At 47.8% G+C, this 207,017-nt stretch overlaps 6 protein-coding genes, 2 long non-coding RNA genes and 1 other non-coding gene across 24 annotated transcripts; 5 read left to right on the top strand and 4 right to left on the bottom strand.

Annotated features, from left to right (window-relative positions):
• Positions 1 to 1,700: 1,700 nt before the first annotated feature.
• Positions 1,701 to 1,807, bottom strand: LOC120891138 (U6 spliceosomal RNA). The gene has a single exon (XR_005735558.1). It is a non-coding gene; the product is annotated as a U6 spliceosomal RNA (small nuclear RNA).
• A 20,841-nt stretch (positions 1,808 to 22,648) lies between these two features.
• Positions 22,649 to 34,227, bottom strand: Pdik1l (PDLIM1 interacting kinase 1 like). 4 transcript variants are annotated; one of them, XM_078025646.1, is made up of 3 exons: positions 34,092 to 34,227; positions 31,403 to 31,704; positions 22,649 to 26,465 (listed from the first exon to the last, which is right to left on the bottom strand). In XM_078025646.1, the coding sequence occupies exons 2-3, from the start codon at positions 31,685 to 31,687 to the stop codon at positions 25,725 to 25,727; spliced, it is 1,026 nt and encodes a 341-aa protein (XP_077881772.1). In that variant the 5' UTR covers positions 31,688 to 31,704; positions 34,092 to 34,227; the 3' UTR covers positions 22,649 to 25,724. The 4 variants fall into 4 exon arrangements, with proteins under 4 accessions (XP_077881772.1, XP_021590129.1, XP_013218719.1 ...); XM_021734454.3 differs by lacking the exon at positions 34,092 to 34,227 and adding an exon at positions 33,618 to 33,759; XM_013363265.4 differs by lacking the exon at positions 34,092 to 34,227 and adding an exon at positions 33,163 to 33,611.
• A 435-nt stretch (positions 34,228 to 34,662) lies between these two features.
• On the top strand, positions 34,663 to 76,418 carry Trim63 (tripartite motif containing 63). 4 transcript variants are annotated; one of them, XM_078025644.1, is made up of 12 exons: positions 34,663 to 34,749; positions 40,201 to 40,702; positions 42,191 to 42,645; positions 64,674 to 65,112; positions 65,879 to 66,051; positions 68,883 to 69,051; positions 69,801 to 69,896; positions 70,896 to 71,129; positions 71,823 to 71,845; positions 72,145 to 72,269; positions 74,340 to 74,414; positions 75,850 to 76,418. In XM_078025644.1, exons 4-12 carry the CDS (start codon positions 64,954 to 64,956, stop codon positions 75,858 to 75,860), a joined length of 1,065 nt encoding a protein of 354 aa, XP_077881770.1. In that variant the 5' UTR covers positions 34,663 to 34,749; positions 40,201 to 40,702; positions 42,191 to 42,645; positions 64,674 to 64,953; the 3' UTR covers positions 75,861 to 76,418. The 4 variants fall into 4 exon arrangements, with proteins under 4 accessions (XP_077881770.1, XP_077881769.1, XP_077881768.1 ...); XM_078025643.1 differs by lacking the exon at positions 34,663 to 34,749 and adding an exon at positions 34,773 to 38,028 and having other exon boundaries at positions 42,191 to 42,490; XM_078025642.1 differs by lacking the exon at positions 34,663 to 34,749 and adding an exon at positions 34,773 to 38,028.
• An 8,566-nt stretch (positions 76,419 to 84,984) lies between these two features.
• Positions 84,985 to 93,257, top strand: Slc30a2 (solute carrier family 30 member 2). The gene is made up of 8 exons (XM_005317630.5): positions 84,985 to 85,592; positions 86,276 to 86,496; positions 87,239 to 87,385; positions 88,733 to 88,886; positions 89,398 to 89,575; positions 90,265 to 90,370; positions 91,455 to 91,589; positions 91,882 to 93,257. Exons 1-8 carry the CDS (start codon positions 85,543 to 85,545, stop codon positions 92,025 to 92,027), a joined length of 1,137 nt encoding a protein of 378 aa, XP_005317687.1. The 5' UTR covers positions 84,985 to 85,542; the 3' UTR covers positions 92,028 to 93,257.
• Positions 93,258 to 94,173: 916 nt separating this feature from the next.
• Extl1 (exostosin like glycosyltransferase 1) lies at positions 94,174 to 106,041 on the bottom strand. Its single transcript, XM_005317629.5, has 11 exons — positions 104,415 to 106,041; positions 100,794 to 100,884; positions 100,382 to 100,489; positions 99,460 to 99,579; positions 98,894 to 99,026; positions 98,607 to 98,713; positions 97,802 to 97,891; positions 97,145 to 97,231; positions 96,580 to 96,740; positions 95,544 to 95,712; positions 94,174 to 95,369 (listed from the first exon to the last, which is right to left on the bottom strand). The coding sequence occupies exons 1-11, from the start codon at positions 105,185 to 105,187 to the stop codon at positions 95,193 to 95,195; spliced, it is 2,016 nt and encodes a 671-aa protein (XP_005317686.2). The 5' UTR covers positions 105,188 to 106,041; the 3' UTR covers positions 94,174 to 95,192.
• A 117-nt stretch (positions 106,042 to 106,158) lies between these two features.
• Pafah2 (platelet activating factor acetylhydrolase 2) lies at positions 106,159 to 153,901 on the top strand. Of its 9 annotated transcripts, none has more exons than XM_078025639.1 (11): positions 106,159 to 106,390; positions 126,312 to 126,448; positions 128,623 to 128,776; positions 129,958 to 130,054; positions 136,213 to 136,281; positions 136,951 to 137,092; positions 138,158 to 138,271; positions 141,812 to 141,903; positions 143,212 to 143,382; positions 145,333 to 145,487; positions 150,022 to 150,297. In XM_078025639.1, exons 1-11 carry the CDS (start codon positions 106,375 to 106,377, stop codon positions 150,114 to 150,116), a joined length of 1,242 nt encoding a protein of 413 aa, XP_077881765.1. In that variant the 5' UTR covers positions 106,159 to 106,374; the 3' UTR covers positions 150,117 to 150,297. The 9 variants fall into 9 exon arrangements, with proteins under 9 accessions (XP_077881765.1, XP_005317685.1, XP_021590114.1 ...); XM_005317628.5 differs by lacking the exon at positions 106,159 to 106,390 and adding an exon at positions 119,803 to 119,962; XM_078025640.1 differs by lacking the exon at positions 106,159 to 106,390 and adding an exon at positions 120,364 to 120,527.
• Positions 153,902 to 165,949: 12,048 nt separating this feature from the next.
• On the bottom strand, positions 165,950 to 181,681 carry LOC144367954 (uncharacterized). Its single transcript, XR_013427618.1, has 5 exons — positions 181,200 to 181,681; positions 176,962 to 177,102; positions 172,391 to 172,573; positions 171,673 to 172,233; positions 165,950 to 170,907 (listed from the first exon to the last, which is right to left on the bottom strand). It is a non-coding gene; the product is annotated as an uncharacterized LOC144367954 (long non-coding RNA).
• On the top strand, positions 180,944 to 183,389 carry LOC144367955 (uncharacterized). The gene is made up of 2 exons (XR_013427619.1): positions 180,944 to 181,743; positions 183,045 to 183,389. It is a non-coding gene; the product is annotated as an uncharacterized LOC144367955 (long non-coding RNA).
• A 15,687-nt stretch (positions 183,390 to 199,076) lies between these two features.
• Positions 199,077 to 204,619, top strand: Stmn1 (stathmin 1). Of its 2 annotated transcripts, XM_005317627.4 has the most exons (5): positions 199,112 to 199,192; positions 200,843 to 200,915; positions 201,404 to 201,576; positions 203,521 to 203,712; positions 204,108 to 204,619. In XM_005317627.4, the coding sequence occupies exons 2-5, from the start codon at positions 200,903 to 200,905 to the stop codon at positions 204,177 to 204,179; spliced, it is 450 nt and encodes a 149-aa protein (XP_005317684.1). In that variant the 5' UTR covers positions 199,112 to 199,192; positions 200,843 to 200,902; the 3' UTR covers positions 204,180 to 204,619. The 2 variants fall into 2 exon arrangements, with proteins under 2 accessions (XP_040144075.1, XP_005317684.1); XM_040288141.2 differs by lacking the exon at positions 201,404 to 201,576 and having other exon boundaries at positions 199,077 to 199,192.
• The last annotated feature ends 2,398 nt before the right edge of the window (positions 204,620 to 207,017 follow it).

Here is a 207,017-nt window from a genome sequence, read left to right as displayed (position 1 = left end):
TGAACCAGGGGTGCTTTACCACTGAGCTAAGTTCCCAGCCCTTTTTTATTTTTTGTTTTGTCGCAGGGTCTCACTTTACTAAGTTGGTTAAGGCCTCACTAAATTGCTGGCTTTGAACTTGTGATCCTCCTGCCTCAGTCTGTAATCCGCTGGGATTTCAGGCATGTGCCACTGGGTCTGGCTAGCCAATGCGACTTTTGCTGAGAATGCCGAGACACTGCAGGGCCAGCAGCTAGGAATACCAGGCCGTGGGGGTACAGCCCACCCAAGGATAGGGGCAATCTAGAGGGAAAAGCACTGGGAATTGGAGAGAGTGAAAAGCAATCTTGAGCTGAGGTGGTGGTTTAGTGGTAGAACATTTGCCTAGCATACATGAGGCACTGGATTCGATCCCCAGCACCACATTAAAAAAATAAATAAAATAAAATAAACAAAATAAAGATATAGTGTCCATCTATAATTTAAAAATATTTAAAAAAAGAAAACCAGTCTTGACTATTTGCATCTCTGCACCGAGGTCAGGTATGAAGCAAAGTGGTCCCTACAGTTGAACAAGTCATTCTCTCTCTCCTTCCTTTCTTTTGCAGTGCTGGGGACCAAACCCAGGGCCTTGTCCTGTGCCCTGCAAATGCTCTTCCCTGGGCTACACCCCAGCCTGCCCGCCCAGTACATTCTTTTGCCCTAGTCCTGTTGGGTTGACTTTGAGTTGCTTACAATCAAAACCAACCTGAGGGAAACATCATTGTTTCCCAAACTAGAATTATCTCGCCTCCTTCAGGGTGCCCATGACATGGAACATGGGCAGCCTCAGTGGTCTCACCATCTAACCCACCTCCACAGTAAGCTCTCTGCTGACCAACTACCTCCAGATTTATTATAAAGTTGGCCTGGAAGAGCAGGAGATATTCCTTTAAGAAGGCAGGAAACCAAAGTTTCCTGAGGCATTAACTCACTCCTGGTCTAAAGCAAGTCACTTTCTCTGTGGATCCTCAGCTCTGGGGTCTGATAGGAAGGAAGTAGATGAGACCAGTGGTTCCAGATGTTCTTCCCTGGGTGGATTCCAGCTGGCCACAGAACATTTACCTGGGAAGCTGGTTGGCAGCCAGATGCCAGCACCTGCCTTGAAGAACCTGCTTTCACAGATCTGGGGTGGAGTCCTGAGGAAGGAAGGTACAGTGTGCCAGGCTAGATTCACTGGCATCAGTGCCCTTATTAGAGGTTCTAGTTTAGTGCTGGGGACTGGATCCAGGGTCTCACATGCTACACAAGTGCTCTACCACTGAACTATAACCCCAGCCCTAGAGGTTCTGGATGTAATGTACTAGGTCTTTAAAATTTCTTTAAGTTGGGCTGGGTTTTGTGGCTCAGTGGAGCACTTGCCTGGCATGTGTGAGGCTCTGAGTTCGATCCTCAGTACCACATGTAAATAAATAAAATAAAGGTATTGTGTTCATCTACAACCACAATTTTTTTTTTAATTATTTAAGTTAAATGAAGGGAGATACCTGTTGACTTTTCCTCCTTCCTGATGTGCGTACTAGTGGCATATTCACTCACAACATGTCATGTGCAACTCTTCTCTGTTCTCATTGCATATTTCACTTACACGGATTATTTTGTATGAAAGTCACAATTTGGATGCTTTGATTTTATCTTCTTGTAGAGAGCATGCAATTCTTAAATAACCTTCCAAGAATGGCACAAACATGGAATTCTTTATGGACTTGCGTGTCATCCTTGAGCAGGGGCCACACTAATCTTCTCTGTATGGGTCCAGTTTTCATATATGTGCTGCCAAGGTGAGCACAGTGCTCAGTACACAGAGCACAGTGTGTCTCACAGCTGAAAGTAATTCTGATAGTTCACTTGTTTGCCTGGAACTAGTATTCCGCATGATCTATGGCAATGGGGTTGAGACAGCATTTCCCTGGGTAAAATCCTAAGCTCGAGGGCCGGGGTTGTAGCTCAGTGGTAGAGTGCTTGCCTAGATGTGTGAGGCACTGGGTTTAATTCTCAGCACCACATATAAATAAATAAACTAAAGCTCCATCAACAACTTAAAAAAAAAATCCTAAGGTATAAGAAGAGGAATGTTGGAGAAGATTTATCGTTTGAAACTGCATATACCCTGCCAGGTGCAGTGGGGCACACCTGTAATCCTAGTGACTTGGGAGGTTATAGCAGGAGGATCCCTAGTGTGAGGCCAGCCTCAGCAACTTAGCAAGTATTATGGTTTGGATATGAGGTGTCCCCTAAAAGCTCATGCATGAGGCAATGCAAGAAGGCTTGGAGGAGAAATGATTGGGTCATAGCTTCAACCTAATCAGTTAATTGGTTCCCTGATGGGATTAACTGGGTGGTAACTGAAGGCAGGTGGGGTGTGGCGCCCCTTCTCTCCCCCACCAAGCTGCTTCCCTCTATCACACCTTCCAGTGGCTCAGGCCAGACTTAGGAGGTATCCTTGACACTATTTCTTCTCACCTAATATTTCACCTAATCCATCATCAACATCTATTGGTTCGGAGCAGAAGACAGCCAGGTTCCTATCACCTCTGGTCCACTCCAAAGGGCGGGGCCGCAGCAGCTCACCTCTTACCTGGTTCCCTGAGCCAGCCTCTGGTAAGTCGCCCATCCCCCTGGATCCCTTCTCCGCGCAACATCTGCATCCATCCTTTAAAAAATATAAGTCAGCCGTGCCACTTCTCTGCTCAGGTCGAAACCCGAAAAAGGCTCCCTATTTCACTCCAGTGAAAGCCAAGGTCCTTGGGGGCCGGGGAGGGTGGGTGGGTGGGGAGCCCAAGTCCTTAATGGCTTGCAGGCTTTTTGGGACCTGTTAGCTCTGCCACCTCATCACTAACTGCCCATTTTTGTCCAAATGCACTTGGCCTCCTTGTGTTCCCAGCATTGCCAAAACCAAAACAAACAAAACAAAACAAAAACCCTGCCCCTCAGAGGCTGGCCTGCCTACTCTAGGAGGAATCCAGCCAGCGCCTTTCTGGGGGTGACCCTGTCTCTTCACCCCGCTCCACTTTCCCCTGCTGCTTCTTTCTTAGCTGACCCAATCTAACAGACCCAATTTCCTAATGCCTTCACACTCCTGAAAGTCTTCCCCACTAGAACGGGAGTTCCACCAGGGCAGGACTTGCTTTTCTTCACCGTGGGTACAAGCGTCTGGAACAGCGCCTGGTGGGTCGTGGATTTTCGAGAATTTTGTCTAATGGATAAATTTTTGGGAGACCCTGGAGAGCCTGTGGAGAGGGCAGAGAGGGTCTCTTGAGAGGGTGGTTCTCAAGAACCAGAGGATGTAAGCTTCAGGTTCCAGAAGGCCTTCCCAGATCATCGGGTTTCTTTTCTGGCTGGTGGCACAGGAGGAAAAGTGTGCTGTGGGGCCTAGGAAGGCCTGCTTGTCCTCAGGGAGGCACAGGAAGGCAGAGTCCCCTTTCCACTCTCGCGCTCAGTCTGTGTATGATTCTGGAGCTGTCCTCATCGTCTTGGGACCCTGAGGAGAGCAAGTTTAAGAAGAACGGCGAGGGGGGCTGGGGTTGTGGTTCAGGGGTGGAGCAGTTGCCTAGCACGTGTGAGGCCCTGGATCTGATCCTCAGCTACACATAAAAATAAATAAATGAATACATAAATAAATAAATGTATTGTTTAAGAGGAGGAAGAAGAAGAGGAGGAGGAGGAAAGGTGGGGTGGCAGGCAGTCAATCTGACCCTTTACTGGCAATGCTCCATCAAGGACTAAGGACTCATCTGCAGTCAGAGGGTTGCCTGCAGCTGTCACCTCTGTCAGGGTCAGCCAGGTCCCACCCTTCCCAGGGCAGAGCACCTTCCGAGACTGAGTGCACTGAGGCCAGAAGTGGAACCCTTCATCTCAAAAAGCATTAGCTGAGTCAAAAACCTTTATGTGATGCTTTGTCTTCATAAAAAAGAATATATGGCCAGGTGTGGTGGCCCAGACCTGTCATCCAAGTGACTGGGAGCCTGAGGCAGGAGAATCACAAGTTCAAGGTCATCCTCAGCAACTTAGGGAGGCCCTAAGCAACTTAGTAAGACTGTGTCTCAAAAAATAAAAAGGGCTGGGATGTGGCTCAGTGGATAAGCACCCCTGGGTTCAATTCCCAGTATGGTAGGCAGTGGAGGGAGCCGAGAAAAGCATATATAGAGATAGGGGTGGACTTGCTGTCCGTCTGCGACATCCTGCAGCATCACTTCCTCTCAACCCTGAGACACCCTCCATCCACCCACCAGGGTCACACCCTTCCTGGGGCATCTTGGGCATCTCGGGCAACCTGGGGGCTGAAGGAGGTCAGGCTGTTCCGGCTTCAGGTTCCACACTCAGGCAGACAGTGGTTACAGGCCCCCGGCAGCTTGATGGAGCAAAGTTTTGCCAGCTTGCGTGGAAGTTCACCTTCTGTCTCTGTGTCTTACCTGCTCCCCAGGGAGATACGCAGAGTCTCTCTAGCCGCTCCTTGGGGATAAGAAGGCCTTGATTGTCTAGGTTCATCCACCAGAGGGCAGGCTGCCCCAGCAAGCAGCCTTCCGGCTCCTCTTCACCCTGTCTCTCGCCTGTGCTCCCAGAGCCCTGGCAGGGCATGACTTTGCATGCCCTGGGTGCTCTTGTTCCACCTAGTGACTGCTCAGATGGACACTTTGATGCTTGGTGCTTGGTAGTGCCAGCCCACCAGCAGGAGCAGTGATTCCTACATTGTTCCCATACTTTATGAATTGTTTTCACGTGCATTATTCTATTTGGTTAGTAAAACAACTTGGAAAAATAATTTATTATTATGAACACTTTTTGGAAGAAGTAACTGAGGGAGGCTCACAGAGGTTAAGTGACTGGACCAAAGTAATTTACTGCTGCTGCTGCTGCCGTCAGTGACATTTATTAAGTACCTGCTGTATGCCAGGGATGTCATTAAGGACAATTTGTTTAAGCCAACAGTAATTAAGACAGTGAAGTACTGTGTTGACCTAGGTATAGACAGACGGTTGGAACATGATAGCTTATTAAAATTCGATTTGAAGTTTCTGTGTCCCTTACTTGTTCTAACAATTAGTAAGAGGTATGTTAAAATATCAACAATTAGTAAGAGGTGTGTTAAAATATCCCACTAGGTCAGATGAATCAATTTCTATCATATATTGAGGTGATGTTATTGGATGTACAACATTTTAGAAATGCTATCTCTCTCTGTGAATTGAACTTCTATCGTGATGTAATGGCCCTCTTTCTCTCAAATGATTTTTTTATTTTAAATGTAGCTGTTGTGTGTGTGTGTGGGGGGGTGTTGGAGGGTCAAACCCAGGGCTTCCTGTGTGCTAAGCAGGTGTTTTTTTTCCTCTGAGCTACATCCCCAGCTCATCTTCTCTTTCTTTTTCCTTTTTGCCTAGTATTCCTTTTTCCAAATTTACGTGTCTTTTTGTTTTATTGATTAACTAAGGGCCGGGGATGTGGTTCAGTGGTAGTGGCTCTGCTGACAAGGTCCTGCTTTTGATACCCGGCACCTCAAATAATGATAGTAATTGGGGCTGGGGCTGGGGCTCAGTGGTAGAGCACTGGCCTCCCAAGTGTGAGGCACTGGGTTTGATCCTCAGCACCACATATAAATAAATAAATCTTTTTATCTTTTAAAAAAGATACTAATGATTATAATTAACTAATTAACTTACTTATACACTTATTTTGGTACTCATTTTGGGAATTGAACCTAAGAATATTTTACCACTGAGCAACACTCTAGTCCTTTTAAAAAATATTTACTTATGTACGTATGTATGTATGTATGTAGTGGGGATAGAACCCAGGGATGCTTAACTGGGCCGCATCCCCAGCCCTTTTAAATTTTTATTTTGAGACAGGGTCTCACTAAGTTGTTTGGAGTCCCACTAAATTGCTGAGATTGGCCTTGAATTTGCAATCCTCCTGCCTCAGCTTCCCTAGCCACTGGGATTACAGGTGTGCACCACCACGCCTGCCCCCCACCATGGTCTTTTTGTTGTTGTTGCTCTTTTCAGTTATACATGAGAGTAGAATGTATTTTGACATATCATACATACATGGAGTATAACTTCCCATTCTTGTGGAGTTACACTGGTTCATATATTCACATATGAACCTAGGAAAGTTATGTTGAATTTGTCCTACTGTCTTTTACCATTTCCATCCCCTCTCCCTCCCCCCCCCCCATACCCTTCCAATCCAGTGAACCCACACCCCCTCCTCATTGTGAGTCAGCATCTACATATCAAAGCAGATATTCATCTCTTGGATTTTTGGATTGGCTTACTTCACTTAGCATGATAGCCATTTACCTGCAAATTCCATAATTTCATTCTTCTTTATGGCTGAGTAATATTCCATTGTGTATAAATACCACATTTTCTTTATCCTTTAATCTGTTGAAGGGTGCCTAGTTTGGTTCCACATCTTAGCTATTGTAAATTGAGCTGCTATGGACATTGATGCGGCTGTGTCACTATAGTATGCTGATTTTAAGTCCTTTGGGTATATACCAAGGAGAGGGTTAAATGGTGGTTCCATTCCAAGTTTCTGAGGAATCTCCACACTGCTTTCCAGAGTCGTTGCACCAATTTGCAGTCCCACCAGCAAGGTTTCTCCTCACATCCTTGCCAATATTTATTGTTACTTGTATTCCTGATGATTGCCCTTCTGAATGGATTGAGATGAAATCTCAGTGTAGTTTAATTTGCATTTCTCTCAGTGCTAGTGAGGTTGAACATTTATTTTTTCTTTTTTAAAATATTATTTTAATTGTAGATGGACACAATACCTTTATTTTATTCATCTTTATTTTTATGTGGTACCGGGGATTGAACCCAGTGCCTCACGCATGGTAGGCAAGAGCTCTACCACTGAACCACAACCTGGGTCCTGAACATAGATTTGTTGACCATTTGTATTTCTTTTTCTGTGAAGTGCCTGTTCAGTTCCTTTGTCCATTTATTGATTGGGTTATTTGTTTTTTGGTGTTATTTTGAGTTCTTTATATATCCTGGAGATTAATGCAGGTGGAAAAGATTTTCTCCCATTCTGTAGACTCTCTCTTCATGTTCTTGATTGTTTTCTTTACTGTGGAAGAAGCTTTTTAGTTTGATACTGTCCCATTTATTAATTCTTGATTTTACTTTTTGTTCTTCTTTTCCTATTTATATCCCTTTCTTTCTTCTGTCTAGTGGCTTTGGCTAGATTTTCCAGAACTCTGTTGAATAGTGAAAGAGGGCATCCCTGTCTCACTCCAGTTTTTAGAGGGAATGCTTTCAATTTTTCGCATTTAGAATGATGTTGGCCTTGAGTTTAGCATGTATAGCTTTTACAATGTTGAGGTGTGTTCCTATTATCCCTAGTTTTTTTAGTGTTTTGAACATAAATAGATGCTGTATTTTGTCATATGATTTTTCTGCATCTATTGAAATAATCATGTGATTCTTGTCTTTAAGTCTATTGATGTGATGAATTACATTTATTGATTTCCATATGTTGAACCAACCTTGTATCCTTGGGGTAAACCCCACTTGATGTTGGTATACTATTTTTTAATATTTTTTTAAATTAATTTTTTTAGTTGTAGTTGGACACTACCTTTATCTTGTTTATTTATTTTTATGTGATGCTGAGGATTGAACCCAGGGCCTTGCACGTGCGAGGCAAGCGCTCTACCATGAGCCACAACCCCAGGCCCTTAATATGTTTTTGTATGCGATTTGCCAACATTTTATTAAAAAATTTTGCATCTATGTTCATAAGAGATATTGTCTGAAATTTTATTTCCCTGATGTGTTTTCATCTGATTTTGGTATCAGGATGATACTAGCTTTATAGAACGAGTTTGGAAGGGTTTCCTCCTTTTCTATTTCATGGAATTATTTGAGGAGGATTGGTGTTAGTTCTTCTTTGAAGGTCTTGTAGAATTCAGCTGAGAATTCGTCTGGTTCTGGCACCCAGCCCTTTTTATTTATTTATTATTATTTTTTAATATTTATTTTTTGTTGTAGTTGAACACAATATCTTTCTTTTATTTATTTATTTTTATGTGGTGCTGAGGATCGAACCCAGGGACCTGCAAGTGCTAGGCGAGCACTCTAATGCTGAGCCACAACCCCAGCCCCAGCCCTTTTATTTTTTATTTTGAGACAGGGTCTCCTTAAGTTACTGAGGCTGGCCTTGAACTTGTGATCCTCCTGTCTCAGTCCCAGTTGCTAGGATTATAGGCATGTGCCAACATGCCCGGCTATCTTCTTATGTTTTAGATCTGTCTTTTATAAACAGAATAGAGCTGAGTTTCATACTTTTGTTTGGTCTGACATCATTTGTCTTTGGGTAAAAGCCTACTCATAGAGATTAATGTATATTTATTTATTTCTTACATCTTGTAATATGCATTATATTTGTCAGAATTGTCTCTGCCCCATCCCTTTGTTGGTGCTGGGATGGAATCCAGGGCCTCATGGTACATGGTAGGCTCGTGCTCTACCGCGGAACGACACCCCCAGCCCTCTACTGTTTTTTCTTTAAAAAACTTTTTGGATTGACTTTTGCCCTCTGTTAGTTTGAAAGTTATAAGTGCTATGTCTTTTTTTTTTTTTTTCCTTGTGGTGCTGGGGGAGGGCCTCATGTATGCTAGTACCACTGAGTTATACATCCAGACCCCATGTCTGTTTGATTTTGTTTCCATACCAGGGATTGAATCCGGGGGCTCTTAACCACTGAGCCACATCGCCAGACCTTTATTTTTTATTTTGAGACAGCGTTGCCTAGGGCCTCACTAAATTCTGAGGCGATCCCCGTGCCTCAGCCTCCTGAACTGCTGGAATTATGGGCATGTGCCACTATGCCAAGTCCATATCAGTTTTTTGTTGTTGTTGCTTTTTAATGGCTACCTCAGCAATTTTGATCTAATTATTAATCTGTCTACTGAATGTTCAATTTCACATTAGTATATTTTTTCATTTTCAGAAATTATACTTGATAATTTTTGAAATTTACTTGTTTCCTTTTATTTCTTTAAGTATATTAATCAAGATTATTTTATATTCCATGTCTGCTAATTCTACCATCTTTTAACTCTGTCTCTGCTATGTCTCAATTTTGTTTGCTTTCTCTCATGGTGTCTTACTTCCTTGTGTGTTTGGTTGTGAATTGCTCATATTGCCTGGAAATATCTGTGAATTACTTGAGGCCTGTGGTGAAGCTGAGTTCCTTCAGAGATTATTTGCATTTCTTTTTATTTTGAGGGTTGTGAAGCTCCTGGTGCTTGGCAAGCCCTCTACCCCTTAGCTACACTCCCAGCCCCTAAGACAATTTGCATTTATTTCTGTCAAACATGTTTGAATACTATCAGCCTAAAGATTTTAAATTCTCTGTGTAAGGATTTTAGGATTAAATCCTAATGTGCTCTGATATTTGGATTTCATGAAAGCTGATAAGGTTATGAATTTCTCCCTTTCTCTCTCTCTCTCATACACATTCCTTTTTTAATTTTTGTGAGATTGAACCCAGGGGCACTCTCTTACTGAGCCACAGCTCCAGGCTCCCTTTTATTTTTAAATTTTGAGACATTGTCTCCTTAAATTGCTCAGGCTGGCCTGGAACTTTTGGTCCTCCTGCTTTAGCTTCCTGAGTCACTGGGAATACAGGCGTGGGCTACTGTGCCTGGCTGGTAAATTATGAATTTTTTTTTGTTGTTGCGGGGTGGTGGTACACTAGGGGTCAACCCAGGATGCTTTACCACTGAGCTACAGGCCCAGCCGTTTTTATTTTTGAGACAGGGTCTCACTAAAATGCTGAGACTGACTTTGAACTTGTGATCCTCCTGTCTCAGCCTCCTGAACCTCTGGGATTGCAGGTTTGCACCATCACATCCAGTGAATTATGACTTCGTAAAGGAGATTTAATTTCTCCCTTTTCACAGAGCTGGAGTTGATATAGAAAAGTGTCATTGATCCTATTTGCTTTTGCACTGTTTTAACCCTTTAGGGTTCCCTATTAGAGTTCCTGTCTTGGAGAGGCCTGATAAGGACTGGGCCTAGGCTAAAAGCTAGTCCTAGATAAGCCTGTAATTAGCCCCAAAGAATATATTCTTCTCATAGCCCTGAAGTGGCACCACCATTCTCCACAGAAAAGTCTTAACTGGGCCTTTCCAGGAATCTTCACCATGGCTGATTTTAGGACTGTCAGCAAAAGAGTCTCTGCAAAAGAGTTCAATGTAGATAAACTTCCTATTTTCGTGTCGCCCTGTTTTACTTGGCCATTGGCTGAGAAGATACCAGCACTCCAGGTGCTGGACACTCCCTTACTAGTTTTTCACAAACATGTATCCAGTATAGTAGTTTGTAGAAAAGTGCAAACAAGGCCTCTGGCCTTGAGTTGGGCTTCACAGAGATGTCTACATTTTTAAGATAAGTTACAATTGGGCCCTGGCAGGGGGAGGAAAGAAAGGGGAGAAGAAGCTCTCCCCTCCTCTGGTGTTGTCCTTGAAGGGTTAACTTACCCAAAACAGTGAAAGAAAAAGCTGCTTTTATGTGAACTTCTGCAGACTGTGAACTTCTGAGCCCCTCCCCTTACATGCTGGGTATAAAACTCTGAAACTCCCTGAACTCAGGGTTCAGGGGATTAATTGATTACAGCAGAAGCTGTGCCCTCTGAACCTGGCTGCAGCCAAATAAAACTGTTTCCTGCTATCTTAGGTGCCTTGCCTCATTTGTTCCTACAACAGCCCCTGGTAGCCCACGTGATATTCCTGTTAAGTAGACTGGAATAGCCAAGTATCTGATCCCATAGGCTCATGTCAATGTGGTTAGAACTGGGTGCTAAGGGACCCACCTATCTCTCAGCATCATTGGGAAATCCTGCCCAATGAAGTGGAAACAGCAGACCCAGGTCAAGACTCTGGAGCAGGCTGGTTTGTCTGTGAGCCAGCTGGCGAGGGCCCAGTGGCCCCACAGAGCCGGGTAGTTGTGTTCTGACTTGCAGACATAGACGAGAATGGCTGCCTCCTCCCAGGAGAAACCAATCAACCCCAGGCTGCTGCTGGCTGATCTGGGACTGAGCTTTCCTGTCCCTTTGATGTTCCTTCTTTCCAACACTGGCCCCCTTCCCTGCACCCACAGTACTCATGCAAATGGCCCCTTTGTTCCCCCCAGGGTGGTTTTTAGGTGTTGTTCTTTAAAAATCTACTAAAAGTTATAGACTTTCTCCATGGGAAAAATGCATATAATTCATAAGCTTCTGCTTACAATTTTAGCAGGCCTGCTGACAGTCCTGGGGTCCCCCTTCTCAGGGGTCCAGCCTGAGAAGTTCTGCCCTAGAGCTTCTGCTACTTTGCCTTCCCTGAGGTTTCCCTGAAGCACCACTGAGTTCTAATAGGACTTAGGAAGAGTCTGTGCGGAGGTGGGGCTTGGAGTTTGGGGTGGGTGCAGCAGAGGCCTCTCTGCTGCTGGGTAAGAGAGAAAGAAATTGTAAAGAGACCACCTTTTGGCTTTTTTTTTTACCTGTCCCACTGTCTGAATAACCTGGTTTCAAATACAGTATTTTACCCTGTTTTCACATTAGAATCACTAATATTTCAAAAATATCAATGCAAGGGCTTCACCTACTGAAATTCTCATTAAATGAATGGGACATGGAACCTGGGCATCAGTTGTACCACTCTACCACAGAGCTACGTGCCCGGCCCTTTGTTTGTTTTGAGGCAGGGTCTTGTTAAGTAGCCCAGGCTGGCTTTGAACTTGGATCCTCCTGCCTCCACGTCCCCTCTGAGTTGCTGGAATTACAGGGGTGAATGAGCATGCTGACTTCAGTTTTTCTTTTTTTTTTTTTTTTATAAATGAAATAACTTTATTCAAGCATAATCAATATAAAACAAAATGCACATATTTAAGGTATATAGTTTGATGAATTGTGATATGTATGAAACCAGTTAATGTCTCTACATCTCCAAAAAGATTCCATCCTTGGGAATTCATCGTATACCACTTCATGCCCAGGCAACCAGTGATCTGCTTTGTCATGTTAGTTCTAGAATGTTATATGAATGTGGTCATATAGTATGTGTTTTTTGGGGGGGGTTCTAGATTATTTTATAAAGTCACTAAACATTCATCCACTTTGATGCACTTATCATTTGCTCCTTTTTGTTGCTGAATAGTTATAAAAGAATTTAAGCAAACTGCCCGATCTGAGGGAAGGGCCTTGGTCAGACACCAGCCAGCAGCACAGGGATCCTAGAGCCCCCTCTCTTCACACCTGCTAGCGACAGAGGCAGGCAGTTCCTATGGTCACCTTCAAGTTCAATAATTTGCTAGAAGGTCTCACAGAATTCAAAAAAGTGCTCTGCTTACAACTACAGTTTTAGGATTGCAAAAGGCTACAAATTAGAACTAGCCAAAGGGAGACCCATAAGGTATAGTCTGAGAGAATTCTAAACAAAAAGTGTCCCTCCTCCTCAAAGATGTGTTAGCCTCCTGGCCTTGAAGTGTGACAAATGCAACCAGGGAAGCTCACCTGTTGTTGAAACCAAGGAAGTCACACACGTGGCCGACCGTGGTCTCCTGTTCCTCTATAAAGTGTGTTCCAAAGCCTCCTTCAGAAATCCTACTGTTGGGCTGGTTGAAGCCAGAATTAGACAGGCAGTCAGGGTAGATAGGTAAATAGAGTCAGGTCGGATCAAGGAGGCCAATTTTGAGTGAGCCTGGGAAGTTGGAGACTGTCCCCTGAGGGATCTTATCAAGAGCCTGCCCCTGCTCCAACCTCTTGCCAAGGCAACCAGCCCCGGGAATTTCCCCTCTACAGGGAGCTGTAAGGTTGTTAATGTGCCTTGGCTACTCCATCCTGCCCTTCCCCCTTCTGCCCCCCTATTTCCCACCTTTTGGCCATCCCACCGAGCATTCCTGGGCCTAGTCACATCTGCAGGAAGGAGAAAGATAAGGGGGCAAAGCAGGAGAACAAAGGAAGCCTAGGACGTATAAAAAGGCGGAACACCTCGCTTCTCGGGATACCAGCTGTGGCCCCCTTCTCCCTGCTTCATATGCTTCCCTTCTCTAACGTTCCAACTTCAACATGTGGGGAAGCAGGATGTCACCGATGACCGGTGGTATGATGGGGGTACAGCTCAGTTGGTAGAGTGCTTGCCTTGTAGGCACAAGGCCCTGGGTTCAATCCCCAGCACCACACACACACACACACAACCCAAACAAATAAATCCTGTTGTTGAAGCACCTGTGTTCATTGTGTCTTTTCACATTTATCCTAAGCTGGTGACCTAATGCTGGGGTCACAAAATCTGACTACTCCTCTTGGCAAAGAAAACACACAATCACACAGAAGTACCTTTTCAAAATCTGAGACTTAGGGGTCCGTGGAAAAAGAGAGAGCCACTGGAATTCTTTATTCTTATATAGGGGACACACAGGGGAGGTTCCATGGAACATTCTATCCCATAAAGGACAAAGGGGTAGGATTACAAAGGAACAGGTGAGTATAGCTCTGCCCCACCCAGTGACACCTTCTCCTGGAGCTTCACCTCACCCTCTGAGTGGAGGTAAAGCCCAGATATTTGGGGGCACAATAATCGTTCAGTATCTCTTGCTTAGGACCTAAGGGCGTGCTCCAGACAGAGCAGCTCCAGACAGTCTCTCATCTTTTTTCTCTTGTTTCTCTTTTCTGCTTTCTTTTGCATTGAGTTTTTTTTTTTAATTTAATTTTTTTCCCATGCTGGGGATCAAACCTGGGGCCTGACGCATGCCAAGCAAGCACTTTCCCACTGAGTGAAATCCCCAGCCCTGGGTGGAGCATTTTTTATGATTCCTTTTTATCTCCTTTATCGGCTTATTAGCTTTCTCTCTGTTTTTTGTTTTGTTGTGGTAGTTGCTTTGGGGTTTACAGTATATATTTTAGTGTACCTTCTACTTCAAACAATAGTTACTGTTCCTCATACCATGTAAGAAGCAGAACACAACAGACTTCCTTTACCCCGCTCCTGGCCTTTGGTTCCTTGTCACCACATCCAAAATTCTGCATATATTATAAACCCCACAATGCACTATTATTATTTTTTCCCCTCTCAAAGAGATTAAGTCCCCTATATTTACATGTTTACAATTTCCAATGCTTTCAATCCCCTGTATAGACCAGACCTATATCATTTTTGTTCTTTCGACTATTCTCATAGTTCTGGTCTGCTAGTGATGAATTCTTTCAGCTTTAGATCTGAAGAAGCCTTTATATCTGTCGCAATGGGCAAAAGGTGTGACTTATGCAGTTGAGGGGGAGAAATAAAGAATGTCCACACGCTTTTGCCCTTTTCAATGCTTTATTCACTCAAATCACTCAATACAATCGTACTTTATAGGTTCTTTTTTTTTTTTTTTAAAGAGAGAGGAGAGGGGGAGAGAGAGAGAGAGAAAGAGAATTTATTTATTTATTTCGGTTTTTTTTTTTCCAGCGGACACAACATCTTTGTTTGTATGTGGTGCTGAGGATCGAACCCGGGCCGCACGCATGCCAGGCGAGCGCGCTACCGCTTGAGCCACATCCCCAGCCCACTTTATAGGTTCTTATAAGAAAATGATAATCCTTATTTCACTGCAATAGACATAATCAACCCACAGCAAACAATTCTAGATGAATTCTAAGCCCTGCAAACACACTTAATCATGACAGGCTCATGACAGACATTCCCTCTATGTGCTAAACTGAAGTGTCAGATCTAAAGTCTCCAGCCTTAGGCTCTAGTCCAGCAGATGCACACTCACTCAGACCTGGTGATCAGGTCAGGAACCAAGGCAGGCTTCTCCTGGGGTGGAGCTGACAGCTGGCTGAGGAGGCGGTCACAGGGAGAAGTCCTTTTCTCACCAGAGTCAAGAGGCTGCAGTAGAGTCTGAGAATGGTGAGAACAAAGGCAGAGGATCAGGCAGATGAGAAGAGTTGGGAGGTCAGTCCAGGTCCCCATCAGGCTCTCAGTCTTGTGTGCATCAGTGTCGGCGCTGAAAGTCTGTTCCTTTGCTCCATCATTTATACTAAATTTTGGGGCTTCTGACCACCCTTTCAATCCCTACTAGCAGCTTCCGAATTTCTCAGTGATGTCATTTATCCTGAGATTAAAACATCTGGTCTTGTGGTCCCCACCCTGATTTTCTTGCTTCTTGCTCTTCTCAGGGTGAGGGCAACATGGCAGAGACTTCACTCTGAGTTTGTCAGGCTGCGGGGAAGTGACTTGTTTGGGATGAGGGCCATACTGGAGGGCTCTGTTAGGCTTGCCTGGTGAGACTGCAGGTTTCAAACTGGAGTTTTAAAATGGAGTTGTTTAGACTCAGGCCTAAGGCTATCCTTATAATATCTTCATGATTTTTGGAATACAGTTTTGCCAGGTTAAAATTCTAGGTTGATGTTTTCACCCCTCAGGGTAATTAGACATTGTTCCATTGTCTCTTAGCTTGCATTGTTTCTAGTGAGAAATGTGCTGACATTTTATATCTTTTGTTCCTCTACCCAAAAAATATCTTTTATTTTCTGTATTTAAGATTTTCTTTTATCACTGTTTTAAGTGATTGCTTGGTATGATTTTTTGTTTGTTTGTTTGTAGGATTTGTTGAGCTTCTATATGTGTCTTTATATGTAAAGTAAGTTTCTTGCTCTGACAATCTCTGTCTTTTTATTGCTGTATTTAGACCATTGATGTTCAAAGTGATTATTGAGCTGGGGTTGTGGCTCAGTGGTAGAGCGTTTGACTGGCGTGTGTGAGGCATTGAGTTCTATTCTCAGCACCACATAAAAATACATAAATAAAAAAAAAGACATTGTGTTTATAGCTGAAAATATTTTAAAAAATAAAGTGATTATTGACACTGTTTGATTAATACCTATCATAATACTGTTTTTTATTCATTGTCCTTATCTTTTGTTCCTATTTTTATCTTCCATACTTTTCCTGCTCTTTGTGATTTAATTGAGCATTCTATTTGAAATTGAGCATTTCTCCTCCTTTCTCAGCATATACAGTTATAGTTTTCCTTCTCCTTTTTTTAAATCTTGTGTGTGTGTGTGTGTGTGTGTGTGTGTGTTGCTGAGGAGTGAACCCAGAGCCTTATGTGTGTTAGGCAAATGCTCTACCACTGAGTCATATTCCTCCCCTCCTTTTTTTTTAGATCAGTAATTCCTTATTGTTTATTCTCCTCTTACGAAAAGACACTTGGAACAAATAGACATAAAAAATTATATACCTCATACTTAGCAATGGACAAATACACATTTACTTGTTATTCCCCACAGGAATAAACTAAAGAAATTTTTAAAAGCATAGTCATTCCACCCCCTCCTGCCTTCTTTTTATTATTTTTTTAAGGTTGTATTTTAATTCTCCATACTTTTTTTATATTGAATTCTTAAAATCTAAGTCTACTCAGGGATCAAGACATCTAAATCAACAAGTTTAAAAACAATACATGCTTGCAGCCCGGGATGGATCCTCAGCACCACATACAAACAAAGATGTTGTGTCCGCGGAGAACTAAAAAATAAATATTAAAATTCTCTCTCTCTCTCTTTTTAAAAAAATATTTCTTGCAAAGCAGGTCTACAGGTGACAGGTTTGTTCACCTTTTGTTTATAGAAGAAAGATGTTTTTATTTTAATTTAATTTTTGTTTTTGTTGCTGTTTTGGGACGGGGGATTGAACCAGGGGCACTTGACCACTGAGCCAGATCCAGCCCTTTTCTGTTTTTTATTTAGAGATAGGTTCCCACTGAGTTGCTTAGTGCCTAATTAAGTTGCTGAGGCTGGCTTTGAACTTATGATCCTCCTGCCTCAGCCTCCAAGCCGATGGGAGTCCAGACATGCGCCACCAAGGCTCAAATGTAATTCTTATCTTTGGTCCTCAATAGGTAAGATGTTATTTTCCTCTGGTTTCTTTTAAAACATCTTTTTTAAAAAAAGTCTTTGATTTTCTGAAGCTTTAATATAAAATGCCTCTATATGGGCAGGCTGGCTTTCTTACTTTTAAAATTTATCCTGCTTGATGTCATTTGAACTTTTCAATCTACTATTTAATATCTGACATTAATTTGGAGAAATTTTCATCTTATTATTTCAAATAATGCTTCTGTTCCCTCTCTCTTTCTGACATCCCTACTACAGGCATGTTACAGTTTTTTGTGGTTGTCCCACAATTCTTAGGCATTCTGTCACCTTGACTTTTTTTTTTTTTTTTTGTATTTTTTTCTCCCTTTTTCCCCCAGGGCTGGAGACCAAACTCAGGGCCTTGCACATGCTGGGCAAGTGCTCTGCCACTGATGTAATCCCCAACCCCTCTTGGGCATTCTGAACTTTAGTTTTTAGACTTTTTTCCTCCCAAATTTTCAGTTGGGAAGTTTCAAGCCTGGGTTTTCTTTCCTCAGAAATATCCACTCTACTAATAAGCCCATTAAAAGCCTTCTACATTATTTGTTCAAAGGTGATAGGAATTGAATCAAGGGCTTATGCATTCGAGGCAAGCATTCCACCACTGAGCTACATCCCCAGCCTTTTATTTCTTATTTCGAGACAGGATCTTGCAAAATTTCTGAGACTGGCATGGTACTTGTGATACTCCTACCTCAACCTCCTGAATTTCTAGTATTACAGGTATGTGACACCATACCTGGCTCAAGAAGTTACTTTTGAATTGCAACCACAGAACCACAGGTGTGGTAAGGGTCTACTGTCTCAGATTGGTGCTTCTGAAACCTCCCAAGATTCCTGTAACTCAAACAGTTCCTCATTAGTTCATTTCTTCTTCTTCTTCTTCTTCTTTTTTTTTTTTTTTTTGGTGCTGGGGATTGAACCCAGAGCCTTGTGCATGCAAGGCAAGCACTCTACCAACTGAGCTATATCCCAGCCCCAAGTTCCTCATTAGTTCAGTAGCCATTTAAAACTATACATTAGCAGACCATATGCTTCCTACCATTTGCATTTAAGAACATAGGTTACTTTAAAGGCTATGTTGGTGTCTGTGCTCTGTTCTGTGACATTACTGGTGAGCTATGAAGTTTTAGCAAGCCTCTATATTTTAGGGTTAACAATATGAAATTAATGCTGCTATATTATGGTCAGTTCAATATGGAGTTAGTGCTGCTACATTATGGTTAGTTCTTAGGCTTTTGGTGAGGCTGTGCCCTTGGACTGTGAACTTTACCAGTGCTTCTGGGTACCCCCCCCTCCCATAGGTAGATCAGGATGGCTAGAGCAGGCTGGAGTTGGCTAATTTGTGATTCTATGTATCCATCTGCCTATCTCTTCAATTTTGGGAGCAGCAGTTTATCTTGGGACCTTGCTTCTCTGACAGATCTAACAGTTTTCGATTTTTTTTTTTTTTTTCAGTTTGTTAGGTTTTTTACTTGTTAGGATGGAGTGGCGACTTCAAAGCTTTTCACATGCTGGCTAGGAGACTGGAAATCTTGTCTAACATTTTTTATTTGGATGGCAGACATGGTGAATTTTATATTACTGAGAACTGGAATGTTTGTATTCCTTTAGAGAGATGTTTTAAAGCTTTATTCAGTGCTATAATTTGGATCTTGAATGTCCTCTGAAGGCCCATGTGTTAAATGCTTGGTCCCTAGCTTACCTACTAGGAGGTGGTGGAACCTTCCAGAGTGGATCTTGTTGGAGGTCCTTAAGTTACAGAATAAGTTCATTATCACTATTTTGTCACAGTGATGGAAGGCACATTCTGGCACATGAAGTTACTTTAAAAAACATTATTCTTCCAAGAATTGTGTTTAAACGTTGTTAGGCAGGTCCAGAATGGCCTTTTGACATTTTCTTTTCTTTTTTTCTTTTTAAGCTTTTCATCTTGGCCTCACTACTGGGACATTAAAAGGGCTCTCCCTCTGGCTTTGGAGATATCAATTGTTCTTGGCCCTGTGTGAGCTCCAAGGATTATTCTTTCTAATCCTTTCGTGTGATTATTCTTGCTCTCAAGTCAGGTCCTTTCCTCATAAGCACTCATGATCAGTACTCAGCTGATTCCCTGAAGAAAACTTCTTGTCAATGTCCGGAGCTTCATTTCTTTCCCACTCTCTCTTTCTGATATTCTGTCCCGTGAATTCTCTAACTTAGTCCCCCTGAGCTCTGTCTCCTCAACTCAGGGAGACACCCACACTCTAGAGGTACTCCTCCTCTGTGCAGGACTAAGATCTCTCCAGGAAGTCACCTGGGGAATCTTGGGGCTCACTCATTTAATTCTCTGGGGATCACCGCTTGTACTGTAGTTGTCCAGTGTTTAATGTTTTAGTTGCATAAAGCAGAAAGAGAAATCTAGGCCCTGTTAATCCATGGCCAGGAGCAAAAGTCACGGTGTTTTGTTTTGCTTTTACCTTCCCAAGGTTAATGTCCAATATGCGGTGGAGCTGGGATCCCCCGCAGCCTAGTTCTCATTTCCAGAGGTTTAGCCATTGTGGCTATGCTCCCCACTCCCCTGGCAACTGAGCTTCTCCTGTCACCTCTGAAATCACACAGGTCAACTCTCCCCGCCTCTGACCTGAAGCTAGGAGAAATGACATGTGTTCTAGTATTTGGTACTTATTAAGACTCTTTTTAAGTGTCCAGGCCTGGGCGTCTATGTCAGCAAGACAGCAGACATCCTGAATTAGTACCAATCATGAGATCAGCAGATAGAAACAGAAAAGAAAACTGGATTTAGGAAGTTGTTATTTGAGAATTATGAGGGCTGTAAGGCAAGGTGACAGGCAGGACATTATAGTACAGAAAGAGATATTCCTTTACTAATTGTGGCAAAAAATGTAAACTAAATTAAATAAAAAACAAAACAAACCAGAGATATGAAAAATTGTGCTCTATATGCGTAATTTGAATTGTAATGCATTCTGTTGTCATATATATAACAAATTAAAATTAAAAAAAGAAAAAAATAATAAAATAAAAAGCAAACCAATAAGTAAACCTGCTATCAGCAGAGCAAATTGGCGGTAAGGGCAGCTTTGAGTCATTTCCCAGCAATCCTCCTCAGGGGGACGTTTGTTGAGTTTGTTGAGTTTGCCATTCAATCCCACACATATCAGCTCCTTTTTTATTTTTATTTTTTTGGTACTGGGGATTGATCTCAGGAATGCTTTACCACTAAGCCACATCCCAGCCCTTTAAAAAATTTTTTCTTTTGAGATAGGGTCTCGCTAAGTTGCTGAGGCTGGCTTTGAACATGTGATCCTCCTGCTTCAGCCTCCTGAGCTGCTGGGACTACAGGCATGAGCCTCCACATCTGGCCTTGCAGAGCTTCCTAATGCTGGGAGGCAGGTATTATCTCTATTTAAACACATGGAGAACTGGATTTGAGAGGCTAGGGAACTCGTGAAAGTCACACAGCTAGTTTTAGAAAGATAAAGGGTCTGATTTCAAAGTCTATACCCTTTCTTTCTGCTTTTGGCAACAGGTGTTCCCAAAGATAGTCCCCAGTGTGCATTTTTTTTGTTTTTTGTGGGTGTTGAGGATTAAACCCAGGGCCTCTCATGTACCTTCTAGGCAAGTGCTCTACCACTGAGCTATATCCTCAGCTCAACACTTAACTGGTGAAAGAGATTAAAATGTTATACTTTAATAAAAATTTTATTTAAAATAGATACACTGGGGGTGGGTGTAGCTCAATGGTAGAGTATCTGTCTAGCATGCATGAAGCCTGGTTCCATCCCCAATACCACAAAAATGAAACAAATCACAAAGTAACACACCTGTCTAACCAGCACCTGGATCAAAAAACAATATAGGTTCCCTAAAATCTCCTCACAAATGGCCCTCTTTTGACTGTGGAGCTCTGGCATAGAAGTACTCAGTGGAGCTTAAAGCTCAGGGTCTCTGGGGTCCATGCAGGCTTCCAAGACCCATAAATCTCTTAAAATTATAAGTGAACATTTTCCTGAAGAGAGGAGGCAGTATCTTCATCGGCAGTACCTTCATTTTTCAAAGGGGAGAAGAATCAAAGCTGCAACCAAAGACTGCCTAATGGGGAATCCATTCATTCATCATATCAAATTCATAATACAGTAACAATGGCTACCCTTTGAGAACTTAGTGTGCCAGGTGCTATATTGGGCACTTCATGTTTACTATTTGACCCTCTGAAGTGTAAATATCATCATTTCCATTTTGCAGATATGAGAACTGAGCCTCGGAATGAAGCAACTTGCCCAGTGACACACATTAATTATGAAAGTATTTGCAAAGGCTAGTATTCAACATCAGGTTTGCCACACCAAATCCTGTGCTTTTGCAGCTAGACCAGGACAGCTTTTGTAGTATCAAGTTGCTTAACTTCTGCTCCAAACAAGTTAAGCTTGAAATACTAGGTTGAGAAGGAAATGAAAGAGTGAAGTCAAAAGCCCAGGGCTTTTTTTTTTTTTTTTTTTTTTTTTAAACAATTCCCGGCTAACCAATGAAAACTTATTGCAAAGGTGAAAGTACTGTCTTTAAAAGATGCACTTTGCCTTTTAGGGGTGTGGCCTCTTTGTAGGTTTTCTTAAGTAGAAGTTATTATCTAACCACAAACCAACTGTCTGTCATTACACTGCACTTTAGAGCGTGGCTATGATTGGCTGACCAAAAGAGCAACATTTGAACTTAAAGAAAAAAGCCAAAACAACCAAGGGTTATTTCCGTGAGGAAGATAAAGCTTTGTCGTCAGAGAAAACTCCAGCTGGAGTCGGATACTGGGCACTAAAACCCTGTCTTAGGGTTCAACCATTATCACTACCGCAGACACTGGTGTTATTACTGTTGATTTCTTCACCAAGAAATCAGCCCCTATTTTAAGTCAGATATGATATGAAAAGATGCAGAAACCATTTTGAAAGTGCTTTGTAAACTCTAAAGGCTTACAAAAATGCTAGTAACTACAAATATGTAGAGTTTAATATTCAGTTTAAAAATTTTAATCTTTAGGTAGAAAGCAAAAGCCTCCTATCTATAATGGCTAGACCAGGAGCAGGTGGCAGTGACAGGAGCAACCACAGTTCCTGATGCCTACTTTCCTAATCTTTGGATCACCAAGTAGGCTGCATCCTCAGGCATACATAATAAAACCTGTAAAGAAAAAAAAAAAGTGGGCCACAGATGACTTCGTTATAGAAAAGAAACCTCAGCCTCATTATTGATTGAAACATTGCATCCTTAATTTAATACACATCATTGGATCTAGGATGCGTACTCAGCTAAAATAGAAGGATAAATGAAAAAAAATTATCTCAAGCAGTACACGTTTCCTGCATACAAGGCAAATACAGCAATTTAGCAAATTTTAGAGAACTTGAAATATTGAAATTCCTATAATTAATATTTTCCTCAGCAAGAGCATCTATTTAAGAGAATATCATTTAGTAGGTAAGCCTGAAACTTCACTGCCTCAAGTTTTATACCCTCTATTTTATGCTCATGAATGAAAGCACGATAGCACTACTTACAGAGCCACCAAAGCAGCAATGAAGAATTTTTTGTTGAAACTCACTTTATTAAAAAAAAACAAAACTGTCATGAACAATAAATTACAATCATTTCCCCCCTTTTATAAATTCTTCATAAAATATATTTGACAATTTTAAAAGAAAATTTCAAAAGTTGCTTTCATTTCTGAAGTGCTGATGACTTATTTTTTGACCATTTTGTCATGCTGGTGAATTATTTTGTAGCTGCTACAATAGTTTGATTGATAACATTTTACAATTTAAAACAACAAGGGAAAAAAAAAACAGACCAGCAGAAAGAACTATTCTGTGTGCTATTTATCTGACACTTAATACTTACTTCATCATAATGACAAAGTATCCCTTAGCACCAAAAATCTACAGGAACCCCATCTTCCTAAGTGACGACTAGTGCAAAATAACATTCTATGAGCTAACTGTACAACCCTATATTTTAACTGGACACAGCTGCCTATAAGCTTATTTGAAATATTTGGTCTTTTTTCAATTAAGACAAATTTCATAAAACACTATAAACCATGGCAAGAGACTCTATGAGGAATAATTGTTTATTGAGTACCTATTATGGGCAAGGCACTGTGCACAAATTCTCAATTTCATTTTTTCTCAGGAAATTTCCAGGAATTGTCAAACATCACTCTCATCTTTTATTTCTTACTTTTTGCTGGAAAAGGCCTGTGGCTAAAAGCCATTTTTTTTAACTATAATTTTTATCAACTTTGAGTGCTAAGCACACAGTAGGTACTTAATAAATACCTCTGACTGAAAGAACAAAGAAAGACGAAGAATTTATTACCATTTTGGTTGGTATCACAGGCTATTTTAGAATACAAGGACTTGAGAAAATTCCAGAAGAAACTTCCTGATCACCTCACACTTTCACCTCCAATGAAAGAAAGAATTTTACTTCACAAGTAAAATCTTTCAAAATAAGTTATAATTGGGCTTGAGGATGTAGCTCAGCGGTAAAGCTCTTGCATAGCATGCTCGAGGACTTGGGTTAGACCCAGCACCAGAAAAAAAAAAAAAAAAAAAAACTACTTTAAATAAAGGAATACAAAACAATACCCTTAGGAAACTGACTTTAAGCAATAGATATTTGAAAAGCAAATGAAGCACTGGCCTAGCATCAGCTATCTGTTGAAGTGCCATGTTAGTGACAAGACATTATAATGATGCTTTTTCTTACTTCCAATTACTTGATCACCTTGGTCATATCTGTGTTAAACTAATTTGGTGATGTAGAGGGTCAATTATCACAAAGTTCCTGTGTATTTCCACAAGATTTATAATTTCCAAAAGGATTCTTACACGTAATAGCTTAAAATTGATGTTAAAGGTTTGTGACTTTTTTTTCATCATTTTAGAGGCATTATTTCAATAAAACCTTTCAGTGCAAATTTGAAAATTCCAGATTAAGTATTACAGTTTAGAATTTTATACACTCTAATTTTTTTTGTGATGTTTACTTCATTTATCCTCTGAATACATTAAAAATGGGAGAAATTATGACAGCAGTATTGTAAAAGTTGTGGAAGTTCAAAAGCTTAGAAGGCTTTGCAAACTATTGATAATTTCAGTCTAATACTATTTTGCTTGGCTTTTAGATTCTAATGCTTTATAAAGATTAACCTAGATACAATGTAGAGTTTATTTAACCTTCAAGGCTAACATTCTGTTTTAGATTTTAACTATCTGCACTTACAGGAAAACAAACTGGAGACAACCATACATTTAAAATAAATTAACTTCAAGAATAATGGTCTCTGGGCTGGGGATGTGGCTCAAGCAGTAGCGCGCTCGCCTGGCATGCGTGCGGCCCGGGTTTGATCCTCAGCACCACATACAAATAAAGATGTTGTGTCTGCCGAAAACTAAAAATAAATATTGAAAAAATTCTCTCTCTCTCTCTCTTAAAAAAAATAAATAAAAAATAATGGTCTCTTGGTTTTTGACACAGACCATACCAACTGATTGTATAAAATCAATAACTTTTCTATTTGAAAAGTAGTTGATGCCACAGGATTTTATCCATTTGCCGAACTGTACATGTATTATTTCCCACCTTAGATAAAAGTGGCCAATATTTAAGACATCTATCAACACTACCATTACTGTCTCAAATGAGAGAAGAAAACAGTATCAGTGCCAAAATGAAAGGAACTCCAGTGATTCAACAAGAGACCATGCCAGGGTAGGCAATGTGAGATTTGGTTTCTTCAACTTTATACTGAGGCTTAGACAGTCTTGAAACCAAAAATTAATACATCAAGTGTTGTTTTTCATTTATAGTAAAGCTTTTAGAAACAAAAGAATCCCGTGTTCAGATTTATATCAGATTGTAGATGCTCCAGGGCAGATCTGTCCCAATGCAGTGGTTTAATTAGTTAAAAGAATGCTCAGTTACCTAAAAGAAGGTATGACTGAATAAATGTCCTTGCTGACCTCTACCATATGATTGCATGACTAATTTAAGTCTAAGAGTTACAGGGCACTGGAGAGAGCTCAGACATACTTCAGCAGCTTTGGATTGCTTAATTTCAATTATGATTAATTAGTAATTTTAGACCCTCCAAAATGATGCCTTCAAAAAAAGTTATATAACATTACAAAAAAAAATTAGTAAGATCTCATTAGAGGGAGGGACAGGGGAAGAAGATGAGGGAAGGTTCGTTTATTTTTCATCACTAGTTTCACCAGCAAATCTCAAAAACCCAAACCTCTATCAAATAATTTAAACAGAAGTGGCATTTTCTTCAAATGGAATGCAAAATGCACACATTGACATACTTACATATACATAAATATATACATATATGTTTCCTTTACAAAGCTTCAAAGGTTGCATTACCAGCATGCAAACCTCTTTTTTCATGGAAATGCCTAATACTGACAAGGAATGTCTAAAATACTTAAGAGACATATTCCAAAAAACTGGACTCTTTTCTTCTTGGCTCTTAGGGAATTTTCCTGCCAAACTTCTACCAATGATCATTAAAAAAAAACAAAACAAAACAAAAAAAAAAACGTCTACACCCACATTGGTAATATACATTTAAAACATACTAACAAAATGGCCAGCTTGGATTAAGAAAAATGAGGAAAAAAAATCCCACAATAAAATCTAAACCCTTAGAAGGTGGAGTTTAGCTTTTTGTATTCTTTTTCAGCCACATAATGTTGCATCACTGTTAAATCAGAAGCAGCATATCATCCAAGATATCTGTAAATAATATGTCACGTTTCCCAGCTGCTATCTTTAAATGCAATTTGTACTAATCTGAGTTCTAGTTCAAAAGCATCTGGACGATCCTGAGGGTTTGCGGCCAGCATTTCCTTAATCAGTTGTTTCATTCGCCCATTCATAGACTTTTTCTTCACAGGAATTAGAAGTTCCATTTTGGGATTTTCCAAAAGTGCCTCCCCAACTGGCACAATTTCAGTTCCTTGTTTTACATAACTCCCCAAGAGTTCCTTCTTTGTCTCTGTGTCTATGAATGTGATCCTTTCCAGCATCGCCCAGATAATAATCCCCAGAGCAAAGATGTCAGCTTTCGCTGTGTAGTGTCCTTCCCATACTTCAGGAGCCATGTAGAAATCCGTTCCACATGCCGTGGAAAGGAAACACTTGTTTACGCTGACAGGTTCTTCTGGGTTTTGCCCAGAGGCTGAACAAACTTTACTTAGGCCAAAATCAGCCACTTTCAATGTGGGTTCTAAGTCACTAGTATCCAACCTGCTTTGAGAAATCAGGATGTTGTCCGGCTTCAGATCTCGGTGGATGATCTGGTTTTTATGCAAGAAAGCCAGGGCACTGCTCAGCTGAAGCATGAAGCTGGTGTTAGTTTTCCGATTGGGTTTTCTGGACAATAGATACTCATTCATATCTCCTCCGTCACAAAAATCCATCACAAACCACAAATAATAGGCGCTTCTGGGATCAAAGGCAATTTCTCCTTTTAACGAAGTCTCTACAAGCTATAAAGGGGAAAAATAGATTACAATAATTTAACAGGTTATACAACTTAATTATAGGAAAAGAATAATTGATTCCAAGAATAAGTCTCTAGTTTTTGTTTTTGCAGTGCTGAGTATTGAATCCAGGGCCTAATGCACACCAGGCAAGTGTTCTATCACTGGGCTGCACCTCCAGGTCTTCAAGTTTCCAGTTTTAAGTGGAAATTCCATGATTATCTATCTATCTATCTACCTCTGTATCTATCTTTGTGATACTAGGGATTGAACTCAGGGGCACTCTACCTCTGAGCTACATCCCATCCTTTTTTTTATTTTGAAACAGTGTCTTGCTAAATTGCTCAGGAAGACCTCAAACTTTTAATCCTTATGCCTCAGACTCTTGAGTAGCTGGGATTATAGGTGTGAGCCACCTTGCCTGTTAGGAATATTTTATTTGGTCAGTGCTCTCATATGTATTTTAAACTTGAATACTTTACATATAAATTATCCCTTTGTCCCTAACAAATATATATTAAATCTCCAAGCCAAGAGACAAAATTTCCATCTTACGCATAGCTTTATTTTGAGAAGTGTACAATTGGCCTATATTTTCTGGATATATCAATGGAGCTAAACTCTACCCATCACCTAGCTCATCATTTTATGAAAAGACTATAGTGCTTTAAAAACATTTGTTGTATGGTATCCTTTTCAGACTTATAGGTTTAAGAAAAAATATGAAAAGACTTGTTGAGGAATAAGTTGACAACTTTCCATTTAAATCTACTGGTATTCCTTGTCATTTTGGCCAGCAGGAGCACAGAATACCCCTCCACACCATCTTCCCTCAGGGCCAACCCCAGCAACAATTGCATTGGTCTGCAGATGTCTCTTTTGCACGTGTTTTCCCTGTTGCAAAAATAGGTTTGCCAGTGAGACTCAGAAAATAAATGAACAGAAAGATACAGATCACACTATTATTTACCAGATGGTTTCCTAAATAGTTTTGAACAATGCAGAGTCCTAGTAGTCAAATGGTTTAGAGAAAGGTCAGACAGTAAATATTTTAGACTTGGAAAGTGTCATGAATTCTCTTCTTCCTTTCCTGTCCTTTTTTATTCTCAAGTTTTAAAAAATGTAAAAACTATTTTTAGTATCCAGGTTATAAGAAAATAGTGCTGGGCCTCTCTAGTTTACAACTACAGAAATACTGTGCCTGACCTACTTATTTTCATGGGGTGGGGAATAGTAGCCACTGGTTCTCTTGCCTAAAGTCCTTCAATGGCTTCCTTGTTCTTTTAAAATATAGTCTACGCTTTTTAACAGGGTTATGGGACATTATATGCTCTGACTTCTGCTGACCCTTTTAGCCTCATCTCAAAACAGTTCTCTTTGTACACTACAGAATTACTATATTCTTTCAGTTCTTTTAAATGCTTCATGCTTTTGGCTTTAATACCTTTGTATATAGTTTTTTTCTGCCTGTGAAATTTTTCTAATCACTAGTCTAGTTAATGACTATTGACTCTATGAGATTTTTTTTTTTAACTTCATCTGCTTGCTTTATTTATTTATTTATAGAGAGAGTGAGAGGAGAGAGAGAGAGAATTTTTTTTTAATATTTATTTTTTAGTTTTTTTTTAAGAGAGAGTGAGAGAGGAGAGAGAGAGATAGAGAGAATTTTTAATATTTATTTTTTAGTTCTCGGCGGACACAACATCTTTGTTGGTATGTGGTGCTTAGGAACGAACCCGGGCCGCACGCATGCCAGGCGAGCGTGCTACCCTTGAGCCACATCTCCAGCCCCTATTTATTTATTTATCATTTATTTACTTTTGTAGTTGTAGATGGAATACCTTTGTTTATTTTTATGTGGTGCTAAGGATTGAACTCAATGCCTCATACATGCTAGGCAATCGCTTTGCAGCTGAACTACAACCCCAGCCCTGCTTTTATTTATTTTTATGTGGTGTTGAGGATGGAGCCCAGTGCCTCACTCGTGCCAGGCAAGTGCTCTACTACTAAGCCACAACTCTAGCCCTAACTCTACAAATTTTAATTAAACATTTAATAATTCTTGAACCCTAGGATCATGTCAAGAAGGCACTTGCTAAATGTGTTGATGAATGTTTGGTAAACTACATAAAGCCAAAGAAAAGACAATTTCTTTGGTCCCTATGACTGAGTACTTCTTATGGGCCAAGTATTATTTCTGCAGCATCTCTAATTTTTTTGTTTTCTGGTACTAGAGACTGAACCAGGGGCACTTGGGACACTTTACTACTGGGCTCATCCCCAGTCCTTTTTATTTTGAGACAAGGTCTCATTAAGTTGGTGAGGATAGCCTTGAATTTTCCATCTTTCTGCCACAGCCTCTTGAGTCACTAGGATTCCAGGTGTATGCCACCATGCCCAGTTCATCTCTAATTTTGACAACTCCTATGGAAGGTAAAAATTATTACAACCATTTTACATATGAAGAAACAGATGTTTAAAAAAATTGGGTTATTTGTCCAAGGTCATTCTGATAGTAAAAAGTGTCAAAAGATCTATCAATCTTTAAAAAAAGAGTCTGGGCATGTTGGCATATGCCTATGATCTCAGTAACTTGGGAAGCTGAGGCAGGATTACAAGTTCAAAGCTAGTCTCAGCAACTTGGTGAGGCCCTAAGCAACTCAATGAGATCCAGACTCAAAAAAAAAGAAAGTAAGAAGAGAAAAGATAAAGGGCTGGGGGAATTGCTCAGTGGTTTAATCCAGAGTACTCCCCCTAAAAAAGAAAAGACATTTCTAAATAAAAAGGCAATTTAGATTTAAAAAGTCACTGAATTAAGTTTGGTAGTTACTTTACATCTTAAAACCTTGATGCCTAGTTAGGATAATGGTTGCTGGATCTAGATTCAGCACTAATGCAAATATTTAAATGTTTTTGCTTTTCCATCCAAAAGAGATTATTTTCTTTTAGTTTCTAAAACTAAGTTCAGCAAAGTTCTATCCACTTTAAGAGGAAATGTGGTTTTCCTAGTATTTGTGAAGCCCTAAATTCAATCCCCAATATCACACACATACAAAAAGGGAATGTGCTAAGAATGTTTCTAATATTTTTTATCAGTGCAACTTACATAATAAACACTTTTAGAAAAGTAAACAATAGAGGCCAAACAGTTGTGTTAATTCATTGTGCTGAGAAAACTTCAGTGTATAAAGTGCTAAGTTGCGATATAAATTCTTCAGAATATTTTGTCCACCATACAATATTTGCAAGTTTCTAATTACACATATCAGTTTGTTTTCTTTGTCATTCCTATTCAAAAGGCTTTTGTGGTTTTAAACACACTTTAATTTTTTATTTTTAAAGTCATATTTTTTGTTGTTTTTTATTGGTACATTATAATTACACATAATAGTGGAATTCATTGTTACATATTTGTACATGCTCATTATATAACAATATAATTTAGTTAATATAATTCCCCAATATTAAACACACTTTTAAATGTTAAAAGTCCAATGGTCAATTCTGAATGTAGATACACTCAAGGAAAGCTGTTTTCTTTTCTAAGGGACTGGCTTTAAGAAATTCTGCTCTGGTCCTTGCCTAACTAACTAGGTCTTAACTATCTTTTCTATTCAGTGACAAGAGAGCTCTAAGAGATTTTGACTTTATTTTATTTTTTTAGATGTATGGACCTTTATTTTATTCATTTATTTATATGTGGTGCTGAGAATCAAACCCAGTGCCTCACACATGCTAGGCAAGCGCTCTACCACTAAGCCACAGCCTCAGTCCCAGGATTTTGACTTTAGAAGAAGTCAATCTTTAAAAAAAGAAAAAAGCTTTTCCATTTTACTATGCTACAAAAGAGTAATCTGGAAGTGAAGAGAGCATAAAGCTTTAGTTATCAAGACACAGTGGTGTACACTTGTAATCCTGGCAACTCCAGAGACTGAGGCAGGAGAACTGTAAGTTAGTGACCAGCCTCAGCAATTTCACAAGGTCCTAAGCAATTTAGCCTGCCTTAAAATAAAAAAATAAAAAGGGCTGGGGATGTGGCTCAGTGGTTAAATGCCCCTGGTTTCAATCTCTGATATGGAAAAAAATTAAAAATAAAAAAGTCTGCTAAATTCAGCTCCCAATCTGACACTAGCTAGGTAGATGTCAGTGGATAAGTTCATTATTCTAAACTTCAATGTCTTCATTTGTAATGAAGATAATGTTACCTTATAGGATTTTTTAAAAATATTCATTTTTTAGTTGTAGATGGACCCAATATGTTCATTTTATTTGTTTATTTTTATGTGGTGCTGAGGATGGAAACCAGGGCCTCGCACATTCGAGGCAAGCACTCAAACACTGAGCCATAACTCCAGCCCCCCTTATAGGACTGTTTTGAGCAACTTTCCTTAAAGCACTTAGCACACAGTATTAAACCAAGGAGGGACATTTGTTGATACCGGCACTGTTAATAACATTCATAAAAATTAATTGGAATTGCATGGGTAAGAAACCACAATACCCTCCAAAATAGCAAAAAGTTATATTTACACACATGATTTATAAAAGAGATGTCTAGTTACCTATGGGTATCGCTATCAGTTAACGGAGTTTTTCCTTTTTTTCAGTTTTTAGTTCCAAAAAAATTTATTTCAAAGAAGTGAACTTATTCAAATATAGTCTCAAGCATTTCTCCAGTTTCTATCTTGCCCCATTCCTATGCGGACTGGCAAGTACCATGGCCTAACAGGTGGCTTATGTTATTTTTAGGTATGTGCATCACAAGTTTAAATAAAACCCTATTTTAAAGCAAACACCTATTCTATTCTTGGCAGATCTCTATCTACTCTTAACTATAAAACATCTGCATTTAACAGGAAAAGTTCATCCAACCCTTTCATTCCTCTTCTTGCTGACCAATGTCATGTTCACATCTTTTCTATTTCCCATCCAAAAATACATACCTGTAAATAAAGGGAAGAATTAGAGCCATGGGACATCTTTTGCACCATCCCATCTTTCTGTAGGATGCATTCTTCCAGGTGAATCACATTTGGATGTTGGCTCTTGATACTGCTTAGTGCCCAGAATTCACGAAGTGCTAGTTCAACATTTTCAGGTGCGTGGCATCGGATTTTCTTCACTGCCACCCGTGCAGAGGTCTTTCTGATGACTGCTTCATACACAACACCGTAACTACCTCGGCCTACCTCCCGTATTAGATCGTACTTTGGCTGGCTACTCACCATCTTCAAGGTCGAGGTTTCTGGAAAAATCAATAAAGTGCTCAATTTAAATTAGGTACACCCACTAGTTGTGTTTATTCTTGTACAGAGGGATTCAGTTATCATCTGGTTCATTACCTGTAGTGCTTAAGGATATTTTCTATACCTTGGGCAAATCTAACTCTAATAATAGAGCTACCATTTAGGTAGCACTTACCACATATTAGGGACTGTTTCAAACACATTACAATATTATATTCATTTAATCCCCACATTATGGTCATTTTAGAAGTGAAGAAATGAAAGCCGAGAGAGGTTAAATAAAATGCCCAAAGTCAAACAGTGAGTAACTGGTGAACCTGGGATTTGAAATCAGGCCATCTGGCTCAGACATCCATTATTTTGACCACTAAGCTATACTGCTTCTTCAATGAGTACTTGAAAATGTGACTGTTAAAAATAAACCCCCAAATTCAGCATTTTACTGATCATGAACAAACAAACAGGGAGGCAAAATCTCAGTCTGTCCTTAAGACTAACCCAACATACAAGATCACAAAACAGCAAAAACAGAAAACTCTCATAGTTAGAAATACAAACACCAGGCTTATGTTTTAGGACTGAAAGTGAACCGGATCATTTTACAGAACTAATATTGTTGTTTTTATTATTAGACATAAATAGCCAAACCATGTGTTTATTTTTATTTGTTTCTTTGGTTATTCCCTTATTTCCTGCAAAATAAATGAAAATAAGGTTCGCGGAAAAGAGCTGTTTTTTTTTTTTTTTTTTAAATAAAGCTACTTAGAATATGACTACCTTTTTGTTATTGTTAACAATAGTTACTTAGTTCTAGGTTTTTTTTGCAAAAACAAAAAAACTATCCTACAACATCAAGAGGAACTCTCTGACAAAGTTCTTTAGAATTCAACTTGATAAATCCTTTAAAAGTAGGAGCAAAGGCCCTACAACACACATGCTCATGTTTTGAATAGAAAAAGTTCAAAGTGTACCTCCTCACTCCCCAAATTCTCATTTGTAGGTTGTCACCACGCGCAAAGAAGGTAACCTGAGATTGTACAATATTTATCTTATACACCTAGGGAAACAAAAATCGACTGACTGTAGAACCTGAGAAATAGGAAACAGCTACTCTATGTCTGCAGGGCAGATTCAATAAAGAAAACGACTGCTTCTCAGACTGCTTTAAGTCCCACTTCCTCGAATTGGTCACCTACCCTTCAAATTCCCACTATTTCCTAGTGTCTGCTTTCCTGCCAGAGAATCAGAGGCGGCAGGCGGTCTGCTCTGCGCGGCCGCCAACTGCTCTGCATCTCCAGGTGGCTCGCTTCTCTGAAGCAGTCCCCCCGCTTCTCCCGCCGGGTGCGAGGACCCCCGTGGGAAAGAGCACCTTCCTGAATAGGGAACAAGGAAGGTGGCTTTGAAATCCTCGCAACCCTGGATCAAAAGACACCGCCGTGCTAATCGAGATGACTTACGCTGGCATCTCCCGGGCCCTCCAGTCTGCTGTGCTCACCCAGCGCTGGACGCCGGCCGGCCGGGCCATACACCTGCTGGGGCGGGGGAGGGCCAGCTGCGGCCAGAGGTGCTGCCCGACACGGCGGCTCAGGCCACGATCCTCGCTAAGTATCTGGCCTTCCCCTCCGCGGCCGCGACCCGGGGAGACCCTACGGGGGTCCTCCCGGGGCCCTTCACCCCAGGAGCCGATCCTGCGGCGGCCTCCACTCCTTGGGGCTGCGGGCGGAGCGCCGGGGCCCGGGGAGTGGCCCTGGCGTGAGAGGAGGCCGCAGCTGGGGACGGTGGCCTGAAGCGCGGGCCCTGCCCGCGATGACTCGCTGACAGGTCTGTGACAGGCCTGCAGGGAGGAGAGGCGCCTGCGGGGTCGGTGGCTCTGCGGCAGGACCTCCGTGCCACGCCGACGCGCCTGCTTTACCTCAGGGTAACCGCCGCTGCTGCTCCCTCTCATGGGCTCTGCAGGCCGCCATTATCGGGCAGCTCGCGCCTCCGCCGCCGCCGCCTCCAGTCAGAGGCCGGCGCGCGCCCCCGTGGTGCGCGCAGACACACCCCCTCACGCCGGCGGCCCCGCCTCCCTCCGGCTTTCCGTAGAGCGCCTCTCCGCCGAGCGCCGCCTACTGGGCGCGCACCCGGGACTCCGCTCTCCGCTCCCGGATCCTGGGGCTGTGGGGAGCCCGGAGTCGCCCGAGGTGTGCGCGCTCCGGAGCGCACCACTGGCGCCCCTCCCCGCAGGGGTGGTTGGCCCGGGAGACCGCTTCACGCCCGGGCTCTGTCGCCCCATATCCACGGCGGGCGCGCACAGCCTGCGGCCCTGGGAAGGGTCTTCGGCGGCAGGTGGCGGCCTAGCGGTGCGCGCGCCTGGCCGCGGCCTGCCCGCCCCTTTCTGACCTACCGAGCTTCGGGCTGGCGTGCGGGGGTCTCTGGGGCGACACGCCTGGTGCATCTTCCTCCGCGCCGGCCCGGGGCACCTTCGGAACGCGGAGCTTTGCGGCGGTCGCGGGGAGGCGAGGCCTGAGCTGGGAGGCCTGGTGTGCGCCCCGCCGGGAGGGAGGCTGCACCTTTTGTCCGAGTCACTGAGCCATGTTTGCGGGCGGCGTTGTTGCCGAGGCGGCGGCGCGGGGCTGGGTGCGATCATCTGGGAAGACGCCGTCCCCTGCTCCGCCGGCGCGGTGGTATCTCCCTTAAAGAAGCCCGCGCCTCATTGTTCCTCGGCCGCTGGGAGTCGGGGCGCCCTACCGGGCGGCGGGAGGCAGGATGCGGAGGCGCCCGCACCTGGCTGCAGCGTCCGCGACGCCTGGCCCGGCGAGTCGGAATCCAGCTGGGACTGCGCGCCGGAAGGAGCCACGGTCTGAGCCCGGCTAGGCCGGGATTGACAGCCAGGACGGCTGTCCTGGGGGCGAGCACTCAGTGGGCGCGTTGGCCGCCGGAGTCCTTCGGCTACCCCACATCTGTCAATCAGATCCCGGCATGCATCGGCCTGACTGCCAGCCCCGGCTGACGGTCATTCAGAGACCTGGACCAATCCGCCATCCAGTTAGTTACACAGATCAGTAAGCCTGAGAAATGTCCACTCCTTCCCCGATTCTCCTGCATCTAGGGTTTGTGAGGAAGGTGGGGGTTCTTGCTCCAGTACTGTCTAAGGCATAATGGACAGAAGAATTCCTGTCTCAGCTCTCAGGATCGACCATTTTATTTCTTGTCTTCCAAATATGGCCTTCTGAGTCTGAGACCAGGTTAGGTTTTTATATAAATGATCTCTCTCAAGCTAACCAAACCTCACAAGAGGGAGGCTTTATTACTAACCCTATTTTTACAGAGAAGGAAGCCAACCTCTGCCTCATTTGACCAAAAGGAGTCAGTTTTCAACACCAGATCCCTGGTGTCACAACTCTCCCTGCCACCAAAAAAAAAAAAAAAAACAGCAGCAACAACAGCAACAAAAAACACAGATGGTAATCTGTTCCGATTTTTGTACCTATCTTCATCTGTTTGCTGGAAATACTGACACCAGCCAAAACTTGTTTCCTGTCCTGGAAAGTAGGGGAGATTATGGATGGCTCTGTAGACAGCTGGTTAGATACCAGTGTGGCTTATTGATGGGTCAGATTGCTTGGTCCAAGTGACCTTTTCCTTTTGTCTGTCTCAGTCATTAAATATAGGAGCCCCTCCTCTCAAGCTCTCTCAAGCTGGCTGCAGAACAGATTTGAAATCCCTTCCCCCACTAGATAGGCTGACTCTAGATGAGGTGAATTTAAGTGTTGCTTAGCCTGAAACTTAAATAATTGGGGGCGTCCTCTTTAGGAAAAAGATGACAAAGTGACTCTGAGAACACATTGTTGGGACATTTGAAAGGGTCCCTGCAAGTGAGGTCTCTGAAGCTTAAGTTTTACTAGCTTCAGGGTAAATCTGTCCCTGCTTATTATGGTATATCATTATTTTGTTATTTGTTTGCTTTCTTCTAAACAAGAATTCCTGAGAACAGGACCTTTGCCTGTGATTCATCTCTGCAGCCTCCTCAATTTGATATGGTATAAAAATACACCTGAGGCCAGCATCTCATACCTTGCTGATGGGAAGGCAAAATGATAGATTTTCTCAAAGAAATTTGGCAAGATATAGCCATATTACATATGTATTTACCCTTTGACCCAGTAGGTCAGATCTTAGACTTCTTGAAACTTATCCTAGCAATATAGGCTAAAATACAGCAACACTATGTGCATTAATGCTCACATTTCTGATACTAAAGAACTGGTTAAATACAATACATACAGAGTGGAGTATTATGTGGCCATAAAAAGATATGGGGAAGATTTATATACTGATCACCATATTTATATGGTATGATCTCCATATATGTTGTTAGATGAATAAGCAAGATGTATATTAGTCTTATTTTGTGCTTGATATCTTCTGTGTGCGTAATGGGGAGAGAAAAATATATTAATTACTCATATTTAAAAGACAAACAATGGCATAAATCCCAGATTTCTAAAATGGTTGCCTATGAGCAGATTGGGGATAAGGATGCAAATGAGACTTCTGTGAACGCACCTTAGTTATTATTCTGGAGACTTATAAATGTTTTTGCATATTTGTAAAATAGTTCAAAAAAAGCATGAAACGCTACATGAAAATTAAAAACACCTGAAAATGAACCATCTATCTTTCAGATTGGTGGCATAGCCACTTCAAGAACATTATTTCATATGGCTTTAGAAGTATTTTGACTATACCACCCTAATGAGATATAGTCCAAGAACAATTAAAACAGCATAGAAATACAATTATATTCGTAAGTTTTATTGTTAGTTGTAATATTGGTATTGCTGTTTTGAAATTGATACTGTGAGATAAAGTAAATAAGTGATGATGTTAATAGCATTGGGAACCAAGATTTTTTCAATATATGAGAAAAAGTATAAAAAGAAGCTTAAGGTAAACATCTGAATTAGGTAGCATTTTTCTCTTAAGAAATGTGTTTTTCAGCTCTCCTGAAAAGGCCCACAAACAATGACCAACTCAGTAGTGATGAACAGATACTCTTCAAGCACAGATTTGTCTCTAAGATCCATTTTCTAGGTTTTTGTTGTTGTTGTTGTTGTTGTTGTTGTAGTTGTAGATGGACAGTATGCTTTTACTTTATTTGTTTATTTTTAGGCGGTGCTAAGGATGGAACTCAGTGTCTCATGCATGTTAGACAAGTGCTCTGCTGCTGAGCTACAGCCCCAGCCCTCCATTTTCTAGTTTTAAAAAATTAAAATAAAGTCTTGGTAATTGTCAGACTCCAGATCTGGAGCAGGAAAGATAAATTTGGGTCATCTTATGCCTGGAAGCCAGGAAACTATTAAAGACGGGGTACATGCCAAAGAACCAATCTAAGGGGGCCCCACTGAGCAAAGATGGAACAATTAAGCACTAAAAGAAAAAGAATTGCTTCACTAGATTTTAACACATAAAACTTGTAAAAATCCATGAACTTATAATTACACATAAGAAAAGCAACTCATTCATTACCACCAGCGTAAGGGGAAATAGTTATTTTTCTGTTTTTTTATGTATTGTATTCCAGGTAAGGAAATAGTAAGTAAGAAAAGGTTACTTTCTGTAGAAGAATTCCAACTAATGAACACAGAAGAAATGATAGTTCCATAAAAGCAGTTTTTCAAATGGTGATGAAATAATGAGTCCGGGCAATGAACATTAAATGATGCTAAAACAATTGGGTGAAAGTTGTTTTTTTTTTTTTTTTGTAACTGTAATGAATGCAGAGTTTAGGCTAACATTTGTCTGAATGCACTGACCAATTTTTAAATCACTTAGATGGGGACACATTTGTCTCCATGAAGTATTCTTGCCTTAAAAATGAAAGAATCTAAGCCTGTCAAGCCAAAATCTGATGACCCGTTCAGCAGAATTATAGGGAATGGACAAGGACCACAATCGGGCAAACTCAAAATGTGGGACCTTCTGTATGACAGGTCTCCTGGCTTCTCCAACACAATCACGGCTTTAAATTACAAAGGGAGAATAGAGTGTTAAAACCTAAAGCTCAACAGACTTGCCAAATGCCGTAATATCATTTAGATCTGGATTCTAGTGAACTGACAGTCAAAAAACATCTTTGGTACAATTTGGAAATTTGAACTGAACTTAATTTGTAGATTAAATTCATGGTGCTTGTGGAATGAGTCTTTTCCAACTGGAGCAGCCCACTGATGCACAATGGGTGGAATGAAATGAGGCCTGGGATGTACTCAAGCAGCGCAGCAAAGAGGAAGATTGGCAAAAGAGTGATCCTTGTTAAAACGCAGTTATGGGTACATGAGGTTCGTTATACCACTCAATTTTTGTGTGTGAATTTTTTCTAAAAGAAAAAAGACAGAGGCTGGGGATCTAGCTTAGTTGGTAGAGTGCTTGCCTCACATGCACAAGGCCCTGAGTTTAATCCCCAGTACCACAGAGAAAAAAAAAAGGAAGAAAGAAAGAAAAGAAAATGTTCAAAACATGAAATGCCTGCTTTGGCCAGGTAGGAATTTAGATGTAGCACTCCTGCCCTCTTGTGGCATGTTTCATTAGTGCAGTTACTGCCCCTGCCTTCCTAAAACGTCTGAATTCCAGGTATGGTCAAGTCCTTTCTTTGTCTTACCAGAGCCCAAGAAGTGAATAATACTAGGATAGCGTTTTTATAGCTGAAGAAACAGAAACTCAGGAGGACTGAATAACTGAGGTTACTAAAAAGTCACTGCCAGAGTTAAACTCCTCGAGCCTTTGGGCTGATTCCAGGTCTCAAGCCCCATAAATCACTGTGATTCTGAACATTATTTTTTCTGTCCACAAAACAGATCACATGGTCAAATAGAAACGCCCCCAGTTAGAGTGCATCCACAGGAAGCAGGTTATCAAGGAGCCATTTCACACATAAACTGTAGATAAATTAATAGAAGTAGGTAATATAAATAAAAGTTAATATTCAGAGATGGTCACCTCCAGCTTGGTACGCATGTGTAGCCAGTGGAGCTGGTTCCCTTTGTCATCTCCTTTAAGGTGACACTCTCTTCTGATGTGTCCTTGAGAGAGTCTAGAGCAAGGGTAAAGGCTTGTGGGCCTGGATGCCCTTGACCTGCACGCAGAATCTTCTCTCTGGGTGTTCCCTGATTGGTCACCTGTATAAGGCTCACCTCCTGTCCCGCAAAGAGAATGGCCAGTAGAACAAGAAGAGGGCCGTGTTCAGAGTATATAACATCAGGATCCTGGGAAACTTTGTTTTTCAAAATTTTAAATTCTTTTTAGATATGCATGACAGTAGAGTGTATTTTGACATACATACATGGAGTAAAACTTATTCTAATTAGGATCCTACTCTCGTGGTTGTACATGGTGTGGGGTTACACTGGTGGTGTATTCAAAACTTTCATTCTACTATCTTTCCCATTCCTACCTCCCTTCCCTTCCCTTCATTCCTCTTTATCTAATCCAATAAACTTCTACCCACCCCTCAATTGTGAGTTAGTATTTTCATGTCAGAGAGAACATCCAGCCTTTGGAGATTTTTGGATTGGTTTATTTCACTTAGCATGATAGTCTCCAGTTTCATCCATTTACTAGCAAATGCCATAATTCCATTCTTCTTTAAGGTTGAGTAATATTCCATTGTGTATAAGTACCACATTTTCTTTATCCTTTAATCTGTTGAAGGGCACCTAGGTTGGTTCCATAACTCAGCTATTGTGAATTGAGCAGCTATAAACATTGATGTGGTTGCATCAATCACAGTAGTATACTGATTTTTTAAAAATTTTCTTTCTTTTTCTTTGGTACTGGATTGAACCCAGGGGCACTTAACCACTGAGCCACATCCCCAGCCCTTTCTTATGTTTTACTTAGATATGTGTCTTGCTGAGTTGCTTAGTGCCTCACTGAGTTGCTGAGGCTGACTTTGAGCTCCCAATCTTCCTGCCTCAGCCTCCTAAGCCACTGGGATTATAGGCGTGCACCACTGCAACTGGCTATAGAATGCTGATTTTAAGTCCTTTGGGTATATACCAAGGAGTGGGATAACTGGGTCCAGTGGTGGTACCAGTCCAAGTTTTCTGAGGACTCTCAGTGCTTTTCAGAGTGGTTGCACCAAGATCCTGGGAAACTTTGGAAATGCACCCCCCAAAACTAATCAAAGCTCCCATGTGGCTTTGAGGCTGAAAGGGAAATGGATTGCAGCCTTATATCCGGAAGAAGAAAATGATTGGAGATCGAATGTTCACTGATGACTTGCACAGCCTTACCCAACGGACCAGCTACCTCTATAAACCCCTTAACCCACATGAGCAGTATCTTTAGAACAGAAAGCTGGGAACCGGGGAAGAGGCACATCAGTCACCCTGGAGGGGAAAGAACTTTTCCCTATGAGGAAAGGGCTTTGTATGCTCTCTCTAATAAAATGAGGCTTCTTTGGAGTCTGCAAAAAAAAATACAGTTAACATTCATATTTCTTCCTGTACCAGGCTCTGCACAAAGCACTGTCAGTTCTCAATCTCAGGGAACTTGCGCAGCTGTGAGGCATGAACCACTTGCCTTCTGACGCCGAGGAAACTCGGGTTCTGAGAGGACTGGACCAGAGTCACATTGCTGGAGAAAGTCAGGACTTGAACTCAGGTCTGATGACGATGCCTATGTGGCACAATGATTTTGTTTTCGAGAGGGGATCTTGCTCTGTGGCCCAGGCTGGACTTTGAACTCCTGAGCTCAAGGGACCCTCCCACCTCAGTCTCCTGAGTAACTGGGGCCGGTACAGGTGCATTCCCCGGCTCCTGGCTCCATGTGGTGTGTTTGTGTCTGTCTGTCTGTTTAGAGGAGGCAAAGTTTATTTGGGGTTGCCGGTTTCAGAAGCCTCCATCCGTTGGGGCCTGACTCCATTCCTTGGGGCCTGAAGTGAGATAGAACATCATGGTGGGAGTACACGGTGGAGGAAAGCGGCTCAGGACCCGGCAATCAGGAAGCAGAGAGGTACGCTTTTTAAAGCTTTATTTTTAGAGCATTTTGTGGAAATTACAGAGAGTTCCCATATCCCCCTGTCCTCAAGGTACATCATAATTCCCACTCCCACCAGACTGCTAACTCTCTGTAGAAATTTGGAGGTAATCATTGCTTTGTGAGGGACCAGTCCCCTCACAGCCCGTCAGGAGGTGTTGACAAAGTGCCACAATAAAATCATTAAGGATGAGTGGCCAGGCCTCCCAGCGAGTGAAGGGGGGAGCAGCTCCTGGATGCAGGAAGAAGCCTCCTCAGTGTCCCCCTCTCTCCTGCCCAGGCCGGGGAGCCCCAGGCCCATCTTTGCAGCCCCATCTGCAAAATGAGGGGGTCTGACTAGCTCATCTCTAGGGATTTTTCCAGCTCTGGTGTTTGAGTCTTCAGTCTGCCCCCTCCACTGTGCTTAGATCCAAAAGTCTGAAACGTCTGTTTCTGATGCAGCCCTCAGACAAGTGACGCAGAGGCCCAAGAAGGTCGTGTGTAGATTTAATTTTAGCTTTGGAAGGGTCCTGGTGGTCTCCTCAGTGAAGACCGAGGACACCTGGAGCAGCTGATTGTGGCCTACACCCCCTGATGGAGGCTGGAGAGTTTCTGGGGGCATCCCCACCTGAAAACCATGGTGATGAAGGGTTAAAGGCTTCAAGGAAGGGTCCCAAGGGCATCTCAAACGGAGGAGTCAGCCAACTCCTCAGCAGGTTCTGAGAGGCTTGGGCTTCCTCTGTCTTCTCTGGATGCTTCTGTCACAAGGACAGGAACTCAACTCCAGTTGACTTTAATGGAATGCTTGGTACCTGTGCCAGAGCAGAATGGAGATGGGAGGGCTAGCTTCAGGAAGGGTTTAATTCAGTGGCTCATAGGTCACCAGAGTCAGTTTCCTCTCTTCCACCTCCCATGAAGTTCACCTCCTCTTATGGCTGGTGTATTAATCACTTTTTCATTATATTAGCAAAATGCCTGAGTCAGGCTTCTTTATAAATAAAAGAGTTTGGGCTGGGGATGTGGCTCAAGCGGTAGCGCGCTCGCCTGGTATGCGAGCGACCCGGGTTCGATCCTCAGCACCACATACCAACAAAGATGTTGTGTCTGCCGAGAACTAAAAAATAAATATTAAAATTCTCTCTCTCTCTCTCTCTCCTCTCTCACTCTCTCTTTAAAAAAAATAAATAAATATAAATAAATAAATAAATAAAAGAGTTTTATTTTGTCTCATGGTTCTGGAGATACAAGGGCATGGCACAGTCTCTGGTGAGGGTCCCCTGGGCTGCAGTACCTGGGTATTTCTGTATTTTTCCTTTTGTGACTGCTTCCTTTACTTAGCAAAATGTCTTCAAGTTTCATGCATGCTATAGAAGTGTCAGAATTTCATTCCTTTCTAGGTGGAATAATATTTCATTGTATGTGCTTACCACATTTGGCTCATCATTCCATCCATTGACTTTTGTCTATCTATTCATTCCTCTCCAGATACACCACCCTCCAGGAATTTCAATGTGTTTGGCTATCTGGAAGTTTCCAGAACCCTGACCTTTGGATTTTTATGGAGGCTTCATTCATCTAGACTTCAAAACCTCTGCTTTCTAGGGAATACAGACTGAGCTATCAGGAGATTTTCTGATTGTCTTTTGGCTTCCCTGTGCCAGTCTTCGGTTACTGTGGTTTCATTTCCTCAACTGCTGCATTTATCTCTGTATCTCCTGAGCCCGAGACCTGCTTTATGATGGCATCCGACTCCATGGCTTGGTCATTGTCAGTCTTTGATGAAAGGTGAGGCCCCTCTCAGCGTGCTGCAGAGCAGAGCTCTGACATGGCAAACTGAATCCCAAGCTTCTGTTGTGGTGACTTTGCCCACAGCTTCGTGTGTCCTTCTCAGGCAGTTCAGACTTCTCATGGAGATGCCCTTCTGCACCCTGGGTCATCTGGTGAGTGCTAGAGCTAACCCAGGGCTGGGAGAGGGTAGGTGCTGGAGTCTCTGGTTCCACCCTGGACCCAGGGTTTGCTCCTCCCACTGGTACCTCTATTCACTGCTGGCAGTGCTGCACAAACCTTTAAGAAAGTGTCTGTCAGGGTTTTCCAAGAACCATCTCAACAGTCAGTCCTGCTTCTGAGAGTCTAGCGTTAGGAAATAAAATGTGACACTCAATATAGCATTATTGATGATGAGAAATTAAAGGCAAAATATGTGCCAACAGTACCGTTGGTCCTCTGGGGCTGCAGGTCCCCTTCCATGGATTCAGTCAACTGCAGATGGAAAATATTTGAAAAAGTTCACAAAGCCACGCTCCAAGCGTCACATTGAATCCACGTGACTGCAGCCATGTGTCTGCTGACCATGTGGGAGCCTTCTGCCCGCTCCCAGCCCCTCAGTCTCCCTCCAGCTCCAGGTGTTGAGCATTTCTCCCTTGTTCCTAGATGCTGCACAGTTAGGCCTCCCAGGGCTACATCTATACAGAATGTGTACAGATCTTTTCCTCGTCTCTGTTCCAATATAATAACTATTGACACATCATTTACATTGCATTTAGTATTACACATAATGTGGAGTTGACGCCAAGTACATGCGAGGATATCGTAGGTTATGTGCAAACACTAGGCCATTTTATCTAAGGGACTTGAGCATCGGCAGAGTTCGGCATCCTTGGGATCCTGAATCCATCCCCATGGATACCGAGAGGTTATAGAGCCACAGCATCATGTAGCCTCTAAAACATGGGCATTCTCAATGGAGTAGATCTTTTTCTTCTTTTTAATATTTTTCTAGTTGTCATCAGATTTTTATTTTGTTTATTTTATATACGGTGCTGAGAATTGAACCCAGGGCCTTACATGCTAGTTAAACGCTCTACCAGTGAGCCACAACCCAGCCCTAGATCTATTCTTTTTTTTTTTTTTTTGAAGCAGGGGGTATTGGGGATTGAACTCAGGGGCACCCGACCACCGAACCGCATCCCCAGCCCTAATTTATATTTTATTTAGAGACAGGGTGTCACTGAGTGCTTAGTGCTTCAATTTTGCTGAGGCTGGCTTTGAACTCACAATCCTCCCGCCTCAGCCTCCCGAGTTGTGCTTGGCCAGATCTGTATTTTTTTTTTTTTGGTGGTGCTGGGGGTTGAACCCAGGGTCCTGTGCATGCTAAACAAGCACTCTACTAACTGAGCTGTACCCCTAGCCTACAGATCTGTTCTTAATGCAAGTTAAATTTGTTCAAGAAAAACTCACCTGTGTTGGTAGAAGCCAGATGGTTACCTGGGAGCAGGGGTGATTATCGACTGGGAAGGGGAAGACACCTTTGGAGCAATGGAAACGTGCGGTATTTGTATCCTAGTGGCAGTTACCTGGGTGGCTGTATGCACCGACCTCAGCCCTGGTGCATGTGCGGTCTGCTCTACGTTAGACCTCCGTGTAAAACAGGAAGTCCTCAACCAGGAATTGATGGCCAGTAGAATGTCAGCTCCTGGAGAGAAGGGCGTTGGGCCCAGAGCCAGAGCACTGATCTGCACATAGAAGACCCTCAATTAAAACTTATAGAACGGTGATAGAAAATGCTCCTGGTAAAATATTAAATGAAAGAAAAAAGGCCCAAAGTTATACAGCATTTAAGTGTACTGTCAGTTCAATGTTATAAAAACTGATGAGCAGGAGAAAAACACCGGAAGGGAATAGCATGAGGGGGTGGGGGCACTGTGTTGAGTGGTGGGATTTGTGTGTGTTGGTGCTGGGGATTGAACCCAGGGCTTCATCGTGCAAGGCAAGCCCTCTACCACTGAGCCACGTCCCAGCCCTAAGTGGTGTGGTTATAAGAGATGGGTTTTAGAACTTCTTTGGTGAATATCTGTTTTCGGTTTTGTCCAGGATTCTGTGTGTGACTTCATTTGGAAATAACAGCTAACATTAGTTGAGTGGTTATTCCATGCCCGGCTCTACAGCTACAGAAATGCACTTTATATTTCAGCGTATAGAATTTTGACACCAACCCTTTCGAGTAGGTATCCCCATCTTACAGATGGAGAAACTAAGGCACATAGAAGTTAAGGAAACTACCAAAGATCACCCAGCATTAAATGGCAGAACAGGGAGGTGGCCCAAGAGCAGTTGTGGCTCCAGAGGATGAGTTAACTACTGTGTCACTGCCCCTCCAAAATGAATGTCAAAAGCCTTAATTTAAGGCCTTTGTGACAGGTGAGGCCCCAGACAAATGTGCTTCTCTGCTCTCCCCTCCCTGTGATTGACCCTGAGTCCTGGGAGACGCCGGGATAGTGAGGCCCCCCTAAGTTGCTGAGGGATGGAGAAGTGAGCAGGGTGTGGGCCAGCAGAGCGGTTTTCCTGGGCGGGAACAGATGTTCTGACATCTGATGCCCCACTCCAGAAGCCTGGGGAGGGCCCCTCTTCCCGCCCTGTCCCTGCCCCCTGGGGTTGTCACAAGACCTGAGCCAACAGGCCAGGTCCTGCTGTCCATCCACAGGAAAGCCAGCTTCCTGGAAGCCACCCTGCCCGCCCCTCCCAGGCAGCCCAGTTCCTGGAAGTTAAAGGAGCTGGCCGCGGTGTGAGGGGTGCGGGGCGCTGGGCCTCAGCACCTTTCTTTGGCTTTTGCCACCTGCGGGAGGGGAGAAGACGAGGGCTCGATGTCGCTGGCAGATGGGACTTGAGTGTCCCTTTCCAGCTCACCTGGTCAAGTTACCTGACTTCTCAGGAGTCTCAGTTTCCCCATATATAAAATGAGATACTCAAAGATCCTGAAGGGCTAGCCATAGCATTGAGAGCAACTGGGTCCCCACAGCCTGGTACCCTGGTACTGCTTTAGCACTCAGAAACAAGGTAGCCATGGCGACTATTATTAGACTATCATCATCCTGCTGCCCTCCTCCTCCTGGGGCACAGAGGTGCTGAGAGATGGGCTGGAGGCCCTGGATGTCCTGGCCCAGTTATTAATACCCACGGCCCCTCCAACTTTGGATTTAGCATTCCAGTGACGAGGGGCACAGGCCGGAGGGCAAGGCTGGGAACAGGTGGCAGGGCTGGACAGGAGCCACCGGCCTCCCTCTGGATGGGAGCAGTCCTCCCCAGCCTTAACAGAGACCTGGCTCCTCTCCCAGACACCCTCCACCTGCACTCTAGGGCCCCAGAATGTGTGAAATTCCTGTCTGAAGTCAGGCTGGGGCAGCCATCACCTTAGTCCACTAAGGACACAGCACTGTCCTTCCAGGGATGGGATGCCCAAGACAGTAGGATCCGCTGGGCAACAGAGGAATTGTGGACTGTCCAAGTTAGACGCGGCTCAGGGAACCCCAACCTGCCAGAAGTGGTTTTGAACTCGGCTTTGGACTCAGACCAGAGTGACCAGAAAACCTGTGTGTCCTCCAGCCTCCATTTGCTGGGCCATTAACCAGGGAGGGTAGTGACTCAGAATGCTCCTGCGTAATGGCACCGCCTTTGTAATGGCACCGCCTTCAGAACACCCTGAGCCCAATCCCCAGTACTGAAAAAAAATAAGTAATATAATTATTTTCATTTGGCTGTTGAAAAAGCAAGTGAGATAACATAAAGTAGGAAATTAGTGAGCAGTGTCTAGCAAATAGTGGGTGTTGCTATCCAACCTGTCTAGTCATGGGTGACTTCTTTATGTTTCTGCCACATGAGTGGTGGCAGACCTTGAGGAACAAAGCCCTCCCTGGAACTTCCCACTCCACCACCTGAACTAACGGTTACACTGCACAATGCTTCTTTGTTTTTTTCTTGTATCAGTATTTTAAAAATTAATAGCCCTTAGTTATTTTTAATATTAAATATCGTTTACTGAAGACCCATTATAAAAAGAATACCTTGCCGGGCATGGTCACACTTGCATATAATTACAGTGACTCTGGAGGCTGAGGAAGGAGGACTGCAATTGGAGGCTAGCCTTAGCAATTTATCGAGGCTCTAAACAATTTAGGGAAACCCTGTCTCAAAGTGAAAAACAACAAAGGCTGGGTGCAGTGACATACACCTGTAATCCCAGAAGCTCAGGAGACTGAGGCAGGAGGATGGCGAGTTCAAAGCCAGCCTCAGCAACTTAAGGCCCTAAATAACTCAGGGAGACCCTATCTCTAAATAAAATATAAGAAATGGGTTTGGGGATGTGCCTTAATAGTAGAGCACCCCTGGGTTCAATCCCCAGTACCAATAAATAAATAAAACCCAAACCCCCAAACTACCCTCTGTGCATCAACTCATTAAAACTTCACAACATTCCCATGGCATAGTAATTATCGGTCCACTTTACAGCCAAGGAAAGCAAGCAAAAGAATCCATCGAACTCCATCACTGCAGCAGGCTCCTCCCGAGAACATGCGCGGGAACTGAGGTGGGCATATCACATACTTGCTGTGCAGTGGCCTCCTTTGCTCATGAGCCTCCAGCTGGACAGAGCTTGGTAGGGGCACTTCATCTCTGTTCCTGCTGGAGTCCGCCAGGGCAGCTGGGTGGCCGAGGTCTGGAGCCTCCTGAGAGCCCATTCATCCATGTGACCAGTGGTTAGTGCTGGCTGTTGCCTGGAATCTGTGGAATTGTCAGCTGGAATATCTCCCTGTGGCCCTTCTGTGTGACCACCACCTAGACCTTGGGTCTTAGGTCTTAGCTTATCTGACTTTTTTTCTCCAACCTTCAGACTATTTTTTTTTTTAATTTTTTTTTTGGTAGAGGGGATTGATCCAGAGGCGCTTTACCACTGAGCCACATCCCCAGCCCTTTTTAAAAATTTTATATAGGATCTTGCTGAGTTGCTTAGGGCTTTGCTAAGTTGCTAAGACTGGCCTGTCTCAGCCTCCTGAGCTGCTGGGATTAGAGGTGCCCAGCTATCTTTTGCATTTTGTTTTTGTTTTTCTTTTTCGAACTGGGGATTGAACCCAGGGTGGCTTAAATACTGAACCACATCCACAGCCTTTTATTTTATTATATTTTTTGGTATCAGGGATTGAACCCAGGAGTGCTCAACCACTGAGCCACATCCGCAGCCCTTTTTTATATTTTATTTAGAGTGAGGTCCTCACTGAATTGCTTAGTGCCTCACTAAGTTACTGAGGCTGGCTTTGAACTTGCAATCCTCCTGTCTCAGGCTCCTAAGCTGCCGGAATTATAGGTGTGTACCATTGTACTCAGCCCCTTTTTATTTTTTTATTTTGAGACAGGGTCTCAGTAAGTTGCTTAGTGTCTCATTAAGTTGCTGAGGCTGGCCTTGAATCTGTGATCTTCCTGCCTCGGGCTCTCAAGCTGCTGGGGTTATAGGCATAGGCCACCGTGCCTGGCTATCTTTTGCTTTTATCTTTTTATTTTTATTTTTTTAAATTTATTTTTTAGTTTTAGGTGGACACAATATCTTTATTTTACATTTATATGGTGCTGAGGATCGAACTTAGTGCCCTGTGCATGCTAGGTGAGCGCTCTACCACTGAGCCACAACCCCAACCCTGCTTTTTAATATACCTTTTCCCAGGTTTTAATTTTTTTAGTTTTTTTTTAATATTTATTTTTTAGTTGTAGTTTTATGTGGTGCTGAGGATTGAACCCAGGGCCTTGCATGTGCTAGGCGAGTGCTCTACCACTGAGCCACCACCCCAGCCCCCAGGTTTTAGTTTTTAAGACAATATTTTAGAATGGCTGCATAATACTCTGTTCCCACGCATGCCCAGCTCATCGCCATTCTGTCTGGACTGTTCTCCCCAGGATGCCCCAGGGCATCGCTCAGGTCTCAGATCAGCTGTTGCTTCCCTTGAGAGCAAGTCTCTCTTCATCCCATTACAATGTGCTTTTCTTGATAATATTTGTTACATGAGAAATTATCTTTATTTCTTTTTTGGGGATGGGGAGGTACTGGGGATTGAACTCAGGGGTGCTCAACCACTGACCCACATCCCTTTTTTTGTATTTTACTTAGAGACAGGGTCTCACTGAGTTGCTTAGTGCCTCACCATTGCTGAGGCTGGCTTTGAACTCATGATTCTCTTGCCTCAGCCTCCCAAGCTGATGGGATTAAAGGTATGTGCCACCAAGCTCAGCTCTTTATTGCTTTTTAAATGTTTTATCCCACCAGAACATACTCTCCATGAAGAAAACAGGAACTCTTCTGCTTGCTCTTTATTTCCAGTGCCTAGAACAGTGCCTGGCACATGGTAGGTGTTCAATAAATACATATTTCATTGACTGAAGAATGCAGCAACCACAGTTGGCTGAGTTGGTCGCTAACTATCCTTTTTAAACTTGTTTTGTTTTGCTTTTTACCTATTAACTGAATCTTTAATAGGCATCTTAGGGCTGGGGTTGTGGGTTAGTGGTAGAGCGCTTGCCTAGCATGTGTGAGGCACTGGGTTCAATTCTCAGCACACATACAAATAAATAAATAAATAAAAGATCCATTAACAACTAAAAAAATAAAAATCTTGGGGAGTCAATATACCCAGGGTACTGGGGATTGAACCCACAGGGTGCTTACCCACTGGGCCACACCCCCAGCCCTTTATTAAATTTTATTAGAGACAGAGTCTCACTGAGTTGACTAGGGCTTCTCTAAGTTGCTGAGGCTGGCTTTGAACTTTCGATCCTCCTGCCTCAGCCTCCCGAGCTGCTGGGATTATAGGTGTGCGCCACTGTGCCCATCTTTTCCAGGGGTTTTGGAGGAAGGTTTTGGCATGAGACTTGAGTCCTTTTCTCACCTCTGTCATTTACTAACTTTGTGATGTTGGCCAATATATTTAACTTCTCTGAATCTCAGTTTCCTTATTTGAAAGGAGGGTAATATTAGTGCCTACCTCATAGGGTCACTGTGAAGATTAAACAAAAATAATGCATGCACAGTGCTTAGCATCAGGCCCAAGCCATGGCCAGCAGCTGCAGCCACCCCTCCTGGCACCTGCTCTGGGCCGGGCACGGCCCTGGGTATTGTCCAGGTGTGGGCTCATGCCACGCTCCACACTATCCTGTTTGCAGGTTACACCACCAGGCTTATTCTGTGAAGTTTATTGAGTTGCACGCTTATTTGTGCACTTTCTGTACCAGGATTATAGCTGGAAGAAAATGTTCACAGAGCAACACTGGGCCCATGCAGTGGGAAACTGCACCCTGACCATTTTGCAGATGAGTAAAGTGGGGTTGGCAGAGGTTCAGTCACTGGCCCAAGATCATGGAGTAAGTGGTGGGACTGAGGGCTGCAGCCGGCCTTTTCACCACCGCCTCTGTCCTGTCCCCGGCCTGGCGTGGTCAAGCACTCGTTCACCAGTAGCTCTCATTATTAGTAACATTTAACCTTTCTATTGCTTTGAATTTTTTCATCTCTTTTAAGTAAGGCTTTATTATATAATTTGGGCATTTTGGGCTTTTCTCTGTTTTCAGATTATCTCCTTTGGATAGTGTCCCAAGAGTGGAATTAACTGGGAGAATGGGGCCCAGGGAGCTGAGGTGACTTGCTTAAGGTCACATGTAAGCAGTGGTGGTTGAAGCAGGGCTGCCCTGTATAGTTGTATAGGTTGTTCACATCACAAGGGCAGTGGGCTTCCCAAAGGAGGCCCATTAGGAAGTCAGGTTGGTCAGGGTTTGGAAAGCCAGGAGGAATGAAGGAGATGGATGTGCGGGGACTCCATGGGAAACCTATCTCGCAAATAAATGCTGAGCTCCTACTGAATACAGGTGGCCTTCCAACAGTGGATACAACAGTGGGTCAGCCCATCTGATCCCTGCTCTCATGGAGTGGATACTTTCTCACATGTGAATAAAGAAATTGAGTAAAACAATGATGGATTGAAATAAATATCAGGAAAAAACCAAACAGGTGCTTGAGTCCAGGAGTGAGGGGATGGGCAGGACCCAAACAGAGTGGTTAAGGGAGGCTTCTTTGAAGAGGTAAATCTTGGCTGAGAAGGCAAGAGCACACAATATGTGCAAAGGCCCTGAGGTAGGATGCAAAGAGAGGGCTTCCAAAGCCAGGTAGAAAAGGGTTTTGAAGGGTCATGGGTTCAGAAGTCACTTCAGACAGTTGAGAAAGGGCTCTTTGCCCATCTCTGCTAGTCCTCTACAGTCACACCTGACTGTTGCCAAGTACCCCAATTCCTCCTTCCTCATCCTCTCACTTTTGTCCCTTCCTTGACGACTTTCATAGGCTGGGGGGGCAGTCGAGGTAGCGTGGTGCCCCGGTGGGTAAAGTTCTGGGGTAACCACTGGCTCCCTAACTAGCTCTCCAAAGGAACCAAAGCCCCCACCTGTCCCACTCCAAAGACCTTTAAGGAGGCGGTTTAATTTACAGCCTAATTCCCGTCATTAACTCAGGGTCTATGGCACATGAGTCCCTGGGCCAAGGGCCTCCTGTGCATTCTATCTATCATCCTTGTGACAGTCCTGTGATCGAAGTTCGGAGGGTATCTTCATTTTACCGTTCAGGAAACTGAGGCCCAGAAGAGTGAGTTGGCTGACTTAAAAGTCACTTGGCTGGTTAAGGGATGAAACGGAAAGAGCCCACCTTCTTCTGGCACCCAAACCCCTGTGCCCAATCTCCAGGCCGCCTGGCCTCAGGTCTGGAGGGCCAGGGGGCCTCCTTTCCTGGGTGACTGGAAGCACAGAGAGGTGAGCACTTCCCAAGCCCGGCCCCAGCGGGCAGCCTAGACCTTCCTGGGGGCTGGAGGCCTCCGCAGGGCAACAGAACCAGCAGAGCGCGGCCCTGAGTCACCGAGTATTTATAGCCCAGCCTCTCCTCTTTTCGGCATGGCCAGGACTTATCAGGTTCACTTGGGGCTCGGAGGGTGACAACCTGTTTATCATCCAAGGTCCCCAGGCAAGCTGTTGAGACATCCTCTGGGAACGAGGTCTGGAGGCCTGCCCATGTTTAGCCCTGACCTGACCCCACACCCACCTCTGCTGAGGCAAGGCTCCTGCTCTGGGTGTCCCACGCCTTCCAAGCACACCCCAGCCCCCTCCCAGCCACACGCACCAGGGCGCTCCTGTCTTCCCCTGTCTTCAGTTAAAATGGGGCAGAGATGCCGCTTCTTCCAGGAAGATACCCTGGGCTGACCTGGGAAGGCGACACACCTCCCCTGGCCCCACTGCTCTTGGGGAGTGGACCTTGTCATTGGGCAGATAGTTACATCAGCCAAGACCTGGACCTTCTATGTAAGAGACACTATGTTAAGAGGTTGCTTTGTCTTTTTGGTTCCCGGGATAGAAGCTAGGGCCTCTCAACCACTGAGCCACAGCCCCAGCCCTTTTAAAAACAATATTTTATTTAGAGGCAGAGTCAAACTGAATTGCTTAGGGCCTCACTAAGTTGCTGAAGCTGGCTTTGAACTCATGATCCTCTTGTCTCAGCCTCCCAAGCCGCTAGGATTACAGTCATGTACCACTGCAACCAGCAAGGATTTTAACATGGGGTGGGAATATAGCTCAATTGGAAGAGTGCTTGCCTTGCATGCACAAGGCCCTGGGTTCAATCCCTGGCACAAAATTTTAAAAAAAGAGAGTTTTAATATTATTTTTCTCAATCCTCACCATGTATCTATATATATACATACATATATAGTATATATAACACATATATATTATATATAACATATGTTTGGGGTTTTTTTTGCACTAGTAATGGAACCCCAGGGGCATTCTACCACTGAGCTACCCAGCCCTTTTCACCTTTTGAGACAGAGTCTTGCTAAGTTGATGAGGCTGGCCTCGGACTTGCCATCCTCCTGTCTCAGCCTCCAAAATCAGTGGGATCATAGGCTTATGCCATCATGCCTTGATCTTACAATAATTTTATAAATTGGATCTTAATTGAAACTTACCCAATAAGTAGCAGGGCCAGCCTCAAAATTTGGGTCTTCATTAAATCCAGATTCCAGGCAGTGGGTGAGCTTGGGCAAGTCACCTTCCCCTGGAGCCTCAGTTACTTTATCTGTAAAATGGAGATGCTGCTACCCCCCCCTCACAGTTTTAAGGACTGAATAAACCTGGTAAACAGTAGGCGCCCAACTACTGATGCTATCCTCACCTCTTCAACTTGTTGAATCAGTAAATTATCTTGTTCTGAGCTGCTGAGGACAATCAGCCAGGCCATACCTTCCTTTGAACTTCAGGGACTTGAACCCAGGACCCAGGCTACTCCAGCCCCCACCGTCCCGCTGCCCCAACTCTGCTTCTCCCTAAGAGCAGGCTGTTAGGGCGGAGGTGACCCAGAACCAGGGGCTGGGGCTGGGGCAGGGGAGGCCGGTGGGAGGAGCAGGAGTTGGGGGCGAGGGCTGGCGGGTGCAGAGGCACAGTAGACTGACCTGGCTGTCCCTCAGGGCATCTATTTTGGACAGGGCTGGCCTCCAGGCAGCTGGAACCCAAGGTGTCAGTTCGGAGTTAATGGAGCAGCCCCTGGGGCCAGATTTAGTGGTTGAGCTCTGACCCCAGATGGCGGTGTGGATGCAGGCACAGGGCCACACTGCCTCTGGGATTCCTGCCCTGGGTTCTGAGTGTTTGCATGGGGCGCCCTGCTCCTGATGCCAGCTTCAGCCCCTCGGTCCCCAGGGCAGTGCTGCGCCCCTAACTCATGTCAGACAGGTTTGGGCTCAAGGCCTGGATGTTCCATTTATTACTTGTGTGACCTTGGGCAAGGCATTTAATGTTGCTGTCCTGAGGGTTCTGATGGCTAATTGGGGTTCCCCCACCCCAGGGCTAGTTCTCCTGTCTTCACCTCCCTGCAGGGTCCTGTGCGCCCCCTGCCCTAGGCCTTGACCTGCCTGCTCCAGGGGCCCTCAGGCCTCAGTGCTTCCAGAAACTCTGATCCAAAATGCCCCTTGGCCTCCTGGCTGGGGTCCATCTCCGACAGAGGTGAGGCGGGGCCAGGCTCCAGTGGAACTCAAGTTTCTTGCTGGGACTCGTGAAAGGGCTTGGTTAAGGAGCCTGGGCTGTTTGGGTTCTGATCCTTGGGAGTACTGGCTTTGAACAGTGGGGATTTCTTTCCAGCTACTTCTTTCTGTCTTTACCACATTTACATACCCATACATAAAAATTTTTAAATACAACAGGATCAGATTGCATACAATTGGCCTGTTATTTTCCTATCCATGCCCAGCAATCTGCCTTTCTGACATTCGACAGCTTTCTCTATTAGTGTTCCACGTGGACACTTCTTGCAACTCTTTTGAACTGGGGGAATATTCACATGTGTGTATATGTATGAATGTATGTGTGTATTTTTCTGCATGGACAGTTGGGAAGCTTACTGGGGTTTGCTTTTGTTTTATTATTTAGTAAATTTTTTCTTCAACTATAGTTAAATGGACGATTCAAGACATTCTCACACACTGGTGCTCCTGGGTAACCCACACCTGGCTCAAGAAACTGCTCCTTGGGCTGGGGATGTGGCTCAAGCGGTAGCGCGCTCGTCTGGCATGTGTGCGGCCCGGGTTCGATCCTCAGCACCACATACCAACAAAGATGTTGTGTCCGCCGATAACTAAAAAAAAAAAAATATTAAAAAAATTCTCTCTCTCCCTCTATCACTCTCTCTTTAAAAAAAAAAAAAAAAGAAAATGTTTAAAAAAAAAAAAGAAACTGCTCCTCACCACACTCCCAGAGCCCCCGTGCTTCCTGCCTGTCCCCATGCAGGGCTACCACTGCTGTGACTTCTAGCAGCTTGGCTGAGTTTGCCTTTTTTTTGAACACTGTATAAACGAAATCATACTCTAAGATCAACATTCTGTTTATGAGTTTCATAATGTGGCAATGTTTGTTTATTCTAATTCTGTACAGTATTCCACTATGTGACCCCGTAGCCATTTATCTGTCCTATTGATGGAAATTTGGGTCACTTCCAATGTTTTGCTATTACAAACAATGGTGCAAAAACCATCTTTGTGTGTAAATAGATCTGTGTATCTGCATCCATCTCTCTCTCTGTCATTTCTAGTTTGACTGCGAGATTCCTGAGAGTACATCTGCCAAGTCTCAAATAGGAATATTTTACATTTTGACTTTATCAAATTGCACCCTAACCTGAGCTCGAGAGGTGTGCAGCGCCCCCATCCCTGCATCCTCCCCAAGGTTGGATTATTTTCCATTTTTAATATTTTTGTCAATCTAATAGAAGAGAAATCAGATTTTATTGTGCTTTTAATGTGATTTTTCCAGCCAGTGAGGCTAAGCAGCTTTGAGTTTTGTTTCTGTTTGGGGGCCAGGGGAATGCTTTTTTTTCTGAACTGCCTTTCTTTGTCCCTCGCTGGGTCTAAAAATCTGCACAATCATGGACATGGACACTTGGTCTTTCCACGTGTTTCTCATGCTTTCTCTCTGCCGGTTACTTGTCTTTAAGCTTTGTTTATGGAGCAACTGCTGGTTTAAATATAGTCTGTTTTTCCTCCTGCTCGTTGTTTATGATCTGGATAGTCCCGGAGGGTGTGTGTGGCAACCTCCAGGTCAAGTTGGTGGGGGTGGAGAGCCGCAGCAGCTGGACCCCCCAAGATGGTCTCTCTGGGGTACAAAGGAACACTCAGTTCAGCACTGAGCCCTTGAGAGGGAATTTGCCTTGGATGCTGTCTCAAGTCTAGTTTCTGGGTCTTTCCAGTGTTGCTCAGGGGCCCCGTTCAGAGTCCCCCCTCAGTGAAGAGAGTCTTTCACTTGGCCCCAGGACCAGGAAGCAGGGGGAGCCAGGGCCAGTAGGGGTGGGGACAAGAGAGATGGGGGAAACCCAAGAACAACAGCTAGGCAGCCCTATTCTCTGAGTTCAAGTTCTGAACCATTGGATTTAATGCTTGTATCTGTCTGCTCCAGCTGACCTAACAAAATACCAGAGATTAGAGTAATTCAACAGTAGAAATTTATTTCTCAGTTCTGTAGTCTGGGCAGTCCAAGATCAGGGTGCCAGCAAGGTGGGCCCCATGTGGAGGCCTCCGTCTTGGTTTGTGGGAGGCTGCCATCTTGCTTTGTTGCTTTGTGCTGATCACAGGGCCTCTCCCTGGTGTGGGTGCAGGAGGGAGAAGGAGCACGTTCCTTTTGATAGGGGCACTAATCCCATCTTCTTGACTTCAGCTAATCCCAATTGCTGCCCAAAGGCCCCTTCTTCAGATACCATCCCACTGAGGAAAGGGCTTCCATATAGGAGTTCTGGAGCATTTAGTCCAGAACAATGCTCCAGACTTTCCTGAAGTCTAGCTTTGGGAAAGTTACCTGATTGCTCTGTGACACAGTTTGCTTCTCTATAAAGGGGCAATATTAATGTTAAGGAACCAATATATCGATACATACCTACAAAACACTTAGGACAGACTGTGATTGCCAGCCTCAAAGAAGGTCTTCGTGGGGCTGGGGTTTTGGCTCAGCGGTGGAGTGTTTGCCTAGCATGTGCAAGGCCCTGGGTTCGATCCTCAGCACCACATAAAAATAAATAAAATAAAGGTATTATGTCCAAGTACAACTAAAAATAAATATATAGAGAAAAAGGTCCTCGTAATCCATGCCTCCTCATATTTATGGCCTTGTAGAGGCCTCTCTCGCATTGCATCAGGATGGGTCTTCCATCCCAATAGAATCCAGTTGAAATGATGGTGGGTGACTTTTGGGCTGGATCATAAAAGTCTTGCTCTTTTTTTTTTTTTTGGTATCAGGGATTAAACTCAGGGACATTCAACCACTGAGCCACATTCCCAGCCCTATTTTGTATTTTATTTAGAGACAGGGTCTCACTGAGTTGCTTAATGCCTCGAAGTTTCTGAGACTGGCTTTGATCTCTGTGATTATCCTGTCTCAGCTTCCCAAGCTGCTAGGATTACAGGTGTGCCCCACTGCACCTAGCCGTCTTGCTCTTTTGGATCCCTTGCTCTGAGAAAAGCCAGGCGCCATGTTAGGAGGATGCTCAAGTAGCCCTGTAGGGGGAAGTACATGGGCTGAGGCCTCCCACCATCTTGCTAACTATGTGTGTGCGCCATCTTGGAAGCAGATCCTCCAGTTCCAATCACCACAGCCCTAGCCAATATGTTGCCAATAACTTTGTAGAGACCTCAAGCCCGAGCCACCCAGCTTAGCTGCTTTTAAACTCCTGAGCCACAGAAACTGTGTACGATAAGAAATTGATTTTTTTTTTTGGATACTGGGGATTAAATTCAAGGATGCTTTGCCACTGAGCCACATCCCCCAGACCTTTTTATTTTTATTTTGAGACAGGGTCTTGCTAAGTTGCTTAGGGTCTCACTAAGTGGCTGAGGCTGGCCTGGAACTTGTGATCCTCCTGCCTCAGCCTCCCAATGCCGCAGTCTGGCTGGGCACAAAATAACCGAGCCACCATGAGGCACTTGTAGGTTCAAACAGGAACTACTTTATTGCCCGAACTCTCACCCGTACTCCACACACGCTTCCCGGGAACTGTCTCACCCTCCACCTGGCTCTGTGCCAACTCTGAACCTGAACCCTGAGAGAACTCAATGGGAAACTAGTGGGCGGCGAGACAGCAGGAGCGGCCCTATTGCTGGATCATCTAGTCACAGCAATTATACACAGCTTAACTTAATTATCATCATCTTAATGGCTCTCAACCACTCTCAACCACCACCTCTCAACCACTCCTTCTGGCAGTGCCAGGCGCCATCCCGACTCGGCTGTGGCTCTCAACATCCCAAGTTGCTGGGATTATAGGTGTCTGCCAACATGCTCGGTTAAATAAATGTTGACTTTTGAATTTAAGCTGCCATATTTTGGGGGTAATTTGTTATGCAGCAGTAGATAATCCACAGATGGCAGGCAGGGTGGCACATATCTGTGGTCCTGGCTACTTGGGAGGCTGAAGCAAGAGGATCATTTGAACTCAAGAGTTCAAGGGTGGGCCTGGGGATGTGGCTCAAGCGGTAGCGTGCTCGCCTGGCATGCGTGCTGCCCGGGTTCGATTCTCAGCACCACATACAAACAAAGATGTTGTGTCCGCCAATAACTAAAAAATAAATGTTAAAAAAAAAAAAGAGAGTTCAAGGGTAATCTGGGCAACATAGCAAGACAAAGTCTGGAATTAAAAAAAAAAAAAAGAAGAAGAAAAAAAGAGAGAGAGAGAGAGAGAAAGTCCACAGGCCACAGAGTTAGCCACAGAAACTGTCCAGGGGATGACAGGGAGCATCAATCACTCCCTGACTGTGTTGGGCATATGCATGGTCCCGCCTCTGTGACATCAGTTTTCAGCAAAGGATAGAGTGCAGGGGAGGACGGTCACCAAAAGGATAGTCACCCAGACCTAGACTTTTGGGGTAGAAAGGGCCAGAGAGACCTGTGCCCTTCTCTCATTTTACAGATGAGTAAACTGACACACAGTAAACCTTCCCTTGGTGACAGAGCTGACACCTGGCCTCAGATCTGTTAGTCCTGAGTGGCCTCCTGGTTGCTGTGTGCTCAGATAGGTAAGAGTCACCGCACCTCACAGTTTGCAGAGCACTTTCACTACTTTACTTCAGGACCCTCAATGTGGAGCTCCCTCCAGACCCTACTGGCTCTCATGTCCCCTGGGTGTTCCTTTTCTCCCAGAGTCGTTGTAGCTGTCCACAATGTTGACCAGATCTGGGGACAGTGGGAGGAGTTTTGCGTCCCCTGGCCCAAGCCTTGAATGACAAGGTCCCGGGACACCCTGCTCTCTTCTGTGGCACATGGACCGGGCCTGGTGGACTTTGTCCTGGCACTTGGGGCTGCATCATGCCCCAGACCCCGTGGACCTGCCTCTGCCAGCTGCTCTGGCTTTAGCCACTGGATCAAATGGCCATTGGTTTGATCCTGTGATTTGGGAAGATTCTTCAATGAAGGTGGCATCAAAACACTTGGCAGAGATCTCGGTCCCGAAGAAAACCAGTGTCTGTGCCACCCCCACCCCTCTGCAAGGGGAAATCCGGAGCCAAGGCGGACACCAGCCTCCAGGGGCGGTAGGGGGCGTGGGAGAGCAGACACGCGCAGGTGAAAGAGATCTGCCCGGTGATGTCCCCGGGAAGCGTCTAAACAATCCGGAACCTTGTGTGTACCAAAGGGAAGGCGGTGAGTTATTTCCTTTCCAGCATCACCACCCCTGGGGCTGCGTCATCTTGGGCAAGTCCCCACCCCCACACCGGCCACCAGGGACAGGGAAGGACCTTTGGGGATCATCTCCTGTGGTTGTTCCATTTGGCAGTGTTGAAGACACCGAAGGTGGGTGTGGCTGATAGGCATCACGTTGCCAGGCCCCGCAGACAGGGAGCTGGAGTCCAGGTGTCCAAGCCCCACGTCAGGGTTCTTTCCCCTGAACCAAGAGGTCTCAAAATCTCGGGTTTCTGAAAAGTCCCTTCTGTAGTGACAATCAAAAACAGCATAGACTTATGGGTTAAACAAGCCTATTCCAGCTGGATGGGTGAGGTGGTACATGCCGGTAATCCCAGCAGCTCGGGAGGTTGCATCAGGAGGACTGCAAGTTCAAAGTCAGCCTCAGCAATTTAGCGAGACCCTGTCTCAGATTTAAAACGTGCTGGGGACGTGGGTGAGTGGTTAATTACCCCTGGGTTCAATTCCTGAAACCAAAAAAAGCAAGAAAATGGGGCTGGGGGTGTGGCTCAATGGTAGAGCGCGTGCCCAGCAACTGAGGTTCTGGGTTCAAAGAGCACCACATGAAAATAAATAAAATAAAGGTATGGTGTTCATCCGTAACTAAAAATTTTAAAAAAGAAAGAAAGAAACTTTTGCTATTTTTTTTAAGTTTGATAATGGCATGGTGATAATGTAAAAAAAAAATCATCAGAAATACAAACTGAAGGGTTGGAGCTGGGGCTCAGTGAGAACGCTTGCCTCACATTTGTGAGGCACTGGGTTCCAGTCTCAGAACCACATATAAATAAATGAATAAAATAAGATCCATCAACAACTAAAAAAAATTTTTTTAAATGCTTACTAAAGTATTTACATGTAGGGCTGGGGATGTGGCTCAAGCGGTAGCACGCTTGCCTGGCATGCTCGGGGTGCTAGATTCGATCCTCAGCACCACATAAAAATAAAATAAACATGTTGTATCCACCAAAGACTGAAAAATAAATATTAAAAAAAATTTAAATAGTATTTACATGTAAAAAAAAACTCAATGGCTAACATTTACTTTAAAATATTTCAGAAATATTTTGGGGCTGGGGATGTGGCTCAAGCGGTAGCGCGCTCGCCTGGCATGCATGCGGCCTGGGTTCGATCCTCAGCACCACATACCAACAAAGACGTTGTGTCCGCCAAGAACTAAAAAAAATAAATATTAAAAATTCTCTCTCTCTCTCACTCTCACTCTCTCTTAAAAAAAAAAAGAAATATTTTATGGTATAGATAAATAAGATTGGGAAATGCTGAAAGAGTTGAAGCTGGCTTGGATTACATGAGTGCATTAGACTATTCTCTCCTTTATATGATTGAAACTTTCATTAACAAGCAGTTAAAATAACTATTTCTATTAAATAGACTTGGAGAGAGGGAGACAGTAAAATGTAGTGATTAAGAGTTCTGGCCGGGCACGGCACACCTGTCATCCCAGCGGCTTGGGAGGCTTAGACAGGAAGATCATGAGTTTAAAGCCAGCCTCAGCAAAAATTGAGGTGCTAAACAACTCAGTGAGACTCTGTCTCTAAACAAAAACAAAAGAATAGTGGCTCAGTGGTTGAGTGTCTCTGAGTTCAATTCCTGGTATCCCCCCCCACCAAAAAAAAAAAAAAAAAAAGAGTTCTGGGCCAGACACAACAGTGATATATTCTATATTAGTCACTTCACCTGCCCTAACTTTACAGTATTTCTGATAATTGTTAATGGTAAAGGTTAACAATTTTCTGGTTCCGATGCTCTTTCTGTCACTCATTGCTGTTGAAACTCTGTTGAATGACTTCCCCTCTCTGAACCTCTGTAACTCAGCTGCAAAACAGGGAAAATCATGATCCCAACCTGAGTTATTTGGAGGACTGGACAGCAGGAAGAATGGACAGGACCTAGCACAATGCCCTGCACATAATAAGCACTCAATAAATGCTTTGGTGGAGGAGCACAAGTTTAGTAATCAGGCTATCTCGGACGTGAACCCTAGCCTTTTTCTGTCACTTGTGATTGTGTGACTTCTGCCAAGCCAATTAACTCTCTGTACCTCATTTCCTCCTGTGGGACAGGGGAACAAAGATCATAATACCTCCCCCACGGGGCTGTTGTGAGGATTAAATGACAAGACATGTTTTGATGCCCAGCTCGGCCCACGCGGGCACTTGCCTGCCTCACCCCTGGACTCTCAGCAGCGCCAGCCTTGCTATGCCCGGGCTGGAGTCGATCCCACTGTCCATTTGCTTGGCACCTGGGCTGCCAAGTGTGGCTGAGAAAGTCAACAGGACCACGTGAATGGCCCCTTGCAAATGACAGATCTGCCGGGACAAAGCAAGGGCCTTCTGCTCCTGCGGGGCCTCCACCTTCCCCAGGGCTCTCCCTCCTGTGTCCCACGCTGGAGGGTCCCAGCCTTCTCCACCACCCACTCCTGCTGCTGAGCCGGGAGTTGACCTCAGTCACCTTCCTTGCGCCTCCCAGCTCCGACCTCCCTTCCCTCCTTTCCTCGCACCCATCACCTCAAAGGTGGGAGTGGCCCTGCCTTCCCAAACCTTTAGAATGGACTCCATCCCTCCCTTTCTCTGCATGGTCTATACCGCCTCAAAAAATCTTGCTCAAATGCTCAGTCTCTTCGGAATCTCAGGTTATTTATGGGAAAAGTGTGCAGGACCTCAGGAAGGAGGGAGAACCAGCCAGTCAGTCACAAGGGCCGAGTGGCCAACCTCAGGAAAGGAGAGAGAGGAGGAGGAAGAGCCCTGGAGAAGGTGGATGGCCGGCGGCGGGGGCAGAGGTCCCAGCTCTGTCCCTGCACTCTCACCCATCCCCTCACTGAAGAACCCCGGGTGGATAGATACCGTTTTTGCTCTTAGTCTTCAAAGTCCCAAGGGACAGTGGAACTCACAGGCAGAAGCTGGAAACTGGCTGGGCATGCCATGGTGGGGAACCCTGAAGGGACTCTCAGCTTCCTGCTAGGTGCAGATGGGTGGCTGGTAGTGTTGCCCACTGAGGCATGAGGCAAGAAAAGCGGAAGGAGGAGGTAGGCTGGGGAAGGTGCTGTGCTGTGTGGGGGATATGAGTTTTAGGTGCTGAGGGAGTATCCCATAGGAATGGCCAACAAATCTGCACTTAAGAGGAGAAAACAAGTCTGCCCTGAAATCAGGGGTCTGAGGCTCGCTGACACACAGACGTTAGAATCATGAATATTTGCAGGGCCATGATGAGGGCGGATACTGTGACTTTTGTTATCTCACATCTTAATTAAGAGGTGGGCAGTTACCAGTTGGATAAATTGGCAGCAAAATGGTGGCATCAACAATCCAGGGACTTTTTTATAGTTCCCCTCTGTCATCTCTGAGAGTTGACATCTTCCTCAGACTTTACAACTCATGGTTGCAAAATGTCTGCCCGCCCTCCAGGACCCCATTCAAAGGCACTAATGAGCCAGGTGCAGTGGTGCACACCTGTAAAATCTCAGCAGCTCAGGAGGCTGAGGCAGGAGAATCGCGAGTTCAAAGCCAGCCTCAGCAAAAGTGAGGGGCTAAGCAACTCAGCCAGACCCTGTCTTTAAACAAAAGACAAAATAGGGTTGGGGATGTGCCTCAGTGGTCAAGGGCCCCTGAGTTCAATCCCAGGTACTCCCCCTATCCCCGAAATAAAGCATTAATGAGCTTTCTTCTTTCATTTTTTGGGAGGAGGGTACTAGGGATTGAACCCAGGGGCATTTAACCCCTGAGCCACATCCCTAGCCCTTTTTATATTTTATTTAGAGACAGGGTCTTGCTGAGTTGCTTAGAGCCATGCTAACTTGCTGAGGCTGGTTTTGAACTCACAATCCTCCTGCCTCAGCCTCCCCAGCCACTGGATTACAGACATGTGCCACCATGCCTTGTTTGAATATTAATTTTTATCTGTTTATCTGTTTGTGGTGCTGGGGATTGAACCCTGAGCTCTATCCCCAGCCCTATTAATTGTTATCAAGGAGGAAACCATTTAATTTTAGCCAGAAGGCTTCTCCTTGGGTCTCATTGGCCTTAACCATCTCCTTAGGCAAAAGAGAGTGGAATTAACCATGTGAGGGTTACAGTCTTTGTGCCTTATCCCAGTGGCAGCGGGAAGCCCACCTTCCCTGAGCACAGTGCTGCCAGTGTTGAACAATCCTAAGGGCTGTGAGCAGGGAGGAAGCGATGCTCTCTTCTCAGTCTTCGTCTTCCCACCCCTGGCTGGCTGGCAGTGTCACCTTGCCACAATCAAGCAGAGACATGAGGAGCTCGGGCTCCAGAGCCACCTCTTACTCATTGTGTGACCTTACACTGTGGGTATACCTCTCTGTGCTTGAGTATCCCCCCACCCCCCGTGGAGTGGGGATATGGTGGTTATATTGATGATGAAATGAAATAACGCCTCAGGATGCTCAGCACAGAGCCAGGCGCGTGGTAAGTGATCTCCAGAAACCAGCCATTAGTGCCTGGTGGGAGGGGTTTGCCCTGCTCTGGTTCCTCTTCTCCTCCCCTCTCTTTCCCGGGGTTGGCCGCTCAGCCCTTGTGGCTGACCTGCTAGTTCTTTCTCAGGCCCAGGTTACCCTCTTTCTGGAGTCCGGCACACTTTCCCCACGTGTTGCGTGACCTCCTAGACTCGGCCTGGGGCCGGAGGCCGCTGCTTCCAGTCTTCTGCCTGGCACCTTAGGCTGGGTGACCCCAAGGTTCCTACATGAGATCCTACCTTACAAATAGCCATCGGGCTGGGCTGAGGCAGGAGGATGGCGAGTTCAAAGCCAGCCTCAGCAATTTAGCGAGGCCCTATAGCAACTCAATGAGACCCTGTCTCTAAATAAAATATCAAAAAGGGCTGGGGGTGTGGCTCAGTGGTTAAGCACCCCTGGTTTCATCCCCAGTACCACAAACCAAAACCAACCAAACAAACAAAAAAAAAAACAGCCATTGGAACTGCTCTAATGACTTCTACCTGCCAACAAAGAAAATGACCCCAAAAAATGAAGAAAGATTTAAGATTTGGGCAGAGAGCCCAGGGGAGCCCCTGGCTAAGGTCCAGGCAGTGCTCTGGAGAGTTATTCCCATCCATCTCCCTTCCCGGACTGTGGGCATCTCAGGGAGGGAAATGGATCACTCATCCTTCTGTCACCTTGGTGTCTGCTGTATACTTAATACTCAGAAAAATGTCTGATGAATGAATAAGACTCCTGGCCTCTCCGCTTCCTTCCTAAATGACTTTTCTTGTTCTTTTTTTCTTTTTTCTTTGTACAAGGAATTGAACCTAAGGGACGCTTAGCCACTGAGCCATGTCCCAGCCCTTTTTATTTTTTATTTTGAGACAAGGTCTTGCAAAGTTGCTTAGGGCCTCGATAAGTTGCTGAGGCTAGCCTGGAACTTGCAATCTCCTTTCTCAGCCTCCCAAATCGTTGGGATTACAGGCGTGCAACACCGTGCCAGGTTTCTAAGTGACTTTGAACAAGGTCCTTTTCTCCTCGTGACCCATATCAAAAATCTGTCAAATGAGGGACTGGGCTGTGTCTCAAGGGAGCCCGTTCAGCATTAAGTGCTGTAAGTAGACAAGGGTAAACAGGCAAGGGATGGAGGGACAGGCTGCCTGGGGTGGGGTCTCCAGGGTCCCCAATAGAATGCCAAGCTCAGGTCTGAGGCAGAGGGGAGCTGCCCTGATCCCTCATCTTGGGAGCTGCTGTAGGAGAGGGGTTGGAATTGATCAGGCTGGTGAGGGGGCACTATTAACTCCTGGCATCCCAGTGGCCCCCTCTCGGGGTCCCATTCCCTGGCTCTGCACCCTGGCCAGGGGAAGACCAATTTATTCAGGAAACTCTGGGTACCCTGGGTACCGAGCCCTCCCCTAAACCAGCCTCCGAACAGGCTGTTCTTGTTTACGCCCCCCGTCCCAGGGGAACAGCGATTGCTCATCCTCGCCTGCGATTTGAGAGCGCCAAGTCTTTCAGGCCTGGAGGAAACACAAGCCCGGCTGGCCACTTGGCATCGGAATGCTCAGCTGGTCCCCTCCCGGGGCTCATGTGACTGCAGCCCAGCTATAAATACCAGAGGGGCCTCTGCCCAAGACAGAATTCGGGCTCCCGGAGGAGACGGCAGAGAAGATCTGAGCAAGCGAGTGTTGGTGGCAAAGGTCTGCGAAGCAGGTGGTGGGGAAGGCGGCCTCGCTCCAGCGATATGGATTATAAATCAAGCCTGATCCAGGATGGGAACCCCATGGAGAACCTGGAGAAGCAGCTGATCTGCCCCATCTGCCTGGAGATGTTTACCAAGCCGGTGGTGATCCTGCCCTGCCAGCACAACCTCTGCCGGAAGTGCGCCAGTGACGTCTTCCAGGTGGGTGCCGGCATGGCCTGTCCAGGGGCCCAGTGGTTCCTTCCCGCTGAGCCTAGGACCCTTCCAATCAGGACTGGCTCTTTCCCCTCCAGAGGGAGGCCGGACGGTGGCTCAGGACTGGGCGGAGGGGGCTGGGGTAGCTCTGCGCCCCAGTCCTTCTCCATGACGCATGTCCCCTCCAGCCCCACCTGCCCTCCCTGTTCACTCTGTGGTCAAGAGTCAAATGTCTGGAGCGATAAGTGGGGGAGGCAGGCGGAGAGGAGAGAGAAACCAGACCCCTGGGGCCGAGCCAGCCCGGTGGCAGGGCCAGGAGCTCTGGGAGGAGGGTGGCAGGCGGCCCTAGGCAGCAGGGGCATCTTCCCTTTGAGGGTGTTTGCTTCAATATGGGGGCAGGAGGGGCTCCATCTCCCTGAGAAAAAGAGAAGTGGAGGTCCTGGCTGGGAGGCGGGAGGCGGGGTTCCCAGGGACACTGCAGGAAATGCCCTGTCCCTCTGGCATCTTTGAAGTGGCAGTCCCAGGACCTTGCTGTAATCATAAGGCCCCTCTCAGGGGCGGGAAAACGGAGGCACAGAGAGATAAGGCTGCTTGCCCAACGACACTCAGAATAGGTGACTTGAACCCAGGTCTGCAGGCTCCTGGATGGTTGCAGGGAGCGCAGGTGTTCTGGTTTGACCAGAGCCTTGGAGTGAGCAGGGGAAGGCTAGGGGACTGGGACAGGAAGCGACCGAGGAGGCACACGCCTCACCTCTGCCTTGGTCACCTGCAGGCTGCAAATCCCTACTGGACCAACCGGAGCAGCTCGCTGTCCATGTCTGGTGGCCGTTTCCGCTGCCCCTCCTGTCGCCACGAGGTGATCATGGATCGTCACGGGGTGTACGGTCTGCAGAGGAACCTGCTGGTGGAGAACATCATCGACATCTACAAGCAGGAGTGCTCCAGGTCAGTGCAGGCCCCGGCCACCTCCCAGGCACTGTCCTCCTGCTGTGTCTGCTCAGGATGGCGTCCCTGGGCAAGGACACAGTTCAGAGCCACCATCTTCCTCAGGCAGGAGTGGCTCCCGTGGCTGTTCAGCTCACCCAGTGCATGGGAAGGGGGTTAGGCTGCCCTCTTGGAGGACACTGAGACAGAGATGGGGGGAAAGATGAGGTGTAAGGAAAGGAGACAGGAGCCAGTGGCGTGGCCCCAGGTGGTAGAGAAAGTGCCCCGTGAGAACATAGCCAGGCTGCGGATAATAGCAACGGTCCTTCCCCCTTCCCTGCAGCCGGGCTCTGGATGCTTCCTCTAGGTGCCCCATGGCCCGGGCCTGACTTTTGTTAGCCCCATTCCACGGGCATCTGAGGCCCACAGAGGCAAAGTCAGTACCCAGCATTCCCGGCTGCAAAGCAAGCCGAGGATCTGGGTTGACCCAGCCAACACAGCAGCTCCGTCTCAGGCAGAACTTGAATGGTGGGGTTGTGCAGTGTCACCTTGGGCCTCCAAGTGGACAGAGACAGAGCCGTGCAGGAGGGAGAGCTTTATAAAAAAGGATGCCCTGGTGGGGGCATAGCTCAGTGGTGGAGCATGTATTTGGCCAGCATAAGGCGGGGTTCAAGCCCCAGCACCAGAGGAAAAAGAGTCAGGACATTCTGACGAGATGGTCTTTATGCTCCAGAACCTTCACCAAGCCCCTGGAGCACCCTGCCCGAGGGAGACAGACCAAGCCCAATGACCAAAACTCGGGCTTGCCGTATGATATTTGCTCTTCTGCTTCTGTTACTAAAGCATTGGGACCTCTTGGTCGAGGATTTGGGGCTTTATTTTCCCAGTCTGCAAAACAGGATGGACAACAAGATCAGTTTACTGTAGCAGGGCGCAGTGGTTCACGTCTGTAATCCTAGAGACTCAGGAGGCTGAGGCAGGAGGATTGCAAGTTCAAGGCCAGCCTCAGCAATTTAGCAAGGCCCTGAGCATCTTAGTAAAACCCTGCCTCAGAATAAAAAATAAAAAGGGCCAGGGATGTGGCTCAGTAGTAAAGTGCCTATGGGTTCAATCCCCAGTACAAAAAAGAAAAAAAAAAAGATATGGATAAGAAAGAAATGTTTAAAATCAAATATTCATTGAGAACTATGTGCAGGCATGTACTCAATGCTTTTTATACATTTTTCCTGTGTAATCCTCTCAGGCATTCTTATTTCCATGAAGAAATGCATGGTCAGAGAGGGTCAGAGGTTTGTCCAAGGTTACACAGCCAGTAAGTGTTAAATCTATGACTGATTCCACAATCTGAATATTCTTAACTCTTGGGCTATCTTGCCCCTGGTATTTCTAGAACTTAGTGCTACAAAAATATAAACATATTGTTGATCAAAGAAATTAAAATACAATTGATATTGTACCAAATAATCGGCCCACCCAGCACGGACCTAAGAGCATGTCCTGTTTGAACCCTTTGAGGCCTTTCCGAAGAGTCAAGTGGTAATGACGGCTGCCCTGTGCTTAGGGTCTGTCCCATGCCCTGCGCCTCACATTCTTTACAAACAACTTCCATCCCGATTGCAGTAGTCCTGAGAGAGACGGAGGCTCTGAGAGGTGAGCTCACTTGTCCAAAACCACAATGAATAAGGGGCAGAACAATCTGATTTGAATCCAGATGTTGAAACCTGAGCTTGGCAGGGTGGGTCCCCAGGAGGGAGGTGAGCTCAGGCCACTGACCCTCAGGATCTTGCCGCACCTCTGCACGGCCATCCGGAGCTCTTTCCCTAGGGCATGGGGACAGGTGGTCTCCTGCCAGCATGGAGACCCTGGGCTCAAGGATGCAAAAAGACAAGTCTTAGTCCAGAACTGGAGGGGACAATAAAGCCTGGGTGTGACCAGTCACGCAAGGCTGTTGGAAGGTGAGGCGTTGACACGGATAGGGGACAGTCATCATTTGACGTGGATGAGATCCCGTGATGTCAGGGACTGGGAACCTTTCGGATGAGAGTATGGTCTAGCCGGAGGGGTGGGGCCTACCCCAACCTGGGCTGGGAAATGGCCGATTTTACCCTATGAGAAGGACACAGAACGTGCCGGAAGCCCTAAGTGGAGAATGCAGTGAAGGTGCTCTAAGCATGAGTGTAGAGGGGAGAGAGAGCCGCAGCTCTGGACCCAGGGGAGACTCCCTGGGAGTCAGTCGAAGCTGGCGCTGGGCCACCCCTGTGCTCGGCCACCCCTGTGCTAGATGTGTGACTCAGCAGCGTGTGGCCTCCTCTCTGAGCCTCAGGTGTCGCCAGGCTGTGCTTATTGGTTTATTCTTTCTACCTGGATTGAATGACATCTCCTCGCGCCCGGTACTGTCCACTGTAGATTCAGGGACGAAGTGACCAGGCGAGCGTCTCAGCTTGGGTGGAGGATACAGTCTGGAGGATTAAATATAGAATTACATGAGGCCATCAGTATAAATTGCTTAGTTCAGAGCCCAGTCTGCAGCAACCAAGAGCTGCGGTGACTATAATTAGAGCAAAGCGCTCTAGCCTCCCTTGCCCTGCCGGGCTGGGTGACCTTGGGCAAGTCAGTTCACTGGGGAGGGAGGGTTCCTATTTTCCAAACCACCTCCAAGTCCACTCTCTGGAATTCTAAGACCCGTCCCGTGTCCTCTGCATTGGCAGAGCCCCAAGCCAAGCCCAGCAGTCGAGTCCTGGGATGTGGGGTTAGGTTTGGTGACATTGTTTCCCTGGTGCTGGTCCTCCTGTGATTGAAGCCGGGAGAGGGGCTTGGGACTCCCCCTGACCTGTGACTGTCCCTCACCTTAGCCGGCCCCTGCAGAAGGGCAGCCACCCAATGTGCAAAGAGCACGAAGATGAGAAAATCAACATCTACTGCCTCACGTGCGAGGTGCCCACGTGTTCCATGTGCAAGGTGTTCGGAGCCCACCAGGCCTGCGAGGTGGCCCCGCTGCAGAGTGTCTTCCAGGGACAGAAGGTACCAGCTTGGGCCGCTTCTACCCCTAGATGATTCAGGAGGTGGATTTGATCCTCGTTGATTTGCTGAGCAGGCCTTTTAGGAATAGTCCCTCGGGAGGGACTTCCCAGGCCGCGGGGACATCAGCCCTTGCCTTCCTGGGGGAGGTGGCTGAGCTCATGGGTTATACTTAGAACCATCTGAGAGCCCCTGGGTGTGGCCACAGGGGAGAAGCCAGACCCCACCGCCAGGACACCAGGCCCTCTCAGGCCACAGCTTCCCCATCCTGTGTACTTTGGGCCCCAGATATCTCCACCCGAGCCTCAGCGCTCCAGACTCCATACTCCCCTGCAAGGGGAGGCAGCCTAGAGCCCTCTCCCGGGGCCCCTGGCCTCACCATCCTGTCCACATGGTAAACTCTAGCCCCCCTTTCTGTACTCTTCCTCCCTGCTTTCTATTCCTCTCTTGATCTCTTTCTTCTAGAACTTTCCCACTCTATTTCTTTTCTCAGTTACCAGCCCCTCCTCTGCTAGTACCTGGCTGTGTGTTTTGGGCAGTTCAGCTGCCTTCTCTGGGCCTCATCTGTAAATAAGGGATGCAGGCTCTCTCTGATATTCTCTGCAATGACCTGAGTGACACCCCAGTAAAGCTGGAGACCCTTTCTAGCAGAGAGGGGACTGAGGGCACCATGTCGCTGCCATGCTTGAGCACGCCAGCCCGAGTCTGTTTCCGTGTCTCTCCTCCTGACTCCCATCCATCCTCCCCTCTAGACTGAACTGAGTAACTGCGTCTCCATGCTGGTGGCGGGGAATGACCGTGTGCAGACCATCATCACTCAGCTGGAGGACTCCTGTCGAGTGACCAAGGTGAGGGGACGCAAGAGCCCTGCCTGGAGGTTTGAAGTCCCGTAAAACTGGTCTCCAGGAAAGACTCGCTCCTGGGTTGTGAATGAAGGCTGCGGAGGGACGAAGCCGTCCATCTGCTCACTTAGCAAATGCCTGGTGAGCACAGCTGCGTCGGGCATGGCCAAGACAGACCTGGTCCCTGACCAGGGAGTGCCCGCCAATCATCCCCAGCATTTATTCAGCACTAATAATTTTCAGAACACTTCAGTGAGCTGTGGAGACCAATGGTCCTCCAACGTTAGAGGCACATGACCCCCCACCCCGGGGGTTCTGACTCAGTAGGTCTGGGAGGAAGCATGCAACTCTGCATTTCTGACAAGCTCCCAGGGTTTGCCCAAGCTGCAGGCCCACGGACCACAGTCTGAGTGGCAAGACTGCAGAGGGCAGAAGGGGACTTTCTCAGCCCTGGAGAAGCATCCAGGATTCCTGTCTCCCCTTGAGGCAGGGAGCTGGAGATGAGCTGGGGAAGTAACTGCCACGGGTGAAAAGTTGAGGGCAAGGTGGGTTCAAAGGAAGGAGGGGGACAAGGTGATGGCCTCTGAGAGTTCCCCATCCGAGAGGCGCTACTGTCATATCCACTGATCAGAGCAGGCAGCTCAGGTGTGGCGTCCTGGGGGGAAGGGAGCTTGCCCCTCCTCTGGGGCGGCTACAGGGAGCTGACTTCCACCTCACCTGGGAGTGAGGCGGACCTTCCTGCCTCCAGCCTCAGCCTCAACCCCACGTGGAGGGAAATGTGCAGATTGGGGCCTGGAGAGGGGTCACCCTCTGTGACCTGAGTCTCCAGCTGTTCTCCACGATACCAGCTTCCACATGTCACTGAGCGTCTCTGGGACCTCACGAGTGCTTTCCTCCTCACCGGCCTTCACTTTGCCTTCTGCCAAATGGGGATGTCATAAGGCCTCCTCCAAAGCTACGTAGTAAGGACCCCACGGGATGTGACCATGGGATTTCTGTCCCCAGGAGAACAGTCACCAGGTGAAGGAAGAGCTGAGTCAGAAGTTCGACACCCTGTACGCCATCCTGGACGAGAAGAAGAGCGAGTTACTGCAACGGATCACGCGGGAGCAGGAGGAGAAGCTGGGCTTCATCGAGGCCCTCATCCAGCAGTACCGCGGGCAGCTCGACAAGTCCACCAAGCTGGTGGAGACAGCCATCCAGTCCCTGGATGAGCCTGGCGGGGCCACGTTCCTCCTGGTGAGTGGGACTCAGAAGGCCTGGGCAGCTTCAGGGTGTGCCCTTCCACTGCCCACCCGTGGCCCCTTGGACAAGTCATTTAAACCCTAGAGCCTCGGTTTTCTCATCTGTGAAATGGGCATGTAACAAGCTACCTTCCTCTTACTGATTTAATGAGGATCAAATAAGAGGATGGTTGTGAATTGACTTTGGAAGCTCCAACGTACAGGGGTCCACAGAGAGGCAATTAATTGAGCACCTAGTATAGCACAGGCGCTGAGGTGGAAACAGGTGAACAAGGCCCAGCCTGGAAGAGCTTGTGGGGAGATGACAGAAAAGGTTCGCTGTAAGACGTCAGAGTTCAGTTCATTAAAAACTTCCTCAGCTCCTGTGGGCTGGGCTTTGCACCTGAAAAGGTGATTAGGCTGCTTCTGACTGGGAGGCTTCAGGCTGTAGGAGGACTTAGATTGATACCTGGAGAATCCCGGCCTCCTACAGGCCAATGGGAGGGTCCAAGGGTGGTGACCAAGACACGTGCAGACCATGGACAGAGGGGGAAAATCCAAGTTCCGTTCAGCTCAGGTGGGGTGTGGGTCACCACTGGGCTAGGGACAGGCACCCAGCGTCCATCTGCAGCACCCAGTCACTGTCTCTGCTCATTTCCTGGGGTTACCCCTGGCTGCAGTCCTAACCTCTGTCCTCTCTCCCCCACAGAGTGCCAAGGAACTCATCAGAAGGTCAGTGTCCCAGGGCCTCTGGCCTAATCGCCCAACGCCCAGCAGGGCCCCTGATGCCTGACCTGTGGGACCCCTGAGCTTTAGGCCCGCGGGGAGGGGACCCCTGGATGGCTTTTCTGGCCTGTGCATCCCACTTCCTTGGACCATCGTTCTGCTTGAGACTGGAGAGGAAACACTTTGTCCCCCGCCTCCGGGAGTCTCTCCCTGAAGCCGGGGCTTGGGCCTGGCCCAGAGCCAGGGCTGCCCCACGGGACCCCCGGAGCCGAGCCTCATGCTCTCACCCTTGTCTCTCCCTGCAGCATCGTGGACGCTTCCAAGGGCTGCCAGCTGGGCAAGATAGAGCAGGGCTTTGAAAACATGGACTACTTTACTTTGGACCTAGAACACATAGTGGACACCCTCAGGGCCATCGACTTTGGGACAGGTAAAGGAGGCCGTGGTGCCACTTGTCTGTCTGCTTGGCCCCGAAGGCCAGCATCGCTCCCACCAAGCCCCGTGGGGAGGCCGCCACACTAACAACCCCACCAGCTGCCAAGCCAAACTCATGCGGCCAACCTCTACATGAGCCCAGAGCCCAGTACGGTGCCTGGGGCATAATTGTCGACCAATAAGTTATTTATGGATAATCCAAAGATCGGAGTGTCAGGAATCAGACAGACCTGAGTTTAAATCCCAATTCTGCCACTTGTGTGTTATCTGTGTGACCTTTGCGAGGTCCCCCTCCACCTCTTTGAGCTTCACTTTGTAACTTTAAGAACTAGGTTAAAGTTGGGTTTGGTGATGCACACCTCCAATCCCCGCTGCTTGGGAGGCTGGGGCAGGAGGATTGCAAGTTCAAGGACAACCTCAGCAACTTAACAAGACCCTGTCTCAAAAAATAAAAAGGGCTGGGACATGGCTCAGTGGTAAGCACCCCTGGGTTCTATCCCCGGTACCAAATAAAGGTCCTAAAGCTGAAATAGCAATGGATGGGTCCATCCCTTACTGTAGATCACCCCCTTGCTCCATGGCTTCCCTCCCTAAGCTGAGGTGTTCAAGAGTGGGTGCTGCCTGTGGACATGACCTTCCTCAGTTGCATCGTAGGTAAAATGGAAGGATACCATCAATAGCTACCAACAGCTGCCAGTTACTGAGCCCGTTGATTAGGATTTCCATGTCCCGCACACTAAGCCCTTAACATCAGTCCTATCCTTCAGTATAACTTTGAGATAGGTTCTATTATCATTCCTATTTTATAGTTGAGGAAACTCAAGCTCAGAGAGGATAAGCAAGTGGTTCAAGGCCACACAGCTAGTGAGTAGCCCACTCCAATCCCACTGTAGGGCATCTGGCTCACAGGACCCTGCTGAGGGTATATGACATGCTGTGTATACAGCACTTAGCACAACACTTGGCAAACAGTGAGTCCCCAGTGAAAGCTAAAGTGAGCAGTGGTTGTGATAATGATTAAACAACAGCAAACTCCCTGGGTTACGCACAGAACCCAGGCCCTTGGCTAGCATGCTGACTGTGACTTTGGAGGCATTTTGGCTTCTTTTGTTTTTGTTTTTTCGGTACCAGGGACTGAGCCCAGGGGTGCTTAACCACTAAGACACATCCCCAGATTTTTTAAAAATTTATTTATTATAATTTTTGTTGTTGGGAATCGAACCCAGGGCCTTGTGCATGCAAGGCAAGCACTCTACCAACTGAGCTATATCCCCAGCCCTATTTATTTTATTTTGAGAAAAGGTCTCACTAAGTTGCTTAGGGTCTCACTTAATTGCTGAGTCTGGCCTCAAACTTGCAATCCTCCTGTCTCAGCCTCCAGAGTTGCTGGTATTACAGGTGTGCTCCCCACACTGGGCTTTTGGAGGCATTTTGGAGACACTTGACAAACCCTGACTACACAACCCCTCAGGGGTCCCACAGGATTAAGGAGGTGATTTGGGAGAGGAGTGGGGAAGGGGCATGCTCCCTGTTTGGAGAGCTCGAAGGAGAGGCCCCAGGACGAGAAAATGGGGTCACAGACTTGCAGCTTGGTCACTGTCCCTCTGGTACTCAGTGTAAGGAGCAGAGATGGCCCCAGACCTGTTCCTTCCCATATCCTCCCCTCTGTGGGCTGAGGAATGAGGAAGATGGGTGGGGTGCTGAGCAAGCCGATTTCAAAAGCGGAGTAAAATGATCCTGTAGGACTCTGACCTGAGAAGGAGGGGTCTGTCCTGTGCTCCCCAGGCAACCTCTGTCTGTCTGAGATGTGCAAAGGCATGAGGGCTGCTCCCTAGGTCCCCCCAGGTCTCTGTGGCCATAGGCCAACAGGGATAAACCCTGCAGCTGGAGGGGAGAAAAGAGTCCCCAGGAGGCAGGAACATGGAGGCCTGGCCTTGGGACAGGTTTCTGCGGCCTCCTGGTGGCCCTTGGAGCCGGGCAGGGGGAGAGGGCCTGCAGCCTGGCTGTTCCTGGCAGCTGGTCTGGGGAAGCAGCCCCATCCTAACACAGCTGGCCTCTGTCACAGATGAGGATGAGGAAGAGTTCACTGAGGAAGAGGAAGATCAGGGAGAGGAAGTGTCCACAGAAGGGAAGGAGGAAGGTAAGAACTCCAAGGGTCTCCATCCATTCCTTCCGTAACATCTCAGGTACCTACCGTTTGCACAGTGCCATGCCGGCATTGGGGGTGACACTTTGTCCTATTCCCAGTGTGTGTCTTAAACCCATGAAGGGCAAGGTTATTACTCTTTACCTTTAATGAGAAAACCAGCTACGCACAGTGGCGCACGCCTGTAATCCCAGAGACTCATGAGGCTGAGGCAGGAGGATCTCAGGGGCTGGGGATGTGGCTCAAGCAGTAGCGCGCTCGCCTGGCATGCGTGCGACCCGGGTTCGATCCTCAGCACCACATACAAAGATGTTGTGTCCGCGGATAACTAAAGGATAAATATTTAAAAAAAAAAAAAAAAAAAAAGGAGGATCTCAAGTCTGAGGCCAGCCTTAGTAATTTGCAATTTGGTGAGGCCCTCAGCAAATTAGCAAGACTCTATCTCAAAATAAAAAGATTTTTTTTAAATTAAACAAGGGCTGGAGATGTAGCTCAGTGGTAGAGTACCCCTGGGTTCAATTCCCAGTGCCAACAAACAAAAACCCAAATTATTCATCATAGAAAGTTTCCGTTTTATATGTAAGTGACCCTCCTCGGTGTAAAGCAATTCTACACAGAAAGGGAAAAGACAGGCCACTGAGGGAAAAGACAAGGGGCCTTAAGCCAGGCTAGGTCCTGAGATGTTTCATCAGGCAGCACAGGATTCAAAGTTTTTGAAAATTCATTGTTAACCTTTTAAAAATTACAGATTTATTTATTTTCTTTTTTGCAATACCTGTGATCAAACAGAAGGCCCCACACATGCTAGTGAGTGCTCTACCATGGAGCTATCCCCCAGCCCTTCTTAAGTTTTGAGCCAGGGTCTTGCTAAGCTGCTGAGGTTGGCCTTGAATTTGTGATCCTCCAGCCTCAGTCTCCCAAGTTGCTGGGATTACAGGTGTGCACCACTGCACTGGGCTCCACTTTGGTTTTAAAAGGAAGAGACCAGAAGGAAATGTGGTTTAATGGCTTTATTTCTAAGTCGCTGCTAGGTACTGGGTTCAGTCCTTAGCACTACAAAAAAAAAAAAAAAAAAAGGACTGGGGTTGTGGCTCAGTGGCAGAGCATTTGCCTAGCATGCCTGAGGCCCTGGTTTCGATCCTCAACACCACATAAAAATAAATAAGTAAGGGCTGAGGTTGTGGTTCAATGGTAGAGCGCGTGCCTCACATGTGTGAGGTACTGGGTTCAATTATCAGCACCACATATAAATAAAAAAAGATCCATCAACAACTAAAAAAATTTTTTTAAATAAATAAAATAAAGGTATTCTGTCCATCTACAACTCCAAAAAAATTAAAAATAATTGCTATATTTCTTAAGTTGCTACATTTCTTAAGCTCTGGGTCTGAATCCCTTTCTGACCAAGTGCCTCTTTTTAAAATTTCAGGACACCAATAAGGAGCTGGATGAGAGACCCTCTGGATGCAGAGAGACTGGGGAGGGGGGGCGGACCCACCTGCCTTGGTGACAGGCCCCGGGTGGGAGGGGTCGGGGCCCAGCTGCAATCGGGAGGTATGTCATCTCTGCTCAGAGAGCAGGGACTAGAGTAGGACCCCATCGCTGTGTCCAGCAGCCACTGAACCAGAATGGGAAACGTGCTTGAAACAATCACAAAGGATACTTTTCTACGTTGGTGCAAAATGAAATATTTTGTACATTTTTAAAATGTGATTTTTTTTTTCTTTTTGTACATACTTGTATATGTATGCCAATTTGGTGCTTTTTGTAAAGGAACTTTTGTATAACGCTTGATTGTCAGAAAGAGGGGGAGAAAGCCAGGCAGATGGAGCCACCCCCTTCCTTCCTTCATAGGGGAGGGGGGGCAGGGCAGCACTCAGGGGCCTAGGAAGGGGAAATGTACTGTATCTCAGGTCCCGTCCCCGCCGTGGTGGGGGTCTGAGTCCGTGTCCTGTGTTGTTTTAATAAATGCACAAGCTCTCTTCCTGTGATTACAAACCATCTGAGTTTTCTTTCATTCATCCTGTTTTCCCTAGGGAGTTCAGCGAGACTTATATCTCACCCAAGAAGGGGGTCTTTTGTGTGGTGGTGGTGGGGGGTCCATCAGTTTGGGCACTCAGGAAACTGGTTGTGAGACTTTGAAATTTGTTTTTACTGGGCAAGGATGGAGGATCCAGAGTTCAGCGTTCAGCACCTACCTCTTTCCCTCCAGGGCCTATTGTATTTTCACTGGGAAAGGATTTATTGGGGGAAGGATCGAGTTTGGGCTCCTATCCAGGGACTGTCTTGACACTGGGAAAGCATGTATTGAGAAAGGATCAATGTTATCAATGTTTTGCCATATTCCTCCCTCTTCCCAGGCCACCGTTTTGGGGGCTGTCATTTCTGAATCCTTCACTGGGGATTGAATCCAGGGACACTGAACCTGCCATCCTCCTGCCTCAACTTCCCAAGTAGCTGGGATTACAAGTGTGTGCCACTATTGAAGAAAGCTCAGTCCTTGTCCCCAATGCCAATCCAATAACAAGGATACGGTTTTGAGAAAAAGGAAAAAGAAGATGTATTTCTTTGCTAGCAAAGCAGAAACACAGGGGACTCCTGTCCCAAAGGCTGAGATTCTGCCCTTTAGTATAGGAACAGGGGGCTTTTCAAGAGGTGATTCAGAGAAAGTGAGATTAGAGAGGGGAGATCAGGAAGGAGATCAGAGAAAGAAGACGAGGGAGGAGAAAGCCAGGGAAGAGAAGTTTGGGAAAAAGAAAAAGTCAAGTGAGTTTCCAAGCAATGAGGGTTATAGTCAAAGCATCAAGTGAACCCCTGTTACACTACCACCCTGGTTGAAGAAGCATCTTTAAACCAGCATTTCCCAATGCGAGCTCCATGGAAAACTAGCCCTGAGGTGGTCCTTACAGAGGAGGTTTGATGTATTGTTGCTCTGGTTCACCAGAAAACAGGCCTGAGAAAAAGCCTGGGTTGTAGCCAGGCTCGGTGGCACACACCTGTAATCCCAGCGGCTTAGGAGGCTGAGGCAGGAGGATCGCAAGTTCAAAGCCAGCCTCAGCCACTCAGCAAGGACCTCCACAACTCAGTGTGACCCTGTCTGTATTTTCAAGTCCAAGGGTAAACAGAATAAAGGAAGATGGAAGTAAGGCAGATGGAGAGGCAAAAGCACACTGGCTGCATTACCAAGCTGGCCACAGCTTCACCAAAGCCCCGCTGTGGCTGTCTGAAAGCACCTAGAAGGTCACACAGAAGGCAGCAAATTCCAGCAGTTTGTGGGGGCAGGGAGGAGGAGGGGAGGTTTGTCGGCTGACTCCTTCCCATCTCCTGTTTCCTCTCCGAGTTGAAATTGGCTCCCTGCACTCCCAGGTTGCATCACGTGGCCCCCTAGTGGGCACCTCCATGGTCCAGTTGAGTTGGAACTCTGTACTGTCACTCCCCAGGGACCTGTAACTTCAAACTTTGTATATACTTGTCTATACCCTGCGGAATCTGTCCAGCCTTTTAGACACGCACATCACAATGGCAAGGTAAGGCCAGGAGCAGTCCTGCCTTAAAGGAAGCTGAGACCCTTAAGTGCTGCCTGATCTTGGTCTCATTACTTTTTTGGTGGATGGAATATTTAGCCCAGCAAGAACTAGGGAGTTCTTGGCTCACATGACTCCCCCAGAACTAGCACATGATTGAACTCCCTTTAGGAAAGCCCTAACCCTTCCCACCTCTGCCCACTTCCCTTCCAAGAGTTTTTCCTAAAGCTAACTTGGTCCCTAACTGGGAATTGCAAGGAATCAGATTTTGATCTCTTTTCTAGACCTTTCTCAATTTTTAATTTTTAGAAAATTGTGTAGCACACACATAAGTGCATAAAAGTAGTTATAAGGTTTAATGAAGCCCTGCATTACTACCACTCAGGCCAAGACAAAGAATCCTGCCAGCCCCCAGCACTGTCCTCCTGTCTCCCTCCAACGTAGCTGCTCCTTCTGCCTGAGGTTAGCCAGTGTCCTTTTTCAGGTAATCACTCACTTGCTTTTCTTGGTGGTTTTATCTCACAAAGTATCTTCCCACAGAAGACCAAAATAATTTGAAACCAGAAAGACAAAGCCTTCTGTACCATGAAATCACAAGAATCAGTATCATAACCTGGGTACATTCCGTCTCCAGATGGCCACTCCAGGTTACTGATTACATGGGAAGCAGGCACTGCAGTCTCATATCTTGTCACTTATGGGGGCGGGTGGAGGTCAGGCTAAGCTCTGAAGTCAGTTCCTTTAAATTCCAGGAAAAGCTGAGCGCGGTGGCTCACACCTGTAATCCCAGCGATCAGGGAGGCTGAGGCAGGAGGATGAAAAATTCATCGTCAGCCTCAGCAATTCAGTGAGGCCCTGTTTCAAAATAAAAAACAAAAAGGGTTGGGGATGTGGCTCTGTGATAAAGCGCCCCTAGGTTAAATCCCTAGTGGAAACAAAACCAAACACACTAAGGCTGTTTCTGTCCTGGCAAATTTGAATACTTCAAGCTGGTGATTTCGTTCTTTGTTGCTGTTCTGGTGTTTGGGATTGAATCCAGGACCTCGCCACATGCTCGGCAAGGCCTGAGCTTCATCCTAGCTCCTAAAGAAGGGTTCTTTATTATTATTATTATTATTAAGTTATAGTTTAACACAATCTCTTTATTTCACTTATTTATTTTTATGTGGTGCTGAGGATTGAACCCAGGGCCTCGCACGTGCTAGGTGAGCACTCTACCCCTGAGCCACAATCCCAGCCCCCTAAAAAAGGGGTCTTGATCTACAAACTTCCTTTAAGATCACCTTGCAAGAGAGGAAAGCTGGTTTGAGGGTTTTTTTCCCCAATGAATCTCAAATATAGTTCCATAGGCTGCTACATCAGAATCATCAGGAAAGGTTTCCCCCTCCCTAAACCTTTCATTATGGGAAATTTTTTAAATACTGAAAAGTAGAAAGAATAGTGTACCCCCATGGACCCACCATTTTCTTTTCAATTTTTTTTTTCTTTTCTTTTTTGGTACTGGGGAACTGAACCCAGGGGTGCTTTACCACTGAGCAACATTCCCCAGCCCTTTTTTCAATTTTTCAGACAGGGTTCGCTAAGTGGCTGAGGCTGGTCTCAAACTTGCGATTCTTAACATTCCTAATCGCTGAATTACAGGCATGCACCACTGTACCTGTCTGAAGTTTTTATTAATGAATTTTTTGGTTAGTTGAACTCTTGCAAATTGATTAAAATGCATTCTGAGGATACGCGGGTGGTGGGACTGTTGGGTGTGTGGGAGACTCCCCTTCTTGAAGAACTTCATGGAATCCCTTACCCTCCCCCTCCTCTCCAAAGGCCTCCAAGCCAAGAGCGCCAAATTCAAAGGTTTCCTCGACCAATCCCCATAGGACACTGTGTCCCCGTGGTGATCCCAGTCACCCTGCCAATCAGCACCCGCCACGTAAGCAACTCTTCTTTAGCCAAAGCTTATAAACACATTCTCTCTTCTGTGTCCTCTGCTCTCTTCCTCTTCTTTCTTTCCTCTCTCTACCCTTTCTTTATCTTTCTGCACCCCCCCCTCTCTACCTCTCCTTTGGGCAGCCCCCCAATAAAATCTCTTGGTTGACTCTCCGTCTCGGTGGAGTCACTGGCCTTTCAGGGACAACCTCGAACTCCATTTCTCCTGTTAGACTCTCACCACAGGGTTCTGACACCATGTGCGCAAACCCAGCAAGCAATTGATTCTGCAGGGGACACCAGCTGGGTGTCTACATAATTCAACTCTAATACTATCTACCTGGAGGACTTGGTCTCCCCCCACTTTAGGTGTCAGTCACAAGCCTCAGGTTGTTTTACTTGTGCTTCTGACCGACCGGCTATAAATCGGGGTTCCCAAACCCACTCCTTGAGTTTGATCACGGTGTTACTTAAAGCTCGATGACAATCCAAAGAAAAAGGTTCATTGCATTGCTGGCAAAGGAGGAACACTGGGGACTCCGGTCCCAAAGGCTGTGATCCCGCCTATCTACAGGCTTTTTTAGAAGTTGATTCAGAGAAAGTGAGATTGGGGAGGAGAGATTAGGGAGGAGAAGATCAGGGCGGATATTGTCCTTGAGCCCACACCCCCCACAGGAAGGAAGCAACACAGACTTTGGGGATGGCACCAGAAGATCGCAGAAATGACTACCTCCCCAATTAACAATGGAATTATAACTCCCGACAGAGAACTCGTGGAATGTAGGCTTTGAATCCCCAAAATTCACAGCCTCTGGGACGGGAGTCCCCTGTGCTTCCCCATTACTAACGAAGCAATAAACCTTCTTTCCCTTTTTCTTAAAACCGTGTTCTTGTTATTGCGTTGACATCAGAGACAAGGACTAAGCTTTGGGTAACAAAGAGACTCATAGGGCAAGGTGTGTGGGAAGGGGTTCCAAGTTTCCGTGCCCTCTCCAGGCACACCACCCTCCAGGAGTCTCCATGTGTTTGATTATCTGGAAACTTCCTGAACCCTGCCGTTTGTTTTTTTTGGTACCGGGAATTGAACTCAGGGGAACTCAGCCACTGAGCCACATCCCCAGCTCTATTTTGTGTTTTATTTAGACACAGGGTCTCACTGAGTTGCTTAGGGCCTCGCTTTTGGCTGACACTGGCTTTGAACTCGTGATCCTCCCATCTCAGCCTCCTGAGCCGCTGGGATTACAGGCCTGCGCCACTGCGCCCGGCTTCTTTGGGGGTTTTATGGAGACTCTGTGTTATGAGCATGATTAAAGCCTGGTCAGCCATGTAGAAATGTGGCTGAACAAAACAGTGTTGAAACCCGAGTTCTGAGGCGTGACTTGATTCCCCACTTCACCAATTTCCTTCTGGGTTCTTGTCTCGGAAATTTTGAAGATTACAATCCATGGACAATCATGGAAGGGAAGAGTGAAAGGAGCAGGATTCATTTAAGTGAGCAGAGACAGAACTCCCCTCAAGTGGGAGGGAGGGGTCCTATAGCAGAAAGACCCATTTTGATGTGCATTTTAGGAGGTGATATATATATATTATATTTAGGAGGTGATATATTGTAGAGCTTGGAGCAAAATCTGTGTAAAATAAGCACTGAAAAAGTATCTAGGCTGTGGCCTCCCTATAATTTCCATCCGGGTTCACCCCCACCTTCCTTTTTTCCATCCAGGAGACCTAGGAGTAGGCTGGAGGTGTTCCCACAGGGGAGCCTCAAGATATTTTACATTAGAAATAGGTCTTTGCTCGGTGCTCAGTAATAGTCTACCAGTTGGCTTCCAGGTGTGGTTCCTGTGTTTGAATAAGACTGACCATTGATATCTTTTATTTATTTATTTATTTATTTATTTAATATTTATTTTTCAGTTCTCGGCAGACACAACATCTTTGTTGGTATGTGGTGCTGAGGATCGAACCCGGGCCTCACGCAAGCCAGGCGAGCGCGCTACCGCTTGAGCCACATCCCCAGCCCCGATATCTTTTATTTTTTTTTAATTTTTATTTTTTTAATACTGGGGATTGAACTCTGAGGCACTTAACCCCTGAGTGACAACTCAAGCCCTTTTTTAAATTTTTGTATTTTGTTTAGAGACCGGATCTCCTGAGGGCCTTGGCCATTGATATTCTTATTCAGTGTGACCTGATGTAGTAGAGAAAACCTACTAGGCCTGTCAGTTTAGATTCTCAGTTTATCATTCCTTCCTCTAGGGCATGGGGCTGGACCTTCTGAGATAAAGTGGGTCTCACAACCTACTATCAGACAAGGGTGGGTCAGAGAATGTTTTTATTTATTGCCAGTTTTTGGACAGAAAGGTGAGGAGAGATTAGAGTTTCTGGTATGTGCCTGATGGAAGGAAAGTCCTAGTTTCTATGGTCTGTCTTGACAAGAGAGATGTGAGCCAGGAACAGTGGACAAAACCCAGAATATATGTATATCATATGCATCATGGAAGAGTAGTGACTTAAATCTACTGTAAATTTTTTTAATGAAATAAATATATGAGCATGCCTGTAGACCCAGGAACCCAGGAGGCTGAAGCCAGAGGTTCGTAAATTGGAGGCCAGTCTCAGCAATTTAGTGAGACCCTCAGTAATTTTTCAAAACAAACAAAACAAAAAAAGTCAAAAGAACTGGGTACTTAGCTCAGTGGAAATGACAGCGGTGCTCCTAATGTTTTGAATATAGCCCTTGCTGCTCTGCCACTGCAGCTTATTTTTTAAATGGACGTGATTCTTTCTCTTCCTCTCTAATCTCAGGGAAAACAGGATTACCTTTCTTCCCCCATTTTAGACATGTGTTCTTGAGAACACACCGACACAGGAACAAAGTAATCCAGATTTTTGGATGGCAACAAAAGATCTTAGAAATGACTATCTCTCAAATTAACAATGGGATGACAACTCCAGCAGAGAACACCTGGAAGGTGGCCTTTGAGTCACCTCTTTAAAAGCCTCCTGTTCCTGCTGATGGGCAGAATGACAGTCTCTGGGACTTCTTTTTCCTTTTCCTTAAAACCATGCCCTGGGTTTTGGACTGGCATGGGAACAAGAACTGAGTTTTGGGTAACAGTAAAGCGCCACTGAGTTCAATCCCCAGTGTCAGAAAGTGTGTGTGTGTGTGTGTGTGTGTGTGTGTGTGTGTGTGTGTAGAATTCGAATAAGACAAAAAATTTATTTTATTCTAGTATTGGGGATTGAATCCAGGGCCCTTTATAACTGACATCCATTCCAGCCTCCACCCCTTTAAAAATTATTCCAGGTGTTTTTTGGTTGTTGTTGTTTTTCTGGGTGTTTAACCACTGACACATCCTCAGTCCTTTTTAAAATATTTTATTTACAGACAGGGTCTTGCTGAGTTGTTTAGGGTCTTGCTAAATTGCTGAGGCTGGCTTTGAATTGAGGATCTATCATCCTGCCTCAGCTTTCCAAGCTGCTGGGATTATAGGCTTGTGCCCCTCTGAGCCCTTTTTATTTTATTTATTTATTTTATTTATTTTTTTATGGTGCTGGGGGTTGAACCCAGGGCCTTGTGCATGTAAGCCAAGCACTCTACCAACGGAGGTATATCCCCAGCTCTAGCCCTTTTTATTTTGAGACAGGATCTCATTAAGTCACTTAGGGCCTTGCTAAGAGGCTGGCTTTGAACTTGTGATCCTCCCATTGGACTTCTCCAGTTTTTGGGATTATAGGCATGCACTACCATCCTGGCCAGCATCCTAGCTGTTTTTTAAAATTTCATTTTGAGACAGAATCTCACTAAGTTGCTGAGAGTGGCCTTGAACTTGAGATCCTCCTGTCTCAGCAGCCAGCCTCAGAAGAGAATAAGGCAAAAAAAAAAAAAAAAAAAAAAAAAATTCCAGCCTCTAGAGGACCTGAGATTACAGGGGTGTTCCACCAAGCCCAGATGATTGACATTCCCTAACTTTTTTAGAGTCTTTAATTATGTCTTTAATGTAAATCCCTGGCAGTAGGGCTGTAGGTGAACATTTTTAATTGATGGTTTTGATATAGAGCTGAGCTAAAATGTAACAAGTACTAAACTCATTTCTGTTCTCAAAGAGTTTATAATCTAGTGAGGATGTAACCGAAAGCTTGGTCCTTGTCCTGGATGCCAATCCAGTAAAGAAGACAAGGTCTTGAGAAAAAAGGAAAAGGTTTTATTGCTTGGCTAGCAAAGGAGAAACACAGGGGACTCCTGTCCCAAAGACTGCGATTCTGCCTATCCACAGGAACAGGGGGCTTTTGTAGAGGTGATTCAGAGAAGGTGAGATTGGGGAGGGGAGATCAGGAAGGAGAAGGTTAGGGAGAAAAGATTAAGGAGAAATTTAGGGAAGATTGGGAAAAAGGAAAAAAACATGTAAGTTTCAAAGCAACAAGGCATCAACCAGGAGACAGGTGATTACCTGTCTGAGATGACCTGCAAGACTTTATACAGGGGACCTCAAATTTTACTATGCAGAAACCAATTCCCATGGCCTCGGAAGGGGGCTCTCTATGTAGGAAGAGCTTGTTGGTGACCTGATTGGCAGGGAAGTAACCAGCAAGAAATCCTTTCTACATAGAGAGCCCCCGGAGGCCAGCATGGGGGCCGCGGATTGACTGTAGTAGGGCACTGCCTTAAGTGTGCGTAAGCGGGTAGGACACCCAGGCACAGGCAGACGGTATCACCATGCTTGGCCCCTTCTGCCAGCATCGTCCAGGAGTTTGTCCGTCTTTCCGGGGGCCTCATGAGGGGCTGGTGTTTGTGGTGTCAGTTCTGCCCAAGTGGCCCTTGTTAAGGAACCTGACTCACATCTGTGGTCGCCCGAGCAGATACTCTTGGTAGGGTTGGAGGTACAGCCGTTCACTTCGGATTCTAATCAGTGCGCGTTCAGAGTGGCTGAACTGAGCCGGGCGGGGCGGTGCACGCCCGTCACCTCCGAGACTCGGAGCCTGAGGCGGGAGGATGCAGGTTCAAAGGCAGCCTCTCCAATTTGGCAGCATACTCCGCCCTCAGGATTAGCCCCCGCCCGAGTGGGAGGGAAAAAACATACACACGACCTCAGGGGAACACCCTCCCTCGAGGGGAAAAAATGATAAATCCTGGGGAGACATGACCTGAGCCCCAGGACCATTCCTGCTCTCTGAGCAACCCGAGTGGATTTCTAGAAACAAGGACCCCATAACTTTCTCGAGGGGCGGAAGAGTGCGCGCAGCGGTCACCTAGTCTTAGCTTAGCAACACCAAGCAGCCGCGTGGCGATTAGCCTCTAGGATCTTTGGTAGCAGTCAAGGCGGCTCCTGGGGGCCCACGGGCGCCGGGGGCCCTTGCTCCAGGCAGCGCCGCGAAGCCTTTGCAGCCGGCCCCTCCCCCTCCCCGCCGGTTTTGCACACGACGCGCGGAGGGCTGCTTCACACGGGTTGGCAAGGGCCGGGGATAAAGCCGGCGGGCCGGCGCGGGGCTCAGCGACTGGCCCAGAGACCTAGAGTGCTGGGCGCACCGAGCAAGAGCGGCAGCTGCAGGGGACAGTCGGCACAGCGGCGGCCGGGACCTCGTGACAGGTGGGAGTGTGCGGTGCGGCCAAGAACTCCGCGCGCAACCTCTAGGGCGCACGGCTTAAGGACCCGCTTCGGGACGCGCAGGTCCCCATGGACACCGTGGAGAAGCAGCACCTGTTGGAATGCAGGCGCGGAATCCAGTAAGGCGGGAACCGGGGGAGAAAGGGAATTCGGGCGGCGTCAGACGCGCCTCCTCCTTGGCCATCCCGGCTGTGGTTGGTTTCGTCGGAGGCCGAACCGGGACCACGCGGGAGGGTGGAGTGAGGCCTGGGGAAAAGACGGTGATCCTGTGGCCCCAGGGATCGCTTCTCCTGGGAGAGTTCTGTACTACCCGACCCTTGCCTCTCCTGGTGGGGGAAGGTAGCGGGATGCCTGGGGCTCCACCTCCAGTCCAGCACTTTGCCCCGGGGCAGGCCCGCTGTGAGCCCGCCCTGCGTTCCCCAGTAGGTCAGGGAGGGGGAGGCTCTGCTCCTCTCTCTGAGACCTAGCTCCGTTCTCTCGTCGATTGACTGGACAGCCTGCCCCTTGGCCGGTTCCCAGAGTCACTCCAACACGCTTTGGAAAGGATGAGGGAGGGATCACGCCCATTCACCCCACCACCCCCCCCCCAGGGCCCCTAGACTCCCATTCCCTTAGCATCTTCCTCTGAACTCGGCCTTCCTACCTTTTGGCCAGGGACTGCTGAACTTGGGAATGTTCTAGCTGGTCTTCCCTTGGACACATGGGAACACCAAGGCCTCACAGAGAGATGGGACTGGAGTCAGCCCTCCTTGCTCCCATCATCTCCCTGCTGAGTGATTTCTCTCCCTTCCTCCCTGGCCAGGAAATACATAGGATCTCTGTGGCGGGAGGGGAGTGGATGGATCTCTCTCCCCGAGCCTGGCCTGAACTTTCAGACTGTCGATCTGGTCGCTGGGAGCAACCATTACTGCCATGCTCAGAAGGGTCCTGACAGCCACTGTGACCCCAAGAAGGAGAAGGCCCGGTGCCAGCTCTACGTGGCCTCTGCCATCTGCTTGGTGTTCATGATTGGAGAAGTCATTGGTAAGGACTTTTGGGCTCGCCAAATGAAGTAGGCTAGGGGGCTGCCTGGATGTTCCCTGTATTACCATAGCCCCAGGTGCTGTGCACTGATGAGCTAAGTCCTCTATATGCACGTCATCTCATGTGCCCCTAGGGCAACCCCTAGGGCAACCTAGACCTACAGTGCTTGCTGTTATTCTCCTTATTATTTTACAGGTGATGAAACTGAGGCATGTTAAGGTTAAGTAATCTTTCAAAGATCACTCACATCTAGTAGATAGGGAAGGTCTGAATTCCTAGAAGGAAAGAACATGTACTGATTACCTATTATGCTTTCCAGGTCTTATCTAAACTTGATTTTATCTAAACTTGAACTTATCTAAACTTGAGAGAGAGAGAGAATTTTTTTTAATATTTATTTTTTTAGTTCGGCGGACACAACATCTTGTTTGTATGTGTTGCTGAGGATCAAACCCGGGCCACACGCATGCCAGGGGAGTGCGCTACCACTTGAGCCACATCCCAGCCCTAAACTCGATTTTCACCTTGACCCTTCAAGTACATGTTGTTAACCCTTTTCACAGACAGTGGAAGTCCAGGCTCAGAGTGTAAATCCCTTGCTCTTGGTTGTACAGCTGATGGGTGGAGAGGCCATTGAACTCAGTGTCTTCTTCCAGAACCTGTGGGTCTCCCCTGCTGCACACAGTCTAGGGAGTTGGCTCTTTGGTGAACTGATAAGGACCTCCTGACCTTGCCCTTGCAGGGGGATACCTGGCGCACAGCCTGGCCATCATGACAGATGCAGCCCACCTGCTCACTGACTTTGCCAGCATGCTCATCAGCCTCTTTTCTCTATGGATGTCCTCCCGACCAGCCACCAAGACCATGAACTTCGGCTGGCAGCGAGCTGGTGAGGACCCCTGTTGGGCTGGAGATGGGGTTGAGGGGGGGTGGGTCAGAACAGGGGTTCTTAAGGTGGATTGGATCCCTGAGTAAGGTCAGGAGGGTGACTTGGGTAGGCAAAGAAGCTGTCAACCTTAGGTGGCCTCTGTCCTCTGAGAACTCCCAGTCTGATGGAGTAGCCCCGGTTCCAGTTCATCCAGGAACTCCTAGTCTTCAGGGAAGCAAAGTTCACCTTCTGAAGGAAGCAGTGGCTCAGGAACCCCAAGAACAAATGACAATGGCATTAACACTGCACATAACTCCATGGATCAACTCTGGGGGGAGGGTAGGTTAGCAAAGCCTGCTGGGAGACACTGGCTTTAAACTCCCCCTTCACTTCCCACCAGCCTCGTCATTTTCCTCCTCATGGGGGATGGCCCAGCCTCTCCTCTCGGAAGCTGCCCTAACAAAAGGAATATATTTTAATAAATCAGTTTCTTTCCATGTAAAACAAACAAGTCTGACCCAGGGGAGGCCCCACCACCCCCTAGTACTGGGGATTGAACCCAGGGCACTCAACCACAGAGCCACATCCCCAGCCCTTTTTATTTTTTGGGGGGAGCCGGGGTCTCATTAAATTACTTAGGGCCCCCTTAAATTGCTAAGGCTGGCCTCAAACTTGAGACCTTCTTGTCTCAGCCTCCCGAGTCACTGGTGTTGCAAATGTGAGCCACCCTGCTAAGCTTCCAGATGAAGTCTATTTTTTTTTTGGTACTGCGAATTGAGCTCAAGGGAACTTAACCACTGAGCCACATTCCCAGCCCTATTTTGTATTTGAGACAAGGTCTCACTGAGTTGCTCAGTACCCTCACTGTTGCTGAGTCTGGCTTTGAACTCGCAATCCTCCTGTCTCAGCCTCCCCGGCCGCTGGGATTACAAACCTGCTCCACCGTGCTGGCCCCGATGAATTCTTAATCTCCTTCTGACTCTCATGTTATAGTCAGGGATGATGGTGCATATTCTGTCTCGACCTAGTTACTTGGGAGATTGAGCAGGGGGATCACAAGTCTGAGGCCAACTGGGCAATTTAGCAAGACCCTATCTCAAAATAAAGTTGTAAAAGTGCTGAGGGTGTAGCTCAGTGGAAGTGCCAGTCTAGCAGGTGTGAGGCTCTGGGTTCCACCCCTCAGTACCACAAATGGCTCTGACATTCTCAGATATGTGAGTGGTTGGGAAAGGTGCCAGCCACCCCTTCTGAGAAGCCCAGGCGAATCCAGGCAGAGGGGAGGGGAGGGGAGAGCATGGAGGTGGGGGAGCCCCCCTCAGCTATAGGGCTCTGTGCTTAGGTGGCTTTGGGGTGTGGGTTCTTCTCCAGAGATCCTGGGAGCCCTGGTCTCTGTGCTGTCCATCTGGGTCGTGACTGGGGTGCTGGTGTACCTGGCTGTGGAGCGACTCATCTCTGGGAACTATGAGATCGAAGGGGGGACCATGCTGATCACGTCGGGCTGTGCTGTGGCTGTGAACATCATGTGAGTGTGGCCCCGATTCCCCACTGGTGGCCCTTTCTCACACTGTACCTTTGTTCTTGGAAGAAGGAGGCCATGTCACAATTGACCTGCAGTGGGGAGGGATAAGTCTGGTTGCCGCAGATGTCCCTACAGACATAATCCGGGTCGTTTTTTCAAGCGGACGTGGCTGAATTGGTCTCCGTGGGAGCAGTATTGTGTAGAGCAAAGGAGTGTCATTTGGGCTCCCTCCGTTGTGCAGTGGCCTCGGTTTCCCCATTTGTGACATGCGTGAACTGGATGACTTGTGCATGCCCTCCTGCTCTGAGCTCTGTCAGTGGGCATCACCATGCCCAGGCTCAGCCTGGCATTGGAGCTGAGCCCTTTCTCCTGTGGCTCAGAACCAAGACCACACGGGCTGGGCTCTCACTTGGCCAGAGTGTGGGGGCTTGACATTTTTGCCCCACAGATTTGGGTGATTTGAAGTGCCTGCTGCTACCTTAGTGATCCCTGGGCTTTGTCTCCACTTTTGTAGAATGGGGTTGACCCTTCACCAGTCTGGCCACGGGCACAGTCACAGCCACGGACACAGCCATGAAGACACCAGCCAGCAGCAAGAGAACCCCAGTGTCCGAGCTGCCTTCATCCATGTGATTGGGGACTTTTTGCAGAGCTTGGGTGTCCTGGTTGCAGCTTTTATTCTATATTTCAAGGTCAGAGATGGGGACAGGAAGGAGGGTGGGGCTAGGGCCAGGGAGTGTAGATCACCAGGAGCTTCTCTCTGCACATGCGCTTTCTAGATTCTAACATCTTCCTAGCTCGGGGCAAAAGGCTGGGGAGAGGGAAGGAATGGTTATCCAACATCTACCAAGAATCATCACCTCTGGTCTTCACACAACCCTGAGGGTGGGTGGTAGTGTTTTATGCAGCTCAGAAAGGTTTGGTGACTTGCACAGTGTCACACAGCTGGTTAGTTGTGGACTTGGGACTGTGTTGCCTGTGCATTACCCATCACAGAGGGAGTGAGGTGCTGTGGAAAGGCCAGGCATTTTATTTGAACCGTGTTATGCCGAGTGAGTTGCTTGCTCTCCCTGAGTCTTAATTTCCCCATCTGTAATATGCGGGTGGTGGACCAGATGCCTGAGATTTTTTTTTTTTTTGGAAACTTTGCCTATGTCTCAGCCCCTCAAGGAAGGATGAGTAGGAAGGGCTTGGGCCTCACCCTGTGCTGTGATCTCTCCTGCCTGTTCTGGAATAAAAAGGAGAAACTAAATAAAAGCAGGGCCAGGATGAGGCTCACTCCATCCTACAGAGGGAGCCCCTCTCCCTGACGTGCCGGTGGGGGGAAAGGGAAGCTGAGCTAGTGACTGAACCCCGAGTCTGCCTTCTGCTTCTCCTGTAGCCAGAGTACAAGTATGTGGACCCCATCTGTACCTTCCTCTTCTCCCTCCTGGTCCTGGGAACGACCTTGACCATCCTGAGAGATGTGATCCTGGTGCTGATGGAAGGTAACATGGACTCTGGACTTTCTTTTGGCCTGTGGCTCTCAAGCTCTGTCCGTCTACACAGGGTGTGGGTGGGGCTTCTGCACACCAGCAGGGAGCCCAGATCTGCATTTGCTGGAAAACCTCCTGGGGCCCCAGGTTGATCTTGGCCTCAGCTGAGCCCTAAGGTATGCCAGTTCCTGGAACTGTCCCCAGCCCAAGTGTGCCTCCTTCCCTGCTGGGCATGGCCTCTGCCTACCCAGGTGGCTTCTGGGTGGTGTCTGGTAGCACCTGGAGTTCCCACAGACCCTAGGCAGCCCTCCATCTCTAGTTACCCTCCCACAGGAAGTGGGGTCAGATTGTGCTCCCATGGCACAGGGGACAGACTGAAGCTCAGAAGGGGATGGTCAACCTGGGACAGTTACTGAGCACACCCTGTTGCAGGCCCTTCCTGCAGCATCACAGGGCCCAAACCATGCTCCTGTCCTGAAGTGGAGCTGCCCTGAATTACCATCTTATTCACCTTGGCTTTCTTGTGCTTTATGGCTTTGGGTCCTAGGCCAAGGTCACAGGTTTGGACTTTAATGGGTGCTGGGCTGGGGTCAGCAGGAGAATGTGACTTCAGGTCAGAACTTTTCTTTTTTACCCCCATTAAAAAACAAGCAATTGTTAGTCAGGCACAGTGGTGCACTTCTGTAATCCTAGCGGCTTGGGAGGCTGAGGCAGGAGGGTCTCAAGTTCAAAGTCAGTCTCAACAACTTAGCAAGTCTTTAGCGAGACCCTGTCTCCAAAATAAATAAATAAATAAAGGGCTGAGAATGTGGCTCAATCCCCAGTACCAAAATAAAAACATAAAACACTGATTGAGCACCTGCTATGCCCCAGGCACTGTTCTGGTGGTGAACAAAAAGGATGGTTCTACTCTAGAGGAGGAAATGAATTAACAAGATTATTTCAGATGATGTGGGAGCAGGAAGGCGGCAGGCGGCGTGACAGTTTGGGGAGGTGGTGGCAGCCCCAGGCCAAGGAGACCCCCTCAGAGGAGAGGGCACTTGAAGAGCAGGGTAGGAGGGCAATTTCCTTGAGCCTCTGTCCCTGCCGTCCTCAGGGACTCCCAAGGGTGTGGACTTCACGGCGGTACGTGACCTGCTCCTATCGGTGGAGGGGGTGGAAGCCCTGCACAGCCTGCATATCTGGGCACTGACCGTGACCCAGCCCGTGCTGTCTGTTCACATTGCCATTGGTGAGTGGTGGGGACCCGAGGCGGGGCGAGGGGAGGCAGCCAGGGGCTGGGAGTACTTGATGCACATTACTCATTTGGTCATCATGATCTCATTTATCCTTGGAAAAAAAAAAAAAAAAGCAAAAAACTGAGGCTGGGGGTCAAGTCCTCCTCGCCCTGGCCCCTGCTTTCAGACTTGGTCTCTCTCGTGTTCATGATCAGCCTGTCCTGTTCTGCTGGGGTTAGCATGACATGGGGCTCCTGATCCTGCAAGGCCAAGCACTGAGTCTCCCTCGGTCGTCTCTTCCTCCAGCTCAGAACGCAGACGCCCAGGCGGTTCTGAAGGCGGCCAGCACCTGTCTCCAGGGGAAATTCAACTTCCACACCATGACCATTCAGATCGAGGACTACTCTGAGGACATGAAGGACTGTCAGGCGTGCCAAGGCCCCTCGGATTGACTGCCCAGCCAGGCACCAGCTGAAGCATGGCCAGGACTTGCAGGTGGCTGGACCCAATGTCCCACAGCCTCCACCAGGACTCTGCCTACCCACTTTATAATGAACCAGGTTTATAATGCCTCTTTCTGCTCCGGGTTCAGCATGGAGCCCTGCCTACCGCAGCGGTGGGCCTCTTCCTGGCCTCCCCTGTTTACAACAGCCAGCGCCTGGGTGGGGACTCAGCTGATGTAAAGCCAGTTTAACCAGGCTTTACCCAGGGTCAGCTCCGGAGCTCTGTGTTCTTCAGAGCTGACACCCATAGTGGGGAGGCATCGAGGTACAGCCTGGGACAGCAAAGGGGAGACTGGCCTCAGGGTGTCCTCACTGACCTGCGTCTCCCACCTGCATGATTGGCCTTTGCCTATGAACCTATCAGAAGCCCCGGAACAGAACCTCTACCTCCACCATCGCCATGACAATACGGTTTAAGGCCAGGGGATGGGGGACTTGCGAGAGTTCCCTGAGGTGGGAAGCCAGGGGCCATCTTGAGTCCTGTCTGGGCCTTAGTCATGTGTGCTTCCCTTCCTGGAGGGGGAGACTTCTTACTAGGTAAGAACCTGATGGGTTGTATCTTTCCTTATTTCCTAACCCGGGAAGCTGTGCCAACACAGGAAGCCTTGCCTCAGGTGGGGGCAGGCCTGCACAGCCCCAGGGCCACTTCTCTTGCCCTGATATACAGGCTGTGCAAGGACTGCCAAGCCCGAACTCATGAGTGAGCCTTTTCTATGGCCTGCATGTGCAGCCCAGGGCCCTGGCTTCCTGGGGCTTGTGCATGAACAATTCTAACTTAGGGGCTGGGTGTGTTTACAAGATATAAGAGGGGAGACCTGTCCCCAGTCCCACAGAGTCAACACACTAGGGAACCTCAGGGCCTAATGTCTACCACTGCCACCATGAGCAGATGACCTGGGCAAGTGGGCCTCTCAATGCCTCTTGTCTGGAGACCAAGAATGTAACACCTACCTCACAGGCTTGTTGTGAGGACAGTCTGCCAAGCACCAGCGGTTGTTGGTGAGTAGTTCCCTTCATCCTCCTGGAAAGGGGACTTTGCAGTCTGAGGCTGCTTGCCAGCCTCCCTAGGGGTAGAACTGAGCTCCTGTCCTGCCCACTGTGTGTATGGGGGGGAGGGCTGGTCAACTACTTGCCCCTCTGAGCCTCTCCCCATTAATAAAACGACTTCTTTGTGCCTTTCTTCTGGTGATGTAGTTCAGGGGGTCCTTCAACCCCTCAGTATCTGTGGGATCAGGGTTGGCCTGGAAGTAGGGGCCACTGTTTGTAGCTGTTGCAGTTGACTCTAGTCTCAGAGGGCCCACTCTTCAACTCCTGCAGGCCCCAGCAAACTGGATCCTGGGCTTCACTGTATACCAAGTCCTTACACCCCTCTTGAGAGACAGGCATTGCTGTCCTCCATTTTTAGAGAGACTGAGTCACTTTCTTGAAGTCACACAGCCAGTATGAGGCAGGTCTAGGATTTCTGCCTCTATTCCCTAGACCACCACTATGGCAGGGGGTGGGGACATGCCCTGAGTTGCATGCTGGTACAGTATGTGCCCCTGAAGCCAGCAGTGCCCTCCCCACAGGTACAGCCATGCCAAGGCAGTTCAGCGTCCTGGGTACAGAAGCCAACACTGGAAAGGTGCCTCTCCCCTGGCTGGGCCCCTGCTGGGAGCCTTCCCCATTCCTGGAAGCTTGCCTGGGTCACAGCTGTGTGCTTTCTCACCCACCCTCAACTGTTCTTGACCCTGGGCCAGACTGCCAGCCTCCCCAACCCCCACTTAGTTTCCAGACCTTTTCCACCCCAAGCACCTGACAGTCTCCCAAGGGACAGCCCACTCTGCAGGCCCAGCTGTGACAGGCCCCAGGGAGCACCTACGTCATCCAGAGGTCGAGCTGAAGGTTGGGGGTGGGAGGCTTTGGAGAGGCCTAGGGGACGGCGTGTTCTGACCAGCAACCTAGTCACGGGAGTTTCCAAAGCTTCAAAGCAGGAAAACACCAGACACCCTGGGCCTGGCCTGACCCCTCCCTTTGGAGTCGCCCAGCTCGGGAAGGGGGGGGGGGAGTCCTGAGCTTTCCCACAGCAGATGTAAGGGTATTTATAGCCTGAGCGTGAGGGGCAAGGGCAGGCAATTTATTTCGGAAGTGATAATTCCAATTCCAGGTGGATGAACCGGGGAGAACTAGCGTCCGACTCCCTCTTTGCATCCTCACCCACAGGGACCTGGGGCATCCCTCCTCCCGTCCAGCCCACCTGGAGATGGCCCGTCTTACTGATCTCCAAGTGTGCAGACCAATGGGGTAATGCTATTTCAGATTCCTTCCCGGTTTGGAGTCTCCGGGCTGCACATTGACCCTCCACGCCCCTTGCCCACCTTCTCACCAGGTGTGCATGTAAAACTCGGGGCCCTCCGCAGGAGGGAGCGCGGGGCGGCGCTGACCTCTAGTGGCCCAAGTCGGTAATGCAAGGCACCCGGCTGAGCCAGAGCCGAGGATCATTGGCAAAGTTGGGACAAACAGCCTGCATTTCCATCCATACTCCTGGCTTCTCCGCACCTCTTTGCTTCTCTGAGGCGCGAAGATTGAGCCTGACAACTTAGGCGTCTGCGGATAGCTGTGTCTCGGTACACCCAGACCACACTCCGCCACGCCAGCATAGAGTCAATGTCCCTTCCATCTATCTAGTCGTCAAATATTTGCGACGCACCTGCCAGGCCAGAGAGAAGAGGACACGACCCACCTTCCGGGGCTCCCAGGCGGGTCCTGGGACCCGACGGTGGACACACAACCAGCCAGCCTAAACACTGCCGGGACTCCGCTAGCTCTAAGCAGCAGAGAGACCCCATCCGACGTGAAGGGCAAGGATGTGAAAGACAGGTGGAAGTCAGCGGAGAAGCCAAGACAGGCCTTCAGCCACGGGAACCAGCCTACCCAAGGCACAGGTGCAGCCGCCTCGAGGAGCGCGCACTCAGCCCCGCCCGAGTGAGGGGAGGCCCCGCCCCTCAGGACTCCCTGGCCGTGATTGGCGGACCCAGATCTGACGTTTGGCCGACTGGCTGTTTTGATTGGATCTCCGACGTCCCGAAGGCAGGTGCCGCCGCGGCCGGCAGGCTGCGGCCACCGAGGTCTCTCCTAGGGTTTCTCCAGACTGCGGTACTTCTTTCGCTGCACAGACACCGGGTCCTTGAACAGCACCGGGTCCAGACGGACGCGAGAAGATACCAGGGGCATGTGGCCGAACTCTGCCGCCATCTGGTTGATGCAGTCCGGGGCGGAGGGCTGGGGCTCTGGCCCAGGACCCCCAGGAGCCTAAGAGGTGGGAGAGAAATGCACCGATGGCTTCTCTGCCCTTTCAACCCCGCCCCCCACCACACACACTGCCCGCAGCAAGAAGGATTTGGATTAGGACATGAGAGGGACTCCCACTCCACCTCCCCCAGCCCGTGCCCCCCCAGTGTCCACCCGTCCACTCGAGCTCCTCACCAGTGCAGCAGCTCCCAGAGGCTGCTTGCCATAGGGCACCTTGATAGGGGGCAGCTTGGTGACTGCTGCTACTAGGAAGTTCATTAGGACGTCTACACAGGTGGGTGCCTCATCTGCCAGGGTCCTCAGAGCCTTGGGCAGGGAGTGGGTGAAGAGGGTGTGGTAATACCTGGGGAGGGAGGGAGGGAGGATGGACAAGGAGAGACCACAGCCAAGTTCATCCCCTCCCCCAGGCCTCATTCTCCTCCTTCCTGACCTCCCCTCTCCTTTGTCCCCAATCCCCAAACCTCTTTCCAAAGCCCTGATGCTGGCTCTGGCTGCCTCAGAGAGCGCCCACTCCTGGTATGAGCCCCTCTCAATGTGCGCTGCCTGTGGTGTGTCTGCCTGCAATAGTGTGAGCCTGTCCTCCCTCAGCTTGGTGCCCACAGCCTGGGCTTGAGGTCTGAGCTAAGGCACAGCCAGATTTGGGGAGGGGATGGATCAGCTGGTTCCCAAGCCATCAAGCATGGCACCCAAAGACCAGCTTCAGGAAGGCTGTGGATTAACCACGCTGATGCTGCGCCAGGTGTCACTTGCTTCCCACCACACCCTGGCGCTGCAACAGGACAAGCTGGGTCCACCCTGCAGACACAGGCTTCCTCTTCACTCTACTGAGAATTCCCGGCAGAGCTCCAGGATAAATCTACAGAAGGTTCCACGTTACTCAGATTTGGTTTAAACGTGTTTAAGGGGCCCTCCAGAATCCAGACCCTGCCCCAAGACTGGCACATCAGGCAGATTACTGAAAGCCTGGGATGATTCTACTTAACACTAGATCTTGTTGAGATCTGTGTCCAGGGATGGGATGGTCATACCACCTCTGTGACATGTAAACTTTCATGTTACAGATGAGGAAACTGAGACTCAAGAGAAGTGGGGAGACTTGTCCAGGGTCTTATAATTGGCAAATCTACGCCTTGAGCTCTAGGCCACCCTACTGCTGGTTCAGTGAGGGGTCTCTGGTCCTCTGATCCCTTGCCGGGGCCTGTGTCTGTACCTGTGGTAGAAGGCAGCTGTGCTGAGAACCATGGAGAACTCGTTGGCCATCTCAGCAGTGTAGCCCCAGCCACCCCTGGCCTCGTCCCAGAAGTGGCTGCATGTCAGAAAACCCACCATCCGCTCTGGGAAGCTCTGCCACACCGAAAAGGCAAAGTCCACCTGGAGAGGGATTTAAGTAAGCTCTGAGGAAGGACTTCCTGACCAACTTGGGACATCCTCACATCCTATAGAGGCAAGGCCGGTCTGGCTGAGGGGCTGGGACAGGGCTCTGGGGAGAGGGGATGGGAGCCATTACTTCAAGTTGGCAAGAAGTATAGCATTAACATTTCCAGGGAATTCCTAGGGGAACTTTCTCATAAGGGAGCCACAAAGGCAATGTTTTGAAGAGTCTGCAGAAGCTTCTGTTGGATTTTTAAAGAAGAGGTTGCTGGCTTGTTCCATTGGTTTCCAAAATAAAAGTCTGCCCCTTAGGACCCCTGGTCCTCCCATCCCTGGGAGTCTTAGGGGCTGCCAGTGCCCTGAGTCTCTGTCCCTTCCCAGGAATCCTTGAGCCCGGGCCTCACCTCACTTGTGGAAAGATTGGTGTGGGCATCGAGGCTGAGGATGGCGTCCGTGCTGATGGCGCTGTACGGGAAGAAGCGGTCACTGACCTGCAGCGAGGGGTGGGGGGCAAGCAACTCAGCCTCGAAAACCCCCCGACCCAATAAGTCGGAGCGCTTCCACACGGTGTGGAAGGAAGGGATGGAGACGCACAGGCCTCTGGGACTCGTCCACCCTCGATTTCAGTTTTCCCTTTGGTGAAGTGGAGCAGACACTCACATCCACCCTGGGGGAAGCTGTCAAACTTCCTTCACTTGAAAGAAACAGATCCAGAGTAGAAGGGACTTGCCCAGGGACCCCTGGCCAGCGGGCAGTTACACTCACCCTGCTTCTCAGAGGCCACCCGCCCCAATTTGCTGCCCTGTGTCCAAATTTCCCTAAGGTCCCAGGTTTCCCCCATCCCTCACCTGAGACACCCACGCACTCCTCTGCCTCCCCTCATGCTCTGGAAGCACGATTCACAAGGGCCAGGGAGGGAAGAGCACCACTTCTGTTAGACCTGCAACTGGGACCCGTGGCCCGATTTCTGCAGGCTTGTGTGGAAGTCTGACTTTGGCCCGGGCCCAAGTAAAACAGCCACGGGCGCCCTCCCCAGTTCCCAGCACAATCCCACCCCTCACCTTTCTGCGCCCCTCAATGACCGTCAAGGGCACAGCTGTCTCGGGCCACCTGGATGGAACTGGCCTGTCACTGCTCCAGAGAACCAGGATCTAGGAGGAAAGGGGATTGCTCCTGAAGTCTGGGGTCTGGGGCAGAAAGAGGTCCCAGGAGCAATCTTTGTCAAGGCGGAAGGAATGTGGGAGAGCCGCTGTGTGTGGGGGAGAGAAGGGATGGTTCAGTGGGATCCCCGTCCTCTCCTGGGTTCCCTGTCCTTGACTCTGGGTTTCTGGGAGGCAGGAATTCTGGTGCAGTTCGGTAGCCCCTAGCCTGGGCCCTGTCTCCTGCCTCAAGGTTTGCTCTTCTTCCAGCAAATTTGTCATGCCAGCCCCACCCAGTCCCAGTGTCCCATTGGTGGAGCTGTTCCTTCTGCGCCCTGGCTGAGCTGCTTCCTCCCTTGGCAGGAGGAAATGCCACTGAATCCGAATCCTGGGGCAGAGCGCTCTCCTGCTTTCTCTTTGCAGCCTCAGCTCTACCAGGGCCTGGCCCAGAAAATGACTGCAGAGTGAAGGACTCAGTGGAGGGATGGGGTGTGAATGGAAGAAGGGCGACTTCCCCCGCTCTCCAGCCTCTCAGGGCCTTTAACCAAGTCCCCTGAAGTTGGGGGAAGGGAAGAAACTTGGAACTTAAAAAAAGAAGGCAAGAAGAACCCTTGGAAATCCTCCCTGTTCCCCGCTCCCGCCCCCAAATGCGTGTTCATCCTTGGGGTCTAGGAGTCTTCAGGGGTCCCCCCGGGTACCAGGCCTCCAGCTGGTGAAGGGGCTGCACCTGGGCGCAGTGCTGGGAGCCTGCCACAGCCTGGATGAGCTTCAGGGGGGCCTGGCCAGGGGGGCCCACCCAGATCAGGGTGCTGAATCTGCCCTCGGGGCGAGAGCCTGGAGGAGGAGACAAAGGCTGTGAGGGTGGGAGGAGATGGAACCCTGTGCAGAGAGACCTGAGTCGGGGATCCCAGAGCCAGGAGACACTGGGGGTTGGGGGGGTCTTGGAGGGTTTTCGTGGATGAGGTGGGGACAGGCTTAGAGTTGAGGGGACAAGTTGTGCCACCCCACACATACCTAGTTGCAGGTGGTAGAAGGGAAACTCCTGGGGGCTCAGGGAAAAGGTAGGTCGGGCCAGGAGTGCCCCTGGGGGGCTGTTCCACAGGAGAGAGGGGTGAGTGGGTGCTCCAAAGAACCGGTCCTGAATAATCTGTGAAGTGAGGGGGGTGCAGAGGGAGCGGGGAGTGGCCCCTGGGACCCCATGCAGGCCCTGTGGGTCTGGACCCCATGCCATCCCGCTTCAGTCTCTGTGGAGGGCAGCAGCCAGGTCACCAGGCCCCTGGGAGCAGAGAGGTTGAGAAGCCAGGCATCACCACCCAAGGTCATGACATTCTCAGAATCCTGAAAGGTCCTGAGATTTTTTCCCAAACCAGCACCCAGGCAGCTGCTGCCACCAGCTGTCCCCTCTGCGGAAAGGGAGAGTGAAGTCAAAATTGGAGAGAAACAGGTCCAAGCTATCATGGCTAAGTCTCAGGTTCATCCCAGATCTTCAAGGAAGGGCTCCCACCATTGGGAAGAGGAGTCTGGTGTGAGCCGGATGCACAGGAGTCCAGGGTCAGGCCCCTGACCAGGGAGCGCCTCACCTCCAGGGTGGTCCAGATGACCTTCTCCACCGAGGAGAAGTAGGCATCCCACAGAAACTGGGTCTGCTGGCGCAGGGTGAGGACCCGAGCAGGGGACATCTCCTGGAGGGCAGCCAGGACCTGGGGCACAGAGGGAGAAGAGGAGAAGGCCTGGGACCTGGCCAGGCTCTGACTGACCCTGGGAAGGAGGAGCCTGTGCTGGAGATCTGGAAACCAGAGGCCCTGTCCCCATAGCTAACAGCAGCCACACTTGGAAAAGTCCCAGGTAACATGGCCATCAACTTCAGGGGTGACACACAACTGGACTTAAAGGATGCTTTGTAACCATGCAAATTCGGTCAAGCTGCTTAACCTGAGTCTCGGTTTCCTGATGGGTGAGATGGGGACAGTAGCACCTCTGTCCTGGGATGATCAGATCGGTTAAATCAGATGACACCTACTAAGTGCTTAGCCCCTTGTAGCAGCTCAGTGAATGCACAGTGGCTCCTGTGAATTCCCTGCACTGTGCTCACTCCTCAGGGGACTCAGGCAGGCTCACATGTTTTTCTGAGCGGGGCAAAATTAGTAACATCAGATGGCACCGTCACCGTCACTGTGCAAACCTCCCCCCCCCCCCAAGCCCCGGGAAGCCTTCTGATTTTGGATTGTTTTGAAGCTTTTCCTTAAATTGGGTGTTTAACTGGACAGGAACCGTTAGAGCTGGGCCCATGAGGATCATCCTCCTAGGAGAAACAGGCTGGGAGAGGTCAGGGCTTGCTCAGGGCTTGCTCCAGGGTCTCCCCCTCCTGCTGATTCCAAGGGAGCCCCAGAGGAAGGCTTGGGGCTGGGAAGGTTAGTCAATTTACATAGATGGGGGACAGGAAGGAGGACTGAGGTCCCTCCCATGTCTGGTCCCCACCCTGTGCCCAGGGCCCTGAGCTACCTGAAGCGGGAGCCTGTCATCGACTATAATGGCGGCCTTGGTCCAGTCAATGACTTCAGAGAAGGGCAGCTCCCAGCAGGGACTGAGAAGCACAGGAATGCAGCCAGCCTAGGGGACAGGGTGGTCACTGGGGAAGCCAGTCCCACCCCCACACCCTCATCCCTCCCCCACCCCAGTTCCAACACCGCCACTGCTGCTGTCGGGGGAGGGGGGGGCTGAGGGGAGGAGGAAAGGGAAATGGTTTTTGATTTGAAGATGAAGCATTGTTTTGCAGAGGGTACAGGGACCTGGCCACAGGCAGGCACCCCTGCGCCCCAGGGCAGAGAAGTGGACAGCTTGCTGCCCTTCCCCAGAAGCCCAGCATACCTGCCCGCTCGAGGGGACAGTGGATGGGGATGTCCAAGGACTGTACCTGCAGGGCTTGGAGAAAGCGCCAGGCTTCAGTACGGTGGCCAGGGATGAGGCAGAACGTGGCGTTGGGTGGCCTTTCCCCTGGGAGTGTCCTAAGGAGGCACAGCAGCCTGAGATACCTCACCCCACCTGGTCCCTCCATAGCCCTGGCACCCACACCATGGCTCCCGAACACAGCCCTGCCACCACGTCCTCGTGCTGACCAACCCTCGTGGCACACACTGACACACCCGCTGCACACTCGTCCCCCTCTGCTCTTGGACCAGGAGACAGGAGCCCCAGGTTCTAGCTCAGCCTGAGGCTCCTCCCTTCCCTTCCCTGGTCCTCAGTTTCCTCACTTGCAAAATGGGAGGCAGTGGGACCTGAAGTTTCCCAGGCCCCTTCCACTTCCACTCTGCCACACGGAGACTCTCCAACATCCCTCACCTGAGTGGCCTCCATGCCCAGCCCTCCCCCACCCCCAGCCCAGGCCCATGAAAGGCCGCTCTGTCAGGAGGTGGGCTGGGCCCCCAGCCTGGAACCACAGGAAGCTCTTGCCCAGAGGCCAGGAGGACAGGCCTCCTCTGTTCCTCCCACCTCTTCCGCCAGCCCCAGGCCATGCTCAGGCTGTGCCTGCCCTGGGGGAGGGGTAGAAGTCAGAGCCAACTCCCTGGGATTGCCCAAGACCCAACTTGGGGAAAGAAGGGGGACCAGGACCCCTGGGCTCACAGGGCCTCAGAGTGAGACTGACGAACAGGGGGCCCTCAGGACCCCCAGCTGCAGCCTGTCTGGTGCTGAGCCTGATCTTCAAGAAACCTGAACATGTTAGGCAGCCTCAGCACCAGAAGCCTGGGGCCAGGCTGGGACTTGAAACCTGAGGAATCCTCCTGCTCCCTGTTAACATGTGAGCGCAAGCACCTCCTCCTGGGAAGCCCTCCTGGTCCCCCAGCAGACCTGGTGGCCTCAGTTTCCTCATCAGTTAAGTGGGGCACTAACAGTGCACGCTTCCCATCTCTGGGAGTCGCTGTGAGAATGTGTGTGAAGCACGGAGAACTGTGTCGGAGCTCAGTGAAGGTCAGTTTGGGGTGGCAGCTGGGTGTGAGGATGCACGCCTGTGATTCCAGCGGCTGGGAGGCTCCGCAGGAGGATCACAAGTTCAAGGCTGGGCTCAGCAACTTAGTGAGGCCTTGTCTCAAAAGATAAAAAGGACTGAGGGTGTGGGGATGCAGCTCAGTGGTAAAGTGACCCCGAGTTTAGTCTCTGCTATGAAAAAAACAAAGATGGAGGTGGGGCTCTCTACAAGTGTGCATGCCCAGAGCTTCTGGGGGACACAGGAGAAACTGGTACTTGGCTGCGGAAAGGAAACCTGGGGGTTAGGAGACAGGGTGGGAGGGAGACGAGACTTTTTACTGTCCACCCTTTTATGCCTTTGGAATGTTGTACCCTGTGAATGAAGCACCTATTCATAGAAATAAATAACAATTTAAATGGGAGGACCTTCTTCCAAAGCAACAGGAGCCTATTCAACCAAGGTGGAAAAACACGGGCTTTGCAGCCCAGAGGACAAGGGTTAGTTGTTTGAACTCCAGGGTTTCCAAGCGTCTGATCAGAGACGCGAGGGCTCCGTGAACAGGCCCCCTTGTCACCTAAGGCCCTCGAGTGGCCACCTCACACGGCTCTCTGAGCCCCCGTGTCCCGCGCCCTAGATGGGGATGGGGAGGCCTCCCTCCAGGGGCGCCTGGGACAAGTAGCCACAGTTGTGTCTGGCTCCGTGCCTGGCCCTGTGCCCTCCTGCCAGCTGAGGGAATGTGGGACCGTGGCGGGGACCTGAATCGCCTCTTTCTCTGCCTGGTGCTTGTTTATTCAGGCCACTTTCTCGGGCTGGCCCCGGGGCCATCGGCCTCCCTCTCTTCCTCTGTCCCTGGACGTCTGTCTGGCCCAGGCATCTGCTGGGCACTTCTGAGAAAATGAGGCTCAAGATACCCCAGAGAGGGGGTCCTGCCGCCTGCCGGTGGGCAGGGGTCGAGGACAGCGACACCGCCACGCTCCACCCTCGGAAGTCGACTTAATAGAGATGCAGACCAGCAGAGGTGGCCCCCAAGGCCTGGAAAGCCAGACGGTGACGGGGTCTGGTCCATTTTAGACCTGATAGGGACACTTAGCCCGCACCCACTTGCTCACGAAATCAGAAAAGCCAGGGGTGGCGTGGTGACTTGTCACCAAAGGTGAGCCTCTGCCTGGGCCTTGAGGGGCCTCGGGGGCCCCCTGCTCCTCTTCAGGTTTCTGCTAAGATGCTAGGGACAGGTCCCGCTGGAGGGCCGTGGGAAGGACAGGGCCATTCCCTTCCAACCCCTGGCTGCCTGGCGCCCGAGGCCCCCAAGTGCCTTCGGAGGAGAAGGGATTTCATTCCCAGGGGAGCCCTGTGGCTGGGAGAAGCCCCGGGAGCCCCAAGTGGCCAGATTGGAGGTTGGCCACATGAGGAAAGCCTGGGAGGGAAGCAGAGCCCGGAACAGTCATGTTGTTCCAGCAAGAACAGAAAGGGAGCCCAGGAGGAGCCCAGCAGGGACACGAGAGTGACGGTTTCCAACCCAGGTCCGCCCCAGGGGATGGGGAGGGAGCCCTCTGCCACATGGGCCTGGACAACCTCATAAGGCTTCCATGTTTGGCTGCCCAGACAGCCCTGGAGACCGCTGGCCTCCTGGAGATGCGGGGGTTCAGGAGCTTAGGGGTTATCACCTGGGGTGTGTCACCCCAGCTAGCCCAGTGAAGGGAAATTTCTGCATAAGCCATGTGCCACAGGCCACCCATGCCCTTATCTATATTCAGGCATTCTCACTGGCAGGAAGTCCTTCTTTAGATCTAACTCGAGACACACAGATTTGCTTTGGAAACAACCAAAGGCTGTTTCCTTGAGAAGTTAAACCCAAGATTAGCCACAGGAGCAGCTTCTAGCTCTGAACAACTACTTATCTCTCCACCTTCTGGAGCATTTGACAAGGTCAAAACTCAGAATTCTGGAGGTTGGGGGGATAGCTCAGTGGTAGTGTGCACTTTGCATGCGTGAGGCCTGTGATTCCCAGCACCACCACAAATAATGAAACAATAACAACCCAACTCAGAAATCTCATAGGGAAGGCTTTGGAAACAGACAGTTTTGGATTAAAATACTAGCAGTTCTCATTCTGGCTGGGTGGCTTCAGATAAGTTACTTAACCTCTCTGAGCTTTAGTCTTTGGTATACAAACACTTAAGTGATAGTAATTAGTATTATTTTATTATGCATAATCATTTATATAAGAGAGCTTAGCACAGAGTAAGCATCTTGCAAGTGTGTAGTTACATAAAATGTTAGGGTAGGAGGAATTGGATTAATGAGAGGGAATAAGCAGGCGTGAGTCATGTTTTGTTTTGAAGATTCCCAAGGGAGAACTACAAAATCTGCCTTTGACACCCCTTGAGACAAATCTCCATCTCGATGAAAGTGCTCCCTGCTGTCTAACCTGATCTCCTCCTGCTTCAGCTGACACCTAAGTTTGCCATGACTCTGGGTTCTCCATCTCAATCCTGCCCTAAACTCTGTCCTGGGCTCACTCCTCTCACTGTCCCCCTCCCATCCATCCCCCCCAAAGGAAGGTTCACTTACGGCTCAGCTCCAGAGTCCTGCTCACAGTGCCTGTCCCAGCCAACAGGAGGGGAGTGGACATCTGCCGGGCGCCACCTGCCCATCTTCTCTGCCACGGCCAGCAGGGCTAGCCCGGGCTGGGGGCTGTGCTGCCACAGCTGGCCAGGAGCCCTGCCTCGCAGCGGGTGAGCTTCGGGGAGAAGCGGGAGAGCCACATCAAAGCCAGGACGGAAGGTGTCCACCTTGGGGCTGGCCTCAGCCACCATCGCCCGTCCCAGCTGAGAGGCCCAGGGGCAAGGGGCCAAGTGGAGGCTGAGGACCAGGTGGTTTCTGCCTGAGTTCCAGTGTGGAGGCTCCGGGCTGCAGCCTCCAGCTGGGGTGTCCAAGCTGAGGAAGAGGAGGAGGCAGGCCTCCGCGGGGCTGGAGGTGCCATAGCGGGAGCCTTCCAGGGAGGCCGTGACCCGGTGATGCATCTCGGAGGTCGGTCCAGCCGCTGGGTACACGAACACCTTGAGGCCATCTCTGCACCTCGAGGTGTCAAAGCAGGTTCCCCAGGTACAGTGGCCACCGTGGGGGGATCTAGGACACGGAGGGGCATCTTCTGTAGGCTCCTCAGGCTGGGAGAAGCTCTGCAGAAGTTCTGCATCCAGCCAGCGGGGCCAGCCTGGGGAGGCCCCTGGCTGAGGCCTGGGCGGCACTGCTGGGCGGAGAAGGGGGAAGACCCCCAGGAGGATGAGAAGGAGCCAGGAGGCTGACAGTGCCACCCAGAGAGACTTTCTCCTCAGGGACTGCATGTGGCCGCCCACGGCCAGGGCTGGGAAAGTGGGCAGCTCTGCAGTCACACAGGAAGAGCTGGTCTGAGGTCAGCTTCCTAGTCCTACGCGCCTACTGTACAGATGGGAAGACTGAGGCCCACCGAGGCAGCTCCCTGCTTAAGGTCCAACAGGGAGTCACTAGCCACATGTGAGGAGGACCAGCTTTCTGGGCTTGCTCTCCAGCTCCAAGGGGGGACTCTGCTTCCTTGGCTTTGGGACACTAAAGCAGCCTTTGCCCTCCTCACAGGGCCCCTGCCGCTGGGCATGGCTCAGGATGATGCAACCCTTGACCAGACAGTAAGTCTGTGGCCCTCTGCCCTCCCGGCTGCAACCCCTGACCTTGCCCTGGACCAAGAGGAAGGCCATCTGCCAGGCCACGGAGGGCTGTTGGGGCTTCCATGGGGCAGCCAGGCTAAGGGTATGGGCTGGAAGGAAGCAGGCTGGTGTCCCCTACCCAGCCCTCCTGGACAGCTCCTGAGCAGCCCTGGTCCCCGCTGTGGCCCCTGGCAGGCACTCTTGGGCGGGACTAAAATTAGACGCTACACCCATTGGGCCACCTGAGTCAGCTGAAGGCAGGACCTGTGTGCCGCCAGGGACCCTGCCCGGGGGGTCCAGGGGGACTCAGGGTCCTGGTCCTCTTCCACCCTGCCGCCGCCCCCAGCCCAGGAAATGCAGCCCCTTCCCAGGCTCGCAGCTGCCCGGCACCCTCAGGCTCAGAGCTGTCACAGGGCAGAAGCCAGGCCCGGGGTACCGAGCCCCTGCCCCGTGTCCCCCAGGCCCTGCCAGCGTCGTCTCGTTCCCTCGCAGCATCTGGGCGGTCCACAGCTCTTTCCTCGAGCAGCCCGGCTCCGCCCCTGCCGTCTGATTGGCTCCCGGCTGGGAGGCGGGGTCTCCAACTTAACCCCTTCCCACCAGGTCGCATTTGGCTGATTAGAACCCGGGACCGGCGCCGCGCCTGGCAGAGGGCCGTGACGGGCCAGTCTGTCTCTCTGCCTCCTCCGGCAGCCCTGCAAGCAGGGGTTCCACCATGATTCAGAGAAGCTCTGAGAGGGAAGGGACTTTCTCAGGAGGCCCAGCTCAGAAGGGTCTGGGGGCAGAAGGGAACCTTGACCGTTAGTCCCCAAGCTGGGGGCCTGTGGGGGGACGGGAAGCCCACACAGCAGCAGATGGGAAGGAAAACAGGTAAGTGAAGAGTCAGGGGGCCGGTGGGCGGTCAGGGAAGACACCCCACTGTCCCCACCCCACCTCAACCAAGTCCAGCCTTCGGCTCTAGTCCACGGGGAAGTTCTTCCTGAACTTGGCTTCCTTCCCACCAGCCTGTGCCCCGTGGAGGGACCCCCTGCCTGGTCCCTTGGTCTGCGCTCTGGGACAGGAGTCAGAATGGGGGATGTCATCCACTGGTTGACTGCAGAGGCGGTGGGGGGGACACAGGAGCCCCTATTTGACAACGGAGGGTTCAGAGGGCAGACCTGGAGCGGAGCGGCCTGCTAGAGGCGTGGGGCCCCCCGGGTAGACCACGTCCCCTGGGGGGACGGTGATCAGCTCAGATCCAGGCCTAACTCCAAGGGGTCCCCTGACAAGGGGTGGCCTCTTTGCCTTGCTTTGCCTCCCCTTCCCTCCTCAGAGGGCTGCTGATCTGACCCAGGAGCCACCATCCTAAACCGAGGGTGCAGCACAGACGGAGCACCCAGGCATGTTCCAAAAATGCGCAGCGAAGGAAACTGGCCTCTTGCCACCAGCAGAGGGTCAGTCTCTGTGACGGATGACCCAATGACCATCCCGTAGGCACCAAGTCCTCTCGTGCTTAAAGAGGCCTTCACACAGGCCTGGCTGGCAGTTTCTCCTGCCTGGCCACCTTGCCAGCTGCCTCGTCCGCAGGCTTCAGGAGTCCGGGGAAGGCTCTCTTCCTGCAGGAAACTGCCCCAACCCTCCTGAGCTGGTTAGGGCCTCTGCTAGGGTCTCCTGCCACTCTTCATTCCTCTACCCGCTCATTCCTTCCTGCACTGGTGCATTCAGCAAATGCATGGGAGTCTTAACTGGGCGGGTCCCCTGTGGGGTCCCCTGTGAGGCTGTGGGATGCAACACTGACTGTGCGCCAAGCACACTGGAGGCGCCCGCATGGCGCTCATTCAATCCTCCCCTTGACCCTACGAAGGGGATACTGTATCATCCCCATTTTACAGATGAGGAAACCAAGATCCAGGGAACTTAGATCACTTGCCTACATTCCCATGGCGTAGCCAGGGCCATCCATCCTTTTAACCATCACACCATCCTACCGAGACAGACATCCCTCACCCTCCTGAGCTCACCGACCAGGAGGGAGCAGTACCCAGCAATCAGAATGAGCAGAGGAGACAGGCGGGCATAGAGGGCGGCTGGCAAAGGCTTCTGGGAAACCAGACTTACCCTAGGACCCGCAGGACAGCACTATGGCGTCTTGGATTTTGCTTTGTGTTGGTTTGTGGTGCTGGGATGCAACCCAGGGCATGCTCAGCTCTACAATGCGCTCAGACTCGGCCCCAGCCGTGTATTTTTTAGAAAAATCACCGTGGCTTTGTAAGAACCGGCAGGAAACGGGCCGGCCTAGAGCAGGGACAGGCTTTGATGCTTGGTCTGTCAATCAAGTCACTCCTTCAAATGCTACTCTATGAGCCCCTGTAGAGGTGTGGCCAGGCCAGGCAGGTCCTGGGGCTGTGAGCAAGCTGGGGAAACCCTGCCCGCAAGGAGCTTCAATTCCAAGGTGGGGAAGGAGGCCGGGACAGAGGAACAGGAGGTCTGTCTCCTGGCTGTTTGGCTGTTTGGCGGTAGCTCTGGGAGAGGGGGAGGGTTGCAAATTAGGGGTGAGGGTGGGAGCCCACTGCACTGAGAAGCTGGCTTTGGGGTAAAATGCTGAAGAGGTGAGGGAGGAGTGGAGGGTATTTCTAGGGGGAGGGTCAGCTGGAGTGTGGGTTCTGAGGCAGGAGAGTGGCTGTGTGCAGAAGACATGGCCTGACCTTGCTTTTCCAGCACCCTGGAGGGGTCGTAGGAGAAGAGATCAGCTGCAGGGGCAGGGCAGGAGCGGGGAGCCCTCCTGGGCCAGGCCCTCGTGCCAGGACAGTGGCTTGGCCCAGAGTGGCAGGAGTAGAGGTGAGAGGTCACTGGATTCAAGAACGTTGTGTCCAGGGCAAAGGGCAGGCTGGCTGAAGGATCAGGTGAGATTTGACCTGAGCCAAATCTGAGAGTGAGACTGTCACACACTGAGCCGGGGAAGATTACCAGGTGGGGGGGAAGTTTCTGGGAAGACCAAGAGTTCAGTTTTGAGACTGGCGGTCAGGTCTGCTGCCAGCACTAATAGACACATGCCCCAGGAGGGCTTGGCGGACAAGTGGGAAGCAAGAGTGGCCAGGAGGCCAAGGCCACTGGCTGGGGGCATGGGGGAGACGCTATCCTGCTCCTGCAGCCCACCCCAGCCTGGCCTCGCTGTCTGGCTCATGTCCATGCCCACGTTGGAGCACGCACAAGCCCTCTCCTGCCTTCACCCCCGCAGGGGTGGTGCTCAGGCCGGCCCGAGCGTGCCTGGGCTGTGATTCACAGGCTTGCCAGGCGTGGATGGGGGGGAGGAAGGTGGGGCCTCCTAGCACAGAGAACTGAGCTGATCTCATATAAAAAAAAATAGATCCTGGGATCTGTCAAGGGCTCCTGGGCATCTGTAGGGTACCCTCCTGTAGCTGGGCTCTGATCTGGGGGGCAGGAGCCAACACACTTAGGAGAGGGGAAAGGGGCCAGGCAGGAAGGAGAAGAGAGCAGTGAGGAGGTGGAGGAGATCCTGCCAGAGAAGCTGGGAAAAATCCTAGGAGCCTTCCTGGAGGAGGCAGGACAGGCTGAAGCAGGTCTTTTTGTGGATTCGAGGGCAAGGAAGTGTTCTGGAAGGGGATTCTGGACCTTAGCGCAACAGTGTTGGTTTCACCAGGGGTTGTTCCACCCTGAGCCTGTGGGCTGCCTGGGTGTGGAGTTGCTTCCTGCCTGAGGCACCAAGTGTTTGGTGGTAGCTCCAGGAGAAGGGGTAGGTGGGAGCCCATTGCACTGAGAAGCTGGCTTTGGGGTAAAATCCTGAAGAGGTGAGGGAGGGGTGGAGGGTATTTCTAGGGGGAGGGTCAGCTGGAGTGTGGGTTCTGAGGCAGGAGAGTAGCTGTGCACAAAAGACATTGCCTGACCTTGATTTTCCAGCACCCTGGAGGGGTCATAGGAGAAGAAATCAGCTGCAGGGACAGGACAGGAATGGGGAGCCCTCCTGGGCCATGCCCTTGTGCCAAGACAGTGGCTTAGCCCAGAGTGCCAGGAGTAGAGGGGTGAGCTTCATCTCCGTCCCTGTTGTTTGTGTTTTTTTGAGACTGGGGGTGGAATTTAGGGGTGCTTTCCCACTGAACTACCACCAGCCCTTTTTATTTATTTTTTTATTCTGAGATGAGGTCTTGCTCAATTGCAAGTTTGGCCTCGAATTTGCCATCCTCCTGCCTCAGCTTCCTGAATTGCTGGCCACTGTGTGTGGCCATTGTGTTTTTTTCTTCCAGAAGTCTTCACCTGACTTTGGCCCTCTCTGAAGGCTCAGGAAGCCCTGTGTAGCCTCCCTCCAGTTAGTTCCTAGACCCTGGGGGGGGGGGCAGCCAGCCCTAGCCACCAAGGAGTTAACCAACAGAGCTGAGGGGTTTACCCAGCAAGGAGGCTGCAGTGCCCAGGTAATGAACAGTCCCGCAGTGGAAGAAGGATTTGTTTCTCCGCCTCCCTCCCCTGGGAGGCTGCTTGGCAGAGTGAACGCAGCCCTCTGTTGGCGTGGAGGGGTGGGAGCTGGGGCCCAGATCAGGCCTGGGGATGCAGGCCCAGAGGTGGGCTTCAAGAAGAGCGAGAGGATCTCAGACTGACACTCTCCTGGCAGACTCTGCCTCGCTTACTTCTCAGGACACTGGAAGGGCTGGGCGCCCTTATCTCTGCTTCCAGATCAGGGTAAGGAGACAGAGAAAGGTGACATCTCTTCCCTAGGGTGGCCCAGCTAGTGGGTGGTAGAGCCCGGACTCAAACGTGGCCTGTCTGGCATCACATCCGCTGGGCTTTCTGCTTCCCTGATGGAAGAGGAAGAGTTGATTTGTGGAGTCCCTGCTCCGTGCCGGCCATGTGTTGGGCACCCTCTCCAGTCCTGGAGGTATCCTTTTCTAGAAGTCCCACTAAGCCGTCAACATCAGAAGAGTGAGGTGGCGCTGTCCAGGCCGGGGAGGGAACGGAGGTGGAGATCCCAGGCACAAGAACAGGGTGGCCTCCAGTTGTCACTTGTGATCCCAATGGCATCCCCACGGGGCGTTCATCATGTCCTGTCAACACCCCTCCAGACCAACCCCGAGACCAGCCTCGCCCCACTCCCCCGCCCCCACGACAGGCACAGCTGCCATTATCTGGCACCTAGATCACAGCATTGGCCTCTGGTCTCTGCCTTCCTCTTGTCTCTCCACTTCTCTGTGCGGCAGCCAGAGGCTCACGGGAGAACACAGGCTCCCTTCCCTTCTTGGCTTGAACTCTGGACTAACCATGTGGTTGGATTTTCTGCAAAACCTCATGGAAGCCCAGGGCTCCTGCACCTCACTGTCCCTGGGAGTTTGCCAGTCATCATGGAGGAGCAGAAGAGACGGCACTTCCTGGGGTTTTCCATGTACTAGACCCTCCGTGCAGTCAGTCACTCCAGTCACTCTGAATTGTCACAACGACCCTCTAAGGTACTAGGATTACTATTTCCACTTTGTAAGTGAGGAAACTGAAGCCCAGAGAGGTTAACTAACATGACGAAAGTCTCACAGCTGACGGGCAAGAGAGCGGGAACTCAAACCCAGCACCCCATGTCCCAGCAGGGCGAATATTCACAATAAATAGGAGCTAGCACTGTTATCAAAGATCAGATTTCACCCCCCAATTTTCTTTAATATAGAATTTGAATTCCTTTAGCAAGTCACTTACTGTCCCATTGGCCACAGTCCCCCATTCCTTTCATCTTACACCAATTTACCTGACTTATGGAGACCCCGATGGCATTCATGACCCAAACTCTTCCTCGTCCACTCGCTCTTGTAACCAACGCCCACCCTGCCAGGCACCACGCCAAGCCTGCGGGGGTGAGGGGGAAGGCCTCCTGGCCCTAGGGGGCCCCTGGTCACACGGAGAGGCAGACCTGCTCCAGGTGGCTTCGCTGCATGGTGTGTGTTGTCCTGGGGACGCAGGGAGTGTTAGGGGAGCAAGAAGAGCATGCAGTGGGGGGGGGGGTTCAGCTGGAAAAGTGACATCTCCGCTGGATTCTCGAGACTGGGCAGGAAGCAGAGGAGAAGGTGCAAATAAATGCAGAGCATGGCTGGCTGCCCACTTGTCTGGGGGCGAGCAGTCACACTGGACGTGCAGGAGCCATGAATCTGGTTGGCAGGAGGAAGTGGATCTAGATATTGGAAGGCTCTGAGTTTAGATTTGGGGACTGTGAGCAGCTCCCGGGGGATTTTTAATTAATTATTTATTTATTTTTGGTACCGGGATTGAACTCAGGGGCACTCGACCATGGAGCCACATTCCCAGCCCTATTTTGTATTTTATTTAGAGACAGGGTCTCGCTGAGTTGCTTAGCGCCTCACTTTGCTGAGTCTGTCTTTGAACTTGCCATCCTCCAGCCTCAGCCTCCTGAGCTGCTGGGATTACAGGCATGGGCCACCACGCCTGCCCGGCTTCCAGAAGGATTTTAAGCACAGACTGACAGGAGCAGAGGATTCCATCCCCACCCACCCCCACCCCCACCCCCACCCCACTCCAGCTCCTGCCCCATTTCTCCAAAGGTACCTACCTTTGCCAGGGAGGTACCCAGCAGGCTGGCTCCTGTTCTGCAGGCCTCTGATGGGCTTGATGATAACAAGGTCAAGAGCCAGAAAGAAGGCTGAGAGCGGGAATTCAGGCCTACCTTGGCCCCTGGCACCTCAGAATTGGCCCAGCCTCCACGAATCATTTTTGATAAGAGATTCTGGGAAGCAGGATGTTGACAAGGCCAAGTAAACTCCCTAAGGCCTGGAAGGAGCCAGAAAGCAGAAAGGGTAAGGCCCTCACCAGCTTCCCTCTGCTCACCGCGCTTCTCCTGCTTCTGAGCTACATCTCCAGCCCTTTATATTTTGAAACAGGGCCTCCCTAAGTTGCTGAGGCTGGCCTTGAACTTCCATTCCTCCTGTCTCAGCCTCCCGAGTAGCTGGAATTACAGGCACCAGCTTGTCCAATCCCTTTCTTTGCAGATTCCATTGTCCCTACCCCTCCAAGCTAGGGATCTGACAATTACCTTGGGGGATGTTCTCCCAGCTCTTGAGTCAGGCCTGACAGAGGACGATTTTGAGAGCAACCTATGAGACCCCAGTTCCTATTCCTTCCCTTTCAGCTAAGCATCAAGGTATGATGGCAGAACAGGTAGATCGGGGGGGTTATTTTGTGTTGCAGTATTAGTGATGCTCTGCTAATGAGCTACATCCTATCCTCCCTTAACCACCCCCCCCATATCCTTAGCCTTTTTTATTTTTTATTTGGAGACAGTCTTGCTAAGTTGCCCTCAGCCTCCCAAGTAGATGGGTACAGGGGTGCAACAGCACACCTACTTGTTTTTATGTTCATTGATTTTTTTTTTTCTTAAACTAGGAATTGAGCCCAGAAGTGCTTAACTGCTGAGCCACATCTCCAGTCCAGCCCTTTTTATTTTTAATTAATTAATTTTTAAATTAGTTAATTAATTTTTGATATCAGGGATTGAACTCATTGAGCCACATCCCCAGTCCCCCCCCCATTTTTAAAGTATTTTTTTAGTTGTAGTTGGACACAATACCTTTATTTATTTGTTTGTTTGTTCATGTGGTGCTGAGGATCGAACCCAGTGCCTCACACGTGCTAAGCAAGCGTTCTGCCACTGAGTCACAACCCCAGCCCCCAGCCCCAGTCCTTTTTATTTTTTATTTTGATACAGGGTCTCACTAGGTTGCCTACAGCCTAAGTTGCTGAGGCTGGCTTCGAACCTCAATCCTCCTGCCTCAGCTTCATGAGCCCCTGGGATTACAGGTGTGCACCACCATACCCAGCTTTATTTATTTTTTTATTTTGAGTTAGGGTCTCACTAGGTTGCTTATAGCCTCATTAAGTTGCTGAGGCTGGCTTCAAACCTGTGATCCTCCTGCCTCAATTTCATGAGCCCCTGGGATTACAGGTGTGTGCCACTGTACCCAGCTTTTATTTTGAGTTAGGGTCTCACTAAGTTGCTTAGGGCCTCACTAAATTGCTGAGGCTGGCTTCGAACCTGTGATCCCACCTCATCCTCCAGGAGCTGCTGGGATCATCCAATCCTGGTTTTGCCAGTCATTGACTAGAAGACCTTGCTACCTGGCTTCTATGTACCTTGGTTTGCTGCCAGTAAACTGGGGTCGGTGCTACTGGCCTTTCAGAATTTTTGTGCCAATTGAATAAAGTCAGGAGTGCCAAGCACTTGGCACAAGTCTGTTCCTTCCCAACACTGGACACTGGTATCCACCGTGGAGGGTGGTGGGGACGGGGTGAAGGTGGATATTGAGTGGGTCACGTAGTTTCAACATATTTCTGCAGAGAAAGCACTTGCAAAGGTTTGGATGGGTGACAGGGCAAAATTGGAGAATATTATGTCCCAAGCAGTTTGCTGTGCCTGGAACGAATGCTGGTCAAGACAAGGAAGAGACCAAAAATGATCATCTGGGATGAGGATGGGAAAGGCCTTGAGCCAGGCTCAAGGGAGGGGGCTCCGCCTGCAGTCCTGCTGGCATGTGGCATGGCAGTCACGGCTGGGGGCCATGTGATTCATATGGACCTGGACTCGAATTCCAGTTCTGCCACTTGGGCAAGTCCCTTAAGCTCTGTCTTAAGGAGTTCCCGCTCAAGCAGGCCCTGACACTTGGGTGCTGGGACTAAATTTGGGAAGTGATTTTAAGAAGCAGAAGTGAAGGCTAAGAAAGTCACGGTAACGGGGCACATCAGTGTGCAGTTGTCCTCCAGGATGAGTCCCAGCCCGGGAGCCCGGGAGAGGGGTGAGCCCTGCCTCGGAACCACGCTATCTGAGCTGGGGAGGATGGGCTGGGTACCAACTCCCTTGATGGTTGAAGGTGGCCCTTGGGGTACGGGACACCTCTCCCTTTTGCCTGGTCCCCAGATGCCTAAGCTGAATGAAGCAGGACGGTGAGTTGGCAGCTCAGCTCGCTAGAGGCAACCACCGGGGAACTCAGAGAAGGAACGAGGGTGGGGCAGCTGTCAACAGCACCTTCTGTTACCTCTTTGAACACAGGAAGAATTTTTTTTTTCATCTTAAAATGGGAAGACACACTTCACAGGAGGATTCAGTGAGGAAACATACTTGAAAGGACCTAATGAGATGTGTGACACATAGTGAATCATTAATACATGGTAGATAACTCTGGGCTCAGCTCAACCACCAACTTCTCAGAAACTCCCTCCCTGACATCCTGTGGAGAGCGGCTTGCTCCCTTTGTTCTCCACCAGGACGTCCTGTTTTCTACAGAGAATGCATGACAGCATGCAACTGTCTTGGTTAGATGCTGTTTATTTCATCTGTCTTTTCTCACTAGAATGAAAGCAGCCTGAGGACAGGGAATCCATCTCTCCTATCCATTACTTTACACCCAGCCCTGGGCCCAGTGCCTGGGGCATACGAGGTGCTCCATAAATCTTTTTTGAATGGAAGAATTATTGCAGAAACAATAAAGAAAGACAGTTACTGTTCTTGACCTTGTACTAAGCACATACTCTATTAATAACAAGTTCAAGAGGATCATCTGGACGCTAGCTGGGTCCCGGTGCTGAAAATAGTAGGTACGGCTCTAGTCAGAGTGACTCAGGTCAGTTCCTGCATCCTGGTGGACTGCCCACTAGGCTGCAGTGCAAGAAGCTGTAAGAGCACTGAGCGGCTTCAGTTTAGGACATGGGTGTTTGGGGAACACTTGTTTGAAGGTAGAATTTAAAAAGAATAAAGCTATTGTATAATTTTGCCCTTTTTCACCATCAGTGATGAGGCTCATGTGATTTGAAAATTTAGTGAAAATAAGTGATTAAAATGGGGATTCAAGTTGGGTACACCGGTAATCCCAGTGACTTGGGAGGCTGAGGCAGGAGGATCACAAGTTCAAAGCCAGCCTCAGCAACTTAGTGAGACCCTATCTCCAAATAAAATATCAAAAGGGCTGGGGATGTGGCTCCATGGTTAAGCACCCATGGGTTCAATCCCTGTTATCAAACAATAACAACAACAACAAAAAACAAACAAACAAACAAAAAAACTTGGGATTGAACACAGGTACACTACATTCCCATGAGCTGCATTTTCAGCCCTTTTTTATTTTTTTATTTTTTTTATTTTATTTATTTATTTATTTATTTTTAAAGAGAGAGTGAGAGAGAGAGGGGGACAGAGAGAGAGAGAGAGAATTTTAACATTTATTTATTTTTTCTTAGTTCTTGGCGGACACAACATCTTTGTTGGTATGTGGTGCTGCTGAGGATCGAACCCGGGCCGCACGCATGCTAGGCGAGCGCGCTACCGCTTGAGCCACATCCCCAGCCCCCTTATTTTTTTTTTCGAGGCAGGGTCTCACTAAGTGGCCTAGGCTGGCTTCAAACTTGCAGTTCTCCTGCCTCAGCCTTCCAAATAGCTGGAATTACAGGTGTGCACTACGGGGCCCGGTTTAAAATTATTTTTCTTAAAGAGCATGCTCTCAAAATTGTATAAGCTTCAGCCCCACAAAACCTAGATCCACTTTTGTCTTCCATAAAACCCAAGAAACCAGGGATCCATGGGTTTTAGTCCATTTCATAAATCCACCACAGGAACACTACTGTTATCCCAGTGGAAGAAATGGAGGCTTAGATGGTAGTCCTTGCCCCAGGTCTCAAGGCCAGTAGGTGGCGCAGCTGCACATTCAACAGTCTGGGGCTGGGGTGCAGCTCAGTGGAGGAGCATGCGCTCTGTAGGCAAAGGCCCTGGGTTCCACCCCAGCACTAGGGAAAAGTCTCAATCTCTTGCCTCCAGATCTGACCCTTAGTTGTCTACCTTCCCCACTCACCATGAGGTCTCCAAGGACACAGGACAAATCACTGATATTCACCTGGCCACCAGCCCAGAGGAGGAGGCACCAACACAGGTTGACAGGTAAGAAAGAGAAAAGCAGCCTGTGATCCTGGCACCCAGCTGGCTTCAGTGTTCCCCTGTTGAACCCAAATTTCACAGAGAATCAGTGGCAGATAAGACCACTCAGTGACTGTGATGGGTCATGACACAAACAGGATACTCTCTTACCATGTCTAGCATGGACAAAACATGAATATTGCTTAAACCAGAAAAAAAAAAAAAAGGATCCGCCATCCCTTTTCATTTTTTATTTTGAGACAAAATCTCACTACATTGCTAAGCAGATTGCTAAATTGCTGAGCCTGGCTTGGAATTTGTGATCCTCCTGTCCTAGTCTCCCAAATCACTAGGATTCCAGGCATGCAATGCACTTAGTTAGATGTCCTTTAAGCTCTTCAATCATAAAACTCCCCTTTCTTCATTTAAAAAAATTTTTTTTTAGTTGTTGATGGACCTCATATTTATTTATATGTGGTGCTGAGAATCACACCCAGTGCTCTAAGCATGCTAGGTAAGTGTTCCACCACTGAGCCAAAAACCCCAGCCCTTCCCTTTGCTTCCTGACAGCATCCAACCAAAGCAAAGCCCCGCTTCCTTAAAACCTTTCCAAAATTACCTAACGAAAGCTCCAATTCTGTAAGAAGTCCTTTCCAACATCCTCTTACTGAAATGTCCTGTGTTTCCCCCAGCACATGCATTCTCTCTCAGTGAAATGAGAAGGGACGCAGTAGTTTAGATATAGGTATGTTCCTGATGGTCTTTGATTGAATGGCATAGATGCAGGTATCATTCTTTAATGGACCATTGAAGACAAAATATCTCTGCCCAAAGTTACAAAATGTTGCTCCCCAAAACTGGTTGAAAATGGGAGAAAGGAAAACATAGCAGTTCCCTCCAGGGAGTGGTTAGTTTTAAACTGAGAAGGCTACCTTTTAGGATACTGGAAATATTCTGTTTTGAAGTAGGTGGTAGTTTCAACAGAATGTTTTGGGGAAAATATTGAGCTGTACACTTCAGATTGGTGTGCTTTAGGACAGATATGCTGGTGCACACCTGTAATCCCAGCAAATGGGGAGGCTGAGGCTGGAGGGTTGCAAGTTTGAGGCTGGTCTCAGCAATTTAGCAAGACCTTTTTTCAAAATAAAGTAAGTAAATAAATCAAAAGGGCTGGGGATGTAGCTCAGCGGTAAAGTGGCCCTGGATTCAATTCCCAGTACAAAAAAAGAAAGAAATGTAATTAGATGTTTATTTGTTGTAATTTGATTAAACAAGTGTTGTCCACCAACTTCAGCAGGTAGGGGAAAGACAGGAAATCTAAAGCTGGTACCCAAATACCAATTTAAAAAGGTAAAGGTCTGAGTTGGGATGGTGGCTGACTTGAAGGGGAGTCTTGGGCTACCAGAGTCTGAGATCTGTGACGAATAGGCTGGAAAATGGATGATTTGCTGAACACTTAAAAGCATTTTCTTCATTCCAGAAAGGAAAAGAAAATTGAATGTAATCATTTTATTTTGCAACAGGAAAGAGTTTGATTGGGACCAAGGAAGATCTTCCTAAAAACGACAAACGAGATAAAACAGACTGGGGCATCCCAGGAAATTTTTAATTCAGCAGGCCAGCAAATGGCCCCAATATGCCTTGAGACAAAGTCTCACTACATTGCTAAGTAGATTGCTAATTTACTGAGCCTGGCTTGGAATTTGTGATCCTCCTGCCCCAGCCTCCAGGAATAGAAGACTGAAAGAAATGACCTCCAGCTGTCCCGCTCATGACAAGGGACTCTGATTTGTCATGAGTGTTCTGGGCCAGCTACACAGCCTCTATCAGTTAGCCAAAGGTAGTCCTGTTCTGATTAACACTAAGCTTTTTATGTATGGTGGCCAGTGCCACCAACTACAGCTTTAATCAAATCCGGGCTTAGTCACCATAGTGCAGTATGTCATCGCCCTCCTGATGACTTTATCTTGACTCCCAGAAAGATGGTGGTGGTGAGAGTGTTCCAGGAGAGAGAAGCCTAAAGAAACCTAGAGCGGAAACTAGACACTGGTGAATTTTGTGGGGACACGGATAGAGCATATAGAGGACTCCTGATCTCAAGGAGCTCACAATCCATTGGAGAGTTAAGACCTCCAACCTGATAGATGTCGTCGCAGGTAGTGAGGATAAAGCCTCCAAACAAAAGGTGCATGCAAATGTCCCAGCAGAGATCCTCTGGGACAGGGAAGCTTCATGGAGAGGGGGAACTTGGAGGAACTTCAAAGGCAGAACAGGATTAGAGGGTCCACCAGGCAGGGCAGAGTACTTGTTGGCACCAGGGTACCTGGTGGAGGGGGACAGTCTATGCATCCCGAGAATTTGGAGGGGAGACAGTGATCGCGCACAGGGCAGTTGTAGTGGGGAGAGGCTTCCTGTCTGGGAGTAGCAAAGAGCAATGCCAACAGGGTGCGGTTAGGAAGAACCTTGAAGGCCAAGCTAAGAAGTTGGGACCCCATTCATAGGTCGTGGAGAGCTGTTGGGTTTCTGAGCGGCATGAATGATCCGAGTTTCTTAAGGAAGTTTGCCGGTGGGACCCTGCCTACCTCTCCCATGCACCTCCCCGGTTTAGTCCCTCACACTCTGTGCTCTGGCCAGCAATGAACTTTCCACGCAAACTGTCCTAGGCACTCTTCGCGCTCCTGGTACTCCCAGCTAAGTTCTTGGCATTAGGTCTCAATTTTCCCATCCCTTCCTCTAGGGAGCCTTGGGGACACAGCTTTCCCCCGAGCCTGGGCAGGTGCCCCACATCAGTCCCCCACACTCGCTGTTTCTCCCATTATTAGAGTGCGTGTCGCTGTGTTGTCATTATTCCTTTGTCTGAATCCTCTGCTAGATGGATTCGGTTGAGGCTAGAGACAGCATCTCATTCGCCAGCGTGTCCCTAGGAATCAGCATAGGGCAGTAAAACGGGGATGCTCGGAGGGGTTGGACCCGCTGATCTCGCAGGTTCCTCCCTGGTCGGGTCTCTAGGGAGTCTCTCGCGAAGGACAATGGAAATTACAGGTGTCAACAGGTGTAGGCTTGTAGGGAATGTGCCCCTGATCAGTCTCATCTTCAGGAAGCAAAATTTATGGAAACAAAGAACCTCCTCCCCACCTCCCCGAGAGTAAAGCGAAGCCAGGGCCGTTTCCAGACACGCCCGCGAACTATTTGAGAGACCTTCAGGCGGAGGGTTACTCTCTGGGACTATAAACGGTAACCCTCCGCTCGAGACCACCTCGCCGCGGTTTATGCTCAGACCGCCAGGGGGAGGAATTGCACCGCACCTTGGGCCTGGGGCGGTTTCGCCCATCCGCGGGCGCGTAGGGCTCTGGGAATTGTAGTCTTAACGGTTGCGATGCTCGAGTTGGCGCGGTGCCCACCGGGAATTGTAGTTCCGTACAGAGAGGTGGGAAAGGCTCTGAAAAGCGTCCATGTCGAGTCCTGGAAACTACAATTACCAAAGGGCCATAGGACCCTGGGCGGTTTCTCTTTTCCGTCGAGTGAAACGTCTGAAGTTGCTTCTGAGGGATCACCTTGACTGGGTAAGTTGGTTGGAGAAAGTTCTCCTGGTGAACTGAGCTGGCTGCCGACTTTTTCGTACTCCAGCCCGGTTTGGGGCTCCCTTGCCTCTCGGTGCCGGGAACCTCACCTTGACCTTTAGTCTTCGTGCCCCCCCCCCGTTCCCTATTCAGACACCTCTGGTTTCCCACCCACACGCTAAATCCTCGCACTGCCAAACTCGCGCGCCCCGAAATCGTTTCTCTCGGCGCGGCCTCGCGCTCTGTGCGCTTCGCCCCGTGGTTTTCTGGCAGGTGGGTGGGTGGGACCCTATTTCTTTTTCGCTTTGCCGTGAGCTTTCAGTCAGCCAGTGTGGTTCTCGAAATCCAGCCCAGCCTCTCCCTCTGTGGCCTCCCTGGGTGGGAGCCGCTTTCTCCCTCTCTAGTCTGGAGGTGGCCGTCAGCCTGGCCGGGGTGTGAGTGGATCTGTAAACCGTCGGGTCTCCACCAACGACATTTGCGAGACCTCATCGAGGCAGCTTTTCTAGACCCAGCAAGCTTGTTGCTCAAGCGCGTCCTTTTGAAGGCGATGTCTCCATTTGAAAGCAGGGTGAGATTTCCTCACTTCCTCCAGAGCCCGAAGGTCACACAGACAGTGAACTTTTAGTATCCCAGGGGCCCTTGTCTGAAAGGAAGGCTGCTCGAGAGGCGCTTATCCTGGATTCTGTCCTGAAATAGCCAGTGATGAAAGGGTCACCTGGCTGGCAGAGAGGCCGCCCCTGCTCCCTAGAAGCAGGGCCTCAGCAGGAGGACAGCTGCAGCGTAAGCCCCATCGATGCCCTTTGAGCCCTCTGGGGCCTGTGTAGTAACTCTGGCTTTGGCAGGGTGACTGAGACCTGAGAAATCCGCTTTACTGAAGGGTATAATCCAGGAAAAATCAAAGAGACCTTGGCTGGGTATGTTGAAAGAGAGACTTACCGTTGTTCCTGACATTTTGTGAGTACTTAAAATATACCAGGCCCTAGGCAATATCAGTTTACTCATTTAAATTTCACTTATGAAATGTCCCCATTTTGCATATAAAACAACTTAGGCTCAGAGAGGCCATGTAGTTAGTTAAAATAACTATAGGTGTAGCTACCTTCCCAGGCTCTAGTGCTCTCTGTATGTCAGGGGGCTTCAAATACATTACTTAATCCTCTTCAACAGCCTCATGAGTAGTGTTATTTCTATCATGTGGTTAATTCTTAGAGGTTTAGAGTTTAAGGAACTTGCTCAAGATCTCACAGCTGCCAGGCATGGTGGCGCACGCTTGTAATCTCAAGGGCTCAGGAGGCTGGGGCAGGAGGATCACGAGTTCAAAGCCATTCTCAGCAATTTAGTAGGCTCTGCCTCTAAATAAAATATAAAAAAGAGCTAGAAATGTGTCTTAGTAGTTAAGCACCGCTGGGTTAATCCCTGGTTTAAAAAAAAACAAAAAAACAAAACTCGTAGATAATAAGAACCAGAGGAATTCAGTTACCAAAGCCTTTCTTTTCCTACTATGCCATATAGTTTTATTTTTAGATAAAAAGATTAAAAAAGAATTGAAGGGTCTGGGGTTGTGGCTTAGTGGTAGGGCACTCACCTAGCATGTTTGAGGTGCTGGGTTTGACCTCAGCACCACAGAAAAATAAAAATAAATAAAGGGATTTAAAAAAAATTGAGGGTTTAAGTCAAAGTCAAGGAAAGAAACACTTACTGAGTCCCTATTCTGGGAAAACATGGATAAATGGTTTGGCCTACAAAGAAGTATAAAACAGTCTTTTTAAATTTTCTTTTAATTTTTTAGTTGTAGTTGGACACGATACCTTTATTTTATTTTTATGTGGTGCTGAGGATCGAACTCAGGGCGTCGCCTGTGCTAGGTGAGTGCTCTACCACTGAGCTACAACCCCAGTCCAAAACACAGTCTTTATCCCTGGAATATATCTAAAAGTTTTAACTGTGGGAAAATTTAAAGAGCATTCATTGAATAAATTAATTATTGAGACCAACTGTGAAAAGGGCACTACATTAAGCCTAGTGACTGGTAGGAACTTACTTTTGGGGTGGCCATTGGCGATTATACCCGGTGAAAACTTAGTCAAAAAAACAGAGGACTAGAATACAGGGTACTGTCAGTGTTCATTGCATGCACACAGGTCTGAACAGAAAAAAGACCTCTCACTATCTAGACCAGGTGATCAGAAATACCAGGAAGCTTTTAAAAAACTTAACTGGGGGCCGGGCATGGTAGTGAATGTCTGTAATCCCAGTGACTCCAGGCTGAGACAGGAGGATCACAAATTCAAGGCCCTAAGCAACTCAGTGAAACCCTTCTCCCTCCTCCCCCCCCAAAAAAAACCCCAAACTAATTGGGGGCTAGGGTGTAGCTTAAGTGGCAGAGTGCATGCCAAGCATGCATGGAGCTGTGGTTTTATTCCTAGCACCTCAAAAAAACCATAACCATATTGACCTCTGAGAATGGAGGCCCTAGAATATCCTTTTTTGTCCATGGTTTGGGGAGGGACCCAGGGATTGAATCCAGGGGCATTTAACCAGTGAACCATATCCTGAGCCCTTTTTATTTATTTATTTTTATTTTGAGACAGTCACTAAATTGCTGAGCCTAGCCTCAAACTTGCAGTCCTCCTGCCTCAGCCTCCCAAATCACTGGGATTACAGGTGTAGCATGCCTGGCTAGAATATACATTTTTGAAGTTGCCTGTGTGAATGGGATCTAGGCCAAGGAATACCTGAGCTACATTCCACAAGGACCACTGTTGGAGGCAGGTCACTGTTGAAAGCTGCTAGAAGAGCTGCCTAAAGCAGCCCTGTGATTGGATTCTAGATAAGAGATGGGGACTGTGCTCAGAAATTTAGAGGAGGAAATGTTGGAAAGACTTGGGAAATATCTTCAGAGGACATGGTGACCTCACTGGGCCTGGATGGATGGAGAGGCTCCTGGATAAGAAAAAGCCTACCATGAACTGTTCAGGCAAGAGGAGCAAAAGAAGCAGAGACACCTGCACCGATTTCCTTGGAAAATTCCACAGTGTTTTTAGAAAGGACTCTGGATGCTCTGGGTGGATTGTCTTCAGTAAAATTGGTCAGGTTGGGGTTTTCCATCTCATTCTACCTGAGCACCAGTCAGTGTGAGCATAGGGAATACAGATTCATCTCTTCATGAAAGCCTCACTTCTGGCCAATAATCTTTTTTCTTTTTTCTTTATTTCCAATCAGAATTTAATTGATGACCTTCTCAGAAGTTTGCCAGGGATATCAGAAACACCTGCTCCCCTCCAGGCTGCTGTTTCCAAATCTACTTATCTTGCCGCCTGTCCCACTCGCTGCTCCCTGTGTAGGATGAGACGAAAAATCTCTTCCCATAAGAAGCTACTGATCACTGAATCCTGAAATCTGACTGTCTTTGGCTCTCTCTTCTCCCTTGATTTCTCCAAACCCATACAGTTGCCAAGTCCTTTTGGAGAGGAGGGTGGTATACTGGGCATTGAATCTAGGGGACTCTACGACAGAGCCACATCCCCAGCACTTTTTATTTTTTCACTTTGGCACACTGTCTTGCTATGTTGCTGAATCTGGCCTGGAATTTGCGATCCTCCTGCCTTAGCCTCCCTGCAATAAAGAATTTTTTCTTGGGCAGTGCTGGGGATGAACCAGGGCCCCACATGTGCTAGCCAAGGGCTCTACTGCTGAGTTACCCTCCCAGCCTTTTCCAAAACCTGTTGTTTTTTCAATCAACAGATATTTTCTGGAATCTTGCTAAGAACCAGGTAGAATGCCAGGTGTTTTCAGTGCATTATTTCACTTTATCTCCTAGTGTCCCTATGAGGATGGGAAATGAGGCTTACGAGAGGTCAGATGATTTGTCCAGGGGAAGCAAGCTAGGCCGCAATGGAGCTACACCCCAAGAGCAGGTCTTTCAAATGTGGTTTCTTGCGCAGCAGCCCTTGGACATCTGCCAACTAATTTCAGAGCAGAGTGGCACTCCTTAGCCTAGCTACCCTTCAGCTTGCTCCTCTCCCCTTCTGTCCATCATTAGCCACTCCCCGTTTCTCATTCTCAGCACACTGCCTTTGCCCACTGTTTTTCCTACTTGAACATCAGCCTTTCCTGTTTCCCCCTGCTCCCAAGCTCCTGGAGCACTCTGTCCCCTCAGAACCCCTGCTATCTGTCTCTTATGACAGAACTTGGCAGTTGCTTCACTGTCATGTGGGTGGCATGCTTCTCGTGACCCAACCGTGCTATGTGTCCATCAACAACAAGGGCAAAGGTCAGGGCCTGAGGCTAAGAAGCTCTGGTCAACCACTGATTACATCAGGAGCTTAGCATCCTTTTAAAGAGAATTGGGTTGATTTTCAATATTTTTTAAGATGGTGTCTTCCAATGTTGCCCAGGCTCACCTTGAACTTGTGGAATCAAGTGGTCCTCCCATCTCAGCCTGCCAGAGTGGGATTCTTTTAAGATTTGCTTCAGAGAAGCAAAATGGAGTTAAGTCTATGGTACAAATAAAATGAGACTGAGAGCATAGCTATCTTAGTGATAGAGCGCTTGCTTAGCCTGTGTAAGGCCCCAAGTTCCAACTCTAGCTCTGTAAAAAAAGAAAAGAAAATTGTTAAATAGAATGATATTAGGATTATTTGGGGTGTCCATTGGACCAGGCAGTTGGAAGTTGGAGAGCAGGAGATGTGTGTTTAATAATGATTCTGCTTGTGACCTTGAGCAGCTCACTTAATCTCTCAGGATCTTGGCTTCTTCAGTAAAGTGCATGTATGTACCATGCCAGGGATGGGGAAATGATCTTGGGAGGATTGGCAGGAGCAATTTCTGAGGACTTTTCTTGCCTAGGCGTGCTTGGACTTGAACTCTCTGAACCCTCTGAGAGCATCTTGCAGGAAGCAGAGTAATACAGTAATTAATAACGGGGAATGCTTTTAGCTGCTCTTGATTGCAAGCAAGAGGAATCTAAATTATGTTGGTTTATTAGTTTTTGTTGTTTATTTTGCAGTGTTGGGGACCAAACTCAAGGCCTGGTGTGCGCTGTTGGGAATGTATTGACTCGGGTGATCAGAAAGTCCAGGAATGGGTCAGGTTTCAGTTATAGTCTAATCCGGGGACTCATTTCCCTGTGGTTTTCTCAGCTCTGCCATCTGTGAATGGAGAAATAGAGGGGCGAGGTGGCACAACAGTGACACAGGTTTATTCATGACAAAGCTGCGGAGGGGGCCCGGTGGAGACTGACACCTGTCTTCTACTCAGCCTGGGCCAGACACAGGGGCAAGAGGGAGTGGGGGAATTTTTGCAGTTGTGCCATTGCTAGGAGATTGACCCAAAGCACGCCACCTCTATTCTGTGAGGTGCTCACCATTCCACGTCGAAGCAGGTGTTTTCAGGGTTCCTGTCCCAGATAACCATGTCCTTTTTATGTACGACAATGAAGCCTTGTCTGGGGCTTAGGGTCAGGCTGAAGCAGAGTGACCACAAGGTGATTCTTATTCTAAGATATATTTCAAAATAGCGTTGCTGTGTCAGGTTCTGCCTAATGCTATCCACCATGGTAGCTTCATTGGCAAAGTATCTACAGCAGTTCAAGGACAGGTGACCTGTGACATCTACATTTCACACTAGTGCAAAACAACAAAGAACTTTACTCGCCTCAACCATCAAACCAAACTAGCATTAATATTTTAGGTCAGCGGTGTTGTGTGTGTCTGAGTGTCCCCCACGAGCAGGGTCAGTCGTGGCTAAGAGCTCCGCGCCTGGCTCTGGCAGACCTGTGTGTGCTCCTGAGTGAGGTAACTTGGGAAAGTTATTCAACCTCTCAAGCCTCAGTTTTCTCATCCATAAAGTGGATCTCAATACTGCCCACCTCCAAGAGTTGTTGAGAGAATGAAAGGAGCTCATGGATGTGAGGAGCGTAGCTCAGTGCCCACAGGGTGACTGCTACGGTAGCCTGTGGAGGGCAGGTCTGTGTCGCCGTCTCTGCCACAGTTACGCCTGCACTTGCATACAGTAGGTGCTGCGTAAACACTTTTTGGAAGTCTTCAGTTCCCACTTTATTTCTTTCTTTTCACAGTGCTGGGGTTGGAACCCGGGGCCTGTGCACGCCAGGCAAGTGCTGCATCCCCAGCTCTTGGCAGGTTTGAAGATGGAAGTTCTTTCTCCTCTTCACCACCATCTCCTCACCTCCCCAGAAAGAAATGCAGCCCCTCTACCTTAGCAAATGATTTAATGAGTGACTGGCAGGGAGGATGGGGAGGTGAGGGGACGGAGCTGCAGTGGCACATGACTCATGAGCAGCAAAAAGCCAAGAGGAAACCAGCAAGAGGCTGTTCTGTGTTCCACCCTCCAGCCGTCAAGTTCAGCACCGCCCCAGTCATAGGATCAGTTGTCGTTGAGATGGGGACCAGCCAGTCGGTGTGCTTCCCACCTGTCTCAGGACCCCACCTTGTAGGCTGTGGGGATGTGATGGAGGGTCAGAGTCTCCAGGTAGGTGTCTGCAGCTCCTTCCCTACACGTCTCCCCTGCTTCTGTCTGTGCTGGGTCTTTTTTTTTTTAAATATTTATTTTTTAGTTTTAGGTGGATACATATCTTTATTTTACATTTATGTGGTGCTGAGGATCGAACCCAGTGCCTTGCGCATGCTAGATGAACACTCTACCACTGAGCCACAACCCAGCCCCCCTTTTTTTTTAATTTTTAATATTTATTTTTCAGTTTTCGGAGGACACAACATCTTTGTTGGTATGTGGTGCTGAGGATGGAACCCGGGCCGCACGCTTGCCAGGCGAGCACGATACCACTTGAGCCACATCCCCAGCCCCCCAGCCCCTTTTTTATCTTTTCTTTGCATTTATTTTATCTGAGTTTATTCCTGTGCCATAGTTTTTGCTTCTTCAGTTTTTTCTGGGATGCCTTTACTTTCTGTGCAACCTTCTCTTCTGGTTTGAAATAGTTTGTTCCTTTTCAGTGAGGATCCTCTGGATGGGGCAGGGAGGTCAGGTGTGGGTTAATCCAGATGTCTGTAAGGACAGCAGTGCACCTTGGGTGCTCTGTTCCATGGATATGTTCAAAGACCGAGAATCTACATCTAAATCCTTGAGTTCAGTGTCACTCTCTGCATTTTTTAGCAGGTGCAACAAAAATTCAGCATTCTTTTTGGGCCACCGACCCTGTGTCCAGCCCTGTTTGGCCTGCACACTCCTCCCAATTCCACCATTATAACTCCGGAATGGCGCACATCGCTTCTTTAAAGTAACGCCTTGCACAGGCTTGGTGGCTTTTCGGATATGTACCCTTGATGGCCTCTGTGGTTTCATGAATCTTCTTAAAGTGAACATGAAGATCTGAACCTCTTGATTTTGTGGGGCTTTCAGGGTCAAGAGAGTAGGGAACCATTTTCACAGATCATCTCAGGCCACTGAGAGGAGGAGCTGTTGCTTGGTCTTCATGGTCACGGGTGAGAGTGCACAGTTCCAGGTGGGGAAGCTGAGCTAGCTCTGGTCTGGATTTGGTTATCAGCCCCCAGGGCTGTCTTCCTCTTATCAAGTACCAGACACTTCCCATTTGACCTAGATGAAGTGTTCTTTCTTCAGCCTGGAGGAAAGGGGGCGGGGGGGCCCTAGCTCAAGGGGCAGCTCCCAGCTTCTCCCTCCCGTCTTGAGAGCAGATGCCTGACCCACCCGGAAAGGTTTTCCATTTCATCCTTATGGGAGTTGGTGAGAGGAAGAAGAGTGAGCCACGTGCCATTGCCCTTGACTCCCCAACCTGGGTGCAAACTTGGTGGCCCCATCTCTCCTGCCTCCATCTGCTCCTTCTGGACTTTCCTTCTACCAGTTTCTAGGTTTGTTGGTTTGTTTTTTGGCATCGGGGATTGAGCCCAGGGGTGATTTACCCCTGAGACACATCCCCAGCCCTTTTTACTTTTTATTTTGAGGCAGAGTCTCAGTGAGTTGCTTAAGGCCTCACTGAGTTACTGAGGGCCTCATTGAGTTGCTTTGAACTCGAGATCCTCCTGCCTCAGCCTCTCAAGTGGCTGGGATTATAGGCAGGTATCACCAAACGTGGCCAGTTTCTAGGTTTTTCTCTGCTGGCTCCTGGTTTCCTCGTGAGAGGCACCCACTTTTAGTAATCCCTCACCTTCTCCTATGTAAGATGAGTTCGTCCTGAGAGTTAGCCTAGAGGACTAACTAATCATGGGCCTGGGTGACCCATTATTAGTGCCTCATTCAGCACAAGGGCAAATCTCCACTCCCATGGCTCCTCCAGGCCTGGGCTCAGGACCAGATTTAAATCTTTTTTTTTTTTTTTTAATTATTTTTTAGGTATAGATGGACACAACACAATGCCTTTATTTTTATGTGGTGCTGAGGATTGAACCAGGTCCCGCCTGTGCTAGGCGAGCACTCTACCGCTGAGCTACAATCGCAGCCCCAGATTTAAATCTTTTTATGTCCTAAGCACTCGAAGTATTTTGGCACCCCCCCCCCATGTCATTCAGAATACCACGAGCTATTTGAAATAACATTTTTCATGTATGCTAAATTCCTTTTTTTCTAAATGTAAAATTCAGGTGTGTCATTGAAGCTTAAGGTTCCCTGTGTGGATGCCCAGAGGTGCCTGGGCTTCTTGCTCTGAGCAGCTGCTCTCTTCTTTCCTGCAGGGGAGCTTCTTTCGACTCTTCTACCCCTGCCAAGAGTCAAAGGAAACTGTGGAGCAGCCCCTGTGGATCCCCCGCCCTGAGTACTGCGCTGGCCTGGCCGATTACCTGAGGTTGAATAAGCGCTGGGTGGGGTTGCTGTTCAACCTGGCTATGGGTAAGGCTGGCCCTGTGCTTTCCCAGCTGCGTGGTTATGTCCCTAGGCTGTCCCCAGGTAGACACAATACCTTTAAGCTTGCAGAGTCCAGCCCTTTTGCAGTGGGTGGGTGTGCGGAGCCTGGCCATTGAGTAGCGCTCTCCCGGGCTCTGAATCCAGGCTCTCTGATTTACTAGTTGTGGGGCTTGGGCACGTTCCCTGATCTGTCTGAATACCTGCCTTTGAGGGGTCACAGTGTGGGAGGTGTGGGGTCAAAGCCTCTGGTGCAGTGCTTGGGATGCGGGATGCCTGCCTAGGTGGTGGGTCTGGCTGTTTGTCCAGCAGGTGCTCACTGCCAGCCATCCTGCAAGTTGGCCAAGCTTCGCTCTCGGGGAGCAGGGTCTCCTGCAGTTCTCCCTCTAGGCCTCCCATCTTCTGGGCAGGGCCACACGAAATCATCCACTTCCCCCCCAAGGATTGTCCAAGGTCCTCTGTCCACTCCTTGGCATCTCAAGGTTGCCAAGACTTGCTCAGCATTGTCCCCATGGATGATTTTTTTTTTTTAAAGAGAGAGAGCGAATTTTTTTAATATTTATTTTTTAATTTTCGGCGGACACAACATCTTTGTTGTTATGTGGTGCTGAGGATCGAACCCGGGCCGCACACATGCCAGGCGAGCGCGCTACCGCTTGAGCCACATCCCCAGCCCCGATATTTTTGTTTTCTTGCCATCTTGGTAGTTGAGCCCAGGGTCTTTCTTGCTCAGGTGGGTGCTCCACCATGTAACTACACCCCCAACCCCAGGCCTTTGATATATCTCCCCATTTTACGGAGTACAAGGGATTGAACTCAAGGGCACTTGTCCACTGAGCCACATCCTCAGCCCTATTTTTGTATTTTATTTAGAGTCAGGGTCTCATTGAGTTACTTAGTGCCTCACTTTTGCTGAGGCTGGCTTTGAACTCAAAATCCTCCTGCCTCAGCCTCCTGAACCGCTGGGATTACAGGCCCACTCCCATTTTTTTGTATTCCCTCTCCCTAGGGAAGAAAAGTGGAAAGCATAGGCTAGGTGATGATTGTCCTGGGATGCTCAGGGGTGGTTGGCGGGTTCCTCAGAGGGAGAGAACCCCTGCCTATGCTGGGCTGCCCTCCTGGTGACAGCTCTGGGCAACCAGGGATTCTATAGCCTGTGTCTCTGCTAGGATCTTGCCGCCTGCCTGTTAGCTGGAACGGCCCCTTTAAGACGAAGGACTCTGGATACCCCTTGATCATATTTTCCCATGGCCTTGGAGCCTTCAGGTAAGAGCTTATATCCCTGTCTGGGGAGACTTGGCCTAGTGACAGCGATAGCTGCTGAGTCTCGACTTATTCTCAAAGGGCAGAATGACAGACAAGTCCATCTGCTAGCCGTCTTAGCTCCGTCTGCTCCGTGCTGTAGCTTCGGGTCCACCTCCTCTGGAGGACCCTTCCCAGGGCTGCTTTGTGCGGCCTCCATGTCCTTCAGGTCCGTGTTCCACATCTGCATAAAGGTGTGCTTTCACCCTCTGTTCCCCCCAGAAGTGCTAGAACTTTATATCTGGACAGCCATTCACTCAACCTGTGTTGACCGCCTGCCCTGTGTGTGGCACTGGGTGTCGGGAATGGGACAGGCTTGCTCCCTGTGCTCACAGCTAACAGCGTAGCTCAAACCCCCACCGTGCCACTTGTGCCCTGTGTGACCTTGGAAAAGTTGGGTAACTCTCTGAGCCTAGATTTCCACACCTACCAAACGGGGATGCCACTCCCAGCGGGTGGCTGGTTGAGGCCTCAGTTGGACGGGTGCCTCCTAGATACATACTGGTGTCACTTCTCCTTTTCTTTTCCCTGTGTGGAGGGACATGGGGTGGCAGACTCCAAGACCTCTTCCACCAGACTCTCAGACATGATACCCACTGAGCATCGTTCCTGCGGGTTCTCTCCCGCCCCACGGTGGGACCAGCTGAGCCTGTGACGTTTTCTGTGCTCATCATCAACTGTCCGAGAGCCTCACGCATCTCACAGGTTTCCTCATCGCCAGACCCTTGGCCGCGCTCTAGCTAAGGAGATGTTTTAGTTTTTGTTTTGTTTTTTCAGTGTTGGGGATGGAACCCAGGGTCTGTCTACCTCTGAACTACATTCACAGCCTTTTTTTTTTTTCCTCAACCATCCCAGGTAACTTTAATATTTTGCAGAGGCATGAGTTATTACAATAATATTAACTCTAATACTTTTTAAAAATTTTTTATTTTATTTTTTTTTAGTCATACATGACAGCAGAATGCATTTTGACATATAATATACATGGAATGTACATACATCAGTCATGTTGTCTATTCTATTCTGCTGCCCTTCCTGTCCCCCCTACTCCTTCCCTCCTCTCCTGTCCTTTCTCTCTATCCAATCTAATGTGACACACTTTTTTTTTCTTATTACAACATCATATATGTATTCTGTAACAATGGGGTTCTCCTTCCATCTTCCGTGTAACTCCCTTTCTCCCTCTTTTTCCCTCCCACCTCTCTTCCTTATTTAGTGCTTTTCCTCCCTATCCCATTTGAGTCACCCCCCTTATATCAGAGAAGACATTCGGCATTTGTTTTGTAGGGATTGGCTAATTTCACTTAGCATAATCTGCTCTAATGCCATCCATTTGCCTGCAAATGCCATGATCTTGTTATTTTTTAGGGCTGAATAATATTTCATTGTGTATAAATGCCACATTTTTTAATCCATTCATCTATTAAAGGGCATCTAGGTTGGTTCCACATTCTAGCTATTGTGAATTGTGCTGCTATAGACATTGATGTGGCTGTGTCCCTGTAGTATGCTCTTTTTAGGTCTTTTGGGTATAGTCCGAGAAGGGGAATAGCTGGGTCAAATGGTGGTTCCATTCCCAGCTTTCCAAGGAATCTGCATACTGCCTTCCAAATTGGCTGTACCAATTTGCAGTCCCAACAGCAATGTATGAGTGTACCTCCCTCCCCCATCCTCGCCAGCACTTATAATGTTGTTTGACTTCATAATGGCTGCCATTCTTATTGGAGTTAGATGGTATCTTAGAATAGTTTTAATTTGCTTTTTCTGATTGCTAGATATGGTGAGCATTTTTTCATGTATTTGTTGATTGATTGTATATCCTCTTCTGAGAAGTTTCTGTTCAAGCCCTTGGCCCATTTGTTGATTGGGTTATTTGCTCTTTTGTTGTTTAACTTTCTGAGTTCTTTGTATACTCTAGAGATTAGAGCTCTATCTGATGTTTGAGGGGTAAAAATTTGTTCCCAGGATGTAGGCTCCCTATTCACCTCGCATATTATTTCTCTTGCTGAGAAAAAAACTTTTTAGTTTGAATTCGTCCCATTTGTTGATTCTTGGTTTTAACTCTTGTGCTATAGGTGTCTTATTAAGAAATTTGGGGCCTTCCCCCACGTGATGAAGGTTAGGGCCAACTTTATCTTCTATTAGCCTCAGAGTCTCTGGTCTGATTCCTAGCTCCTTGATCCATTTTGACTTTTGTGCATGGTGAGAGAAAGGAATTTAATTTCATTTTGTTGCATATGGATTTCCAGTTCTCCCAGCATCATTTGTTGAAGATGCTATCCTTTCTCCATTGCATGTCTTTAGCACAGCCCTTTAATATTTTTTATTTCAATACAGTGTCTTGCTCAGTTGCCCAGACTGATTTGAACTTGGGATCCTGCCTCAGCCTCTGGAATAACTGAGATATGGATTGCGGACGTGGCTCTCCTCATCCCGCTGGGGAGATCTCTTTTAAAACCAGAAATTATCTTGTTATTCAGCACCTTGAATGGTGCCTGGTATGTTGAAGATGCTCGATAAATATTTGTTGAATGAGTAAATGAGTGTCCCCCCCCCTAATTAGAACTTTTTTTTTTTTGGTACTAGGGATTGAACCCAAGGCACTTAACCACTGAGCCACATCCCCAACCTTTTTTTTTTTTTTAAGAGAGAGTGAGAGAGGAGAAAGAGAGAGACAGAATTTTTTAATATTTATTTTTAGTTCTCGGCGGACACAACATCTTTGTTGGTATGTGGTGCTGAGGATCGAACCCGGGCCACACGCATGCCAGGCAAGCGCGCTACCGCTTGAGCCACATCTCCAGCCCCTCCCCAACCCTTTTTTATATTTCATTTAGAGACAGGGTCTCACTGAGTTGCTAACTACCTTGCTAATCTGCTGAGACTGGCTTTGAACTCAGCCTCCCCAGTTGCTAGGATTACTGGCATGCACCACCATGCCTGGCCCCTAATTAGAATTTTTTAAAAGCTCTTTGAACTTAATTCAGTTCTTTTCATGGTCTTACCTGGATGCAGGTCCAAGGCAGTTTGCAGCCTCATGTCTTGCTATTTACCCATTCCAGCTCTCCAAACAAATTGGCCTTTCACTTAGTTAAAAAACACTTAAAAACGTGTTATTTCCTGCCTGGGGGCCCTCGTCTGGTGTATTTTGAGGCCTTTCCCTCTGCCTAGAATCTTCTCACTGTTCTGTTCATAGGTTCCTCTTTCCCTGCTCCTTCTTTTGCCTGGCTAATTCCCAGTTACCCTCAGGGTCCTCGTTTAGAGGTCAGCTCCATAGGATACCCCTCCTGACCCGCACATTATCTGTGTACTTCTCAGTACTTGTCATAATTATGATGAACTTATTTATGTTAATCATTCTTTTTCTTTAAATATTTATTTTTTAGTTGTAGTTGGACACAGTATCTTTACTTTACTTTATTTACTTATTTTTATGTGGTGCTGAGGATCGAACCCAGGGCCTCACATGTGCTAAGCGAGCGCTCTACCGCTGAGCCCCAGCCCCAGCCCCGTGTTAATTATTCTTTAATGGCTGTCTTCCCTATTTCTAGATTGCAGGCTCCGTGAAGGCAGAGACCTTGTCTGTGTCATTCCCAGTGCCTAGAAAACGATAGTCTCCAGAGAAATACTCATCCCGTGACTGCAAGGGCTATTTTGCTGGGTTCTCATTCATTCAGCAGACACCTGTGGGCACCTGCTCTGTGCCAACTCCGTGGCACGAGGGGAAGGTTATTCCTAAATCAGGGATTGAATCCCCAAGAAGAGCTGGTATAAAGACTTAGCCTGGGCGGAAGTGGAGCATAGATGCAGAGGTGAGGCTGGCAAGGCAAGCAGGTAAACTGAGAGCCTGCCTCGTGCCAGAGCTTGTGCCAGGGTTGGGCATTGAGTAGTAAGTGAGAGTCTCTGCCCTCAGGGAAGCGGTGGTCAGGCCAGGAAAAGAAACTAAGAAACATTCCCGCCTGAGCCCACTATCCGGCTCTGGGAGAGTAGTGAGCACCTGACTTGGAAAGTGGTCTTTGGGGTCTAAGAATCTGTATTCAGATTTCACATCTCAGGGACCAGGTGGAGCCAGTTATAAACACTCTTCATTAACCAGAGTGAAATTCCAAGGCAGGGCAGGGAGGGCCAGGGACATTGTTTCCTCTCCATTGCTGGTTGTTCGGCTCTGAGGTCCTTTCTGTGGGTCACAGACCTGTGGCTTCCCACCCAGGGAGGAGCATGTGCGCTGAAGTGTGGGACAGGCAGGCCACTGTCACCGGGCCCCACGCAGTCCTCTGAAGTGGGCAGGCGGGGACATGGGCAGACAGGGACGCATGCTTGTTTTTTTTGTTTTGTTTTTGGAGTGCAGGTTTTCAACCATGCATAGTAGGCAAGCACCGTACCACCCAGCTGCACCCCCAGCCCAGGGACACACGCTCTGTACATTGAGCAGGTGGGCTGTGATGGCAGGTTGGCCTAACGTTGCCGCCGCTGCACAGTTCAAACTAGGAAGGCGACAGAAACCTCTCTGCCTCTGAGGTGCAGTTCCCTGCCTCCCCTGGGAAACGGGGAAGGTGAACAGAGATCCAGGAAACTGATCTTGCTGTGTCAGTGAGGATTTGGGCAAGTTGTGTGTAACAGAAAACCCCAAATAATAGAGACTGACACAAAATAAAGTTGTTGTTTTTTTTCTCTTCTGAGAGAGAAGGAAGCTAGCGGTAGACAGGGTGATATTGTAGTTCCTTGAAGTTATCAGAGAATCAGACTTATTGTATAACCTTGCTCTGCTCCTGTGGCTTCCATTTCTAAAGTCCTCTCATGACCCAGGATGACTGCTTTAGTTCTAGCCATTAATCTGCATCCCAGGCAGGAGGAAGGAGCTTTATAAAGGAAATTTTATAGGAAGTTCTATGTAACACAACTTGTTTACACCTCATTGACTAATCCTGCTCTGCCAGTTATGGTAGCATCAAACTCTGTGTGCCTATTGAATCCTTGAAATGTGTCTGGTCCAATCAGGTAAGCTGCAAGTATGAAATGTTTGCCCGTTTCAAAGACTTAATAGGAAATAAAGGTAATAAAAAGTTTTATTAATTTAAAAGATTTTTTATTATATGTTGTAATTATAATAGGTTAAATAGGTTATAATTTAATAAAACATAATAAAATGATTAAATATGATTAAACAATTAATATTTAATATAATTAAGTAAGATATGATTAAAATATAATGGGTTATTATAGATTAAATAAAATGTGCAATTAAAGTTAGTATGTTTCTTTTTATTTCTGGAAATATGTCTATGAGAAAATTTTAAATTACTTATTGATTTAGCATTAAATTTCTGTTGCACTGTGCTGCATTAGACCTTTAACTACACAGACTAACAGCTGTAAGGGAGGCTGGGAAATATAATACTTTGATGGCATAAAAGGGTCGTTGGCCAAAAATCAGATTCTGTTATTGAGGAGAAAGGGAAAATAGGTGTTTGGGGTAGGCAGTCGGTCTGCCATATTCCTTTTTTTCCTTCTCCTGGGCAGGTGGAAGACAAAAAAATCTGCGTGTTAAGTGGTATTTAAATTGCATATAAAAGAAATGTGGTGCATGCCTATGATCCCAGCCACTCAGGAGGCTGAGGCAAGAGGATTGTGAGTTCAAAGCCATCCTCAGCAATTTAGCAAGCCCCTAAGCAATTCAATGAGACCCTGTCTCAAAATTCAGAAGGGCTGGGGATGTAGTTCAGTGGTTAGGCACCCCTGAGTTCAATCCCTGGTACCAAAAAAAGAGTTTCTGTCTTCTAGGAGCTTAACAGCTAACTTGGGGGACATACAGTGTATGACAATAAAAATGCTATTGAAGTAGTCAAAATGTATTTGGGAGGTGAGGCTGGGCTCACTGAGAGTCCAAGGCCCTGTGGGTTGATTTGCAAACAGTGCCTGAAGGAGGAGGCGGAGCCTTGTGGGATGAGAACTGTGGGGCTTGGGAACAGTACCTGGAGGAGGGCTGCCGGCTGGGGCACTTGCTCTGCTTAATCCTTTGGGGTGGTCACTAGCAGAGCATGGCTGGAATGGGTGCAGTGGAGTGGGGTGAGCCCTGGGCCGTTCTTTTGATCCCTTCTCCTTATTCCTTTCTTCATCTCTAGGACGTTGTATTCAGCCTTCTGTATGGAGCTGGCCTCCCGTGGCTTTGTGGTTGCTGTGCTAGAGCACAGGTGAGGGATGACAGTCACTGTGAACTTTCCTGGAATGAGTGCCTGCAGTGAGCGAGGTATAGGCTAGTCCTCTATCAGTGTTTTCTTTTTTTAGCCAAATGTGATAGCATACACCTAATCCCAGTGACTCAGGAGGCTGAGGCAGGAGGTTTGTAAGTTCAAGGCTAGCCTCAGCAACTTAGTGTGATTCTGTCTCAAAAAAATAAAAAGGGTTGGGGTGGTTAAGTGCCCTTGGGTTCAACCTCCAATACAAAAAAAAAAAAAAAAAAAAAGTTTTTAGATTTTTGTTTTGATCTTTGCAGTGCTGGGGATCAAACCCAGGGTTTTGCACATGCTAGGCAAGTGTTCTAATATAGCAGTATCCCCTGTGTGTTATTTCTAATCCTCCCAACAATCATATAAGGCAGGCGTTATGCCCATTTTAAAGAGCAGAAAACCAAAGTTCTAAAATGTTAAATAACTTGGCCAAAAGTGACACAGCTGAGCTGGTGCTCAAATCCTGGTCTGTCCAAAAATATGTCTTTTTCCTACTCTTCCTTGCATGCCTCAGACCCCTTCCCTACTAGCAAAAGGGGAGCCCACGTGACTTGGCTGAGAGAGGAGCTGGTCAAAGGGAGAAGTGAGTTCATGGTGTCTTCTGCCCTCTCCCCTACGGCGGGTGTATTTCAGAGACCAGTCAGCTTCGGCTACCTATTTCTGCAAGCAGGTCCCAGAGGAGAATCAGCCCACCAATGAGTCACTAGAGGAGGAATGGATCCCCTACCTTCAAATTGAGGAAGGGGAGAAGGAATTCCATGTTCGGAATCCCCAGGTAGGCGTGTGCGACCAGGGAAGGGGGGTTGCTGAGCCTGCTTTCACTGTGTTGTCAGCTGTCCATCACTACAGTGAAATACCTGGGAAAATTAACTTGTAAGAGAAAAGGTTTATTTAGCTCATGGTTCTGAAGGTTCTAGTCAAAGATCAGGTGGACCCATTGCTTTGGGTCTTTAGTGATGCTAGATGGCAATGCGGGGGGGAGAGCAGACCCCACCCACCTCGTGAGCCAGGAAGCAAAAGTGAGGAAGAGACTGGGGTCCCGCAAGTCCCCACCTCCTAAATATTTCACCCCTCCCAAAGTGCTCCTCTGGAGACCATCTTGAATACATAGACATTTGGGGGATACTCACCCAGACTCACTCTCAATAAACAATTCTTTTACCTTTCTAAATCTTTATTCCCATCTTAGTGGGAATAAATGGGGTATTAATCAGGACTCTTAAAATTGCCAGTATCAGAAACCCAGCTTAAGTTTGCTTAAGCAAAAAAGGGAACTGATTGGCTCATATAAGCAGACTATAGGAAGAGCGAGACCACTGGAACCAGCTTCAGGCGCCATCAGTTCTTGCTCTCAGAGGGAATTCACTGTCTCTGGCTCTCTACCATCAGGCTCATCTGCACACTGGCTTACTTCCTGAGGTTTGAACCACAGCCCTCTGCAGCTCTGAGCTTGCATATGTTCAGCTGTTTGGGGGCTATTCCCTAGTCCCCTACATCTTGCCATGCTGGAGTTTGAAAAATCCTGGGAGAGGGTGTCCTAGCCTGCGGAGAAGTGCCAAAATGAAAGTTCCTACCAGAAATGCCTAGTTAGATTCGGGGTGGGGCGGTCCTCATCATCTCATGGGATCCTCCTGACAACCCTGTGGGCAGGCAGAATCAGAACGACAGGACTGATTGCCTTGTGCTAATGGGCGGTGCTCATGTGAGCTGCAAGGGCCCCTGTCCTTGCTGAGTGTAGGGGGCAAACCTTCCTTGCATTCTTCCTCGGTTGGCTCTGTAGATGAGATTTCTTGCTGGATGGTTGTGGAATTTCCAGTTCCCACTAGTCTCTCTGTTGCAGGTGCATCAGCGCGTAGGAGAGTGTGTGCAGGTATTGAGGATCATGCAGGAAGTCACTGCTGGGAGGACTGTCCTCAACATCTTGCCTGGAGGGTTGGATCTGATGACCTTGAAGGTATGGCAGCAGCTGGTGTGACCCTTGGTTACATGGAGCAAACCAAACTCACTATCTTAAACCAAAGAGAACTTACTGGTTCACATATCTAGCAAGACCCCATGTCAACTTTAGGCCAGTACAGGGTCACACTGTCCTCAAAGCCCTTCTCTCCCTTCTGTATGTGGGTCTCTTTCTTACCATAGTCCCTGCTTTTGCCTAGAAAGATGGTTGCTGGCAGTCCAGTCCTGTATCTCAACTCACTGCGCCAGAATTGAAAAGAAAGGAGACTGAGTTTCCTGGCTGTGGCCCTTTGTGGGTCACAGGCCCCTTCTGGATCAGTCACTGAGTGTTCTGTCTGCCTGCTTCTGGGTGGGGACTTGAGCAGCAGGATGCAGGTTCCCACCAGGACTGTGTGGACAGAGGAGGCTGTTCATTCCCTCACGGAGGATCTACTTCAGGCTGGCTCCTTCCTGTGAGGCACTCCCGGCAACCTCCAGGAGGTTATGCAACCATCCCTGCCATAGACTGGAGTGCCTAGGAAGGCACCTTGAGACCCTGCCATTCACCCCCCCACCTGATTTCCTCAATAGCTCAGGCTTTATTCATGGAACCAAGAAATCACATAAAAGCATGAAGAAAAAAGAACAGTTCTTTTGGACATTTTGACATTGGTCCTTCCAGTTATTTTAAAAATGCATTAATACATGTGTATTTTTGTTTACTTATTTTTGATATACGGAATTGAACCAGGGACACATAACCACTGAGCTACATCTCCAGCCCTTTTTTGTTTTGAGACAGGTCTCGCTAAGTTGCTTAGGACCTCGCTAAGTTGCTTTGGGCCTTGCTAAGTTGTTGAGGCTGGCTTCAAGCTTGTCATCCTCCTGCCTCAGCCTCCCATGTCTCTGGGATTACAGGCATGTGTCACCACACCCAGCTCATACATATTTTTTAAAACAATAATGTTATCATTTAAAACAAGTTGTTCTGTGGGCTTCCCCCGCCCCCACACACACTTAGCAAAACAATCTGTCTTTTTGTGCTAGTCAGTGGTTTGGGGTGGCATGATTTTTAGTGGCCATGCAATATTCTATTGTAGGAGTAGGCACACCCCTACATTATTTCCTAGGTGATCTCCTTACACCAACTTAGGAAGTCAGCATTATTAACCTCTCCATATCAAAAGAAAACAGATTAGACAGGCTAAGTGTCTACCCAAGAGTACTCAGCTCAGTGGTAGAGTCAAACTTTAAACTGGAATTTTTTGACCCATAAACTGTGCTGTGTGGCTCAAAACCTCTTTAAAAAAATCTCTCGTAAGCCTCTGGTGGTGTCCTCTAAGGAGAATCATCTTCCTGGATGTCCAGCAGTGAGGCAGGACCTAGAATCTGGAGGGTTTTACCAGTGCCTTGCTGTGTGTGGTCCCCCACTCTGGAGAAGCAGCCTCTAAGCACGAAGGTGCAGGTCTACCTGCCTGGGAACCTGAGGAAGGGCAGCCGCGGCCCAGTTCAGTTATTTGAGAAGCAACCTTTGGAAACACAGAATTAAAAACCATAAGTAATTTTCAACCATCAGACCAAGTAAAACTTGATTATTTCCTGTGTTGACACACTGGAGAAGTAGTCATCCTCCTAACGGCTGGTGACAGACAGTAGGGACTGCCCCGAGGAGAGCCATTAGGCGTAGTTCTCAGCAGTACAGATGCATGTGTGCTTTGATCCTCCCATCTCCAGTTCTGGGACTTCAACCTGTAACACCTGTCCTCATGAAGTGTGCTAATGTGCAAGTTATTTCTTCCTGTACAGAGTGTAACAGCGAAAGATTGACGGTAGCTTAAATGTTTACCTGTGATAGAGATGGTTGATAGGCTCTGCACCCTGGCTGTATTGTTTGGATAATGCTCACTGCTACAGCACATAAACCCCGTATCTCAGTGGCTTATACTATTGAAATTTATTTTTCTCCTATGTAAAGTCTTTGGGGTACCCCTGAGCAAGAGGTGAATCAGGGATCGAGGCTCCTTTTACCCTAGGATTCTACCATCTCATTTGTTAAATCCCAGATTTGTTGTGTACATTAAGCTAACAGAATGGGAGAAGGCAAGGAGGTCCCTCTGAGAGGATTGGTGTGGACCAGCCTTGGGCTTGGAGATGGCACTTCTGCTCACATTCTGTTGGCTAGAACTCAGTCGTGAGGCCTCATCTGACTGCTGGGAAGTAGTCTAGCTGTGCATCCAGGAACCGATTTGGTGGTTAGCCAGCTGTCTCTTCCATGGGGAAATAAAATGTAGCTGTAAGAAAGGTTGGGGAAGCTCTTTCTGTGCTGGAATTGCTACACAAAACAGCCTGATACTGAACCATTAGTATAAAAAGAGGGTGACGAATGTATTCCTGTTTGCTTATGCGTGCAGAAAATGTTAGCTGTCTGTGGGAGGAAGTGGGCAACCTGTGGAAAAGGCATGGGGAAGGGAGAGACCTCTCAGTACTTCTGGTTTTCAGAGGCACCTGAAGGTATTGACCTATCTTTTCAAAAGCTGAAAAGTCCACCCAACGCAGTGGCCAAGCTGAAGGTACTGAGTGAAGGGGGAGGATTCCAGCAGGGAGCCTTTGGGTGAGGGAGCAGGCTTCAGGGCAGAGGCTGGGCCACAAAGCCAGAGAAATGTCTGGCCCTCCTCAGCAGGCAGCTACAGTGGTTTTTTATATAACCATGCCCTGAAGGCTCATGGGGACAACCAGAAATAGATACTTCCAGATCATGTTAGAATGAACAGATTCTTTCTCTCTTCTGGGCTTTGGATAAAAATCAGGACAGATACTCAAAGAGGAAGTAGAACCTGAGTGAGTGACTGCACAAACAGTCTTTGCTCCAGAGCGAAGTGGAGGTGCCACAGGAACACCCCTGACCTCCCCTCAGTGTGGTCCGGAGATCCCCAGGACCTGTTCATAAGGCACTGGAGGACGGAGAGAGATCTTATTCTCGCCATGCTCTAAACTGGCGAGTCAGTGTGGAACCTGACAACATGTGTCCATTCACTTATTCATAGGTATTTTTTTGTAGTTGTACAAGGACAACATGCCTTTATTTATTTTATTTTTATGTGGTGCTAAGGATCAGTGCCTCACACGTCTGAGCTGCAGCCCCAACCCCTATTCATGGGTATTTGAATGTCCACCCGAGGCCTGATATTGGTAGGTTGGTAGATGGTAAGATTACAGAAATAGAGATGAAATGAAAAATGGTTCTCAGAACTTCTGCCTGCAGCAGGCTGTTCATGCCCAGCACTGTCTGCCTGCCTGCGCTCATAGGCAAGAGGGTCTTTTTTTTCTGGTGGTGTAGTGCTAGGACTGGACCAGCGCCTCATCCACAGTAGGCGAGTGCCCTACCACTGAGTGACACTGCGCCTGCTCCGGCAGGAGGCCCAGTGTGGCTCTGGTGGCCTCCTCTGTGTCAAGCCTCCTCATCCCCTCAGTGGTTCTTCCTCTTGCTGTTGAGGAATTCCTTAAGGGGAAAAAAAATGTCCCAAATTTCTGGCTTGGCTAAGTTCTGTGCTTCCCTCAGGGCAGCATTGACTTGAGCCGCGTGGCTGTGATGGGACATTCATTTGGAGGGGCCACAGCTGTTCTGGCTTTGGCCAAGGAAGCCCAGTTTCGGTGAGTTTCCCAGCGATGCCGTTGCTCCGGCTCATTCATTCACTGTTGTGCTCATGTATCAGGAAGTGAGTGCTATGTTCTAGGTGTGTTGGGGGGGGGGCTGGAGATTCAGTGGTTACCAGATCTCTGCCTTCCTGGAATTATGTTGAAGTGGGAGGGACAGCCTGGTACAGAAGCTAGCAGATAGGGAGGCGCCCAGCACCTGAGTGCAGTGAAGAACATGAAACAGGCTATTGAGCTGGACGTGAAACAGGCTTCTCTGAGAAAGAGACATAAACAAGATGAAAGGCAAAGAGGCCAGCCGTGCAAAGGTCCGGAGGAAAGTCCTCCCCACTAGTGGGAACGACTAAGCAAAGGCCCTGAGGTGGACGCATGCTGACTGTATCAGAGTGGGTGGAGTGTAGTGAGGGACAGGCACCGAAGACAGGGGCGAGATGACAGGGCCTTTGGGCCAGGGGAGGGAAGCTTAGATTTTATTCTAAGTTCGAGGGGAGGCTAGTGAAAGATTAAAGAAAAAAAAATGCATCTTACTTTGAAAAAGTCTGTGGCTACTCTAGCTACTGTGCGAAGGATGGATGGTGTCAGGACCAGACTCAAGGCCAGAGGCGACTGTCAGCGTGAGCTGAGAGGTGAAGGATTTGCGTGAGGGTGGAGGGAGCCGGATGAGAGAAGTGAGTGAAACACGGGGGTGCACTTTAGAGTTTCAGGGTTGAGTGTAAGTGAGGTGAAGGAGGGGAAGTGGGGACTTTCCTTTGGGTGTTCATCATTTGAGATGGAGAAGGTCCAGGTTGGGGTGGTGACTAATCGTGGGGCCATAGTTCTGCCCTCGGCACCAAGGAGATCTTCCTGGCCTCCCCTGCCAGGCCAGCTCTGGGCTCGCCCAGCACCTTTCAAATCGGGGCACTGAGCTGAGTGCCCGCTGCTTTGCCTGTCAGTCTTCCCTGCCAGCCTGGGAGCTTCCTGAGACTCAAGCAGAACTCTTGTGTCCAGAGCACAGGGTTAAGCACCCAGCAGGCGCTCAGTGAGCACTGAAAGGGTGAGTGGCTGACTGAAGTGCCACTGTGCATGACTGGAGTCAGTGCCCCGAGAGCAGGTCCAGAGACAGAGGTCTGGACCTTGCTGTCGGAGAGGATCTTTGGTAACTGGTAAATCCAGGATCCTAACTGAGGGGCCTGGGCCCTGGTACCTCCTCCCTGGCTTCCTGAGCCTTTAGCCCACTGGAGGGAAGCACCCCACCCTCCCCCACCACCCTGACTCTTCTTGCCCGAGTTTCTATGTGGCAGCTCCAAATATCTGGTCCTCTTCCAGATGTGCTGTGGCCTTGGATGCTTGGATGTTTCCTCTGGAGCGTGACTTTTACCCCAAGGCCCGGGGCCCTGTGTTCTTTATCAATGCCGAGAAATTCCAGACAGTGGAGAGCGTCAACTTGATGAAGAAGGTTTGCACCCAGCACAAGCAGTCCAGGATCATAACTGTCCTGTGAGTAAACCCCGTGGGCAGGACCTTGTGTCCTCTCCATTGACTCCCTTAATTTCTTCTGGATTGTCTCGTAGTATCTGGAATTAACAGAATACCCGAATAGCTCCTGAATTCCACAATCTTAATTTCTTTATAGTTTCTTCCCGTCCCTCTTCTCCACTTAGCTCCACCTACAGGGATTTCTGCAGGAATTGATCTGACTTTACCACAGGGTTTACCTGGTGCTTTCTGGTAGAAGAGCATTGTGGGATTGCATGTTGGAGAGGCAGGGGTGTGAGTCTGGGTGGGTTCCAGAGATCTCTGTACCCTTCTTGGAGTTTTGTTGGGTTTTTTTGGAGCGTGTGGGAGACCTTTGACCTCCATCCATTGGAAGTTCCTTAGCACTTGCATGAACATTCGAATCCACAGATGTCACTCTAACGTGTTCTTTTCCGTGACCTTCTGTATTCCGGCCAAACCACCTTCTCTTCGCCTTCACCTCTAGCATCATCAGTTGGTTTTCTCCTGGGAGCCACTTTTCAGGAAGCAAACAGGACTGAAACCGCCCTGGCTTGATCCTGCCCTGCACGAGCCCAACAGCACACACATCAGGGGTCCCAGTTCCCACTTCAGGAATGGGATGTGGCTGTGTGCCCAGACCTTCAGAGTCACTCGGTGTTGGCATGTCCTGGCGCCAAGCCCCTGAACATCAGTCTGTTGACGGTCGGTGGCTTCTCCCCGGCCTGTCTCGGCCCAGGCTCTCCACTAGGACCAGCCCCTCCTCTTTCATTTTGGTTTCATGGCGTTGGAGGGGACAGGACTGCTGGAATGTCTGTCCAGGCCAGACTCCAACATTTGTGACCACTGGGGAGAGGAGGGGAGGGAAGTTGGGACAGGGTGTGCAAAGGGGACTTCTGACGGGTGTTACTTCTTAAACTGCGTGCTGGATGCCCAAGTATATTATTCTATTCATTTTTTTTGTTCTCTTACCTTAAATAATGCATTTTTTTTCACATTTAAAAAATTATTTATTTATTTTTAGTTGGACACGATACCTTTGTTTTATTTATTTTTATATGATCCTGAGGATCGAACGCAGGGCCTCAGGCGCACGCCTTAGGTGAGTGCTTTGCCGGCCACTGAGCCACAACCCCAGCCCTTTTTTCACATTTTTATTGGTGCGTATTGATGGGATTTGCTGTTGCATATTTGCACACAAACACAACATAGCAATATAGTGTGGCCAGTTCACTCCCCAGCATTTTCTCCTTTCTGCCTGCCTCCCTCCCACTTCCTGGCCCCTTTTCTCTGCAATCTCCCTTGGGTTTTCAGGAGATCCACCCCCAATTCTGTTTTTCTTTTTCCTCTTATTTAACATGATGGTCTCTAGTTCAAATAATGCATTTTTTTCCAGTGCTGGGATTAAACCCAGTGCCTTACACATGCCAGGCACACACTCTACCACTGAACTGCACCCCCAGCCCAAGTAATGTATTTTTAAGAAATCATTTTTTTGCATGATATCACACAGAAATGTAGCATTTAAATTTTCCATCCCTCGTTGAATTGAATAGTGAATTTAGTTATGAGTAATTTAGCCTAAAATGAACCTTCTAGTAAGGATTTCATCTGTGAATTAAATATATTTAGAGGGCTGGGGGAAGAGCTCGGTGGTAGAGGGCTTCCCGAGCTTGCACAAAGCCCTGGGTTCCACCCCCCTGCACTGCAAAGTACATAGTTGTGACAGGGAGCTGATGTGTGCGGTGAATGTTTGGCATTGAGCTCGGTGCCCTGTCCCCTGTGTCACTTTGGGCAGACCACTTCTCACATTCTGTTGAAGGGGAAAATACCTCCTAGACAAGAGTTGCTGTGGAAATTATGCATGACGATGCGTGGAAGCTTCTCAGACACACAGGTGCTCAACTGGTGTGCCTCACCTCCAACCCTACCAATGCTTTCCTTTTCCTCTAGTGGTTCTGTTCATCGGAGTCAAACGGACTTTGCTTTTGTGACGGGCAACTTGCTTGTGAAATTCTTATCCACCCAAATCCGTGGGAGCTTGGACCCCTATCAAGGTCAAGAGATTATGGTGCGGGCCATGCTGGCCTTCCTGCAGAGGCATCTTGGTAAGAAGAGAGCTGGGGCCCAGGGGCAGATGTGGGGTCCCTTAGAATGCACTGCAGCACAGTGATCAGTACGAACATGGCTGAGCCCCAAGATAAGGAGTTACATAGCATTAAAGAAAAAGCACGCGCCTGGAGGTTGGGGGACCCCGAATCTGGCTCTTACTGGTCATTCAGCCTCGCTGAGCCTTGGTTCCTCACTGCAAATAGTGCACTCACCTCTGCACTCCATCGCCACTGTCCTAACCCAGGCTTATCATCACTAATTTATCTACATTGCGAGGGAGATTATGATAACTGAGCTAAATGTATGAAAGTTCTTTAAAGAAACCAAGCACGGAAGGATTGTGACTCATGACATAGTCACTGTCAGCTCATTGGCAAGGCCTTTACGAGCTCTGGTCTCCTCCACCAGAGGGGCCGTCTTCCCCAGGGCGCCATCAAGCCCTCTCCGCCACTGGGAATGTGAATGGTTATAAGGGTTGATTCTAGTCTTTTGGTTGGAAAGACTACAAGTTCACTATCTTACCTTGAGAAAAAAGTGAAATTCATGTAAGGGAGGGCGCCCGGGCCAAGGGGCTGGTGCAGTTACATGAGCCAATGTCACCTGCAGGACTGTCGTCTTGTCCCGTCTGTCTGGCCAGCTCAGCCTCTCTGTCCTGTCCTCTCGTGATGTCCACGTCTGTTCATCCAGGATGTCTTTTTCTTTCTTCCTGCTGTTTTTTCCTTGTGCTGACGGCGTCTGCTCGTTCATTCTACTCCTCCTACCCCTGGGTCTTTCCTTGTTGGCTCCCACTGCCCTCCGCCATGTTTTTAAAATGTCTTCATCCAGATTCTCAAGAGAGTCAGTTTGATCGCATCAGCATATCTTTGCCTGCCAAGGCACATTGTTGGCCACTGTTCCACCTAGTCCTGGCATTCCCAAATCAGGTGTCTGATTGGAGGCCACCACCACCTGACATCAGAAGGGAGCTGGGCTCGGCTGGACTCTTAAGGTTTTAAGCGTTTTCTAAACAAAATGACGCTTGCTCTTGATCTTGACGGGAGAAGAGAGCTCCCAGGCAGGGAAGGGACGAGAGTCCCATGGACAGTGGTCTTGGTCTGTTTTGAGAAGCTCTCTGGTGTACCTGGAGCTCAGGATAATGAATTGTTGAAATGTAGAGGTAGAGAAGTGGGCAGAGGGCAGATGTAGAGCCCATGCGTTTGCTGAAGTTAGTTCAGGATTTAACCCACAGGCTAGGAGGAGCCCTCGGTGGTTCTAAGCAGGAGAAGGTCACAGTTAGACTTTTAACGTAGTCTGCCTGCTGGAGGCCAGGAGGGCAGGGGTGAGTTGAGAGGCAGCGAGCCCAGTGGAAGGAGCTGGTAAGGTGGGAGACGGCCTGGGCTGTTCACCTGGCAAAGAGAAAAGCTTTTTTGGTGGCTGCTCAGTGTGTTGTCACATGGAAACTAAAATAGTCTGCAGGTGGTTCAGCTGCACCTCTAGCTCCTGAAAAAACCATTCTGCTGATCCAGGGTGTCACCTTCCAGGAAGAAGATGATTGCTTGCTCTGTGTTCACTGTGCGTTCCCCGTCTCCAGCTCCTCAGCCTTCTGCCCACTCTCCTAGAGGACTGTTCACACCTTCTCCTTCCTCCCTAAACCCCTGGCACTTCTTGCCTCAGCCTGTCTCTCAGCTCAGCAACTTTGCCTCCCACTTCAAGGCGACTGGAGGCGACTAGCACTTCCTCAGACCCCCGCAGCCCCTCCCCCGGGCCGGCTCTTCTGTCTGCTCAGGGTGGTCACAGCAGCAGCTTGTCTTCAACTTTAGATCATCTTCTCTACTGGTTTATTTCATGCCAAAGTTTCTTCCTTAAAAACTAAAGAAATGGGGGGGAAAAAACTGCCAGTTGCCGTGACATATGCCTGTAACTCTAGTGACTTGAGTGCTGAGACAGATTGCAGCTTGAGGCCAGCCTGGGAGACATGAGACCCTGTCTCAAAATAAAAAATAAAGATGGGCTGAGGATGTGGCTAGGGGTAGCGAATCCCTGGGTTCATTCCTCAGGACCACAAGTTGAAGTAAAAAAAATAGAAACGCTGGGGCTGGGATTGTGGCTCAGTGGTGGAGCACCTGCCCAGCATGTGTGAAGTCCTGGGTTCAGTCCCAACACTGCAAAACAAGCAGAAAAGAAAATTCTCCGGACTTCAGTATCCCCTCCAGTTATCACCCATGCCCTGTTCCCTCCAACTCTCAGAATGACATCTGTCTTTATCTGTCTAATTCCTTTCTTCTCATTCTCATCTAAAGCACAGTCCTCTCAGGCTTCTGTAGTGCACTCCTTCATCAAAACTGCTGGGGTCAAGGTCCTCGTGACCTTCACAATGCCAAATCCTTAGCCAGTTCCTGTTCCTCATCTCACTGCAACCCTGAGCAGCTCAGGGAGGGTTGATAACGCCCTCTGCTGTGGAGGGCTTACTGTCTTTGCTTCTGGCGTCATAGATTGCCTCCTCTCGCTTCCCCCAGCCAGCCTTGCCACTTCCAGGGCTCAGTGCCTGGACCTTGGCTTAATCTATTTTCAAAAAATGCCTGATGCTGAGACTTTATAAAGAAAAGAGATCTATTTAGCAGTTATCGTTAGCAGGTATATTTAACAGTTCTGGAGATTGAAGAGCATGGTGCCAACTCCATCCCTACAGTTAGTTCTTAGGTCAAAGATTGTCACTTCTAGTAGATCTCCCATCCAGTCCCTCAGAAATGGGCTGGGGATGTGGTTCAGTGGTAGAACACTTAACCTAGTATATCTAAGGCCCTGGGTTCAATCCCTAGCATCCCCCGCCCCAACAAAAAGGAATATATGTCACCAGTCCCACAGCCCCATCCTGTCTGTCACCTCTCACCTCAGTTACTGCCAGTCTCCAGCCTGTCCCTCTTTCCCCCCATTGAGTCTTTTCTTAACAGAGCAGCCAGAGTGGTCTTTTTAGGAAGTTAGTCGGATCTTGTCTTTCCTTTGCTCTCAATCTAACAATGGCATTTCTCTGAGAGTCTCTCATTCCTGCGGGCCTGTCTGATGTGACCGTCCTTCCTGGCCTCTGCTCCTACTGTTCTTCCCTTAGCCTACTTCACTCTCACCACATAAACCCTCAGTGTCAGGCACACTCCTGCCTCAGGGCCCTTGCACTGCTGCTCCCTCTGCCTGAAACATTTCTCTCAGATAGTCTCATGGCTCACTCCCACCTCCTTTGAGTCTTTGCTTAAATCTCATCCTCTCCACCTTGACTACCCTTTTTACATCACAGCACCTTCACCTCCACCCTCAGCCTTGTCCCTCCCCACATACAACACTTACTCCCTTTTACATCCTCCATAATTTATTTTGTTTGAGTCTCTCTCTGCCCACTAGATGATGAGCTCTCTAAAGACAGGGTTTCTGCCTCTTTTTCTCTTGGATGTATTTTAAGCACTAAGAACAGAAGGTGGCACACAGTGGGTGTGTTCAATATTTTTTGAGTTAGTGACTATGTAGCACTGATGTGTTGAGCAATTACTCCATGCCAGGCACTGGATACCCAAAGAGAAATGAGAATGGTCCCTCCCTTTGTCCCGGGTTCTGTTTGTCTTGAGCAAGGCACCATTTGCCCATTCAGCTGAACCCTCCTCCCTTGGCTAAAGAGCTTAGACCCTTTCTTTTTTAAATATTTTTTTTAGTTGTAGATGGACAAATATCTATGTATTTTTGTGTGGTGCTGAGATTTGAGCCCAGTGCCTCTCTTGCATGCAAGGCAAGTGATCTACCACTGAGCCCCAACCCCAGTCCCAGACCCTTTCTTTTTTTTTCTGGTGCTGGGGATTGAACCCAGGTGTGCACTACCACTGAGCTACACCTCCAGCCCTTTGGATTTTTTTTGAGATAGGCTCTCACTAAGTTGCTGAGGCTGGCCTTGAACTTGGGATCCTCCTGACTGTTCTTGCCAAGTGAGGCCCTTCTGCACGTGATCCCAGGGCCTCCTCTGGAGTTAACGCCTGGTGTTAATGCTGCTTTATGGATTGCTACCCTGTGGCTTCTGCCTGGGGTGACGTGATAGTTGCACCCAGTGGCCATGTACTAGGATCTCGTCTTGTTTAGCAACATCCCTGAGCCTGGAAGCTGACTTTCCATTTTCTCTGCCTTCCTGTCCTGGATGTAAATTTTGTCTCCAGCTCTTATCAGCTGCAGCTGACCTTGGGCAAATCAGGTTAGCTTCTCAACTATAAAATAGGGCTAACAGTGGCACTTAGCCCGCAGGGTGATTGTGAAAATTATGTGAAACACCATCCCCTGGAATGGTTCTGCTGCAGGGTGTATTGCCAGCTGTTACATCATTACTGAGTTGCCGCAGATTAAGTCAGTCATTTATAAAGGCACAGAGTGATCGTTACTGCTCCCGCTGTCACAACCACCAGCCAGTCCGCCTGGTATCCCAGGTGCTCCCCTCTGGGATGACCCCCGAGTCCCCGAGAGCTCCTCTTTGGCCTCACTTTACAATGATTTGCCTAACCTTCCTCTTCTTTCCCCTTTCAGACCTGAAAGAGAACTATGATCAATGGAACGACCTCATCGAAGGCATTGGACCGTCCCTCATCCCGGGGGCTCCACACCATCTGTCTAGTCTGTAGGCTCAACTGGCCATTTGTAAAAGGTCACTCGAGCTGAGCTTCCCGGGGCCACCCATAGCCTGTCGGGAGGGGTCCACAGGACTCTCTTTCACTGGCTGAGAGGGTTAATCACCCTGCTGATTGGATAGCTGGGTTCTTTGATCTTGGACTTGTTGATCTTAAACTCACATTGTGACAGGGATCATTAACTGATGGACAAAGTGATTCTGTGGGACCCTGATGGTGTGGGGAACAAGCAGTGGGGGGGTGGGGGGAGCGAGGGCCCCAGGCTGAGCCCTGTGGAGCCGGGAGGTGAAGACTGAGCCCCCCACCCAGCCTCCTGCCTCACCTTGGGCCAGTGCTACTTCCTCTGTGGCAACGGTGACGCCGGAACACAGAGGGAGACCTTCAGGGCTTCTGCCCTGCCTGGCACTGCCTCTCCCGCCTCTCCACCTTCTCCCTCCCCAGGGCCACTTGGTGACACAGGCACTGTAGGTAATTTTCAAGGATACGGGCCATCACCAGATTTGCCATTTATTTTCAGTTTTTCTCATTGCCTGAAGCCTAGTTCTGGGCCTCAGTTATACCTCCAGCCCACAGGAGGCGGGTGGTATTGTTCTGACAGGGAGAGTCTCTACAGCACAAAGGGGTGCCTCAGAGTTCTGGGTGTTTGAGGGTTTTGCCAGGAAGCAAATGAGCAAGTTGGTTTGGGCAGAGAGGAGAGTAGCGCTGTCATCGTTAGCACAGGACTTGCCACAGAGCGAGGTAGTTTGGTCAGCTCAGACTCCAAGGCCACTCCTAGAGAAGTCTAGGATCAGCTCAGTTTTGCCTGTTACCTCAGATAACTCGAACCGCCAACCTGCTCAGAAGCAGGGCGCTTTAGTGGTCTTCCTTGTTTGCCTCAGGGTCTGAGGCAAAAAAAAAGAAAAAAGATGAAATTTCTCTTTTTTTTTTTTTTAATAAATTTATTTTTATTTTTTATTTATTTAGTTATTGGCAGACACAACATCTTTGTTGGTATGTGATGCTGAGGATCGAACCTGGGCACGCACGCACGCACGCCAGACGAGCACGCTACCACTTGAGCCACATCCCCAGCCCAAGATGAAATTTCTTTTCTGTTTCATTTATAATTTGAATGATATCGATACTCACGTTTGCCTAATGATAGATTTGGAATATTCTCTCTTTAATCTGCATTAGATCAAGAGGGGGAGCCATCTGGAAGTGACTCTTCCTTCTGTCTTTCTTTGTTCACTAACCACTTTGTTCACTAACCACGTGGGCCCTGTGTACAAGTCTTTGTAAGGAAAGGAAGACTCCAAGGCATCTAGTTCATCAGCCTGAAACTCCTCCTCCACCTTCAAGGCTTCTAACCTCAGTCCTGGGAGGGGACCCAGAATAGGCAGGAGCAAAAGGGAAGGGCATCTACACAGTAGTCCAAGGTCCGGGTCACCAAGCAAGCTGGAGGCTGGGCACAGTGGTGCACGCCTGTGGTCCCATGGTCCAGGAGTCTGAGCCAAGAGGATCACGAGTTCAAAGCCAGCCTCAGCAACTTAGTAAGACCCTATCTCAAAAAATAAAAAGGGATGGGGATGTGGCTCAAGGGTCAAGTGCCCTTGGGTTCAATCCCTGCTAACAAAAAAGTACACTGGAGGATCTGTGAATTTTGTGGCACCCTAGGAGCATCAGGAGGATGTCATTAAGTCCCAGGGATCTGGAGCTATATAGCCTAGTTTGGAGTCTTGGCTCCAACATTGCTAACTGGGTGAATGAGCAGATTTTGTTCTCTTCCCAGTCTCAGTTCCTGCATTTCCAAAGTGAGGGTCTGTACTATAAAGAGTTGGAAGGATTAAGTGAGGGGATATATTTAACCCCTGGGTTATTAAAATTTATGTTTCCTACTTTCCAAACACATAAGGGTTTTCTAGCTGTAGGTATTATTTTCTCAATCAATTGCTTTGTGGTCAGAGAAAATGACCCACATGGTTTACATCCTTCGGCATTTGTTGGAACTTGATTGTTGGCCATGTGTGAGGTGTGTTTTGTAAATATTCCGTGCTTGAAAAGACTGGATTCTTTATGTGATGACACACTCTTCCTCAACAATGCATCGTGGACTTCCTTTCACAAGAGCATATTCAGATACACTGTGGGGCCCTCCAGCCCCCACGTGGGGATCAGAGTCCCTCAGCACTCACAAGATGATCCCCGGACCGGCCCTGAGGAGTTGCCACCCAAATGCAGTAGCACTTGAGACCCTACTTCTACCTGAGACCCATAAATAATACAGGTATGTTTTGCAAAGCCCTCAACAGAAGGTCTGGGACCTCTCAAGAGAAAGGAATGGTTAGAAACGGGACCCTCTTCTCCATTCTGTTCAGCTATGACTCATTGGATTAGGTAGATTTTCCATTTAGGTTAAAATTACCCATTAAGCCACAGCATGTAATATTGACTCTTAGGAATGGGCATACCAAAGAGAACACCACTTCTTAGAGTGAACTGACCCATTTAATCTTTTAGGATTGTGTTAGGATAGACTAGATGATATGGGGCTAACAAGCAGCCCCCCAAAAGCAATGAAAGTTCGTTTCTTGCCCTTGCTGCTTGTCCTTTGTGGGTCAGCTGTAGGCTCAGCTCAGTGTCATTTTTATCCTTATTCTGGGACCCAGGTGGATGAAGCACCTACCAGCTCCAAAAGCTTCTATCTAGAAGTGACACAGTGTCCATTCATGTGTTGTTAGAGTCCATTATCTGGCCTTTCATAGCACCTCCTGCCATCCCAAGAGAGCCCAGATATTAGGGACCAGGTCTCATGTCAGAGCGGAGGTGACCTCTGGTCTCTGGGTGGTGGGTGTATTTGCACCTGCCCTCCAGCTCCCAGCAGCTGTCCTTTTAGTCCTCTTGATGGCTTTTCAGAGTTTGCCTTCTCTCCTGTGGTCATGCTGCCAGTTGTCACTCTTCCAAGCCTTTAACGTGCCAGCCACTAGCAGCCTGCCTCTTCACATCACATTTGTGACTCCTGATGTCTAGTGGACTGAGAAATCAGCCACGTTATTTGAAACTGCATCAAGGAAAGCTGGACAGTCACAGAGGCTTTAGGGACCCTTCTACAACCAAGCCTGTTTCCTGTAGCTCAGGGGCTTTGTGGTCCCTCTGACTGTCCGGGAGGGATATTACGAGGCCTTTTGTCATTTGTTCTGCTTTGGGGTTAGTTGTATCCCATCACAGCCAGATGCAAAGGCCAAGTGTCACTGGCCATAGCTGTGTGGCAGAATGACAGTGATGATCACAGTAATCACAGCCAGTGTTTCTCGGGCCCTGCTGTGTGGCAGGGACTGCACTCGGTGCTCTGAACGCATCTGTACTTCTCACAGTAACCCCACGAGGTCGGGGGCATGCGCTTCATCTTACGCACAAGGAGATTTCATGACCCAAGCAACAATTTGGCAAAAGTAGGTCTTGGCGGGGCTGGGGATGTGGCTCAAGCGGTAGCGCGCTCGCCTGGCATGCGTGCGGCCCGGGTTTGATCCTCAGCACCACATACCAACAAAGATGTTGTATCCACCGAGAACTAAGAAATAAATATCAAAAATTCTCTCTCTTTCTCTCTCTCTCTCCTCTCTCAAAAAAAAAAAAAAAAAAAAAGTAGGTCTTGGCATCAAAATCCAAGCTTCCTGTCACTGAGTCATAGTGATAGTACCTAAGAGACATACCTGGTTTTGCACTTGCTTTGGTTTCTTCAGACTGTCAAGAGTATGGGCAATAAAACTTCACGATAGATTGAAATGTCAGGATCTCCAGCGATGTCTATGGCCCATATTGCATTTCAGTGATAACTTTAGTGCTACTGAAAAGGGGGTTGGGGAGAGAACTGAGCCTCATGAGAACTCTAAGTCAGAGTCTATCTTCTGGCCTGTTGGTTTGATAAACCTGGAATGCAGGATTAAGAATATGGGCTTCAGGGCTGGGCTTGTGGCTCAGTGGTAGAGCACTTGCCTTGTACATGTGAGACACTGGATTCAATCCTCAGCACCACATATAAATAAATAAAGGTATTGTGTCCATCTACAACTAAAAAAAAAATTTTTTTAAAGAATGTTATCTTCAAACTAAGCGTGGTGGTGCACACCTGTAATCCCAGTAACTCAGGAGGCTGAGGCAGAAGGATTGCAGGTTCACAGCCAGCCTCAGTAATTTGGTGAGGCCCTAAGCAACTTAGTGAGACCCTGTCTCAAAACGCTGGGGGCTGGGGATGTGGCTCAAGCGGTAGCGCGCTCGCCTGGCATGCATGCGGCCCGGGTTCGATCCTCAGCGCCACATACAAAGATGTTGTGTCCGCCGAGAACTGAAAAATATTAAAAATTTCTCATTCTCTCAAAAAAAAAAAAAAAAACACCCTGGGATGTGGCTCAGAGCCCCTGGGGTTAAAGCTCCTGTACAAAAAAAACAAACATGGTCTTCAAAGTCAGCCCACTCTTAACACTGTTAGCCTGTCACTGAATGCTTCTTTACCAACTTATGTGACTTTGTATTTTCTCACTCATCTGTAACTTCTTTGTGTGTGTGGTATTGGGGACTGAACCCAGGAGTGTTCTACACTGCCCCTTTTTGAGACAGGATCTTCCTAATTTGCAGAGGCTGGCCTTGAACTTGCAATCCTCCTGCCTCAGCCTCCTGAGTAGCTAGAAATACCTGCTGTAAAATGCAAATCATAACAGTATCCCATCATATGATGTGATCATTAAACAAGTAATGCATAATAATTACTCAGCATAGTGGCTGTATTACTACTGTGGTTTCATTTGGTCCTCCTTACAGACCTGACAGGTTAGGTGTAATTTGCCCTAAATGGTCCAGCTGGTTTTGGGTTAATTTCTCATTCTTGTATCTAAAGTTTCATGAAACCTAACCGCCACTCAGTTGCTACCCTTGTGTCCTCCTGTCAGGTGGAGCTAGATGAAGAGAGACAGTTTCCCATTCTCTTTGTTCTGGTTTCCCTGCTCTAGACATCCAAAAATCTGCAGCCGGGTGTGGTTGTATACACCTGTCATCCCAATGTCTTGGGAGGCTGGGGCAGGAGGATCACAAGTTCAAAGCCAGCCTTAGCAACTAAGTGAGGCCCTAAGCAACTTAGTGAGACGTTGTCTAAAAAGTAAAAAGGGATGGGCATGACCAGTGTAAGGCCCTTAGCATCTGGATGGCCATCTTAAGTGACAGCCTCCACTTTAAGAAAAATTTTGCTTTCCATCCTTGGGCCTTTCTGGGAAAGGCTCACCACTCCCTCATACCAACCCCACCCTTAACCACCCGAATTGGGACCCACCAGGCTCTAATCCCTGAGCCTGCCCCATAAAAGTCCAGAACCCCAAACCTGTCTTGCCTCTCTGTCTTTGGAGAGAAGGCCTTTATTTGTCACCTGTATCTCTGCCTGGGCTCCGTCTTTCGTTTCTCGCTTGCCTGTCTCTGAGTTCCTCGCTTTCCTTTCAACCACTGCGACTTGCCAAAATACGCTCTACTGTCATATATACCTAAAAAGAACAAATAGCAAAAGGAAATTTGAGGAAGAGAAAAAAGGCTGGGGATGTGGCTCAGTGGTTAAGCGCCCCTGGGCTCAATCCCTGATACCAAAAAAAAAAAAGAATCCATACCTGGTTCCAGCCCTGCAGGTCCTCTGTCACCAGGGGCACGCCACACTCAGGTTCTGGTCTGGGTTTTAAGTCACACCTAATCATCCACGTGCATTTATGCACTAGGTACCCACAGAAGGGTCTGAAATGTCAACTGGGAGAAGTGGGAGAGGCTCTGTGTAGAGTGGCCAAAGGGGAGGACCTGGCCAGGAAGATGGTAGTAGAGGCCACATGTGTTGATTTCTGTCTGTCTGCTTCAAGCCTGGGGTCAGGGGGTGAGGTGCCTTGTGTCCTCAGGAGACATCCCCCCAGCCAGGGAAGGGCCTCTGCACAGTCTCTCCCTCCCTGCAGCATCCCTGTCCTGCCGAGCTTTCTCCTTCCCTCCCCTGGGTGTTGTCCAGCAGCTGACCCTGAACTAACCCTTACAGGCTCTGCTGCCAGGTCAGCCTGGACACCTCCCAGCGTGCTGGGCCACATTGGAGCCCTGAGCCCTGAGCCCTGAGCTCCTTCCTCGTTCCTTGTCACTTCACCTTCTCTTGCTCTGAGACCCTCTGTGTGTGTGTGACCCTGGACTTCAGCTTCCCTGTGTGAGGTGGCCGTTGTTGAACTGGCTGATCTCTGAGTCCCTTCAGCTCTGGCGGGTTTCTGTTACTGGGGTCTTAAGATCTGCAGGATGCCCAGGGCATGGTGTGTGCCTGAAATCCCAGCGCTTGGGAGGCTGAGGTAGGAGGAGGGTTTCAAGTTCAAGGTCAGCCTCAGCAATTTAGGAAGACCCTGTCTCTAAAAAAGGGCTGGGGGTGTGGCTCTGACTTGCAGGCTGCTGCTTTCCTGAGGAATTGGGCTCTTTTCCTCACTCTGCCTGGTCTTGCCCTTCCTCTCCTGCCCCCTATTTCTTGCTGAAAAAGAGCTCTTCTCTTCCACCGTCCCCTTCCTGTGCCCTCCCATCGTCCCAGCAGACATTCACCCCCCTTCTCAACCACGTTTGCTTACTTTCAGATCTCCCCAGCCTCCTTTCTTTTTTATTAAACTCCTGAAAATGTTTTATGTATATATATTTTTGAGTTGTAGATGAACACGATACCTTTATTTTGTTTGTTTATTTTTATGTGGCGATGAGGATGGAACCCGGCGCCTCACACATGCCAGGCAAGCGCTCCGCCACTGAGCCCCAGCCCCAGCGACCTCTCTGTACCAAGTACTGCTAGCGCTCAGACCCATTTCTAGTCCACCTCTTCTAAGAAAGCGTCCTGATTAAATTCAGCGAGCATTTGACCTCTGGCCCCCGGCTTCCCGGGAGAGCCACAGTCTGTGCCTCCTTCAGCATCGAACATGATTCCATTATTCCAGGAGCAGTCCCGTCTGTGGTTGGGAAAGAGCAGCCTCCTGTTGAGTGACATGGGGAGAGGGGATCCTTGCGTCCAGCCCCCCTCCGTTTCTTGTTCCCCAGCCAGGCTTGGGGCCCGCTGGGGTTGGCCCAGCCCTCTGGTGTCTCCAGCTGCCCCTGCTGCCCTGTTTTTGGTTTCTCCAGATCCCAGCTGTGGAGCCACAGAGCCAGCGAGAGTTCAGCCAAGGGCAGCTCAGCGAACTTCAGCCTTCAGCGTTACATGGACAAGTAGCATTTGGGAATTAAAAGCAGGGCAGAGCGAAGCCCAAATCACACCATGTTGGAAATGAGTGGAAGCAGTTTGCTGGCTTATTTTTCCCATCTTGCTTTCATCTAAAAAAAGAAGCTGCTTAGAAATACAGTCCCCCTCAGGCTGCTAAGCCAGATGGCCCCTAGATGCTCAGCCTGCCAAGTGTGTATATATAATTATTCATCTTCATGGAATCACACCCAAGTTTGAATTCAGTCTCTGACACTTTTTTTTTTTTTTTTTTTGCTACTTGATCTACAGCCAGTGATACCTTCTGAACTTTTGTTTCTTCTGTAAAATGCCGCCACTAATGTCTGCTTTGCCCATCTCAGGGTGTTTTTGGTGGGATTGGGTGGACTCAATGTAAAATATAATAGCACTTTGTAATCTGCAAAGCACTAGACAAATCTCCTTTGCTGTTAATAAGAAAAAGTGCCATATTTTGTTTTTGTGGTAATGTGCTACTACTTAATGAGCACTTACTCTGTGCCAGATACTGTGCTAAGTGTTTTACATGCATTGTTTCATTTAATCCTAACCTCATCTCCATTTTGCAAACTAGGTGAGGTTCAGAAAGGTTTGCTGGCCCAGCCACATCATGCAGCACATAGGTGATGAAGCTAGGACTTGAGCCTAAATTGTGGGGCTCCAAGGCCAGTGCTTTTAACCCCTGTTCATTACTGTATTGCTCTTGCTTGCTCTAACACACACACACACACACACACACACACACACACACACACACACACACGTCCTTGATCCTATATAGACTAAAATACCCCACACTTTATTCTCTAGCTAAATGCACTAAGCAATTGAGTCAACTGCTACATTTATTGAAGACCCGCCCGTTTGACCATAAAGTGTTTTGCTCACAGTGAAGACGGGTTCCTCCCATCCATGCCTGCATCTCCTGTAAAGTGAACAATTCAGGACACAAACCCACTGGTGCTCTATCCTATAAACCAGGGAGCCAACCAGCTGGCAGAGAAATGTTTAAAAATCTCTAACACACGTTGTAGGTTGGTGATTCCACATCACTAATTAGCATGCTCTAGATGCACATTGGGATCATTTGGAGCGACGTAGAGATACAGATGCCCTGGCCATGTCTCAGAGATCCAGAGATGCTGATTCCAGAAGGCTTAGTGTGGGCCAGTTTTGTGTACGGTAAGCTCCAGGCGTGTGCCTGATCTGCAGCCAAGCTTGGGAGCCTTCACTAGGATTTAGGCCTTTTAGCCTATTTTCTTTTAGGAACAAGAGTCAGTGCTGATTGGAATAAAGAATCTTTCAACTATAGAATTGAAAAAGCAATTAAATGATTTAGTCTGTGGGAAAACCAGGGCTCTGAGGACTCTGAACTTTTGCACATGATTCCATTATTCCAAGAACAGGAATGTGAGTATAGGAGGCAGGGATCACTGGGGCCATCTTGGAGGCTGACTGCCCACAAGGTTGAAGATGAGTTCAGAGCGGGCAGTTAGCAGACTTGAATTAAAATCCAGTGCTGGGGGTGTAGCTTGGTGGTAGAGCACTTGCTAAGCATGGGCAGGGCCCTGGGTTCATCACCAAAACTGCAAAAAAAAGCTCCCCAAAGTTTTTAATTTGCAGTCTAGTGCTTTTTCTCAGGTAGTGGGGGGAGTACTGAGGATTGAACCCAAGGATACTTTACTGCTAAACTACATATGTAGACCTTCCTTTTTTTTTAAATTTATTTTTTGGGGGTACCAGGGATTAAACTCAGGGGCACTCGACCACTGAGCCAGCCCTATTTTGTATTTTATTTAGAGACAGGGTCCCAAGTTGCTTAGTGCCTTGCTTTTGCTGAGGCTGGCTTTGAACTCACGATCCTCCTGCCTCAGCCTCCCAAGCCACTGGGATTACAGGCGTACACCACCGCATCCAGTGGCCTTCTTATTTTTTTATTTTGAGACAAGGACTTACTAAGTTGCTGAGGCTGGCTGAGTCATCTGGGATTAAAGGTGTATGCCACCGTACCTGCCTGCAGTCTAGTGATCCATGGATGCTAGGATTTTGTCCTCACAAAACACCAGTCACCGTGACACCTATGCTTTCCAGCAACCGTACCTGGGAGTTTTTGTGAAAGGAAGAGGCGTGGCCTAGAAGGCCTGTGAGCGTAGACCCAGAGGGTCATTGCCATGTGTGCTCCCTCGTTCTATAAGGTTAGGGGTGGCCTGCACTGTGGCTGGCCCTGTCCTCATGGGACCAAATCTAGAGGACCTCAAAGGCAAGTCAGCCATTCCACATGACAGATGTTGGATGTGTGTGTTACTCATGAGTGACACAGGAGGGTCAGTTCAACATCAGCAAAGGAGAAGGAGTAAGAAGGCTTCACAGAGTGTCATGTTCTTGAGCTTAATATTTTTATTATATATTGCTGCCTATTAAATTACCCCCAAATTTAATAGCTTAGAACAAACAGCTCCCTTTCAATGGCTCAGGAACCCTTTCAGCAGAGCAGCATGGCTGGGTAGTTCTGGTTGAAGGTCTCCCAGAGAGTTGCAGTCAGGATGTCAGCTGGGAGGCTCAACTGGCCGGAGGACCCACTTCCAAGATGGCTCGCTCATGTGGTCAGTGGTGAAAGGCCCCAGGTCCCCACCACATGGAGGCTCCATAGAACTGCTGCTGCTCGACACTTGGCAACTGGTTTCTCCCAAAGCAAGTAAGAGAGGGTAAGATGGAAGCCACAACCTGTTTTATGACCCATCCTTGGAACCCCATCATCATTTCCACACTATGGTATGGACATAGGTCCGTCCTATCTGGTTTGGGAGGGGACTCACAGGAACATGAGTACAGGAGGCAGGGGTCACTGGAGCCATCTTGGAGGCTGTTGCCCACCGTGCTGTAAATGAGTAAGCTGTTCTAGCTGGGTGAGAGAAGAAATGCACTGCAGGCAGAGGAATAACAACGGGTCAAATCATAGGATTGTGAATAGCAGGGTGTAACGTGTTAGGGATGTTGTAACCGGTGTGGGAAAAAAATGGGTAAAAAGGACGTAAGAGTTCACTGGAGTCAAGAAGGGCCATGTGTGCGAAGTGCATGAGTCAGGCCTTTATCCTGAAGGCCGGCAGTTTTCCCTCCAATGCCAAAGCTATACCCACATCAATTAAGTCAGAATCTCCAAGAGCGCTCCCCCACACCAGTAGTTTTCAAAGTTGCTCAGATGATTCCAAATTGCAGCCAAGGTTGCCCGCCAGTGCCGTAGGCAACATGAAGTAGCTGAAAACCTTGAAGCAGGAGACCCCTGTGATCTCATTTCTAGTCTCCTCCGTGATGGAAAAGTGTGGCTGTACCTTCTTTCTCTGCTCATCCAGAAAATTCCATATTAGAACTCATAAATCCCTGGCATCTGTGCTCACCCCCTCACTCAGCTATTATAAGTTTCAGCATCTCTGCTACTAACAGTAAAGCAGAAATAACTAAGCTGTAGCATCCCCAAGTAAGTCCCCAGCATCTTAAATTGCCTCTTATTTACAAACTTCCAAACCAACATTGATGCCTACGTTCCTACCCTATCCTAGTCAGTCTTGAGGTCTTTTCCCACTGAACACTGTTGTACAGTATGTGCTTCTCTCTTTCTCACAATGTTCCCTTTTTTTAGGGGGGGCAAGGTACTGGAGATTGAACTCAGGGGTACTCAATCACTGAGCCACACCTCCAGCCCTGCTTTGTATTTTTATTTAGAGACAGGGTCTCACTGAATTGCTTAGAACCTGGCTTTTGCTGAGGCTGGCTTTGACCTCTTGATCCTCCTGCCTCAGCCTCCCAAACCACTGGGATTACAGGCGGGCACCACCACGCCCAGATCTCATAGAATTCTTATCCCACAGTTTGAGACAGCAGAGTATATAAGGTCAGGGGTGTAGGCTTCTGACACAGAGCCACCTGTGGATTTGAGCCACCTCCTGATGCCACTACTTTCTAATCTGGTGACTTAACTTCTCATGGCCTCAGTGAACTTATCTGGAAAAAAAAAAAAAAAAGATACACCTACTTCAGAAGATTCTCAAAAGCCTCTCTCTCCCTAACAATTGACATGCAGTCAGGGCTCCATAAATGCTATCTATTACCCAGCATGCAAATCCAAATGGCACCTTGATGTTCTATTGTGTCGACTTACCCCAGTCTGCTGCATTTTCCCCATTACCAGGTAACTTGAGCCATTTCTAGTTAGCTACAACATACATTGCTTTATATAGGTTGGTAGGTTTTTCTCTCCTCTTGATGTTTTAGATGTGGCAACTGAAGAATGGGGAAGAGAAGTAACCTGTCAAACAAAGATCACACTGTAGTGATGACCAGGCCTGGGGCCAGGTCCCAGACACCCTGAGGCCTGACCTCTTGTTGTTCTCACCCTGCCACGCAGGCCCTGTTGTGACTGGAAACAGGAAGATGGGCCCTTCTTGCCTCCTCCCCTTGAGGCTGAGTGATTCTGATCTCCCACTGTGTCCTCTGACACCTCCCCTCCCGCCCTTTCATCATCCTAGAGGTCCCTCATCAATCCAGTATAATTGGAGCAGCGTCCCCATAGGTCCCCCTGGGAAATGGAAGCAGACAATGACTAATGCTTTGGAGACCTGGACTCATCTCTTGGCGCCTCTGGATCTCCACGGGTTAGTGTCGTGCAATCCTGTTCAAAGTCCTTTCTTCTGCCATTGAATCCACCCTCCTAGAACAGTGGTACTTAAATGAACCACAGAGATCCTTTTCTGACCCTGACCCTGTTCTTGAAAATATGAGCACTCCAAGGGTCACAATGCAGGTCCCTCAGTGGCAGATGTGTCCAGCCTCCTGACTCTAGGCGATGCTAGGAGGAGAGCCCTGGGGCCAGGAGGCGGACCTGGCAAACGAGCTGAGTGATGTTCAGTTTTCCCTTGCGAAAAAGGACTGTGCCCAGCTCCCAGCTCCCAGCTCCGGGAGGTTACTTGGATAAATGACATAACTAATGTGGAGTCTGGAGCTCTGGGCTCAATATATGGTGGCTATTGTTCCCTAGAGCAGGAACAGTTAAGAGCCTGGACTTAGGAGCCAGAGAATCTGTCACATCCTAGACACCCCTTTACTTGCTGTGCAGTCTCAGACAGCTTAATTCACTTAATGAATTTACTTGTTCCAGGTAGTAAGCGAAGGACCTTAGAGATTATTTCATGTTGATTTCTCAACAATTTATCAAGGTACTGATTTCATGAATGAAGATACTGAGACGTGGATTTAGTAATTTTTATGTAGTCGTTCCATTCCTTTTTTCCTGATTACTCTCCAGCTTGCAAGTTCTTTTGCCAAACACACCCTTCTTCTCTCCCTCCAAGCCTTAAGCATTCTCTCTTGCTTTTAAGCTCTGGATCAGGCCACAGACTCTGAAAGGTCCCTCACGTCTTCTCTTCCCCAGGTTCCATTCCTCCCCTGGGTTGCAGCCTGGCTGCAGACTGCTCCCACCCTGCCAGCCTGGGCGCTCCTCTCCCTCCTGCCTGCGAGTTCCCTTTGTGAGTCTCCTCTCTGGGCCCTTGTAATGCACCCTGCTTCCCCTAACAAAGGATTTCCTAAACATACATCTCCCTGGCCAACTGGATGCAACACGGCTTGACTGTACGGAGTGGAGAGTTCTAGGTATAAATTCATTTTTATCCCTCAATATGTTCAGGGAGACGTCCCTTCTTTGTTTTTCAGCATGCAGTCTGTTGGTACGAGATCTGATGCCAGTCTGAGTCTTGGTTCTTTATTTCTGGAAACTTCGAAGGCTGATCTTTATCTTTGAAGGTCACACTTTTTCACCAATATGTGTGCCTAAGATAGACATCTCTCTTTGATGGGAAGACTGATGAATAAAAGATTTGGTTGGTTAATATGGAAAGACAGCTGGCGCAGATTTCCTCAGAGCGTGTGAGTTTTTCTTGACACAAAGGATCTCTTTCCCGAGTGGAAGGCTGACTGGGCTCTGGGTAGGTGAGCAGCACCTGTGGATAAGCAGGCTGCTTGGCCAGGCATGGTGGGGCTCGGCTGCAATTCCAGCAAATGAGGAGGCTAAAGCAGAAAGATTGCAAGTTCAAGGCCTGCCTCAGCAATTTTTTTTTTTTTAAAGAGAGAGTGAGATAGAGGAGAGAGGAGAGAGAGAGAATTTTTAATATTTATTTTTTAGTTCTCGGCGGACACAACATCTTTGTTGGTATGTGGTGCTGAGGATCGAACCCGGGCCGCATGCATGCCAGGCGAGCGCACTACCGCTTGAGCCACATCCCCAGCCCCTGCCTCAGCAATTTAGTGAGACCCTGTGTCAAAGTTAAACATAAGAAGGACCAGATGTAGCTGAGTTCAATTCCCTGTCCTCTCCAGTACCAGAAACAAAGAAAGAAAAAGAAAAAACAAACAGCCTCATCTCAAAGCATCTTAGGATCCCCATAGGTGCAAAAATAAGAAATGGAACAATGAACGGGTTAGGGGCCTGTTAGTGGCAACGTATAGAAAACAGACTTGATCCAGTTTAAGCAAAAAGGGAATTTATCAGTGTAGGAAGTTGGAATTGGGGTTGCTGAGTGCCCGTATGGAGGCCTGGGGGTGGCCAGCAGCCTAGACTCCCAGCACCCTGGGAGGACCCTGGCAGTGGTCCCTCCCAGGGATCATATTATTGAACCTCTGGAAGGAAGCCCGACCTGCTTGGCCCATGTACACACCTCTAGGACCAAGCACTGTGGACGAGGATAGGTACTGAGCAGCTAGGCTTATGCCACACCTGCCTATAACCCAGGCACAGCACTGTGACTGCTTACCAGACCACATGGGACCACACTTTCTGACACCACCCAGACCTCATAAGGACTCTAAGGTGTTTCATTCCTGGGAGGGGTTGCTTTTTGCTTTCCCCTCTGGGACCTCTGGTTAAATTTACATATATATATATATATATATATATATATATATATATATATATATATATATATATATATATATATATATGATACTGGGGCACTTTACCACTGAGCTGCATCCCCAGCCCTTTTTATTTTTAATGTAGAGACAGGGATCCTCCTGCCTCAGCCTCTTTCATAGCTGGGATTACAGGTGTGCACCATCACACCCAGCAAATCTCCAAGTTTTGTTTTTAGTGTCAAATGATGTGTTCAAAGTAGGGATCTTGAGTTGCACTCTGAGCCTCCTCTAAGCTGCTTTGGGTGGCGGGCCACAGTCCCTGCATCCCTGGATGGGATACCTGGTATAAACAGGGCACTGGCCTCCCCAGGGAGCTGCCCTTTCTCCCTTTGGGATCTTAGCTGGAGTCACTATTTTTACTTGTGTTTTTTGTTTTAATTTATTTGGTTTCATTCCCCCCCCCTTGTGTTTTACACCACACTCCCTCATTCTTGGAGGAACCGAGGCCGTCTCAATGCATTTAGCCACTACACCATGACACCACAGCCTGGGGACTGAAACAACAGGCCTTCCTTACAGTTCTGGAAGCCTGGAAGTCCAAGGGCAATGTGCTGGCCAGCCGGTTCCTGGTGGGTTGCCCTCTTCTTAGCTTGCAGATGGCCACCTTTTACTATCTCCTCACATGGTGGAAGGATATCTGGTCTTTCTTCCTGTTCTTCAAGCAGTCTACCACAAGCTGTACCCCAGCCCCTTTCTCATCATGCCGTCATGGGGACCCTACCTCGTGAGCTAAAACCCAACCATCTTTCCAAAGGCCCCGACTCTGAATACCATCACATTAGAGGGTCAACGTGTGAGTCTTAGGAGAACAACATGGATACTCAGTCATTACAGGTGCTTGTTGTAGAAAGTTCTGAAAAATTCAAAAACATAAAATTGAAGAAAAGCACAAAATATCCTACCATCTAAAGATAAATGGGACTGGAAACTCTTCAAATGTTTTTCATTTCTGGGGATTGAATCCAGGGGTGCTTTACAACTGGGATACATCCCAGGTTTTTTTTTTTCCTGGAGATAGAATTTCACTAAGTTGGTTAGGACCTCTCTAAATTGCTAAGGCTGGCTTTGAACTTGTGATCCTCCTGCCTCAGCCCCCTAAGCTGTTAGGATTACAGGTGTGTACCGCAGTATACCATTACATTAAATATATATATATTGGGGGTACTAGGGATTGAACTCGGGTGTACTCAATTACTGATCCCCATCCCCAGCCCTTTTTTAAAAATTTTTATTTTTTTATTGTGTGACAGGGTCTCACTGAGTGGCTTAGCACCTCATTTTTGCTGAGGCTGGCTTTGAACATAAAATCCTCCTGCCTCAGCCACTGGGATTACAGGTTATGCACCATCATGCCTGGCTTAAGATACATACTTTGAATCAGACCTGTAGTCCTAGCACTGAGTAGGCTGATGCAAAAGGATCACTAGAGTCCAGGAGTTTGAGCAGGGCATTGGCAATTTAGTGAGACCTTGGCTGGGGATGTAGGTGGGTGGTAGAGTATATATTTAGTATAGATGAGGCCTGGGGTTTGATCCCCAGCACCATGGGATAAAAAAGTATACTTTTATATAAAACTTTATATCTTATAAGCATTTTAAAAGTATTTATTATTTTTTAAATTGTAGTTGGGTACAATACCTTTATTTATTTATTTATTTATTTAATATTTAGTTTTAGGTGGACACAGTATCTTTATTTTACATTTATGTGGTGCTGAGGATCACACCCAGCGCCTTGTGCATGCTAGGTAAGCACTCTACCACTGAGCCCCAGCCCCAGCCCTTTATTTGTTTTTATGTGGTGCTGAGGATTGAACCCAAGGCCTCGAGTGTGCTAGGCAAGTGCTCTATGGCTGAGCCACAACCCTTGCCCCTCTTATAAGCATTTTACTACAATAAAATCTTTTTTTTTGGGGGGGGGTACTAGGGATTGAACTCAGAGGCACTTGCCCACTGAGCCACATCCCTAGCCTTATTTTGTATTTTATTTAGAGACAGTGTCTCACTGAGTTGCTTAGCAAATTGCTTTTCCTGAGGCTGGCTTTGAACTCAAGATCCTCCTGAGGCACTGGGATTACAGGCATGCACCACTGCACCTGGCTCACATTAAACCCATCTTTATAAATATTTTATAATATTTATATATCATTTTAAAGACAAAATACTCATACCCGAACTTTATCATAATTTATGTAACCAATCTAATTTTGGGTGCTGAGCTTGTTTTTACATTTTTACTATAAAAATTAACATTATTGGGCTGAGGATGTGGCTCAAGTGGTAGCGCGCTCGCCTGGCATGCATGCGGCCCGGGTTCGATCCTCAGCACCACATACCAACAAAGATGTTGTGTCCGCCGAGAACTAAAAAATAAATATTAAAAATTCTCTCTCTCTCTCTCTCTTCTCCTCTAAAAAAAAAAAAAAAAAAAAAGGAAAAGAAGAAAGATACGAGGCCAGTCCTGCTGTGCAGACTCCACAGCAGAGCTAGCCATTGCCACCAGGAACAAACGCGTGGGTTCTTGGCCAGGTACCCCTCCCTTTGCAGTGTTTGAATGGGGTCAGCTTATATTTGCTTCTGTAACTCTCTCTCTCTGGGCTTCTAAGGTTCACTAAGCCCCATTCCACCAGTCTATTGTTCCCTTAGGTGTGTGAATATACCTAGCAGGTTATGGATAAATCCAATTGGCCTGGGTGTCCGTCTGTCTCCCAGCATTTGCCCATAATTCCTGGTTCAGTGGATCCCTGGAAGCTCTAATTTCCCTAAAATTGTCTGCATAACTGTGAGTGTCTGGTCAAATGAGTATTTTAGAGAGAATTTGTAATGTTTACCAGATCTTCAAAAAAGGATTCCGATTTAACAGTGACCTAGTGAGCCCCCTGGGGTTTGTAGGAAGGAGGGCTTTACCGGCAGGATCCCATTTGATCCTCACTGAGGCCAGGAATTTCGTCCCAAGTGATCAGCTTGGGCAAGCTGAAGACCTGCTGCTTTGGAGTGGCTTTGTAAACCTCTTCCCTGTCAATGTCTGTGCCTGGGGCAGTCTCATTTCTCTTTTATCTTCCTGGATGAGGAATGATTTCCAACGAGGAGGTGACCCATGACACATGGCACTGTGGAACGCTTTGTCGGTGGCTGAGCTCTGCTGTCTGTCCTGGACTTCAGTTAGCTGTTCTCTTTTCTCACCTACAGGCCTCCCTGTGCCCTCAGATTAACCTGTGGACTGGCACCGAGTCCGCGTCTTGCTCACTTTGGCAGCCTGAACGCCCGGATGCTCCTGTAAATGCCCTTTCTTACCAAAAGTACCCACTGTCTGTCCGCTGCCCCTTTTCCTTCAGCAGAGGCTTAAAACCTGCAGGTTTCCTAAAGCATCACTGGGCTGCTTTTTCTTAAATCAAATGTGGCATGCAACAGAAAATCAGGCAAAAGATTATTAACAGTCACTTTTTGGGTTTTTTTGGGGGGGTACTGGGGATTGAATTGAGGGTACTCGACCACCGAGCCACATTCCTAGCCCTATTTTGTATTTTATTTAGAGACAGGGTCTCACTGAGTTGCTTAGTGCCTCGCCATGGCTTAGGCTGGCTTTGAACTCATGATTCTCCTATCTCAGCCCCACCCCCCAACAGCTGGGATTGCAGACATTCGTCACCTCGCCCAGCCTAAGAGTCCTTTTTTTACTGCGTGTTCATTAATTTTCCAGACACCACCGGGTACTAGGGATGCCAATTAAAATATTGCCCTCGTGGAGCTTGGTTCCTAGGGGAAGAAAACAGACAATGAACAAATGAGCAAGGAAAATATACATAAGCAAAACAAGGGCAGGGCGTACAGAGGCCAGGGATGGGGCACTGAGTGGTTAAATCCTCGCCAAGAAGTGACAATTGAGGTAGCCCAGTAGCTTGGGAGCCTGAGGCAGGAGGATTGTGAGTTCAAAGCCAGCCTCAGCAGTGAGGCCCTAAGCAACTCAGTGAGATCCTGTCTCCAAATAAAATTTTTAAAAGGGTTGGGGATGTGACTCGGTGGTTAAGCACCCCTGGGTTCCATCCCCAGTACCAAAAAGTAAAAAATAAAAACAAAAACAACAACAACAAAAAAAAGTGACAATTGAACAAAAGCCTTTGTAACATAGACAAAACGTGCATGTTGGGGTCAGGCAGACCTGTGTCCAAATCCTGGCTCTGTCCTTTTAAGTGTGTGGCCTTGAGCTTTAATTTCCTCATTTACATAAGGTAGATAGAAGGTGCTGTGAGGTCAGAATCAAATAATAAATATAAAGTGGTACAAAAATGTAGATGGGAAACACTGTCATAACCCACAGGTGATGTTGAGGGTCCATCCTCCACAGTGTCCTTGTTTTGGGAGGGCCTTACTTGGAGATAGAAGCCCTAAGGGAAGGGCTGGAGCTCTCTTTCTCTCCAGAATCCAGCCCCAAGAAGAAGCCTAAACCTTCTCTAGTGCTGATTTAGATGGAATCCTCACCGCAGCCATAAGGACAGCTCTTCTCTGAAGAGGGGCTTCATTTTTAACAAAAGCTCCCTGTGCGCCTTCTCTCTTCTCCCCGCCTGATCAAGGTGTGGTCTTAAATCTGCTTCACTGATTGCAGAAACCTGGATTGCTTCAACACACTTGATCTATTTTCATCTCGCTACCACTTGCTTAAAATAAAGAGCTCATTGCTATTCTGCCCACGGCTGCGTCTAAATCATAACTGAGCTGGGAGCTGAATTCATTTTTCTCTCCTGTGCTAAATACCGTTTCTATCTTGGCTAGAGCCTCCAAGTGCTCAGATGGCAGGGTCTGCTGGGCAGTCAGTGCCTGGGCCTGAAGGAAGAGTCAGGCGGCCAAGGACCCCACCCCAAGCAAGCTTCCTCCCAGGACAGGTTCGTCTCCAGTGCACAGAGCCAGCCAGGATCTCTCTCTCCCTTCTCTCCGTCCTTCATTCCTGCTGAGGGGTGGGAGGCCTGTGGGACTTGAACCTGCAGCATCTCCTGGCAAAGGCTTGACTCTAAGCATTCTCTGGACTTTAGGCTCCGCTTCATTGACTCTCATTTTACGAAAGAGAAAATTAGCAAAATGGGGACATCAAAGGAGCTCCAGAGACAGTGTCATGAACATGCATGTAAAAAGGCTCTTGGAGCCAGGTCTGGTGGTGCATGCCTATCATCTCAGCATTTCGGGAGGCTGAGGCAGGAGGATCATGAGTTCAAGGCCAGCTTCTAAAATTTAGCAAGACCATGTCTCTAAATAAATAAATGAATAAAAAAGGGCTGGGGATGTGGCTCAGTGGTAGAGTGTGTGCTTAGCATCTTCAAGGCCCTGGGCTTGATCCCCAGGAGCAAACTAACAAAAATTCCCTACAAAAAAAAAAAAAAAAAACCAAAAACAGAGGCTTTCTACTCCTAAAAGGAACATGGTCACAATCTAAAGCCAGCCTGAAACTCCTGCTTTTCATCTCCCATCTTCTCCTCTTGGAGTCCTACCTCCTCCCACATATCTCCTCTCCTTCTCCTTCCCCTAAGAAGGTCCAGCAATATTGTCATCATTTCACAGACAATCAAGTGAGCCCCGCTGAGGGGGCCTTGTTGGCATGGTCCAGATTAGAATGCGTGGCTCCCCAGAGGACAGCCTGCCCACAGTGTCCCTCGGCCGCCTCATTATTTTAATCATTACAAGTTTCTCCTTTTCAGTTAGCCGCAGTGTCCTTGTGATAAGAAATCCTTGCCACCCACCATTGTAAACATCAGGAATAGGGAAATGCATTAGGGAAGAAGAACAAAGGCCTGATTCTAGGGCTGGGAACACCCAGGGTAACTGGGAAAACAGAGAGGGCATGCACACCAGAGAGTCAGGCGCACAGGAGAGAGAATCAGGCTGACTTCTTCCTCTCAGTCACAGCCATTCAGAAATGGCCCCGTGAAGCAAAGGGTTTGGGCTTCCAGCAGCGGAGGTGGGTGGCAGTGAGCCAGCTATGGGAAACGGCAAAAAAAAAAAAAAAAAAAAAGCAAGCTCTGAAGCTAGCCAGCCTCCGTCCCACGCCCAGTCTACTACTGACTGGCCTGGTTACTGTGGACAGGTTAATTTCCATTTCTGAGCCAGTTTTCTCATCTGTAAAACAGGAGAATAAGAATGATATCTCTGGGGCTGGGATTGCAGCTCGGTGGTCGAGCACTTGCCTAGCATGTGCAACCACCCGGGTTCAATCCCAGGTACCACAGCCACACACATGACACAAACCTACTTTGCAGGGTTGTCCTAAGGAGCAAATGAGATGATACATAGAAAGTGCCTAGCCTAGAGTGTAATGAGCAGTAGTGTCATCCCAGCAACTTGGGAGGCTGAGGCAGGAGGATCATGAATTCAAGACCAGCCTCTAAAACTTAGCAAGACCATGTCTCAAAACAAATTGTCCCATGCCCACCATATGCCAAGACATTGAAGACACTTCTATGGATGGGGCAGCTTCCTTCTCTGGATAGGGCAGGTTCCTCAGCCTGGAGTTTATTGGCTCCCCTCTGACGGGCACTTCCATGTGCATCTCCCATGCTGCCCGCTGGCTGAGGCACTGGCTGGAAGAAGCGGTCCAGTCCTCTGCTTTGACCTGAGATAATGGGGACATAAAAGAAATAACAGAAGCTTAGCAACCGGCCCTTTCCAGGGAGAAGGCGTAAGATGTCACAGCAGCCCGGGATAAGACTCTGTCCTCCTCCAGGCCTTGTAAGATTTGTTGCTGAGTAACTGGAGAGGTTAAGTGTGGCTCTTCTGGGACCTGGATGTTCTTGAGGTCCTGAATGTACTGACTGACCACTTCCTCTGCTCCCTGCCCTGATTAAGGCTGGCAGAGTCAGTGCTTTGAGTCCCCCCACCTGCCTTAGGGCAGGAAAATAAACAGCAAAATGGCCACCGGGCATTGGGGAAGGGGTTGCTGGTCAGAGCCTGTGGATCTGTTAGCTGCTAGTAAGCAAATGTGTTTTATGAGGTCAAGGAGTTTAGGAAAATGCCTTCTTGCAGATTTAGGTGGAAGAAAACCCTTTGCCCCTCCTTCCCTCAGCTGGAAGTCAGGGGGAGCAGCAGAGGCAGGCAGGAAGGTGTGACAGAGGGCCATCTGCCCATCACTGTGCCCAGGATCTTGGCCTTAGAGCTCCATCTAGGGCACATCATGGTCCAGGCTGGGCCCAAGGCCTTGCCCAGCCTGTGATGTAGGCCATGTCACGTTTGCCTTCGCCCCTGGCAGCCCAGGATGCTTCCCAGGGCATAAATTCTTTTCACCCCTTCCACCATGCGACCAGCGCACTGGTTTCATTGATGAGGTTCTTGGCATAAAAGTTAACTAGTGAGATGGAAATAAACACACAGACTCAGTTACCTTTTTCTATGACCAGGTCCGAGACGGCTCCCCCTCTGGCTCCCACCTCGAACCACCCGGTAGGGCAGCAAGGATTACTCAGGGCTAGTAGGACAGAGAGAGAGAGAGAGCACGCCAGGGAGTAGCCTTTTATTGGGGAACAAGGAATTCAGGGGAGAATTCCATCCAATGAAGGTTGGGGGGGGCAGCACTCCAAGGTCAGGGTCAGTGATTGGCCCCCGGGGTCAGTGGTCAGTCACACCCCCACACGGACAGGCTCTCGCCCCAGGAGAGGGTCGGGAAAGCTCCGACACAGTTTAGCCAGGGCGCCTCACACCCAAACCGGGAGCTGCCCAGTCACGTGTGAGAATGGCACCCCACAACCCCTGGTCCCCAGAGATGTCAAGTGGGTACCCATCCCTTCTCAGGAAGATGAGTCTCGGAAAGTAGACAACGTGGCTACAATCAAGTAGCTCAAAGGCAAAAATCCCCAAGTCTCCCGCCCGGCTCTGCTGGCTCGGGGTCCACAAGTCCGCGGTTCCAGATGCTTCCTTTCCTGGGGCCACGAATCTGGGACCTGGGCTGTGTGAAGAAAGAGAGTTTCCCCCAGAGCCAAAGCATCCTTGGTGACAAAGCTCCCTTCCCCTCCCTGCCTTTCATAGGGTAGGTTCCTAGGGCCACCCGGAAGCTGGAGGAGTGGAGTGAGCCCAGCCTCAGACTGGGAGGTGGGAGCTCTCACCACTCTGCTGCCCTCTCTCCTGCCACCTGGAGCAGCTCCCGTTCCTGTCAGGGCATGGCGGCCCTTGTCTGCTGCAAGGCATCACACCCGGTGCTCTGTCTACCTCTCGCGGATGGGAGAAGCAAATGAGGCCAGTGACATCAGGATCGCTGAGCGCACTTCCCTCGTTTCTTTCATCCATTCCTGTAACACAGGAAAAACCGTGATGGAATACTTGCCCTGTGCCTATTCTTTTTTAGGGGGTGGTACTGGCAATTGAACCCATGGCTCCACTCATCCTAGGGAAGTGCTCTACCACTGAGCTGTATCCCAGCCCTGGGAGGCGGATCACTGGAGATGGAAAAGTCCCTGATGCTTCCGAGAAAAGTCATATATATATATTTAAAGAGAGAGAATTTTTTAATATATAGTTCTCGGTGGTTCTCAGTGGACACAACATCTTTGTTGGTATGTGGTGCTGAAGATCGAACCCAGGCCGCACACATGCCAGGTGAGCGCGATACCACTTGAGCCACATCCCCAGCCCGGAAAAGTCACATATGGTCAGCCAGACCCTGACCCATCCTGGCAAGTGGCACCCCTGGTAGAGGAAAGCTAAAGGAGCCAGGAGGCTTTGCACATGTCCCCAAGAGTGATCCCTGAGAAATATCAGCTGACTCTTAAGAGTAGATAGGAACAAGGTCAGTTTTGACCAACTTGGTCTTAAACACTTGGCAGGAAGGTATAGCCTAAAAACACAGTCCTGCGTGGACATTTAAAAGAAAAACAATGTTTTTTTTAAAATGCAACTTAAGATGTACACTTGTGTCGGCCTTACTAAATGTGAATAAAGCTGGAGGCTAAAAAGGAAAGGTTCTTGTATGAGAGTGCCTTTGATAATGACCACAAGAGTTACAAATTTGTCCTGAGTTAATTCAAGTCTGATTTCATAGACCTACAAATCTTCCTAACCTCCCACATTTGTGAACTTTCTGTGTTTCACTGATAAGATTATGAATTACTATCCTCATGGTTTTCAGAGACTGGCTGAAATACTAATTGTTTTGTGTAATTGTTTACAACAAAGTAACGCTTTGCTGTCTTTACTGTTGTCTTAGCATGATCCCTGCCCTATGAATGCCTTGTCCAGTCACCTGCCATCTGTCACTGTGGACCTCTGGACTGCTCATGCTGAATGCACTTAACTGTATCCCCACCTGAAAGAGAACAAGGACTTTGGGTTACTTCCCCCAACTCTGCCCCCTTTCAGCAGGAAATAGCTTGGAGATGTCATAGCCCATTGTCCATAGAAATGGAAGCTAGAAATTGACGGTGGGGAAAGTAATAGGGTTCACTTGATGCTTTGTCTATACCCCTTGTGGCTTTGAAATTTGCATGTTTTTTTTTCTTTTTCCTCACATTCTCCTCCCTGATCTTCTTTTCCCTAACCTTCTTCTTCTTTTTTAATATTTAATATTTTTTAGTTGTAGTTGTCAATATCTTTATTTTTTTAATGTGGTGCCTCACGAGCGCTCTACCATTGAGCCACAACCCCAGCCTTCCCTATCCTTCTTCCAGATCTTATTTTCCCTGATATTCTCCTTCCTGATCTCTTCTCCCTCATCTCATTTTCTCTGGGTCACCTCTTTAAAAGCCCCCCTGTTCTTGCTGATGGGCAGAATCACAACCTTTGAATAGGAGTTCCCCATGTTTCTCTTTGCCAGCAAAGCAATAAACTGTATTTTTTGGGACAGGTCCAGGTATGCATTCTGTATGTCTTGCTGAGTTACAAGAAAGAAGCCATGTGAATGAGATTCCATGATGGAGCTTTGTCACCACGCCCCAGAGAGGAGGGGGGAGAGAGAGGAGGGGGGAGAGAGAAGAGGGGGGGAGAGAGAGGAGGGGGGAGAGAGAAGAGGGGGGGAGAGAGAGGAGGGGGGGAGAGAGGAGGGGGGGAGAGAGAGGAGGGAGGGAGAGAGAGAGGAGGGGAGGAGAGAGGGGAAGAGAGGGGAGAGAGGAGAGGGAGTAAGAGAGTAAGAGTAAGAGAGAGGGGGGAGGGGGAGGGGGAGAGTAAGAGAGGAGAGAGAGAGAGAGAGAGAGGGTGAGAGGAGGAGAGAGAGAAGGTGAGAGGAGGAGAGAGAAAGAGAATGTACAGGAACAGGATGTTGATATTTATGGGCTTAACACAGGATGAGGAGGGGCGAGTGGGCTGTTACTTCTTCATTGGCTGAGAGTTCACTCCACTTCAGGGATTGGAGGTGCGCCATTCAAAGTTCGCGCCATCACAGGGATTGGAGGTGATGGTTCCTGCGTCATGGGCCTGAGCTCCCGGAAGAGAAGCACTCTGGGCGCCATCTTTACCAACAGTGAGCCTTTCTCAGAAAGGCCCTTGGGAGGGCAAGTGAAACTTTTTCTTAAAATGGCGGCTGTAACTTAAGACGGCCATCCAGATGCTAAGTAAGGACCACAGCACCACATAAAAATAAAATAAATAAAATAAAGATATTGTGTCCACCTAAACTAAAAAATAAACATTTTTTTTAAAAAGTGTTATGATTTTTAAAAAATCATACAGCAGATTAGTTGTAGGTCCAGGCTTAGAATCGGGGTTCCTAACTACAGTCTATTTCTTGGTCAGTAGGTAAAGGTGCTCTATGTTGATAAGTATGCGTGGACCCAATTACTATGCACAAGGAGGCAGTGGGCCACATCCTGGGAATGAGCCGGCCATATAATCCTCTAAGAAGCTTACAACCAAGGTATCACAACACAAATACAAAAAGATACCTGTCTGATTTTAAATGGCCCCAGGAAAAAAACCAATGTAGTCAATCACGTTATATTGTGTCTAAGGGAGAAATCCATACAGCTCTGAGCACTGGCTGACCTTAGAAAGGCGGTCGGTCATCAGCATATTTTATGTTTCAATCTTGCTGAAACCACGCAAGCCACAGCAGAACTTCTGGGCCTAGCCATTGGCCAGCAGAGGATGCTGAGAGGATGGAAAGGGGAGAGAGCAGACCTCCTTGAAGTGACCACTTCCCTAAGCCATCTGCTCTTGCACATCCCTACTCCACAGCCCAGAGCAGATTCATGGAGCCTGGTGCACATCTGTAATCCAAGTTACTTGGGAGGCTGAAGCAGGAGAATCACAAGGTCAAGGCCAGTCTGGGCAATTTATTGAGAACCTGTCTCAAAGACAAACAAGCAGGGCACAGTGGTGCATGCCTGTAATCCTAGCAGCTTGAGGCAGGAGGATGGTGAGTTCAAGGCAATCCTCAGCAACTCAGCGAGGTCTTCTAAGCAACTTATTGAGATCCTGTCTCAAAACATAAAAAGGGGGCTGGGGTGTGGCTCAGTGGTAGAGTGTTTACTTAGCTTGCATGAGGCACTGGGTTCCATCCTCAGCATCGAATAAAAATAAAGATATTGTGTCCACCTAAAAATTAAAAAATAAATAAACAATAAAAAAGGTTGGGATAAAGACAGTCAATCCTGCTTAAAAAAAAAAAAAAAAAGGTTGGGGATGTGGCTGAGTGGTTAAAGTGCCTTGGGTTTAATCCCTGGTACCCAAACAGATAGGGCTGGGTGTGTAGCTCAGTGGTGGAGCGCCCATAGGCTTAATCCCAGTATCCAAGAAAGGGAGAAAGGGAGATGCGGAGTCTTTCTTTCTTTCTTTTCTTTTTTTGGCTGCCCTGGTGCCTGCTGCTCCCATACTGTCACTTCACTATGCGTATGGGACTGGGGGGGGGGGTAGTTGGGGGCTGGGGGGATGCTGCCAGGGACCCCAGGGAAAGGCAGTGACCTGACTTCCAGAAAGGCAAGTTGAAAACCCAGCTCCAAGGTAAGCTCCAGAGCCCAGACCCTGGCAAATTAGTCTTTTGGCCTGGTTGCCATGGAGACAGACAGGCAGCAGCTGCTCAGGAAGAAGAAACTGCAGCCTCCCGGACATCTAGAATTCTGAGACAACGTGGTGGGGGAGGGGGCTGGACACCGCCCTTTCTCCCCCAGATGCAGAGGCCCCCGCCTGTCCCCCAAATCCCAGGCTCACAGGAGCTCAGGAGTTGCCAGGGTCACAATAACAAGAGGGAGTGGTTTCCTGCTTCTAGGCCAGTACCCTCCCCACTATACCATGGTTGCCTCCTGCTTAGCTTTTGGAGCAAACAGATCTTCCAGCACTGAGCCCTGGGCCCTGGGAGGGTTTCTGAGCCACCTCCTTGGAGGGGGCAAGTCATTAGAGGTGAATCCCAGCATGTTGGCCACCGGAGGCCAATTTGGCCCATTGCTCTGTCTCGGTCTCTCTGGAAAACCTGGCAGAGGCTGTGTGGGTCTGTGACCAGCCATTGTTTAAGAAGGGAGCTTGATTCTGAGCCCAGAGGGAATTCAGCAAATGATGGGTTTATTTTTCCTTCATTTGAGGCTACACTGATATCATTAATTTGTGGCTTCATTGGCCACGTTGCCCAGCTGGCCGCCCCATCAAACCCTGACCTCCCTGGCCTGGTGAAAACAGTCCTTGGCACTCTTCCTCCCTCACCCATTATCTCTGGAAATTGAAGGTGGGAGAGGAGGGGGCCTGGGATCCAGGTCACCTGAGTCCACTTTCCCAGCAGAGCTGCCCGAGCTGCCCGGAGGTGGTATCTCAGCTTCTTGGTTTCACCCCTTCAGTAAAAGGAGAGCCGAGGCTGGTATCTGGGGCTCTGAGTTCTTGGGCTGTCCACGTGAGCAGGGCCCTTACATAATGGAACAGAGACGGGGTGTGAAGGGAAGGAAAGGAAGGAGAAGAACACAGGCTGCAACCGGCCAGCCTGGACTTTTGATGTTGCTGTTTTAATTACAGAGGTGGTTCCTGTGTGGGTGTGATCAAAGGGAGAAGCCAATGCCAAGGATTATAAAGAAAACTGAGAAAATAACCCAACACTTCAAACTGTACCTCTCTCCCCTAGCCGGGACCGCTAGCAATTTTCTAGTGCATCCTCTCAGATCTATTTGCTTTATCCCCACCCCACTGCCGTATTATTGCTATATTTAAATTCCACAACAATACACAGATCTCATTTTTATAGACGACGCAAACACCGCAGATAAACTTAGAGTCAAAAGCAACCTGCCTTTGTTGTTTATTCCCTTCACCAAACAGCTACTGTTAATAATTTAATGCCCTCGCACCCATGAGTAGAGTTTTAGTTTTTCTTTCTTTAGCATAAAGGCAATGAATGGTAACACCCATTTTGCTTTGCTAGTTACTTTTCCCACCATAAGAGCAATTCTTAGCCTTTCTCAAGAGAGTAAATCTGGGCTGGGGATAGAGCTCAGTGCTAGAACATTTCCCTAGCATGCTAAAGCCCTGGGTTTGATCCCCGGTACCTATAAAAAATTAAAAATAAGTAAATAAATGGGGGGAAAAAAAGAGTAAACCTGCTCTATTCTGCAAAGCTCCTATATCATATAGTCTACATTTCAGATGTCCTTGTTTATCTGATCTCCTCCAATAAACAAGCTATTTACAGTCTTTTTTTGGGGGGGGGTACCAGGGATTGAACCCAGGGGCGCTTTTTCCCAGCCCCCCCCTTTTTTTGGAGACAGAGTCTCATTAAGTTGCTTAGGGTCTCACTACGTTGCTGGGGCTGGCTTTGAACTCCTGATCCTCCTGCCTCCGCCTCTTGAGCCTCTGGGATTATAGGCATGCACCACCACAGTCTTATTAATAATAATGCTTTCAGCTTTTGTATGGCTACTAGTACAGGATTTATTTCTAGAAGCAGAATTGCTGGGTTAACATGTCTGTATAGCTTTAATTTTCCAAGTTACCACAGGGATTTATTTTAAAGCTTTCTTTGTTTCTGTGTTTTAATTATCCAATGTAGATTCCTATTGCAAAGAAACTGAAAAATATACAAAGCTTTGGAAAATCACTCAGAAACCACAACTGTTTACATAATTTTAGTCATATTTTCTTCCAATTATTTTTTTATGTCTCCAATTGTTAGGGATCAGATCATACAGCATAGATAATTTTCTGTCCCACTTTTCTTAACATTATAAGCATTTCTAATGTCACTAAAATATTTTTGTAAACATCTTTTCATGATTTTATAAAAGGTATTCTGTGCACATACCATGATTTTTTTAGTTTATTTTTCTGTTGTTTGGCTTTCAAGTTGACTACATTTTTTTTTCACTGACACCTTGGTGTTTGTTTTTGTTCTTGTTTTCATAAGTCCTTGTCCAAACTCCAATAATTTAATTGGAGCTGGGGCTCATGAGCACTTGCCTACCATGCATGAGGGCCTGAGTTCATTCCCTAGCACCACAAACAAAACAAAACAAAAATCCAATAATTTACTTAAGCTAGATTTCCAAAAGAAGTGTTATATCTAGAGGTAGAGACTTTATTTTTTTTGAAAATCTGAATTGCTAATATGTACACAAGGTACAAAATTCCAGAGGCATGAAGGGTTTACAATGAAAAGAAGGTCTTCCTCTTACCTGGTTCCTCCCTAAAAGCAACACAATTAACTGTTTTCTTCTTGTATATGTTTCTTATGGGGAAAAAACTTAAATGTATGTTCCTTTTTTTCCTATAGAAATAGTAACACATTTGGCTGAACGCTGTGGCACACGCCTGTAATCCCAGCAGTTTGTGAGGCGGTGGCAGGAGGATTGCAAGTTCAAAGCCAACCTCAGTAATTTAGCAAGGCACTAAGCAACTCAGTGAGACCCTGTCTTTAATAAAATACAAAATAGGGCTAAGGATGTGGCTCAGTGGTCGAGTGCCCCTGAGTTCAATCCCTTGTACCCACCTCCCAAAAAGAGAAAGAAATAGTAACACATTAGATAGATGCTTTTGCACTTATCCTTTTTCACTTAATATTTCTTGATGATTGCTCTATATATGAAAGAGAGAACTGGCCGTGTGTGGTGGTGCGTGCCTGTAATCCCAGGGACTGAGGAGGCTGATGCACTAAATCCAAGGCCAGCCTGGGCAATTTAGTGTGACACTCAAAAAAAGAGTGGGGAGGTTGGGACATCGCTCACTGGTAAAGCACCCCTGGGTTCAAACCCCAGCATGGCAAAAAAAGACAGAACTGCACTATTTTCTTCTCCTTCTCCCCCTCCCCTTCTTCCTTTCTTTTTTTTTTTTTTTTTTTTGGTACTGGGGAATGAACCCAGGAGCAGTCAACCACTGAGCCACATCCCCAGTACACACTCTTTTTTTAAATTTAATCTTTAATTTATTTATTTGTTTTTATGTGGTGCTGAGAATCAAACCCAGAGCTTCACACATGCTAGGCAAGCACTTTACCACTGAGCTACAGCCCCAGGCCCCCCCAGGCCCTTTTCATATTTTATTTAGAGACTGGGTCCCTAAGTTGCTTAGCTTCTTGCTAAATTGCTGAGACTGGTTTTTTTTTTTTTTTTTAAAGAGAGAATGAGAGAGAGGGGGAGACAGAGAGAGAGAGAGAGAGAGAGAATTTTAACATTTATTTATTTTTTCTTAGTTCTCGGGGGACACAACATCTTTGTTGGTATGTGGTGCTGCTGAGGATCGAACCCGGGCCGCACGCATGCTAGGCGAGCGCGCTACCGCTTGAGCCACATCCCCAGCCCTGAGACTGGCTTTTGAATTCATGATCCTCCTGCCTCAGCCTGCTGAGTCGCTGTGATTACAGGTGTGCGCCAAAATGCACCCACAGAACTGCACCAGTCTCTAAATATTGCAAAAAATTATTTTGGATGAATGTGGCGTAATTAAATAAATAAATTCAACGGAGGCACTTGTAGGTTGTTTTCCTTCTTTCTCTGTTGCAACAGTGTAGTGATGAATGCCCTTACCTATACATCATGTGGTACATATATGCTCTCCTTTGTGCAATAGATTCTTGTCAGTGGAATTGGTGGGTCCCAGGGAATGGCTATCTTGCTTTCTCCAGAACAGGGGACAATGTTTAAAGTTCTTGATAAAAATGGCCAGAGTGCTCTCCTGAAAAGTGTCACCTATTTATACTCTCACCCACATTTTCCCTCCTGTCACTGATGTGCCCAAGTGAAAAAAAGACAGTAAAGTCTTGTTTGCAGTGTTAGTTCTCAATAGTTATTTTTTCAAAAGGATATGTTTAAGATTAGGGAAAGTGAGCAAATGGTTGACTTTTAAATCTTTTTTAAATTTTTAGTTACGTTTCAGTCCTAGATGGACACAATACCTGTATTTACTTGTTTATTTTTAATGCCACTGCTAAGGATGGAGCCAGTGTCTCACACATGCTAGGCAAGCACTCTGCCACTGAGCTATAACCCCAGTTCCAATCTTTTTTTTTTTAATTTTTTTTTTAATTGAAACTCAGGATCTGGGAGAATTTCCTAATTCCAGCTTTGCCACTGTAAACGTTGTGACCTTGACACATGACATCCTCTGACCTGTTTCAGAATTGTTCTGAGGATTAGACACTGGGTAAAGTGCTTGGAACCTGGCAAGGGCTCAGGTGGTGGTAGCCTGCCCTGGATGTCACCCCCCGGTCCCGAGGAAGTCAGGCTTTCAGGCTCCAAAGGAGGCTTGGGCGTTGCCAGCGCCTTTGTTCTTTCCCTCAAATTCTCGCACTGGTCTTTCCTGCCCTGAAGAGGAAAACGGAATGCTGTCCACCAGCTGCTAGGGAAAAATACCCGAGCCCAGGACTGACCCTTAGGGGGCCGGGGGCGGGGCCCTCTCGCAGTGTCACCGCAGAGTTTGGTCTCCACCCAGCGCGGGGGGCCAGAGCCCTCTTGTGGGGCTCCCCCGCGGCCGATCCCAGACAGGCAGTGCGAAGGGACCCCTTTCTGGCTTGATGCTCACTCAATTCAGTTCTTCCTCCCAGCTGACCCGCAGGCGGTGGTTGCCTGGGTCCCCAGAGCCACACGCCTCTCCGCGGAGCAGGTGGGCGCGGTCAGGTGCGCATGCTCCTTGGCCAGGGGCGAGGAGCGACGAATGCGGCTCTCTCAGCCCGCGCTCCCTGGTGGGGCCAGGGACCCCACCCGCTACCTGGGCTCCACGAGGGACAAGGGGGTGTCGTCGCGGCGTCTCGTGCTGGGCGCTGGGTGCTGAGATCGGGCTGGCCCTTCTGCCCGGGTTCAGGTGGGCCTTTGCGGGCTCCGCGCCCGCGGACAGTCCAGCGAGCCCGGGCCGCCCCCCCCCCCCCCCCCCCGGTCCAGCACCGAGCAGCTGCTCTGAAAAGTCAGCTGCTCCAGACGCCATTTCGGTCCCCACCCTTGCCTTGGCTCAGGCCGAGCCGATCCTGACGCGTGTGTGCAGCTGTGCGCGCCGCATGTGGGGTGACAGCGCATCTGCGCGGCGTGGCGAGGCCATTTTCTGAGCGGATTTGCGGTCATCTCCACTCGAGGTATAATCGCCTTGTTGGAGAATTTTAGCCATTCCTTTCCCGCCCACCCCTTCCTTTCTTTTCCAGGGTCTTAACTGATTTTCCAGGGAGAAGAGACACGGACCGCAGGATGGGGGCAGGGTGGTGTCACAAGGAACCACTGACCCTGACTCTGATCCTCCATAACTCAGCCCTGGGCCTCAGTCTTTTCATTTACAAAACTGGAGGGAAGGGTTAAAATGGGCCAGCGTGGGCGGGGTTCTGGGAAAATGGTTATCACAATCTGTCCTTATCCAGTAAGACTGAAAATACTCCTAACGGGTCAGGAAAATACTTGCAACACCTACTCTTCTCAGGAAGGCTGTTTGCTACCACCTGATCTAATAACAAGCCACCCAAAAAACGGCTCAAGGGCCCACAACTGGGAACGTGTAAATAAAATAGAGCTCATACCAAATGAGTCATTATATCACAGTTGGAAGGAATAAACTCCATCTATTCACTGGAACACAGACGAGTAGAGCTTCAAACATAAGTAAAAGCAGAAAGTTGCAAAAATAATGCATAATATAAGTTTTGCAACACATTAAAGAGATCCATGGATTTTCTATTCAAGGAAAAAGAAAGGACAGAAAAGATACACTCCTGCCACATGAGAGTGGCTGTCCCTGGGGAGAGGGGCAGGGAGCTGAGATAGCAAGTAGAGGTGAGAAGGATCTTCAGTTTTCCCTCTAATATTCTAATTTTTTCAGGGGCTGGGATGTAGGTCAGTGCTTGCCTAGTGTGCACTGTGCCCTGGGTTCCATCCCCAGTACCCGCCCCTCCAAAAGGCAGTTCATTCACATATAAGGAATTGCAAATTGTATATTCATAAAGAAAACACTGAAGACAAATATGTTCAAATGTCAACAGTGCTTAATTCCAAGAAATGGTAGTAATTTTTTATTTCTTCCTTGTACTTTTTTGGTTTTGTTTTAGTGTTTTGTCTGTGTGTGTGTGTGTGTGTGTGTGTGTGTGTGTGTGTGTGTATTCGTGCTGGGGATCAAACCTAGAGCCTTGCCCATATTAAGCACATGCTCTACCAGTGAGCTACACCCTCAGCCCTAGTTTTAGTTTTTCAACACACAGAAGTCAAGACTTCCCTCAATTTGAAGAGTCTGTGATCTTGTGATTCTAAACAATTGTCCTTAAAGTCCTAGTAACCCCACTCCACCCCACCCCACCCCACCCCACCCAGGAAGGTTTACAAGAATAGTGATACTCCACCCATCCCCTCCCTCAGTCTTAAGTTTAATCTTTTTTTTTTTTTTAATTCTTTTTAGGTTGTAGATGGATACAATAGTTGAGAGCTATGCCAGCGAGCCATTAAGATGATGATAATTAAGTGAAGCAGTGTATAATTGCTGTGACTGGATGATGCTGGATTGGGGCAGGCTGTGTTGTATATGGACCCCTGCTGTCGGCAACAGGGCGGCTCCTGCTGCCTGGGAGTTCTGGTTGAGTTTGAGTTCTGGTTGAGCTGTTGTGGAGATTCCTGGAGAGTTCCAGCTGGTTGGTGAAGTGCCCGCGGAGGGAGTTCCGGTTGGTGTGTGGTGTTCCTGGAAGGGCCGCATGGGTGGCGTTTGCGGGAGTTCGGGCAATAAAGGAGTTCCTGTTTGAACCTACAAGTGCTTCGTGATGGGCTCGGTTAATTTTGTGCCCAGCCAGATGCGGCATACAATATTTTATTTATTTATTTTTTATGGTGGTACTGAGAATCGAACCCAGTGCTTCACACTGCTAGGCAGGCACCCTACCACTGAGCCCCAGCCCCAGCCCCTCAAGTTTAAACTTAACCCCTCCTCCATTTGAAACCTATGGGCTCCAGCCCAGGGCAAGCTCCCTGCAGGTTCACTGAGTTAGTGTCTATTTGTCTGTCTGTCTCTCTCTCTCTCTCTTTCTGCTTTGGGTATTTTTTTTTTTTTTTTTTTTTTGGTGGGAGGTACTGGGGATTGAACTAAGGGACATTCAACCACTGAGTCACATCCCCAGGCCCATTTTGTATTTTATTTAGAGACAGGGTCTCACCCAGTTGCTTAGTAAACGCTTTTGCTGAGGCTGGTTTTGAACTCCTGATCCTCCTGCCCCCACCTCCTGAGCCACTGCCCCAGGCTCTCCTGGGGATTTAACTGCACTATGTCATCTCCTCTCACTGGCACCATATTCCACTTTGTCTTTGCCTGCAAACTTCCTTCAGTCCTCATCAGCTGTCCTTTTCTCTTGGAGGCCTCCCCTGCCTGGGTTAGGGCTGCTCCTCAGTGTCCCTCAGCGCTCAGAACAGATGGTCTATTTACTGTGCACTTCTAGACCAGGGACTTGAATAAATGGCCAATCAGGATCAAAAGCAACAAATTCTCTGGACTGAGTTCTCTGGTGCTCATCCTAGAAACTCTGAGTTCCATTTGTTCAAGGTAAGAGACGGAAGCAGGATTTGAACAGAACCAGAGCCCACATTCTTAACCCTTATGCTCCTAACTCCCAATGCACTCAGTTTACTCATACACCAGATATGTACTTCATTACTGTACTTCAGTAATGAAGAAAATGGACACAGCCCTATTCTCTTACATTCAATTCAGGGGCTGGGGTGGAGGAGACACAGAAAATAAATAAATAAGTTATTTCCTTGGGATAAGAAAGATGCAATATACAGGGCAACGGGCGGGGGGGGGGGGACAGGTTGGAAGGTAGAGGAAGATCAGGAGTTCAGCTTTGGACACACTTAGTTTGGAGACAACAGGTGAAGATGCAGAATAGGAGTTGATAAGTAATTCTGAAATCCGGAGCATAAATTTAGGAGGATATATAAATTTGGAAGTCAGAAGCATGTAGTAGCACACATCTTTAATCCCAGCAACTTGGGAGGCTGAAGTACAAGGACTGCAAGTTCAAGGCCAGCCTGGGCAGCCTAACAAGACCCCATCTCAAAATAAGAGTTTTTAAAAGGACTAGGGATGGGGCTGGGGATGTGGCTCAAGTGGTAGTGCGCTCGCCTGGCATGCGTGCGGCCCGGGTTCGATCCTCAGCACCACATACAAACAAAGATGTTGTGTCTGCCGAAAACTAAAAAATAAATATTAAAATTTAAAAAAAAAAAAAAAAAAAAAAGGACTAGGGATGTAGTTGTGGAAGAGCACTTGCCAAGCATGTGTGAGGCTCTGAGTTCCATTCCAACACCACCACACAAGAAAGAAAGAGAGAGAAGTCAGCACAGATGATATTCAAAACCACAGAACTGGTTGAGGTTCCCCAGGAGAGTAATGAATCCACGTTGAGTTCTGTGGTGCTTAGAGGTAAAGGGGACAGAGGGGACTAACAAGGAATAGCCATTGAAGTAGGAGGGAACCTAGAAGAGTGTGGCATCCTGGCAGTCAGCTGAATATAGTGGTTCAAGGTCAGCTGGGGCAAAGACAATGAGAACTTGAAATTGGCATTGGAGTCAATAAGATAGATCTCATGGGTGATCTTGACACAAGCTGTGTCTGCAGAACTTGGCAAGCCCAAGTGCACAAAGAGAGTTTAAAGAGAAAGGCGGGGAGGAGTCGGAGACAGAGAGCTCTTTTACAACGGACAGCGGACAGCGAAGAAATGGGGGATCTGAAGGGGAGGAGGAGACGAGGAGGTTGTAAGGTACAGTGAGTTGCAGCGCAGGTGCAAGACCTGGTAGAGAGGAAACTGGCGCATGACGGGGAAGTGCCAGAGGTACACATACTTCTGCCCCTCCTCCTCCTCCTCTCCCTCCACGTCTCTGCTCTTTTCTCCTCACCCCACTTTCTCATCTTACAATGAGCACCCAGTGGACCTCGCTGTGAGCAGACAGTACACCGACTCCCTGTTCCTGGGAGGACTTACCAGGTTATCTTGATCTTTCTTTGAACAAAAGCAGGGCTCTCTCAGGCCACCAAACAGGACCTTTTTGTTCCCAAATGAGGATGCATTGAACACTGTAGGCCCCAGGGACCGCTCCTTTTGCCTATTGTCACCTCCCTCAATATCTTTCACCTTTTCTTTGCTGTGTACCTATGAACCAGCTGAATTGTAAGGGCCTTGAGGACAGGGACTCCACAAGATGCTTCCCTGGGGCCCCTAGGGTACATGATTGATTGCCCTGCAGAGTGTGTCAGGTTCTGTGCTAGGTGTTCCAGATTGACAGTCTCTGCCCTCAGGGGGCTCATGGTCCAGAAAGGAGGTAATCAAATAAGAGCAAATAGATTAAGTGCCATCCTAGGGAAATGTGGGGTGTTTGGAGGCCTGGGAAGGAAGAGGTTAACTCTGATGGGGTGTGGTCAGGGAAGGCTTCAGAGAAGGGTGGTGAGGAGAGGGCACTTGTGAGGTGGCCAGGAGTTCCTAGAGACTAGAGCCAAGAAGGTGTGCAGGGGAGGGGAACACAAAGCACAGAGGCGCACAGTGTGCAGTGACCTGGCCACGGGAGGAGGGCAGGACTTTTCACAGGGTTGTACCTGGTGGGGACACAGCAGGGGCAGTGGGAAAAGATTCTGGGGAGGTGCACAAGAACTGGCCTGTGGAAGGCCTTGTGTGCCATGCTAAGTTGTCCTTTAACCCCACAGGTGCCGGGTGAAGTGCAAAATCAGGCTCAGAACTTAGGGAGACCCCCGTGGTATGAGTAGAGCCAAGTCTGATTTGCTTTCAGCTCATGATATTAAACAAGTTAATTTATTTAAAAGTCAGGAGATGACATGAAAAGTCCTAAATTCCATTCTGTAGTCATATTGTTGTAGGTCAGCCATTAGCCAGAGCTGAGCAGAGCCCTCTGTTATGGACTGTCTTGTGTCCCCTAAAAAGATGTTGAAATCCTAGCCCTCCTGCACCTGTGAGCGTGACCTTATGTGCAAATTGAGTCTTTGCAGATGATGGATCAAAATGAGTTCATGGAGTTTGGGCACTAATCCAGTAAGATGGTGTCCTTATAAAAATGGGAAATGTGTGCCCAAAGACAGAGGCACCCAGAGGGAAGACCAGGCCAAGGACTGATTGGGGCTACCGGAAGCCAAAAGAGAAGCATGGAATAGACCCTCCCTCACAGCTCTCAGGAGCCAGCCTCTGACACCACCATCTCAGAGTTGCAGCCCCAGAGCAGTGAGACACTGAATTTGTTCAGGCCACCCAGTCTGTGACAACTTTGCTAAGAAAGACCCAGAAAAGTAACTCATCTTCCTCCTCTAGCTTAGATGGGGGCTTTCCTCTACCATTTGCCCCAGTCTCCTCCAGGGCGAAGGCTTCTGCTGGGTCCTCCTGAGGGATTCCAGTTGGCAAGTACCAGGGCTGGGACGCACTGGAGGGAGGGGAGGCCTGGAGACCAATGAGAAGGCTGCTGTGGTCATCCAGTGGAGGGCGGGACGCTGCCTACTGGTGGGTGCAAGGACCCTGCTGCCACAGCTCTGGCTGTCTATTAGCCAGAGAAACCCCGAGCTCCCCAAATAAACCCCGAGTTCCAATGACACATCTGTTTGTTCCCCTCCTGTCTTTCCTCTTGCAGGGCATCCATCCTCCCCCACCTGACATCACAACCACCCCATGTTCCTGGCTTGAATTTCATTCAGTGTAGACTTTCACCCCGCCTGGAAGGGGTGCGATTTCAGCAGCCTCCCCTTAAACTTCCTGTGACAGCTGTAACCTCTCTTCTCACTGAATTGCTAAGATTGTTGATAATGCCAGGCCCTTGGAAGCCTTCCTTGCAAGAGACTGGGAACACGCTTTCCTGCCAGGCCGTGGAAACGTGTGCGACAGAATGGCCCAGAAATTTAACGAATCTAAAGAAACTGGTAATTCCCCCGTTTTTAGGCCCACAAGAGCCCAGTCAATGAACAGGCTTTGAAAATCACCCTCCTAGCTCCATGGAGGAGGAAGAAATGATCCATTTGAAGCCCCAGAAGTCCAGCAGAGGACAAGAGCTATACCCCACAGCTGCTTGCATTTTGATTATTTGGAAAAAGCTAGTTGGAGAAGGCACTAGGCAGCAATCACCCCAGCTACCTCATTACAAGAAATGTCACCAGCTAAGAAGACAAGATGCTCTGTGCAAGTTGGTATCCTGGGTTAGCTCCTGGAACACAAAAGGAACCCAGTGGGAAAATGGGGGATCCTATTAAAGTCAGCCATTTAGTTAATAGCATGGTACCGATGTTGATGTTGTAGTTTAAGATAAACGTACCATGATTATGTAAGGCGTTAATATTATAGAAAGCGGCTAAAGGGTGTGCGGGGACTCCATGAACTGTCATTGGCAACTCTCTGGAAATGAGATTGAAAATTAAAGCTTAGAACAAATAAAACACATTTCTTTCTTTTCTTTTCTTTTCTTTCTTTATTTTTTAAGTGGACACAATACCTTTATTTAACTTATTCATCTCTACGTGGTGCTGAGGAGTGAACCCAATGCTTCTCCGGTGCTAGGTATGCACTCTACCACAGAGCCACAACCCCAACCCCATAAAACCACATTTTTTTTTTGAAAAAAAAAAAAAAAAAAGAATAAATAGCACTGGACTAGTACTTTTGAATTTGCAAGAGACTATGCTTCAGAACATACACTCCGATGAGCTGTCTCACCTTAGGCCAAAAATGGAACAATTTGACACTTGCTGAGTGTCTGTTCATGGTGTGGTAGGGATACCAAGACAAGTCGTACAGAATCCTACCCTCAAGGAGCTTACTCTCCAGTGAGGGGGACAGACACCTATAAGGATAACTATAATACCGCTACCACATAATCGTGGGGGTCAGAGAGATTAATCAAGATCTTCAGGGCTGGGGCGGTAGCTCAGAGCACTTGCCTCACAGGTGTGAGGCACTGGGTTTGATCCTCAGCACCACATAAAAATAAAATAAAGGCATTCTGTTCATCTACAACTACCAAAAAAAAAAAAAAAGATCTTGAATTGGAGATAATTTTTTTTTCTTTTTTATGGTACTGGAGAATAATTCAGGGGCCCTCTACCACAGAGCTTCATCCCCGCCCCCAACACACTTTTTTTTTTTTTTTTTTTAATGCAGGGTCTCATTTAATTGCCCAGGCTGGCCTTAAAATTACGATCCTTCTGCCTCAGCATCCTGAGTCGCTGGGACTACTGATGTGTGCCACCTCACCTGGCAAGAAAAGAATTTCGGTGTAGATAGAAACCCAGGGACTCAAGGCTGAGGGTTGGGTCTATGGCCTGAATGTTGTGTCCCTTCTAAATTCATATGTTGAAGCCTACTCATCTTTAAGGTATATGGTCTATGGAGGTGGGGTCTTTGGAAGGTAATGAGGTCATGAGGGTGCAGCTGTAGTTTGTATTTTTTTTTTTGTCATTAGTAAAAGTGATACATAAAAAAATGAATGGGGTTAGTGCACTTATAAAAAATGTAAAAAATGGAGGAGAAGTGGGCGCTCTCTCTCTCTCTCTCTCTCTCTCTCTCTCTCTCTCCTTTCAGCTGTGAGAGGATAGGAGAAGATGGCCATTTGCAAACCAGGAAGCATGCCCTCACCAGACACTGGGGCTGCTCCCACCTTGATGGACTTCCCAGCCTCCAGGACTGTAAGAAATGATGTTTATTGTTTAACCGCCCCATGCCTGTGGTATTCTATTACAGAAGCCTGAACTAAGACAGTTGGTGTCGGCAAAACACTGGGACATATAGGTATGCGGCCTTTGAGGAAGCTGAAACCTGGCAGGCAAGGAGTTCGGGGGTAGCGAGAATGAGGGTAGGGACATAATGGGAAAAATGCAATTTGTTGGGGCTGGGGATGTGGCTCAAGCGGTAGCGCGCTCGCCTGGCATGCGTGCGGCCCAGGTTCGATCCTCAGCACCACATACCAACAAAGATGTTGTGTCCGCCGAGAACTAAAAAATAAATATTAAAAAAATTCTCTCTCTCTCTCTCTCCTCTCATTCTCTCTTTAAAAAAAAAAAAATGCAATTTGTTTTTGAAAATCTAATCCTCTCCCAGGGCCTCAGGTATACTAGGCAAGTGGTCTGCCACTGAACTACATCCCCAGCTCAGCTGCAGTTTGTTTTTTTGTTTGTTTGTTTGCCATTAGTTAAAGTAATACATTAAAAAAAAAAGTAACACATGCTCGTTTTAAGGAGTTGAGAAAATCCAGAATGGTACAAAGGAGAATATCAAATTCAACTGTTCTTTACCCTTCAGAACTAATATTTTGATGCGCTGTCTCCACTATATTTGGTTCCTAGTTGAACTCATAAGTGGACACAGTTGGGTGTCCTTTCTTCGTTTTTTTTAGTGCATCACAAACCTTCCTCCATCTTATTTTTTTTTAAAAAAAAGAGAGAGAGAGAATTTTATTTTATTTTATTTTATTTTATTTATTTATTTTTATTTTAAAGAGAGAGTGAGAGAGAATTTTTAATATTTTATTTTTTTTTAGTATTTGGCAGACACAACTTCTTTGTTTGTATGTGGTGCTGAGAATCGAACCTGGGCCGCATGCATGCCAGGCGAGCGCGCTCTGCTTGAGCCACATCCCCAGCCCCAACCTTTCTCCATCTTATTAAAAAAAGAATACTAGGACCCATGAGCTAGCTCAGTGGTAGAGCACTGGCCTAGCATTCACGAGGCCCTGCTCTGGCTTCCATCCCCACCACTGCAAAATACTAATGAATGAAAAAGGCCCGGCGCTGGAATGGCGAATACCTGTAGTCTCAGAATCTCTGGAGGCTGAAGTAGGAGGATCCCAAGTTTGAGCAATTCAGCAAGACACCATCTCAAATGAAAAATAAAAGGGGCAGCTCAGTGGTAAAGCACACCTGGGTTCAATCCCCAGTACCCAACCCCCAGCTTATCCCTATTATCTGCTCCAAAAAGAAAAAGAATGTTAAGGCAGGAAAGGAAGTCAATTCAGCTACCTCCTTTCTAATCCAAGAATCTAGGTCAATGTTCCTGATGGCTTACTGGCAAATTTTTGTCTCAACACCTCTTCTAGCAAGAATCTCATGCATTATGAGATCTACTCTGAGATTCCTCAAAAGACTAGGAATGGAACCACCAGATGACCCAGTTATTCCACTCACTGGTATTTATCCAAAAGAATTAAAATCAGCATACTACAGAGATACAAGCACATCAATGTTTATAGCAGCATGATTCCCAATAGCCAAGTAATAGATCCAGCCCAGGTGCCCATCAACAGATGAATAGGTAAAGAAAACATAGTATTATATACACAATGGAGTTTTACTCAGCCATAAAGAAGAACAAAATTATGGCATTTGCTGATAAATGGATGGAAATGGAGGTCATCATGCTAAGGGATGTAGACCAGACGTAGAAAGTTAAGGGTCAAATATTTTCTCTTAATATGCAGAAGCTTGAGCAAAATAAGAGGGTGGGGGAGAAGAAGGGTATCCCATGAATATAGAAGAGAAATCAGTAGAGTAAAGGAATAAGAGAGGGAGGGAAGAGGGCCAGGAAAAGGGAGAAACTACAGGATAAGATTGACCAAGTCATGCTGTGTGTATATATGAATATACCACAGTGAATTTCACCTTTAGGTACATCTATAAAGCACCAATGAAAAAAACTATAAATAAACACAAGTAAGACCAATAGAACAGGGAAGGGGAATGGGGGAGGGGGAGGAAAGAAGGAAATACTGGAAACTGAAATGGAGCAAATTATATTCTATGCATGGATAATTATGTAAAAGTGGACCCCAGTATTACATATAACTATAAATGGACTAATAAAAAAAGTAAAAAAACAAAAGAGATCTATTCCGTTGCTAAGTTCAACAATGACAGATTTCATTATTCTGTTCATCTTTTTTTTTTTTTTTTTGGTAGTACTAGGAATTGAACTTAGGAATTGAATACTAGTGCTTCATCACTGAGTGACACCCCAAGCCCATTTTAATTTTTTAAATTTTGAGATAGGGTCTTGTTAAATTTTCCCGACACCTTGAATTTGCAATTCTCCTGCTTCGGCCTCCCCGGTAGCTGGGAATACACGCGTGAGCCATCATGCCTGGCACTTCTGTTCTTTTAGTCCTTCCCTATCACCATCCCTCTTTGAGAAGACAGATCTTCAGATGTATCAAGAATCAAAGCGTTTGGGGCTAGGGATGCAGCACGGTGGTAAAGCATTTGTTAGCATGCACTGGGCCCTGGGTTTGAGCCCCAGTTCTGCAGGGGGAAAAAAAATGAACGAGTTGCCAAGAGCGGGTGGTACCTACCTGTAATCTCAGCAAGCCTGTAATTCCAGTGACTTAGAAGGCTGAGGCAGGAGGATCTAACATGTAGTAGCCAGTAGCCACCGGACCTTGAGCAAATGCCTAAAGTGCTCAAGTCTTCCTCCTGCATCTGTGAAGTAACAGGGCTAGCCAAAGAAAGCAGAGCACCAATGAAAAAAACATAAATATAATATAAATATAATAAATATAAATAGAGCACAGAGTTGAAACCAGACTGTCAAAGCTGTGCCACTCCCCCACTTGTCCAGCGATCTCATCTCTGCAAGCAGCCCATGCTAATATATGCAGACCTGGGCAGGAGTATATAAGGGAAGCCCTGACACCATCTTACTAAGTGTCAGAGTCACAAACTGTTTTTGTTTTTTTTTTTTTTAAATGCATGTTCTCTCCTTCATGATAGCCTAGAACGCCAGGTTTTGAGTAGAGCTGTCTGCTCCCTGGTCTTCCCATTCCTGGTCCCCTGGCACTCACCGGCCCACTGTGAATCACCAGCTCTGGGCACAGGCAGGAAGTTTGCCCTGGGAGGATGTGCCCAGGGAGAGGGCTAGTGCAAATGCCGAAAGTAGACTTGGGCCATTTTGGCAAGGGAATTCTGGAGCCCTGGGTACCCAGCAGGTAGTCTGGACAGGGTGCCCAAGTTCCAATGGGCTTACCTCCTTGGCCCCAGGGAACTCCATATATTTGTGGGGGGCACACTGGAGGAATTCAGGGTGCAGCCTTCTACAGTACAGAGCCTCACGCAAGGACTACATTTGAAATGTGTCAAGAAGGTACAGTCTCTGTGATTCAGTTTCTTTAGGGTGATCAGTTCATTCAGGATTGCCTGAGACTTTCTCTGTTTTAGCACTGAAAGTCCCTCATCCTGGGAAAACCCTTCAGTCTTGGGGGAACAAGGACAGTTGGTCACATTTGCTTCCTTATCTTTACAATCTTCTAAGATTGTCATGAGGATCATATGAATTCATATGCATGGAGTGTTTAGCTGTGTGCTAAACATTCTAGAAGTGTGTTAGCTATTATTATTTAAAAGGTTCCGTTCTGCTAGAAAACGCTAAGATTCTACCATCAGAGGCTTCAGATGACAGAGTGGAGACTAGAATCTGCATGAAGGTTTAAGCTTGGAGGGTGACAGTCTAGTGGAGCCATCTAGCTGGGTTGGGAATCCCTGATGTGGGTTGCTGGGAAGATGTTAGTTCACTGAGTATCACAAGGGGTTTGAGGGCCTTACAGGGTGCTCATGAAATTCCTTAGGCAGTTGAAAATGTGGTTTTAGCATTCAGCAGAGAGGAGGAACCCAAGAGGAAAATAGAGAATCATCCCATAAAAGAAATCGTTAAAGAAGGCGCAGCCTTGCGTTAGAGGGATGAGGGTTAGAACATGGAGTGTTGGCTCCATGCCACTTACACATTTATAGTGTGCACTTGTCCACAGTTCATTTGATTTGAAAATGCCATTGATATGAAGTCATACCATTAATTTATGTCCTGCTAAGAAAAATGCTGTCAATACTTAAGATATGCTATTTACTGATGATGAGGCCAAACTGATTTCAAAAATAGAAAAATGTGGGAAGAAATAAATCTTAGAATTAATTAAGAATGATGCCAGTCAAGTGCAGTTGTTCATGCCTGCAATCCCAACGGCTTGGGAGGCTGAGGCAAAGGGATCGCAAGTTCAAAGCCAGCCTAAACCATTTAGTGAGGCCCTAAGCAACTTAGCAAGACCCTGTCTCTAAATAAAAAAATAAAAAGGGCTGGGGATATGGCTCCATGGTTAAGCACTACTGGGTTCAATCCCCATTACACACACACACACACACACACACACACACACACACACACAATTATGCCAGGCATTGTGTCAGGCATCAGGGGGACAGGAATGGGATACAGAGAGGGAAAAGACCCTGCCTTCAAAAAGCTTCTTGCCTCCTGGTGGCACACCCACAGATCCCTCCACAGCAATCTCCACGGTACAGGAGCCAGAGCTGTTCTGAAATCAGCTGCTGCTAGTGAAGTATTTATAGGAGTTATTAATACACTCAGAATTGACAGGCACGTCTTTCCTGGGATTTCCGGTCCTCCCCCTGCTTTTCCCTAATGCCTGAAATTTCTGGAGACAAAGCCTTTCAAACCATTTTTGAATGAATTGAGATAATGAATTGAAATGCCACATGCTGAGTGTTCAGTTGGTACCACTTCTGTGGAAGGCAATTTGGTACTATCCAAATTACAAATGGGCCTGCCCTTTGACCCTGAAATACCACTTGTAGGAATAAATCTTGCAGATACACTCTCTCACGAGGGAAATGCCATGTGCATAAGGCCACTCATTATAGCATTGTTTGAAACAGCCAACAGTTGGGAATTAACTAAGAGCGACGGACAGAGCTCTGGCTAACAAGATCATGGAATGTTTCATGTTGTGGACACCAGATCAAGGACATGAACTGGGGAAAGACAGAGAAAAGACCCCTGACGTGTACCATTAAGTGAAAACTGCTAAACATGGAACAGTTACAGTAGGCTAGCATTCATTATTTATGGAAGGAGTGGAGGGCAAGAGTACATATCTACACATTAACAAACGTGGTGGTGGGGCTGGAGTTGTGGCTCAGTGGTAGAACACTTGCCTGGCATGGGTGAGGTCCTGGGTTTGATCCTCAGCATGGCATATAAATAAATACATGAATAAAAGATCCATTTTAAAAAAGAAGAAACATGGGGGTACACCAGAAACTGGTAACAATGATTTTGGTGAAAGAGAGATAGGTAAAGAACTTATCAGATAGGGATAGAGAAGGGAAGAGGATTTTTATACTTTACTTTTAAACCATATAAATGGGTTATCTATTCAAAATGTTGAATTGTTGGAGTTTTTTAAAATACCACATGGGGGGCTGGAGATGTAGCTCAGTGGTAGTCCGATTTCTTGGCATGTGAGAGGCCCTGGGTTTGATCCTCAGGCCTGCAAAAGAATTAACTAGTTCATTGATTGATTAAACTAAATACCCCATAAGGAGGCTGGGGATGTAGCTCAGTGGTAGAACATGCTCTCAGCATGCTCCTGGCCCTAGGTTCCATCCCAGTGCCAAAATATAAAATAGGGTTGGGACTATAGCTCAGAGGTGAAGTGCTTGCTTCATGAGGTCCTGGATTCGAGCCTCAGCACTGTGGGGAAAAAAATATGTGTGTGTGTGTGTGTGTGTGTATGTGTGTGTGTGTGTAGATGGACACAATACCTTTATTTTATCTATTTTTATGTGTTGTGGAGGATCAAACCCAGTACCTCACACATGCTAGGCAAGCACTCTACCACTGAGCTACAGCCACAGCCCTGTAAAAAAAAATATATTTTTAAAAATAAAACACCTCACCTCACGGAAAGAATTACCTAGCAACTACCACTCCTACCAAAGGGTGGAAGTATAATAGTCATTCCTTCATTCAATAATCTCTAGCAGACAAGAAAGTTCTCTATCATTGATGTTTAAGGGTGCAGCAGGTACAAGATGCCAGGTGTTATGCTCAGTGCTTTTGTTATCAGAGGAGTTCCCAGAGAGTGCGACCTCGACTCGCGACAAGTCACCAAGGTTCTTGGCCAAAGAGACAGAACAGAATTTCAGTAAGCATCAGTCAGAGACACAGGCAGAAAAGGAAAGCAGACGCACCTTCAAGGGAGAAGGTGGGCCAGCTACTCCAGAGGAAGAAACAATGGCCGGTTGGTCCGGGGAGTTAATATTTACAAAGGGACAATGGCGAGGGGCTGGGCTAGAGGAGGAGTCAGGGTGGAATTACACACTTTCACACCAGTTTTTCTAGGGCTGGCACTTTGCCCTCAAGTTTTTATAGGCAAGGGCATAGGTCAAGGGCACAGGTCAAGGTGGGGGGCTTCCAACTAAAGTCATGGGCTGGGTGGCCCAAGGTGCTTGTTTTGCATTTCAAAGATTAATTTCCAGCATGCCAGCAGCTCAAGCTTGTGGCCACCTTTCTTTTTCTGTATTCCCAAATTCCTGTCTTAATTTCAGGTACATTAACTCAAACCCTCATTATACACCCCTCACCCCATATTGGAGGGATCTACTATCATGGGAGACAAGCAGAGGATACGAGGGCTGCGAACATCCAAGTCCCCATCCTGGGCCAGGCCCAGTACTGGTCACTCAGGACACCAAGGCAAAGACAGTGTCCCTGCACCCTAGGACCTAATGGTCTAGTGAGGGGCGGGGCGTGTGAAATTGCAGATTCACAGGTTTAGAAAAAAGAAGGCAGGAAGTGAGCCTGAGAGCACGGAGCCTGAGGACCAGGGACAAAGGGAAGAAAGAGGCTGAGACAATAAGAAAACCTCTCCCACAACACCCTAGGCCAAGGACAGGCCCCAGAAGCAGCAGTAGAACTGGGAGCCTATGTGGGAGACAACCGGCAGCCTCAGAACCAACAAAGAACAAAGCCTGCCGTCTCTCTGGGAACAGAGAAGATCTGACAACAGCCCTGCTCGTTTCATCAGTGTAGACATCCCTTCTGGACTTTGAAGCCTGAAGTGCCCTCCTTTGGCTGTCTACACAGATCAAATAATCTGGATGGCTGCCATATCTCGACTTCACTTTGTGCTAATCCATAGTCACAGCCAGCTTCGTAACAATCCGACCAAACCATCTGAGCAGAAGCAAAAATAGTTCTCATGGGCAAAGATAGACAGTTTCAGGACGGGAATGTTAACTCCTTGCTGCCTCTGCAAGAGGGAGGGGATCTTGAAGTTAGTTTTAGGAAGTCTTCAAAAAGGGAGATTCTGCCCCTCTCCAAAGTGAAGTCTCAACGCTATTTTTTCTCACCTTAGAGTTGAAAGCCCTTTCTATACCAGTGAACGCAGATGAAAATTCATAAAAGCCCACAAAAGAACTACATCCCAGTCCTTTGTATTTTGAGAGAGGATCCCCCTAAATTGCCCAGGCTGGCCTTGAATTTATGATCCTCCTGCCTCAGCCTTCAGAGTAGCTGAGATTATAGGCCTGCACTACCACGCCCTGCTCACAAAGACTTGTCTATTCACCAGATCATTCTAGAGGAATTTTTAACCCATCTCCTTCTGATCCCAAGCAGCAATGAGGATTTCAGGAAATCTTCCTCACAGAGACTGGCAGGACCAGGTATCTAACAACAAACCCAGAAGTCAAGTGGCATTATTAATAAGAACAACAACAACAAAAAAAAAAATTAAAAATCTATATGAGTTCTAACATCTACAGTCCTAGCTGTGGTTTCCATGGAAATAGACATCTGCTCCAGGGAGAAAGAAAAGGTGGGGTGAAATGGTGTAAGTGCTTTAAAATAATCAGTGTTTTGAAAGATTAATTTTTTTTCCTGTCACAACATTAGTAGTCAGAAAAGTAAGATTTTCATCTGGCAATTTCTTATATTTTTAAAAATGCATCAAATGGGCGTGACTTTCCTATGCAAACTTACAGATCAAGATTATCTTGAAAGATAAAAGGTTAGTTCAGGGAGTAACAGACCTCTTGGCATTGGAACTCTTGCTCATTTGTGGTGTCTAAGTCATTTTTCAGCAAGGTCTTAGCTTGGCTCCTTTTTTTTTTTTTTTTTTTTTTTAAGATACTGCTCAGAAAACTGACAGATGGAAGCACCTGGCCGTTCTGAGGCTAAGTTCCTGAAAGAAGCTTTTCTGGGTTCAGAATATGAATCATTCCTGGTCCGAGCCTGCATGCTGGGCAAAAGCTACTTAGACTAGCTGGGGGGAGGCAGACCCCACACAAGGGCGATTGTTGGAGAAAATGCTGCAACCAGCATATTTCAGGCAACAGCAAGTTGCTAATTGTTTGCTTTGTGTGATATTTGCTGCCTGTATGATTCAGTTTTCATTGTCCCCAACACCTATTAATTGTTTTATCTCTGGCACGTCCCTAGTGACTAACTAGTTATGGAGCCTTTTTAAATTAAAACTGTTATTTCCAGAGAATTGGTCAAATGTGTTTCTTGGTTTAGGAACATTAAGCCCATTAATAAAATGAAGGTGTCCTTTGTTTCATCAGGTCTCAAAGCATATGCCTTGATACACCATCACTAGAGTCTTGGTCAGGGGAGTGGGAGAGGAGATCTGGAACCATGAGCATTTCACTTATTTATTTTTCTCATTTTGTGGGGAAGGGGAGATCAGTCATTTTAAGATAGTCAGGGTCAAACCAATTTCCTCTGTGCCTCTGCTGTGGTTCTGATCTATCCAGGCCAGAGGAACAGTGACCTTGAGGTTCCTTTTGTTTTCATTCTTAAAAAGAGCACTGCACTGCTCCGACGAGCACGTGCTCCAAGAACAAAAGCAACACTTAGCTGCAGTCGGTGTATCTAGAACTGCTACTGGTCTTCCTTCCCTATCATGGTGAAGGGTTGGCAGAGCAGATGGAGTCTGCATTTGAGCCCAGTGGCTTTGTTAGACCAGAGGAGATCAAATTCCAGAGCCTCACGCTTTCCTGCATGGGGTCCCTGGTCACCAGCTCGAGAGGCTGAGGACACTAGTGAGGACGCACACAGTGAGGGAAGAGCCACGCCCGCCCGTGACCCGTTAGCACTGGGTGGGTTAGAGACTATAATGATGTCATAATACAGGTAGCATGCGGGTATCCAGAAGTAGGACGCTAAAGGGCAGGGGGCTATGCAGGGAAGTGGAGTGACATTGTCCTATCACAAGGACTCAGGCATCTTAGGCGACGGTGCGGGGTGGGGCACCAGAAGGGACGTTGCTCTGTTTAGGTGCTGGCACCGGGAAGAACCGGGGTAAGTGGCTCGAACGAGGAAGAGTCCAGGCAGCCAAGGTTTAAGAGGTAGGGCGGGACCCCCTTACCTCCGCCCCGCCTCACCCTACCCTTTCCCCATAGATGCAAAGCCAGCTCTGACTTTGTCCTGGTCGCCGCGCCAACGCCCTCTTTCGCGGTGAGACCGCGCCCTAGCCGCTGTCTCACACCTGGGGAGACCCCCAAGCACTCCCACCTCCGCATTGTCCTCGTGCCCAGTTGGCTTGGACTACACTTCCCGAGGTGCTCCGGGTCCAGAGGGGGCGGAGCCCACTCGGGTAGTGGGGAGGGGTCGGCACGTGCCGCTGCGCTCAGCCAATGCGGAGCCCCGTGGGGAGGTCACGTGCCGCTGTTTGGCGCTTTTGTGCGCGCCCAGGTCTGTTGGTGCTCAGTGTGGCCAGGCGGCTCGGACCGAGCAGGTGGGTGTTGGGTTCTCAATAGGGCCAGTGGTGGCGGGTTGGGGGCAGTTTTGAGAAACGCGGCGGGCGGGAGCGGTCAAGCTGTGGCAGCAACCCGGGGGAGGGCGGCGGGCGTGGCCGCGGGCCCCCGAGAGGGGCTGGCGGGCGGGGGTCGCTCCGCTTTGTGTGTGGCTCGGGCGGAGCCCCGGCTTTGTCCCCACTCCCTGGGGGCGCGGCTGTCGTGGGGAAGGGGCGCGGCCAGCTGGGAGAACTCTGGTCGTCAGTATCGGGGTGCCGTCGAGGAGACAATAGGGGGCGTGGGCCCTCGTCTGCCTCCCCTTTCCCTCGCCTTCTGTATGCGTCTTTTGTGGGGTCCCTATTGTCTGAAGGAGTAGGGCGCGCCCCTGGAGAGCAGCAGCCCTAGGTCCAGGCTGCAGGCGGCTGGGGCCGCGCCCCCTCCCCGCTGTTGCCCTCTCCCATGGTTGGGAGACTCGTCCAGGGTGGTTCGCCGATCCCCGCGGAAGGGCACCGCGAACAGTTCTGGATACTGCTGTTTGGGTATTGAGGTGACGGGAGGAGATAGGCAGCGGACAGCGGAGCTACCCGGCGGCCAGTTCCCTGTGCCCGCCCCACCCGCCAAGCTGCAGCGGCGGCTTGGCGGTGTTTTTGGCGGGAGTTGAGGGGGGGGCGTCCGCGCGGGGCGAGTTCGGGAGGGGCGGAGTTACCCGGATAGGACCGTTGGCTCCGCCTCTCCCTCCCCTTCCCACGCGCGCGGGCTCCTCAGTGTAGAGAGTTCGCGGAGATTCGAAAAGACGCGGGGAGGAAGTGGGCGGGGCCAGGGGCCGGAGCTCAGGGCGTGCTTTGATTGGCCGGGGGCAGCCTGCCCTCTCTGCTCGTCCTGGCCAGGGCCACGCCCATCCCGGGTCCGGTGCTGTCTAAAGCTCTGTAGAAACTAGACGTTTTTGCTGTCGCAGATTTCAATTTCTGTGTGTTGGGAACCTGTAATCCTAGGTTTTCAGTACTAGCCCGAGATCTCCAAGAATCGTGATCTTAAAAAAAAAAAGAAATCGACAAATGCATGTAGGATTTTTTTTTTTTACATAGGCAAGAAATATTAAAACCTAAAGGTTCACAAAACTTGATTTTGCTCACTGTTGGGCAAGAAGCTTAAGTCTTAAGAACAATAGGAGTTGAACATAATTGGTTAACGTTAGCTTGGGCGTCATGTTATCCACCATGGCAGACCAGACAAAGCAGGGGTGGGTGTTTCATTTGCACAATGAGTTGTAGGCAGTATTAAGATGGCTCCGATCTCACTGTTGAATTGAATCTGGAATATCTTCTCATGGTTTGGGCGAAAAAAAATTTAGTTTTTTGGGGGGAGTGGGGAGGGATCCTTCAACCTTGTAACTTACCTTCTTATTTTTATTTTTTTTGAATAATCAAGGTTAGCTAACAATCTTTTGCAACCAGTGTTTTATTCAGCTTTCCCAGTATGTTTCAGTAATTTTCAGAAACCCTGATAATTTTATTTCTTGGTTAATGATGTACATAATTACACAGTGATTTTTCTGATATCAATTTATGTGGATGTGATTTGAGGTCCCTTTGTATTGATGACATACAGAAATGCAAAGAAATTGATTGCATGCTTTTGAAAATCATTTTCAGGGCTTTCCTTACCAGTGGATTGTGTAGAATACACTGCCAGTCTCTTGTCTTCTATTCACCATGGCTTCTTCTGGTAGGTAATCTATTCAGAAAAGCTGAAATTTTGATTGGTTTATGATTAAAGAATAGGAGGTAGCTTAGGTCTTAAAAGATTTTAATCTGGCACTTGTTTTGGTTTTATTACAAACCCACTTTCTGAATAGGAGAATAATTAAAAAGAAAAAATGATTATCACTTGAATGTACTGAGAGCTCATAATCGTTTCATAATTAGAGGATTTGGCTTGGTCCAAAGCAAAATTGTGGAGTTTGCGCAAGTCTTTCTTTTGTTCATTAAAATGATTGTCAAATACAATTCCTCAAAATGGAGTTTATTAATCCAAAGATGTTGAGCTTTGTTTTTCTGGGAGATGGTATTTAAGTAATTACTTGCCTACAAACACGTCTTCGCCAGCCCTAATTCTATTCATTAAATTGGCTTGGTTTTTAGAAATTATGGAACCATTTATTAGAATAGGAGAATCCCATTTTTCTGAATTATCATAAATATGATCAACTCCAGATATTCAGGTGAAAGAACTGGAGAAGCGTGCCTCAGGCCAGGCTTTTGAGCTGATTCTCAGCCCTCGGTCAAAAGAATCGGTCCCAGATTTCCCCCTTTCCCCTCCAAAGAAGAAGGATCTTTCCCTGGAGGAAATTCAGAAGAAATTAGAAGCTGCAGAAGAAAGACGCAAGGTAAACATCACAGCTCACAGAAAACAGGATGTTTATTAATGTGAAAGGGGCAAATCAGTTTTGTTTCCATAACGGGAAGAAAACAGTTGTAGCTGCACTGTAATTTTAACTGTGAAAATTATATATGTCAATAGTGGAGGAAAATAACAGCCATCATTTATTGGGCTCTTATTATATGCCAGATTCTATGTTTTTCCCCTTTAATACAATGACTCTACAGGGTAGGTATTGTCTCAGATAATGGAGATTAGAAAATAGCCTCAGAACGCTAAGTCATTTTCCTGAAGTCTTACACCCAGTGTTGGGGCCAGAATTCTAGCTTAGTTCTGTTTTATAGGATGCTTATATTACTTGTGTTTCCTCTTTGAAAAATATAACATTTGTTGGCAGATGATTCTTTCTAGTTTTATTTTTTATAGCTATACAGTATAAAAACATTTAAAATTGTTAGTGATGTGGATGTGTTGCTCAACTGGTATTGTGGTAAGCTTTTCTCTTATGTAAGCATATAAAGTAGCCATCTTTTAAAAGAGCTAATCGGAAAAAATCAAATACTAACATAGTTGTAAGAAAAATTAGGAAATAATTTTGGAAATTAAAAGTATTCATTATGCTATTACCCAGAAGTGACCTCTGTTAATATTTTGGTGTATTTCTTCTCATTAGAATTATTCTATTCTAATTATTTAGTCTTTCCTTTCCCAATAACTAATTGGGGTAAGTAGATTTAATTTTATTAAGGTTGGGGGAATCAAAGGTACAAAAAGGTGAAAGTGACTGGGAATGTGACCCAGTGGTAGAGTATTTGCCTAGCATGTTCAAGACTAGCTTCAGTCCCTGGCATTGCAAAGGAAAAAAAAGATGAAGTAGGAATCCACCCTAGCCTAGCTCTGATAGTGTGATATGAAATCAAGCATGCATACACACACATATATGACCCTTTTTAAATAGGTGGAGCCTGTGCCTTGTAACTAACTTTCAGTGCCACATTCTATGTGGATAATGACCCACTGTTAGTGCTGGGAATCTGTTCTCCAGGAAGAGTGACTGTTTACATTGGTGCGTCATCTTCTGCCTGCTATTCCATGTAGTTGCAGTTCATGGAGTAGGAGGAAGCAGTATGACTGGAGGCTGGACCAAGGAAAGATTTTTAAGAATCACCAGACCCTGTGGTCATTAGCTTGTGCTTTATACAATAACCACCTAAATGTAGTGAAACCCCTATCATCATTAGGATATTGCAGAAGCAAATTAACAGAACCAGTGGCATATCTCTGTAGCTATGCCCTGCGAGGCAGTGTTTCCAAACACATCTGAATGTGTATCAGTTAGTGCTAAATGAACTAGTGTTCTTTTGGATAGCCTTTGAAGTTTAACCAAAATCCTTTACAATAAAGTGCCATTCCTAAGGGTATTTACTCAAGTCATTTGGATAATATTAAGCAATAAATCTTAATCAGGATTTTCTTACAATGGCGATAGGTGTGGTGATGCATGCCTATAATCCCAGCAACTCTGGAGGCTGAGGCAGGAGGATAGCTAGTTCAAAGCCAGCCTTGGTAACAGTGAGGTCCTGTCTCCAAAAGGTGAGGAGATGCTTGGGATGGGACTCATGGCAAAGCACCCCTGAGTTCAGTCCCTAGTTACCGGAAAAGAAACGAGAAATAATTGGGCAAGAAATTTCTGAACAAGTATGAGCAATTTTCTAAAACAAATAAAGTACTAGAAAAAGAAGTTGAATGTACAACTATAATGCACCAGTTAAAAAATTACAGGAAAAAAGATTTTCACATTATTTTTATGATAAGGATAACATGTCAGAACTTCAGTATTGTTTAAGGGACCCTATTTTCTGCCTCTTCAATCTTATCTGACATGATTTTTATAATTTTAATTAGTGCCAAAGACATGTCAGAGAGTCTAGCCTGTTAAACTTTTTTCCAGTCTCATGAAGCTGAGGTCTTGAAGCAGCTTGCTGAGAAACGAGAGCATGAGAAAGAAGTGATTCAGAAAGCAATAGAAGAAAACAACAACTTCAGTAAAATGGCGGAAGAGAAACTGACCCACAAAATGGAAGCTAACAAAGAGAACCGAGAGGCACAAATGGCTGCCAAACTGGAGCGTTTGCGAGAGAAGGTTGGTTTCTTTGTTGAGTGGTTAAGAGCTTACAGTTTGAGGCACCAAAGAATTGGCATGAATTAATAGCCTTGACTAAAAAATGTTAGGTGTCCTTTGTGTCCTGAATTTGGGAGCATAACATAGTAAATGAGAGAAGTGCTTAGATGGGACTGGGATATATATATGTATATATCAAGACATTGAGTAAATTTCCAGCATAATTGGACATTCCTTGGAAGAGCAGTAGAAGGCTTAGCTATTAGGCTTCACACGTGACCCAGGAGATTTAAGATGATGTCCTAGAACCTCGTATTTGTTGAGTTCCACAGGCTGTAATGTTTACTGAGCCTATGGGGTGGGCTGTAGTTTAACTGGACTTTTCAACTGATGATGATTATGCAATTTCTCCACAGGATAAGCACATTGAAGAAGTGCGGAAGAACAAAGAATCCAAAGACCCTGCTGATGAAACTGAAGCTGACTAATTTGTTCTGAGAACTGACTTTCTCCCCTTCCCCTTCCTAAATATCCAAAGACTGTACTGGCCAGTGTCATTTTATTTTTTCCCTCCTGACAAATATTCTAGAAGCTAATGTAGGACTGTATAGGTAGATCCAGACTGTAAGATGTTGTTTTAGGGGATAAAGGGGAGAAACTGAAAGTGTTTTAATCTTTTTCTAAAGTGTTGGTCTTTTTAATGTAGCTATTTTTATTGTTGCATCTTTTCTACTTCAGTGCACTTGGTGTACTGGGTTAATGGCTAGTACTGTATTGGCTCTGTGAAAACATGTTTGTGAAGAGTATGTAGTGGCTTCTTTCAAATTGTTAGATGCTGAATATCTGTTCACTTTTCAATCCCAATTCTGTCCCAATCTTACCAGATGCTACTGTACTTGAATGGTTAATAAAACTGCACAGTGCTGTTGGTGGCTGTTGCTTCTTTCTGTTCAGGTAATTATCAAGCTGTAGAGACCCTCCTAGTTTACTATTCCAGATGGGGCTTTGGGATGGTGGAAACACCCAGCATGTACATCACTGCAAGCTCTGCCCTGGGTTTCTTGCTTCGGAGGCAGTTTGCATTGTCTTCTTCCACAATCATCACTTTGTGTTGCTGCCTCAGCCCAGATCAGCTGTGACTATATTCTTTCAGATGTTTATTTGCAAACAAACAGTTTTTTGTTTCTCTATCCCTGTTAAAAAGGCAATTTAAAGGTACAAGTGGTGTTTCTAGAGAATAGTTTAGAGGGGATCTTAAGATCTTAGGATATTTGATGGTTGGTTTGCTCAGAATTAGTTGGGGGTGCATCGTAAAACTTTCCTTCCATAGAGTGATAAATCGACAGGATACTAATGACACTTTTTGTGCTGCTGGAACAACTCTTGTGAAATGATTAAGGGAACATTAATTATATTCTGGAGTATGGTTGAGGTTGGAAAATAATTCATCTTCTACTCAGAGGCCATAAATACCATTGTTAGCATACTGCCTCTCAATTCAGGGAAAGCCTCTGGCTGCTGTCCTAGGTTCCTATTTGGGAAATAGCCTTAATTGCAAATGAATATTTGCTTATATCTGCAGCAAAAAAATGTTTCCAGGAAGACTACTGAGATTTACTACTCTGTGTGCTCCTGTAGCTCTGGCTTGATCTTGATTTGGGTTTCACCAAACTTATTTGTGAGAATAATAATGGCCTACCTCCCGTGTTAGAATTCAATGATTGTGGTATGTGTGTACAGAAAGAACACACTTAGAACTGTTGAGTATATAGTTAGGCTTATTCTAAATAGCAATTACTATTTTCATCCAGAGGCTAATAAATGATCTCAGTTTATACTTTTGAATTAGAAATGATTATGTAATTTTTGTGTGCCTTGACTTTGAGACTAAAATGATAATAGGAGTTTGGAAGAAAGTTAATATATAGAGAGTTATGGTGGGGCGGGGCTGGGGTTGTGGCTCAGTGGTAGAGGTGTTTGCCTAGCATGCATGAGGTACTGGGTTCAATCCTTAGCACCATATAAAAATATTGTATCCAGGGCTGGGGATGTGGCTCAAGCGGTAGCGCGCTTGCCTCGCATGCATGCGGCCCGGGTTCGATCCTCAGCACCACATACCAACAAAGATGTTGTGTCCGCCAAGAACTAAAAATAAATAAATATTAAAAATTCTCTCTCTCTCTCCCCCTCTCTCTCTCTCCTCTCTCACTCTCTCTTAAAAAAAAAAAAATATTGTATCCACCTAAAGGTAAAACAAAAGTTTTTTAAAAAGAGGTAGGCCATCTAGAACAGAAACAAGATTAAGTGTATTTTTAATGTGTAACAATAGGTTTTGAGCAGTAATAAGGAAGACAAGGCAAAGGTGAGGCTGGTGTGCAGGGCCTTGGCACTGTTCATCTTTGGATCCTGTCTCTGGCACATAGAATTGATTCACAAGATTCACATGGGTGAATCGAGCCTACAGGATCTGCATAAGGCATTAGTTGTGAACAGATGGGAATAGAGTCGAAAGACAGCAGGAATTTAGAATAATAATATCAGGTGTCATACAAATGGCAATAGGATACTCAGGGAAGAGAACATAGAAGAAAGCAAAATGGGCCTGAAGGTCAGTCCTTCAGCTAGTTACAGCCAAGCCCATGGTGCCCTGGCTTACTGTCAGTTCTAAGCCTCAACCTCATGACAGTGATGTCACTGGGAACAGAAGGGGATGTAGCCTACCCCTGGCCTTTTTATTTCACCCTAACCTTAGTACTTAGTCTTGAGCAGTTTTCCATTTCCTTTGGATCAGAAAAGAAGGCTGGGTTAGGTTCCTTATGCTGCACTGTGAGATTCTTCACATTTGACTTAGGGGGAGGCGAGTAATGGCTACCCATGAACTCTGGAGTCTTGTTTTTGTTTTTTCAGGTACTGGGACTCTAACCTGGAGCCTTATATACTATGTGAGTGCTTGTCACTGAGCTGGTGAACTCCCAGTGCCCTGGGAATGTCATGTCTTCTCCCAGGCCTGAGTGCCCTTGCTCTCATCCTCAGGAGTCTGCCTGTATGCGGGCATGCCAGCCTTGTGACAGCACTTATCTCAGACTGACCTTATGAGGCCAGTATAGATTGACTACAGCCTGGGCCTGTCACGGTGGAGCAGACTCCATTCCTTTCATCTTGAGTGGAAAACGATGCTTGTCCCTTCTGATATTTTTGTACTAGGACTATTTTACTCCTCAATCTGGGGATTGAACGCAGGGGCACTATATATCGCTGAGCTTAGTCCCTGGCCCTTTTTATTTTATGAGACACAGTCTCATCAGATTGGTAAGATGCCTTGAACT

The sequence above is a fragment of the Ictidomys tridecemlineatus genome, chromosome 11, assembly GCF_052094955.1.
Source record: "Ictidomys tridecemlineatus isolate mIctTri1 chromosome 11, mIctTri1.hap1, whole genome shotgun sequence".
NCBI lineage: Eukaryota > Metazoa > Chordata > Mammalia > Rodentia > Sciuridae > Ictidomys > Ictidomys tridecemlineatus.
This window is presented reverse-complemented; position numbering and strand designations above follow the sequence as displayed.

What these genes read in the sequence shown, in the direction of transcription:
- Slc30a2 (XM_005317630.5), top strand. Translation starts at nt 85,543, where the DNA reads ATGGACACCGTGGAGAAGCAGCACCTGTTGGAATGCAGGCGCGGAATC. An exon ending in CTTCGGCTGGCAGCGAGCTG is followed by an intron (nt 87,386 to 88,732) that starts GTGAGGACCCCT and finishes GTTCTTCTCCAG; the next exon opens with AGATCCTGGGAGCCCTGGTC. An exon ending in GTCTGTTCACATTGCCATTG is followed by an intron (nt 91,590 to 91,881) that starts GTGAGTGGTGGG and finishes CTCTTCCTCCAG; the next exon opens with CTCAGAACGCAGACGCCCAG.
- Trim63 (XM_078025644.1), top strand. Translation starts at nt 64,954, where the DNA reads ATGGATTATAAATCAAGCCTGATCCAGGATGGGAACCCCATGGAGAAC. An exon ending in GCGCCAGTGACGTCTTCCAG is followed by an intron (nt 65,113 to 65,878) that starts GTGGGTGCCGGC and finishes GGTCACCTGCAG; the next exon opens with GCTGCAAATCCCTACTGGAC. An exon ending in GTGTCTTCCAGGGACAGAAG is followed by an intron (nt 69,052 to 69,800) that starts GTACCAGCTTGG and finishes CCTCCCCTCTAG; the next exon opens with ACTGAACTGAGTAACTGCGT.
- Pdik1l (XM_078025646.1), bottom strand. Translation starts at nt 31,687, where the DNA reads ATGGTGAGTAGCCAGCCAAAGTACGATCTAATACGGGAGGTAGGCCGA. An exon ending in ATTCTTCCCTTTATTTACAG is followed by an intron (nt 26,466 to 31,402) that starts GTATGTATTTTT and finishes TCCCCTTTATAG; the next exon opens with CTTGTAGAGACTTCGTTAAA.
- Pafah2 (XM_078025639.1), top strand. An exon ending in TGGATCTGATGACCTTGAAG is followed by an intron (nt 138,272 to 141,811) that starts GTATGGCAGCAG and finishes TGCTTCCCTCAG; the next exon opens with GGCAGCATTGACTTGAGCCG. An exon ending in GCCAAGGAAGCCCAGTTTCG is followed by an intron (nt 141,904 to 143,211) that starts GTGAGTTTCCCA and finishes GTCCTCTTCCAG; the next exon opens with ATGTGCTGTGGCCTTGGATG.
- Stmn1 (XM_005317627.4), top strand. An exon ending in CTGCAGAAGAAAGACGCAAG is followed by an intron (nt 201,577 to 203,520) that starts GTAAACATCACA and finishes ACTTTTTTCCAG; the next exon opens with TCTCATGAAGCTGAGGTCTT. An exon ending in TGGAGCGTTTGCGAGAGAAG is followed by an intron (nt 203,713 to 204,107) that starts GTTGGTTTCTTT and finishes ATTTCTCCACAG; the next exon opens with GATAAGCACATTGAAGAAGT.
- Extl1 (XM_005317629.5), bottom strand. Translation starts at nt 105,187, where the DNA reads ATGCAGTCCCTGAGGAGAAAGTCTCTCTGGGTGGCACTGTCAGCCTCC. An exon ending in TCATCTGGACCACCCTGGAG is followed by an intron (nt 99,027 to 99,459) that starts GTGAGGCGCTCC and finishes CTCACTTCACAG; the next exon opens with ATTATTCAGGACCGGTTCTT. An exon ending in CCAATCTTTCCACAAGTGAG is followed by an intron (nt 96,741 to 97,144) that starts GTGAGGCCCGGG and finishes ATCCCTCTCCAG; the next exon opens with GTGGACTTTGCCTTTTCGGT.